Consider the following 288,358-nt stretch of genomic DNA (forward strand, 5'->3'; position numbering starts at 1 on the left):
TCTGCCATTTTGTCTTTCCAAATTTCCTTGGTTGGACATTCATCTTCTTTAGAAACCCAGGGAATTTTCATAATACTCTCCTATTCCAAAACTGACTCCCATGAGCAAGCATCCCAGCCCAGGTCTATGCTGCTATGAATAAATGTTCTGCATCTAGCAACTGGATTCTGAAAGGTTGCTCTGAACGCAAGTGTAAAAGGCAGTAGCTCACTGTGGGACCTGTACCCCAGGCAAGACGCCCGGCACCATAAAAAGGGGAGAAAGTTGGGCATGAAAATATGACACTGAAACTTTTCCCACATGGATTATTTGTCCTGGGTTCAATGCTGTTGAGTCAAACCATCGGTCTTCTCTGATAGCAGCTGCTCTTCGGGGTCTCAGGGGGGAAAGATGTTCCACAATATCTGATATCCTTTTTAACTGGAAGATTCTGGGAACAGTAGAGACTGAATCCGGACACTTCTGCATATGAAGCAAGTGTTCAAACACCAAACCATGACCTATTAATTCAAACATGCAACTGAAGAGTGCCCTGACCGCTCTGTCTTTCTAACTCTTTGGTTTGTCCCCCCCCCCTCTGAAACCTGAGGAGAGAGACAGCGCTGGATCCTCCTCTTCCGGCAACCATAAGTTGGGTGCGACTTGACGGCACATACACATGCGATGCTAATGAAGTCAATCACGTCGAGGGGTTTGGGACGTATACCTAAATACTGCTCGTGATCAGGAAGCAGCTGAGGTCATATGCCCTCACTCCATTTCTAAGTCTTCTTTCTTTTACCAGAACCTTTTGTCCTCTTGGATTTTGCTGGCATTCCCTAAGAGGCATGCCACATCTCTACCCAGAATCCTTTGCATCAACTTCCCAATTTCTAGAAGAGCGAGACTAAGTTCAGGGCGGGAGGGTGAAGGGGGAAAGGAGAAAGCCACAAACGGGCTGAGCTTAAAAGCTTTCTGTGCACCTTCAGATAAGCATCTGCCGCTTCCTCTTGGCCTGTGAACACCGCGGAAGTGCTGGCAATTATTCATTCGTGCCCGCTGAGTCAAGTGGCAGAGAACTCACCAGAGGGTCTCTCTGAGTGTACCCAGGAAAAACAAACAGGAGCCAGAGATAAGGAGAGATTTGCCGTCAGCATGATAAAGCTGAGTGAAAAACACCTGTTGGCAGGAGACCAAATCTAGTGAATTCAAAGGGGTTCCCACGTCAACCCATAATTTGGGAACCTGTGCGCTCTCTACAGTGTGTGAGTATGTGTGAATGCACACAAGAACAGAAGTGAGAAGGATTTAGCACCCAGAAAGTATATATTTTATAAGTCAATTTGGTTTGTAAAAAGGTGAACAGATTTTTTTTCATTTACACGCACCCCACAATAATGGTGGTGGAGAGGATAGGAAGAGCGAAAAATCCTGTGCCCGGCCTTCTAGAAGCAAGCATTCTTATGCATATATGGCAACTGCTCCAAGAGTTCATCCTCTTTTAATGTTTGAGATGAAAATTGTGTTTTCAAGAAGCTGAAATAGCCTCCCTCAAGTCTGTTAACTAATGAGAATGTTCAGCTTTTTTAATCCCGTTCACATTGCTATTTGTTCTCCTCGTCCCCCCCCTCCCTCCCTCGAGTGATTACAGCCAATTAGATCCAGAGGAGTTAGCCGTGTTAGTCTGTAGTACCAAAATAGTAATGAGTCCAGTAGCACTTTTAAGACTTACCAACTTTATGCTACAATAAAGTTGCATCTGACGAAGAGAGCTGTGGTTCTCAAAAGCTTATGCTACAATAAAGTTGGTTAGTCTTAAAGGTGCTACTGGACTCTTTACTATTTTACAGCCAATTAGGGAGGCACAGAATGAACATAATTATGCCACAATGATAACCAGATCCAACCGTATACTACTGGCCTCCAGTCTTGATGTAGTTTTTTCTTCATACATGCAATGAGTAATTCTCACGTTACCTTCAGTGCATATAGGCCGGGATGTTTGATTTAAACCTCTAGTTTGGCTCTAAGAGTGTATGCAAGTCATAGAGTTAACTAAAGGAGTCACCTAGGAGAAAATAAGATTGGGTCAAACCTACCCATGGGACCTAGTGGGTCTAGAAGAGGGTACGTCTTGCAAGAGCTAGAATCTAGATCTTGACATGGGGAAACTATCACACGTGGCTTCGAACATCACTGCAGCATTGTGACTTGGCAGTCCTAAAGAGACAACAGGCCAAAGCACAGTGGTCAGGGTCTGAATCCTGCATTTCTAATTGAATGAGTTCTCTGGCTGCAGGCTTCTAGGTGACTCCGACCGGCAATTGCTTTCTGAGGTTTCAGGCAGGACTGGATTCAGTCAGTGACGAAACCGCTTCGAGCAGAGAGCAACTTGCTTTCCAGCTCTGAGTTCTGCCCTCTTTTTGATAAGCAGCTTGTGCAATGAGTATTTCAAGGTGACTTATCCCCTTGAGATGTCACATAACTACTGAGAGAGGGGAAAAAAGTTTGCATAAACTGCTGAAACGTAGTTTGGCTCTGTACCCCCACGTGAGAGTGTGACCGGAGATCCTAGCACCCACAAGGAGGCCCCAGTACCCTTCCTTTGATCCCTTCATTATCATCCCAAGGAAGGAAGGAAGGGTCTGTGCTTCAGAGCACCCTTTACCCTCCGTATGTTCACGTGTGCAGTACTGCAGCCCAAGCTCTGCTCACGACCTGAGTTCGATCCTGGCGGGAGCCGGGTTCAGGTAGCCGGCTCAAGGTTGACTCAGCCTTTCATCCTTCCGAGGTCGGTAAAATGAGTACCCAGTTTCCTGGAGCTAAAGTGTAGGTGACTGGGGAAGGCAATGGCAAGCCACCCCGTAAAAAGTCTGCCAAGAAAACGTGATGCAACATCCCCCCATGGGTCAGCAATGACTCGGTGCTTGCACTACCTTGACCTTTTAAGTAAGTTACAGTGGGATATCTACTTGTTTAACTGTCTCCCAGATCTTAGCCTGACGCTCTTAACTGCTACACAACACTGGCTGTCATGCAATGTGGTTTTCTTGATACATATGCTTTTTAAAGAAGTAATCCCACTCCTCAATCTCTTGAAAACTGATCTGGTCAATTAATTTCTAAGAATCAGGATCCAGATTGAAAAGTGATGGATAGCCGTTGATGCTTCTGACCACCAAAGCTGTTGAAACAAAGCATCCCGTCTGGCCATTCCACTAATTGACAACCATGGCATTTGATTTTGGGGGTCTCGTCTGAATTCACAAAGGGCTTGGCAAAGATGACAGAAATCAATCTAGCTGAACAATATGCCCATAAACAGCCAAGGTAATGGATTGGATGCAATCCAGACAGTTGTACGAACCAGATTTGCATCCATGCCATGGAATTCCATCTGTTTCTCCCCGTAATTGCCCTATAAAGAACACAAAGCAAGTTCAGGAAAAGAAAACAATATGGGTGGTCAGGGGCCATACTTTAGTAAATACTCACATCATCTTATTTTTGAAAGACATTTCTCCACAGTTAATTTTTAATATCATTCTTTCTCCCTTGGAAAGGAAACAAAAAATAGAACACCCGTGCAGATTACTAAATTTGAGAGCTGCGCTGATACCAATGGATAAATACAGACATGAGCAGTACATCAGAATGCTTCCCTGTTCTGTTAACGTCGTATCAAAATGGAAGAATCCATGAAAGCAGGAGGCTTCTGAAATTTTCATCCGCATTCTACTTGGAGTGCGGAGATCTGAATTGCCTGATATAGTTTCCGAAGAGGAGTCAATGCACCGGGAATTTTGCATTGTTTAATTTTTTTTAAACACCGGGAATTTTTCAGTTTAATTTTTTAAAAAACAGTGTGAGTTTAATCTTTCCATTCTGCCTATTCATTCGTGCCACTTCCTCTCCTCTGCAAGAATGATATGCACATGCATTTGCTAAAATACCAGTAGAAGGAGAGAAAAAAAGTTGATAGAGGCATATATACAAAGATATCATGATTTTTCTTTGTTTTGTTTTTACAGAGTCTCCTCCAACGTTTTATGAAGATGTCCTTTCTGGTCTCTTCTTGGCCCATGTTCGTCCCCATCTTTGCATTCCACTTGTGTTCAGGGGTGGTGCTTCCTCTCCAATGATTTCTTGATGACATTTTAATCAAAGTGCTGCAGCTTCTTCCCTTCTTGCTCCCCCAGGCATCTTTATATGGCAAGGAGCAGAGGCCCAAAAACACATACTGCATTTGGTGAAAGTTTGGAAAGTTCAGTATGGCAAACTATGCGTGATACTCCTTGGTTTGAGATGCAAGGTGTCTGGTGCTGGGGCCGGAGTTAGGGAATGCCCCAGGGATACCCACCCCTGAAACTAGGCTTGCAGCGCCCCAGTCCAACCCTACCACCCATAACACTCACCCAGCCAGGAAAGGACAGACTTCAGAGATATCAACAAGGGCCAAGAATGCCAAAGAAGCCCCAGGAGCAGAAAGTTCAGGCAAAGCCTCAACAACAGGAGGCAGGCTAGGTGACACCCCCTGGGTCCTAATGACTGCCAGTTACCCAGTCAGGGCTCCAAGGCAGCCTCTTCCCTCAGCCCAGGGGAAGAGCAACATCCCAGCCAGGGGGAGAAGAGACAGAGGGCAGAGGCAGCCAGCCAGCACCAACTCAAGCAGCAGGCCAAAGGCAGTAAAGGAGGCACTAGGCCACACTACCACCCAGAGGCTGGCAGGAGAGGTGCAGCAGCACAGCAAACCAACAGGCAGGATAGAAGGGGCGGGGAGTAGCCTGGAAGAGCCAGCAGCAGAGCAGCCACAAGTGTGGCTGCCTAAGGCAGCCCAGGCAGCAGCTAGGTTGTTAGGGGCGGGGCTAGGAGGTAGAGGCTGGGATTGGTGAGGGGATAAAAGGGGACTCCCCCCCCCCACAAGCGGGAGTGGAGAGTAAGGAGTCAGATGAGAAGTGTGGAGAGACGAAGAAGAGCCAGGAGTACCTTGAGAAGGCAGGGACTGCAGTTAAAGGGGCAGTGGCTGACCCCAAACCCAGGGGTGCTGCCAACCCAGAGGGGAGAGCGTCACACCAGGGAAGGAGTGTGAGCTATTCCAAGTTATGAGGGTTAGGTAGGGGGAAGTACCATCAGCTGTCCGGGGGAGGAGGGCTCAGGGACCAGCGCCCATCAAACCACCAATGGGTGAACCGCATTCTGTGCTGGAGTCCAAATTTGCTGATTCATGGTGCCCAGCTACGACTTGATGGACTTTCCATCACCACCAGTGGGCACTAGGGATAAACAAATCTTCCTATGTTACTGGGTTTTCTAAAAACAATCATTCATAATTTTCCAAGTTTTGATTGTGTTTTTTGCTCTTAGCCCTCTAGATGAATAGAATAATGGAATCTTAGAGCTGGAAGGAACTACAAGGGTCATCTAGTCCAACCCGCTGCACAACGCAGGACATTCACAGCTATTCTCCCCACCCCCCGCTTCCTCCAGTAACCCCTGCTCTGTGCTCAGAGGAAGGCAAAAAACCTCCAGGATAGCAGGCCAATGTGGCCTGGAGGAAAATACCTTCCTGACCCCAAAGTAGTGATTGGCGTTACTGTGATACAAGAAAGGGAAGGGCCGCAAGAGCCGACCACTGGCTCATCCCTTCCTGCTCTGTCTCTCTCAATCTGCCCAAGTTTATATTGAGCCATAGAATCAGCATTGCTGACAGGTGACCCTCTAGCATCTATGTAAAACCTCCATAGCAGGAGAGCCCACCACCTCCCGAAGAAGCTTGTCCCACTGATAATCTAATAGTCAGGAAGTTCTTTCTACAGTTTAGCCGAAAACTTTTTGGGTTTCATTTTCACCTGTTGGTCCTAGTCTGGCCCTCTGGGGGCAACAGAAAACAACTCCGCTCCATTCTGTATGTGACAACCTTTCAAATACTTGAAGATGGCTGTCATATTGCCATCCTTTGTACTGCGCATGCATAGTATGTATATTGCGGGTTTACACACATATAATGTCGGAAAGCATACATGCTTCCTGCAAAATAATTTGGGCAAGGAAACAGACTGGTGCAAAAATGAAGAATGACAGCTTTGATCCACATGAAGGAGACGCTATATCCCAAATGCGGATTTCCAGACAGAAACCAAAGGGATAAGAATTTTGAAGTCGTCCTACTGGACACCGAAGTCCACATTCATGATTAGATTCTGTGTAAAACAGCAAGAACTGAATGAGCTCCACGTAGCCAGAGGCTTTCGGCTGCAACCCTGTGGAAGTTTTCAAGCAGCCTCCCCCCCACCCCACTCATCCACTCTATCCAAGCCACAATTTCAACAGTAGAAAACCCAAAGGGTGTGTGCTTTTCTCTTCTTTACTATTCCATTCATTGCATGCCAGTTGTCTGCTCTAGCAAAATTACTGAGTGAGAAAAAAAATGTGATTTTCAGCTGCTTTTGGATCCTCTAACTTGACTGCCTTTGCTTGGAAGGAGATTGTTGGGGTTTGCGTAGGGTCTGGTGCCCAGAAATCATCATTCCAAAAATACATTCATTGAAATGTGGTCGGAAAGTGGAGAGGTGGAATTGAGATGTCAAAGGAAAAAAAAATGCTGGTACATTGGTGGGGACTGGGGTAGAGCCAGGGGCAGAGTCCAGAATGGGTCTGGGGGCCTTAAGAAAGAGTCACTTCTTCAAATGGAGAAACAGTTCAAGGCTTACTCTACACCCATGCAGCAGAAAGGCCGGTTTTCTATTAGAGTAATTCAGATCGCCCTGCCTTTTATTTGTATCTTGGTATCATCATAACACCAATTTAGGAAAAGAAAAAAAATGGCTGTTACTTGTAAGAATATGCGATCATGTGTTACCAAAAGCAAAAGCTTATTGTTTCTCACCCTTCCTCCAATGAGCTGAGGACAGCATGCACAGTTCTTCCCTCTGCCACAGTATTCTCACAACAACCCTGAGAGGCAGATCAAGCTGAGAGTGTGTGAAGGGTGACCACATAGTTCAAGTTCAAGTTTCGTTTATTACGGTCCTAAGGCCAGCATACAAATTAATTAAGCAAGGATACAATTAAAGGAAAAAAGATCGGCTGGAAGAACTTTTAAAATACAACTCCCATAATTTAAAAATTGATGCATAAAATTTAGCGACTTGATGTGTAATCCTAAAAATTTTATCCGATAAAAACCAGTGGAGCCTTGCATGATTAGTGGTTATATGACTGGAGATCATGTCGAGTAATGGGGTAATGAATCTGAGATGAACCTCCCTATAAAATGGATAACTAAAAAACATGTGCTCAACAGACTTGACCTCACCTAAATTAATTTAATTTTTTAATTTAATAGAGGCATGGGCACCATCTTTCTAGGTAGGGGTTTTTGTTGTACCTGCCTTCAAGAACTGCAGATGATAGAGCGGAGCACCTAGCTAGAGTAAACGCCCTTCTAAAACTATATGCTTCCATGGAGGCCAAGTATGCTGCCAGCTCAAACGTATCTTTGACATTTAGCAGCACCCTAGGGAAACCAAGTAAATTTCATAGCAAGCAGGTGTGATAGAACATAGTATTAATCATAGTAAAGAGTCCAGTAGCACCTTTAAGACTAACCAACTTTATTGTAGCATAAGCTTTCAAGAGCCACTGCTCTCTTCGTCAGATGCATCGTCAGCTTTCACGAACCATGGCTCTCTTCATCAGATGCATCAGCTTTCGAGAACCACAGCTCTCTTTGTCTGATGCATCTGACGAAGAGAGCTGTGGTTTTCGAAAGCTTATGCTACAATAAAGTTGGTTAGTCTTAAAGGTGCTACTGGACTCTTTACTATTTTGCTACTACAGACTAACATGGCTAATTCCTCTGGATCTATGAGTATTAATCATGTATGCCATGTGATTCATATATGTAATCTATAGATAGGCTTAATGTGTGGCTTGACTGCATCTTTCTTGCAGAGTTTTTTAGGTTTCTGGTAAAAGTTACCCTTCCTTTCTTCATCTTTGAAAGAGCAGCTCAGGAAAACTGAAATGATCCATTGTTTATTGTTAGAATTAGTTCTGAAAGTTTGATCTTCTGCCAAACTAGCTCTCAAGCACCGAGAACAATGCCACACCATTAATTCGGTGCCCAGGAAAAATTCCAGAGCAGCATCAGACGATGCCATTCGAAAGCACAAATCAGGTTTAAGCATACAGACGTGTGGGCCTATGTAGCAGCATCTATATAAGCTGGCCACACCCTCTAACTTCTGAATCTCTCCGATTTGGAATTCAGTGAAATCTGCAGCCCCTCTGTTTGGGTCAAGCTCTGGGTTGAAAACTTGGAAATTTAACTTTTAAGAAGTGTGCCATCCTATCTGACAGAATTTTACTGCTCAGGTACCAAAAAAGTTCACAAAATGAAAAGACTTTACCTCCTTCCAAACCAGGAAACATACTCAGAACAGTGACTAATGGTTGGTCATGTGGGGTAGGGAGGGAATCTGCTGAACATGGGAAGTTCATGCGCTCCCAAAACTTTTTAGAATATGAAACATTCCTCCAATGCATTCTTAAAATCAGTGTTCCTCCACCTCGTAGATGTTTGGGGAACTCTGCAATATTTACTCTCTAAAATACGTTAAGAGTCAGATTTAAGCTAGTTAGAGCAGTACATCTTTAGGAGGTGGGGTGTGGAGAAATGCGTACTTTGAAAGTGAACTTCACTCTCCACTTCCCAGACTAACTAGCAGATGCTTAACCACAGGTTCTACTTGCTTCTTTAGTTCCAGTGGAGTTTTGTGGGAACGCGGGGGTATTTACTCACTTCTACTTAGGATTTGGGGGGGGGGGGAGAGTTAAAGGCCAGTTGATAATGCTGTGTTTTGTTCCATGTCTTGAATGTGTTTTTAATTTAGCCATTTATTTGGTGGTGAAGGTTGTTTACTGCCATGAAGTCACAGATAGAGACAGAGAAGGTAATTGCGGGCACAGCGTTTCCCGGCCTGCCAAGAGCTCCCCTTCCATTACAGCACAGTAACTTGGCACTGGTGCTGCCGCCAAGCTACCCGATGCCAGAGGCAGAAAAGGGAAGTGTGCTAAGCAAAATAATATTTCAGCTCCAAAGTTGCTCCAAAATTGAGTCTAATAAGGCAAGGACGTAAACGCCACCATTCACTTGAGGAGAGAACCGGTATGTTGAAACTGTAGAATCATATCCTCCTTGAGATGTGATGGTAGAATTGTGTTATAAGAGGGAAACTGAAGCAATGTGGTATAGTGGTTAGAAGCAAGTGATTACAAAGGAGTAGCCATGTTCGTCCGCTATAGCAAAATTAAACCAGTTTGGTGTAGTGGTTAAGAGCGGCAGGACTCTAATCGGGAGAGCCAGGTTTGATTCCCCACTCCTCTCCCCTTGAAGCCAGCTGGGCGACCTTGGTTCAGTCACAGCTCTCTCAGAGCTCTCTCAGCCCCCACCCACCTCACAGGGTGATCGTTGTGGGGATAACAATAACACACTTAGTAAACCGCTATGAGTGGCATTAAGTTGTCCTGAAGGACAGTATATAAATCTATTATTATTATAATTACTACTAATAATAATATCAAAAGGTCAGAGGCACTTTAAAGACTAACACCATTTATTTAAAGATGTGCTTTTGAGACTCATGAAAGCTCATATTGAAACAATTATTGTAATATGCACCTGGACTTTTGTTTTATTAAACCAAGAGGAGACCCATTTTCAAATTCCCACTCAGCTCAGCCTACTGCACGGGGTTGTTACAAAGAATACAATGAAGGGAAGAACCACGTATGCCTCACTGAGCATCTTGAAGCAAGAGCGTGGTAAAAATGTGGCAGAGAGATACCGCTCCCAGTCTTCTCTCTGTCATGTTTGTGTGTCTGGGTAACTGGAAGCAGATTGTCACCTACTCTCTGCCCCTTGCAAATGTGCCTCCCAATTTTTCTACAGGCAGGCTTCAAAATCAGTAGATGGAAGAATGGGGGAGCAGGGAGATACACAGAAATAGCAGGCATGGGAAGGGTTAAGCCCTGCCAGTCCTCCTCTTCATCGTTCCCCCTTTCCCAGCTTTATTGGTCGGTTTCAGGTGGGAAGCCATGTTGGTCTGTAGTAGAAGAGTAAGATTTGGGTCCAGTAGCACCTTGGAGACCAGGTAGATTTCAAGAGTCAAAGCTCTCTTTGTCAGACTAGTGACTCTCGCCAGATCATCCTTTTGCCCTCTAGAGCACATGGACACAACTCAGGGGTCTGTGCGAGCAATTCCCTAACTGGTTGTCAACTGTAGTGCCCCGCTATAGGAAACACAAGGAGAAAGGAAAACAACCCACCAGCAACAGAGGCTCAGCAGTCCAAGACTGGACCACCAAGAGATGTGCTTTCCTTTAGATGCCCTGTCGCTTTGCATCTGGCTTGCCTAAGCCCTATGAAGGCTTAAGACCCCAACCTATAAGCTCCCTGCATCCCACAAGCTCTGTTTTCCATCATTTAAAATGGTGGAAAATTTCGCCACTTCCTGTGAAATCTAGAACCTATGTAAAGAAAATACCCATTGGATCTCAGCTCTTGAGAAAACAGCCTCGGGAACAGAGGGGCAAAGACAGCTGGCGCATGAGACCAAAAGCAAAATCAGGAATGATCTAGCCAGCGTGCGTCACATAGCTACTGCTAGAATGCAGAGCTAGGCATGTTTAAACAAGATTCAAGGAAAATAAGTTTGTAGCGGTTTCCCAGAAGCCGATGGGAAAGAGAACAGGGGAGATAAAAATATTGGCTGCTTTGCTGACTGCGAAGAGAACTCGATGGGATTGAATGTGGTTAAGAAGCAATGCAGGGGACCAAAAAACCTGCCTCTGACTGTGAAGCACAGAGGGGAAGGGAAGATGTTCCGTAGACTCCAGAAGGCTGCATATTTGAGGTTCAAAGTACCACCAGGCGGTAGATCCTCCCTAACTCTAAACTCCTACTCATGTTCTTAAGTATCCCACATCTCAGTGTCTCCATACCTTGGCTTTACCCAAAATGACTGTGCCATTGCGGCCACATTGTCTGCAGCTGCAGCCAAAACCAACTCGAGGGAGGAAAGAGAAAACCTTACCAAATAAAGCCCGGGAATAATCTCCCATCTGCACAAGACAGGTGGGGAATGGCACGAATGAGAGGAAGATCCAAGCTCAAGCCTGTGTTTTCATCCGGCCGTATTTAAGAAGCCCTGTTGAGGAATCACAGAGAGTTAGTCTGCTATTAAAGACAGATTCCTGCCCTGCCAGATGCTGGCAGCTGCCTGAAACATCCCTTCCATGTTTTAATAGCCCACCCATCACCACGTTGCATGTGCGTTCTTGGGACATCTTGAAGCCAGAGACGCAGAGGATTCTTATTCAGACAGAAGCACGGCACGTTAATGAGAGCCAGCGTTAAGTCCTCAGCCGCACTGGACATTGTTTTCCACATATCTGAAACAAGCACCTCCGTGACTTCTCCAGCATCCATGGGAAACCTTTTCATAGAAAAGCCAGTATGTCTTCTTCACAGGTCCCACAACTCAAGATTGAAAAAAGCAAACCACGCAGCTGGAATTACGTGAACTGTGTTTAAACACCACCTAATCTAAAATCTGCACCCCAATTTCTGCAACACAAGAACTTGTGTTGTGATAATTGGCTCAACTGGTTTTATTTTTGCATAGTGTATTCTAATTTTGGTAGGGCTAGGGAGGCGTAACGCACTAATGCAGGGCACCGAAGCACTGCCCGCGCTCATCAGCCTTCCTCTCCAACTACTCCTTTAGTTTCCGAGATCTTGCCAGGTGTTGCTTATACTTACGTCTTTGCAGACGTGGGGATCAGAAACGTGTTTTACTACAACAGAATCGGATGTTTTAAAGGGAGATGGGCAAGTCCCCTAAAATAGCATTTGGACTAGTAATGACAAGCTTCCTCTGTGATTGGAAGAGAGGAAACAACTTGCTCCCATCCACCCAGATCTAAGTTGGCTCGTGATTTATAGCATCGGTGCTCTTGCGATACCAAAAATAGTGAAGAGTCCAGTAGCACCTTTAAGACTAACCAACTTTATTGTAGCATAAACTTTCGAGAACCACAGCTCTCGTCTGTATTTTGCAACTACAAACTAACATGGCTAACTCCTCTGGATCTTGCAATGCCAGTCAGTCTTTCCAGACCTGGGACCCAGGAAACTGCAAGCACACCACAGAAAGGCACTTGATAGTCATGAGCTAGGAACAGAGGAAGGCAGTTATGACCTTGCCAGTTATTCTGGCCAGCAGCCACAGAGAGCTCAGGACAGACAAAAGCCAAGCATCCAGCGGATGGACTGTCGTGACTTAACAGCCCAAACAATACACAGCCCAAACCCCACTTGCCGCTTATAGAAGGGCTTTCAGATCACTCCCCTACATGGCTTCATAAAGCTCGTGCTCGTGAGTGCAACCACCTATGCACAGTGTTCACACATTCATTCCTGCCCCACAATTGGCAACATTTGGAAAACAGGATCCCTGCTCACAAGAAGGGAGCATACGGGTGGATTACTGGCTCAGTGTATAGGCTCCATACTTACGAGGTGATCAGGTGAGTGGGATCAGTACACTCGTGCCACTATCCTGCGTGTTCAGTCAACGAATAGAGGGGTGGTGTGTAAAGGGCTATGATCTTTTTGCCTCGGCACATTGGAAACTGTCTGGCACAGAAATATTTTTAATAACAAAATCCAAGGCCGGGCTGAGCTCTTGGAGTAGGTATAGCCACTCTTAAAAAATCTAGAGGTTTTAAAACAATCTATTCTACTTGCTTCCAGAGATTTTTCAAGACAGTTTGGAGAATTCTCCACTTGGATAATCCACCTGTTTAAACGTGTGTTTCAACAAAACAAAAACTAAGCCTCTAGAAATAAGCAGTATATAAATAAATTGAACATATGTAGATGAAGATGGACTGCTAAAGTCCTGAGTCAAGTTCTACAGTATCAATAGGCAGATCAATGAGATGAAGTCCAATATTCAAATTTATTTCACCACTTTAACAACAGGAAAGAACATGATACAATGGGCCAAGAGAAATACGATGGGCCGAGTGAAATTCTAAATACAAACATGAAAAATAGCACGTTATTCTTTTGAACAGAATCTAGTAGGGTATGCTCGGCATAATCGAAATGATTCATCACAAACCAATTCATACACTTGTGCAAGAACAACACATTCTGAGAGGCTTAAGAAACGGAGAAAAAGGGAAACTGTTGAATGGAAGTTCAAAGGCTGTGTAAGGTCATGCTTCCTGCAGCACGCGAGGGGAGTCCGATTTCATGAAATCCAAGAGATGAGCAGGCCAATTCTTCCATGTGCAACTTCAAATCAATTCTCCAGAGCTTCATTACCAGGAAGTCAAGATTTCCTCAGTGGAAATGTTGGATCATGCCAGGTTCCTCCACAGGGGCAAGAGGGAGGAGCAACTGTGCCGGAATCCTCTTCCTTACTGCAGCCCCGTTTTTCTTCACGTGGGCTCCATAATCACCCAGCATAACCTTTCCAAAGGTTAAAAGGAACCCGTCTTCCTCTGGCGCTGTGAGGATCCAGCTCATTGGATTACTGGACAGCATATGCCAGTTAGGAAAACTGGCTTACATACAATTGCAAAGTGTGAACGTTGGATTTTCTAATATTCTACCCCTTATTTTCCTTTTAAGCCCTTCTCCACATCTTCAGAAAGACGCATTGTTTTCATAAAGTGGAAAGTATTTCCATCACATTTGTTGGTAATTTAAATTTTTAAAAGCCCTATTATCTTAAAAATTTGCAGCCGTGAGAGAGAAAAGTGCCATTTTAAATAGGAGTAGCACAGAAGCCAGCTGCCGTGCCCAGATCCTCTTGGGTCAGAAATGAAAGATCAGGAGAACAGTAGCACAAAAAGCGCCAAAGCTCAGTCAAAGCTAAAAAATTGCAAACCTGACCCTGTTTTCCTTAAGTCTTTGAGTGTAAGAAATACAGATGGATCAAAAATTCACAAGTCATTAAACTTAAAACTGGTAACAATGTTTCTAAAAACCTTAGACACTGTACGCCTGCTGCACCCCAGTTTCTACACTGCTATGCCATCTTCCAGTTAGTATCATTTAGCCATTTACCTCTTTTGACTTCTCCGTAAGCATGTCTGACATGAGCTGAGGGTTATCACCGTTTTGACTATCCCAACTCATCCCAATCAAAACATTTACACCAAGAGAGCATTTCCCCAGCATTCTGACATGCAATGTTAAAATTTGCCACTGATTTTGACACTCGCCCCTGCCCTGCCCCACCCCTCCGGCAGCCTATTCATTCGAATCTTGTTGCACACTCTGAGCAAGGCACTGGAAAAAACTGGGCAATGTTGCCATTATCTTGCCATTTATGGCTCATCCCCAGCTAAACGCAAGATGACACTAGTAACTCTGCGCCCACAATGTAACTGGTGGTGCCAAAGTGATATTGCCCTGTCTTGCTCGGGCCCTGTATTACCCAACTCCTATCAACAGCTCGGATGAACACTCTAGGGACCAATCAAGATAATTCGATGCTGTGGAGCTCTGGCTCATCCTTTACGCACAACTTCATTATGAACAGGATGCTAATAGCAAATACTTTTGCAAACCGATTTTTCCCTCATTAAGACAAGAAGTGTTGCTTGACTTACAAAGCACCATTTACTACACTGCGTATAAACTTACCTCTATATGTATAGAAGAGTGTCCAGGGATATGAGTACCTTTCAATGCTAACTCACATGTAGCTTATGAAGACTGGTAAAACCAACCAACAACCACAAGTTGGGGGAAAACACAGACAGACACTGCCCCAACTTAAGGACTTGCGAGTAAGTACTATAAACTGGGGTCATGAAGAAGTATAACATGCCCCTATGAGGTGGACACCTCCATGGTCATTCCAAGTAAGTGTAATGCTTCGCTCTGCAATTAGTGTAGCCCTTGGCTGTGTGGCACACTGAGTGTCCAGTCTGGCTCCAAGAGCTTAGGAAAGTCCCTCGATTGGCAACAGACTCCCAGAATGCAGCTTTATACATGTAGAAAAGAGATTCCATTTGTCCTGTTAACTTGGACTGCAAAAATGGTTTTATTTCCTTCATTTATACCCTGCCATTCTCTCTCCAAAGGCATCTCAAACATTTACAATGTTCTCCTGTCTTCCATCTTATCCGCACAAAACCCTGTGAGGTGGGCTTCACTGGCCCGGTGAGCTTCCTTTGAGCTTCCATGGCAGAGTGAGGATTTGAGACTAGCCCCGCACTCTAACCATTATGCCACAGAGCAAGCTTAACAAGTTGGGCTCTGGCCAACGAGAGCTTATGCCACAGTGAGCTAGTCTTTAATGCACCAAAGTACTTTTTGCTAGTACTGAATGGAACTGGGGTGGGCAGGAGGAAACAGAAGCAGGTTTCGGGGTTGTGTGTGCCAGGTGAAGGTGGAACTCATCGCATTCCAGTCACATGTCGCTAAATAGTTAGGGCTGAACGTGGATAAGCGACTAATGGTGCAATCCTAAGCAGAGCTGCTCCAGTCTAAGCTCACTGATTCCAACTCTTCTTAGGGTTGTACTGTAAATGTGTGTCACCATGAAAATAGCACAGTGCCAACTGATGACAGCTGCAAGGAGACATACATCTAAATGTACGCAGTCATTACTTTTAAAGGAAGGAACGTTCAGACGGACAATTCCCCATTTCGTTCAAAGCAGTGTCATGTAGCTAAGCGTCGCTAGAGCTAATTCAGTCAAAAGTGCTGGCAGTGAATTGTTGACATGACAGGACAGAGCACATCAGCGTGGCTTACTAGGTAACAGACGGGTTCTCTCCCCAGTTTCAATTCAGTGCAAGGGCAACGGATGGCTTCACTTGTTCCCAGTGATCTGCAGCATAGCCTAACCTGATTAACTATGTAGTATCGTGTAGCGTTAACAGGCTGCCATATGGTGAAGGAGCTGCCAATTTAAAACATCACTGAAGCAACAACAGCAGAGGCTTGGCAAAATAATGGACGCAAGCAAGGCATTAAAAATGCACAAAGGAGAAGGAAAAACAGAGTTGCACTTGGCTGCAGCTTGTGATCATTGAGGTCTTCGGTGCAGGCACACATGGGGACTGCGCATGCGCAGGCCTGATGAACGGTGAGGTCTGTTTAGCTTTAAAAAACCATGAAGGGGGGGCGTCCATTCTCCCAGGCGCATGCGCAAACATTTCCCACCCAAAACGCCTGCCTTCTGGGAGGACGATGCCCCTACGCTCTCAGTTCCTCCAGAGCCGCTGCCCCTCCAAGGTAAGGAGAGAACCTAGCGGAGTCAGAGGGAGGGCATGTGCGCCTGCACAGAAGACCTCAATGAAAAACAGGTTTTACTTACCTTAACTGTTGTTCATCTAGGTCTTCCGTGCAGGCACACATGGGACTGCGCACGCGCAGGCCTGCCGATACCGGAGATTTTTATAGCTCTAAACCACTAGGGGGCGCTCCAGCCTCCAATCGCGCATGCGCGGCCGCTTTCCCGCCGAAACGGCTCCTAGGAGGCGGAGCGCCCCTCACATACCCTCAGTTCCTCTTTCGCCGCCCCCTGCAAGGTAAGTACCAAGAGAGTTAGCGGGGAAGGAGGGAGGGCATGTGTGCCTGCACGGAAGACCTAGATGAACAACAGTTAAGGTAAGTAAAACCTGTTTTTCATCTACGGTCTTCCTGTGCAGTCCCACATGGGAAGATTACAAAGCTTAATACCTGGGTGGAGGTGACGCCAAAGCATCACACAAAGATGGAATGGAGAACCGCTGTGCCCACCGCTGTCTCCTTTCTATCCAGGATGTCCAGCGCATAATGTTTCACGAAGGTATCCGCCGAGGCCCACGTTGCCGCTCTACAGATGTCGTGAAGAGGAACACCTCTGAGAAGAGCCGCAGACGACGCCTGGGACCTGGTGGAATGGGCACGCACCTCCAAGGGGCAAGGTAAGTTAGCAGCAGAATAACAAGTCAAAATAGTCTGGACCACCCATCTCGAGATGGTCTGGGACGTAGCCCGTTTCCCCTTATTCTGCCCCGCAAAACAAACAAATAAGTTAGAATCAAGCCTAAAAGACTTAACCCTATCTAAATAAAACAGGATAGCTCTGCGGACGTCCAAAGAATGAAGAGCTTTCTCTGCCTCCGAGTTCTGAACTGGAAAGAAAACTGGCAGTATCAGCTCCTGGGACAGATGAAAACGAGACACCACCTTAGGTAAGAACTCTACTTTGGTACGAAGAACAACCTTCTCAGGGTGTAACTTTAGATAAGGCGGTTCGCAAGATAAAGCCGCCAACTCCCCCACTCTTCTGGCCGAGGTGGCCGCAACTAAAAAGGCTACTTTCATAGATAAAAAACGTAACGGGCACGAGGCCAAAGGCTCGAACGGTTTGGACATTAGGCGAGCCAAAACTAAAGGCAATGACCATTGTGGGATCAGAGCCCGAATGGGGGGAAACAAATTATTCAACCCTCGTAAAAACAAACGTGCAGAGTAGTGGGAGAACACAGATTTCTTATCAATAGGAGGATGGAAAGCCGAAATAGCTGCTAAATAAACCTTAACTGAACTATTAGACAGGCCTTTCTGTTTAACTTCCCACAAAAACTCCAATATGTCAGAGAGAGGAGCCAAAAAAGGGTCCAAGGCTCGCTGTCGACACCAGGCCGAAAATTTGTCCCACTTCAAGGCATAGGACTGTCTCGTAGACAGACGTCTAGCGTTAAGCAAGACATGCTTTACTGCTGAAGAAAAGGAACCCCCGGTCTGATCAGCCACGCTGTCAGTCTGAGTTTCCCGATGTTGTGGTGAAACACCCCCTCGCAGGACAGAAGGTCTGGAACTACTGGGAGACTGATGGACTGATTCTGCAAACCCAGGAGGGAGTGAAACCAGGGTTGCCTCGGCCAAAACGGGGCCACCAGGATGACTGTCGCCCCGTCCCTCTGGATCTTGCTGAGCACCCTGGCTAGCAGCGGGAATGGGGGAAAGGCATAACACAGGGGACCTGACCAACTTAGTTGAAATGCGTCCCCACGTGACCCTAGGCCTACGCCTCCCCTGGAGCAAAAACATGGGGCCTTGCGATTCTCCGCTGTCGCAAACAGGTCCAGCTCCGGATCCCCCCACCTGGAAAAAATCGGAGCAAGATACATGTCCTGAAGGGACCACTCGTGGTTGTCCCCTTTTATCCTGCTCAACTGATCCGCCATAGAGTTCTCTACTCCCGGGATGTGAACAGCATGCAACCACACAGCATGGTCTATAGCCCACTGCCAAAGCCTCATCGCTTCGGTGCATAGTGCCACAGACGCCGTGCCCCCTTGCTTGTTGACATAGAACATCGCCGTCGTGTTGTCTGTCAGGACTTGGACGGACTTGTTCTGGACCGCACCTGAAAAGGAGATCAGAGCATAAAAGATCGCCCTTAATTCAAGGACATTAATGTGCTCCATACGTTCTGACTCAGACCATAACCCATGAGCATAAGCTCCGTCACAGTGAGCCCCCCAACCAAATAAAGAAGCATCGGTCGTAACAGATAAATGGGTTTGGCGATGCCCAAATTTCACCCCTCCAAATAGGTTAGAGTCCTCTAACCACCAGTCCAAAGCAGATACCACCCGTCTAGGGACTGACAATCTCCTATTCTGGGAATCACTACTCGAGGAAAAAACTGAATTAAACCATAATTGGAGAGGTCGCATAAACAGCCTGGCCAAAGGGACCACTGCAGTCGTAGAAGCCATGCAACCCAACAAAGTTTGAACAAACTTAGCAGACTGAAAACGACACCTCTTAAGGGTGGAAATGAGCTTCTTAATCTTTGAGGCGCGCTCTTCAGGCAAGAAACCCGCATTACGCACGCCGTCCAAAATCACCCCTATGAACTGAATGGAGCGAACAGGAGTCAGCTTAGACTTTTTTTGATTAACAAAAAGACCCAAACGGAGACATAAGTCCAGGGTGAGAGCCACCTGATTGGACACATCCGCCTCAGACTGACCCACTAGAAGCCAGTCATCTAGGTACGGAAAAATGCAACAGCCCTGAAGACGCAGGTGGGCTACTACCACTGCCATACATTTAGTGAATACTCTGGGGGCAGTGGCTAAACCAAAGGGCAAGACCCTGTATTGGAAAACACGATGGTCATAGGTAAAGCGCAAAAATTTTCTATGGTCTGGGAAAATAGAAATATGAAAGTAAGCGTCCTTTAAATCCAGGACTGCAAACCAAGAGAAAGGGGGCAGCAAAGTCAAAACCATCTGCAATGTGACCATCTTAAATTTTCGGATCCGTACAAATTTGTTTAGGCCCCGGAGGTCCAGGATAGGCCTAAGCCCCCCATCTTTTTTCTCCACTAGGAACAGGTTGGAGTAGAAGCCCAACCCAGCTGACTCTGCAGGAATCTCCTCTATCGCTCCTTTTTGTAAAAGAGCTGAGAGTTCTCCCAAGATTTCTGACCGCGGAACATCCGAAGAAAAAACAGGGAGACACAGGTAGGGTAAACCAACAAATTCAACTTTATAACCAAACTGTATTATGGAAAGAACCCAAACATCAGAACAGATCAAATTCCAGGAACTCCAGAAAGCGCTAAGCCTGTCCCCAAAAAAGGGATCAGGTCCCTGTGATAGTCAGAACTGTTTTTGTGATTGGCTCTGATCTTTAGGTTGATGTTGCTGAGAGCCAGTCCTAGGACGCTGGCCCTGCCTCCGTCTAGGGAAGGAAGCCTGCGGGCTCTGGTAGGGTCGGTGTGGCTGGTACGCATACCCCTGGTAGGGCTGATAACGATGTTGTCTGCCACGCTGGAAGGAACGGTAATACGGACGAGAGGATTGCTGTGGGGCCTGATGCAGTACCCCATACGAACGAGCCGTCAGGCGGTCGGTTCTCTTCTTTGAAAGATATTCATCGGTCTTTTCCGAGAACAGCGTGGTGCCTTCGAACGGCAAATCCTCCACCTTATTTCTCGTCTCAGCAGGGAGGGCAGTTGTACGAAGCCATGCGTACCTGCGCAAGACCACAGAGGAGAGAAGAGATCTGGCAGCTGTGTCCGCCATACTCCTGCCAGCATTGATTTGATGCCTGGACAAACGGACAGCCTCTTCTTGTATGACCCTAAGGAGAGTACGCTGCTCCTCAGGAATCTTAGGAAGGAAGGAAGCCACCTTCTTCCACAAAAACAATTGGTATGCCGACATCATGGCTGCATAATTAGCCACCTTAATGCCAAACGTGGCAGAGGTATACAGCTTTCTACCCATGCTGTCAATCTTTCTGCTGTCCTTGTCAGCTGGAGCTGAAGAGGAACCCTGGCGAGAACGAGCCTGCATTTCCTCAGTCACAAGTGACGACGGAGGTGGATGCACTGCTAGAAAGGAATGCACATCGTCCTTGGTCTTGTAAAGGCTCTCCACCTTCCTGTTAGTAGCGGTAGCTGATGCCGGTCTCGACTGAAGTTTCTTCCACATATCAGCAAACCCTTCAATAAGGGGGAAAGCAATCGAGGGAGTAGACCCCGAATAGATATGCTGTAGAATCTTGTCAGTAAATTTGGATTCAGTCGACGTGACCTCCAAATCCAGAGCCTTGGCCATTCTCTGAAGAAGCTCATTATAGGCTCGGAAATCATCGGTTGGGGAAGCCTCCTCCGAGGGCCCAATTTCTCTCTCCGGAGAGTCCGACAACGGGGATTCACTGTACCGAGCTCGGCTCCGAGGAGACACCACCTCCGAGGGACGGGGTGTATAATCACGACCAGCATAGGAACCGGCTCTGGGTGACGGCGACAGAGAGACCCTCCGATAACGTTGGTCCGAGAAGTATGAGTCTTCTCTAGTATAAGAGCGGGTACCTGGATCGTCCCGGCCCCGACTACCTCTAGACCGGCTTCGATAAGAACAGCGGGAACTCCGGTCAAAGGAGCGGGCTTGTCGGCTCCCAGTGGAACGAATCGAGCCCGACTCATATGACGTCGATCGAGGCCGACCCGATGGTGTAGGGGGCTTGTCGATCGGAACCACATCCACCTCTTGGATCGCCCCCGGCGGAGGAGTCTTGGAAGGAGGACGATCAGCGGACTCATCGCGTCTCTCCGACGGAGCCGGGGTAGGACCGGTCGGAACCGAGGACGAAGAGGTAAGCAGGGTCTCTAACACTGCCCTATCATGTTTGCTGGAATGTTTACGCTTCTTCTTCTTCTTTTCAGGCTCGGTTCTGGTAGGTGACTTCGAAGTCGGATCCGAAGCCCTCGGATCCGATATCTCTCGGGGAGCCGGTGGGATCGTCTTCGGACCCGAGGTAGCCCTGTCACCGCTGACCTCACGGGTAGGTGGAGTACAGACCGCCGACGAAGTTGAAGGAGGTCGACTCCGAACGGTTCTCGGAGCCGAAGCTGTCGGTTCCGACGAACTCCGAGCCGGGGCCGAACGACTTGGGGACGGATTGGAACGCGGAGTTCTAGCAACCGACGTCTCCGAGAGAGGACGGGAAGGCGCAGCCGGTGCAGAAGAGGACTTCGGCGGAGGATCCTCTACCGACATTGCCCGCTGCCAGAGGGAGGCATGCAATCGATCCGCCCGCTCGGCCCGCGCCTTGGAGGTAAACGCACGGCAATGTTTACACGCCTGAACATTGTGCGTTTCTCCAAGACAGTAAAGACAAATAGAATGGCCATCCGACCTTGTCATTTTGCGGTTACAGGTCTCACAACGCTTGAACAAGGCCGTCTCAGCCATCGCGACGAAGGAAGAGCAAGAACCTCAACGATCGGCGGCGAAAGAGAAACTGAGGGTATGTGAGGGGCGCTCCGCCTCCTAGGAGCCGTTTCGGCGGGAAAGCGGCCGCGCATGCGCGATTGGAGGCTGGAGCGCCCCCTAGTGGTTTAGAGCTATAAAAATCTCCGGTATCGGCAGGCCTGCGCGTGCGCAGTCCCATGTGGGACTGCACAGGAAGACCGTAGATGAACAGAAGTTACAGCTAAGTGCCACTCTGTTTTCAGTCGGTCTTCTGGTGCAGTCCCACATGGGAGATTAACAAGCCACTCACCTAAAATGGTGGGTAGGTTCTCATCTGAAGAGACTGGAGTGCCGCTTGGCCCACTGCAGCCTCTTTTCTTGTTAGCGACATCCAGTGTGTAGTGCTTGACAAAGGTGTCTGGAGATGCCCACGTGGCTGCTCTGCAGATGTCGCGAAGAGCGACCCCTCCGAGGAGTGCTGCCGAGGCTGCAGGACAAGGTAAGTTTTTATAGCAGAGTTGTATGGCATGAATGGGCCATTTGGAAATAGTTTGAGATGTGGTTGCTTTCCCTTTTTTTAAGTCCAGCATAACATACAAACAGGTGTTTGTCCATCTGAAACAACGAGGTAGGGTGCAAGTAGAAGAGGAGCGCCCTGCGGACGTATAAGGTATGCAATCTTTTTTCAGGTTCCGAGTCAGGGGATGGGAAAAAACTGGCAAAACTATTGCCTGTGACAAATGAAAGCTAGTGACAACTTTGGGGAGAAATTCTAAGCTGGGTCTCAACCCAGCTGACCCTTCTAACAGAAGTGATGGCCACAAGAAAAGGCAGTTTCATCGTCAGGAACCATAGATGGCATGAAGCCAGTGGTTCGAAAGGTGGAAGCATTAATTTAGCCAATTCGAGATGAAGGGACCATTGGGGTACTACATGTGTCATTCTGGGAAACATGTTTTGCAGACCTTTGAGGAACAGTTTGGCTGCGTGATGAGAGAATATGGGTCTCCTGTCAATGGGGGCATGAAATGCTGATACTGCTGCAAAATAAACTTTGATGGAGGAGTTAGACAAAGCCTCGTGCTTTAAACTAGAGGAAAGAGTCTGAAAGTGTCCCTGGACAGATGAACCAGTCAGTGGAACCAAAGCTGGTGTGGCCAGAAGGGAGTGACTACTATGGCACTGGTTTTGTCTGCCTGAATTTTGCCTACAGTTCTCACGATAAGAGGGATAGAAGGGAAGGCATACAAATGCCTGTCCACATGAGCTCGGAAGCGTCTCCTACAGAGGTGGTGTCTAGGCCCTCTCTGGAGCAAAAGCAGGTGCCTTCCGATTTTCCTCCGTGGCAAACAGGTCCACATTGGGAAAACCCCATATCTGAAAAACCTCGTGTAGGTACTGGTCCTGCAGGGACCACTCGTGGTTGGGTGATGCCAGTCTGCTTAGCCTGACGACGATGACATTGTCTGTCCCTGGAATATGCACCACTGGCAGTGCAATATGCCTGTTGCTGGCCCATTCCCACAGGCGAATGGCCTCCTTGCAAAGCATCCTGCTGGTTCACATAGAACATTGCCATCGAGTTGTCAGTGAAGATGAGGATGTTCTTCCCTGTGATCATATCTAAGAACAAAGTAGGGGCATAGCTAACGGCTCTTAGTTCTAACACGTTAACATGCAATCTCTTGACATCTGACTGCTACAGCCCGTGCGTGAGGCTATCGCCACAGGATGCACCCCAACCTACCATGGAAGCATCTGTAGTGATGGTGACATCTATGCTTGGTGACCCAAAACTTTCCCCGGCAAAAAGGTGGTCATCCTGAAGCCACCATGTCAGGGCTCTAACCACTGACCTAGATAGGGTGAACATCTTACTATGGGGATGTAAGAGGCTTATAAATAGAAAGAAACCATAGCTGAAGGGTTCTCATGTGTAGTCTTGCTAATGGAACTATGGCCGTGGTAGCTGCCATGAGCCCCAGAAGGGTCAGAACAGTAATGACTGGCTGAAATCTATTTCTGCATATAACTCGAACCATATATTGTATCCTTTAAGCTCTATCTGAAGGTAGGAAGGCCCTATTGAGAGACCCATCGAAGATGGCACCTATGAATTGGACCCTTCTGCTTGGCTCAAGGTGAGACTTTTTTAGGTTTAGAACCAATCCAAGGTTCTGGCAATGCTGAATAGTGAGTTGTACATGGGATCGGAGCAGGGACTCAGAAGCTGCGGCTATGAGCCAGTCGTCTAAAATAAGGGTATATGGAACAACCCTGAGTCCTCAAGTAGGCAACAACAGGCGCCAAACGTTTAATGAACACTCTGGGTACCATAGCAAGCCCGAAGGGTAACACCTGGTACTGGTAAATATTTCCATGGAGGGTGAACCTCAGGAATTTTCTAAAAGAGGGGTGGATAGGAATATGAAAGTAAGCATCTTTTAGGTCAATCACTGAGAACCAGGAATCTGGTGGTAGTAATTGTATGACCGTGTGAAGGGTAACCATTTGAAATCTACCGACAGAGATGTAGGTGTTTAGATCCCTGAGGTCCAGAATAGGTCTGAGACCTCCATCCTTCTTTTGAACCAGGAAGAATCTGGAATAAAAGCCCCAAGGGCAGTCATCTAGGGAAACACGTTGGATTGCCCCTTTCTCCAATAGTGTTGTTAACTCCTGCATCAATTCTGGGGAGGACCCTTGGGTAGAGTGACGAGGGAGACTCAGAGGCAGGAAAGAGTTAAATTCAACTTTATAACCAGATGAAACTATATCCAAAACCCAAACATCAGAAGTAAATTTAAGCCATTCGGCAAAAAAGAACGATAGCCTGTCCCCAAATACAACTGAGCAACCCAATTCTAGTCAGAATAGTTTGCTATGTTGGTTGGATTCCTTGTTTGAGGAGGAGTTGTGGCCTTGTTTTTGGTTAGACCTCTGTCTTTGATGGGTGCCCTGTTGGGCAGGACTCTGTCAGTTCTGCGGATACTGGTAAGACTGGTATCTGCAGTAATGGTTCCGATAAGACTGCTGCTTATAATGCTGTCTGTACAGCTGGTACTGCGCTGGCTGCTGTCATGGCAGCAGAACTCCGTACGAATGAGCAGTCTGCCTAACCTTTTTTTTTTCTTGGAATAGGTCAACATCCGTTTATTGGGGGAAAAGGGTTTGCCCCTCAAAGGGGAGATCTTCAACTGGCTCTAGTTTCAAGTGGCAGAGCGGTGGACCTTAGCCACGTGTGTCACCTCAGGATGATAGCAGATGCTGAAGTTCTGGTGGAGGAGTCTGCAACACTCCGGCCAGTATTAATCTGTTGAATGGAAAGTTGTAATGCCTCCTCCTGCAGGACCCGAGCAAGTGACTGTTGGTCTTCATGTAGGCTATTAAGAAAGCTTATTATCTTGTTCCATAGAAAAATCTGATAGGCCCCCATAATGGCGATGTAATTGGCCATCTTTATGTTGAGGGCTGAAGAAGTATAAATCTTCCTGCCCAGACCATCTAACTTCTTGCCCTCCTAGTCAGTGGGGGTTAAATGGGAACCTTGGCGATGCTTTGACTGGAGTTCTTCCGTCACCAGGGGAAAGGGGTGGGTGGGTTTTATACCACCCTTCTATTTTCTTTGAGGTAGCAGGTAAGGAAGCTGGCTTCTCGCACAATGAGATCAGCTCAGTAAAGCCTTCAATAATAGGAAAGGCTATGGTGGACGGGGTAGATGAGTATAGGTATTGCAATATCTTGTCCTTAGGCTTCAGTTCCAAGGCCGAAATATCGAAGTCTAAGCCCTTAGTTATACGAACCAACTGCTCAGAATAAAGGCGAAAATCATCACTCGAAGAGAATCGTTGATATTAGATCAGATCAGATATTAGAGCTTCACCTGCAGCCCGTTCTATGGGTGTACTTGGGCTCTTATCCTGTTGTGAGTCGGGAGGAGGGTCTGGTAGTCGGAACGACATAGAAGACATAGGGAGGTAGTAAGGATTCCTGTGTCTCTTAGGTGGAGAGGGTTCCTCATAAGCAGAGGATGTTGAGTGAGCTCTATACGGCTCTCCCATGTCAATGCCATACACAGAAGTGGCATGCTGGTGAAACCAGGGGCTACTGGTATGTGAACAGGAAGATAGAGAAGACACCAGACCTTGGTCACAGCTCAGTCTGTCAGATGGCAGATTGGGTAATTCACCCTCCTCCGTGGAAGAGCAAAGGGAACGAGATGCCAAGTGTACACTTATTGGGTCCTTGGAGTTTGAGTGAGGAGTGGTTCCGGTGGAATAGCCTCAGTGGCTGTAGACTTAGTCACTTGCAAAGTCTTTTGGTTATGAGACTTGGATTTGGCCTTCTTCTTAGGTGGTTCACCGGCTTGAAGGTCTGGTTCTGATAATGGATTTGGGAGTGCCGCAGCTGGTGGTGTCGGTTCATACCAACGGGTTGAACCTGAGTGATGCTTGCTCTTTTTAGTCTTAATCGGATTTGAGGAGTCCCTTGAAGGCAAGGCCAACCGGGATTGCCAGCTCGCTGATCTGCCATGCGGGGTCTGAGTCCTAGAGGATGGGCGCTGGGGCGGAGTCAGATTTAATGGATCCGAGGGATGCTGTGTAGCAGGTGAAGTTGACGTGCTCAGAGTCAAATGTTTCTGACTCCTGTGCCCATTTGGATCCGAGATCGCATCTGCAGATGACTTTGATAGTTCCAATGGAATCAAATCCGAGCTTGCGGCCAGCTCTGACAAGGCAGAGGATTTTGCTGCTTCAGAGACAAAATCTGTTGGGATTGACAGCATCCACTTCCACAGCATTGCTTTAAGTCTCGCCTCCCTCTCCGTCCACGCCTTGGATGTAAATTTTTGATAATGCTTATATGCGGGCACATTATGGCCCTCTCCTAGGCAGAGGCATAAATCGTGACCATCTGTATGGGTCATCTTAGTAGAGCAGATTGTGAGTTTAAACAAAGCCTTTTCTGCCATTATTTTGCAGATGAAAGTTGTTCCCGCTCAAAAGAAGATGACGACAGGAACAAGCTGTTTAGAACCTCTTCAGTTAGTGGTGAAAGAGGAACTGAGGGCGTAGCGGCGGTGTCCTCCCAGAAGGCGAGGATTTTGGGCAGGAAATGTTTGTGCATGCGCCTGGGAGGACAGATGCCCCCTTCATGGTTTTTTAAAGCTATACAGACCTCACTGTTTGGGAGGCCTGCACATGCGCAGCCCCCATGTGGGACTGCACCAGAAGACCGACAATGAAGAGCTGCTTTTTTAAAATGCAAAAATTGCAGTTTCTGCACTGAAAAACAAAGCACTAAAAATTCAGTGCAGTATGTTTTTTTTCTACAATTTGCTCCTGTAAACAGGCACTGCGTACGAGGCTAACAATCTACAATCTGAGTTCTGCAAAGTCCTCAAAGCTTCCAATGGAAATACAAGACCTAAAATGTTCAAATCGGAGTGTTAAAAGTCACTTATTTGGGCAGCGTGACCCAAATGCTGCTGCTGAATCTCAAGTTTTTCACTGAAACTAGCATTTCTAAAGCTGATACCTAAACCTGAAAATACAGCTCAACTCAAAAAGAAAAAAGACACAGAACAAGTTGCACACCAAGAACAATGTAGCAGGACAGATAAAACCACCAACACCACAACTGGATTGTACAAATACACAATACTACAAGAAGTCTAAAACCTATTCTAAGTTCCCTAGGAAGACACTATTTAAAATCATAGCTAAACAGGTTTTATAGCCACATAAGATCAATGAAGTTTAATTTATAGCTATTCCTTTTAAATTACATAAAGTGCAAGCATAAAATTAGCTTCTGAGAAGGCAAGGGATCACTCCTTGCCTCGTAAAGATCTGTCCAAGTCATTGGGAGGAACTAACTGGCCAATCCAATTATGTCAATTACATCAGCATTAGCTTATATGGCTTTAAAATGGGATATAGGCAAATTTGTGGAGGACAGTCTCTCAGCCCTAATTGCTCATGGCGTCTCCGTGTTTCAGAGGGAGTGCAATTTCACACATTACTTATGGTTTCTTCCCAAGAAGCATCCAGCTGGAGACAAGATGAGAAAGGATCTTCTACCTGTCCAAACAATGCTCTTAAACTCTTGCAACCAAAGTGGGTTGTAGAGGCTTGAAGACCACTTATTATTTTAGCCGGAAGCATAGCAATTGCTCCCTTAGGGGAAGCAGAAAAACCCTGTGCGCAAGAAGTGCCACTGAAATTTGTAATGTGAGTCATACAGTAGGCAAATTAAGGGAGAACTTTGCTATCCTTTTCTATTAAGGGCACATCAGGCAGCTCTCAATGCATCATCGCATAACATAATCCAGCATTACTTCACTTCCCATATATCCTGGGACAAACTCCTTTTCAAAAACTACCCACAAACATACAGTGGGGCAGTCTCAAGTCTGCTGGAATTCACAGCACTCTCCAATTCAGCATGAGAGAATGCTAATTTTTGCCACAATTTTATGGAACATTCTCTTGTAGCAGGTAAGGCCTCACAGAACTACCATCGCTAGTAAATATGTTCTCTCTGCAATCCTAAGTCCCTTTCAAGAATTTTATGACAACACAAATTGGAGACTATATGGCTTGTGCGCCAAGGCGCAGTCGCTCCTGGTCACAAAGGGCTTCTTGGCCAGACTATGTGAGCTTCTTTATTCTACGATTCTGCTTATCAATGTTCATGGTGGCTCGATCAACGGAAGAGGTGATGACATCAAGGGCTTCATCCTGCCTTTCCAGCTCAGTCTCTGTTTCCAAGGCCAGACTCTTGAGTTTCCGCAGGATCTGTTAGAAGACATTCCAAGAGCAGCTTGTCAGAATCATCTGCTTAAATCCTTGGCAGCAATTTGGCATGAACTCCACCTTCTCCCCATGTACTGCCCCTGCAGCTTTTCCTTACTGTTTGCTGAGAATAAATATGAAGTCGGAGAACAGGAAAGAACATTAAATGTACCTGAAGGCCATTTAGCCCAATTCCAGCCTTACTTCAAGGTAAAACGCCCAGGAATAAGACATGGTCTACACTTTAGATTATTTTGTAGGGGTGGAGTGGGCAGGGCTAATGGAGGTCTCAGCTCTGATTCCTAGGAAGTCTGGCTGGCTTCCAATATTATTCTATCCTGGAGTGCGTACATACATACACATGGTTTGCCTTATTACTTCCTTTACTAAGATGCAACTAAAACTAAACCCTAAAACTAAACTAAAACTAAAATCTCGTCAGATCTCAGAAGCTAGGTAGTATCGGCCTTGGTTAGTAATTAGATGGGAGACCTCCAATGAAGACCAGGGTTGCAGAGTCAGGCAACGGCAAACCACCTCTGCTGGTCTCTTGCCATGAAAATCCCACCAGGCGTGGCCATAAGTTGGCTATGACTAGAGGACACTCTTCTCCACCAATGGAACATTCCGTCCTGACCTGGATAGCCCAGGTGAGCTCAATCTCGTCAGATCTCAGAAGCTAAGCAGGGTCGGCCTTGCTTAGTAATTGGATGGGAGGCCTCCAAGGAAGACCAGGGTTGCAGAGGCAGGCAATGGCAAACTACCTCTGTTAGTCTCTTACCATGAAAACCCCACCAGGGGTCGCCATAAGTCGGCTATGCCTTGAGGCCACTCTCTACCTCTAACTAAAACATATTTATTCCAAGTGAAATCTTTAAAAATCAGAGATGTTAACACACGCGTTCCAAATGCTCTGCTGTGCATCGTTTTCATCTGCAATTAGGTAAGGCAGCAGTAGAAAGGAAAGAAAAGAACACCCAAACCACAGCTTTATTTTCTCATAGAGTGTCTGACAGCAACAAGATTTACTCCTGCTCTTGGGGTTTGGAGGCAGTTGGAAACAAAATAGGGATGCTGCGACTGAGCCAAACATTAAAGGAGGGGGGAAGAGATGGAGAGGAGTTACTATTTTAGGGGAATAAAATGATGACAAGCTGTCTAGTCACTGATGCTTAGCCTCCGCCAGCTTGCTAAAAGACTCAGTGTCCCCTTTTGCCAACTCTTAACTTGGGTAGCACACTGATGGATTACAACTCAGAACAGAAGACCTAATTTTATTGAATGACATGATAGCAGGCTTAGGGCAGTCTGCACCTCAATATCTGATCATTTATCATGGGCAAAAGAAACCCTGTTTATCCAAACCAGTTAATTAAATAAATCCACCAAATTGTTCAACTCCATTCAGCTCCACAAAAAGTATAATTGGAAGAAAAACTCTCAATTATCCAAACATTTAACATCCCACCCTTAGCTAAATGTTTTGGGCTTCGCTCTACTACACAAATTCTATGCCAAGTCCAGAGTGTTTTGGAGTTTAACACACATCATATCAATGTATCTAATTCTCAATGTGGCCCCATCTGTGAATACTTAAAACCAAAAATCAGAGCCATAGACAGATAATTCTTTCAACAAACCAAATAAAAGCCCCAAGTTTGCAGGACAAAAAATCTAAAATCTTTAAAAAAACAAAGATAGCAGCAGCACCCGTGGCTTTAAAAAACTACTACCCTCTATGACTGTTGCTAGGCAACCACAACAGTATTGCCAGCCTTCAAGCCTGCCTGGGTTTCTTCTGTAAAAGGAAAAGGGAAGAGGGCATGGCGTTTTCCAGGGCTGTTTTGGCCTTTGAGGGAGGACCCAATGGCACCAGGTCTGACTTGCTACCACATGATTTGCATAGCTCAGCCAGAAGTGGCTGCTTGCTACTACCCAACAGCAGCCATTCTCAGCCTAACCTGCCATACAGGGTTGTTCTGAAGATAAAATAGAGGAGAATACTGTTAGCTGCTTTGTGTTAAGTGGTATGAATGAAGTAAATAAATAAATAATACAGTTGAAGATGGAATGGGTAGGAGGGAAGGAGAAAAGGAGGAAGAAAAAGTGAGAGGGCATGGGCTTTCAAGGAAGGGAAAAAGGAGATGTCCTCTAATAAGTCCTTGTGGTCCCCTGCCTGCATGTGATTTTCTAAAAAGCAATAATGGTTTAAACACTTCTGAAGACAAATATCCTGAAATACAGATGCCTTTTTGGCAAACAAAACTGAACAATGCAGCCCACTTTAACAGTTGAGCTGTCTAATCGAAAGGGCGTGGTCTAGATTCCCAAGGTACAACTGCTGCTTTACAACCCACCAAATCACTAGTTAAAATTACCTAGCACTGCTTACACCGACTGGGACCAATTATCAGAGGCGTTCTGTGCCCTTGCCACACCCAAGTTCCTTTCACTGGCACTGACCATGAATTGCAGACTGAAACATTTTTACATGCGGTCATTCCCATAGCTATAAACTGACAGATATGTTTCATCACCTTTTGTCTTCTGACTAGGAAACAGCGCATGCGCATGGAGGGATCCACCTCTAACAGGGCCGAGCCTGAGCCACAATGTTCTTCCAGAAACTACAGCAGACTACTGGATCCTGCGTCAGGATAATCCTGCTACTGCTTCGGACACCATCATCGCATTACTTACAAGTCATGCCCCAAGTGGCGAACATGGAGCAGGACAGATCTAAATTAACAGGCCCAGTGAGGGAAGAGGACAGAACTGGAATACAGTACTTGTGTGGATGTATTGGGCCAGTCTCTGCGTCCTCCAAATACTGGGACAGCAGCAGTGCGCTGGCAGAAAAGAAAAACAGAAGAGCACGCAAGATTTAGTCTGCCAAAATAAATGCAGCAAACAAGCTCTCTCCCCCTTCTCTTCAACCGCAGCCCGTGAGCTAATATTATCCCATTCCCTCCCACCTTCACTGACATTATGTCAGTCCTGGGTAGTTGCTAGACAGAAGCGCAACCACAGGAACTCAGCGGGGGCCCCTTCCCTCATCTATAGCTGAACTAAGAGGACTGCTATTGACACAATCACTAAAAAAGCCCCGGGGCTTTTAATCAGAACGTCAAGTCGACAGCAGTGCCTTGGCAACTGCCTTGCGTTCAAGCATCATATGAGTTCCCAGATAAAGGAGGAGGACTTGAACATCCACTTTCAAGCGGTGAGCCAGGATCTCCTTGAAGCCTAGCTGCAATTCCAGAACAAGGAGATCAGGAGTGGTGGAGCTTCCCTTAACGGCAGCTTATCTGTAAGTCTACTCCCACAGTGGGCAGCTGGAGGAGACTGGCGGCTGCGTTCTAGGCCAGCCTTAGTTCAAGCAGGACTCAGATTACGTCCTAAAGCAGAACATCTTCTGTAATAAGCCAGGGATTTTCCTCAGAAGACAAGCCCATTCCTCATTATAGATTGCCAAAATGGCTGCTGGCTACGGCTGCAAATGGCCTTCTGGGAAATTTATTTATTTACTTCATTTATACCCCTCATTTCTCCCCAATGGGGACCCAAAGCCGCTTACACCATTCTCCTCTCCTCCATTTTATCCTCACAACGACAACCGCGTGAGGTAGGTTAGGCTGAGTGTGCGTGACTGGCTCAAGATCACCCAGCAAGCTTCCATGGCAGACGGGAGATTCAGCCCTGCATCTCCCAGACCCTGGTCCAACAATCTAACCCCCACATCACACTGGTTCTCGTAAGTTCTTCTTCTGCTGTGTTGAAAAGTCTCAACCCAGTTCTCAGCACAGTTTCATGCATGCTTCCTCGAAGGCAATTCACTGCCACCTCGTGCTTTCTGTTTGCATGCTCCTGGGAGTCAAACCAAAGCCAGGTGAAGTCTGTGAACATGAAATGAGCTCTTGTGGACTGTACCATCGACAGCTCCCCACGTAGACACTATCACGTGGTGGTGCAGTGCTGTGACTACAGTGTTGGACTGGGACTGGTGTGGAAAAGTCCCTCCTGTCCTCCAGGGCTCTGAATCAATCTTTGCAATTTAAGCCTTATCCAAAACCAATGAGAGTCCCTGGGATTCCACTGTATGGCAGTGGGTGAGCCAGCCTCAGCCTAAGAAGGGAAAAGAGAGACTTTTTCCCTCGGAAGGAATTGCAGCTCAGGATAAGGGCATCAGTTTAGCCAGGACTTTTAGTTCGGCTTTTAGTTAAGATCTGGGGTCAGCTTAGAGAAGGAAACTTGTCTTTAGTGAAGTAAAAAACGCCCCCTTAAAGGCGTGTCAAATCTTACTTTCTGTGCAGAAGTCCTGCGACTAGGATCTCCGGGAGTTAAAGGAGTGACCTCGGCTGAGGTAAAAAGGTTACCAGCTGAAATCTCCCTTCAGTGTTTGTGTCTGGTTAACTAAGGACCAGTTCATAGTAACGTATGAAGAATAACTTCACGCCCGTGCTCTAAGTGGACATTAAGTTGTCCTGAAGGATGGTATAGAAATCAAATGTTATTCTTATGTTATTCAATGTGTTAACTCACAGAGGGAGGAAAGTATAACCTCTGGGGAGTGCTGTGGAGAGCCAGTTCTACATTCCATACCGATTATTCCACACAAAACCTTTACTGTGCTACACCTTAATTTCCGTCAATAAATGTTGATTGTTCGGTTCCGTCTGTGTCTTGTCTGTCAAGTCCAAATAGTGGTGTGAAAGAGGCTAGACTTACCTCACCGTTAAGTACCACATTATTCTTGCAGGGTCACAAATAAGAACCCTCTAGGGAACACAAATCTTACATGCTATACTTACGTGCTACGAACTAGTTAGATAAAGCTTGCAGCTCCCCTTTTAGGAACTGTGGGTGGCTGAGAGGGTTTCAACAAATAAAAGGAGAAGCCAGAGTGTGGGGTTTGGATAGCTACAAGCCCAGGGGGCAGTTACCACTCTCTTCTCCTCCCTGCATCCTATACACGCGGCACTGCAATATAAAAGTGGTGACAGCACAGTGGGAAGACCTGTGTTAAAATCTGTGCTCAACCATGAGGTTCACCAGGTAGCCCTGAGTTAGACTCTCTCTGCCTCTCCTGCTTCATGAGGCTGCTGTGAAGATAAAGGCAAGATATATATTGCATCAAGCTCTTTGGAGGAAGAGGCAATAACAAATACCAGTTATGTTCTAGTAAGAGGGGACACTGGCAATTTGTAAGTTAGGGTGAAATAAGGTTCTGAACACACGAATACTCTGCAGACTCCAGACTCCTTTTCAAGGCAATTAGTATTCGTTAGTGACTTAATTACATAAATGCAAAACTGAACTATTCAAGAGGACTTTTCTACACAGGTAATAGGGCTGTATTGTACAGAACGCTTTAGCAGCTAACTGGTTAAAGGTTTAGGGACTGTGGCCTATACTACTATGTATAGCTCGTGCTGTCTATTGCTGTAAGTAGGATCTTACTATGCAATTTCTGCATTATTTAATGCATCACGTTAACACTTTCCCCTTCAGTTCTATTTTCAGATTTCTGGTTGATTCCAGATTTCTACAATACCAATTCGACTGCACTGCTTATTGGATGTTCCATTCTGTTGACTGCATTGATCTACTCTGTGTAATCCACCTGGAGTCCCAATGAGAAATATAAATTGAGGTTATAAATAAGATAAAGAAAATAAATAATGGGAGTCTCTAATCCTAACTAGAGATGGGCACGAACAGAAAACAAACAAACAAACATGATGTCGGTTATCATCCACAAACAGGGACTCATGAACAACCACGAACATGGCCCTGTTCACGTGGTTGGCTGTTCGTAGGGGCCAGCAGGCTCTCCTCCAGCCATCATCCAAGTCAAGATCCCTACCGCACCACTCCCAGAAACCTTACCTGAGCAGGCACCAGGAAAGGTGTCAATAATAAATAATAGCTTGGCCCAGAGCCTGGCAGCAACCCTGGAACTTGAAGGGGTAGATCCCTATCCCACCACACACAAAGAAAATTCAAGCTCCAATGTACTCTATCAAAATGCCAACAGCAACTCTCTCCCTCTCCACTGTCTGCAAACTAAGCCAGAGCTGGGAGCCCCCCTCCCCCCTGCTCTTTGCTTCCTTGTAACAAATTTGGAGCGCCACACTTGAAAGGAAGACCTGCCTATCAAGCTAAATTGGGCTTAGATTGGGGCTTCCAGGGCAACAGCAGGAGTTCAAACAGAGTTCAGACAATCCCTGCCTAATTTGCCAAGGGAATTGATTGCAGGTGCCAGACTGTCTGGCTTGACGAACAGCAACGAAGGAGGCTTGCAACGACCACCTGTTCGTTTATAATGGAGCCTCATGAACAGCTTGCTCGCGAACCGCAGATTGGGCTGTTTGTGGCTTTTTTTTGTTCATATTGCTGTTTGTGCCCATCTCTAATCCTAACTCTAAAGTGTCGATGCCAGGTTCTTCAAAAATCTTCTTTTTTCCTTACGGAAAAAGAAACCAGGTACTTTATTATTTATTTAGAACATTTATATCCCACCTTTCTGCCCAATCAGGACCACCAAAGGTGGCTAAAAATTTAAACATAATAAAAACACAGCATAAAAACTAGTTAAAAACTAGATCTAAAAATACATTCATAAAACACAAGCCAGGAAATTATAATGTAAGACAGGAAGGAGGGATCACTGAGAGAATGCCAGACAAAACAAAGAAGTCTTCACCCACAGCAGAAGACAGCGAAAAAAGGGGACAGACTCTGTGCGGGAGTTCTATAATTTGGGCACCACGACCGAGAAGGCCTTCTCTTAAGGGGCCAGCTACCACCGATCAGCTGGCTGGTGTGCAGCTCTTTATACGGTGTCTCAGTCAACCCGCTCGGCATGACGGATGCTGGGCTTGAACCTAGGGGGTGCTGAGAAAGAGGGGGATATGGTGCTATCTCCATCACCCCCAGATGCACCAGAGTGGCATGATCTTTTCTGCCAAGGTCACAGCTGGTAAAAGGAATCCCTGGGCCCTTCTGCCACCTGCATATCCAGCAGTAGGCTCAGATCCAACAGCAGCTCCCCCCACCCCAAGCTACTGAATCGCAACCCCATTCATCCAACTCTGTATTTGCAAAGGCAAGCTGGAAAAGGGGTTGACAGTCTACTAAAAACTGGAAGCAATACTTCTAGCGATCTCTTCCAGAAGCCCCTTCCAGTATCTCATGAACCGCAGTTCCTACCACCCCTTCTGATCTTCTACCCGTGAAGGCACTGAGCCATTTTAAAATTAGAATGATTAACTAACTTGACAAGGGTGAGCCTTTTCTGCTGCAGCTGAACGCAGTCCATATCTACAATCTAATATGCTGGCTATGCTTTTACTCTAGTGAATGAATTTTGCATTCTGAAAGCATAGATCCAGGTTCCTGGCTGCCACTGGAAACATACACAAACACACAGCTGTTTCGAGCCTGTGAAAGACAACAGAACTCCGGCTGTGACATTTCACATAACGTGCCGTTTCACTTGGTCTGTGCTGCAGCACTTCATTGTTTTACAAAGTCAAACTTCAGGTCCTGAAGCTGAAGAAAAGGAGGCTGTGGGAAACATTCAGAAGTCTTAGGTACAGGAAAGGTTGCATAGCAAATACGTAAGAGATCTTGTTAGATATTGGAAGCTAAGCAGGGTTTGCCCTGGTTCGTACTTGGATAGGAGACAATCAAGCAAGTTCAGAGTTGCTACACAAGCAGGTAACAGCAAGCAACCTCTGTTCACCTCTTGCCTTGAAAACCCCACCGAGTTGCTATAAGTTAGTTGCAACTTGACAACACTTTACACATGCACTTGGGTCATTGAGCATCGGGAAAGGGATCAATTTCCTCTTCCCCTCTCTTCTATCAGCAGAGTCGTGCAAGAAAAGTATCAGTATTTCATGGTTACATCATATTTATTTATACAGCACAACACTTTTGTCATAGCGTTAATAAAATTATGAGAAACTAGCAACAATGCCCATTGTGTGAAAAAATACAAGGGGCTCTAGAAAACTGATTTGGCGGGCCCCTCCTGGCAGCAAGTGGGTGCTTTGCAGCAGCCTCGAGACCAGGGTCGTCGGCAATGTGTGCGTGCAATGTTAAAAAGTGTGTCATTACCAATACAGCTTGCCTTTTATATAGTAGGATTATGGAGAGTTGAAGACTAGGTTTTGTGCTAACAGTAACTAAGAAATATAGTCATTAAAATACAAAACCCTGAAGGCTGAAAAATGAAGGCTGGTTCCTAAATTTAGGGGCTGGCTCCTAGAGCCGAAGAATATTTATAGAGGCCTGTGTTACGCATGGCCAAACGGTTAGACGTCTGGGCAGTGCAGGTGGGAGAGAGTGCCATGCTACCCAGATGTGGCCAGTGTGTTCCAGAAAGCAAAAGAGGCCAAGTTGCTAGAAGGGAAACGGGCCCAGAAGAAGATTTCAGCAGCTTAGCGTTAGGAAACATGCCACCAACAGGACTACTGCTTCACTTGGCTTACCCGTTTCAGCTCTTGAGCCTCAGATTCAGAAACAACTTCTCTGTGCTTCTGCAGCTGAGCCTGCTGGCCCCCTCCGCCTGTGCCTTCAGAGGACGATGGTATCGATCCACCCTGCACCATGCTTCCTATTAGCCCCGATGCTGCAAGGAAGGCAAAATGAGGTTGAAATCCAAGTTCCTTGTCCTGCACTCCTTCACTACTGCACATTTCGAAGAAAATTAAGTTCTCTGGTGAACATTTCTCCATTCACTACAGCGGCAACTGCATGTTGTAAGAAAGAGGAGCTGCTGCCAAAAACGGCAGCCCTGTGTTGAGTTCCTCCTCCGTAATATGCAGGACAAGTTGCCTCACGTTCTGAAGCCATTACAAATTGTGCATCCCCACCATCAGCTTTGTAGCACTGGTTGTTATTACAGGGATCAGTGTAATGATGCTGGAACACAGGGAAAGTTGCACTACACCAGTTATGACCAGGAAGAGGGAATGTCAACATCGTCTTCCTTTGCTTGCCCACCACTGGGCTCAGGCAAGGCAAGATCCATGGGGAAGTCTTAGCTTGTTTGGACCCCTTCCATCCAAACCAGACTCAAAACCAGGGTAGCCTGCCACCATCAGAGAATCTCCAGTTAAGACTAACAACATTAATGACAGCTACTGGAGTTCTGGTTTATTTTGCTATAACAGACTAACTCCACTACCTCCTCTAGAATTGCTTTTTGAAACCCTAGTCCTATGACAGTGTTGTCAGTCTTCAACATGCCACTGGACTGGCTTTCTTTTTCCAAAGACCTACGGGATGGTACACTTTCCAACTGCTTCTTGCTCAAGAAAGGCAGCCACACAATCACACCTGTTGAAGGACAAACATAGAGGCATAACAAGCTCTTTCCTGCAGCATAATGTTCAGCTCATTAAAAAAAAATTCAGGGAAAGTACAGAAGTGCCTTCACTTACACAATATGTTTGTGCTATGCTCAGCTACCAAAATGGGACAAGGCCTGGCCACTACTGGAAACAGAATGGTGGATTCTGGGGGCTCTTGGTCTGAACCAGCAAGGTAGTTGTTAGCAGGGCTTTTTTTCTGGGAAAAGAGGTGGAGGAACTCAGTGGTGGAACTCAGGACCGCACAACGACGTCACTTTGGGTCAGCTGGAACAGGGGGGGTGGTTTAAAGTTTAAATTGCCCTCGGCGAAAATGGTCACATGGCTGGTGGCCCTGCCCCCTGATCTCCAGACAGAGTGGTGCGGAGGGCAATCTAAACTCCCCTCTGTCTGGAGATCAGGGGGCGGGGCCACCGGCCATGTGACCATTTTCAAGAGGTGCCGGAACTCCATTCCACTGCATTCCCGCTGAAAAAAAGCCCTGGTTGTTAGGTATCTAAGGACACTAAGAACATTATTTTGAGCCACCATCAATTTACTTAGGTAAAAACAAGCATTTTCTGGATGAACATTCTCCCCTAAAGCTCTATGAAGGCTTAACAGCAGTTAAAATGTTCAGGCCTGCCTTCAAAACAGGAAAGGCACCTTCTGCTTTAACATCTGTTTGGTAAGTTCTGCATGGAATACAAACATGATATATTTTTGAAGGAGAAGGCTAGGATGGGGCTGGTGGGAACTGAGAAGAGGAACAGGAATGGGAAAGTCATGTGTGGATCTGAACAATTCTGACTGGAGCACCAGAGCAAGGTTCAGTGGTGCCACAGATCACCAGCTGAAAGGCAACTGAGCCCTGTTATGGTTCTGATTTGGGATTTCCTAGCTCCAGGTCCATGGGTTTCAAGCCCTGCCACATACGGAAAGGGATCAGACCAACAAGATGAAAGATGATGGGGAGGTTGTAACAGACCTGTCTCATAGCAGGAAACCCAAGCTAGAAAGAGGACTATCAATCAGTCACAGGGAAAGCCACAGGGATGGCCTTTCCCCCCTTTCTGGCCTACCACCACCTCCTATTTGGGGCTGGCAAAAAACCAAAAAGGTTCTTGGTGGCTTCTTCCATCGCTGAACTTTCTGCACTTCTTTTCTCCGAGAGCTGATGCCCTTTTTCTTCTCTCAATGCCAATCAAACAAACAACAGACTGCAGATCTCTTGGCAACCACCTGCAAAGGCAGTCATCAGCCAGCCTCCCGACAAAAACACAAGCCGGATGATACCGGGGCACCCGGAGCGAGTCAACATGGTAGCAGGCGGGTGGTGACTCCTGAAGCAGCGAGCCACCTGTGGTTTATTTAAAGCGCTGGCTCCGATCATGGTATCCGATACCACCTAAGTGTGGCAATTAAAGGCCATTATTTGCAATGCGGATAGTTGTGGGTGCTTAGCACCAAGTGTCTCTCGTTGTTGAGATGATTAGAACACCCTCTCTCTTCGCCTCGGGGTAGTCCGACAGAAGGGGCAGCGAACTTTAGAGGAAGCTGCCACTGCCCAACTCCGCACATCGCAATGACAGCTGTGGGGCACCGGGCCAGAAAGTACGTCGGAAACTGAAGCTTGCTCAGGGTTTCGAAGAACCCATGCCAAAGCGTCTGGCCCTGTGACAGAACCTGCTCTGGATTGTGTTACTTAATGTAAAAGGCAGACACAAAGGCAGAGGCTAAAAATACAAGCCTCTAAATCCCCGCAGGAGTAATTACGGCAAACTCCTAATCCCCTGGAATTATTTGGTTATCACCGTGCTAGCTCCTAGCTGGGACACAGGCAGCTTTGCTACAAGAGAACCATTCAGGACGACATAAACTTAACTTTGTCTGAAATCATCAGCTTGTGCCCAGCAAATCAAATAAATGCTAAAAGTGTAACTCTGTACATTCTGACAGAAACACATTGGCTGCAGTTTATCTGTGCAGGTCCTGAGCTTCTCTTTCGGGCTCTTCTCCAACAGTTCCCTAATTGCTCTGTACACCATATGTTTAAACAGCTGTTTGTCATGAGCGCACAGGACTACCCATGAAGATGCCTTTTACAGAATCAAGAGCATCGGTACTTCAAGGCCAGTCTTATCTCCTCAGACTGGCATTAGCTCTCCAAGGTCTCCCACATCACCTACGGCTTGGTCCCTTTTTAACTGGAAATGCTGGACACTGAACTTGGGATAGGCTGCATGCAGAGGCTCTTCCACTGAGCCATGGCCCTTCCCCAACGGTGAGACGCAGGCATGGACACAAGGGGCGTGGAGGAAAATATGGAGGGCCCAGAACACATTGCACAGCACTCCCTTCGACCACTGCGAGGTTTCCCTGAAGAAATTCTTGAAGAATTTTAAAGTTCTGGCATGGGGGAGGTGGGGAAGACCAGGGAGTTTGCAAGTTCTTGGTTCTGAACTTTCTGATCCTACTGCACACAGAACAGGGAAGGCAACCCATGGCTCAGGGGATGTGCTTTACATCCAGCCCCCAGTATCTTTTGTTAAGAAGCAGAAACAATGAACAGGATTGCCTTGGATAGCCACGCTCAGCCAGAGTGCACAATACCAAGGTGTGCGAACCAGTTTTCTAACTTCATGTAAGGCAGAATCATCTGAAAGTTGTCCTTAAGCAAAGCCCTTGGCATAAGGCAACATGGTGACACCCTGCGTGCAAGGAAAGGGTTTCCTCACCATACAGAGAACTGGACAGCAAAGACCAATTGCTGGCAGTGACCACCTCTAGAGGAAAACTAGGTTAGCATTTCTCAGGAATGATTCTGTTCTAAGTAGCTCTTTCCCTGGACAGACTGAACTAGAAGGGACAGAATGCCTATGGCAAGTGGCACAAACCTTTGCTCAGTCACAAAATTCAGTGAGAGGTACTGGCCAAATGAACCCTTCTCCCTGCCTCTCTCTTCTTGTAAGCAACATTGTGCTATTTGTCTGCATGACAAGCAGAAAAGAGCAAGAGTCCGGTAGCATCTATAAGACTAACAAAATTTGTGGTGGGTATGAGCTTTCGTGAGCCACAGCTCACTTCTTCAGGTATCTCTCTTTTCTACTCTTGCTCTTTTCTACCGCTACAGACTGACACAGCTTCCCATCTCGATCGATCACCACGGCAAGCGGTATTGATTCATTTTGAAAAAATTAAAAATGAATTAAACCCAAGGAGCTTTTCAAAAATTAATACCAAGACACAGCAGCATTATATATTGTCAAGTCCGACCTTTATCAGCTTAAAAAAAAGTCGTAAATTAAAATTGTTATGAAGTCAGCTGACATTTAAGTTTATCAGAAGTCATGGCTTGGTAGAGGGGAATTGCCCACTCTTGTCATTACCTGGCGAGGTCTGATGAAGGAGACAAACTGCTTAGAAGTGTGCAGCTAGCAGTATCATGCCGGGTGGGGTTAGCTGAGTGAGTCCAGGAGATAAACTGCCTATCTGTCGGAAGGTGTAGCTCCAACCACTTTGCAAGAGGCAAAGGCAAGACCCTTCCCAAAGAAGGCAGGGTCCTATGTCACAGGGTGGAGCTGGAAGGCAGGCTTGTGCCTTAAAAGACTCTGGGAAAGCAGGAGTCTTTGGAAAGAGCATCAGCACTTGGCATCTAAAACTGTGACTCTCAGAATATGTCTTCTGAATGAATAATATGATCTAATCTTTCAAGAGTTGTTCTGCTCAGAAGCTGGCCCATCCAGCTCACACAGCTGCCCAGTCTCAACCAGCATTCCAGAAAGGCACAGCTGTCTACAGTGCCTGGCCAGTGGCTCTTCAGGGTCTCAGGCAGAGAAAGGCCTTTTCCAATAGTTACATTCCAAAAACCGTTTCACTGAAGAATCCAGGCACTAAAGCCGAGACATTCATTATGCAAAGAGGTAGTTCTAGCACTGGTACTCTTTTTTCACAGGGGGAAAAAATCTGCACCTTCTGTTCCCAGAAGTACCCAGTAGGGCCTGAACCTTGTTCAGAGACAGCCAAGTTTACAGTATGTCATGCCTTCTACCCTTTTCTGTATGCATCATTTTTAAATTTTGCAATCCTAGTCCTATGACACCCTGACCTAGCTAGCCCAGGTGAGCCTGCTCTCATGAGATCTCAGAAGCTATGCAGGGTTGACCTTGGTTAGCAATTGGGAGACCCCCATCGAAGACCAGGGTTGCAGAGGCAGGCAAGTGCAAACCACCTCTGTTAATCTCTTGCCATGAAAACCCCATCGGGGTCGCCATAGGTCAACTATGACTTGAGGGCACTCTCCACCAGTCCTATGACATTGTTTATTAGATCTTTTATACTGTCTGACTGCGTCATTTTAATATTTTGTAGTAAGCCTCAAGTCCCAGCCAGAAAGATGGGCTATAATGTAAACAAATATGTTATGTTCAAGCATGTATCCCCTCCCGAGTGACCTGCAGAAAGTACCTCAGTCAAGTTTGTCCATGAAAGTTAGGCAGATGTATAGGAAAAGCATGTCGTGTGTTCCTTACTTGCCCTAATGCTTTGGGGGAAATGCATGTTTGTCCAAGAAAGTCGGATGTGTATGAAATGCACTTAGTTTGCTTGTTATTCGTCCTAACGTTGTTGGGAAAATGCATGATTTTCATCACAAAGAAGAGGTTTCACAAAGAGATTTGGGAATGGAGGAGGAGGAGGAGGAAAAGGAACAGCGCATGGGAGTTGGCTGCCATCTAGTGGCCAAGGAAACCCAAACTGAGAGCCCCGGGAAGATGACCGCAGCAGCTTTTGAAGATGCTGCAAAAGTCAGAGTTTCCACTGCTTCTGACTTTCACTTGTTGATGTTTCCTACTGAAACAATAAACACTACGGGTGGGGGCAGGACATCGACTGTGTCAACTCATGGACTCAAAAGCAGAGCGCAGCAATGAGAAAGGCCTCCAAAAACAGGACCACAAAAGTAGTTTTATACAGGTAGTAGTACAGTCACATCAGGAACTGAACACCAATTTGCCTGGATGTAACTCAATGCCTAACAACCAGCAGGTTGTTTTTTCCTCTGAGCTGTTATGGTGACTTTTACTGCCAGGTGCTTGGGAGTTATTTCCTTCAAAATTAACAAGCTTTTCCAAGAGCTGGACCTCAGCAACCAGTCAACAAGAGATCATTTTAATCCCTGTTGAAATCTAATTTTAGCACAGGGCACAGCAGCACATTGCTCCTTAAAAAGTTGGCTTGCAAATGCATTATAGGTTTAAGAAAATTCTTAAAGAGACGCATGTTACCATGGATTCAGTATATCTGGATATCAGCAGGTCCATATTCTGCAGACACTAAACCCAAATGCCACGGAGAACTGCTGACAATTAGCAATTGAACTTCCATCACGCGTGACATTTTCATGAAAATTTTAGAAGGAAATTCTTTGATGAGCAGAGGTCAAGAATGCAGTGAGCACAGAAGTAGCACCAGGTGTAACGGGCAATAGGTTAAAGGCAAGGTAGAAGGAACATGAATGACCAGTGGAGAACCACCACCTTTCTTCCAACAAAAAAAGAAGAGAATAACAGGAAGAACATACAGGAAATTCTCAGACTTTGCAGAGAACAAACAAATGGCAACATAAAAAAAGGCTGGAGTCACAGACTCAGGCTTGATATGCAAAGTGGATACAACCACAAAGTGCGCCTAAACCTGCACAGAGGGACCTGGTAACAAAAAGCTTGGGGGTTCGCAAACCAGGCAGAACTCATTCAGGAAAACCTTCAAAAGAGAATTTATGTTTGATTTCCAGATATCTAGCTCTACCCTCATACCCCTCTCTTTAACCTGAGGATTTACCCATACCTTGCTCTCCAGCTGAAAAACTCCCCCAACCAAATTCATATGGGATAAAATGCTTCTGGGAGCCCGGTTCAAATCTCATCACAGCCAGATGAAGAGGCTGAGGTAAACCAGCTTCATCTCTCCCTCTGCAACGATGAAGTGATATAGATCTACCTTGCAGGTCTGTTGTAAGGTTTACTAACATAATTCCTTTGAAGCTCTGAACACTTAAAGCGCTCCATAAATGAAAAGTATCAAAACAGTCTTCCTAAATATAATCCATTTATTTAGGAGGAGGGGAGTTAGCTGTGCTGTTAAGTGCGCGATCCGCATCCTTCTGCCCTTTACCTGCTTGCCAAATGGAAGCACCAGCATCTTCCTGAGGCGTCTTCCGTGCTCCAACAAACCCCAGAGCATCCTCCATGAACTGTATCTTCTTGCTGAACTGCATCTCTAAGACAGGAATGGCTTCTGGCATCTTTGCCGACAGCAGCCGATAACTGATGTCTGGCTTCCCGATGAACCTTTGGCGGACGCTGATTTCATACGGCGTGTGAACTTTGACGTCGTCGACATCCTTCTTGTCAAACCGGTGAAGTATCTGAGAATTGGAGTCGCTGATCTCCAGGCCTGAAGCCAGGAGGGCGAGTTTGCCAGGTTTCACATTAGACTCGGTCCTTTCAGTGATAATAACTGGAATGTGCATTATTACGCCGTCCTTGTTTCTGGAATCTGAAACCAAGGATGCTTCCTTCGGTTTTGCATCCAATGGCCCCTTCAATACTTTGCCACCAAACGGCCACCAAGAAGGTGATTCAAGTTCCGATAATAACCTAGCAAAGGAAGACATGCAGAAAGTTTAGAAACGTATTTCTCATACAAGCTACCTTGCTTGATTTGCTCAAACTCCAGCTAGTTCTAGTTTCTTTCCAGAAGTAGCCAGCCAAATGCTTCTGTAAAGGCACAAAGAAAGCTGTTCGCTTCCAGATTCTGGTAACTGGAGATCGACTGCCTTTGATTATGAAGGTTCCATTCTGCTACCACAGCTAAAAGCTACTGATAGCCTCTCTCTCTCTCGGAATAAATCTAGTTCGATGGCCACTGCTACATCTTGTGACAGAACACCTCTGTGAAATGGGAAAGTTGCTCTCTCTCAGCCTCGTGAACTTCACTGCTGTGATTACTCAAGAGTTGGCGCTCTATCCTCCTTCACTGCACATCCCTCCTCCACAGAAAATAAGCAAAAGAGAAAAAACGCATGAACACATGCATCTAGCTGGTTGTGCATGACAGAAGCCTAGAGTATTTATTGATAAGTGACAGCACATTTGCTATGAACTGTCTGATATCGTGCTTTAATGTCAAAACAAGTGAGTACCATTGAGTTGCATCCTTAAAACAGCATGTTCCAAAGGAGCCCCACCAACATCTTTGCAAGAAGTGGTTTAGGGGACTGAACCCTCAGCCACTTGCCATAATAAAAGTGAGACAGAAGGTATACTTCTAGTTGCTCGGATTTATTCTGAAGGTGCCTCATCTCTATCAAGGTGCTGTGCTACATTTGCACTAGTTTGGAAAGACCTCTTTAAAGAAACTAGTCAAGTATTACAGCAGGATTCCATTTAATATAACAACAAGTGCACAATTAGCTTGCAGGAGGAAGCTATAAACAGCTATATGCAGGGGCTGAGCAAGGCATAATGAAAGGCTGTTCTTCTAAGTAATGAAGGAAGGAGGATGCCTTAAAATCAGGATGCTCATAGTTGTAAAAGAAAGGCAGAAGAATCATTTCAAAGCCAGTTCATAAACTCAGGGCTCATTTTGTAATGTGTATATTCACTAAGCTAAACCAGCAGGGCAGCAACCATCCTGCTTTCACTATACCCTGGACTCACAAATTTATGTTTCACCCAAGATACTCCATGTTAAGCTGATACGCTTAACTGTACTTGTGAAATCTGCAGTTCTTCTCAGAATCTCTTCCTAACTTCAAGTAGCTTCCTATATAACTTCATGAGCCTATCAATTGCTCAGTTTCAGAAACTGTCACAGTGTTTCCACAATAGGAGAAAACAGGAGTGCACCGACCTGTAACTGTTGTTCGTTGAGTGTTCTTCTGTGCAGACCCACATGGGAACTGCGCATGCGCAGGCTGTCCTGCGCATGCGCAGTTCCCATGTGGGGCCGCACTGAAGACATGACAATGAACAAATGATCGCCAGAATTAACAGGACCCCCCTCCCCGCCTTGTCTCCCAGCCAAAGTCAAAGTTCAGGCTGGTCAGATAGTCTCAGCGTGTGACTGCCTGTCTTCCACAATCCTATCCAAACTTTTAGCACAAGATCATTGAGGAGAATGTTCAAATTCCAAGCTTTTGGGGCATTCCTTTAACAGCACAGAACTTCTTGGTGAGGTTCTTTTCAGCCATTCTCACCACTGCATCTCTACTTTCATCACCTCCACTTTTCCCCCATACAAGCGTTTCGTAAGTATACTACTGACACCTTTACCCTGAGAAGTTAGAATGTTTGTGGATATTCTACAGATACTCAGTCCAGAGCTGGCAATAGTAGGGCACTTGCGAGAAGCAATAAGTTTCAGCCAGTTCTTAAGTTCCCATCTGAACAAGTTTCTACAGTCTTCAGAATGATTCAAAAGCACTCTTATTTTTTAAGTGAAGAATCAAGATGATGAATAATTCGTTGCCTCATGTTCTAAGCAAATATTGTTGTTAGGAAACTGGTGAGCCCAACAGCAGCTCTAAGGAAAGAAGTTTGCCAAAAATGAGCCAAGCATTTTGTTCATCTTAGAGAATCTAGCTTTATTGGCAACACGAAAGAAAGAAAGAAAGAAAGAAAGAAAGAAAGAAAGAAAGAAAGAAAGAAAGAAAGAAAGAAAGAAAGAAAGAAAGAAAGAAAGAAAGAAAGAAAGAAAGAAAGAAATCACCACAAACCATGTCCTGCGTCTGCTCAACAACAAGCACCAACTATTTCCTGTTCATAAGCTAAAACTTCACTACAGCAAGAGCTTAAAACCCCCCAGAAAGCTGGGAAATCAAGGCATTTTGAAGTTCCTTTCCAGGATTTCAGTATAAGTAATTAGGAACAGGGAGAGGAGCAGTACTATGAAATTTAGCTGTGTCGTTATATATCTTGCTTATGTTTTTGTTGTAGCTTAAATCGATTATTGTGTATTCTGGTCAAGATTCTTTATGCACTCTCAAATGACTTTTTTTCCGGATAAAGTTTATAAAATTAAAAAATAAAAATAAAAAAGAAGTTCCTTTCCAGGCTGTTCCATAATAAGAAGCCGTAATTTCTGCCAGCAACAATGGAACTTTACCTTTGTACCTACGTCTGCTAATGTCACCTTCCAGACCCAGAAACCACTTCTCCATACATACCCTAAACCTTAGCAACACACTCAAAGGCCACTATATAAACATCAAGCAGCAACCAGCTCAGTGAGCTGGCATGCAAACTATTCTGATACTGTCTCACCTGAATGACATCGCCTGCTTCATCCAGGTGAGTCCCTCTCTGCCATCAATGCCTACTTTCCTTGGGAAGCTGGAAAAATCTCATGGAAAATACTGGGGGTATGGATAGCCCTGGGTTCTACTCCTAGCTTAGACACAGACTCTGGAAAGCAATTCCCCTCACTCAGTGAAGGCCAGGAACCAAAGAAGTGGGCACTTAGCTATAAAGGGGCCTTGCTTTTCTCCAAGGTAGCCTCCTAGGATGCACGGCAAACTGCTTTTAAGTTTTGAAAACAGTCTGTGATGGGGCATGACTGTCAGCCCTTCAAAGGAAAAGGCAAAAAACATTCTAGTGGTCATTTACAAGTTCTCAAGACAAAGTGAACCGAAAAAAGCTCTTCTGACCCCAGACCAAGTCTCGCCAATGGTTCTGTGATGCTCTTCTTGTTCTCTTTAAGCTTTGCCAGCTCAACCATGCTGAAAATATTTCCAAAAACTTTTCTCTGCATTGAGGAGCCTGGAATTTATACAAGAGTCCTACTGAATCACACTACAGATCTCTCTAGCTCAGCATCCTGCTTTCAACAGTGGCCTACTAGGTGCCACTAGCAAGTTCACATGCAGCGCATGAACACAACGCGACTCACTCCATGTTCTGTTCCCCCCACCAAGAGGTATTCAGGGGCACACTGCCTCTAAACATAGAGATTCCATTTACCTATCCTGGTCAGTGTCTGCTGACAGACTTGCCTGCTGCTGTGAATTTGTCTAGCCCCTTTTTTCAAATACTGGTAAGAACTCAAAGACTTAATTTTGCAAATCTCGATGGGTTCGTTGCTGTTAATAGTTTCTGTAATGTCTTCCACAAACATCCCAGGTGATTAAAAAAGCCTTAACTAATTGATGACTGGTTTTCAAAAGTCTCAGATACCTTAGCACTACGCATTTCCCCTGTTTTCTCCCTCTCCTCACCCTAGATGCATTTTACAGCCTTTAAGCCCAAAGCGTGTACCAGTGCTTGGGGCAGCAACTTCCATAAATGAATGATGTACAGGGTAAAGCAGAAGACAACCAGACCCCACGTGCTATGTCAGCCATTGCCTCTTTGCAGGCTTCCACACCCCACTCCGTTTGCAATCAGCATGAGCAGCCAGTCCCTTGGGCCACCATACCTATCTGCTACATCCATCTCTGATTCAATCTTGTTTAGTCCCTTCATCATGTTATCAAACTGTTCGCCTTGGTGCTCAAGCACCTTTGCAGTGTCCTCCAGGCGCTTCTGAGAACTTGTCAGCAAGCCAGTTAGCTCCTTCCCTTTGGACGTCTGGGAAGAAAGGGCCTGAGCTCCAGCTCCCTCAGAGGACAGGAGCTGCTCCCTCCAAAAATGTTCGAGGATGTTGAAGACAACATTTCGGTTGGGCTGAAGGGAACTGAACCAATGCTTAGCATTCTTCTCCAAAATAGTGAGGGAACTGAAGATGAAGTTGGAAGACTCCTTCTTGATCTCACTGATGCTGGAAAGATGGAAGCTGACCAGAAGCTCTCCAGATTTGTCAGCTGTAAATCTGACTGAAATGGGTGTGAGGGAGAGTTTGCCAGAAATCCATCGTTTCTCAGAGCTGACATAATAAGAACAGGGCCATGTGTGGATACGAATGTCCTCATTCATCACCTTCTTTCTTTCTTCTTCTCTTTCAAGGCCACTGGAACAGCCACCTTCAAAACAAGAAGCAAACAATTAAATTACACAGTCAATAAAGAAGTCTTCAATAAGTTCACTGATCGTTTTGGACATCCAAAGCCTTGCTGTGAAATTGCTCTTTTCTCTATTTTGTGGAAGGGGTTACGAGACCAATCAATGGTACTTGGCTGGAATCTGAACCTTCTTCCCCAAGCCCAGATTTCCAACCACTAGAATGTACCACTTCTCAGGTGACACCAATAATAAGCCAATCATAGACTGGCTGTAGGAAGGATTTTTGCTAAGAAAGGTCTGTTAAACAAATTAAGTCGCCTTATCGGTGCATTTAGCTCAGTAACGAATACAGCAACTGGCATTGGCCCCAAGCAGGCATTCCTTCCCTCCTGACATGTTGATCAAGAGCCTTTAACTGGTCATATCTGGGACTGATCAAGAGACATCATGATCAGTCCCTTGGCCTTGGGCCAGTCATTCTGTCAGCACAGTCTACCTCATAGGGGTGTGGCAGTGAAAAAATGGAAAGAGAACCATACTGGCTTCCTTGAGCTCCTTGGAGGAGATAAAAACGTGCGACGTTATTCCCAAGCCATAGCACACAAATCAAAACACAAAAGACAAGAAGTGGGATATTTCAAGAGGCAGTAACGGTGGTAGAGATTTGGAAGCTACGGAAAACTGTATTTTTCCTCAGGAAAACCAGAAACATTGAAGAAAACTGATATATATGTAATATTTACCTTCCTATCAAACCTATACTTTTTCTGCTTTATATAAAATGTAGTGTTTATAACTTGGCCAGCATACAAAATTATACTATTTGCTATACCTAAAAAATTTAAAAGTATAAAGACAAATGTTGTACAAATGCCCTTTAACCCTTTCTTGGCTTTTAAAGCTAGGAGGGAGGAAGTGAATGAAGCAGTAACATTACGACTCTTTCCTGGTTTTAAAAAAAACTATAAAAGAGAGTGCATAGCCAGGAGGGAGGAAGTGAACAGAGAATCAGCCTTATGAATCTTCCCTCATTTTTAAAGCCGAGGGGGAGGAAGCATATGAAGCAGCAGTACTACCAATCTTACCTTGCTTTAATGATAAAAATGGTGGGAAAGGATGAATGCCTTTTTTACAAGCAAAATTGCAAATCTTCCTATTACTTGAGAGTTGCAAACTGTTGTACCCTGTGCTACCTTAGCACTTCTTAATTTTTGCCATTTTACTGCTTAATAGTACATATCACATAACTTACTCAGCATATACAGTTGTACTATTTGTCACATTTATGGAATTTAGATACATAGATATGCCTTAGCTTTCTACAAGTGAAATTTTGAACATACCCAATACTTGAATGAGTGAAAAAAGAGACAAAGCTGCAAGCATCTGCATTCTGTACTATCTTAAGCATATGCTTCTTAGCTACCGCTACCAGAACAGCAGGAATTAAATAGAAATTGAAAATACAGAACAACTTCTGTAGTAAGGAAAGTATGATTTTGACAGCAACGCTCTCCTATAGTTACCGTAAGATTAACTAACAGCATCTTTGGACAGCAAATTAAATGTTGTGACATTGAAAGCACTGGCCTCTTTCAATAATAAATTATCATACATATCACAGTATATTAATGTAATATCAATTAAATATTAATTTAAACAACATGCATATGAAAATACGTTGTGTATTTATTTTATTTAGAACACTTGTGGGCCACCTTTCTACCCAAATAGGGTTTCCAAGGTTGCAAACATTTAAAAAAATGTCAAACGTTTTAAACAGTTTAAATGCAAAACATTTAAAATAGTATAAAATAATTTTTTAAAACACATACAAACAGGGAGGAGGGCCAGGAAGTATGCCAAATGAAACAAAAGTTTTCACCCGCTGGCAGAAGATAGCAAGAGGGGGACAGATGAAATCTCCCTGGGGAGGGAGTTCCAAAGTTTTGGTGTCATGACTGAGAAGACCCATTCTCAGGTTGCCACCTGTCCCGGCTCACATGGCACCCAAAGCAGGGCCTCAGGTAGGTTCATATGGATAGGTAGGACAGGTAGGTTCTTATGGGAGAAGGTGGTCCTTAAGGTATGCTGGCCTCAAGCCGTATAGAGCTTTAAAGGCCAATACTAGCACCTTGGATGTGGCTGGAACAAGCTGGAATGATTATACTCCATTCTAGTCAGCATTCTGGTCACAGCATTCTGTACCAGCTTTCAATCAGGCTTCAAGGGCAGCTCCACAGGGACACGCTGCAGTGATCCAATCCAGATGTTACTGTAGTTACTATGTACTACAGAGGCAAGATCTTTCTTATCTAAACCATTCACAGGGGTTATCATTAATCTAAAGCTGAAGAGCGTCTTGCATAAAAAATAGAGGTAGGGACCATAGTCTTCACTGCTACGTTGCCTTACATAGGTCACATACTAACCTATAAAGCCCTAAACGAACTGGGACCAGCATACCTGAGGAACCACCTCTCCCTGTATATGCCCTGGAGGATGCTGAGATCAGCAGGCAAACACCTACTGGTGGTCCCTGGCCCCAGGGAGGCTCGACTGGCCTTGAGCAGGGCCAGGGCATTTTCGGTCCTGGCCCCAACCTGGTGGAACTCTCTGTCAGAAGACACTCAGGCCCACCAAGATCTTCCATCTTTTCGGCAGGCCTGCAAGACGGAGATGTTCCACCAGACATATGGTTGAGGCTAACATTAAATCTATCAAATGAGACTCCCTGCTGGTCTCCTACCTGGGGGGGGGGAAGCTATATGGCCACCTGCCCCCCCCCACATGCATGAGGAGCCACAAAATATTGATCCAGACCATTACGCTTTCTATATATAGTGAACAGGTGAATTTCTTAAATTATCGTGTTGTGTTGTTAATTTTGTGATTTTATTGTACTCCTGTATTTTATCTTTTTTATTGTAACCTGCCCTGAGCCCGCTCAAGGGGAGGGTGAGCTATAAATCAAATAAATAATAACAATAAGTAATAATAATTAAGTATGTGTTCCTATTTACTACCTGTTGCTTCAAGTGTGGTCCTACTGGGTAGTTTTATGTTGTCTAATGTCAGTCCTAGAATTGCTTATGCTCTGTTTCAGCATTTCTTCAACTCTGTATTGCATTTTTTGCTGTTATGTCTTTGTAACTTGCATTTATTTACCCTATGGCATTGTTTATTGAAAAGTCCTTGATACTGACTGTACTAATCTCTCATTATGTATTTTGCCTTGAATCTCAGTGAGAAAGGTGGACTATAAATGACATAAATAAACATTTTGAGCAAGCAAAACTGTCTTAAAAAGCATTACATTCAAGCCAAAAGCTAAAACATTTCATAGGTATTCTTTTCCCCAGAGGGTGCACAAAATTTCCATTTTTCCAACAGAAAAACTAAAAAAAAAATCCCTAGGAAAAAAATTTCTCCTAATTTCACCCCAAATTTTTCCAGATCTCAGGGGAGGGGAGGATTCACAACTCTAAATTGGCAACATTGTCCAGTACAACCACATGTGCACAAAGGCCCATCACTTAAACTATAAAAATGAAAAGTGGACTTGCACGCATGAATCTGCCATTATAGTTAAAATGTCCATATCATCACAATGCTTTTTAAGGGAATCAGCTCATGGATTCTGCTGCCTGTCCTCAGGCACACAGAAATCAAGGAATATACACACAATCAAGCCCACAGTTCCCATGAACATACAGAGCCGTTCTGCCCTCCATAAAAAATCAGGGTTGTATATTGTTACAATTTTTTACCTTCTCCAGCATTTACATTCTTAAAGAAACTACCCAGTTTACCTTCTCTGTTTGTGGATCCAAGATCTTCAGTCAACTTCCTTATAGCTGCCATTGCTGAAGTTTTATGAAGACACTGGTTGAGGTCCAATCTACCCCAAACAATGTCTGAAAGAGTTAATATACCAAGTACCCAGAAGGGGAGGGGTAATTCACAGTTTTAAAAAAAAATCTAAAAATAAAATTTTAAAAGGTTTTGCAAAGCGGATATTTGCCTGTCAGCCTATGATCCAAGTAAAGTAGCAGTCATGAGAAAATGCCAAATGTTACATACTTGCAGACTGCATGATTCACTTGTGAGCTATATATTTACCATCTGATTAGTCATTCTCATCACAGTCCCTAGTATACAAACAATGATCTGTTAATATCCTAGTGCTGCAAACACTTGCTTACTGCTATAGTATCTTGACTATATTAAGAAATCTGATCCTACGGATCTCTTCTGAGAAAAGAAGTTCCACAAACCTTCACTATGAATAACAAGAAGATGCAATGAAACCACACACAACAACAAGGTAACCAACATGATCACATTTCCATAGTTTGTCATTTTTCAAACTGCTTCCCAGAAATCCTTAAAACAGTCTGGCATTGAAGGGACTGAGATGGAGATACCAAATGAGTGGCTGACTTAGACTTGAACCAGCGACTTCAAGCATGCGCTTGAGCCACTGCACTTGTCAGCTCTATTACCTTCCAAGAAGAAGGAGCTGCAGCTTGGCCCTCCGCTCTGCCTGCATGAGTTGCAGGACTCATGAGGGGAAGGTTTGCTATCCGGCTTTCGATAAAAGACACTGTCTGCCAGAGAAGTTAGCCGTGTTAGTCTGTAGTAGCAAAATAGAAAAGAGTCCAGTAGCACCTTTAAGACTAACCAACTTTACTGTAGCATAAGCTTTCGAGAATCACAGTTCTCTTTGTCAGATGCATCTAACGAAGACAGCTGTGATTCTCGAAAGCTTATGCTACAGTAAAGTTGGTTAGTCTTAAAGGTGCTACTGGACTCTTTTGTCTGCCTAGAATCATTCATGTTTCCCTCACTGGACCCCAAGCTGTACCCAGGAAAGAGGCGGCCAGGCACTGTCAACAATATCTCAGTATTAGTACATTATCAAATGTCCTCCTTTTACACACAATCACATACAAAAGTAGCCCAATAACCTACCCAGATCAGGAAGAAAAAAAGCTGCTTATAGTGGGGACAACAGGGAGTACAGAAGCAGTTGGGATAGCTCACTGACAAGCTTCCTTCTTTTCCACTTTGTATTTAAAGGCAACAGCAAAAAACTATGTCTTGGTCAAACAAAAATGAGCCAGACTATTGATCTATCAGGGCCAGTACTGTCTATTCTAACTGCAATGGCTCTCCAATGTCTCAGGAAGAAATCTTTCATATCACCTACAACTGGTTCCTTTTAACTGGAGATGCCGGGGACTGAATGTGAGACCTTCTGCCTTGAGCCACAGACCTTCATCCCAATGTTCCCAGACAGACCCTCGCCTCAAAATCCACCAGGAAACTTCTGTAATAAACAGGCAAGTTGTCCACAACACTTCCTACACATTCTCTTCCTTTTCCCCTATGAACTGGCGTGTCTCTTTTTTGTTTTTGTATGACCTTTCATCAGCAAGACAATCAACAGATGCATCAACCCTACCTCATCAGACGCATCACAGTACTTGCTTAAGATCAGTACATGTGCCTACCTTTAAGATTTATTGTATCAACCTGTTCAGAACCATTTCATCTACTCCAGTTACAGGAAATCTTTTCCCCACTAGTTTAACCATTGCATAAAGGATCCATGACGGCTGGACAGTTTCAAAGCCAAAACTACAAGTTATACGGGAGTTTCATGACTGGAAATCCAGGTGTATAATTCAGCCCTAGAAAGCAGCTGCAAATACATACAGTGTACGACTGTATGCCAGTTTCATTCCTCAGATACTCTTCTCCTGGTGCTACCCTTGCCTAGAATGAATTAGGTCATGCACTTTCTCTGTGGTTGCTCTATCCTTCTGGAGCAGTCTCTAGAGCGGGTGTAGATAGCACCTTCTTTTGATGCATTCACAAGGTCAAGATTGTTTTATTCCAGTATGCCCTTATTTAACATATTTACATCCCACCATATCTCCACAGACTTAAGGTGGGTAACAATACAGCACCAAGATGCAAGGACACAAAAACATAGCAGTACTCTTTAATAAGATGTTTAAATGCACATAATTTAAAAGAATGCATCCAAATCTGCTGACCCACAGCAATCCTCTAACACAGGGGTCCCCAACCTGCGGCCCGCAGGCCACATGCGGCCCCCAAGCTCTTTCTGTGCAGCCCTCCAACCTGCTTATTTGCTGCTATCACCCTGCAATTTTGTTGCATTTTGACTTAAGCTGTGGCCCTCTTTAGGCACTGGGCACTCTAATGCGGCCCCCATGTGCCAAAAGGTTGGGGATCCCTGCAACAGATGCTCTCTGGAATAAAGCTGTCTTACCCACCTTACTGAACGCAACAAGTGAAGGTATCCTGCACACCCACTCTGGTAGACCACTCCAGCGAATCAGAACCACCACAAAAATATCTCATAAACCTAGCTGTTGCCATAACAAGAAATACAAGAGAGGGCACCATAAAGAGAAGAATGTCTGAAAAATGTAGCTGGTGTGTGGAAACATACCAGGAGATGGGAGCTCAAGAGCCACCTCCCAAGTCATTGCTATTTTATTTATACTCTCCTTTATTTATTTCTCAATGAGGCTCAAGGCATATTTCACAGCCTAAGTCAACCTAATCAATAGGATGAGATCTAATAAGCAACGTGACATGACTAGGACTACAGCAGTCTGAAACAAACGACAAGTATTAGACGTATTAAAAATGCAGAAATCAGTAATAGGTATAAAAACGAAGCAGCGAGAGCAGGATATTACATACAGCAATAAATAAAGAAATAAGTATAGTTCATGGTCCTCCTATTCATTTATAAACAGTCCTCCAGAGTAGCACCTTAAAGACCAACAAGATTTCCTGAGTATACTCTTTCAAAAGTTAAAGCTCCCTTTGTCAAATACCGTCAAAAACGTATACCCTAGAAATCTTGTTATTCTTTAAGGAGTGACTGAACTCCAGTCTTGTTCTTTTACTACAGACCAATACTACCTACCTGAAACTATCTTCCTGTACCATGTTTTAATATAGACCTATTCGCTTTAGAGAAATGCCCTCCAGGACAATTTTGTTTCACAGTTTACAGAATGCCAGAAGAGTGGGAGCATTTTTGACCTCCTCAAGCAGGCCATTCCACAAGGCAGAGGGAAACAGCCCACCAGAAAGCCCCAAGGCAATATCATTACCAAACAGCCCTATTTGAGAATTCTTTCTTACCGTAGGTTGGAAATCTGTAGGGGGAAGAGCAGCTGGCACTTCCTCAAGGGTCTAGATTTCACCCTGGAGCTTCCAAAAGATGACCCCTTAATTTACAGCTTAGAGGGGTGGGTAAAGCCACTGGCTTGGCCCAGCTAAGGTGGAACTGGTCCTGCAGTTTTCCTTATAGCAAAGAAAAGGAAAAGAAAAGCCTCAATGCTAGCATATCCACCAAAAGGGGGGGGGAGACATTCTGGGCCTCCCCCTTCAAAGACCACAAAGGACTAGCACCACTCAAGATTGCCAACTCCAGCCTAGGAAATTTCTGGAGATTTGAGTTCAGCGCCTGAGAAGGAAATTTAGGAAAGGGTTTCATCTAGTATCTGGGGTAGACCACAGAGTCCAACCTCTAAACGCGCCAGCAGTTGCCAACTTCAGATCGGGGGATTCCGGGAGATTCAGGGGCAGAGCCTGGGAAGGGCCAGAGCCTAGCAGTGATAGAATGTCACTGAGTCCACCCTCGGAAGCTGCCACCCTCCAGGGGTAAGTGATCCCTGTAGTGTGCGGGTCAGTTGTGATTCTGGGAGAACGCCAGGCCCCACCGGGAGGTTGGCAACGGACGCCCCCGCCTCGCCTCAAACAGAAGGAGGCAGAGGAGGACGAACGCCCCGCGAGGCGGGAGAGGGGCCGGCCTCCGCTCACCTGCCGCTCTGACTGGCGGGGAACAAGGAGGGGAAAGAGCTGAGGCGACAACCCCGAACGCTGCCGCGCAAACCGTCCCTCTCTTCCTCGCTCGCGCCAGCCCGGCCACTCACCGCGCGTGCGCCGAGCCGGCGCGCTCTCCCATTGGCTCTTTCTCACCTCACGCTCCGCCCACCGCCGCTCTCTCCTCCTCTCGCGCCAACCCGGCCACCCACTGCGCCTGCGCCGAGCCAGCGCGCTCTCCCCTTGGCTTTTGGCTCCTCAAGCTCCGCCCACTGCCGTCTCAACCGCCCAAACCGAGCATGCGCCGGCAATTGGGCGCGCCCTCTGAGGGATTAGCCGCTGCGGAAGCATTGAGCGGGTCGTGGATGGGGAGTCAGAGGTGAGTTTGCGCATGCGCGCTTGCCAGGGGGAGGACTGACAGGTGGGAGAGGAAAATGGGGGAGGGGAACAGGGACTCCCTGAGGGGATAATGGGCAAAAATGAGGAGGGGGTCGAAGGGAGGGGAGGCATTGGAGAAGGCATTGGGGGTGGGGGGAGAAAGGGGTCCAGTGAGAAATGGGGACCGAGGAAAGGATACATAGAGGAGTATTGAGGGGAGGGACAAACATTAAGGTGGGAGTGGGTTTGAGGGGGGTAATTCTAGTGGGTTATGGCAGTTAGGAATTGGGGGGAGGGTCATTATCTGAAATTCAGGGAAGGGCTTGACAGAAGTGTTAAAAGGCCCAGAAAAGGTGGGGGGTTGGGTTGCCAGCCTCCAGGTAGTGGCTGGAGATCTCCCGGAATTAAAACTGGTCTCCAGGCCACAGAGATCAGTTCACCTGGAGAAAATGGCGACTTTGGGGGGTGGACTTTATGGAATTATGCCATGCCAAGGTCTTTTCCCTCCCCAACCCCCACTTTCTCCAGGTTTCTCCCCCCAGATCTCCAGGAATTTCCCAACTTGGAACTGGCAACACCAGTGGGGCGTGGTGGTATGGAAAACAAAAAGGGGGAGGGGCAGAGTTTCCTCCTTACATGTTCTGAGGGGCCTACGAAATTACAGGGGAGCCGCAGTGTGTTGGGGGGAGGAGTTTGAAGGCAGGTATAAGACTCTTGGGTTTGTGTGTATAGTTTGGTTTTTAAAAAAGCAAAACGATGTATTTTTCTTATATATAACTGGTTATTGTGAAGTTTGCATTTGGGTAAAAACTGTGAAGAAGGGACACTTTAGGTTGGGGGGGTTGGATACATATAGTCTGAGCCTAAGTATAGGCTCTGCCAAACTTACAGTGCAATCCTAAGCAGTGTTACTTCAGTCTAAGCTCATTGAAATCAATGGGCGTAGACTGAAGTAACTCTGCTTAGGCTTGCATTGTTGTCATGCAGGGATGTTTATACAGTCCCACCTATTGCAAATGATAGGGACACGTAAGAGAACAGAGCTTGTCTAAGATCACCAAGTTATGCTCATGATTGGACCTCCTGATGTATTATTTAACCTTTTTAAAAAGCAGCCCTGAAAGAGCCCCCCTCCCCATTTGAATGGTGGGCTTGTCCCCGCACATGCTGGTTTAGTATTAGTGTGGCAGGGCAATAATGGGACGTCCAAACCAGTGAATAGTTTCTGGTGGGTAGCTATGTTGGTCTGTAGTAGAAGAGCAAGATCTGGGTCCAGTAGCACCTTAAAGACCAACTAGATTTCCAGAGTATGAGCTTTGAACTATCAAAAGCTCATACCCTGGTTTAGCATTAAAAACACCCTTCTCCAGCTGCTATTAGTATAGTTTTTAGACCTTGTATCAGTTTAGCTGTATTTTAAAATATTTTCATTATAAGTTGCCTTGAGAACTAAATATCAGCTGGGAGCGTGGGATGTAAGTAATAGTTCTACCTAAATATTAGGGCAATGTTTAATTTAAGTAAGAGGCTTTCAGCTAATCACGGGATTCCGGATGACAAAATTATCAGGGAAAGATTATGGAAAATCAAGATCTGGGTGAGGGTAGCTGTGTCTGTGTGCACTCTGGTGTTGTTCAGTTCTTTTTCACACAGCTACAACAACAACAATATTCTATTTATATACCACTCTTCAAGACAATTTGACACCCACTCAGAGCGGTTTGCAAAGTATGTTATTATTATCCCCACAACAATCACCCTGTGGGGTGGGTGGGGCTGAGAGAGCTCTAGGTTTCATAGCAAGTCTACTTTGCCTAATAGAGCATAAACTTTGCTCTCACATGATCGATAGTTTGAGATTGTAGGTTTTAAAATAGGTAGCACAGGCAGTTGCCATGAGTAGGGGTGATTTTCTGGGTTGATTACTGCATATTTCTCATAAAGGGAAGGGGGGAACCAATGCAACATGAGCCGCTTTGTGTCTATAGTGCATTAATTTTTCATACCTTTCCCCTTCAAAGAGCTACATCATGCACATTAACACAGCACATTAACTTGTGCTGTGTGGCCTCATATTGTGGACATTCATAGGAGTAAAAATCTCCTTTGTGGTGTGTTTTGTAAACCTAGGGGCTACAGAGTCAGAAATCATGAACAAATTTGAGGGGCAGTTTTTGAAATGAGTATATTGCTGTTTTGTTTCCAGAAATCAACGCAAGGCTGTACCCACCTGCTACTCCCCATGAAATGCCAAAGAGACGCATGGAAGCAAAATAGCACAGATGCTTTATTGACAGAAAGAAACAGTTCTCTGGGGGTAAATAGGCTTTAGTTACTGCAGCTTTGTATAGCCTTTCAAGCATTCTCAAAAACCAAAAGCAGCCAACAGCATAAGTAGCCATATACAGTACAAGCCAAATGGGAAGATTTTCCAGCAAAATTTGGAACTGGACTTTTTTATGTAATACACTCAGTCAACCCTGATTCCTCCTTCCTTTCACCAGCTTTTAAAAATCAACGGGCCTTATTGTCCAGCTTTCTTTTAACGTAGTGTAACCTTCTCTGCCTGTCACCTGTTAGGTTGGGTGGCAGACGCTTGCTGTCGCCTGAATGGACAGGGACACTTTTGCTAGTTCTACTAAGTTTTTTCGCGATTACGGTGGCCCATCTCGGGGTGCCAGCTGCCAACCCCACGACCATGTTGACTACATCGAAAAGCCAGAAATATTCACTTATGCAGACTTTTTCAAGGATTACTTGATTCCCAACGACCCCTGTGTTTTCTCAGCTAAATTCACCGAGGGCTGGGGCAGCAGGAGGAAGTGGGTGACTCCAGATGGGAAACCAAACTTTGACTACCTGGTGCGGACTTTCGGTAAGTTAGCTTTAAATGAACAGTTAGTGAATGTTGTTGGCCAGGATCTTGTTCCTGTTAAAGTGAAGACTTTTAGAGTAATTGTTGGCTTTTCTGCAAAATATCGTTTGTGGTTGCCCACTTCAATTAGCAATTAATTCCTTTATTTTAGTTCTGTCTGCAAGATAGCTGTAATATCCCAGCTAGCATTATTCCAAAACCAGTAAATGAAAAAATCGTGTAAAGTGCTGTCAAGATGCAGCCAACTTGTGGAGACCCCATAAGGTTTTCAAGGCAAGAGATGTCAGAGGTGGTTTGCCGTTGCCTGCCTCTGTGTAGCTACCCTGGAGTATGGTAGTCTTCCATCCAAGTACTAACCAGGGCTAACCCTGCTTAGCTTGGGAGATCTGATGAGATTTGGCTAGCCCGGACTGTCCAGGTCAGGGTAAAGGTTGTACTAGGCTCTTAATTGGTCTCTGACAGAGTTCAGTCTAGATGATCTGCAAGTTTTCCCTTGTGACTTAAGTGTTTTATGTAGACCCCTGTCTATAGAGGTTTTGAAGAAGAAGGTTAAGCAAGCATCTTTTGCCTGTGCTTTAATTATGGCAATGCCTGTGTCAGGGTGGGTGGTGTTCAGCACGAACCATAGATCATGCACATGCTCTCTTAACAATCTGCATATTATACCCGAGTATCAAGTACGAAGCCAGAAGCATTCTAAGAAGCTGCTTTGTTACCATCCATGTGATGCCCGTGGAGTCAGGGTTGTATCTCCTGTCGTAAGGTGTGTCTGTGTTGGGGGCAGGTGATTATAATGCTTAGCATTTATATAGCATTTTAGAATGCCCAAGACGCTTCACAAACTCCTTATCTTTACAAGAACCCTGCGAGAGAGGCCAGCAGATTGGGTAGCAGGGCTAAGGCTCACAGTTTAGAGCTTTTGACAAGGTGAGGCTCAAACCAGTGGCTTCCTCATTCCTACCTCAGGCTTCTACCCAATCACAGCACCAGTTCTGACATAAATGATCTTAGATATTGTTGGGAAACACACTTGTTTTGTTTTGTCGCATTTATACCCCGCCTTTCTCCCCAGTGGGGGCCCAAGGCAGCTTACATAGTTCTCCCTTCCTCCAATTTATTTTCACAACAACCCTGTGAGGTGAGTTAAGCTAAGAGTGTGTGACTGGCCCAAGATCCCCCAGTGAGCTTCCATGGCAGAGCAGGGATTTGAACCCAGGTCTCCCAGATCCTAGACCAGCAGTCGCTCGCTACTACACCACGCTGGCTCTTAGGATCCAAGGCTACAGATTAATTACATTTATCTGTATTTCATCTTTATTTTGATCATGAGCTGGTGTAAAATTAAGGAAAGCTCACGACAGCATTTTTTTTCTGTAGGCATGTGAGTGCCAGAAGAAAACATTAATACTAATTCATAATAATCAAGGTCTGACAGTTGCTTCAAAACACAAGTATTATTAAAAGAACTGTTCTGGTTTAGGGCGGCTCTGCTGGTTAATTCTTCTGCAAGTACGTGTCCTGGCATTCGGTGAATCAGGAAGCAGTTGAAGGAAGTTCCTTTCCTTTGTTGTGCTTTGGATCACTCAGCAGTGCCTCATAGGTGACTGGCACAGCTGACAGGCTGGAGGCCCTAATGCTCCTTTATCAGTAACCCCAATATGACTTCCAGTATTCTCCCCAAAGGGCTGAAAGAGTTTATCTTTCAGGGGAGGCTGTAGTACCTGTTGCCAACTGTGATGTCAAGGAGTACAATTCTAACCCAAAGGAACATCTCAAACTCAAGGAGTACATAAGTTATTGGAAAGACCACATTAAAAAAAATTACCGCTCACCCCGAGGGTGCCTTTACCTCAAGGACTGGCACCTGCACAGGTAAGCAAAGCCTTGGAACTCCTCAGCATGCTCTTACGAAGTCTTGGAATGCTGCTGGATTGCACCTCTGATGTTCCCTTACCAAAATTATACCGCTTTTGGACGCACCCTTTTTAGTAGCCATCTGTGTTGAAAATATAGCCGTGGCTGCAACCCAAGGCTAAACTCATGGTTGCAACTGCATGGTAGGAGATCACAAATACAAATAGATGCTGGTTCGGCTTGCCTGGTATTATCTGCTCCTTCCTATGCTGAATGCACTTTTTCTTTCTCCCATGTCTGCACGCATTTGAGTTATGCAAGTTACCTGCATGAGAAGACTTTTTTTCCTTCTCTGGCTCCTTTTTGTATTAGTCTTCTTTTTTATACGTTTGCATATTTGCACTATGGCTGATATCTGTGATTCTGGAACCGTTAAACAAAGGTAGAGAAGTCTGTTGAAGCCGGGTAACAGATGGCACAGGGACATTACTGGCTCCCCTGACACTTGATGCTTGCAATTCATATGCTGGATAGGATTTGTGCTTTCCTGTGTTTCTATTGCACTGCAAGTCGAAGTATGGATTTTTTTTTTGTCAATTGTAAACTTTGTTATCTGAATCCTAGTTCTAGAGTCAGAAAAGGTCTTAAAGGCCTTTGGGTTTAACTCCTTATTAAATGCAAAAATGCTGAAGCATCTCTGGAAGGCGATTTTCCTGCCTCTGCTTCCGGAGGGCCCCTCTCCCCAGTTAATTGCTTCCATTGTTGAACTTCCCCGATTGTCAGGATGTTTCTCCTAATACTCGACGGAAAACTGCCTTCTAACTGCACGAGTCTTTGTCCTCTTCCATGGGCTGGCTTTTTGCAGAGCTGGAGAACTCAGTGGTGCTAAAAATAGGTACTGAATGCCTAGCGCAAGCAAGGCCTGACTGTGCTGCAAAAAAGGAACACCTGAGCAGCATAAATGATTCTCTGCTCTCTGGCTGATAAATGTGCCATGTTCCAGCTTGACATTTATTGGCTACAGGCCACATGCAGAATGAACTGCAAGTTGGAAAATATACCTGTAGAAGACCTCTGCCCACGGCCATTAATTTCTTCTCAATGAAATGATTTGCATATTTTTTTGTTTCCCGATCACGATCAAGTTCTGTAATGCTGATTATCAGTGATGTGGGCATTCCAGAAAAATTTAAACCAGCAAAAACTTTCCAGAAAATTATTGATGTCCTGAATATAATGGCATCTGATTTACAGTGAAATCTTAAGCAGAGTTACTCCGTCTAAGCCCGTCGATTTCCATGCTTAGGATTTCATTGTTAGTGTATTCATTTTGACATATTTAGAAAATAAATTTTACAAACATCCTGTGTTAATTGTATGTCCCAATTACAAAAAATTGTTGAACTGAAATATTTGGGGCGGGGGGTGGGAATCAAGTGTGGTTTGAATGATATGTTCAAACCAATTCAAAACTTTTTTGGAAATTATTTTTACTAGACTAGTTCTTGTAAAAGATCTGCATGCACTTTACTTAACGCTGTTTAAATTTGGGACAAAGACAGTAAAAACTAATTTTAGCACACTCAAAGAGCTCTGCATGATTTGCCATGGGCGTGGGTGTCCACTCGTCCATTTCAGTGGAATTTAACTCTCATCCATACAGTTCAGTAGAGCACCTCATCAGTTGCAGTACGTGTTAATTCTGTATTATTACATTGATTATATCCCTTCCCCCATGTGAGCAGAGATGTAAGATCTGATTCAACCTACATAGCCGATCAGGTGAATCATAATTAAAAAAAATTGTATTATGTGTTTGTAACTTTATTCTTTTTCCCCACGTTCACAGAATTATAAAACATACACGTACACTCAATTCTTAGGGATAATTACTTGGAAAACATCAATTACAGCTTTGGAACAGCCAAGCTTTCTTAATATTATATTGGCTGCAGAGGCCATTCCTTAATTCAGTGAAACAGTGACTCTCAAGAAGCAGGAACATTTTCCTTGGAGAAATAAAGCAGTGGAAAGTTCTAGCTCCGTATCTCTGCTGATTATCCTTAAAGGTAGACGAGTAACTCTGCAGCTAGTTTATTCTCCTGACTCTTTGATCATCTTGTGACTGTAAAAGAGCTGTCTTCTAAAACCTTCAAACCACTGGAATTGGATCTGTGATCTGATGAAAAGTGAAGTATTTGGATCACTGTGGTGCCCCTCGTTTATCCAGTGTTTCAGCTGTAAAGGCTGGTTCAAACGTTACTGTGAGTAGCTGCTTTGCAACCCCTGCTACACACCTCCATTTGTGTGAGCTGTGTAAGGAGCAAACTGGAAGCTCATGAATCTCAACTGAGCGGTTTTCCATGATTTCTGAAATTTTATTGTAGAACATTTAGTTGAGATTCTTTAGTTCCTCAAGAACTGGGTGGACCCTTGAGAGTGGGCACATCAGTGCAAAGTAATAACTAAGACCTGGAATTAGGTAACTCATGACAGGCAGGTGATGTGGGAACTCAATAAATGGCATGTTTGGGACCAGTGTGCCAAGTGCAAAAGTTAGGCAGGTCTTGACTCATTTTTCTTTCTGCCTTTTCCAAAACTGTCTCTTTAAGGGATTTCCCAGAACAAGATGTTTACACCACACCAATCTACTTCTCTTCTGACTGGCTGAATGAATACTGGGATGCCATAAAAGTGGATGACTATCGCTTTGTCTATATGGGACCCAAGGGCTCATGGTAAAGCCAAGGGGATGCTTCCATGTGTTTTCTTTGGACTGATAGCTAGTGTTAAAGAGGCTAAGCATGGGATTTAATTCCAGATGAATGGGCATAGGGTGTAATTGAAACCATTGCTTAGGAGGAAGGCAAGGACCATGCACCTACTCAGAAAACTGTTTTACAGCCTTAAATGTTGTGTACCTTTTTCTACATTAGGGGAAAGTAATATCTCCCTCTCACAAGGGCAGATGAAGTTTAGTTCTCAATATTCTGTGTATTGTCTAATCTCTTCCATACCATAGCATGCTGTGTGGCTATATGAAGATGTTTTGAGTCCATCTCTTAAGAGAAGCTGTCTGGGAACTTCTGATTTCCCTTAAAGGAGATCTGTCCAAGCTTATTTGTAGAAAGATGCAGTGTGCACACTTGACGTCTTAAGACCATACTGTGCATGTACGTCTTTGCAGATACATCTGTAAAAGACTGTCTACCAGAGGTTGCAAAAGGAAGGCAAACTAGTTTTCATGGATGTCAGCCTGTGATTGCCTGATGGATCCCTGTACTTTAAAGCAGGGCCCCTGAATGGATTCCAGCTAGAGGGGAATGAATGCAAACGTATGATTATATGTATTTCTGTTTTAGAGTAAAATAGCAGTCCCTTGAGAGGCCATGATGCAGTTAGGGGTAGGCAGATCAAGATGGGTAGCTGTGTTAGTCTGTCCGTAGCACTAGAAAAGAGCAAGAGTCCAGTAGCACCTATAAGACCCAATAAAATTTGTGGTAGGATATGAGACTCAAAAGCTCATACCCTACAAGAAGTGTTGTTAGTCTTACAGGTGCTACTAGACTCTTGCTCTTTTCTACTGTTAGGGGGTAGGCAGTCTCTTTTAGTCCCAGTGCACAGAAACCTGTGTTATCCACCCATGAAGATACTGGTTTTCCACCAAATTAAAATGAGGTGAGAATTGTACTTAAGACACACCGAAAACAACTTGGTGTGCTGCCAGTGTCTCAGGGGCTTGTTTTGATCCCTTGCCCTGAATGCCAAGCAAAATGGTCTGGCACGCCACAATTAGCATGCATGCGCTAGGTTTGACTGCCCCTTCTTTAAATGTTAGGGAACCTGTGAGAACACGGACCCTTTTACAAACCTGCCTCTGCTATGCCAGAACCTATTTCTAATCTCCTGATTTGCCTCGCAGGACTCCCTTTCATGCAGATGTCTTCCGCTCCTACAGTTGGTCAGCCAATATCTGTGGGAAAAAGAAGTGGCTGATATTTCCCCCGGGGCAAGAGGAAAACCTTCGAGACCGCCACGGCCACTTGCCCTTTGACATCACTGCACCTGACCTGAAGAACAGCAATCTTTACCCTCGCTATGCCCAGAGCACTGCTCCTGTTGAAATCATACAGGAAGCCGGGGAAATAGTCTTCATTCCCAGTGGGTGGCACCATCAGGTTTATAATCTGGTAAGACATTTCAGAGTGCGAATGTCATCCTTTGGGTTCCATGGAATTTCACTGCCCCAGTACATGGATTTCTGGAGTATTTTTTGACTTAGGTACAAAACAGTGAATAGGGAAAGGATCATAACTCTCTGGCAGAACAGATGCTTTGCATGTAGAAGGTCCCAAGTTTAGCCACAGCATCTCCAGTTAAAAAGATGCATTCAGGCTTCTTCAGGATTCAGGATAATCATCTTGAGCAGGGCTAGGCAGGACTTCTTCCTGGAGAGTAACTGCTGCATGGACTGGTGGTCTAACTCTGTGTTAAGCACCAAGTCTTTCCAGTGCTGTCACATTCTGTGACATTACACCGGCTCACTCTTGGGAAGCGAACCATGTTTAGGATTTGAGCAATATTTTTTGTCCTTATGTATAATAGTTATTAAAAGTAATTATTAGGATCTGGAATAATTAGATGAGTAATTTTTAATCCTAAATATATAGCCACCTTGCCAAAGGAAAGTGCCTCTGCTAGTGGTACCTATCCATTGGATCCAACTCTGGAATTCCGCCGTATAGATCAGCAGGCAACAGTGTCTGCTCCTGCCCCTGGCTACGGTAAGAGGGATAAATATATGGGTCTGCCACTCCTTTCAGGAGGATACCATCTCAGTCAACCATAACTGGGTGAATGGGTGCAACGTGGCTATCATGTGGAGCTTCCTCCAAGATGAACTCGCCGCTGTCCAACGGGAGATCAGAGAATGGAGAGAGACGATGGAAGATTGGAACCTGCAGTGTCAGGTAGAGCCAGCCATCTGAGAATATGCAAGGGGGATTTATTCCAGAGGGGTAGCTGTGCTAGGCTTCTTCAGTCAAAATAACAGAGCTTTGTGGCATCGTAAGACTATCAGAAATATTATGGCAGAAGCTTTTGTGATCCAGAGCTCACTTGGTCAGTTACAGGAAACGTTAACATTCAGTCAGCAGCAAGATAACGCTTCCCGTATCTGACCAAGTGGGCTCAGTATAGTAAGTGTTGCTGCCAGAGTAGCTGTGAGAGTCTTCATGGTTCCACAAGACCTTTGGTTGAACTGAGCATAGAAACCCCTGCAAGGCAACAAAGGAGCATCACCAGCCGTGATACAGCAGGATTAGCAGCAAACGATTTGTACGGTTGCTGCACGCATTATATATAAAAAAAATACAGCAGCACATAATCTGGACGACCACCTTTTTCGCCATTTCCAGAGCATTGTAACAGGGAGATACGTGAGAGTTAGTTAAATATTCCCAGGTCTCCCAGGAGGCAGTGGACAGCCGGCGTAGTCTAGTGCTTAGAGAGCTGGGTTAAGGCATTGGCGCCCCGGTCTTCCCAGTCCATCAGTGCCCGTGGGGCCAGGCATTATTCTCTCGGCCATTTTCCTCACGGTGTGAGGATGCATATGAGAAGGGGAGACTTGCATAAGCGTCTCTGAGCACCTTAGAGGAAAGGTGAGAGAGAGAGAGATGTTTTTGAAAATAATCTTGGAATTGGATCATGCCCATTACATCCGACACGGAAATGGGTGCTCATGTCAGGAAGTGGAAGGTTGATGGCCTTTGACCTTTTCTTTCACCTCCACAGGTATTGATGAAGTCTTACACAGGCATAGACTACAAGGAGTTCTACAAGTTCCTAAAGATCATTGCCGAAAACCGGATTTTCGTCCTTGAGCACCACCATTCTGAGGAAGAGGCCTCCAAGCATTCCTACCGAGCTGCCATCTCCGGCTTGGGAATGCTGCATGCCGTCTTTGATTTAAAACGGACTGCAAAGGTGTTGACTTCTTTGAATGCCAACGAGGAATTCAAGAAACTGAGCCCCGAGAAACTCGCCCCGCCTCCTCAGGCACTCCTACACCGTCTGAAAGCAGCAATAGATACAGCCCTCCTCTAGTTCCCCCTCGCCCTTCATTTTAACCAGTTGCAAAAAATGCTGTGTTTTTGCAACCTGGGCGCATGCTGATTATGTCCATTTCCCCATTTAGAAGTTGTAAGCACAGTGAATGTCAGGGGCAAACTGGAAAATGACCTTCCTCCAAGTAAACATTGGGGGTTGGGGTCACGATCTGTTTGCTCATTGAAAATTAGCTAGATGTGGAATGGATGATTTTCATCAGTTCCTCCACCAAATTCTCAATTTTGGTCATGTGAAAGGAAGCTAGTGTCCTTGCTGACCTTTTTAGAGGGAGTAGATGATTTGTTTCGTGAGCGTCATAGACTGTTGTTCCTTCTTCATTCCAAATACTGACTAGAAGTTTGGGGTTTTTTTTGAGGAGTGAGTTGTGGGGCGAGGTTGTGCTGTGGAGTAGGAAGTCTCAGGCCATGTACAGGAAAGGCTGCTAGAGGCAAGAAAGGCTACCTTCTGTATTCCATTAGCTGGTGGGTAATAGTCAACAGTTCATAGTAGTTACCCATGCAGCGAGTGAGCGTTTGATGCCCCCATTCAGTCTTGACACCACATTTTCAGGACCTTGGGCCAAGGCAAGCCCACAGAGGACAGCTCAGATTTGAGTGTCCCGCCTCCAAGGGCAAGCTCTGCCTATTGTCACCTGCACGCATTACCCAGAACCCTTTCTTTAGCTGCTTTTGTATTTTCAGTTACTGCCTAAAAAGAGGGCTAGGAAGAGGACTTTATGTAAGACGAACAAACAGTAGCTTGTTTCAGTGCCTCATCTTGTAGTACAGTCATCTACAGGAAACAAAATAACCCCTTTCTAGACTTTTTGCATGGCGGTATAAACAATTCATGGCTGACTGCAGGAATATTTTACCTCTAGTTCTGCTTTCTGTCTTCTCTCCCACATTTTTCTGAATTGTTTCTGTGCCCATAACCAGTATTATAATGAAATAGGGTGGCCTAATAGCACTGGGAGCAAGTGGAAAAGACTGTGGTGTGTGTGTGTATGAGGGAGGGCGGTCTTAGTTCAGCAGACCCCAACTATGAGACAAACTCTTAAAAGAAGGGCCGGCACTGCAGCAGCCAATAATCCCTTGGAGGAGCATGATTGCATTATGGAAAATCTGTGTGTTTCTGAAAAAATACAGTGTGGGGTAAAATGGGGACTGGCTTGAGTTTAGTGCATGTGGACAGCATCTTTTTTGCAGCGGGCATACAGCCTTCGGGGGCTGCCCGAATATTCTTACTGAGCACAATTTCTCATGGTGTCGTACATGAGGAAGGGCTGGAACGGGGAGGGGGGCCACTGCCCTTGCAGCTGGCAGCAAAGAGCACTAAAATTCCAGAAGCTTCTAAATGGGGAGTGGCTGGATAGGTTTTGTCCTCCTTCACTGCAGCCTGTTAGACTTTCACTGAAACCCCTAGGGGCTGGGGGGAGGGTATTTAAGCACTGAGCTGAATTTTATTCAAGCCTCAACTATTCTGCCTAGTTACCCCAAGAACTTTCTGAAAGTACACATTAAAAAAAAACCTATTTAAGTGTCAATGACTTGATCTCATTATTTCAAAACGAGTAATTTAGAATTCATACTAAAGATGCTTCATGTGAACGTGTCGTGCTCTTCTTCCCTTCCCAACCGATAAGCACTTAGTCCGTGTTAAGGGTAAACCAGGGGGCTCTACCACCTCTTCCCAAAAACTGGGTTGTTGAAGTTGTGTAGTTTCTGCTTTCCAACAAATCTCTAAAGCTGAAATAGTGTTCAATACACACACAGCTTTGTTTTTTCTCAAGGGAACACAGTAAATTAAAAACGCATCTGGCCTGCCAATGACTATTTAGTAGGCCGAGAAGGCATTCTAACCCAGTCGTTTGTTTCTGCCAGAGGCAAAAAGCCACTCAGACTCAAATCTGATTTGGACGCCATGATGCCACAGTCGGCCACTTGTGATATTTGCTTGGTTTATTTGCTTTGTTTCCTGAGAAGGCGGCAGATTGAAGTGGTTTAGATTATTGTGTGCTCTTTGGATCCCCTTCCTTCCTTGCCTGTTAAGTGAAGTTGTCCCTACTGAGGCTGTCATTAATAGCATTTCTGTCCCAGCTGGTTTTTATATTCTTTACAAACCAAGGCTACTATAGCCCTTAAATAATAACTGCCTGGGAATGGATTTTTTTAAAGCCAAAATTAGAAGATAGGCCATAGCTTGTTGAGGAAGCACAGATTCTTGCTTTGGAAGTGGCAGCGGATGAAACCCATTATACTTTATTAATGAGCTCAGTAACCATCCTGGCCTCTAGCCTCCCCATTTCTGGGGCTGTTTGATTATGTAAAGTGCAGCTACTCCAGAAGTAGCTGGGCAACACAACCTAGCCCTGGCACTAAGAAGAGCTTCTTGCCCCAGCTTCATCCCGTTGCTGAACTTCCACAGTTGCGATGAAGTAAAATCAGTCCACACTTGTGTGTGCTCATCAGACCTCACCTGAAGAACTGTGCCCCGGTCTGGATGCCACCGTTTTAAGGAGGACGACCAAATGGGTACAGGTTGAGAGGAGAGCAATGAAGATAGTCAAAAGGTCTAGAACAAATCCAGAAACTTGGGTGTGTTCAGCGTGAAAGGGGAATGTGGCTATGCTTCTTCAAGTAAGTGGAGGGCTGTTACAAGGAAGAGGGTTGTTTCCAAGGGCAATGCTAGATCTCATGGGTTTGAAACAGGACTGTAGATCTTAGTCGACCATTTGGAGAAGCTTTGTAACAGCAAGAGAAGTTTAACAATGTCAACAGTTGTGTACTCTCTCCCTTGAGGTCTTCAAGCAAAAGGCCAGATGGCCATCTGCCAGGGGTGCACCAGCTTTTGGATTTCTTGGTCTAGACCTATATGTCCCCTTTCAACATTGACTCTAAAACAAAGCTATTGGCAGTTGTCATAAGATGAGAGGTGGAAATGAACCTCCTCTGGGGCCACCAAGAGCAAATACAAACCCGCCGCTTCTGAAAAACATTAAAGCTAGAGCTCTGGTCAGCCATCCTCCCGGGAAGAAGCTCCATAAAAGTGAAGCAGCTGTAGACAATATCTCCCTACTTGGCACCTAATCGAGTTCTGCCCAGAACTTCAGTGAAAAAGATCAATAACCAAGGTGGGGAGAGATTGCAGCTCAGGGTTAGACATCGGGCATATGCGCTTCCCATCCTGGAATCTTCAGTATCAGGGTTAGGAACAAAACTCTGCCTGCTGCTCTAGCAGGTTTCTTATGGATAGAGGAAGGCTGCTTGAACCAGACAAAAAGTGCCACCCTGGGCAGAAGATAACTGCAGGACGCAGATGGTGTAAATAAGCCAAATGTCTTCCTTAGCAAAACTCAGCTTCTCAAAAACAACAGATGGATCTCCAAGCAATCTCCAAAACAACATAGCAAGATTTATTTCAATAGAAAGTTAATTATAATAAATCTCAATATTAACGTATTAAATATTTTACCCAGTGCATTTATACCACAAATGAGGCAGCGATGTCGAATTTTACATGGTCTCCACGCTCATTAAAAAAAGAAACTAAAAATGACATAAGCGTACGCTTTTTTCCCATTTTGATAAAATTAGCATTTTCATACTTCCAATACTTTCATACTTTCGGAAATGGCAAGGCCAATGGATCAAACACTGACTGAGCTTAGACCCGGGCTGAGCACTAAGCCGAGCTTCTTGGCAATACTTTCAACATTCTTCAATAAAAACAAGACCAAGCGTTTGTTAATTTGTCAGTTCCCGTATAAAATTTTTCACACCACCGGATTCTGGGTCCGTTCATAAGTTAAAAAGCAGCTATGAAATTTAGTCAGTTCAGCAGAAATGGGCCAATTCAAAGAACCTGAGCCAGAATGGTCCAAAAAGCACTCCAAAATCTAGTTTTGCAAATCCATAATAAGACTGTGCCTAGAAGTGCCTCCATACAGCCCCTTAGACTGTGGTTCTGCTTGTAGTCTGTATTTCAGTAAGAACAGCAGGGGAGGGTGGTACGCAGTAAATGAGCAGAACAGAAAAACGTAATTCCCAACCCACCTGCCTGAAATACTGCCAGTGGGTGTGGTGTGTAACTGCACCTCACAGCTACAATAATGTTTTTCTCTTCTGCTGCACTTTGGAGTCACAAGATCACCACCTTCCAAAGGAGATCCATTCAAGAAACTGATCTTTAAAGTGGAGGGGGATGGAGATTAAAACTCTTTCGCAACTTTAAACATAAAGTAGAATGTGTTGGGGGGCTTGGCCCTTCAACTTCGAGGAATTTCCCAGTTGGGCTGTTGGCAGGAGTGAGTTGAGCCTAGTGACTGCCGGCCATACTGCAGGGACTGCTTGGCTCGAACGGCCTGCTTTTGTGCCACCCAGGCTTGAGCAAAGCGGTTCATGCCGTGCTACCAACTACTGCTGAGGCTCAGCTTACTCTTGACTTCCCAATCCACCCTGGGGTATGTAGTGGAAATAATGTTAAAATCAGCCACCATTAACAGCTGTCCTGCTGGTAGGCATATTTCTTCCTTACACAGGGGTAGTAGGTTCACCCGTTCGGTGCTAATGTCAACCAAAACAATGCAATAGAAGGTTAATTGAATTGAGATGGTATTCATGGTGGGAGAAGCTACTGACAGCATGCCAATAAATGAGATTACCAAGAAGTCCTTGACTTGCTTTCCAGAAAGGTACAGCATCAAGGCACAATATCCCAGGAACCAAGCAAGCACCAGTTCAAGTGGCTTCCAACGTACACTTGGCTGTGCATTTGGAAGTCAGAAGACGGTATTTCCCTTGCAAAACAGAAGAGAAATGGGAATTTCTAAGAGAGAAAGTGACTACTTACAGGGGCAATGCAAGAAATCGTGGTCAAGCTGACTTGAATTGGGCTTAAAATTCCATTGACCATAACAAAAGATTACAAACTACTGGTCGTGGCGGCATTCAAAGGAGATTTACTGTCGATTCCTACAAAACATAGGATTAACCCCTTTACCATAAAATAACGCCCTCTTTGCACATGTCGGAAGCTCAGAACTTGGAGTTAGTCACATGCAGAAACCAAGAACCCCCCCTCATACTTCCACTGACAATAAAAAAAATGGCCTAAAATTTTTTCTAAACACCCATTCCCATAGGAAACAAAAATGCAACATAGCAGCAACTGTTATGAGTTCCTTGTTCCATTCTCCTAATGGAAGCTGCAACACAGTGGCTGGTCCAAATGTGCGAAGACGACTCTGGTGTGCAATGTTCATGAATCCTGCGATGCATGCCAGCTCTGGTGGTACTGTATTTCTTTCTGGATGAGCGCATAGCAGGACTGGAGAGGGGGAAAGAAAGAGCAACAGTGAGAGAGACCCTAAGCCCTGTAGAAGCCAAACTTTCTTGCAAGAGTTGGTACAAACCATGTCCAAAAGTAGGAGAGTACATGTACTACTTGAGCATACAGACAAAACACTTTGTCATTTGCTTTTAGCGCATTAAAGTATGGAACAAGCAAGAATACAGGACTTGGTTCCAATATAGGCCAACCCCACTCCTGTCTGGCGCGGAGGGCAATCTCAACTCCCCTCTGTCTGGAGATCAGGGGGCGGGGCCACCAGCCATGTGACCATTTTCTCCGAGGGCAACCCACTGAGTTCCACCACCTCTTTCCCCAGAAAAAAAGCCCTGGGAACTACCAAGAAGCACTTGGCTGATCAGTGCTGAGTGCTGGACTTGGATGGTCCGATTCAGTAAGATTCTTTTAACCAGGGGTCATTTTGTAGAAAAAGAGCTGGAGGAACTCATTAGCATAACTCATTAGCATATGCCATGCCCCTTGACATCACCAGAAATGTGTCATTAGCATAACTGATTTGCATATGCCACACCCCCTGACATCACCTATCCTGGCTGTTTTGGACCCAATCCTGGCCATTCAGGACTGAAATTGGACCCAAAATGGCAAAAAGGGGCTGAAAATGGCCGAAAAGGGGCCCAAAATGGTCAGGATTGGGCCGCTGCTGAACAGGAGAGTGATCCAACACCCGTCAGAGGCTCGATCCGGGCCGTTTCGGCCCCAATCCAGGACGAAACGGGTCCAAAATGGCCAAGAGACAGGTGGGCGGGGCCACCTGACATGTGACCTCTTTGGGGAACTGCCGGAACTGTGTTCCTGCGCGTTCCCCCTCGAAATGAGCCCTGCTTTTAACAGCCTTAAAAGTTTCTCCCTCGCCCCCATTCCTCACCTCCAATGCTGTGAGCAGGAAGTCGTACATGCCTCCTGAGGTCGTTGGATCCATCAGATCTCTGATCAAATGTAGCTCTGCTCCTAAACGTTGTATCCTATAAAGATAGAAAGCACTCATCTGTTAGAAATATCTGTATTAAAAGGAGCTCCTGATGTAGTGATTCATTTTTTATTTTATTTGCTTCATTGATAGCCCACCTTTCTCACTGAAAGGTAAAAAGTCCAGTAGCACCTTTAAGACTAACCCACTTTATTGAGGCGTAAGCTTTCGAGAACCACAGCTTTCTTCATCAGACGCAGTCTGCTGTGGTTCTCCAAAACTTATGCCTCAAAGTTGGTTAGTCTTAAAGGTGCTACTGGACTTTTTACTATTCAGTGAAATCCTCTGGATCTTTCTCACTGGGATTCAAGGCAAATCACAAAATATTAAATTAGATAAAGACAACACCCTCAATAAGCAATGCAATAAGACTAGGATTACAGAAACTGGGAAACCACTCAAACAAACCAACGAAAAAGCATGACATACCATAATGCAGAAAGTTAAAGGTGGGAGCCACCACAGAGTATGCACATGAATCGGCAACTGTCAATCTTACCCATTTGCCGGGTGGCACCTTCCAAAGCTTTGCTCAGATGAGCAACTCTATCGCACCAGAGTATAGTCGGACAGGTGTCCCTGCAGGTTTGTGGGTCCAAGGCCATTAAGGGTTTTGTAGGTGATAATCAGAACCTTGAACTGACCCAGTAACTGAATGCAGCCAATGAAGTGCGCATACAATGGGTGTGACACGCATGTTCTGCAAAGCACTCAACAGTAACTGAGCTGCAGCATTCTGGACCAACTGGAGTTTGCGAGTTGGCTTCCAGGTCAGACCGGCAGAGAGTGCATGACAACAACCTAGCCTTGAGGTCAATGTGGCATGTGGCCAGATTGGCCAAGTCAAGGAAGGGAGGAAGCCATCTTCTGGACTAAATGGAAGCTGGAAGCATGCCCTTTTTTTTTTTGCAGGCTGCATCAACTTGCTTCTTCAGCAGTAATGCGGGATTCAGGTTTAACTCCTAGTCCGTTTACCAAGTCAGCAAAGGTTGGCTGGAACCCATCAAAAATAGGAAGCACAATTTTGCAGATAGCGTCTATAATACAAGTGGGAGACCCACAAGAACAAGGACTCACTGGGGGGGGGGGATCTCACTTCCCTCTTGCTTTTCTCCATCTCCCTCTGGCAGCGGCTGCAACCCTGCCCCCCCCACCTACCTATCTTTTACTCCCTCTTTCTCCTCAACTATCTCTCCCCCGGCACCCCTCTCCTTGCCTTCTCTCCCACCCACCCTTTTCTGGCACAATCAGTTTCTCTTCCCCCTCATCATTTTCTGTTCCCCTCCTATGCTCAGCGTTTCCTCCTCTTTTTTGCTCCTCTCCCCTCCCAATTGTACCTTTTTTGGTCTTTCTCCCTCCTCGCTTTCCCACGCTGAAATTGACCAGCAGTCTTGGCTGGGGTTGCCTAGCAACTCCCAAAATAGCCCACACAAACTCACAACACTCTCCTGAAATCTAGGTGGCAATCTATTGTGAAAGCAGCAGACACTGCTTCTAGGATTTGGGGGTTCCTTAATCTCCACTACATATATATTTTTTTTACATTTCATATTTTTCTGCAAGCCTGGGGTCACCCCAGGTTCGTACAAAAATCCCCTTTCTCTGTACATGGCACCATTGCAAAGATTTTTTGATCTGCATTCTGGAGGTCACGTTCACAATTAGGTATAGGTTCTGACCAAGGATTTCTGCCATGCAAAGGAAAGAATTCTTCCACAAACACTTTGCATAGACTTGCCCTCCACCACCCCACTGTTTTCCTATCTCAAAACATCTCTGACCTGAACCTCCATTCCGCAATCCTCAGGTGCCCCAAACCTCCATTCCGCAATCCTCAGGTGCCCCAAACCTCCATTCCGCAATCCTCAGGTGCCCCAAACCTCCATTCCGCAATCCTCAGGTGCCCCAAACCTCCATTCTGCAATCCTCAGGTGCTCAACCGTTTCCTGCTTCCTCCGGTGACCGTGCCCCTTCCCCACTTGCGTCTCTGTGTTAAAACCTCTTTCACTTCCTTCATATCCTTCCTTAAACCCACCTTTTCCCACAAAGCCTTTGTGACAACCCCTTAGCTCTCCTTCCCTATTAAGCCTGAACACCTACAACTGGAACAAACCCATTCATTTTCTGTTTATCCCTGCATCCACCTTTCTCTTCCTCATGTCCAGCTGTAAGCTCCTTGGAGCTGAATCCTATTTCTCTGAGAGCCAAGCTACAAGAGACGAATTGCACAAGGAGGAGCACGTGAAAGGAGTCGCAATGTTAGCGGGGAAGCTGAGTTTGCAAAGAGATCAAAAGGCTAGGTCAATTTCCCCTCTCTACAGAGCCAGGGAGATCAAGAAACGGAGCACAAATTGGGTTATTATAGTCTTTCCAAACAGTTTTTGATTAATATGGAACATGACTTGGTCAAACCCTTTGTGAAACAAAGAATCCTGGATATTGAAAGGCAGAACGACTTGAGTCAAGTCAAAGGTATTTCCCGGGAATAGATAGCCTAAACCAAGTGATAATGATGCCTTACTTACAAAACTTGGATAAAGCAGATTATAGAAGAGCAGTTACCCTCCTCAGAATGGACACATTACCATCAGCGGTCATGGAGGGCAGATATGCAAAACAACCACTGGAGAAAAGAGTATGTATATGTGGGGCAGGAAAGATAGAAACTAGGGGACACGTACTCTTCGAGTGTGAGCTTTATCAAAATATTAGGGCAATCTTCATAACGCCAATTTGTAATCAGTTCCCAGGTAGAAATGATAGATTCTATCTAGATAAGCTTTTAGCAGATAAGGACCATGAAATTACATTAAAGGTGGCAAATTTTGCTGTGCAAGCCATACGGATTAGGAAGTATTTTACAGGGGGAAATATTTAAATATTTTATAATGTTAAGGATTTAAATATTTAATAATTTGGTCTTAGGCACTCAGGTTTTAAGGTTTTAAATATTTAAGAATCTGTACCCTGAAATTTTAGTGAATAGATTTGCAAATAATATGACTTACCCTGACTGGGTTGTATGCTATTATTGTGTGGTCTATGACCGTAATAAAGATTGACAGTTTAGCCAGGGAGATCTCTGCTCAGAGGGTTTGTTAATTTCCTCTTTGCCTCCTGAAGGCTCTGTCAATTTCACCTCCCCTTCTAGGAGGCCAAGAGGAAATTAACAAATCCTCTGAGCAGGGATCTTCCTGGCTCTGCAGAGAGGAGAAATTGACAAAGCCTTCCAATCTCTTTTAAAACTCTTAACTATTATTAAGTTTGAATTATGGTTAAGTATAAGATATGAGAAGTATGCTGTTAATTATGGGAAGAAGTATTAGTAAAATTAATTTGATAAGTATGTTATTAATTTTGGGAAGAAATATCAGTAAAACTAATATAGTATGTATAGACTATAGAGTAATTAGGGCTTAGAGTACGGATTGCTATGTAGGGATGCTTGATTGTTCAATATAGGATATGTTAAGTAATAAAGGGGGTAGAGGGTTGGAAAGCTGTTGGAAGTCAAGAAGGAGGGGGGAAAGGGTGGGGATTAGGTTAGATTTAATCAGATAGGGTTTAATTGAAATATTGTTTGAAATTATGCTCACCAATAAATTTTTTTTTTAAAAAAAAAACAATCTCTTTTAAAACTCTGCTTCTCAGCTAACACTGCGACTCCCTTCACGCGCTCCTCCTCCTGTAATTTGTCTCTTGTAGGTTGGCTCTGAGATCCTATAGTCTTGTAGTCACTAAATCTCCATGTGTAGTCATAACTATCACTGGAGGGCACAGCTGTGGCTACCATTATCTTTCATCCCAACAATGCAGTTCCAACTCTTTTTCAATTTATGTGGGGGGAAACTTAGAGGAAATACTTATCCCTCTGGCATCATACAGCCCTGCTTCAAATACCTCCAAAAGTGAGGGAACAGGGTTTCTTACCTTGCTCGAGTCACAACATACATCAGGAGTGGCAACAGATCGTCCATCGATGGGTTAAATTCTTCCCCCAGCAGCCGAGAGATCGTTTTTGCAATCTCGTCATATGTCTTTTGGAGTATGTCTAGTTTTTCCTGGGGGTCAACCGTTGTGCTGCAAAAGAGAGGTCAGAAATGGAGCTATATGGCCTCGCTAGGAAGCAGTGCAAATTTTCAGGAAAATTGGATTATTATTATTTATACTCTCAACCAAAGGCACAGGTTTCCTTTTAAGGTTATATCTCGTTACAATTTCAGCTGATATGTGGAATGAGATAAGGTTATTCATAATCTCCGTTCTTTCTGATCAAGTGAAAAACTTGGAGACAATAAACCAGATTCACATAGACATTTCAAACCCACATTAACATCGTTTCAGGAGACTTAGCTGAGATTTGTGACCTAGAGAGAATCTGGCGGTTAAAACATCTTAGAGCCCACCACTACCCCATTTATTCTGTGGTTTCTTATTATCTATTTATTTGTCTCATTTGTTGATCTAACCCGAACTGTACTTTATTTGCAATGCTTGGATTCTATTTAGCATGAGAGCTGAACTTTCCAACTTCCCTCCCTCCGTTGCTGCCTGCTGTGCTACCCTGAGATCAAGTCTCTGGAGCTGATCATCAGCTCCAGGGGCGGAGGGATGAAATAAGAGGAAGAACTGACCCCTTTTTCTCCTTTAAACATAAATACGATCCAGGCTACACTGCCTTTATATCTACTTTAAATAATGTTTGTATCACTTCTTCCTTTTTCTCTTCCAGAAGCTATTTTAAGAAGATCTATTTATGACTGAGCATGTTCTTTCTGGAACTAACACTTTCCTTTTACCATTTTAATATCTTATGTACTTCAATCGCATTTTATTAACATTTTTTATCTCTTTGTACAGCCTATGCGAATGATGTGTATACAGGTTATTATTTATTTTTATTTATATCATTTATAGTGCACCTTTCCCACTGAGACTCAAGGCAGATTACACAGTGTGAGATTAGGACAATCAGTATCAAAGACATTACCATACATGTCAAGGACATTTCCCATAAACAATGGCACAGAGTAAATAAATTTACTTTTAATGTTATATGTTATTTTTGTTTTGCATTTAACAGTACTCAAGAGGCAGCAGGCAATAAAATGTGTGCATTCACAATTTGGGGTGCTGGCTGCAGATCTCCAACACCATGTATGGTTTGACCCTTGGTGGCCGTCTTATAGGAACAGCTTGGTCCTTTTGGAGTATGCACCACCAAAGATGATGGGTACCATTCTCTGTTCATGTGCTGCTACTTCGCAGCATCCTCTGGAGCAAAACCTAAACCTAGAGGATGCTTGGCTCAGAGATAAGCTGGGCACCTGACCCTACGGCTCAACTTTCACGGAGGATCAAGAAGTTAACTTCTGAAATGGCTCTCAATGGAAACTTACATTAGATTCCGCAGGCAGTCAGTAGCAGAAAGGAAGCACCGGTCCTTGACAAGAGAGCGTCTCTAAAAGCAGAAGAAACCAATGTTAATTTTCTTGCGGGGAGGTATGAAGGGTCCCACTGCATGCAACTCCCTGGAATTCTTGTTGGGCAACTCCAGATATACCCTGTGGCTCTAAAAGCAGCCACAGGAGAATGTCGGAACCTGAATCATAGAATCATAGGGTTGGAAGGGACCTCTGGGGTCATCTAGTATACCCCCCCTTGTACAATGCAGGAAATTCACAACCCCCCCCCCATACACACAGTGACCCTTACTCCATGCCCAGAAGATGGCAAAATCAGTGTTTATAACACTGGGGGAAGGCAAGGATTACTTCTCTCCACTGCCATTTTCTTGATGAAAAGGTTCTCTCTGAGCTCCTCTAAGCCACAGCATGGGGGGGCGGGGAGAATACTAGGATAAATATAGGCAGGGGAGGGGAGAGGCTTAACAAGGTCCATAAGGCTCATTTTTTTCCTAGGGTCAGATATTGTAGCCCCGCTTCTTGAAAAATTTTTTTAAAAAACAAGGGATTTTTACACATAAGGAAGCATTCAAAGAATGACACCCTCTGCCCGCAATCCAAAATGCTATGGGCCATTTTATCAGGACTCTTATTCTGTTAAATGCACAGATCGATCCTAAGTGGCCAAAGACTGAAGAACTTCTTACCTGATGTTTCGTTAGTGTAAGATCTTTGAGGGGCCAAAAATGTCTGAGGATAAGAGAGAAAAAATTCTTTTAAACAAAGCAACTATCTTCTTTTTAGTCTAGATTTCGATACATGCAGGGCTTTTTTTCTGGGAAAAGAGGTGGTGGAACTCAGTGGTGGAACTCAGGACCGCACAATGACGTCACTTTGGGTCAGCTGCAAAAAGGGGGGAGCGGCGCAGAGGGCAATCTAAACTCCCCTCTGTCTGGAGATCAGGGGGCGGGGCCACTGGCCATGGAACCATTTTTAAGAGGTGCCGGAACTCTGTTCCACCACGTTCCCACTGAAAAAAAGCCCTGGATACATGTACATTTCTTTTAACTGGCCTGATTGTGCCTTGTTTTCAAACCGTCGCAACTTGGCCCGAATTCCAGTTATGAGATAAGCAGAAATTCATGCAATGAAATCTCTCTGTTGTCAGGAACACTCACTTTCGGACATCCAGGAACTCCAAAAGCTTCACATCTGTTTCCTGGCTCAGATCTACAATCCCCTGGCAGTAGAGGTCGTCCTCCTTCTCATGATACAGCATGTACAACATAAAAAGATCCGGATAGAAGGAAGGCAGGATGAGGGGCAAGACGGCACTGGGTCCATTCAGGCCACTGAAGCAGAGAAACGACACCCGTTAACACAAAAAGGCGGTGCACCAATCACCACTGCCTTTGTTAGCCAACAGATGATGGGCTTGAGTCAGAGCAGTTTGAGAGGTGTATCCCACACATTTCTTTGCTCAAAAAACTTACTGGACGGTGTCATTTTCTAGAGACAGATGAGCGTACACGCCACAGGAAGAAATGCCCCTTCAAACCAGCCTCAGCTCCCTGAAACGCCCTGCTCTCCCCCGCCCCCCCATACTTCATCCAGCCTTCTGTTTTCTTGCTATTACAAAGACAGTTAAGCCAAAAAAAGACCAAAAGGCAATAAGTTCATTCAGGGGTCATTTCGTAGAAAAAGAGCTGGAGGAACTCATTAGCGTAACTCATTAGCATATGCCACGCCTCTTGCCATCACCAGAAGTGTGTCATTGGTATAACTGATTTGCATGTGCCACACCCCCTGACATCACCTATTCTGGTTGTTTTGGACCCAATCCTGGCCATTCAGGACCGAAATTGGGCCCAAAATGGCAAAAAGGGGCTGAAAATGGCCGAAAAGGGGCCCAAAATGGTCAGGATCGGGCCGCTGCTGAACAGGAGAGTGATCCACCACCCGTCAGAGGCCTGATCCGGGCCATTTCGGCCCCAGTCCAGGACAAAATGGGCCCAAAATGGCCGAGAGTCAGGTGGGCGGAGCCACCTGACATGTGACCTCTTTGGGGAGCTGCTGGAACTGTGTTCCGGCGTGTTCCCCCTCAAAATGAGCCCTGAGTTCATTTATTGCTGACTGGAAACCCCTTATAGATTTTTTTGCCTAAAACAGATAACAATGATATGATTTGTGAGTTTGCTGAATAAGGAATTTGGACAATAGAAAAAAAGAGAGCTTTTCTTTGTAAACACAGAGTAACAGTTTGCAATTATATTTATATTTGTCGCAGGGAAAATTGGAAGCCTCTTTTAGTTTATATAGTTTTTCTTTTTCCCCCTTAGTTATTTCTCTGTTAGTTGTTATTCTTTGTTCTGTTATCTGTTCATTGTCATTTTTTCTTTTAAAAAAATCTAATTTAAAAAGCCAAAAAACAAGCTCAAGCCCCTGGATTAATGTTTTGTTTTCTTTATTTTCCTTCATTTATACCCCAGTGTAGAGCCAAAGTAGCTTACTACTTTATCTCCCATTGTATCTTCACAGCAACCCTGTGAAGTAGGTTAGGCTGAGAGTGTGTGACTGGCCCAAGGTTACCCAGCAAGCTTTGATGGCAGAGCAAGGATTTAAATCAGGGTTTCCCAGATCTGGTCTGACACTCTAACCACTACACCACACATTAATATGATATTGTCATGTCTGAGCCCCATCCATGCCAATTTTGATTCTGTTCTGCTGAACACAGTGTATCTTGCCATAGCTCAAAATCACTTTGCTAGTGTCATAACTATTTCTTTCTCAGGCTTTCACAGGTGGGTATCTGCTGGACTGTAACAGCTTCCAGTGTTTATGACCTTGTGCTCATTCCCAGACAGTGCCGTGTCTTGCCTCCTAGTAACTCATCGTGATATCACAAATATGTGAAACGTTCTCACACCAAGAGAGCGCCAAAGTATTGTTTACAGTTGGGAGGGGGGAGAAAGGAGTAAACCAGAAGGGTAAAAGAGAAGTGTCTCTCCCATGATGACATTCCTGTCAACTTCTACTCATGCTGCTTAGACGCCTGCCTTGCTTCTAAGCAGTCCTATGGACCTGTATATGGAAATGGCCTGATTTCTGAATAAAGTGCATTTGACTAAGTACTTGTGTCTTACTGCTAATGGTCCAAAGATCTGTCTGCTGTATCCTGTCATCCACAGCCTGCCAGATATACACTTATGCATTGGGTAACACTCTTAGAAAGTCCAAAGAAACTTTATTTCTACAGAAGTCTGCATGTGCGGTGAGAAGCATCTTTCAATCACTCATTCTGCAGCTGAATGAGTGATTGAACAGTTTCCCACGAGCCCTGCCTGCACAACAGATGCAGCAATTTAGAAACACCGCTAACATCAGCTCTGGTGCCAGACCTCTAGCAGCGTAAATACCAGACACGACCTTGCAATTAAGTGATCTTTGTGTTAAAAAAGGATCCGCATTTGGGGGTGAGGACTGTCACTTAGGGGCACAGGACTTGCTTTGCACACAGGAAATCACAGCTTCCATCCCATAATTGGGACTTTACATGGCAGGTGTGAAGAAAGCCCTTTTTCACAGCATGAAATGGCAACAACGGAGGACTGGCATTTCTTCAAGCGGCAGGAAGACACTGGGGGGGGGGGAGCAGACAAAAGAACACAGAATCAAACTAGTAAAATAGTAAAGAGTCCAGCAGCACCTTTAAAACTAACCAACTTTATTGCAGCATACGCTTTCGAGAACCACAGCTCTCTTCGTCAGACGCATCTGACAAAGAGAGCTGTGGTTCTCGAAAGCTTTTGCTACAATAAAGTTGTTTAGTCTTACAGGTGCTACTGGACTCTTTACTATTTTGCAACTACAGACTAGCACAGCTAACTCCTCTGGATCTAGAATCAAACAAGAAGTCCAAAGCTCTCTACCTGTTCTCCAGGTCTTCAGCATACGCCTGACCTTTGCGCTCCGAGGCAAGATGAAGAAAACCCCTGAAGAGTAAAGAAGGAGAAGTTATCTCAGCAACACTGAAAATTCTCTGAGTATTCATCACTTTCCCCCCTTCCCTACAAAGGTATCTATAGTACAGACAGTAGAAAGTTTCTTAGTGCCTCCCACAGGAGGGAAAACCCACACATTTACTCCTATGTTGTTTTACTCTTATGTTGTTTTAAGCAAAGTTCTCTGTACAGATGTTCACAAAAAAGTGGCTTGAAGAATGACCTACTCTGAGCAGAATCCCTAAATTAGCTGTTCAAAAAGAACAGACAAGCTGCTTAATGTCAGACCTCGGGCCGCTGCAGGATTATTTTATTGTGGCTTCTGCTCTGAGAGTTCTCAGTGAGAGATCGCAAGGGTATCTCTTTCAAAAACTAAAGTTCCCAGGGTTTCCTGGGGAGAAGAAGCACTCTTCAACCAACTTAGCAGCAGGGGATATGCCTCGAGTCAAGCTGGCCAGATAGAAATTTGGAGCAGTGACAAGTTGGCCTGCCATGCCTTGGGCAGAAGCCGAGGGGAGATGAGGGCTATGTTTCCATCTCTGCCATTCCAAAAACGTTCCTGGCACCCCAAACTACACATTAACCTAAGGCTGGTATCATTATTAGTGTTGTTCCTTTGTACCACAATATAGCCAACCACCACTAACATACATCAGTATGAATATGTACATATGCCTGACCCTATAAATAGTAACAATATTCGATTTATATACCACCCTTCAGGACGACTTAACACCCACTCAGAGTGGTTTACAAAGTATGTCATTATTATCCCCACAACAAAACACCCTGTGAGGTGGGTGGGGCTGAGAGAGCTCCGAGGGAGCTGTGACTAGTCCGAGGTCACCCAGCTGGCTTCAAGTGGAGGAAAGGGGAATCAAACCCGGCTCTCCAGATTAGAGTCCCGCGCTCTTAACCACTACACCAAACTAGCTACCAAAATGCAACTGCACACACATATTTTATTCATTTACAGACACGGGATCATCCGTTTCCTTCAACGTAGGCTGAAAAGCGTTACCGGCAATTTGTCACAAAATAAGCCTTGCAAGAGGTCAGATGCCAGCCAACCCCGATCCTTTGCATCTAATGAAACAACCCCCCCAGGCAGCACAGTCACACACAATACTTACAGGTAGACTTCCCATATTTTCTGGGCGTAATGCTTGACCTCCTCTTGCGCCATGTTCAGAAGGTGCTTGTTGGCGCCAATCGTCGAGTAAGTGGCCTGGAACGCCAAAGTCAAAGCCTTCAGCAGCTTTCCTAAGGGGTGCAGAGAATTCTGGAAAGCCTGAGAGGTATGGGAGGAAAAAGCCCCATGAAAAGGCTGGCACCTTCTGGTTGCAAAATTAAATAAAAAGATAAATGAAAAAAAAAGAAAAGGCTGGCACCAAAGGCATTCAAGATACAGAAGTATTGCAGAAGGCACGTAGGCAAGGCCTGCTCCTTTATGACGGAGAGGCAGTCACACTGCAAACCCTAGAGTTTTTTAAGCATGTTAAAAGAAGGGAAGGATCTTGTTTTTCTTAGGGAAAGCCAATCTTTCAAGCAAGTTTCAGTTTCCTCCCTTCGAGTCAATCATATAGTAATAATAGCATTCGATTTATATACCACCCTTCAGGATGACTTAACACCCACTCAGAGTGGTTTACAAAGTATGTTACTATTATCCCCAAAACTATCATCCTGTGAGGCGGGTGGGGTTGAGAGAGCTCTGAGAGATCTGTGACTGACCCAAGGCCACCCAGCTGGCTTCAAGCAGAGCAGTGGGGAATCAAACCTGGTTCTCCAGATTAGAGTCCTGCCACTCTTAAGTGACTGACCCAAGGTCACCCAGCTGGCTTCAAAGGGAGGAGTGGGGAATCAAACCCAGCTCTCCAGATTACAGTCCTGCCGCTCATAAGTGACTGACCCAAGGTCACCCAGCTGGCTTCAAAGGGAGGAGTGGGGAATCAAACCCGGTTCTCCAGATTAGAGTCCTGCCGCTCTTAAGTGACTGACCCAAGGTCACCCAGCTGGCTTCAAGTGGAGGAGTGGGGAATCAAACCCAGCTCTCCAGATTAGAGTCCTGCCGCTCTTAAGTGACTCACCCAAGGTCACCCAACTGGCTTCAAGTGGAGGAGTAGGGAATCAAACCTGGCTCTCCAGATTAGAGTCCCGCGTTCTTAACCACTACACCAAACTGGCTCTCAATCAATCATAGGACAAGAATAACTTCATCCATGCAATGATCTGGTATACCAGATGTTAAGGATCAGTGCTGAACAGGTCATGTATTGATTTATTTATTTGCTCAGGGTCAAAAAGCACAAAATCCTTCGTTATCCTTTACTGAGGCCTTGATAACATTTTCAAATTCACTTAAGATAATTTCTACTTTTACAAGATCCAATGTCTACTTCACAATTATCTTCTTTTTACAAACATCCATACACATCTCGGCGTGTAGACGAGTCTTATGTGTTGGGAGAGGACATTAGGGTGAATTGGTAGAGAAGCTTGGAGCTTGCTGGAAATACGGCGTTCCCCCATGCAATGCATGCAGATGCCCAAATGCCACAGCTTTGCTTCCACTGAATTCTCCAGGGGATTCAGGACTCACAGGTGACTTACCCGTTCCAAGTAGGATTGCAAGGTTTCCTCCTCTTGATGGGCAATTATGTCTTCAAGGACATCCACCTTCCCTGGAACCTCTTCGTTCTCTCTAAGAGTCAGAGAGAGAAAGATGGCGAAAGGATCAGAATTCTGCATTTCATTTGTGAGATTAGGTAACTGTTTGGTTGCTCCTTCCCAGAAGATGGCAAGGAGGGCAGCCATTTCTGGCATCTCCCTATGTGACCCAGACCCCCTCTTAATCTGCTGATGGTGCTTGAGGTATTTATTATTTTGGACCTCTTCTCCAACTTCCCTGAGAAGCGGGAAGTCTGGAGCAGCCTTGACACTTCAACCCTATTAGGAAGCGCAGGAGAGACACCTGGAGTTTTTGTGTGTTTGATTTTGTAATAAGTTATGCTTTCTAATTTCCACCTTGAACAGGTATTAGAGGCACAGATGCAAGTATACAAGCAACATCAGATTCACACCTGCTTCGTTCCACGCCCGATAGCCAAGAGAGGCGCCTTCGATATCAATTCAAAAATAGCAGGGATGCATAACCACACACGAAGGAACTAGACTATATTGTCTGGTAAAAGTAAAATGCAGTAGGAGTATTGTAGTTTTTTTGTTTCAGAACAAAGAGGGGTACAAAAGAAGAAAAGGGAATAACAGGGTCAGGGGAACATTAAGATTTTGCACTACAAGAGTTGTTATAATAAAATATAGAATACACAGAACATACCTTAATCAGAGTTCATCAGTGTTATATCTCCTATTCCAACTGCTGTGTGTCTTCTCAAACTCAATACCATCAAAACAAGTGGTCTCCCTGTACATTCTAACTGCTATATCTTAGTATGGTCTACTGCTTCTATACAGATCGTTTCTGTCTAGCTTAACTATTTTGCCAAAGTTTCCATATCATGCATTCTACCTCCTCACTGATATTTAACCAATTTCATCTTATCAAAACCTATCCAATCTATAACAATATATCAGTATACCATCCTATTCTGGTTTCTAAAACAAAGACATTTTATGCATTTTATCCTTTGTAAGCAAAATAATTTCCCCATTTCTCTTCGAATTCTCTCATTGGTCTTCTGTTTAAATAGCTTGTTAATTTTGCCATCGCTGCGTATTCTGCCATCGTATCTCTCCAGATTTCCTTAGTTGGGCATTCATCTTCCTTCCATCTGGTTGCAAATATCACCCTTGCCGCCGTCAGTAAATATCTGAATAGTTCGTGTAATTTTCTGTCTATGTTTTCTGGTAGTATTCCCAACAGCATTGTTTGTGGATTCATGGCGAAATCAAATTTTAAAATATTATGCATCTCAGCGTGTATTTCTTTCCAAAAGCTTTTGCTTTTGTGGCAAGTCCACCACATGTAATAGAAGGAACCATCTGCTTCCTTACATTTCCAACATAACCCCACATATTTCTTGTCCATTTTCTCAATGTCTTTTGGTGTGATGTACCATCTAAAAAACATTTTGTACCAGTTCTCTCTTACTGTTTGACTAGCCATAAATTTTATGCCCTTTGTCCAGAGATTCACAGTAGGAGTATTGATTGCTTACTCGTTGTGATTCCTACTGTGTTTTACTTTTACCAGACAATATAATTGGTTGACTAACATCTAGTTCCTTCATGTGTGATTATCCACCCCTGATATTTTTCCATTCCATGCCCACACAACTCTCTCTCTCTCTCTCTCTCTCTCTCTCCAGAAACATCTCTTAACTGCTCTGCTGGCTCCCTCCAAACATGGCCCTGTCCCAGATGCACCGACCCACAGTGACATCAGGCCAAGTTTTCAGTCTCCTGCTTCATTAGGTTGAGATTACAGTCGGGTTCCACGGGTGATGCACATTTCTACAAGGGTGAGCTGGATACTAACAGACCCCACTCACTATCACGGGCCTCATCAGCCATTTGCCCATGAATCTACCAGACAAGTTGGCCAGCTCTCGCCATCTTCATGCTTTAGGCCACATTCCCCCCCCTTCACCTTTGGCAAAACAGGTACTCCTGAGACTTCCGCAGCTCTTTGCTTGTCTGCACATGGAACCCCGTGAAAGCTTCCTCCATGTCTCCTTGACATCCCAATCGGATGTACTCCAGGAACTGGTTGAGGAGTCCTTCCCACCTCATCTCCACGGGGAATTCCTTCTGACCCAGCTGGCTGCAGAAAGAAAGTCTCAAGTCAGGTGGGTCCTCTAGGATCACACAGGATCACTTGAGGACTGCAGAATCAAGGGGCAACTTGCACATGTGAACAAGCCATATGAATCCAGACAGACAACGCATGTAAGAACTTGACCTGCCCAAAGATCCCATTCATACATGCAGTTAGTCCTAGGGACAGATTGAAGGCTTACATTGATAGTGGCACCTGAAACCAAGCGAATGTGAGAAATTCCCATGTACCCTGATCCATCACCCCATCCACACCCACCTCCATTAGTCTCCAAGGTTAGCCAGGCAGCAATAAGCCAGCCAATGGAGATAAACTGTTAGAATACCTGTCCTACCTCCAGGAGGCCATTTCCAAGGTCAGTGCAGTACACAGGTAAAAGCGAGGGGCTTACAACCTTGCACTCGAGCAACCTGGCTTGTGTTAGCCCCCTCCTGAATCCCTTTTGGAGAGTGACCGCAGCAAAGCAAACCTGCAGCCGGGGATCGAGGCCCTCCCTTCCACTTACAGCTTGGCCATGTGCTCATCCTGTTGTTCTCCAGAGGTGTTCAGGATCCCTTGAGTGTGCAAGCCTTGGCTGGATCTGTTGCTGAAGGTTCCTTCCAGGGTGAAGCCATTGGGAAAGGTTAGTTTGCCCTAAAACAAGCGGCAGAGTCAGCGCTAAGATCAGAGAGGAGGTCTGCAGGCCTTAAATGGTGCCAAGGTAAATTTAATGGAGCATGTATAAAGTACGTGTGTTTGGAGCGGGACATGCGGGTGAGAGGGGCTCAACCCTCCCCTCCCCTCTTCCCCATCCACCATCTCCTGAACTCTCTTCTCCAAAGTCTCAGCTGAAGTGGCAGAAGGGCTGAGGAAAAACTACCTTCTCGGGCTGCTTTCACACACACAATGCCTTTTGCAACGCACTTCAGCAATCGTCTGCATCTGGATTTCCCGGTGCGAAACAGCAAAATCCACGTGCAAAGAATCAGCAAAGTGCACTGAAAGTGAATTATTCAATGTGTGTGAAAGCAGCTTCAGGCATGGCCTTCTTGGTCGTGGCACCACTAGTGCTCACCTATCAGTGCTTTGAGATTTAGGGGTCTTGTTTTCCCCCAGCTATTTCCCTTCTCCCCAGTCACCTTTTCCTTGCGTTAACCTTACTGCATCACTCATCTTTTTGAATTCTTGTTTTAACTTGGATTTAGTCAACAGTGATTTGCTTTGTGCGATGAAGGGAGAGACGAAAACAAACCTCGAAGAATCATTTCAGACCAAACTTACTCAATCCAATTAAAAATCTCAGTCTAAGCTACCACACACTCCCCATTCTCACCTTCCCGACAAAAGTTAAGTCTGCTGTGAAGTTCCCCTCGTAGACAGAATCGTCTTCCAAAAGAAGCGTCCCAGAGCCCTACAGATCAGAGAAAGAAAACAGCAAACGCTCAGAACTTTCCTGCTTAGAAACTTGGCTATCCTGGTTCACTGCACAGACAGGCAGTAGAGATGGGCACAGAACAAAAAAACTCCGAACCACGTGATTCGTGGTTCGTAGTATTCCACAGAACATCGAACCACAAACTTCCAACCTTTTCCCAGTTCGTGGTTTGTTGTTCCATGGCATTTCAGTCGCCCGGCTCTGGCTGCTGAAGCTGGTGCGGGGAATTTGAAACAGACAGCCCATTTCTCCTGCTGCCCGGGCTGTCCCTTTCACAGACCTTGTGCTGTGGGTCTGTAAAACGGACAGCCCGGGCAGCAGGAGAAATGGGCTGTCTGTTTCACAAACCCCGTGCCGGTTTCAGCCCATTGGCTGAATCCTGTGCAGGGTCTGCGAAAATCCAAACCCAGTCACGGAATGGCTGGAAAAATTTGTTTGTTCTGTAAACATGCGTTCCCATGGAACGCGTGTTTCGGTGCAAACGAACCTGCCATTCCGTATGGAATTTTATTCCGTGGTTCGTTTTGTGCCCATCTCTAACAGGCAATTATATTAAGGGCACTGTCTCACAGGGTGGGGGGAAAATAAATTGCACAAGGAGAAGGCCAAATTTAAGTGAACGAGAACGAGTAAAGTAACCCCATCAGTTCTGTGCATTTCATTCTGCACTTCGTCCGATTTTGCAAAGGCGGTGTAACCCCAGCCTCTGCTGCTGGGTATGCTAACACAGTCTTGTGTTGGGCTTTTGTCACTCAGCAAGCATTGCCCCACTCATAAGCATACCTTAGCAATCATAAGAACCAGAAACTTACTCTTTTTAAAAAGTAAAACAAACAAACAAGTGAACATGAGCAGCAGAGATTCTCAGAAAGACAAATTCTGTGACCACGGCCATAGTTGGCAGCCTTGTTTGGAGAGGAACTAGATGAGATATTGCAAGAACTATGATCAGGTACTCCTTATGTTCCTTAAAAGTAAACTGCAGCTATGCACGGCCCTGGTTCAAAAATCAGGCTGAGCAGGGAAGGGGATTTAATCTTTCCACTGGCACACTTATCATAAATACACACACACCCCGATGGAGAAAAGGGAGACAGACTGTTTTGAGGGGGATAAAGAAATGAAGCTCTCTTTCTCCTTCCTCTCTGACCCTAAAGCAAACCAGGGCAATGCAAGGCTGTTTCAAAAAATTTTGGAACGCTGAGATCTCCCAGTTTTTATTTAGTTTCACCCGGTGCTTTTGCTGAACCACAGCGTTCATCCCTCCCTCCTCCTCTTCCTCGCTGCCTAACTACAGAAGCACACAGACAATACCCCGGTGGTCTATCTGCCATATTTTATTTTAACATCCAAGAAACAGCCTGTAATCCGCATCATGTTCTGGCCATTATAATTAAAAACAGACAAAAACCAGGGATCTAACAAACAACAACAACAACATTCGACTTATAGACCGCCCTTCAGGACAACTTAATGCCCACTCAGTGGTTTACAAAGTATGTCATTATTATCCCCACAACAAAACACCCTGTGAGGTGGGTGGGGCTGAGAGAGCTCCAGGGAGCCGTGATAGGCCCAAGGTCACCCAGTTGGCTTCAAGCGGAGGAGTGGGGAATTGAACCTGGCTCTCCAGATTAGAGTCCCGCGCTCTTAACCACTACACCAACCTGGCTCTCAGTGTAGTGGCTTAACCACTACACCAAACTACCATGAGATCCCATCAAAGTTAAACACTCCCGAGGGATAACAGTGATTGTTTGCTGAAATAAATATAAGGAGTCCGTAGTACTTTAAAGACTAACGTGTTTTCATTCTAACAAACTTCTGCAGACTGGAGCGCACTTTGTCATGAAGTGAGCTCTAGTCCACAAATCCTGTACATTTTTATCGCTGACAATAATAAACACCCCCAAACTTGCATTCAAGAGTCCCCGCACAGTCCTGAACACAGACGGGTGACTTGTTCGAGCCCTTGGAAGTTCTCCTGCTTCTCTTCCGGTCACAACACTTACCACCATCGTATCCGAGTGGAACGTCCCTTGATAGCATGCACCGGACTGCGTGACCACAATTCCCGCTCCGTGTCTCTGGTCTTCATGCCACATCCCAATGTATCTCTCTGCCCTGAAGCACAAGAAAGAAAATAAGAGATTCCTCCACCTGCAGCGATAATCAGCTTTACAGAAAACCATGAGCAACCTCAGCAGAGCTGAAGATATTCATACTAGGGATCAAACACATGAAGCAACCGTCTAGCAAGTTGCTCTATCAAGGCCAGCCCCAGGGTCCCCAACCTTTTTGAGCATGTGGCACCTCTGGAATTCTGAGACAGGGTGGTGGGCACCACCACAAAATGGCTGCTGCAAGAGATGGAGTCATGTGCGTGTACACACACAAAGAGACACACAGGAAGCCTACATGCAGAGGAGAAGGGGGGGTGGAATTTTTAAACAACATACTGAGAAAGAGCAGGAGAATAAAACCAACATTGTGCGGCAGCTGCTGCCCAAACAGCACTGTTTAAATCTGCACAGCCTATCAAATCTCCACAGACCAATCAGAAGCCCTGCTGAGCAAGTGTCCTATCTGGCCCCACCCACTTTCTAAAAAACACTTGGCGAGCATCAGAAAAGGTGTCAACGGCTGCCATGGTGCCCCTGGGCACCATGTTGGGGAACTCTGGTCTACTCTGGCTGATAATGTTTATCCAGGGTCTCAGACAAACTAGACATGATACTGTCACCAGGAGGAAGCTACTGCCATGTTGAAGTCAATAAAAAAATGCCATGAGAGCCCAATCCTGATTAGGCCTACAGCACAGAGCTTGGTTCCCTCCTCTGCACTTTTTTAAGTACTGGTGTGTGAGAGTGTGACGTGGCAGTTGTGGCTCTCGATAGGGCACAGGTGGGGTGAGGGTGGGGGGAAAAGCGCCAATCAGGATCCCCCAGTGGAAAACAAACTCTGGATTCATCCTTTGGGAAAGCAGGGTGGTAGAAACGACCTCAGTAGGGCCAAGAGGGTCCAACACTTGTTGGTGCCCGTGGTGGCTCTGACAGGAGAGGAAAGGGGGGGGACTCTGGGACAACCGCAGGGATCCTTTTCTCAAAAGACACAATCCCACACTCTGGCCTCTGCTTATCTCTCTTTCTAAACCACCCACCCACAATCAGGAAAAAGGGAGGACACAAGCTTAGAATAAAGAATTGGTAACCTATAAAGTATGTGCTCCATAAAGGTCTCTTATTTGGTGCCTACTAGGATTGTTGTACTTATTGAAGTAAGTATAAATCTCCTCTTCATAGATATTTGACTGAACAGATAAGAAACAGATGGAGATAAACAATAGATTTTTATCTAACAGAAAATCAGGTGTTTAACATGGTATGGATTTTGTGTGGAATGCTTCAGTAAAGTAAAATAAAACTGGCTCTCAGCTTCACTACACATAAGATCGGTATATGCCAGGTCCTAAATGGGATGCTTATTTATCTCTCCAACACAAGTTCTCTTTCCTAAACCAACCCCAAATTCTGCCTAAAAAGAAGGAGAACAGTTTGTTTTATAGCCCGTCCTTCACTAACCAAAGAAGTCTCAGAGTAGCTTACAATCACCTTCTCTTTCTCTCCCCACAACAGATACCCTGTGAGGTGGGTGGAGCTGAGAGAGCTCTGAGAAAGCTGTGACTGACCCAAGGTCACCCAGCTGACTTCCAAGCTGAGGAGTGGGGAATCAAACCCGGCTGTCCAGATTACAGTCCTGCCGCACTTAACCACTACATCAAACTGGCTCTCAAAGCCCAATAAAAGCCTGCCTAAGCTGACACTCTTATCCAGAGCCACAAATTCCCCATCTGAAGCAAAAAAGTTTTCTCTCCCCACTTCTTAACCGAAACTAGCTCACCACCCTCCCATCCAGGGGAGCTCCGTGGGCCCCAACTGACTGATCATCAACGTCAGTCTAATATAAGCAGGACCCTCAGGATTTCTGCATCTATGCAACCTCTTGTCACCAGAGACAGGTCTGAGCAAAACACCACCAGATCTGCTGGACTTACCTCTCCTTATCATCCCAAATGCCGTAACCGCTTCGTTTGTCGTTTTCCCAGTGTCCTGTGTATTTAAACGAGTGCTTAGTGGAAGAAGCCTTCTCCAAGATGCCAAACCCTTGACGCATGTCGTCCTTAAAATACCCTTTGTAGACCGTCTCATTGCCGTACCTGGGAAAGACGCACACAACAGTGAATGGACTTGCTGCATCTCTGTTCCAAGTGGGATGTGTTTTGTTACCGTGGCCTGGTTCACCATTGCAATACGCTTGGTGAGAGGCTGAATGTGTGAATCAGCTCCGTTGAAGAAAACTACACTGAAGAATGAGACACTGAAGAATGAGACAGACCGCCATGGAGCAAGCGATCATATCTGCAATGGCCAGGACTGCCCATCTCAGTTCTTTTTCTGCCACCCTGCTTGGCCAAAACGCTTCATGGCACAGTCCACTGGTATCCAGGAACTACATTTCCCATGCTTCCTTGAACCAGATTTTACTGCATGTGGGTATGGCCGTATTCAGGCCTTTGGTTACCTTAGCATCCCCCTTTATCACTACAGCTCCCTTGGTTCAGTGCATTTGGGAGGGCTCAATGAAACCCACTGCATATCAGAAAGGGAGGGAGGCTATACTCCCCCAAAATAACTTTGTTGCTAATTTGAGCAAAAACACGAATGAGAATGCAACTGATGTTGCAATTTACTAAAAAGGCTTGTTCAGTGGAAGGGGATTTTTACACAGAGCACAGGGAGATTATCAGCCTTCCAGGGCAACCAGAGCTAGGCTAGCAAAAATTATTTATCCAGGGTGCACAATAACCATCCAATCTGAGGGCATGTTTAGAGGAAATTTATATTTTAAGCAGTAGAAAACGGCAAGAATCCAGTAGCACCTATAAGACTGACAAAAATTGCAGTAGGGTACGAGCTTTCGTGAGTCACAGCTCACTTCTTCAGATATACCTAAATGGGAGTCCATCTGTCCTTGTATCTTGAAGAGTGGAGTGATTTAAGAGCCTTATAAGGACAGATGGACTCACATTTAGGTATATTTATTTATGTATGTATGTCATTTATAGTCCGCCTTTCTCACTGAGACTCAAGGCGGATTACATAGCGTGAGATTAGTACAATCAGTACTAGAAACATTTCCATACAGTATCAAGGACATTTCCACAATGATGTCATAGGATTTTTTTAAAGACGTAGCATTAGCAAGGATCCAGTATAGGGTTGGGGAATTGCTCAAACAGAACATAATCAATTCTACGACTGACCTTAGATAAACATGAAGTACATAGGAGTACATATTCAAAGCAACATATAATATGCAAGGCAACATAGTGGTGAAGTCTGTGGTCCCTAATTCATTAGCGAAGCATTTGAGACCCCTCCCTATAATACTTCCCTCCGATCTAAGTAAAAAGTCTTTTTGAATAATTCCGTTTTGCATCATTTGCGGAAAGCCAGGAGGGTGGGGGCTCTCCTGACCTCCTCAGGCAGGCCGTTCCACAGGGTAGGGGCCACCACAGAGAAAGCCTGTGTGTGGGCTGCTGGTGATTTCACCCATGTGCAGCCTGGCACCTGCAAGAAACCCTGTTCAGATGAACGAAGCTGCCGTGGAGGGACATCAGGAGTGAGGTGATCTCGTAGGTATGCTGGGCCAAGGCCCTGAAGAACTTTGCATGTAATAACCAGTACCTTGAACTGAGCATGGTAACTGATAGGTAGCCAATGGGAGTGATGTTCATGCTCCTGCTCGCTCTTGATAATGGTTGAGCTGCAGCATTTTGCACCAACTGGAGCCTCCTAGTTAACTTACAGGGAGACTGATGTATAGAGCATTAAAATAGTCAAGTTCTGATGTTACCATAGCATGGATCCAGGTGGCCAGGTCGGCTGTGTCGAAGTAAGAAGCCATCCTCCAGGCTGGAGTGAGGTTGTAGTAAGCATTTTTTGCAGCTGCCTTAACCTGTTTTTCTAGTAGTAGCGCTGGATCCAGTGTAACCCCTACAGCCAAGCTACAAGTGACACCGACACAGGTTGGACACTTGTCAGCTTCCCTCAAGTTTTGATGGGAAATGTAGGCGTCCTGGTCTTGCAGCTTGGCTCTCCGACTGCTGTCCAATGGACTTTTCAGCTGTCACTTGCCCAAAATTCCGCCGTTGCCTACATTTCCCATCAAAACTTGAGGGAAGCTGACATGTGTCCAACCTGTGTCAGGCGTCACTTGTAGTTTGGCTCCTAGGCTCTTAACTGAGTCTGCAAAGGTCAGACGAACTCCATCGAAAGTGGGGAGTACAATGTCTTTCAAGATCTCTGACTTCCCAACAAGCATCACTTCAGTCTTGTCTGGGTTCAATTTCAATTTGTTATTTTTCAGCCATTTCACCACGGCTGTCAGGCAGCGATCTAAGATTTCTACTGCATCCTATGGGGACCTGGATAGCAAGACGTAGAGTTGGGTATCATCTGCATATTGGTGACATCCAACTTCATAGCTGCGAATGAGTTCTCCTAAAGGCTTTACGTAGAGGTTGAATAACATGGAAGATTGCACCCTGAAGAAGTGAGCCTTAACTCACGAAAGCTCATACCCTACCACAAATTTTGTTAGTCTAATAGATGCTACTGGGGTCTTATTATTTTCTACTGCTTAAAACATAAATTTCCTACAGAGAAACTAACACAGCTACCCATCTTGATCTATGTTTTAAGCAGTTCAGCAGAGAGTACATGGGGGGGGGGGCGTTCTTTGAGGCAACTGTGATTTTCTAATTCATCCATGAACCCGAGGAGGCAAAGAAGAGAGAGAGAGGCTTTGGAGGAAGAAGCTATTCTGTAGGGTTACTTACTCACAGATACCGTAACCACTCATTTTGCCTTCTTGCCAGTGGCATTTGTAACAGTCGTAGTGATCTTCAGACACACAGGGGACAAGGTAGATCCCAAACCTGTATCCAGGAAGCAGAGACATCAGCATAAGCTACGTGCAGAGAAATGAGAATGCCTGTCCATCAAACCGATCTTGGAGATTATCTGGGCCAAATTCATCCCCCCCGTCCAATGCACAAAATTCAAAGCTACATATCTGCATATCTGCCATGAATGTATTCTGAGTTACGTGCTGGTCCTCTGAGGGCATGAGAAGTCTCTTACTGATGTTAAGGCAGTAGGTTACCTCGCAAGTATTTACTTTCTCTTCCCCCGCTGCCTCCAGCAAGTGTCCTTGAAGGCTGGCTGCGGCCGGCTCGAAATGTATCTTTCTTGGGAACTGAGATGATTTCATTCTTTGTTCTGTCTAGTCTAAACCTCGCTTCTCCCCTCCACCCCTCCTGGGCTCCTCGCACCCAAACTTTAATGGTTCCTATCCTGATGGCGGGAACTTTCCCTATAACTAACACTACCGACCCCATCTACGTCACTTCTGCCAATTCAGCTGTCTGAGCGCCTTGAACTGGATGGATCTCTAATAAAGTTACTTCAACCAATACCCCTGCATGGTTGCTGTGGAGAACTGGGGGATTCTACCTGCCAAGGACTGACACTACAGCACCCACCCATCCCTGATGGCTGCCCAGGAAAGGAGAATTTGCTACGCTCAGGGAATTAGTCCTGTTGTCGCACTGCTTTCCCAATCTCCCCTCCTGTCACTTCAGCCCTTGAGATCGAATCTTGCCCTATGGCCCAGCAGAGAACAAGCCTGTACCCTCTTCCTAGTGACAGCCCTTCATGCAATTGACACCCGGTTCCGTCAACACCCAGTTCCGTCAACCTTTCTTTGTAGGACTGGTTTCCAAACCACTGACTGCCCTCACGGCCCTCTGCTCAACCCATTCCAATTTGCTTGTGTCTTTCTTAAAGTGGGCAATTTGCTCCAAATGAGGTCTGCAGACAGAGCAGAGGAGAACCACTGCTTCACAGGACTTGGGCACGACCTTTTTATTAATGCACCCTAACACTGCATTAGTGTTGTGTGCGTGTGTGTGTTTTGCAACCGCATCAACTGCCAACTCATGTTGATGTTGACTGCAGTCCTGAGAATCCTGTCCTACATATAGCTGCCAAGTCGGGAATTCCAACCCTCCGCCTGTGCATTGTGTTTTTTCTGCCTAAGATTTTGCACGTTCATCTGCAGAATTTCATTTTGTACATTTCAGATAATTCCACCCTGCTGTCTCCTCAGAAATCTCACTTCCACATCACAGAGCTGAGCCACCTAAGTTCCAGTCAGATCAGAGACCTGACCCTAGGATCAAGAATGTGCGGCTGCATTTCCTCAGGGCCTAACACATGCACAAAAGGGAAACATTGAAAGAAAGCCTCAGCTGCTTTCTTGAGTCCTATCTCTGCATCTTGTGGCGTGGCTCACTTGCTTGAGTCGCCTCCAACTGCCAGGACCTTTCTGCATTGCACCACCTCTGAAAGCAAGACCAGTGTGGCACTGAGTGGAATGTAGAGCCAAGAGAGCAAAAGTGACGGGGGTGGCATTTAGAAGCCTATATTGCACCCATCCCACACAAAAATCACTTAACATCCTTCCAGTTTATCAGTCCCAGGAAGAAAATTTGAACAGATCTAGTACAGATGAGACAGACTAGAAAATGAAAACAACCACAACCAACATGCTTTGAGATTTCTCTCTGTTGTACCTAGCCAGCAAACAAGCGTATCTTGACGGAAAAGAGCACAGCAAAGACCTGAGCTGTACATTTACCCGAGCTGGCCCATGTCATTTCTATGCAGTGACTTTCACAACATCTCAACTTTCCCAAGATCTCAACCAGGAGTTTGGTGCATCGTTTGCACTTCTAAGATTAACAGCACATTAACTTCAAGTCTAGTTGTGTGCTGTGAACATTGAATGTTCGGAAGAACATTTCTCATGGTTGAGAAGAGGCAGGAATGTCCTTCCAGAGCAAAGCTCCTCCTTACCCATGTGCCAAGCCTTCTTTGAAGTCTCCAACATAGTTCCGGCCATCTGGCCACGTCAGGGTCCCCCTGCAATTTAAAAAGCCCTGTTACAACACATGCAGCAATGTCAAGCAACAGCTAAATGAAAAATGGCAGAATTTTAAATGCAATGTTAACATCAGAAAGAGGGCAGTTGGGGGGTGGGATACACTGCAGAGCTGTGCTGCAGTTGCGTGAACTTTTGCCTTATCCCTGGGTAGAATTCAGCTGCTAACCACACCATGGGGCAGACAGCAAGGCCTCCGAGCTGAACCTAGAGTAGCCAAACTCCAGGTAGGGCTTGGAGTTCTCCCTAGCATTACTACAGAGATCAGTTCCCCAGAGAAAATGCCAACTTCGGAGGGTGGAATCTGTGGCATTATATAATTTCCACCTCTGTGGCAATATTCTCCACTGAGCTCCCTCCCTTCCCCAAACCCCACCCTGTCCAGCCTCCACCCTCCAATCTCCAGGTATTTCCCGAGCCAGCCACCTCAGCTTCAGTGCCTAGTCACAGCCACAGAATAAGCTGCCTGAAAATACTGCAGCACGCACTTCCCTTCTAAGTGCTACACCCTCAAACGGATCAAGGTTGCCACAAGATAAAGATATTCTAAGAATCGGTCCTACTTGACCGCAATTTTCAAGTCAGGAAGGAAAGGCAGGGCCAGGAAAGTGACAGACTCACTTGCCGTGCGGTCTACCCAAACACCATTCTCCATCATAAACCGCATTCTTCAGCCGCCCCTCCGCCCTGAAAGTGAAAGAGAAGTGGCGGCAGTGTGGAGGGTCGCTTCCGTCCCCATCTCTGCTCCACAACGGAAAGTCTCTCTTCCCATTCAAGGCTTGTCGCACTGCTTGATTCAACTTCCACTGCCAGACGGCCTGTAGGGGAGAGGAAATGCCATGAGAACAAAACAAACAGGAAGGTCAAACTGCCAAGTAGTTTGAGCCGCACGCCGCACCATGGAGAATCCCTTCAAATGAGTACCTTTTCCTCAAAAGACTGATCTTCCATAGTGTCACCAACCCAAAGGGGGAACCTGGAATTACAACTGGGCCCCAGACTGCCAAAATCAGTTCCCTTGGAAGAACTGGTATAATGGAGCCCCCTTCACTCCTCTACCATGAGGCAGGTTTTCCCGCCAAAATTAAGTTCCCCTGCATTGAATAAGCAGCCCCAAGTAGCATGTTGTTATTTGAGGTTTCAAAAGTCTGTTTGTCCCACCCTGACTGGCAGAAATAATTCTGGCTTTTTAGCCCAGTCCAAGAACTTGTTGGGGAGAAAGCAGGAGCCCTCCGCCTACTTGTTGGAAATGGCACTGGAGGCTGTATAATGTTCAAAAAGAAATAACTTCATTTAACAGGCAGGGATTGAATAAGTGTAGTCAGTGGATTGAAGTGCTGAGGTAAAACTGTGTTGGTATTACAGAATACACTTTGAGAAACAGGCAAAATGGTGTCCTTGAATCATAGAATTATAGAGCTGGAAGGGGCCATACAGACCATCTAGTCCAACCCCCTGCCCAGAATCTTAGTTTCTTATAATCTTAGTTCTTAACAGTGAGAGGTGTTTACTTAGAACTTTAGTTACAGCAACAATGCTTCTTCACAGAGTTTCCTATAACAAATTAGGTTTCCTGGAGTTAGTTTAAAACTGTTTCCCCCTCACAACAGACCCGGGGTCCTCATCAGAGCTAAACTCCCTTTAGACACTGGGCAGGTATTAATCTCCTCCTCCTCCTCAGAAGATATAACCCTTCTCCTTTTGGCTTGAAAGAGAGTCTCAACCCATTACCCAATCACTTTTGCCAAAACACACTCCCAGTTCTCTCATGTCTGTGTAAAATGGGTTTCAGCTTAGGCTAACCCTTATACTTTGAATTCCTAAACAGAATTCTTCCTCAGGACAGTAATGTTACTGTTAAGGCAAAAGATTTCTCTTCCCTCCCTCAAGAGGGGAATCTGTCTGACCTTCCCGGTCAAACTCTCACACACATTCTGAACAATCCTGTGATAAAACCAACTGACTACCTCCAGCCTGGTTCTAACAGACCAGTTAAAGAGGAGGGAGCAGCCTGCCACTCAAGCTTTACTTTCTAGGCAATAGTTAATCCTTTCCTCCCCATCCCTCTGATGGTGCACTTAGGAAACCTGTTTTTAAAGAGCATCCTGTCACAACTGGCCTCTTCTACAGTATCACATCTCCACTGGGTTCTCACCCCTCCTCAGGTACTGCCCCCCAACTCTGGATTTAGCAACTCTAGTCTTCAGATGAGGAGGGCTGCTTTTTAATTCATTCATCACATTAATGTATTTAACAGAGGATGGAGGAAGGACACAGGAGAGGAGAGATGCATCTACCCCCATGCTGCCACTACATCATTTAATGTACTTTTCTCCCGGCCCAAAATGGGATCCTTTTCTTGATCTCGGTAGCTGACAGCCACTTACCCGTGCTTTGAGGTCTTTGGCTAAAAGGAAAAACTCTTCCTCTGGTGCAGCAATGCGCAGAGCGTATCTGTGGGTAAAGCGACAAATGTATTTAGCAAAGGACAAACACTGGACTCGTCCACCACCAACATAGCAAAGTCTCACACCACTTCCAAGCAGAAAACAGAGAATTGCCATCACACAACACGATAGCTACACTGGAACTATGGAAGCTGAAACCTAGCACAAGCTATGCATGCCATTTCTACTGCAAACCATATTTGTGGGTTAAGTAACCATCTCTCCCATGTGGCAATACAACCACTGACCTGAGCTATTCGCTAGTTTATGAGCAAATGTGTCACCTTGCTTGAGCCAAACTGGGGACGGGGCACTCACCCATCTTTAGAAACTCTTGAAATACATTTAACTGCTATTCTTCCTGTATTATCCCTGCCATCATCACCCTCCTCAATCAAAATTTAAATTGTAAACTGTTTGGGGCAGGGACTTCTTTTTGCTCACATTACTCCACAAAATGTACATCGATGGATTTGCATTGCTTGCAAGGACATCTGATAGGCCTTTGAAGACGCCTAAGTTTGTCACGTTTCAGATTTTTCTAATTTTAAAGATCAACTTATGGCAGAGATTCTTCCTCACGTACATCTATTTGGAAAAGCAGAAAGGCAATTTCTAGCTCATAAAGAAGGCCTAAAAGAATCCATCTTCAGTTTGAAGATGCCAAGAAAGTCCTATAACACCACAGCCACTCCCTTGACAATGATGAAGGGCCCAGGGAAAATCTGAACTGTACGTGTGGAGAGAGGGGAGAGATGTCTGTGGCAGACTCTAAAATATTTGGAAGTAGGTCAGAAAAGAGAGAAGAGCCAATTTCTACACCAACACTTACAGTTGTATCCCACTTTTCAGCCAAAACTTGATTCCAAAGCGGCTCACAGGAATAGAAAACCAACACAAAAAAATTGAACGTTCAATGTAAATATTCTCTGGAGTGAAGATTCTCAGGTAGAACTGAATTTTGGCACAGTGGAAAGGGGGCCAGTTAGTATCCCCCCATGACTTCACTGACAGTGGCTGAAGGAAGTGGGGGCGGGGGGCGGTCTGTTAGCCAGAGCTGGATCCAGGCATAATGTAGACTTTCTGTCCTACCTCTAGCTAGGAACATACAGTTACCTAGGAACAAACACACAACACTAATGTGTTGCATGTGTGAATGAGCCATCAGAAATCTACATTTCTTATCACTTCAAGGACAAGTTAGCACAAAAGTGCCGCAATCAAGGCATTTTTTAAAAAAGCAACATGTTTCAAGCACCCACTGCACCTAGAATTACAAATGGGCTTATATGAAGCTCTAACTACACCACCCTTTAAAATCCATTTTGCCTGGGGCCATTTTTAAAAACAAGGCTATTTTCTTGAGGCAGGAGATCAGACAAGCTCATCTGCAGACACTATTTGCTGCTATGAAACAAGGACAGGTTTCATCGATATGATTTTCCCCTGGCCGAAAATATTATCCCCTCAAACAGTAGCTCCTTCCAGCTTGAATTGCCATAATGGTTTATGGAAAGATTCCATACACAGTCCTGTAATACCATTTTTATTAGGACCAACTAAAAATAAAACAAAACAAAAAAAAACCCAAATAGCAAGCTTTTGAGTTGTTGGAAAGGATGAAGGTGGAGAAGAAAAGAAGATGTTTCAGGGCAGGATAGAGAAGCCCGTGATTTACAACTCAAAGAGTCTTAAAAGGAAAATATTGGAGATTTAGTTGGACAAGGGGCTATTAGGTATAAAACAGATTTCAAGATATACTAAAGGCAGTTAGGGACAGGGGAACAAAAAAAAGTGACCTGCTGCCTTAGAGAATATAAAAGCCAATAGAAAAGAGTACAGAAGCACCTTTAAGACTAACCAACTTTACCGTAGCATAAGCTTTTGAGAACCACAGCTCTCTTTGTCAGATGCTCTCTTCGTCCAATGCATATGATGAAGAGAGCTGTGGTTCTCGACAGCTTATGCTACTATAAAGTTGGTTAGTCTTAAAGGTGCTCCTGGACTCTTTACTATGTTTAAAGAGGAATCTTAATCATCTGCCGTTAAAAAGGAACAAAAAAAGGCCATGATAATAACTGCCTGGAAGTATGGCAACAGAAAACTCTGCACAGACATAATAGTAAAGAGTCCAATAGCACCTTTTAAGACTAACCAACTTTATTGTAGCATAAGTTTTTGAGAATCACAGCTCTCTTTGTCAGATGCAACTTTATTGTAGCATAAGCTTTTGTTACCAGAACTGCTCTTTTATTATAATGGGGAATTAGCTATAGCAGTCTGTAACTTTAATATTAAGCGCGGATCATAACCTATGTTTACGGAGGTCCCGATCCCAGACACTCTAGTGACAAAGAGGCAAACTACAAATAGGTTCCAAACACGTGTATTTGGTGTGGCGTAAGCCTAACTTGCACAATCATACAAGGAACACACAAGATCTAGGAAATACAGCGTAGGAAATACAGAGACGTTCGCATTAGCGGGTTCCCAACGATGATAAGGGAAATACTCACAATCCTGGAGCGAAGCAGAGACGCAGCAGCGAGGGTGGCCCAATGCCAGCACTGGGACCACAGACGGACAGCAAGGAGGTCTGGATAGGGAATGGCCGAGGCACCGAGTGGTCTGGGAGACCAGCTTAAATACCCCAAAACGTACCCTGGGGCTGGTGCTGTACTTGGTGGTTCTCACAGTTTAAAACAAAGGGTCTAATGGGTCACTGAATGGCTAGGATGGGCCACTTTGGTAATCAGATTGTGATAAGTGACACCTCAGGAAGAGGGGACAAAAGAGGGAGGGGGAAATCCGAGTGGGCTGAAAGGATGTTCCAGCGGACAGGGCTTGTCCTGATGTCATCAGCTTCTGGAATGCGGAGGTTTCTTTGAGATGCATTCTCTAAGTGCTTGGGATGGTCAGCACTTAGTTCTTCTCCGGGGCGGCTCCTAAGATATGCAGAGCGGGGCGAGGGGCTCTCGCTGCGGACGTGGTGTGCCCGCTTCGCCGAAATGGCTTCTCAAAGCAATCTTCTTCCCAGGGTCTTCTGGCTGCCTAGGAACATGGATGCCGGCTGGGCATAGCAGGGGCTGGATAGCAGGCTGCCCGGTAGCGAGGGCAAGCTCGGCGACCGGCTCGCGGGAGGCTCCAGGCGGGAACTGACCAGGGAGCGCCTAGCCAGGCTCGCTGGAGGTTTCCCCGGCTGGCGCCCGGCTGCTAGCAGCGGCTTGGGCCCATATGAGGCAGGCTTTCATGGAGGCAGGGGAACAACACTTTAAAACACAGTCCAGAACAGGGAACAGGCACGGTCCGTGGCAGATGGCAATGCAGGCACGGGGCACACTTGTAACACAGTCCAAACGCACACTAGGAAGTCCAGATACAGGGCAGGGCAGGGCTGCCCAGAAAGAGAGTCCTTTGTGCAGTTAACCAAACATGGAGTCAGTAAACTACACAGTCTATAGCAGCAGCAAGGGTAATCGACACGCAGGCAGGAAACTGACACGTGTATCAGAACACACACGTGCAAAGCAGTCTTTGGTGCAGCAGTAAAACAGCAACGCAGGAAACTTTGACACAGTTCATAGCAGGCTTCGAAGCAGGGGAGGGGGCCTACTTGGCAACAATTCCCCCCCTCGGAGACCCCGTGACGTCAGGCGCGCGGGTCTCCGAACTTGACTTCAAAGGCGAGGTGGTCGGCAATGTCCGGTGGTCGAGCTTCGAGCGAAGAAGGAGTGGGAAGGGAAGGAGGGGGAGGCGTCACTCAAAAATTTAGTTTGGAGAACCACCTAACCAAATAAGTGCAATTTAGATCAACCAATGGGCTGCAGGTCTCTGGGTTCACACCAGGGGGTGTGCTAAGTGCTACAGTCAACATAGACAGCAATTCATAGGCAGCAATGAGCAATTCATGCATATAAATAGCAATAATTCATATTGGTGTACATTGATCAATTCATGGATGAAGGTAATTCATACGGAATTCATGATGGGTTAAAAGCATTAAAAACCAGGAGCAATTCATATACATGGATTAATTCATAAGCATAAGATTTAAAAGCAAAGACAATTCATGGTTACAATTCATGAATGTAGGATTAAAAGCAATTCATACAAGATAAAAGTGAAATGTGCAAGCAAGGCATAGACCAATTCATCGAGGGTGGAACAATTCATGGGTGATTAAAACCATAAATACATATATATAGGATTAAAACAATAATTCAGGAAGTTGAAACCAATTTCATAGATAAAAGCAGCAATGGTAAAAGCAAGTGCGGGGAAACAATTCATGAGGGGTAAGCAGCGGAAGGGCTCATAGGGGCAGAAAAATAAACTTCGCTATTAAAAGGCTAACTCATGCGGCCAGATTAAAACCAAATTCATAGAGTTTAAAATCAGTAATTAAATAACCTTTAAAAGAGACCATACCGGAGGGGTCTCAGTTAAAACCAAATTCATAAAATGATAGATAGACTAGAATTACCTCGGCGGAGGGAGTCAGGTTAAAAAGGCAATTCCTAAGGTTAAAATCAAATTCATAGGGATAAAGTTAATAGGGGGTGATAAAAGGGTCCCAGTTCATGGGAAGATCATGGGCGCACTTGCGGTAAATAGAGGGAGGGACTAGTTCGGGGCTAAATTCATGGGAGCACAATTCATGAAAGCAATGCAAAGGAATTCATAAAACAATAGAGTTACAAAGATCACAGACGGCTCAGTCCGCAGTACAGCTGCTGGACTGGGTTGCATATATACAGGAGCAAGCAAACTTAGTCCATGTGTTCCAAAACACACTTCCACCCCCCCTTGCTGTCTGCGTCAATCCGCAGGGCAGGGTCGGCAGGCGGCGAGAAGGGCTTCAGACACACAGTTCTAGTCCTCATGGAGGTGGCGCTGCTGGCGGTCGTTTGGAGACGGGCCGTGGGCCGGGAGGCAGAGTAATATGTCCCCCCCTAGTCCACAAGAGGGCCTCGGAGCGGTGTCCGGCAGCAAAGCGTCCATGGGGCTGGTTCAGGATCCATACACATAATAAACATAGTCATAGTTCATAACAACATAAGCAAATAAACAAGGGTTAAAAGAGGGCGCCAAGAACAACCATTAAGGCAAGAGGAGGTCGGGATTATAACGATCCATGCGGTAAGACAGCTGGAGTTGCTGGAGCTGTCGGCGGCTCCAACAGCCCAAATAAAGCAGCGAGGCACATAACAAAACTTGAAAGGCCAAAATAACGATGATCGGGTGCAGGGCCAAATTGTAAATTCCAGTGGCAGTGGGGCTCCAGCCAAAGAGGGTTTCCCACCACGAGTGCTCTCCGGTGGTCTTAATCCGCTGGGCAAGATCCAAAATCTCCTTGCCGTTGTGGGACACAATCAAAGCAGTAGTGTCCCCGTCCCTCTGGATGCTCTGGAGGGTGCGGCGGAGCTGGGGGTGGGTCAGGAGCTCGTGGATTAGCTCCAGACCGATGCCAAGGGAGACTGGCTTCACATGTCGATAGATGGAGGGTGCCACCAGGATCTCTTCTTGGGTCCAGACTGGTACCGTGTAGGTGAAGTCGCAGGCTGCCACTGAAGACAGGTTGCAAAAGCAGCGATTGACTCCCGGGATCACGGGCTTCAGCTGGAACGAGTTCAGGATCACAAAGTCGCAGGCCGTTCGCACGCAGGCACATCCTTTCCCAATATAGACCACAGCGGAGCTGTTCTCCCGGACGACCTCAAAAGGGCACTCGTTGAGGGCGTCGACTTGCGGGGCTACACAGGGGTGATGAGGTGCAAAGACTTGGTCCTGGCAAATGAAGCCGGTCTGGTCTCGATGCTGGCACCCTTGGAGGCTGACGAGCTGCCATCCGGTCGGGGTGAAGCGGGCCCAATGGTCGGGGTGGCGGGCGTAGAGGACTTCGGTGTCGCTGACTTGGAGTCCCAGAGGCACGACTGGATACACGTGGAATGACTCGTGCGCACTGGCCGTTAACAAAAATAATTTGAGCTCCTGGGTGGTCGGTGAGAATGAGGAATTTACGAGAGACCACCAGGATTCAAGCTCCAGTTCTATAGGTGACAATTTGGGCATAATCAATCTTTTAATTTCCAGGGGCAAGTGCCCATCCGTGGCTTGCCGAATTAGCCCCATGGCCACAGCCTGGTTTAATTGTTGGGCTTGCATACATGCCATGGCTATTGACACGTTGCGTTCCAAAGACTGTGTACCCTTGAGCAGCAGAGAAAAATCTCTTTCAATTTGACTCTCCCAGTTGACTAAAATGGAGCTGATCTCGTGTTGCCCATTTGAAATGGAATTTAGGGACTGCACCACCGGTTTACCTAAGTCGGAGATGCTAGTCATGACATGGGCAAACTTATTAGCGAGAGTCTCAATGTTGACCGAATCCATGATTGCTAAGCCTCCGGCTGCAGGAGCAGTCCAGTCGGCAATGCTTCGTCTGGCACGCGAGAGAGAGGGGGAGGGATCGATCCACAGTTGTAGCCATGCATTCCAACCCTTGCTACCGGCCTCCAGATAGGGAGCGCACTGCGGCAGCCTCTGGGTTACATTTAGCTCAGCTAAGTCTATGCGGATCTCTTTTAAAGACATTTGCGGGCGGACTAGAACTCTCTCTCGAATGTCAGTCTTCAAAACATGGGAGCCCACTATATGCGTGCCGCCTTGGCTCAATTGTTCACTGCTAGCAATCAAAGGGTCAATTTGGATGGTGTGGGTCTCCTGGGTCCGGATCAGCAGGGAATAATTGCCTGGTTCGTGAGTCAAATTTACAAAGAGCAGCCCAAGCCGGTGAAATTTCTCTACTAGGGGCTTGGTTTGGCATTCGGGCGTCTGTTGAACCAGTATCCAATCGGGTGGGCCGTGTTTGGCTAGGTCTTCCTCCTTTACAATCCAGGTCAGGTTCTCCCAGCGTTCTATAGCAAAGGAGAGAACTGCGCCTGAAGGGGGCGTGATAATGACTGATGCAGACTCAGTGGCAGTAGTGCCTAGTAGGATGGTCATTCTAAAGGGGTCTCCTGCCTTCCATACTGCGGCCGACACTAAAATAACTTCACAGTATGGTCCGAAAGCCTCAGTGACAAATGGCGAGGTTTCGAAGTTGGCAGGGGTGGTATATTTGTCTACCACCGGGACTGCGGTGGGGGCTGGCCTGATACGGGGAAGAAACATACAAGGAATCGGAGCAAGTGGTGAAACTGCATCGGTAGGCGAGTAACATACTAATTCTTGGGACATGGTTTTCACTCCTACACATAAAATAACAAGCTCTGGGGGTCGGATCCACTGCTCTTCGCAACTGCGGAAGTTAGTGCGACCCATGGGGGTGGTCATATTAATCTGCTGCACAACCTTGCAGACCATCATCTCATTCCCTGCTAGTGTATTGATACATCTCCAGTGGGGGTAGGGCATTAATTTGGACGGGCGTCCCTCTGTTAGGGTGCCTGCCAGCACGAGCAAACACAGAGTAGCCAGGTGCCTCATCTCCTGGCCTTCCTTTTTCCTTTTGTGGTGAAAATATCCTGGGGAGACCTGCGGATATAAGTACAGGCTCCCTGAGTTTATTGCAGCAAAACAAATGAAGTGAAGCAGGGAAAAAGGGAGGGTGTTTTTCTGCCAGCACTGTATGTTAAGCGGGGTTCGAACGAGAAGTCCCGGAGCACTAAGCGAGCCTTCCAGCTTGTTGCTCTGGGGAACTCCTGTGCGAAGGTTTCTTTCTAAAGCGTGTATATTTCAGGGGGGACGTCTTTGCGTCGGGCAAGGGTCGGCTGTACGTCAGGCGGGATTATGCAAACTCGCCCCAGGGGTCCCTGGGTGCCTGGACTATGTGGCCTTCAGGTGCCCCTTGCTCGGTGGCGGGCTGCTTTTATCTTACGGGCTGAGAGCTATCGGTCCGGCTCGGCCTGGCCTTGCCGTTTTGAAAAGAAAAAAAGTACAGAGCGGCTTCCATTAACTATAAGGGTTGCTGCTAAAGGAGACCTTCGTTCCATTTTTCTAAAATAATTTTTAAGTAGATGAGGTTAGGGTTGAAGGTATGTTTTATGATGGTTTGCTTTTGCTTTGCCTTTTTCCCTCTGCTTTTCTGCAGGACCTCTTGTATGTATTTCGGCGGACCATTTTTTCCTAGGATCAATTTTTGGAGGGACTCCCTCGGGAGGCCCCAATTTCATGTTAAAAGAAAGAAACACACAAAGCAAAAGCACACGGGCGTGGGTTACTTTCAGGTTGCCCTCACTTGGAAGGCCTGGCAGGGCTTCACTATAACTTCAATATGTCTCCCCCCCTTCTTTTCCCTTGTACGGTACGGGCAAGGGAAAAGATTACGTGGGGCGGGCGGCTGCTGGCGGAAAGGGCCGAAGTGGAGCCGAGGGTGCTCGGCAGCGTTTATCGAAAAGCGGCGGAGGCGGCCGAGATCTGCCGGCGCCACTGGGTCTGGGTTGTTCGGGGGTCATCTTGGCGCGGGGGATCCTGGCTATGTAAATGAGGCACGTTGCCCCTTGTGCGTGGCGAACGCACCCCAATAACATATTCCAGGGGTAACATATTTACAAAATACTGGCGGGTCTTTTACCTTTGCACTAAAGCGTACTAGATGGTGGCGCCGTATAGCAACTCACCATGACGAATATGAACATTAGTAAAAGAGGGATGTTGGGCTATCTGGGGGTCCTTTTCCAGGGGAGGCACGGCCCTCAAAGCCAAAGCCGACCATCATGCGAAAGCGTGGGTCTGGCAGGTGAGACCCCGAATCTACGTAGATGCGGGATCTTCACCAGCACGGCGGGTGAAATGTTTTCAAACAAAGAAATCACCTTTTTTGGTGGTTTCAACATTGTAAGACTGCATTCACTTTTGGGCTAAAGCCTCTCCAAACACTTTCACACACAGCAAATCTCTTTTGCCTGTGCAATTTTTTTCCGAACATGCGGCTTACAATCCAATTAAGAATCACTCTCGGTGGTGGTCCTATTTGGCTTTGGTTGCCGTGTCTTCCCCAAGGGTCCCAACTGTGGGGCCCGCCTAATGGAGTTAAAGAATAGAACTGACAAGAAATAACAAAAACACTAAATGCTTATATGAAGCCAAGTTGGCCTTTTACATGATTATAGGAAGCTACGTTGGCCTTTTACATCTAAATTCAAAAGGGAATTGGGCTTCAGGTTCACACACACACAAAGTTAAGACTGCACAACGAAAAGGGACGGGGGCTGCAGAGACTTGAACTCAAGTCTCCTTAAGGTGGCTTTTCCACTCCTGGTTCCAATCCCTTCCAAATTCTGACAGGGAACCAGTGATTACATTTATTTGGGCTTACTTCAGCCTGGGAGAGGACAAAAGGAAGAATTGGGAGGAGGTCAGAATCCTGGTCTGGCCAGTTTTTCCATTCCAATGAGGGGTGGGGGTGCAACGCTGAGTGGGAACAGTCTGTTTCAGACGCTGCTAGCAACTGGGATTCTTTCTGGAGTTTGCTCACTTGCATTATTACATTCCTGACTGCACTTGCTGCTGGAGGCTCTACCTTTTCACTAAGTTTTGGGCTTGAGCATTTTAAAATGAGGAAACAGCTGCACACATGTCTCTGAATTAGCTCGAGCACTACTAAACCACACAGGCATAACATAAGGTTTTCTTCAGGGGTGTTAGTCAGGGAAGGCTGAGAGAAAGCTATTTGGTGTGTAGTTGCAAGCACTGGATTCTCAAAGCAATTTAATTCTTTTAAAGGAACTGCATTTCTACTTTTGTTTACCTGTTCTTCAGGATCATTGCAAGAGGGCACAGTCACGGTGGGCTGTGTATAGCTTGGCTGGGGGTACTCTATGGGAGCCAAGACAATTTCTTGGGGAATTACTTTTAAACTCTGCACATGCTCAGAGGCTAGAGTGAATTCTGGCTTCTTGGGCATGGGGGCTGAGGCAGAAATTGGAGGCAAAGGTGACTGGCTACATGTTTCACTGCCTTTGGCGGGGCGGGGTGCTGATTCAATCACTGATTGTTCCTCTAAAGTCTTTAATCTGGCCTCAGTGAGTCTCTGGGATTCCAGGAGATTTTGCATCAGGGTTTTTAAAGTGGCAGTTTCATTATTCTGGTTCTCCAGCAAAGTCTGCATGCTAAGGAATTTATTGTGGAGCTGCTCTTTCTCTATTGTGCAAGCATTTAATTTTTCTTTTAATTCCTCATTCTCTTTATTAAGATCATTTATTTTTAAATTCTGTTCCCTATTTACACTTATGAGCTCCTGAATTTTATTTTGCAGCTCTGCCAGATTTCCTTTAGAGGTGTCTGGCAAAGTTGGTGCTGGGTTCTGGGTGCGAATCACCCTTTGGAATCTTTCCTTCTCTCTTTTAAGTTCCAAGCTATTTTTAGTTCCCGGAGGTCGAAGGCTAGCCTCAACCTTTGGTTTTCTCCCATGGACAGTTAAGTGGGGAGAATAATGTGTGACCCCCGGGCATCCCTATTGGAAAAAGGGGTTCCCAGCTGGTGGTGGCTCTCCTATTACTGTAGCCACTGGCTGTGCATGTTGGGGAGGGCCTTTCGCAAGGGTGTCTAGAAGGGCGGAGAGAAGAACTGAAGTGGGCTGCTGGTGGAAGAGCTCCATGTCTGCCCCATGATCCTTGAGTCGCTTCCAGAGTTCCCAGCGGAGTGAGTCCCTGGCTGGCGGAGGGCCGCCTAGGTCAGAGGGCTCCTCATGGTTCTTTGGCTGCGGTCTCCAGGAGTCAGCCTGACTTGGGGGAGGGTAGACCTGGTGATTGTAGGGGTGAGGTGCCCGAGGGGGTGGGGGTGCCGAGGGCAGCACAGGTCTCCAGGGCTCAGAGGGTCCCTGTGGGGAGGAAGGGTAGCGACTGGGGGTGGGCGCAAAGGTTACTCCTGGACGAGAGTCCCTTTGGCTGCAGCCCCAAGTGAAGCTACCGCTTCTCCCACGCAAGATTCCACCTCTAGGCTCCGAATACGAGCTATGCCCTTGGGGCCGATATTGGGAGTGGGGACCATGGTTGGCATACGTGACTGTGTTGATGGGCTCACTGTCATTCCTATGGGGGGCCGGGGACTTTACATGGCGGATCGCGCCGGTTTCCCGCAACAGGCCAGCAATGCTCCTGATGCGAGCTTCCAGGTCTCCCCATGAGATGCTCCCGGGTTCTACTCCTGCTAGGGCTAGGCGGGTAGTACTGTTGAGACCATCTATGACTGCCCTCCTAAATTCTAAGTCGTCGAAGTCCGGCATGTCGCTCAAGTCTAAATCTACCTCGTCTGCTAGTTCGGCTAGGAGCTGCTTTCTGGCTAAATATGCCTCTGGGTCCTCTCCGGGTTTTTGAGATTCTGCAATGTACAGGGCCTTTAAGCTTTTAGTGGGCCATAGAAATGCACACAGTTCTTTAATTGCTCCATACTGGCTGCGTGTGGCTAGCCTTCGGTTAGAAATATAGGCATTGAGGGCCGAGACTATTTCAGGGGCGGCGCATTGGCGGGCTAGTTGGGCCACATCGGAACCACTAGCGGAGGGCTGGGAGGTAGTTACGTGAGTGAACCATTGGATGGCCGTGTCTCGGTTTAGGGGCCCCATACGATCTGCTATGGCTTGGAGCTCATCGGGCCTCCAATTACGGGTTTCCTTAACGACCCGGTCTGTCTTCTTGCCGTCCTCGTCCATGGATACAATCTCTTTCGTAGCTATCGGATGGAGGGGCTGTGGGGCTTCCTCGGGCTGGGACGAAGGGGGTGACCAACTGTCGGTACTACCTTCGGGGAGGGCCAAGAGGGCTGAGGGGTGCACGGCGGAAATTACGGCCTGTTGCATCCCCAAGTGTCGCTTCAGGGCCTCTAGCTCCCTCTTACAAGCTGAATGGTCCGTGGCTGCGGTTTTAGACTGGTTGTGGTCCGCCATGAACCGGGCGGCATGGGTGAGCTTAGTAATCTCCTCTTGTCCCTCCGTTAATGCGTGCTCAGCCATATCGGCACGAGCGGTGGCCGCTTCAGCCTTGTGCTGAGCGTCCTGGAGGGCGGTAGTTAGTCCTTGCTTTTCTAGTATGAAATTGACGCGTTCGGCGCGCCACTCAACTGCTCTTCTCTCATACTCTTTTTCCTGTTCGTTTAGCTTAGTCCTGAGAGTCTGGATTTCTAGGCGCAAGGCGTCCTGCTCTCGCTCTGACCTCTCCTCTAGCTCCTCCTGCGTGGTTTGTAACTTACTAATTAGGGACACGCTGTCCTGCAGGGCAGTGAAAAGTGCCCAGGCTCCATATCTGTCCTTTTTGCTAGACCTAGGTTTCTCCTTGTCACAGAAGTCCTGGAAGGCGCTTCTAACTATCTGGAGTGGGTCGGGTCCCTTGAAGGAACCGGCTTCCCAAGGGCAATCTCCCTTCTTAACTAGCCACTTCTCCAGGCGGGGCACGGTGGGGTTTGCCCGGTACATTTTACTTTCGTTTAAGGCTGATCACGGGGGAGGTTAAAGAGTGGATCAGCGACACCAGGGGTGGGGAGATTAAAGCTGCTCAAGGGTTTTAACAACTTCTTCCTCTCTATGTCCCTTTTGGGAGGTTTATCCTTCCCTCAGGTCCTCAAGGGTTTTTACCAGGGGGTTTTAAGGTCCTACTTTTAGGTTCACAAGGGTATTTTTAAGGGTCCTACACTCTGTTCTTCTCCACCGGGGGAGAAGGAAAATTCCTATTCCCGTTTCAAGCTTGCTTACAAGCCACGGGACCAGGAAAAGTTTACTGGCTCAGAAGGTGCTCTCAAGCTCTCTAAGCCCAAGAACCAAAAACGCTCAGTGCTTCCAAGCCTCTGCTCAGAAGCTAAAGCTCAGGGGTCTCCCAAGCCTATACTCGGAAAACCAAAAAGTGTTCCCAAGCCTCTGCTCAGAAACTGCAACTAAGGGGTCTCCCAAGCCTCTGCTCAGGCAACCAGAAATGCTCCCAAGCCTCTGCTCAGGAACTGCAACTAAGGGGGTCTCCCAAGCCTATGCTTAGGCAACCAGAAATGCTCCCAAGCCTCTGCTCAGAAGCTACAATGCTCTCAAGCTCTCTAAGCCCAAGAACTGTACTCAAAAAGTCCCCAGGCCTCGTGCTCAGAGACAAACGGTTAAACTGTCTCCAAGCCAAGACCAAAAGACTAAAAGCGCTCAAGGACTGCCTCTGCAAGTCCCCAAGCAAAAGTGCCCAGGAGTAAAGCTTACTGTACTCCCAAGCGAGGTGCGCTCAAGAGTTCTAACAACTCCCAAGCAAAAGTGTGCCCAAGAGTCCCACTGACTCCCAAGCGAGGGGTGCCCACGAGTCTGACTTAGAACTCGCAAGCGGAAAGGCGCCCAAGAGTCTATCTTAAAACTCTTAATCACGGTGCGGCCGGCTGCCGCGGGGCTTCAGGAACCTGGCTTTAGATTCCCAAAGCTAAACTAAACGAACGGACTATCGATCCCTTCACGTTTCCTCCGGAGCGGGGATTGAAGCCTAAGTGCTGGCAGGAACGGGGGGTTTGGACGGACTTAGGAGAGACGGGGGAGGGCGGAAAAGAATTTTATATGTGCTGCTTCAGGATGTATATATGCGTATATATCTAGAGCCTACTTCTGGGATCCCACCCACATAGACGCGTTTAGGCGGCCCGGAAAGTGGCCAGGAACTTCACCAGTTCAGAGGTCCTCACCCACAGTACACCGGTTATAACGGCTGGAGGGCCTCGCGGTGCACCACAAAAGGCAAGTAGTCCAAAGCTGGCTGAAGGAGGAAATGGGGAAAAGCCAACCCACAAGATAGGAAATGCTCGCTAGAGCCACACACACTCACACTTTTAATTCCCTGAGCTAAATTGCGCTCTTTACACTGAGGTCTGGAAAATTTTCCTCTAAGTCAGTTCGCTGAAGACACGCGTGTCGACTCACGTGGATTCACACGAACTGGGTTATGCCCGCATATTCTCCACCAGTAAACTGTTACCAGAACTGCTCTTTTATTATAATGGGGAATTAGCTATAGCAGTCTGTAACTTTAATATTAAGCGCGGATCATAACCTATGTTTACGGAGGTCCCGATCCCAGACACTCTAGTGACAAAGAGGCAAACTACAAATAGGTTCCAAACACGTGTATTTGGTGTGGCGTAAGCCTAACTTGCACAATCATACAAGGAACACACAAGATCTAGGAAATACAGCGTAGGAAATACAGAGACGTTCGCATTAGCGGGTTCCCAACGATGATAAGGGAAATACTCACAATCCTGGAGCGAAGCAGAGACGCAGCAGCGAGGGTGGCCCAATGCCAGCACTGGGACCACAGACGGACAGCAAGGAGGTCTGGATAGGGAATGGCCGAGGCACCGAGTGGTCTGGGAGACCAGCTTAAATACCCCAAAACGTACCCTGGGGCTGGTGCTGTACTTGGTGGTTCTCACAGTTTAAAACAAAGGGTCTAATGGGTCACTGAATGGCTAGGATGGGCCACTTTGGTAATCAGATTGTGATAAGTGACACCTCAGGAAGAGGGGACAAAAGAGGGAGGGGGAAATCCGAGTGGGCTGAAAGGATGTTCCAGCGGACAGGGCTTGTCCTGATGTCATCAGCTTCTGGAATGCGGAGGTTTCTTTGAGATGCATTCTCTAAGTGCTTGGGATGGTCAGCACTTAGTTCTTCTCCGGGGCGGCTCCTAAGATATGCAGAGCGGGGCGAGGGGCTCTCGCTGCGGACGTGGTGTGCCCGCTTCGCCGAAATGGCTTCTCAAAGCAATCTTCTTCCCAGGGTCTTCTGGCTGCCTAGGAACATGGATGCCGGCTGGGCATAGCAGGGGCTGGATAGCAGGCTGCCCGGTAGCGAGGGCAAGCTCGGCGACCGGCTCGCGGGAGGCTCCAGGCGGGAACTGACCAGGGAGCGCCTAGCCAGGCTCGCTGGAGGTTTCCCCGGCTGGCGCCCGGCTGCTAGCAGCGGCTTGGGCCCATATGAGGCAGGCTTTCATGGAGGCAGGGGAACAACACTTTAAAACACAGTCCAGAACAGGGAACAGGCACGGTCCGTGGCAGATGGCAATGCAGGCACGGGGCACACTTGTAACACAGTCCAAACGCACACTAGGAAGTCCAGATACAGGTCAGGGCAGGGCTGCCCAGAAAGAGAGTCCTTTGTGCAGTTAACCAAACATGGAGTCAGTAAACTACACAGTCTATAGCAGCAGCAAGGGTAATCGACATGCAGGCAGGAAACTGACACGTGTATCAGAACACACACGTGCAAAGCAGTCTTTGGTGCAGCAGTAAAACAGCAACGCAGGAAACTTTGACACAGTTCATAGCAGGCTTCGAAGCAGGGGAGGGGGCCTACTTGGCAACACTTTCGAGAACCACAGTTCTCTTCGTCAGATGCAACTTTATTGTAGCATAAGCTTTTGAGAACCACAGCTCTCTTTGTCAGATGCAACTTTATTGTAGCATAAGCTTTCGAGAACCACAGCTCTATTTGTCAGATGCAACTTTACTGTAGCATAAGCTTTTGAGAATCACAGCTCTCTTCGTCAGATGCAACTTTATTGTAGCATAAGCTTTTGAGAACCACAGCTCTCTTCGTCAGATGCAACTTTACTGTAGCATAAGCTTTTGAGAACCACAGCTCTCTTTGTCAGAAGCAACTTTATTGTAGCATAAGTTTTTGAGAACCACAGCTCTCTTTGTCACATGCAACTTTATTGTAGCATAAGCTTTTGAGAACCACAGCTCTCTTCATCAGATGCAACTTTACTGTAGCATAAGCTTTTGAGAACCACGGCTCTCTTTGTCAGATGCAACTTTATTGTAGCATAAGCTTTTGAGAACCACAGCTCTCTTTGTCAGATGCAACTTTACCATAGCATAAGCTTTTGAGAACCACAGCTCTCTTCATCAGATGCAACTTTACTGTAGCATAAGCTTTCGACTCTTTTCTATTTTGCTACTACAGACTAACACGGCTAACTCCTCTGGATCTAAAAGCCAATAGTTACTTAGTTTCTTCCTTAGCACTTATAAGACATGCGAGTCCCATTGTAACAGGCAGTTAGCATGACTAAGGGCCAAGCTACAAGTGACGAATGACACTTGAACGGCAAGTGGATCGAGTGGAGAGCAAGTGAAGGGCAAGTGAACAGGGAGGAATACGCTTGCCGTTCAAGTGCCATTTGTCACTTGTAGTTTGGCCCTGAGATTGCAAACCAGGAAACTTTCCCAAAGCCACTCTGTTACCTAGATGAGCTTATGTAGGATGTTGCCTGAAGCTCGAAAGGATGACTGAAGCAGGCTTCAAACTCAGCAAAGCAGGAAGATACAAGACAAAGTAAATAAAGAAGTTTCACTTACTTCCCCACGTCTCTCTCAGCCACGTCGACCCACACGAGCTTCAGATCGAGACTTCGGAAATTGCTCCCCTGGAAAGGCACATTTTTAAAAAAATTAAAAGGTCACAAGAGAAATTTTGGCACCAGTGCACACTTTTGAGATCACTGCAGGCACGTTCAACACCGCACTCCGGCACTGGTTCTCTGCCCGTCTAAGACAGGCTGTGACGCAGGGCTACATGTGCAGAAATCCCTGGGTTTGAGCTGTGATATCTCCAGGTAAAGGAAATGGTGGAGTAGACACTGGGGAAGACGTCTCTCTGCTGAAGACCCCTAGGAGGTTGCTGTCAGTCAGAATAGGCAGAATGGAGCAAGAGAGACCAAGAGCCAAACTACAAGAGATGAATTACACTTGCCTGGCAAGTGAACAAACTCACGTGTATTCCTCCCTGTGCACTTGCCATTCACTTGCTCTCCACTTGATCACGTAGGTGGAGCGCAAGTGGAGGGCAAGTGAACAGGAAGGAATATACGTGAGTCTGTCCACTTGCCAGGCAAGTGTCATTCCTCACTGTAGCTTGGCTCCAAATGTCTCACTCAGGAGGAGGCAGCTACATATATATACTCCATTATACTACCAAGGTATGTTGATAAGTTACTAATGTTCCTCCGGACCCTTAAGACGGAGATGTTCCACCAGGCCCTTGGTGGTTGAGGCAACTGAGCTTCCAATTTGGCCTCCTACTGGGGGGGGGGGTCTTTGTTGTGTTATCCACTGCTTGTCAACGGCCCCCCGTGGGCCTGAAGGATCATATACAGAATTGTGCAATGAGCACTGCTGAAGGTGGTTTTCTATATCATATTCGCTTTTTTATGCTACCGGTTTTATCTGTTTTTTAACATCTTTTAAAATGATGTGATCCGCTCTGAGCCCGCTTGCAGGGACAGAGCGGACTGCAAATTCAATAAATAAATTAAATAAATAATATTGCTATCATGACTCTCCCCCACCTTCTCACCCAGAGGATGTTAGGATGTGGAGGAGGGCAACCCAAAGTGCCGTTAGAAAGATTTCTAACCACCGCACAGACCTTCTTCTCCAAGTGAATCAGAAAAGACCACCATTCTACTCATAGGCCAAACAATCAGGGTTTCTGCTTTCACACTTGCACCTGTCTTCTCACCTGGATCAGCACAAGGATATCATTGAAGAGCAGAACGCGGTCAGATCGGCCTGTGCTGGCATAGACTGTAAGATTTCGGCTATCTTCTAGCAGCCTGCGTTCAGCAATACAGAGAACATCCTGCAATATGAAGATAAAAGTTGTTTTCACCGCTTCGTGATACACTGTAAAATCTCAGCAATTTCATCTTTAAATCTTATACCAATGAAGTAAATCTAAGGCATGTTTCTAGACCTCAGGATTAAGCAACGGACAGCAACTACTAACTTTTTAAAAATTAGAGTCAATGAGCATTAGTTTTTTTTAAAGAAATAATGATTTCATTTCATCTAAACCTTTGATCTGATAATTTTAGACAAACAAGCCATCCATACTAATAAGCCAGGCAAAAATCGCTAGCTATCTGGAACAGCCCAGATTGTTGCCAATAAACCCAAACTGAAAACTGACATTAAAAGGTGGAAATTTTCCAGGGTTCTGCAGGATTTATGTCTACAGAATGGATATCATATAAAAGTAAATCAAAGTCCTGTTAGTTCAGGTCTAAGAAATAAATTCTGTTTTACTCAATGGGGCTTGCTCCTTGGAAAGTACTCTTAGGATCACAGTCTCAGCTCTTCAAATGTAAACTTTAAAAACGTAACTTGGCATCAATTTTAATGCCCATGTAAATCTTGGGCAGCTTTCTCTTATTCTTGCCTCGTATGTTGTTACGTAGATTGTATGGCATTGTTTTCTACTTCTATAATCCAGTTTTTGGTTCGCATTTTTGTAGTGTGCATGACACTGTTTTTACTGCAAAATATGTGGCATGTGTTACACGGCTTCTACTGCACTGTCTGCTATTCCATAATCTGCCTTGAGCCTCAAAGAGAATGAAGAAAATAAACAAAGCTACCTTAATTTTTCAAAAAGGCAATACCCCCACTATTAGATCATTTGCTATTATTCGCAAGCTTTATAGATGTTCAACAAAATGTAAGCCCTTTCTTCTGTGACTTCTCCCTCCATTAAGAGGGTCTACAGAACATTGAGGCAAACTTGTCCCGCACAGCAGATATTTAGAAGCCACCTCGCTGCACTCAAGGTCCCAAACTTATTCTTAGACATCCAGAACTGCTTAATTATCTCATGCATCCATGCCTCTTGCAGAGGTATTTTCCTGTAGCAGGAGAAGTCTTAAGGGGATGCTTTGAATGAATAACTCTCAAGACTCTAAGTATTCTTTCTCACGCACTGTGAATTTGTGCCCCAGCGATTTCCAGAGGCTTCTGGTAAGACAAGCTTCATCCAACACTTGGCTGACGAAAGACAGCAACTTAGCAAACTTTTGGGTCGCATCAGCGATTGCTTCACTCTCCGGACACTGTTAGAAGGGAAAATGGAATAACCCTTCAGTATTTGCTAGCCAGTCAAGGGCAGATCTATAACTCTTGGTTTCTCCTCTCCCAACACATTCTGGAGTTGTAGGTTAATGAGGGTACTTAGGATTTCCCATCAGAGATCTTTGAGAACAGAATCCAAACACACTCGGATTTTTGTTTTTTTAAATTGTCATAAAATAGTGAGCAAGCTTTTCACTTCCCCAGAAATCTTCATCAGGATGTGTTTAGTACCCCCCCCGCACCAATAAAAAAGGGGGAGGTGAAGAGTTCCACAGGGGCAAGGTGTTTAATTCTGCAAACCTCCTGCAAATCCCAAGTTTGCAGAAAAATAAATAACATAAAAGAGTTGGGGTGCGCGGTTTTTGCCCCTAAACAATACTACTGATGTGTGCAAATGTCATTGTGGGAGGAGAATCTTTCAGGTGGTATTTAGGGTTGCTAGAGAAAAACAGCACTGAGAAAAGAAGGTGGGTAAGGACAGGGATAAGCTGTCAGGAAGGAAGACGAGGTGGGCAGTTCGGTGAGACAAAAATAAATTAAGAGGGAGAACGGGATTTCCCCTCCCCTGTGAGTCCCACTTGTAAAATCATCATTAAGGCACAATGGCTCCCAATCTTGGAATATTTAGCCAAAGAAGAAAATAGGAATAACAACACGGTGAAACAAGACCTCTACTATTCTATGGCCTATCTTTGACCTTTGTAACCCTTTTATATTTATGGTTCATATTCTTACTTAATAGACTAAGTGAATATCAGCAATTAAGAATACGGGATGCGATGTTTGTAAGCTAAAAATTTCCTTCCTTCTATTATTTTCTAACTTGATGTTATTTGACATTTATGTTAGTTGAAGTTGAATGTTTTCTCTAACTATTGAACAAATGTTTTTAATATCTTGCATGTTTCTGTATTGTTGTTAATTGTAAAAAAATAAGAAAACCGAATAAAATATTATTAAAAAAAAAATTTAAGGAGCGCTTAGTCTGGGGCAAAGAAGACAGCCAAACGTGTTGGGTTGGGAGATCCAATACCTGGCCAGCAGCTCCCTCGAGCTTAGAGAAGATGAGACTGTATTGCTGGAGCTGATCCCGGAAGGGCTTGTGCAACACCGTATGGAGAGCCACCGCTATCGAGGCATCCAGGGAGAAGTCAGCGAGGAACTGCTGCAAGGCTGGCTTGTGCGACTTCCAGACCTCACTGCCAAGATTCAGAACACGTTATTGGAAGAGGGGAGGGAGGCAAGAGGATGCATGCGATCGCAAGTCTTGCACAAATGCGGCAACTCCTAAAGCACCCAAGTGAGATGTGGGCCATTAATGCATCACAGCAGGTTCCCAATCTCAAGGCTGCTTCACACCAAAGCTCTTCCACAGGGGAGGTAGACTGAAACCTGCAGAACTCACATGGGATAAGCACACCTGTGGATGCCCCACTGAGCCACAGATTCCTAGCACACAAACATATAATGCAATCTGCACACGCCTTAAGAAGAAATGAGATCTGCATAAGGTGCATAGCTCAGGGATAAAATGCATGCTTTACATGCAGAAGGCATCAAGCCAAGCCTGAAAATGCACAGGGGAACGCTTGCATCTCAGGGAGCCGTGAGTTCTTTGCACCATCAACAGCTTTACTCCAATCCCCATTTGCCTCTCAGACTTATTTGCATAGCTAAAAACCAATACACTTGTGTATGGGCCTCCTAGTCTGATTCTCTAACCACGAGCCAGTTCTCGTGGCCCCTTCTTACATGCCCAGGGTAATGCCAATCGCCATTTCCCCAGGCCAGTTTGGTTAGGGATCCTGATGGTGTTTTGCCATCTTCTGGGCATGGAGTAAGGGTCACTGGGTGTGTGTGGGGGGGAGGCAGTTGTGAATTTCCTGCATTGTACAGGAGGTTGAACTAGATGACCTTGGAGATCCCTCCCAACCCTATGATTCTATGATTCTACACCACACTGGCTCTCACTTTCAGCATAGTCACATTCTTGGGACCAGCGGAATCCTAGGCGGCTCTTTCAAAGCATACAGCCAAATACTCGTCTGAAACGTGTGCCTCCGACTCCCATTGCAACAAAAGATTTAGCTTTATCAGAAGCTTTCACGGGCCTGCTTCCAAGCTCCACACCTCATTACGCAACTCCTTTTGAAATATGTCAAAACATCAAGCAGAGACGTGTTTTCTATCCCGACACCCCATCCGCGTGCACCCGGCTCCCTTGCCAAAAAAGCCTCGTGGCCAAGATTCACGTGGCTGCTGGCCCCGAGAGCAGGTTTGACAGGTGCTCAGCCACCCCTGCATCCTTTCGCCAGGCAGGGCTCGCAGAGGCTAAAACGGCACACAGCCCAAAGTCCACTGGACTCGTCCACAAGACCAGCTCGTGAAGCTCTTCCTCCAACGCATCGCTTCTTTTCAGGAAGCCGTGGCAGAAGCCAAGATTCAAGACTCTCCCCACATTTACTCAACGGCCGCTGATGGCAAATCGGAAGCCAGAAGGCAGGTCACACCCAAAACGCCAAGGGAAGGGCTCACACAGTGGGGCAAGGAAGGGTTTGAGAAACAGAATTTGAGAATCAAGTTAGATGCAGCCGCCCAGATACGTGCCTAAGATCTTTTACTTAAAAAGAAAAAATCTGCAGCCCCAGGCAGCTGCTTCAGAGAGAGGCAGAAGAGGGTGTTAACTCTTTCTCTGCCTCCTCTCATTATCGTACTTCGCTCAGTGAATGTCCTCGCTGTCAATCATATTGCATTTTCACTCGCACTGTGTAATCCGCCTTGGATCTCAGTGAGAAAGGCAGACTATAAAGTTGTTATTGTTGTTGTTGTAGTAATATACAATTCACCCCCTGAAGTTTGTAGCTGTGTTAACCTGTGGCAGCAAACACATCTGTCTGCTAGATCCCATGATGGATTTCCATGGATTTTTTAAAAAAGTAATTTACATTATTTACAGTCCACCTTTCTCACTGGGACTCAAGAGGGGGAGCTTGATTTTTGCTGATTCCCCATCTGCAACAGCCTTTCTGCCCATGCTGTTCTTTGGGGTCTCTGCTCCCTCCACTTGTTGGGGGGGGTGTTATTTGGGGGTGCAGTCAGGGAGGTGATGGTGTGGGAGTCACCTGTGGAATTTATTGGTGGATCCAAGCCTGGTTTTTTTCCCCCCGCCTGCTGAAAATCTCCTGCAGGCATCTAATTCATAACAGCTTTTATTTTTCAAACTGTGTGTTCTGCTTTAAGGTGCTACAAAATACCATTTCATTCCCCCCCCCCCTCCAAAGCTGCAATTTAACACCACAGGAGGGGGAAGCTGGTACATGGCGGGTCTGTAACATCACAGCTGGCCAGTCCTTGCATTTCTAGAGCTAGATGGCAAAAGTCATAAGAACGTAAGAGAAGCCATGTTGGATCAGGCCAATGGCCCATCCAGTCCAACACTCTGTATCACACAGTGGCCAAAAAACTGGGTGTCCTCAGGAGGTCTGCCAGTGGGGAAGGGGCACGAGAAGCCCTCCCACTGATTGCCCCCCCCCCCAAACACCAAGAATACAGAGCATCACTGCCCTAGACAGAGAGTTCCAGCTATACCTTGTGGCTAACAGCCACTGATGGACCTCTGCTCCATATGTTTATCCAATCCCCTCTTGAAGCTGTCTATGCTTCAAGCTGCCACCACCTCCTGAGGCAGTGAATTCCACGCGTTAATCACTCTTTGGGTAAAGAAGTACACTCCCCAAAGTCCACTTCGGAGAGCGGTAACTGACTGCCATTGGCTAGAGCGGGGAGGAGAGAAGTTGACCACTGCAATATGTCTTGCTTGACTTGTAAAGACATTCGGATTCCCTTACTGGGAATTTTTCTTTTTCTTTTTCTTCCAGCCATGTCTTTTGAAGTTCACAAACAGGACATTATAGGGACGGCAGCCCTGGAATATATACAGAAATATACTGCCTCTGTGTAGAGAGATTCATCTACAGCTACTGCTGTATTCTTTCCTCACCTTGGGGAGACAGAGCAAAAGGAACTTGTTCTTCAACGGCTCAATGGCCCTTCTACCAGTTCCAAACAGAACATTTTCTTATAGAGAAGAAATAAGAGAGAAACGGCTGACCATCGAGAAATATCACCCACCTTTTATTCTTAGCAGCATGTTCAAACCCCTGGAGTACAGCGCAGGTGGCAAAAGTGGAGAAATACCTGTTTTAAAAGAAAAGTCCACACCAATATTAAGCCGTGTGTTCGAGCTGCACCAGACTTAAAAGCACTTGTGCGGCCCTTCGTAATGGCTGAGGCCAGGGGTCATTTTGTAGAAAAAGAGCTGGAGGAACTCATTAGCATAATTCATTAGCATATGCCACGCCCCTTGCAATAACCGGAAATGTGTCATCGGCATAACTGATTTGCATATGCCACACCCCTTGATATCATCTATCTGGGCTGTTTTGGACACAATCCTGGCCATTCAGGGCTGAAATTGGGTCCAAAATGGCAAAAAGGGGCTGAAAATGGCCCAAAAGGGCCCCAAAATGGTCAGGATTGGGCCGCTGCTGAGTGGGAGAGTGATCCACCACCCATCAGAGGCCTGATCCAGGCCGTTTCGGCCCCAATCCAGGCTGAAACGGGCCCAAAATGGCCGAGAGTCAGATGGGCGGGGCCACCTGACATGTGACCTCTTTGGGGAACTGCGTTCCTGCGCATTCCCCCTCGAAATGAGCCCTGGCTGTGGCACATCTTGAGTACACCAGTGTGGAAGGAAGGCGGGAAAGCAAAGCGTGGCCAGGAAGGCATGTGCTCTGGCAACCGTGCTGAAGCTAAGGGAGGTGGGTCAGGGCTTGGACTGGGCTTCTCTGGGGGTCTCTTCCTGTACACCACCTTGGGATTGAGACAGGGGGAAAGCGGGACAGAAAACATGATGTTCATGTACAATGAAAGCAGGACTTCGGCAAGCCACATTCTCTGCCCACAAAGTGTTCGCCAACGTCATGGGTTCAACTGCAGAAGACGTCCATCCTATGGTTCCGGAGATTTCAGCAAGGATGAACCGCAGCCGAGAACAGAGGGAGAAGCTCGGCTGGGAAATGGTATGCTCCCTCCCAACAAGAGGGAAAATTAAATTTTTTAAGGAGCGGTGGACACTTTTCTATGGGAAATCTAAAACATTTGCGTAAGCCATGCAGAGACTTTGGGACACAGAAGAGCTATTCTGCTCTCGTTTAAAGGCGAGGCTGGTTATTAATATCTCAATGATAGTAGTTTCACTCCCCACCCAAGCACCCACACATAAAATATGAGCGTGGCTCTTGTACTCACTGGATGTATCGATCAAGGAACAAGTCAGCTTTCCAGACTAGATAGACGTCTTGGACACTGACGGATTCTGAAGCACTGAAGGCTTCCTTGAGGGTTCTGCAGTTCTCTTCTGTCAAGCCCCAGAGAACTTGGAAATGGTTGTTCAATAGCAAGAAGAGATCCGAATTCTCAAAAGAGCCTTTGGGAAAGAAAGAGAACACGGTTATCAAGTTCCCTGTGGCTCCAGAGATTCAGCTACAGGAGGGTAGATTTCAGTAGAACATCAGGATAAACTTCCAAATGGTAGGAGCAGTTTGAGAGTGGAACCCATCGCCTGGGGGTGGGTCAGGCTTTCTGCTCACTGGAAGTATTGAAGCAGAGGCTGGAAAGCTATCTATCATGTGTCTGACGAAGGGAGCTTTGACTCTCGAAAGCTGAAAATCTAGTTGGTCTCTAAGGTATTGGAGCCAAATATTGCCCTTCGACCACAGACCAACACAGCTAGCCACCTGAAACTACCATCTATCTTTGGATAGCTGCACTGAGCAGTGGGTTGGATTAGATGGCCTCTGAGGTCCCTTCCAACACTAGATTTCTAAGTCAAGGCAAAGAAATGAAGTGCAATGTCCTAAATGTGTCTACTCAGGGCTTTCCTTCTGGGAAAAGAGGTGGTGGAACTCAGTGGGTTGCCTTCGGAGAAAATGGTCACATGGCCGGTGGCCCCGCCCCCTGATCTCCAGACAGAGGGGAGTTGAGATTGCCCTCTGAGCCGCTCAGCAGCATGGAGGGCAATCTCAACTCCCCTCTGTCTGGAGATCAGGGGGGGGGGGCCACCAGCCATGTGACCATTTTCAAGAGGTTCCGGAACTCCGTTCCACCACGTTCCTGCTGAAAAAAAGCCCTGTGTCTACTTCAATCATCTACAAGGGGAAGTTGTTTGATGTGGCCATTGATGTCTAGATTCTCCTACAGGGAAAGGGGCTCTCCAAGAGGTAGAGCAGACTGGAAATTCTTCACGCAGAAGACGTAGAGTAACTCCCGGTAAGAGTAACTCCCGTTTACCAAGCAGTTCTGACCAGATGAAACTGTGGCTGCCAGGCTGATGGAAGACCCGCCTGGGAAACGTCTGCTTTGTCCACTCGAACATCCAGGGCCGATTCAAAATGTAAGCATGAATTCATCTGACAAGGCAGAATCTCAAGGATTACCTCCTCCCATGCAAACCTGCTCAGCAGGCACAGAGGCCGCACAAGGCCATCTTCTGTGTGCCCCCAACTCTTGGAAATATGGTGGGTCACCACAAGAGAGGGAGGCCTTCAATGCAGCAACACTGGGGCTTTGGACCTCTCTCTTGTGTAAGCTTGACTCTGCCCACCCTTACTGGATTCCTGCTACATGCTCAAGATGTTTCTTGGAGGCTTTCTTATCCTCTAAATTAAAACCTAAGGGTTATTTATTGTTGTGACCCACCCTGAGCCCGCTTGCAGGGCGGGCGGGATATAAATATAATAAATAATAATAATAATTTTCTAGGGACTGGAGAACTGGGACAGTGGCCGTTTTCACACATACCTCTAACCATCTGGAAGATCACATGAAACTCACAGCACGCAGCGTCTTCCTAGCACGATTTCCCGGCACGATTCCCTTTAATGGCGCAATGATGTCAGAAATTGCGCCATTAAACGGGATCATGCTGGGAAATTGCGCTAGGAAGACACTTCGTGCCATGAGTTTCACGTGATCTTCCGGAGGCTTTGGGCGTGTGAAAACACCCAGTCTCTGCTAAACAGGGACGACTGAGTACAATCGATTCCATCTTAATGCCCACCTCCCCAATCTCACCTGATTGTAGCAGGGGCTGAAGGATGACGTTGTTGATCCGTGCCAGGTATGCAGAGAATGTTTCTTCCGTTCTTAGCAACGAGGTCGCCACTTCTGCGATGCTCATGTCCTATTACGGGCACAGGGAGAGTGCATGAAGACTCAGAATTAGACAAGAAGCAGTCACTCTGGCTCAAACTCCACGTCAACAGTTCCTTAGCCATAAGGTGGCCAACTCTGGACTGGGAAACTCCTGGAGATTTGGGGGCTGGAGCCTGGGCAGGGAGGGACCTCAGTAGGGCATAATGCCATAGATTCCACCCTCCAAAGAAGACATTTTCTCCAAGGGAACTGATCTCCGCGGTCTGGAGATTGGTTGTAATTCCCGGAGATCTTCAGGCCCCACTTGGAAGTTGTCAAGATTGCCCCTTGGAGGTTGCTCCCGTTGTGTTGAACAGCCATCTCAATTGAAACTCTTGCACTCCCCAATCCCCACTCCTGGACCATGTAATATTCCCGGAGTCCACAGATAAAGGCCACCAGGAGGAGGAATGGCTTGAAACAACTTTAGTACAAACAGCAGCGAAAAGTTCTCATGCAACTGTCAAGAAGTTTTGTTCTAAGAAAAAAGCTACATGTGATTTCATGCGATTTCAGGACAAGTTCCTTAAGAATATTACAAATAAGAAAATAGCACTGAATTGTAAATTCTTTCACTACACATGCTCAGGAAAAAGCACAGAATTCTGCATCTTTTAACAGTCGTTTAAGGTAGCCTTGCAAATAATAATAATAATAACATTCGATTTATATACCGCCCTTCAGGACAACTTAATGCCCACTCAGAGCGGTTTACAAAGTGTTATTATTACCCCACAACAATCACCCTGTGAGGTGGGTGGGGCTAAGAGAGCTCAAGAGAACTGTGACTGGCCCAAGGTCACCCAGCTGGCTTTGTGGAGGAGTGGGGAATCAAACCCGGCTCTCCAGATTAGAGTCCCGTGCTCTTAACCACTACACCAAACTGGCTCTAACTCTGTAACTCGATAGCTGTAACTCGATAGCAGAGCATATTTTTTGCATGCAGAATAGCTCATCTTCAGTCCTTGGTACCTCCAATAAAGAGGGGCAGGGAGAAGATGTTGGGAGCAGCAGGACTGGAGACCAGAGGCACCTTAGAGACCCACCAGATTTTCAGAGTGTAAGTTTTTGAGAGTCAGGGCTCTGTCTGAAGAAGGGAACTCTGACTCTCGGAAGCTTATACTCTGGAAATCTTTTGGGTCTCTTCTGCGTCCACCCAACTCTGTGCGCCACCAAACTCAAATCCTGCTATTCTACTGCAAACCAACACAGCTACCCATCTAAACTATCCAGATGAGGCAAGAAATCCTTCCTCCACCTGCAACCCTTAAGGACCACTAGCAGGCAATCGACAAGTCTAAGTTAAGAACACTAATAGTCTGAGGGCCAAGCTACAAGTGACGAATGACACTTGAACGGCAAGTGGACTGAGTGGAGGGCAAGTGAACAGGGAGAAATACACTTGCTGTTCAAGTGTCATTCGTCATGTGTAGCTTGGCCCTCACTCAGTAGCCCTACTCACAAGTTACAGCACATGCACAGATACTAGGTACATATGCGCAGACATCTGTTTTGTGAAGAAATAGCTAGCACGTGTAAGCTTCACAAATGAAACCAGGGACCAGTTCCTGAAGAAACGTGCCGTTTCAATCATACATGCAGCTGTATACGTGTTGACTGTAATGTCAGAATTACTCAATGTATGTATAAGAAAACACAAGTGAATGTTCTACACGGACTGTATGTGCATTCATCGAAACTTGTGAACAGGGCTAATATAAAGCAGCTTTCAAAGTCCGAAACCCTAAGAAAGCTGCTTGTAGTATAACGGCCTAAATCTGGGAGGCAGGTTAACGCACAACTTATCCAAATGAATCTTGGCTGGAACTCAGAGGGTCACACTGCAATGCCAACTGGGGTCCAGTATGGCTCACCTAACTGATCTGGGCAAGGGGCAAAACACAGACTCTTGGCTCTTCTCTGAGCTGAGTTCTGACTAGACATTGGCACGAACAGAAAAAAAACTCCGAACAAACTGTTCGTTGTTCGTTGCCATCCATGAACAATGAACAACGAACAGTAACGAACATGACCCTGTTCACAAACATGTTCATTGTTTGTGGCCCTTTAAAGATCCCTTTAAACTATCATCTGGCCGGCAGCATGGGGGATCCCTTTAAACTATCATCTGGCCGGCGGCAGGGGGAATTCCCCCCCTGCCACCGGCCTGCTGATAGTTTAAAGGGCCCTTTCCTGCCACGTGCAAGGGGCAGGGCCCTTTAAACACCCCACAAACTGACTTTCCCAATGTCCAATACCCACCAAATGTGCAGGGGACATAGTCCTCACTGTCCTCCGAAGACCCCCCAAGTTTCAGAGAGATTGCACCTCGGGAAAGGCATGATGCATGGGTCTCCCCCTTTGTTGTAATTTTCTCTTCACAGTGGCAAAAACGGGACTCTCTGCTGGAAGTACTTTGAAGGGTTAAAGCCAGAAGGAAAGCCAGAAGGAAAGCCAGAAGGAGTTCAGACAGAGTTCAGTCCCTGCCTCCGGTTGCCAAGAGGATTGATTACAGGTGCCACTTGCAAGGACCAATTGTTCGTTTAGAATGGGGCCTCACGAATGGCTTGTTCGAACAGACGAAAGGGCCGTTCGTGGTTTTTTTCAGTCCGTAATGCTGTTCGTGCCCATGTCTAGTTCTGACCCCCCCCCTCCCCTTGCTGGAGTGGGATAGCACGTTTGTTTTAAGAACTTTTGGATTATGGGGATCTTATCAAAATCAAACATAAAAATTCTGGATCCTGTACTGTTTGCAGGGTACAAGCACTGTAAATAACCACACGCCCCAGAAACAGGACAGGTTAAATACAGTTATTTTCCCCTCTTAAACGAGCATTCTTCCACTGGAAAGATGACTAACTGGAAAGTTGTGGCTTCCCACACGCTGCTGACGAATTAGCCCTGATTTCCCCATCACCTCTAACTCTGCCACCAACGAGCATTTTAGGAAGTCGAAGGGCCAAGCTACACATGACGAATGACACTTGAATGGCAAGTGGATTGAGTGGAGGGCAAGTGAACAGGGAGAAATACACTTGCTGTTCAAGTGTCATTCATCATGTGTAGCTTGGCCCGAAGTCTCTCTTAGCTAGGAACATCAAATCGAACTCAGGGCCAAGCTAGAAGTGACGAATTACACTTGAACGGCAAGTGAACAGACTCACGTGTATTCCTCCCTGTTCACTTGTGCTCCACTTGCGTACACTTGAACGGCAAGTGAACAGACTCACATGCAGGGCCGGTGTGCCCATTGAGGCCAGGTAGGCAGTGGCCTCAGGGCACAGGGTGCCAGAGGGAGCACCAGAGGAGGCGCAGGGGGCGGGAGTGCATGCCACAGAGCTGAAGCCACCTATCCCTCCCGCCCTGCGCCGCCGCTGCCGCCAGCACATGCCCCCAGCTGGGCGCAGCAGCCGCGGGCAGGCATCTGCGGCACCGCAGGCAACCAAGCAGGAGAGCTCGGAGGCCACCTGCGCACCGTCCAAGCTGCCCACTGCAGCAATCGGGCTGGCGGCATGCGCGCTCCCATGATGACGTCACATGACACGTCATCCCGGAGGCTGGCGTGTGTGTGTGCGCGCGTGTGCAGGGGTGCCCAGTCGGCCGGCTGGTTGCAAGCACCAAAAGCCCTAGCGCCGCCCCTGCTCACATGTATTCCTCCCTGTTCACTTGTGCTCCACTTGCGTGAGCGCAAGTGGAGCACAAGTGAACAGGGAGGAATACATGTGAGTCTGTTCACTTACCATTCAAGTGTCATTTGTCACTTCTAGCTTGGCCCTCAGGGCCAAGCTACACATGACGAATGACACTTGAATGGCAAGTGTATTTCTCCCTGTTCACTTGCCCTCCACTCAATCCACTTGCCGTTCAAATGTCATTCGTCATGTGTAGCTTGGCCCTCAGACTGCGCCAGTTTGCATAACTTCTGCATTAAGCGGAGGGGCACTAGACTGCCTGGAAAAGAGGAGCATGGCTCCGGTGCCTTTTCCATACATGCAAAACAAAAACCCCTCCCTACGCCTTTGTGCTGGAAACTGTTGCCCTTGCATTTTTTGCTATTGTGCAGTCGTTTTAGAAAAGGGCACGGGAGCCTCTTCCAGAAAAGAGAAAGCCCGGAGAGCGACAAATGCTATTAAACAATAGCGATGAGCTCAGCGGCAGGAAACTAAAATACAGCCAGGTGTGAGGCAACAGAAAAGGCACAAAATGTTGATTTCTACAAAGAGGTCACGTCCAGGCCTTTCACAAAATGGGGAAATGACACTGAATTCCTGTCACCAGAAGCACTGAACAGAATCCAATTTACCCCACCCGGCTTTGCCAGCCCCAAATGGTGGTATTTTGACAAAGCAGTGTCTGTCCCAGCTGCCTAGCTGACATCACAGACGCTTTCTCAATTGGGAATTTTTTAAAGAAACACCAAAGTGAGCCGTTTCAGTTTATTTAGCAACCTGCAGAGGATGGGAAGTCTAAAATTGTGCTGAGGTGTCTCATGTGGCACCAACCGGATGATCTCTGAGTTCCCACAACCCGACATATTGTCAAAGGCTTTCACGGCCGGAGAACGATGGTTGTTGTGGATTTTCCGGGCTGTATGGCTGTGGTCTTGGGATTGTAGTTCCTGACGTTTCGCCGGCAGCTGTGACTGGCATCTTCAGAGGTGTCGCACCGAAAGACAGAGATCTCTCAGTGTCATGTGAAAGATTCCCACAACCCAATTCAACGCCAGCCCAAATCCAAATGTGTCCTAACTCCTCTCTACCTCCCATTTCATTGGGAATGCGTTCCCATCAGTTCAGACAAACATCCCAAAACAAAGATCCAAGAGCAAGAAAGGCAAAGATCTGGTCAAAGATGGCAGCTATTTATGTGGTGAAAAGAGCCCTTTGCTATACCTCGGCTTGCCTGGGAGTAAATCCACTTGGCTATGTTCAATGTGCAGCCCATGTGAAAGATTCTTTACTTTTCTCCTCACAACAACCTAGGGTTGCCAGCTCCAAGTTGGGAAATTCCTGGAGATCTGAGGGGTGAAACCTGGAGAAACCTGGAGAAAGTGGGGTTTGGGGAGAGAAAGGACCTTGGCATGGCATAATTCCATAGAGTCCACCCCTCCAAAGTAGCCATTTTCTCCAGGGGAACTGACCTCTGTGGCCTGGAGACCAGTTGTAATTCCAGGAAACCTCCAGCCACTACCTGGAGGCTGGCAACCCTACAACAACCCCTCAGTGCAAGTTATCCAAAGTCAGACTGGCTGGCCCAAAGCCACCCAGTAATTTTCACAGCAAGCAAAGATCCAAACTTCCTCAGTCTTAGTTCCACACTTCAACTGCCGCACCCTATTTTACTTATTTACTACATTTACATCGCACTCTTCTGGCACAAAGCTTAAGCATCATACAACCATCTGCCTTCCTCCATTTTGCCTTCACAACAATCCTGTGAGGTGCCATTAATTTCTAAATGGCAATCACTCTCTCTTTTCTGCTCCTTTTAATTTTCTTCTCTGCACAGGTGTACACAGCACTGAAGTCAAAGTCTGCCAAGAAAACGTGGTGATGCAACGTCCCCCCATGAGTCAGTAAAGACTCGGTGCTTGCACAGGGGACTACCTTTGCCTTTACCTATAGGTAAGCATTAAACTTAACTACGAGGAGCTTCTCTAGGGGTTTTTACCCCTACCGTTGACTTTCTGGGGTGATTCCCACATGAGGCACTCCCGCACAAGTCAGGCAAAAATCAGGTATCAAATATCACCCGCAAGTCACTGGAACAGCATGCCACCTGTCACCATGCAGGTTCACATGCATTACCTGCTTGGGGGGGGCGGGAATCGGGGGCGGGGGGTGCTTTCTGATGCCTCCCACTTGTGACGTCTCAGACCACTGAAGCACGGGGAGAAAACTCAGAGGGGGCACATAACACAGTATCCCTCATAGGCTGTGCAGAAGAACCATCCCCAGAGCACAAACTGGGATTGCATGCTCAGAAGGCATTTTCCTTGCTGGAAGACATCTTGCCCCTTTAATGGCTGTATGACAGACCGCGGGCTGAGAGGGGCCGTGGCTCAGTGGAAGAACCTCCGCTAGGCATGCACAAGGTCGCCAGTTCAATCCATGGCCTCTCCAGTTAAAAGGACCAGGTGGCAGGAGATGGGAAAGGCCTCCACCTAAGACCCTGGAGTGCCCCTGCCAGGCTTAGACAATATTGACCTTGATGGACTGATGCTATGATTCGGTATAAGACAGCGTCATGAGTTCACGTGCAGCTGTCCCTAGCATGGAGATGTGTGTGTTATGTGCCGCCAAGTTGCTTCTGACTAATAGTAAAGAGTCCAGTAGCACGTTTAAGACTAACCAACTTTATTGTAGCATAAGCTTTCGAGAACCACAGCTCTCTTCATCAGATGCATCATCAGAATGTCATCAGATGCATCTGACAAAGAGAGCTGTGGTTCTCAAAAGCTTATGCTACAATAAAGTTGGTTAGCCTTAAAGGTGCTACTGGACTCTTTACTATTTAGCGACTACAGACTAACATGGCTAACTCCTCTGGATCTTCTGACTAACAGTGACCCTATGAATGAAAGATCTCCAAAACATCCTATCATTAACAGACTTGTTCAGATCCTGCAAACTGAAGGACGTGGCTTCCTTTATTGAGTCAAGCCATCTCATTTTAGTTCTTCCTCTGTTCCTACTGCCTTCCAATTTTCCCAGCACTATTTTCCAGAGACTCTTGTCTTCTCAAGATGTGACCAAAGTACGATAGCCTCAGTTTTGTCATTTTAGCTTCTAGGGAGAATTCCAGCTTGATTTGGTCTAGTACCCATTTACTTGACTTTTAGCACAGAGATATAGCAAACAATTAAGCTGTACTTGTTGGGTTTCTGCCCATTTTATAGCTGTTAAAGCCACAAGGGTCCTGTTACAGGAAAAAGGGAGATTAAAGCCAAAGTCAAGAGCCCGCGATTAACCTCTTTGTCCTGTAATGATGAAGAACCCTCGATTAACCTCTTCATCTGGGGGGCTGTAATTTCTAGTGGGTGGAAAATTAAGCTTGTTCAGTGACTGTGAAGGGAATGGGAGGGGAGAACAAACCCAGCCAGCTGGTACACCGTTTCTGTCAACTGAATCAAGGGTGTAAGTTAAAAAGGCATTTTTTTTGTTTTGTTTTAAGAATAAAGGTAGATTTTTTAAGCAAAAGATTCTGCAACATCTTTTACTTTGTGTGCATGCTTGAACAGTGTATCATACCAGGGCCAATTAAGTATCATTGTTCCAAGCATGGTACAGGTCTCTCCCTCCCTCTCTCTCTCTCTCACACACACACACAATTCCAGGGTGAAGGGCTTAAAGCCCAGAAGGGGCATTCCGTACCTCAGGCTTGAATGAAGTCTACTTATGTTCTCTCTCCTCCCACCCCAAGGACTGGGACCTGTGCATTAGAAACACATGCATACAGGTGTTGGTCTGGGATTGCATAACTGAACCCCTGCACATAGAAAATTTGTTGCACCCCATTCCCCCCCCCCACACACACACACATTCATTTTTCATGTGCAGAGGATTTTTCTGAAGCTGCCTGAAATCCCATGTCTCAAGCTGAGGGGCGAGGAATGTCCTGTCCATTTAATAAAGGTTTTGTCTGCAGAAATGGGCCATTCACTTTTTCGTGGCAAGACAATTGCTCCGCATCATTAAAGGGACTGCAGGAGGGACCAGGTTGCAAGTTGGCATGGCAACCCTAACCAGGGACCAGATTCCTCATCCAATCACGGACAAGGGAGGCCGAATGGACTTGACCATTTCAGGTGGAAGGGGGGGGGAGAAGGTAATAAGTGTTTTTCACAGGGGCTACATCTCATGCAATATAGAGCCCCCTGGTGCAGAGTGGTAAGCTGCAATACTGCAGCCCAAGCTCTGCTCACGACCCGAGTTCGATCCCGGTAGAAGCTGGGTTCAGGTAACCGGCTCCAGGTTGACTCAGCCTTCCATCCTTCTGAGGTCGGTAAAATGAGTTCCCAGTTTCCTGGGGGTAAAGTGTAGATGACTGCGGAAGACAATGGCAAGCCACCCCGTAAAAAGTCTGCCAAGAAAACGTCGTAATGCGACGTCCCCCCATGGGTCAGTAATGACTCGGTGCTTGCACAGGGGGCTACGTTTACCTTTTTTACATCCCATGTAAAGAGTCCCATCGTAAATTGACAGAATTAGTAGTAACACATATTGGATGGGGAGAAAGGTCCTTCTCCTCAATAAACAATTCCTTTTTGTTTGTTCTCAAACGGGTGATTCTTTTCATAAGCTGCCCACAGCTTGAGTGGTGAAATCCACCCAACCCTTTCGAGATCCTACCATCTTCCTAAATCCTACCATCTGCCATCCCGTGGAATGTCTTGGTTGGGGCTGGGTAATATGGGCCCTTATCTAGAGTGGTTTTCTTATGAATTGTATGTTATTTATGCAAAATAAAGAAGAGTCCAGTAGCACCTTTAAGACTAACCAATTTTATTGTATCATAAAATTGGTCAGTCTTAAAGGTGCTACTGGACTCTTTTTTATTTTGCTACTACAGACTAACACGGCTAACTCCTCTGGATCTATGTTATTTATGGTTTAAATGTGAATTTGAATGTAAATTTTAATACTGATGTTATCCGCTCTGAGCCGGTTCGCAGGGACAGCGGACTATAAAACGAATACATCTAATTTAATCTCATTCTACGCCCGGCCCCCTTTACACTGAAACTTTCTCTGCATCTCAATCAGTTCAGCAAACAGTCATCTGGCTTCCCAGCTTCAACCCTCCCAACCTCCCAACCTGCAGCAGGTCAAGGAACAACCAATCCTACTTTTCACCCGATGACTAACTCCCCTGGTATCTGTTTACACACCGCGAGGATCCGAGGCCTTGGCAGAAACCGGCTCTTACCTCTGCACGGCTGGAGTTTTTGTTCTCGCCCAAGAAAAAGCAGGTTTCCACATACACAAGAAAGGCAGTATCATTCTGCTGCCTAAAGGCTGAGACAAGGAACACCGTCTCAAGATCTGAGTGGTCCTCCAAGTCTGTATTTTATTTTGCAATAGCAGTATTAATAAATATATACTACCGAGTAACAAGCTGCCCTTCATAGCCAAACCGCACATCATGCACAAGCAAACTTGCTATCCAGGCTTCCTTCTCCAGTTCCACCTCCTCCTTTGTTGCCTTGCAGTTCTGACCCGGCTGAACCACAGGCACAGGTCAATTGTATACAGCAGTGCCCTTGCCCTACCAAATTTACAGTATGCACTGCCAATCCTGCATCATCACAGCAGATTTCAGATGTGGACAGCTCATCTTTGCATGTGTGTGCATTTTGCAGTAGAAAATTATCGGGTGCACTGGCTGTTTAAGCAGTCTCACACTATACCCAAGGGAACCGTTATATATAACCCACATTGGAAACGCAAAACCCAGAAGTCAATCCTTATGAGATCAGAGTGCAGCACAATGGCTAAATGAGTTGACAAGGGAAAGTCACAAAGATACAAACCGGGACACTCAATCACTCTTCAGTCCAACAAGCAAATTCCTTTTAACTCCCCAAATTACAGTAAAATCCATCCAGTGAGTCATCTTACAGGCTTTCCGGTACAATGCCATCGCACCACACAGTTTCCTGGACTTCACAACCCCTGCTACCCCAGAGGAAGAAGGAGCTCCTTTCCTGACCCCAGAGAACAACAAAAGAGCTATCACAATTGAAGAGCGGTGGAGAATCGGGGAAAGTATCAAAGCTACTCAAGTTCTTTGCTCAAGAACTTTCGAGAGAATGGTTCTCCCCTCAGGATTTATTTGAATGCACACCTAGAACAGACATATAGCAGAACATGCAACGCAAAGTGTTTTAACAGACTAGAGGCGGGCCAGAACCAGGAAAATGGCAGTTTGTTGTGGTTTGAGATTCGTTGCATGAACCACAAACCACGAACTGCCATGAACTTGCCCGGTTCGTGAACCGATTCGTTTGATTCATCACTTCCGGGGCTGCAGAAGGTCTGCAGAAATCCCATCTCCCCCATTGCCTAGGTAACATTGATCGGCACCAGGCTGTCGGCAGTGACAAATTGAAAAACGAGCTATACAAACCGCTCTAAAAATCATAACTGTTCATTGCGGTTCATCAGAAATGAGCTCCGACGAACCACCGGTTCATAAACCAAAAAACGGCCCAGTTCGTGATGAACTTTGGTTCGTATTTCAGTTCGTGCCCATCTCTAGTACAGACTCTTTATGCTTTCTCCCTTCCTGATTCCATTCTTCAGTAGAAAAGAGCAAGAGTCCAATAGCACCTATAAGACTAACAAAATTTGTGGTAGGGTATGAGCTTTCGTGAGTCACAGCTCACTTCTTCAGGTACCTTTGCTATGACTCACCAAAGCTCATACCCTACCACAAATTTTGTTAGTGTTACAGATGCTACTGGACTCTTGCTCTTTTCCACTGCTACAGACAGACTAACAGGGCTACCCACCTTAATCTCTCTCCATTTTGTGAAACAAAATAGTTTTTTAAAAAATTAATCTTCTCTCCCCACCAAAAGAATTAAAGCAGGTTACAGTGGTATGTAAAAGACCCACAGAATAATCAGAAACGGGGAAGGGGGGACAAAAGGACCATTATTAGCTCAGTTGTCCGCCTTCAAATGCTTTCTTGAACCATTTGGCCTCAGAGCTTTCTAAAAACCAGGACAAAAACAAAAACCAGGTTATTCCACAATGACAAAGCCACTACCTTAAAAGCCAGAGGCCAGCCAACGGCAGTTCTGACGTGAAAGAAGGAATTAGTAGAGAGGCTGTGTTACCCTAAATTTTTGGCTCAATAATCTAGTTTAATTTATCCTTTCCTCTAATCAGCACCTCTCCACGTAATATAAACATGGCCCTCTCACATCCCCCTCTAAGCCTCTCTCGAGCTCCTTACAAATTACATCCAAGGCAGAACAAGTTAAACCAGATAGTTTCAGGTGGGTAGCCATGCTGGTCTGCAGCGGAAAAGCAAGATACGAGGCCAGTCGCACTTTAGAGATCAACTAGATTTCCAGGGTGTGAGCTCTTGAGAGTCAAAGCTCCCTTCCTCAGAGACCAGTTTGCCCTTTAAGCCAACGCAGTCAGCCTGCGCCAGCATCCCTGTCTTTAAAATAAAAATCAGCATATTTGGCTTTCGATAGCGCCTTTTAAAAAAAATAACTAGAAAGTGGGATGCCCCATCTGACCCCCCATCCGATGTGCCCCCGTGTTTCCAAAGGTATGGGTGCTCTGCAGCTACTCAGTCCTGAACAAAACGCACTCTGCACGTGCCCCAAAACTCTCCAACTTCACAAGGTGTTCAGTTTTGCCTGCACTTTTAACCCACTTCAGGTTCACTGCCTTCAACAAGGTGAAAGTCAGACACTAGATGGTTCTATTTCCTTCTGCTGTCAGCAGATGGTAGTCCACTGCTCATACCAAAAACTCCGGCTGGTCAGACAACGTTAAAACGAGAGACGCACGAGACTTACCTTGCATAAAAAGCCAGCATTCTCCTTCTGCGTGTGGCTGTCAATGCCTCCAAGTAACTCTAAGCAGCAACTAGGCAAAGATCTGCCAAGGATACCGCTCCCTGCCACCCTCCCACAGCGAAGTTTCCTCTGCCGTTCAAGCACAGATCCAGACCTGCTTCCTGGATGACACACACACACCACTCACAAAGCCCAGAGGTCCTATTACGAAACCCGCCATAACACAAGACAGGCTGCTTGCTAGCTTGAGTCACTTTTAAGTCTCTGCTGGCAGCATGTGCCAATTGCCATGCACCCACGAGCCAAAGAGACAGAGACAATTTAAGGAGGAAGACACAATGCCAGGCTGCATGTTTGCAATGCCTCCAAAACATATTGAGATGCAAGATGGTGTAGTGGTTAGAGGGGGGAATTACAAGTTACATACTAAAATAAAAATATTCCAAATAAGTATTTATTATGAGTGCACACAAGGTTGTAGTTAAAAACATAGGGCCTAAATTACAGGCTACACACACACGTTAAAAGTAACTAAAACATTCTCCATGCACCGATGATGCTACAGTGCAATGACTGACACAAAGAGTGGCTAGAGTGCCAGATGACAACCTGGGAGACACGAGTTCCAATTCTGCTCAGTCTCTTGAAGCTCACTGGGTATCCTAGGCAATAATTTCAAGCAGGTAGCTGTGTTGGTCTGCAGTAGAACAGCAGGATTTGAATCCAGCGGCACCTGAGAGGCCAGCAAGATTTTCAAGGCATAAGCTTTCGAGAGGCAAAGCTCCCTTCTTCACATGCAGTTCTCAAGAAGTGAGGGTTGGCTCTTGAAAGCTTGTATCCTGGAAATCTTGTTGGTCTCTAAGATGCCATCGGATTGAGTCTTGGGTATGCTTGGGAGAGTCTCTTGTAGACTTGTTGTTGTGAAGATAGAATGGGAAACTGTGGATACCTCCCCCCCGCCCGCCCACCCCGCCCAAGCTCTCTGAAGGAAGGACAGGAGAAACAAGTGATACAGCGAGTTGTCAGATAAAATGGGGGATCTTTCTGAATGTTTTGACAACACCCTGACATGAAAACTTCCATTTCCAGCACGAATCCTTTCCACTCGGTGCAAAATGAAAGAGTTTTCACTCTCCCAGCCACCCAAATTAAATTACTGCTGTTATAACTGATATCAATTTGCGTCAACTGCAGACAGTGCAAAAAAAGGGGTTGTTTTTTTTTTAAAGCAATGGGACGGAGCAAAGAGATTCAATAACAAGATACAAAAACAAAAAAGGATGCAAAAGGGCAAATTTGGACATCCAAAGAGGAAGCTGGGTGGAAATTTTGGGTGCTGCTGCGGGCTAGTTCATACATCCACATACTGCTTTATAAACTAGTAACCATGACATCAAACCATTGTTAGATCTGTCACTATGGACACGGCTTCCTTCCCAGTGCAGATGAGATGGAGCTACTGTCGGCTGAAGATTAATAAATGCAAGTTTACAAAGTTAACCAACCAGAACCCTTCCTGAAAACACCAGGCCCAGAAAGACTCCCGTAACGTTCTTCAAATAAGTATCCCTTGAAAAGGTTCTCCAAGACTTCAGCAGAACCACAAGCGCTACCACCTTGGCGACAGCTTGAAGCAAATTACTTGAATTACACTACACACGCCTCGATGCAACTCCTGGCGCATTGCCAGGATTAAGTGGCAGAGGACAGACTTTGCTGCACGTCCCGGGTTCAGATTCTGCCATCTACGCACAACGCATCTCAGGAGAGCAGCTGCCGCCAGCACTGAGCGAGGGGGACGAACGGGCTGACTTGCTATAAGGCAGCTTTGTGTGATATTATTTACAGCTCTTCCCGTTCACTACCCCCTAAAATCCATTATTTGACAAGCAGAAAAGGCACTGAAATGAGGTGAACAGATGTAAATTTTAGCAAGGAGATTCAAATGAGAAGAGGCTCGGGAGTTATTTTCCCACTAAGTCCATTTCAGCTCTGACATCCCACTGGGTCAGAACCCTCCAAACAAAAGCTATATTGAAGTGTTAAGTCAAGCGCCATTTAGTCCAAGAATGTCACCTTCCTTTTTCCCCCAATCAGCCCCCGGACATTTGCTCCTGGGTCGAGAACGTGGCTCGGCAAAAATGTTCGCTGCCGCCTTCTGCTTCAGACGCCACAACAAAAGCCTCTTTTTGCTCCTCGGAGGGCTGCAATTCCAAACTCCGCCTCTCGCAAAACCTACCTACCACAAACAACTGTAAGACAGAACATTCCTGAATTTTCCAGCAAGAACAGTCCAAAGGTGGGGCCAAGTTAGCAGAAGACGGAGAGGAGGGGTAGGGCCAGTTCTAGGTAATTTCATCAACTCAGACAAAAGTACACCTCCCTGCACCTCATCCATGCCATTATTCTAAGCTGAGCTGTTACAATGAGTCACTGCTGTATCTTGATGTCATATTGCCAATGCCATAAATTGCCTTGCTTTCACAGGCCAACTGAAGCCAAAGGTGCCTTATCTAACTGCTTTGAAGCTCCCAGGGCTTCTGACCTCGTAAACTGTTCGTTCTCATGAATCACCGTGTTTCAACTTTAATCTTGTGCCTTTCTAGTGTCTAGACTAAACTACGCATGGAGTCCTCAAGACTGCTTCGCGCCAAAAGTTATGTTTTACTGTTGGGAGGGGGGATGAGTAATTGTGCTCTATAAGAAGAATGGTTTTCACACATTCAGGTATTCCTGTCAACTTGCTTGTTTGGTTCTGGGCAATCCTATGGACATATCTGTGGATCTGATGTGATTCCTGAATAAAGCCTTTTCAACCAAGACCGTGGATTTCTTGCTGTGAGGGTACAGGGGTCTATCTGCCATAGCCTGGCATCCACAGACTGACAAGAGATGTCGGATGCACGCAGGGATGTAATAGCATCCTTTCAGAAGCCAAAGTTCAAAGGCAGGTGCCTGTCTTGTGCCAAGAGATCAAGAATTCACCTCTGAAAATACTGCTGAATTTTTCCCTTTAATCTACTTTGATCCATTACCGTATTTACTCAAAAGGAATATTACCCTGAATGTAAGATGATCTTTTTAAAAAGCTGTTCATGGGCAAAATGCATATTATCAGACATAACTGTAACTGCAAATGTAAAAATGAACTTTTATTTTGACGGCGTATCTGTCTTGCATCTGAGTAAATACTGTAATTGCTCATCCGAATGTCTGGTTTGGGACCAGAGTCTGCAAGGTGGTGGACAAAAGCCATGAAATGCAATGGTTTCCAGTTTAAACAGAACACCTACACACCATTTTCAATGTAGAAATATAAGAATAATAAAGATAGTTTCAGGTTGATAGCTGTGTAGGTTTACTGTAGAAGAGCAAGATTCGAGTCCAGTAGCACCTTGAGACCAACTAGATTTCCAGGTATGAGCTTTTGAGAGTTAAAACTCCCTTCATCAGATACAAGGAGTGGAACAAGGTAGAAGTCTTTATAGTCCAGACAGAGGGTGTGAGGGGTATTGCATGTTGTAATTAGAAAATTACATTTCTCACTTTACATCCTCGTTCTATCAAACTAATTACAACATGCAACATCACTCACACCCTCTGTCTAGACTATAAAGACTTCTACCTTTTTCCACTCCTGATATCTGACGAAGAACAAAAAAGTAAATGTGGTTGATAGAGAAGAGAACACTCTTATAATTCTCTTTTTCAGCCTGAAGGAGAGCTTGTATATTACCGAGAGTTCCAATTTCATCTCAGCCCCCAATTCACAAGGTGGCCTTGGGCAAGCTACTGCCATCTTTGCTATTCCCTCCACAATACAGGTACTGGTCCGCCTTACACGGATGTTGTAAATATTACTCTGATTATCTTCATGACATACTTGGAACAGAGAAAGCAGTATATAAATGCTAAGTTATTATTATTGCACACCAAACAAAAAATCCAGAAATAAGATCTAAAGGGAAAAAGTCCCACAAACAGAGAACATTTTGTTTCTCAGAACTTGGGAGGAGTTTGAAGGGCTAATTCTGAGCTGCCCCAAAGCAGGCATGAGGCGGTTCCCGCATCTCCCATCACAGAATAGTTGGTCTTACACGGCTGCTGTGGTGGGGAGGAATCAGCCCAACTGAACTAGGAGAGGGTGCCTGATCCAAGACTATTTTTGCCACTGGTGCGCAGCCACGGCACCCTGAAGCTACACAAATGTTCATCATACCCCACATTAACACAGGAGGGAGGGAGCATCTGGGGTTTGAAAAGGGGAGCTGTGTCTCCATAGTAGAGCACCCCCACCTTGCATGTAAAATGCTTCAAAGTTCAATTCCTGGAATGTTTTGCAAAAAGAGATCTCGAGTAGTTGTTTTTGAACCCAGAACCTGTGGCTGAGCAAGGCTCTGAAACCGGGCTCTGCCAATCCGATTCAGTGCTGTGCCCCCCATAATTCTCACAAACTTCAGGGCACAGCACAAGTATGGGATGCACCCCAAACATTCAGCTTTGCAAACACACCCCAAATCTTCTTTCATAGAGGATGACGTGGAGTCGTTTTCTGTTGCCCTTGGTCAGACCAGAACCAACGGGTTAAAATTAAATCAAAAGATTTAATTAGGAAGAACTTCCTGACAGTTAGAGCAGTCCCTCAGTGGAACAGGCTTCCTCGGGAGGTGGTGGGCGCTCCTTATTTGGAGGCTTTTAAGCAGAGGCTAGTTGGCCACCTGACAGCAAGGCTGATTCTGCGAACTTGGGCAGATTATGAGAGGGAGGGCAGGAAGGGTTACATCAGTGCTTAGTTCTCGTGGCCCCTTCTTACATGCCCAGGGTAATGCCAAATGCCTCTTTGGGGTCAGGAAGCAATTTTCCCCAGGTCAGTTTGGCCAGGGATCCTGGAGGGTTTTTTGCCATCTTCTGGGCATGGAGCAGGGGTCACTGGGGGTGTGGAGAGGGGAAGTAGTTATGAATTTCCTGCATTATGCAAGGGGTTGGACTAGATGACCCTGGAGGTCCCTTCCAACCCTATGATTCTATGATCTTCTTATGGTACCCTGAAACAAACTTGCAGCTTGCATACTGGCTTCCTCTAGAAGCACAGAAATGAAGGCCTGCAGTTCGAAACTGCTGAGGCGGCACGGCCAGGGCAACGAACAGGAACAGCTACTAGAACTGATGACAGGCTATAACCTTGAGGAGTCCCCTGCGGTTGCTCCTTGTGGCTGGGAAGAAAGACAGAAAGCGGAAACCAAAGCCAGTGTGGTGCGGTGGTGAGAATATCAAACAGGGTTATAGAGACCTGGGTTCGAATCTCCACTCTGCCACGGAAGGTTGCTGGATGACTTTGGGTCATAGGGTGGTTGTGAGGATAAACAGCAAACTGAAGAACCACAAGAGCCAGTTAGAGTATTGCACTAGGAGCTGGGAGACCCGGGTTCAAATCTCCACTCTGCCATGAAAGGTTGCTGGGTAACTTTGGGTCACTCGCACACTCAGCCTAACCTACCTCACAGGGTTGTTGTGAGGATAAAATGAAGGCAAGGAGAACAATGTAAGCTTTTTAGGGTCTCTGCTGGGGAACAAGGCAAGGGTATAAATGAAGTAAATAAGTATGCCACTCTGAGCTCCGTGGAAGAAGGGCTAGGCTAAAAATATACGAGATGAACAGCATAATAACGCTCTCTCCTACCTCACCTTCTCATGATGGAGCCCCTGCCGTGTATGCAGCAATTCTAGTTACAATAATCTTAGGCAGCGAACGGCAGCAGTGACTTAGGAGTTAATATCCAGGCTGCTCTCCCACTCCACCCCGCCGAATTCCAGTGGAGTTTTCCAGGGAGTGTCTCCATAGAGAAAACAACATTCCCCAACCAGAAGCACCCAGAGCTCAGGCCCGTCACCCTCTCCCCTCCTCTCTCTCCCGAACCTACCTTCACCGGGGTGGGGGTAGGATAAATTGAGGGGGGGGGAGCACACATGGATTACATAAACTGTCCTAAAGGACACTGCACAAATGCAATCGACAGAAGGAAAATGGGTGTGTGGGGGGGGTGCTGTTGCAGGAAAGGAACTGGAGGCCGGAGTGACACCCTTTGACAAAGCAGCCGACAGAGTGGACCCAAAAGAGGTTCTGCAGCATTCTCTCTGGTCATCTTCGAGGTGCCACAAAACTCTTTTTTTGCTGTGTAGTAGTAAAAAGTCCAGTAGGACTTTTAAGACTAACCAACTTTACTGTGACATAAGTGTTCAAGAACCACAGCTCTCTTTTGTCAGATGCATCAGTAGCATAAGCTTTCGAGAACCACAGCTCTCTTCGTCAGATGCATCAGTAGCACAAGCTTTCGAGAACCACAGCTCTCTTTGTCAGATGCATCAGTAGCATAAGCTTTCAAGAACCACAGCTCTCTTCGTCAGATGCATCTGTAGCACAAGCTTTCGAGAACCACAGCTCTCTTCGTCAGATGCTTGAAGAGAGCTGTGGTTCTCGAAAGCTTATGCTACAATAAAGTTGGTTAGTCTTAGAGGTGCTATTGGACTCTTTACTATTTTGCAACTACAGACTAACACGGCTAACTCCTCTGGATCTTTTTTGCAGCGGACCCCCACCACACCTCCCTGAGCATATCGCTTTGTTTCTTGAAAAGGCAGATTCTGCCACTAGCAAGATGAACCCCCCACCCCCAGCAACCAGCAAGAGGGATTTCACGATCAAGAGGCCAAATCCCAGGCATTTCCTCCTGTCCACACCCCCAGGGAGCTTCAACTGCCACCCACTGTGGTCAAAGCACCCGTGAGTGATCACAGGGGCCAGAAAGATCTGTAGAGCACATGGCTTACCGGTTTGATGAAAAGATGTAGAGCAGGTAGATGTAGAGCTGCCATGCAAGCCAGACGGCCAGGGAATGAGGGAGGGGCCCTTAGACAGCATGCATGTGGATATGCAGTGGATATTATTACTAGTTCAGGGCAGTTAAACCTCCTCACTTTTCTTTGCTTGCTTTACAAGTCCTATCTACAAAATAGTAAAGAGTCCGGTAGCACCTTTAAGACTAACTAACTTTATTGTAGCATAAGCTTTCAAGAACCACAGCTCTCTTTGTCAGATGCATCTGATGAAGAGAGCTGTGGTTCTCGAAAGCTTATGCTACAATAAAGTTGGTTAGTCCTAAAGGTACTACTAAATCCTATCTGAACACCCAAAGTTACATGCCTGACGTTACAAACAAGATCTAAATAATAAAAAGGGATAAGCCAAGCAAAGTTTTAAGTTTCAGGTGGGTAGGCACGTTTGTCCGCAGTAAATGAGCAAGATTCGAGTCCAGGAGCACCTGAAAGGCCAACAAGATTTCCACGGTATGCGCTTTCGAGAGTCAGATACCATCGCTGCAATAATGTGCACGCACGGAAAGGTTTAAGGCTGCCAAAATTGTTAACATTCTTGCAACCCCTTATTATTCTAAAGCACTGACAGCCAGCTTTCAGAGTTCAAAGAGCTTCATGGGAATCCCAAGTATCCCTCCAATGGCCTTGTAAGATGGGGCATCCCTCTATTGTAGAACTTAAGGAAGAACTCCTAGGGAGTTTGTGGCAGAGGAGAGGTATGAATTATTGTCTTCCCGGGTCAGTTTGGGTCCACTAGCACCTTAAAGACCAACTAGATTCCCAGGCTATGAGCTTTGGGGAGTCAAAGCTCCCTTAATCAGATACCAGGTCACAGTTCAATCTTAGCTGCTGAGCTCCACACAGCGTTGCCAACTCCAGGTTGGAAAATTCCTGGAGGTTTGGGGGTGGCGCTCAACAGGGAAATGATGCTGCAGAGCCCACCCTCCATTTTTCCTTCAGGGGAGCTGATCTCCGTAGACCGGGAGATCGCCCTGTCTCGCCTGGAGGTTGGCAACGATCACTACACAGCCCTCCAAGTCTGCCGCGCTTCGTCCGCCGCGGCAAAGGAACACGCGGAGCATACCCGTGGCTTTCGCGAGAGAGCCGCTGCAAACGCGAAGCGCCCCACTTACGCCCCCGAGGCGAAGCCGACCATCCCGTCCAGGGACCCCGAAGCCGCCGGCCGCCCAGCCCCGTGCCAAGCGGAGCCTCTGCGCCGCTCGCACGCCCGGGCCGTTCACGTGTCCCGGCCCGAGCTGTTGACGGAAGCCTCTCGGGCCGGCCTCCTGCCGCTCCCCGCCGGAGAGCCTCGGGCGAGCCGCCGGCCCAGCCTGGCGCCGCTCCAAGCGCGTCCCGGGCGCCCCAGCAGAGGCTCGGCCGGCGCGGGAGCAGCCGGAGCGCGCCCGCGGGCGGTGCACACGGGGACGCGGCAGGCAGGCAGGCGGGCGGGCGAGGGGCTGGACACGAGTCGCGCCCGTGTTTAGCGTCTCGTGGAAACGGAGGCGCACGGGTTGGACAGGCGCGCACAGGGCGCATTGCAGGAGACGCAAATGCGGATTTTTTAAAAAAAAAATCGGTGTGTTCTCCCCAGCGATGCAAAAGGGGTGGCTGTAAGAGGCCAGCTTCGTTTTCAAAAAAATATAGTTTATGGCACCGGGTCAGCAGGCGCTAGGCTTGCCAACCTCCAGGTGGTTACATTATCAGTATGCAGAAATAGATATCATAAATAAACCACAGACAGTCAATTTACAAAAGTATAGTCGGTCCATATAAATAATTCATAGTAGACAATTCATTCACAAAAACACCAGTCTCACTGGTGAAAAGTTCTTGAGTTAATTTTTGTCTTCTTATTCACAGGTATTCATTCTCAGGTCGAGGAAGACAGATTAATTCAAGAAGTTTTCACCAGTGAGACTGGCGTTTTTGTGAATGAATTGTCTACTATGAATTATTTATATGGACCGACTATATTTTTGTAAATTGACTGCTCTGTGGCTTATTTATGATATATATTTCTGTATACTGATTATGTAACGGCTTATTTATGAATTTTTGAGTAGCCATTGTTGCATTTACTTGGGCACTGAGCACCTTTAAAAAAACAAGGAAAATAACAGTTAAAAGGATCAAAATTCATTTTACTAGACGTTCAACTTGATCTCCGGAGAGCCTTGTGGGTTTTTTGTTATGAGTCGGCTTTCCTGGTGGAGCTCTTTTGTGGTTAGAGCCTCCAAACAGTAGCTGGAGATCTCCCGGAACTGCAACTGATCTCGAGGCCAAAGAGGTCAGTTCCTCTGGAGAAAAGGGCTGATCTGGAGGCAGGACTCTACGGCATTATACCTCTCTGAGGTTCTTTCCCTCCACAAACCCCTCTGCGCTCCTGTCCTTCCTCCCACGCTCCACCTTCCAAATCTCCAGGAATTTCCCAATCCAGAGCTGGCAATTGTGGCTGGTTGAGCCAAATTTTTATTTTTGTTATTTATAGTCTGCCTGTCTCACTGAGACTCAAAGGTGACTACACAGTGTGGGTCAGTACAGCCTACTGCAAAAACTTTTCAATAATGTAATAAGGTACATAAATGCAAATTTGTAAAGGTTAAAAATCAGCATACCTACGGGACCGTCTCTCCCCCTATGCACTCCAGAGGGCATTAAGATCTGCAAATAAGAACTTACTGGTAGTCCCAGGCCCCAGGGAGTCCTGGCTGGCCTCGACCAGGGCCAGGGCTTTTTCAGTCCTGGCCCCAACCTGGAGGAACTCTGTGTCGGAGGACACCTGGCCCCGCCAAGACCTTATGTCCTTTCGGCACGCCTGTAAGTCGGAGTTGTTCCACCAGGCATATGGTTGAGGCCAGTCTTTTGACTTTCTGATTGCTTAGGTGCAGCCCTACCAGTCTCCTGCCAGGGGGGGGGGGGCGGCAACAAGTCATTGCCCCCTATAAGTGCTGTCACCAGAATATGACCAAACTATGCCCCCCACTCACTCCTCTTGGTTTGTTATGTTCAGATTGGGGAAATGGGAGGGGGCTGCCATCTGATATGCTGTTTTGGGTATTTATATATTTCTGTTTTTTGTATTTTAAAGCTTACTTATATATGCTTATATATTTTAAATGCTCATTGAGCATTTTATTGTCCCCTGCCCTGAGCCTGTTCGTGGGAGGGCAGGCCAAAAATTGAATGAATAAATAAATAAAATACAGAATTGAGAAAATGCTGAAACAGAGCATACGCAGTTCTAAGACCGGAGCTGGCAGCCTTGTCAAAGGGGAGGCAGAAATCCATTGCCCAGAATCCAGAGTCACCTGGCAGTGCTGCTGTCTGCTTCTCTCTTCCTGCCTTTCTTCCATTCATCCCAGCCCCCAGCAGTTCCCAAATCAAAGGCGCTTTTAAAAACTAAGCTATTTCTATAAATAGACCCAGCAGAAACTTTGCAGTGTGGGGCGCATCACCAAATGGAAAGGAGAGGTGTCTAGATGACCTTTGGATCCCCCTCAGCCTTAAAATGCTCCAAAGCCAGAGGGCATGCCAAGGACACAGAAGACAGCCACAGTGGCGCAGCACATTGATGCAGCCCTCACATGCCACTAGTTTGCGACTTTTGAAAAAATGCTCATCTTTCCACACTTAGCTACATTCATCAGACTGAAAGCATGTGAGGGGAGCGGGGAGGGGGGGGAACTAACCCTTTACAAAAAAGCTTCTTCCAGCCTGTTCATCTGGAGATAATTGCTGTTCGCCATAGGGGAGCCAAACATTGGCTCTTCACAAGGCCTGCATTCAGACCTTGGCACTGAGTCAGCCCAGACTACAATTGACATCTTATTTCCCCGTCCCTGCAGCCGGGAGGGAGACTAGGGCAAGAGATGCAGCCATCTGCTAGGAAGGAGACTGGGATGGAGTAAGTGAATAATTTGACTCTCCAGGGAGCTTGGGCTGGGTAGCTGGCAGAAGCAGCTAGAATCCCATCCTTCCACCCCGGCTGCTCCCCAGGCCAAACCTGCCTGTAAGCCAATCCGGCCTAATGAATTAATCAGTGGCTCCCCAGGGCTGGCAGGGAGGCGGCCGGGCTGAGCAGAAGGGCTCGGAGTCCCACGGAGTGGGTACAGCTACGGCTGGCAGATGTCGAGGGCGGTGAGAAGCCAGCCAGCGGGCCATCAATCAGCCAGCCTTCGCAGCCACCGGCGGGCTCGGAGACAGAGGCGAGAGAGACACGGAGGGGAAAGAAGATGGCGTGGGACCAGCCCTCGCGGCATCCCTTGGGTCCGTTGGGGGGCTCGCCTTCCCTGCTGCTGTGTTACTCCAGAACCGCCCTCAGCCAGCTGATCGAGGTAAGAAAAGGGGCTCTGGCGTGGAAACACCACCTTGCTTCTCTGTGCTAGGCGAAGGCAAGGCGTGGCAGGTCCAGAGTCATTTTGAACCTTTCGCGTTGGGCATTCAGGACACAAAGCAGTGGCTCGGTCAAACCGGCTCACCCTTCTGGGATGCCTGAAGTGGGATTTTTTTTTAAAAAAAATGGGGAGGCTACCATCTGTCTGGTTTTTGCAAATTAATCTTCTAGCCCTCATGGCTCAGCCATGCAAGAAAGCGTGCAGGATTGAACGAGGGAAAGCCATCCATTTTTGCAGATAGAAAGTAGCTGGCAAGTCTGAAAGGGATAACATGTTCTCTTACAGGTTTGGGGGTCATGTTTTTAAAGGTCCTCCTGCTCAGAGAGGCCAATGTCAATGGCAGAGGTGACATCAGTCATGGTAGGAGGCGGGCAGCTGAATGAGCCTTGGACCACCGATTCCCAGGAAAGTGTTAACGCAATAGCCAGAAATAAAACTGGAACAGTCTTGTGCAGTGGTTAGAGCACTAGCCTGGGATCTGGAACACCTGTCTTCCAATTTCCATCCTGCCATGATCCTCATTGGGTGACCTTGGGCCAGTCTCAGCCTAGCCTACCTTATAAGGTTGTTGTGAGGAAGGATAATTAGGGGGTGCAGTATCTGCTTGGTGTCCAGGAGGTCCCAAGTTCTATCCCCAGCATTTCCAGGTAAAAGAGTCAAGTGGGAGGTGGTATGAAAGACCCTCTGCCGGAGAGCAGCTGCCAATCAGAGCAGACAATACTGGTCTTGATAGACGGAGGGTCCGAAATGTAGCTTCACGTTGGACTGGCCCAGGGTAAAGTGTGGGCGGGGGCGTCTCACGTGCAAAACAAGATAAAAGTCAGTGAGAGCAATACGGGCTTAAGCGTGGCACATTTTAAAGTTCAGAATTTTTTAATGCCTTTATCCCAAACACTTTCCTTAAAAGCAAGAAACGCGTTCTGCAAATGGCCCCTTTGTCGTCCTGCGGTGCTCAGATATATCTACAGGAGGATCCCCCACCCCCCACCCCCGAATCTCTTAAGCATCATAAAGGTGATCAAGATTCTGAAAAATCCACCCTGAGCCAGGCAAAGTCAGAGGTGGAGAGATCAGGGCAGACCAAAGCCTCTCATTCCCCAAGCCCTACAATGGGAACGCTCCAGACACTACCAGTTTGTGGAGATTTATTGTTTGGGGGCATGCCTCTCCCCTTTGACATTTTTTTTCAAAACCAAGCAAATTGTATTCTGCAAACAAGATCTTGTTCTTCAAATGGAACCTGGCATATCACAGGTTAAAAAGCCTCAGGTGAGGCAGTACTAGGGTTACCAGCTCCAAGTTGGGAAATTTCTGGAGATTTGGGAGGTGAAAGCTGGAGAAACCTGGAGAAAGTGGGGTTTGGGGAGGGAAAGCACCTTGGCATGGCATAATTCCATAGAGTCCATCCTCCAAAAGTAGCCATTTTCTCCAGGGGAACCGATCCCTGTGGCCTGAAAACAAGTTGTAATTCCGGGAGATCTCCAGCCACTACCTGGAGGCTGGCAACCGTAGGCAGTACCTTCATTGGCCCCACCCTAGAAATAGCCTCAGTGCACACCAATGTTGGAGGGATAGCTGCAGGAACCCGCCCAAAAAGCCAGCAGCCTCAGTGCAGACTGTAAGACGGCTCCAAATTGTAGCAGAGGGGAGAAGAAACCATCTCACTCAGAGCACCTAAAAATCCAGCAGCCGTACCCGAAATTAAAACAGGCCCTACAGTACAGGTTTAACTATATTTGCCGGCTGAAAATTGTAAGCTTTCAAATTTTTCTCATCAAAAATAAGCTCAATAGATGGGTTTCGTTTTCTGCTCTGCTTTATCATAACTCCGCCCTCTGTGACTGGCAAAAAGGGCAGTCAATGAACTTCCTGCCAAAATGGGGATTGGAACCCAGAACCTAGTCCAACCACATTGAGGACTTTTTAACAAAGAAAGAGCAAGCAGAGATGCTACACCAACTCCTGCTTGCTACTCAGCTTGTAAATATACAAGAACCCCCACAGAAATAAAGACTAGAGTTACAGGACGGACAATACCCTATTCAAAGACACCCCTAAATCTGGTTGTCCCCAACAATACATGCTCCTGTGCCTTCTGAACCATTCCAGAATCAGCTAAACTGCCCTCATCCTCTTTAGGCTTCACACAATACATAATGAATTTGCAGAACTCCCTGCCACGAAATGCCACGATGTCCATGGGCTTAGATGACTTTTACATGGGATTAAACATATTCATGGAGGAGGAAAGATCTATCAACAGCCGTTGGCCAGGATGGGTCAATGGAACCTCCATGTGAAGAGACAGTATACCTCTGAATCGCAGAGCCAGGGAGGTGGTACAGAATGCTTCAGCCTTCCCCCCTTCTTGGGTGGGCTTCCTAAACAACACCGGGTTAGCCACTGTGGAATTGGAGGGCCCTTTGGTCTAATCTAGCAGGGTCTAATCAACCCTTGTACTGTTATCTCCCATGGGGATAACAGTACAAGGCTTGCTAGCCTAGTCCTCATCCCAAGACTCAAGAGTTGACCAACCTCCAGTTTCCCCCACTCAAACATGTCTACATGCAGAAGCTGAAGAAAATATTAACAACAACAATAATAGCAATACCGCTGTTCTAGACAGATTAGTGGGTTCTCATTTTGTTTATTAGATGCTCACTCACCCCAATACCAGAAATCTCGCTAAGAATAATTACCTCCTCCCTTTTATAGAAGGCATGAATTGCAGAGAGGAAGAGAGAGATTTGGGGCATTTTCAGACAGGTGGGTTTTTAAAAGGTTGCACAGTATTGCTGCAACAGACATAGGCGCTCCCCATGAAAGGCTAGCATTCCTCCAAAGGACAAGCAAGAGGGGAATGTGTTTCCCTTCATTCGCTGCTTATGGGCTTCCTCAGAGTATCTGAACCAGTAATTATTTGGAAACATTTATGGCTAAAAAAATCAGGACAGACACACAAAGCTTCCACATACAGGGAACATGAGAAAAGCTTGCTGGATCACACCATTAGCTCAGCATAGGTAAAAAGGTAACGGTACTCCCCTGTGCAAGCACCGAGTCATTACTGACCCATGGGGGATGTCGCATCACAACATTTTCTTGGCAGACTTTTTTACAGGGTGGTTTGTCATTGCCTTCCCCAAATTACCTTTAGCTCAGCATACTGATTCACAAATTAGGGTTGCCAATTTCCAGGTGGGGCCTAGAGATCTCTTGGCTCTACAACTGATCTCCAGACTGCAGAGATCAGCTCCTCTGGAGGAAGCATCAACACTGGAGGGTGGACTATATGGCATCACACCCCTGCTGACCCCTGCCCACCCCCGATCTCCACCCGTCCCAGACTCCACCCTCAAATTTCCAGGAACTGACTGTTCTCAGAGCAATCAACCTGTTGCCCTAAAAGGCCAAATGGTATAGAAGCAAAGATCTTCCCCCTGGCATTTGTATTCAGAGGTCTGCAGCCCCTGTATATGGAGAAGAAAAAGACATTGCATCCCAAATTTTGGGGAAACATAACAGCCGTCTACTACTCTACTCTTGAGCTTCTCTGAAAAGTGGCTATTATCTACTGCTGGAAACACATTTTGCTATGCCCATATACGAACTCCCAAATATTTATTTAAATAGCCTGCATCTGAACTATTTTAATGATTTTTAAAGATTATTATTGATTTTATGGTTTTGATTGATTCACTGTGTTTTATGAAGGTTGTTAGCCACCCTGAGCCCATTTGTGAATCAAAACAAATAAATAAATAATAAATAAATTTTTGGCCTAGATAATTTAATGCAGGATAGCAATTTGGGTATTCTTATGCCCAAAACCATTTCTTAAAAAACCACACATTTTGCTACACTCAGCATTCGTCTTCATATTACAGCCCAGACAACCCTCGTAGAGTTACCTGCAGTATTTCCTTGTTCTCCAGCAAAATCTTGATGTGTTGCTTCTCAAGGTCATACATTCATTCTGCCTAAGTCGGCAAAGCGGCTTTTTAAAAAATGTTTCGCATCAGCTTCGCATCAAGCGTTTATTGGTGCATCCCACCCCTTTTAAGGCATAGCCCCGAGGTCTCAAGTCATTGGCTGGCTCAAAGGGTTAGAATTTAGGAAAGCAGGTTCGGCCCATTGATGGGAAGATGTAGCTATGCAGAAGTCCAAGTTCTGAAAGGCATAGTTTGATGGGGGGAAATTGTCATCAGAAGGAGGAGGGGAGGGGGAGAATTCTTCGAAAAGTCTGCTTACGGGAGAGCTTTACTGGGGTACTAGAGAGTTGCCAACCGCTAGGTACTGGTGAGAGATCTCCCAGAATTACAATGGATTTCCATAGAGATCAGCTCCTCTGGAGAAAATGGCTATTTTATAAGGTAGACGATTGCATTATATTCTCCCCAAACCCCACCCTCTCTAGGCTCCACCCCCAAAATCTCCAGGAATTTCACAACCTGGAGCTGACAACCCTAGAACTGTAGGATCTGATCCCCTTGTCTCTTTCCAAAACTGTGGTTTCAGGGCTGGTGATAGATATGCCACTTTTTATTTACTGGGAGAGCTCCTATGCCTTTAATATGTAGATCTTTGGCAGAAACGTAAAAATACAGCTTTTCATCAGACTGAGAGGAGTTAGCCAAGTTAGTCTGTAGTTGCAAAATAATAGAGTCCAGTCGCACGTTTAAAACTAACCAACTTTATTGTAGCATAAGCTTTCGAGAACCACAGCTCTCTTTGTCAGATGCATCTCACAAAGACAGCTGAGCTTCTCAAAGGCTTATGCTACAATAAAGTTGCATCTGACAAAGAGAGCGGTGCTTTTCGAAAGCTTTTGCTACAATAAAGTTGGTTAGCCTTAAAGGTGCTACTGGACTCTTTACTGTTTTCTCCAGATTGGGGAGGCAGTGGTGGGGAAAGATTCACAGACTGGGTTCTGTTGGTCCCAAAGCTGCTAAAATGGGGTGGGCAAATGTTTCCACCTGTGGGCATCTTCTAGATCTCTGCAGGTTCTTCCTGTTCCCAGGGCCTGCCAGAGCAGCTACACTTTAGAAAGCAGGTTTGCTTATTTATTTATTTATTTATTTATTTATTTATTTATTTATTTATTTATTTATTTATTTATTTATTTATGTCATTTATGTTCCACCTTTCTCACTGAGACTCAAGGTATATTATACCATGTGACAGTAATACAGTCAGTATCAAGGATAACAATGCCATAGGGTAAATAAACATAAGTTTACAAAGACGTAGCATTAGCAAGAATCCAATACAGAGTTGAAGAAATGCTGAAACAGAACATAATTTTAGGGTTGACATAGGAGCACATATTTAAAGCAACAGGCAACATGGTGGTGAAGTCTATGGGTGAAGTCTGTGGTCCCTAACTCATTAGTGGAGCATCTGAGACCCCCTCCCTACAATACAAAAGCCTTTGTAATTCGGTTAATTCAGAATAATTCGGAATAATTCGGTTTTGCATCGTTTGCAGAAAGCTAGGCGAGCGGGAGCGAATCTTTTCCCATCATGTTACGGTATGGCAGGAGAAGCATGAACTTCTTCCTTTCAGGCCGTCGTTAAAGGCAAAGGAGTATAGACAAGGGGGGAGAGTTGGCAACTTGACTGGCTGCAATCCAACGGCAAAGCTCTTCTCTCACCGTGGTATCTTGCGGAATGTGTCAACAACTTGTCGTCTGCAGACACTTACTAAGGGTGCTGGAACCATCCTAAAACTCAAGGGCACAACCGCACTTATCAGCCAAAAAGTCATTTGTGCACACCTTAGCTTAGTCAGAAGCTTGAGAGGCATGCAATTATTTTCTCTCATTGCCTTCCACCTCCCCCATTTTGCAATGTTTTGTTAAGAACAGTGGCCTACCTTGCAGGGCTGTTGTAGTAAGGGTTCGTAAGATGAAATATCTAAACCTCTTTTAGCACTTGGGAAAAGTGCTATATGTTGAAGACGATATTGCTTATCTAACCAGGTCTCTCTTCAGGTGCCATCATACAAATGGCCAAAATCAACAACTGCTTCTATATGTACTTTCTCTGTTGTGGCCCCCTCCTTATTAGGTCAGGAAGGCTCCTACTGTCTTGGCTTTCTGGAAACTATGCAAAACTGAGTTATTCAAGATGCTTTTTTTACTTAGGTAATAGGGCTGTACTTTTAAGAAAGTTCAGAAAGATGCTTTGGTAAAGGAATAGGATCCACCCTGAGCCTGCTGGTGTGGGGAGGGTAGAATATAAATAAATAAATAATAAATAAATAGAGACTGTGGACTCTACTACTGTGTATTGTCTGTTGCTGTAAGTGTGCTCCTACTGGGTAGTTCCCACGTGATTTAATATGTCATGCTAAATTGCTTGTTTTGTTTCAGCTATGCTTCAGATTTCTGCAGTCCACTCCCTATTATGATGTTTGTTGGATACCCCGTCCTCTTGATCACACTTGACTTACACTATGTAAACTGCCTTGCGTCTCAGTGAGAAAAGCAGACTATAAATGTCAGAAATAAATAATGCTTGGGGAGTGGATTCAGGATAGACAAAAAGGGAGCCCTGCTTTGCACAGTGTATATTTAACATGTGGAACTCATTGCCACAGGATACGGTGCAGGCCAGTACAACAACAACAACAACAACAACATTCGATTTATATACCACCCTTCAGGACAACTTAACCCCCACTCAGAGTGGTTTACAAAGTATGCTATTATTATCCCCACAACAACAATCACCCTTTGAGGTGGGTGGAGTTGAGAGAGTTCTGGAGAGCTGAGACTGACTCAAGGTGACCCAGCTGGCTTCAAGCGGAGGAGTGGGGAATCAAACCGAGTTCTCCAGGTTAGAGTCCTGCTTAGGGTTGCCAGCTCCAAGTTGGGAAATTCCTGGAGATTTTGAGGGTGGAGCCTGGAGAAGGTGACATTCGAGGAGGGGAAGGACCACAACAGGGTATATAATGTCACAGAGTCCACCTTCCAAAGCAGTCATTTTCTCCAGGGGAACTGATCTCTATGGCGTGGAGATCAGTTGTAATCCCTGGAGATCTCCAGTCACCACCTGGATGCTGGCAACCCTACTCCTGCCACTTTTAACCACTACACCAAAATGACTTTCAGTAGCAAGCATGGGGGAAAGATCTATTATCAACATTACGTAAGGTTGCCTGCTGGCCGGAAAGAAAATGTCCTGCTCCTTTACTAGAGTTGTAATATGGAGAAATCTGCAGCTAAGCTTTGTCAAGGCAGGAAATAACATCCCCCGATTATTACAGCTGATCACACTGATATTCAAGGCTCAGCAAGGAGGCCCAGTTTAAAGGCTGGCACAGGGACAGAGGGGGGATACAGTCAAAGGTTGCCAGCTGAGCAGGAAACTAAATGTGCCTGCACTTGTCCCTTTTGTGGGTCCTGTTGCACTGACTGGCCTGCAGCTCGGTGTGGAGAGAAACTCGATCCCTGCTAATGGCCGGAGATGAAGGGCCAAGCTACACATGACGAATGACACTTGAAAGGCAAGTGTATTTCTCCCTGTTCACTTGCCCTCCACTCAATCCACTTGCCGTTCAAGTGTCATTCGTCATGTGTAGCTTGGCCCGAAGTCTGCTGTTGACACAGCCACAGGGGCTGGTTCTAAATTCAAGGTTCTGATATTGACCTATAAGGCCCTGTGCGGACTGGGACCAGTGTATCTACGGGACCGTCTCTCCCCATATATTCCCCGGAGGATACTCCAATCGGGACAAACAGCTGTTGGTGGTCCCTGGAGGCCCAAGGAGGCCTGCCTAGCCTCAACTAGAGCCAGGGCCTTTTCGGTCCTGGCTCCCACCTGGTGGAACGCTCTGTCTGCTGAAATCAGGGCCCGGCAGGACCTACTATCCTTCCGCCAGGCCTGCAAGACAGAGTTGTTCCGCCAGGCATATGGCTGAGGCTGGGCCTCCGCCGGCCTGGAAAAAAGGGGTGTATAAAATCTTAACCCTCCTTGTGAAGTCTGTCCACCATCCTGTTTTAAATGTGTATTAATACACTGTTAATGTAGATGAATTTTTTATTGTATTTTAATATGTTGTTATCCGCCCTGAGCCCGCTTGCGGGGAGGGCGGAATAGAAATTTGAAATAAATAAATAAATAAATAAATAAATAAATAAATAAATAAATAAATAAATAAATAAATAAAGTGGGCACCCCAATTTAGCTCACTCCGACAGAACGTGTTTCAGCCATTTGCAAGCAGCCCTGCTCTGTGACTTGAGCTTTTCCGCCCATCTATATTCCGAGGGGAGGGAGATGGCTTGAAACAGAATCCCCCGAAAATGGAACATAAATGGACAGCGGCAGCGGGAGGCAGCTCTGTGAATGCAAGAAGAGGAGCAGCGACTGGGAGAGACGGAAACGGGTGCCCAAAGATGCATTACCAGTTTGCACACAACTGCCTGCCTCCTTATTTTCTTACAGCAGGACAAGGGCTGAGCTGTCATGGACCAAGAAAAACAGGCGGTTCAAGAGTCCGAATAACAGATGTCTCAGAACTGCTTAGGAAAGAAGCTGCTTGCCTGTGCAGCGGCTGCTTGAGTTTTAAAAACAAACAAGTAGGATTCTAGTCCTTGAGTAATTCCGCACACGTTGGATAATGCACTTCCAATCCTCTTTATAGATCATTTGGAATGGATTTTTTCATGTGCGGAACAAAAAAATCCACCTCAAACGATTGATAAAGTGCATTGAAAGTGCATTATCCAAGGTGTGCGGAATCACTACCTATCTAGGATTATCAGTTTTTAAACTGGTCCCTCATTCTGCCCCTTTAAACATCTGTTTGAGCTGCAGCAGTTATCAGGTGATGTAGTGTAATTAAGCCCCATGGCACAAAAAGCTTCAACTGCCCATTTTTACCCGTCTGTTAAAAGGACATGGATATTTTTTCCCCTGAGCAACCTGATTCTCATTGGACATGGAGGGCTATGTGTGGAAAAGTGCTTTTATTCATTTAGTTACTTGCTTATTTCATTTACAGTTTGGCTGGCTCGCTGAGACGCAAGGCAGATAACAAACTGTAATGGGGTGGTAGCTGGAGATCTCTCAGAATGACAAGTGAGCTCCCAACTATAGAAATCATTTCCGCTGGAGAAAATGACAGCTGTGGAGGTTGGCATCACATCTGTGCTGAGCTCCCTGCCTTCCTTAACTCTGCCTTCCCCAGGCTTTGCCCCCAAATCTCCAGGAATGCCCCAAGCCAGAGTTGGCAACCTTATTTGCAAACCAAACGGGACCATAGATGAGCATTCTAAGCTCAGTTAGTTGATCTCGGGGTTTTCTCCAGGGCAACTGATCTCTGTAGCCTGGAGGAAATCAGATGTAATTCCAGGAGAACTCCAGGCTTCACCTGGAGATTGGTAACCCTGGCTATAGCACAGGGTAGGATGCTATGGGTTTACATTGTAGTTTATGGGATTGGGGGTGGGTGAGAGGAATGGAGCCTGAAGGGCTATAGCAAGAAAAGACAATGGGGGGCATGACAGGGATATGGTAGAAGTTTAGAAAATGATGCCTGGTTTGGGGGAAGGGGAGATAACTTTCTCTCCTTTTTTGCTAAAACTTGTGAGCTCCCGATGCAGTGAATGAGCAGTCGATTCAAGATGGTCAAAAAGGAAGTACTTCAGCCCACAACACATATTTAGCTAGTGGAACTCACTGCCACAGGATGTGACAATGGACACCGGCTTAGATGGCTGAAATGGAAGAGGAGAGATCTGTCATAGTTATTAGGCACGACGGCAGAATGGGGCCTCCGTGGCCGGGAGTGGTACACCTCTGGGAGGCAGCCACGGGGCAAAGCTTTGGCCTCTGTGCCCTGCTGGTAGGATGCTGGACTAGATGGATCTTTGATCGAATCCAGCTGGGGGGCGAGGTCCTTGCGTTCTCCTCCCAGCTGGCAGTGGCTCTTTAAGTTCTCTGCAGGGCCACAGGTTGTCTTCCTTACTAAAAGAGGCTGCCACGTAGCAATGCACAAGTTCAAAGCAGAGTTGCTTTTGAATTTCTCAATTGCCCCCCCTCCAAAAGCAAGGTTTTGCAGATTGTGCAACAAATGATTTTATGCACCATGCATCAAATTATGCAAATCAAACCTCCGTTCTGATTTTATTCGCCTTCTACCAAATATCTCCCATAAAAATATCCCACGTTTTGATAATCGCGTGCCTCCGTTGATCTGCATTATGCACTTGAGCGATTTTGCACATACATTGGATGTATCGATACGATATCAATTGTATTCAAAGACCCTAAATGTTGCATAAACAGTACTGATGAACTGGGAGAGAAAAGCAGAGAACTGAAATTGCTGACAAAAATATTAATGGTAGCAAGGAGAAATGAAAAAGGGGAACACTTCCATATCCTTTTTCCAAAGAAATGATTGCAAAGTCTTATGATTTCCTCTTGAACAACAATAACTAAAGGGAGGGAAATCTCCTATAACCCTGCTGCCCAGTCTGAATGTCTCTAGCTCCCCATATGACATATCTAGAGATAAGCAGAGAGGGGCAGTATAGGAAAAAGCTCACTGATGCCATTTCAATGTGAAGCACATCAGAGGGTCCCAACTGCCAGGAATAGACGCTGCACCAGTGACCATAAAGTTGTCCACGCATTGGCCCCCTCCCCCATTACTGTGTAAGCGCTATGCCCATGTTTGGACAAACGTGCAGGAGAGAACAATTATCTCGTTCATATGCACACCTTCGCCCTGTATATGCGCAAATGTTGAGGGCACTGAGCATTTTAATAGCTATGGTCTTTTAGCATCAGGAATGTGGGAAATAAAGGGTTTTTTTTAAAAACAGTGCTATCCTTAACAGGTCTACTCAGGTCAATTCAGTGCAGCTTACTCTCAAGAAAGTGTTCGATGGATTGCACTGTTCAAAGACCCTCCTGCCAGACTCCCAGCCGTAGCAGATATAGGGGAATTTTTTCAGCATCCCATAAAGAATAATCTCCTTGGAGCCCAGGGGGTATCTTGGGCAGCAGAGCAGAGCTGAGCTGCTCAACTGTGCCGGGTTTGGACTACTTTCAGCGTGTGTGGTGGGGACGCAAGCCACCCCAGATTTGCTTGTTTTTAAACTGAAAACATACTGTTCTAAAAATAAAAAAATAAAGCTGGTGCATCAGAAATGGACGGGATAGTTTCTCAGAACAATTCTTGGGTAAGGCAGCACACCCACTGGCTCAACCACTGGGTTTGGAGGAAAGGTATCTTTCTCTGACTGGCTGCTTAACGTCCTTTTGGGTTTGTGGCCATACAGGGCATGTGCTCTGCCACTGAGCTGTGAGCCTGCCCTTCTGCCCCCCCCCCCCCAGAGTTCAGTTCAACCCACCAGCCTCCGCATTCAGGTTCCCGAAGAAAGCACTTAAATGCCATTCCACTCCACTCCACCCCACTCCACCCATTCCTTTCCTTATTACAAAATTCTGAGCTTTTTTTTAATGAGAGGCATTTTTCCTCTTCCTCTTAAATGTCCAGTTTTATATTCAAATTTGAAAAGGGTAAACATTCTTGCCCACTGCCCAGAAGAAAAATGTCCTGTCCTTAATGGACAGCAGTTTACCAGGTGATGTTATTTACCTCCATGCCAGAAAAACTCTCAGCCACCCATTTGCACACAGTAAACCTCTATTAAAACGATAGGACCTTTTTCTCCAGGCCGGTTGGCAACCCTAATTATAATAGGTAAGTATGTATTTGATCCTCTGGCAAACTAAATCAATCTGTCCTGTTGCAAATGGGATATCAGCGGGGACTGAACAGGAATGCAAAACGTAGTAAGGGTTTGTTAAACTGAAATCCTGTTAACTGCCCCCCCTACTTTCCCAAGCAAGCAACTAGTTATAAAGTTGGTGTTTCTTTGCCTGCAATGCACCTTTCTGGACAGCAGGTGGGGCTGCGTCCCTGAACATAGGAAAACCCTGGGATGGAAGTTGGGTTTGTTCTCTGTGGGCTCAGTTCTGGTTTTCACCCCTCCTGCTGAGGAGAAGACCTGAGGGGGAGCCCCAGCTTTCTTCAAAGAGTTTACCGGCTTTGAAGTTTGCTTTTTCAAAATTTAAAATGGGTGTGTGTGATTTTGCCTTTGCTAAGAGTTCAGAAAAACAGGGAGATGCGTAAGGCTGCAACAGTGCTGTGCTTAGCAGAGTCCACACCCTTAGAAGCCCAGGGACTTCAGTAGCTGAGGATGCCACTGCAAGGCTCATTGAACAGGCCGCTGGTGACTGCAGAGATCCGTTTTCAGGAGGCTGCATTCATTCATGGCTTTGTGTTTCAGTTACTGAAATATTTATGGCCCACTTGTCTCCCTGAAGCGGACTTAGGACAACTTCTCTCTCAAATAAGCATTGGTGTGGGGCAGTGGTTAGATACCAGACTAGGGCCTAGGGTTGCCAACTCTAGGTTGGGAAATTCCTGGAGATTTGGGGGTGCAACCAGGGGAAAGACCTTGGTGTGGCATAACACCATAGAGTCCTCCCTCCGAAGCAGCCATTTCTCCAGGGGAACTGATCTCTTTAATCTGGAGATCAGTTGTAATTCCAGGCGCTATCCTGGCCCCAGCTGGAAGTAGGCAACCACGGGGAGGTCCAAGTTCAACTCTCCACTCAGCTATGAAGTTCAACTGGTGACTTTGGACCAGCCACTGTATCTGTCATAGACCCGTGCATGCATCAGGCAGGGTGAAATACCCGGCAGAAAGGGGAAAGAGGGCTGTTACAAAGACAGCCCGGGTGAGCCAGGAGGCATGTTGCAAGAGAGGTGTGTTTGGCAGAAAAAAAACTCTGGGAAGACAATTGTGGAATTGCAGCAGCAAAGGCGGAAGGAAGGGACAGAAGGTGGGATGGTACCAGCTGCCCCCAAATGTCCTGTCCCTTTAACAGAGGCTTAAGTGTGTAGAAAGGGGCAACTTAAGCTTTGCATGGTGTGAAGGTAAATAGCATCAATAACATCCCATCAAGCTTCTGTTAAAGGGACAGGCAAACCCAGACAGAAGAGGAATGCAAAGAGGGAGGCCATGGAAGGTTTTTGATATCAGAGGAAGGGTTTATTCATTTATTTAGTTGCCTTCATTTGTACCCAGCACGGATCCAAAAAGACTGACATCTTCCTCCTCTCCTCCGTTCTATCCTCACAACAACCCTGTGAGGTGGGCTACACTAAGAATGTGTGACTGGCCCAAAGTCACCTGGCACGCTTCCGTGGCAGAGTGGGATTCGAACCTGAGTCTCCCAGGTCCTTGTCCGACACGTTAACCCTCTACACCACACTGGCTGTCCAGCATTGTGGAGGCCCTTCGCCCTGAGTGCTGAGAAGTGACGAGAGAGGGGGGGAGTTGTTTGGGGTGGGTCAAGAGGGAGGGAGGGGCTGAGGTGTACCAGTGCAAGACCACCACCCAGTCCCCTCTCTCTTCTTCCTCCAGGCCACCACAGAACCGCCCAAAAAGAAGCCGGACCCTGTGACTTCGGAGACGGTCGTCATCTGGGGCTTGCGGCTGTGGCAAGTGGTGGGAATCTTCGCCATATTTGTCCTCTCCATTAGTAAGTCCTGCTTATTAGTAAGTCCCGCTTCTCTGCCCCAAGGGCCCGTCTCTCGCTGTCTACTCTGCTGGCACTGGTTAGTTTCCCCTCCTGCTAAAAGTCTCCCCCAACAGTTCCAACCCTTGTGGCTGCTTCAGAGTTTAAAGTCTCCTTAGGGGTAGACTTGGGGATATTTTTCTGAATCGCATGCAGATCCATAACCAGAATTGCTCACTAGGTGGCGCTGCTGCTTTTCCAAAGAAGTGAATGAGGAAAGCAATGTTGAGTAGTGGGTAGAGCGTTTAGAGATTCTGGGAGACCTGGGTTTGAATCCCCTCTCTACAATGAAGCTTGCTGGGTGGCCTTGGACAAATCACATACAATCAACTTAACCTACCTCAAAGGGTCACTGTGAGGATAAAACTGGGAAGTGGAACTCTTCTTGGAACTCCTTGGAAGATTTATTTATTTACTGACTTCATTTCTACCCCAGCTTTCTCTCTAGTGGGGCCACAAAGTGGCTTACAGTGTCCTTCCTCACTTCTCCATTTTATCCTTACAACAACCCTAAGAAGTAGGTTAGGCTGAGGGTGGCCCCGAGTCACCTGGCAAACGTCCCTGGCAGAAGGATAAAAATGCTCTAGATAGACAGAACCGATGCTGCTCAAAGCAAAGATTGCAAAATCCGTGATTTTCTCCTAACCAGCTCAATCTTCTTCAACTTTCTCGCCAGCCTCCAATTACGTATATTTCAGTGTCTTTGACTTCCTAGTGTCATGAATGTGTGCTTTATTTTCATCTCCCAAGGAGCTTAGGGCAATTGCCAACAGGCCTGGAGAAAATAATTTCCAGCCCTTTCAATAGATACTGAAGCTTTTCCCAGCAAAGGGATAAATAACATCCCCTAGACGATAACAGCCCATTAAGCTTCTGTTAAAGGGACAGGACCTTTTCTTCTCCTGACTGTTGGTAGCCTCTGGCAATGTACATAGCAAGTGTTCGACAATACATGGCAAGTGTTCCTCTCCCCATTTTATTCTCACAACAGTCCTGTGAAGTAGGCATGGCTGAGAAAGTTGGACACCCAATAAGAGTCCTATCCCAAGTCAGGATTTGAATCCAGGACTGTCTAGATTAGATAAATAGCAGGCTCCTTTAATCAACTTCCTTACAGTTGTAATAGCTCAAAGAGGATTTTTTCCCCAGGGAGATTCAAGCATGATAAAGGTGACTTTATTGACTCAAGCCAAATTAGTCTGGTGGGCAAAGTTTAGAGAATCTCCTTTGGGGAGGGGGCAACAGTTGCCAACCATTGGGGTTTTTTTTTAACCCCCCAACTGCCCACTTCTTATAATATTCTTTAAATAGAAGCAGCTATGCTATATATAAAAAACCTGAATAAATAAAGCAGTCTGGAGCCAACTTCATAGTCCGTGGAAGTTTCCTCTGGAATAAAATCACGTTGGACTTCGAAGTGAAACTAGACTCCTGCATACCATTTTTTAATGCAACAGCTGACCCTCTAGGGTTGCCGGGAGGGCTGGAGAAAGGGCCCTGTCTCTTTAAGAGAAGCTTAATGGGATGTTAGTTGTTAGGTGATGTTATTCACGGCCACCCCATGAAAAGCTTCAATTGCCCATTTCCTCCTATTAAGCCTCTACTAAAAGGTCAGGACATTTCACCCCAAGCTTGTTGGCAACTTTATATCCCCCTGGAAGAGAAAATAAAAGCCTGTTTTTTAAAAAAAAATCTTGCTTGAGAGACTATCTACAGGGAAGGGGATTTCGGAAAGGTCTTGGAACTATAGACCACTGTCCAACGCTATACCAACTGGCTTACTCTGGAATAAATAGGCCAACAAAGGCACTTTATGTAGCATTTGTTGACTTGGCTGCCGCATTCGATTCAATCAATAGGTCCCGCTTGTGGTCCAAGCTTGCCAAACTTAATATTGATAAGCGACTGCTGTTTACTTTTGCTCACATCAGGGCGGGAACCTCTGGATCATTAACCAACAGAATCCCTATTAGTAGAGGCGTGAAACAGGGTCATGTGCTGGCCCCTCTACTATTTAACTACCTGTCTACAGAGACTATCTACGGGGAAGGGGCGGATATACTCCCCCAGTTCCGCTAAGATGAAGGCCCTGGCCTTATCAATGCACCAGTTACATAATCAAGAGTTAAAAGTCGCCACTACGGCTGTTATCATTTTCATGATAAGGAAATGAGAAGCAGTGGAGTGGGATTTACAAGCTGGGCTCACTGGTTTTGTCACTCATAAAGCCACAGAGAATTGCTTGTACCGTGATGGGTTGGAAGAGGTTTTCTTGGAAGGAGGTTTTACTTGCCGCTCGCCACGGCAAATAGCAGGGGCTCCTTCCAACCACAGTCGTAAGGACAGTTCACAAATGTGTGTCTGGGGGTTGTGCGTAAAGGGAAGAGGGATTGCACCCACCAGGCCCCACTTCTCGGTGATGAACGAGAATCTTGATTGTGAACTTGGAAGAGCAGTGCTGCACATGCCGGGGGCCCCAGTCCTGCCAATGAAGGCTGGAGATGGAGTTGAATCCTCACCGCGTTTTAAAGGTTAATTATGCAGGGCCTTGATTCAGATCAAATTTAAAGGGCTTGGAGGGGTTAAACCTTCTCTCCTCCTCTCCCATGAACCTGATCAAAGACATCTGGACTGACCACAGGCTGTGCTCCTTGACTGCTCCCTTGGGTACCCTCACGACAAATGTCGCAAAACCGACTCTTTGTGGAAAATCAACCCTTTTAGTTGCAATTTGTAGCCTGCTTCCTTTTGATCTCCCTTCCCATTTCCTTATTGCATTTGATCAAACATGAGGTGATTATATTTTTTTAATTGAATTTTATTCCCCCCCCCCATTCTCCAAGGAATTCTGAGCAAAGATCCTGGTTCCCTATGCCCATTTTATTATCACAACAACCCTATGAGGTGGGTTAAGCTGAGAGAAAATTACTAGCTCAAGGACTCCCGGCAAGGACTGGTCTCTTCTCTCCACGGTCAGGGACAGAGGGTGGCGCTTAGGGAGAAATTGTCATCCCGCCCCCCTTTGGTGTGCGGTGTCCCGCAGGGGGCAATATTCTCCTCATTATTGTTTAATATCTATATGCACCCCCTTGCCCAGTTGGCGCGGAGCTTGTTGGTGGCAGTTTCTAAGTCTGAACAAATTCTGGGAAGAAATCACACAGCATAATGAACAAATAATTAAATATAAAATCCCAATACAGCCTCCATTTTTTAAAAAAAATTGTGGCAAGGCATGGAGATCCCATCAATAAGATGCGATCTGATTAATAGCCTACTTGTAGTAGCAAAGACACTCATTGCCTCACAACGGAAAAATCCAAAACCTCCTACAATAGAACAACGGCTGACAAAAGTATGGGACCAACTCATTATTGAAAAAATCACAGGCAGCCTACATAAAGACACTATAGCTTCAAGGCCAACCAGGTTTTATGAAAAATGGTGGCCCTTTCTTGAATATATCAGTAACGAAGAGCTGCAATATCCAAACCATATTTATCATTATATTATGGAACTGTAAATAATGTTATTACAATTACTGCAGATAACATAATGTTTCAAAACATACACAAGTTGTTAAAACTACTCTGTCATGACAATAATTGCAATGTGCACAATTAAGCGTTTTGTATTACAGTCACAATTTTTACTCTTAATAAAATTTATTTTTTTTAAAAAAAGGACTGTGTTGTCATCAATATGCAGATGACACCCAGTTATATCTGATGACGGATGGATGGCCCGCTCGGCCCCAGGTGTCCTGGAGCGTGCTCTTGAAGCCATGTGACTGGATGGTTGAAGCAGAATCGGCAGAAATTGAACCCGACAAAGACAGAGGTCCTGCATTTAAGCTGTGGGTGTTTAGGTTCGGGATTCCGGCTCCCGACTCTCGATGGGGCACCACTTCCGCTAGTTCTGAGGGTTAAGAGCTTGGAGGGTGATTCTGGGTGCCTCCCTGAAAATGGAGGTGCAGGTCGCAGTGGCTTCCCGGTCCTCTGTTTTCCATCTATGGCAGACCAGTCAACTTGTCCCTTACTTTTCGACCCGCAACTTAACTGCAGTGATCCAGACAATCATCATCTCTAGACTGGATTACTGTAGCTCACTCTACACGGGGCTGACCTTGAGCCTGACCCGGAGATTACAGCTGGTCCAAAATGCAGCTGCGCATGTTATTGCAAGAGTGCCAAGTGGGACTCATATAACACCTGTACTATGCCAGCTGCATTGGTTGCCAGTGGAGTACCAGATCAGATTCAAGGTTCTGGTGTTAACCTACAAAGCCTTCTCGGTCCTGGCTCTGACCTGGTGGAACTCTCTGTCTATGGAGACCAGGGCACGGCCCGATTTGTTATCCTTTCGACGGGCCTGTAAGACAGAGATGTTCCACCAGGTATATGGTTGAGGCTGGGCCAGGCCTCCGCTAGCCAGGTAGGGAAGGAAGAGAACGATCTGAACCCCTCAATTAGGTTGTCCATTTCCACATTGATTGAATTTAAATGTTTTAAATTGTTTTTATGGAAATGTGATATTTATTGTGGCTTTTAAATTATGTGATCTGCCCTGAGCCTGCTCGCAGGGAGGGCGGAATAAAAATAATAAACAAACAAATAAATAAATAAGTTCCGTGGCTGCAGTGATGAGAAGGAATTAGTGAGAAATGGCACGATCCAGTTTTCTATTGAATTTTTTGCAACATGTCTGTAATTTGCAAGATTTTAGGAGGCAGAACGGGTGATCTCGGAAAGAGCAGCTACAAAAATGGTTTCTTTTTAATAAAGCTGATGGGTTATTGAAAATTCAAGAAGGCAGATTGCCATGTGGCCTCCCAGGCTGACTGACGAGCTGTTTTCAGCATCTTCAGTCTGGATGTGGAATGATTCTATTTTCCACATATGTCAAGGCATCTGCTGTGTATATTTAAATCTTTTTGAATTTGCATATTGATAGAGAGATGCAATATTTTGTAAAAATCTGTCTAAAGGGTTTGCCTTTTCTAATGTTTGCAAGGGGTGGCTCTGTGGGATATGATGCTCCCCCCACCCCATGCATAATCACCCATATGGGCTGGAAATTGTTAATATGCCTATCTTACATCAATTAATAGGGGAGTATTTTCAGCTTCTCTGTAGGAGTGAAGCATCCAGCCGGAACTTTAATAGACACAACTTTGATTCCTATCTCTCTAGCTGTTGAAATCTGAGATATTTGGCGGTGGGGAGGGGGGGGGTTGCTGGGCTTTCTTGATAGGACTGTCAGCTTGCCCCCCCCCAAAGTCCTTCTGAGTCTGCTCCTGTCCCTTAAATAGAGGTCTGGGTAGCAAAAAACCAGCAGGTTTCTGGTCAAAGCAGGGAGCGAACTGCTTTTAAAGGCAAAACTGCAGGAGCTGGTTTAAAAATTGGCAACTCTAGTCTGTTCTCCAAGCCCAGTTTTCCTCTTCAGGTCTCAGATTTCAAGGGGAAAGCAGCAAGCTCATTGCTTTTCTTTTCCTTAAATGGTAGAGAGATCCATCAAAGGTTATTAGCCAGAATTGCTAGATGGAGCCTCCATGTTCAGAGGCAGTGTACCTCTGAATAACAACCCGAGGTAGGAAAGGCACTGTGGAGAGATTTCATAGAAATATTTGGCTAGATCAAATGGGCCTGATTCAGCAGAGTTTATGCTCTTCTGGAGGATCCTTGCACTGTTCTCCTACTCAGGCTTACTCAGAAGTTACATTGAGTTCATTGCAGCTTAGTCCCATGCAAACCTGCTTAGAAGTAAAACCTGCTGTGTTACATGGAACCCGCTCTATTGCAGCAATACGGACTTGCAACCTGAGCGAGTGCAGATTCACTCAGAAGTAAGCCCTGTGGTGCTTACTCCCGAGTAGGACATTAAGAGAAGGAGGCCATCATTTCCCTGTGATTGCAAAGGGGTGGCTCTGTTAGCCTGTGCTTGTAAAAATAAAACAAAAGTCCAGTGGCCCCTTCCAGACTGACCACACTTATTTCAATAGGAGCTTTCCTGAGCCACAGCCCAGTTCCTCGGTTATGAGGAAGCGATAGCTTTGAGGAATTGAGCTGTGACCCATGAAAGCTCCTACTGAAATAAGTGTTGTTAGTCTTGAAGGTGCCACTGGAGTTTTGCCTAATTTTGTGAATTCTTGCACATCTGCTCAGAGAGAAGTTCCCTTGAACTCTCAGGGTAGGTCCCATATTGCAATTTTAAGATGCGCACCTATTTTTGCTCCAGACGACATGCCTCAAAAATGCTAAGGAAATGTGTGTAAGGTTTTCAACTGGACGGAGGCGGAGGAATGTCCTGTCTCTTTAAAAAAGGAAGCAAACACGGGCAGTTGAAGCTTTTTGTCTTTGGGGATACAGCTGTATGTGAACAGGGCGCATTTAGACCATTTGAACTCTAGGGGGAGCTGTGGTGCATTCTGTCTACTGTTCAGGCAGCGCTTCTTTGGGAGAGCGGGTATGCACGCCCCCCCCCTTGTGCTGCTTTTCTGCCTGTAAATTAGCTATAGCTTGAAAGTACCTCTACTATGGGGAGGGTCTCCTGTTAGTTATTAAATAGCAAAGAGTGTAGTGGCATCTTTAAGACTCACCAACTTTATTGTAGCATGTCAGATGCATCTGACGAAGAGAGCTGTGCTTCTCGAAAGCCTATGCTACAACTTTATTGTAGCATGTCAGATGCATCTGACGAAGAGAGCTGTGCTTCTCGAAAGCCTATGCTACAATAAACTTGGTGAGTCTTAAAGGTGCTATTGGACTCTACTATTTTGCAACTACAGACTAACATGGCTAACTCCTCTGGATCTGTTGCGCTCCTGTTGTTGCAGTAAACCTTACAGAATGCAACTCTGCATGTGTGAGACTAGGGCTGCAGAAGGGTTGCCAACCTCCAGGTACGACCTGACAATCTCCTGGAATTGCAACTGACCTCCAGACTACAGAGATCAGATCTCTAAGAAAAAATAGCTTCTTTGCAGGGTGGGCTCTATGACTTTCTACCCAGCTGAGCTTCCTTCCCCAAACCCTGCCTTCCCCAGACTTCACCTCCTGCCAATATCCAGGAATTTCCCAACCAAAAGTTGGCAACCTTAGCAGTTAGCCTCTTGACCAGCAGCTGCATTGCTTTAAATGTCCTCCCTGTGGTTCAAATTGGCCTGTGCCAGTTAATCAACTAAAGCATTGATTGCACAATCGCTAGTTAAGTTGGTGGTGCAGCATGGTGCAGTAGTTATTGTTACTATTAACTTCATTTATAGCCCTCCTTTCTCACTGAGACTCAAGGCAGATTTCAAAAAATGAAACTGGATTCAGTCAGGCGGCTCACACCTCCAGTAAACCACGCAGTAGGGCTAGGATTTAAAAAACTGGAAAACCACATTCATAAACATTTCCTAGTTCTTGAGAGACCTAAATTCAAATCCTTGCTTGCTGTGAAAGTCACTGAGTGCCTGTTGGCCACTTTCTAAATCTGACCCACCTCATAGGGCTGTTATGACGGTAAAATGGAAGAGGGGAGAACTGCACAAGACATGCGGCCCTGAGCTCCTTGTTGATGGTGGGGAAAAAAGCTACTAAACAAGTGAAAGTTCACAGCCCGACTTACCTTCTCAGCCTGTGCATGTGCAGGAGTGTTTCCCATCTTCTTAGCGGGTTTGAGAGTTCACTGGAACAAGCTTTTGAGTGGCAGGTCTTTCTCCAGAGGTAATTGCCGGGTTCCAGTTTGCAAGAGTCCCTCTCTGCAGTCAGATCTTTGGAGGGTTCTCAGTTCTCTCTGGCCGAGTGAAGAAACAGCCGTTGGGTTTGCTGGCTTTGAAGCGACTCTCCAGTATTGCCGCCCTGGTCTGAGACCCCCCCCCTTAGGTCAGAAGCTAAAAGACTACAGAATTATCTGCTTATCTGGGCAAGTGAATAGACTTCCTTTGAAGTATTCCCACCCAAAGGTGAGATCACAGCTCGGGGGCTGCCCTCTGGGTAATGCTGGTGATTTCATTCTGGCAGAGAAGATTAAAGAATCCTGGTGAGGAGGAAAGCCGAGGGATTCTCTGTTCTGCCTTTTCACAGGTCAAAAATCAGGCAGGTTCCCTTGGCAAGGCGGCATTAAAATTTTACTAAATAAATAATAAAAATGGAGGAATGGTGGAATCTCCATTATAACCCTACATTTTACCTTTCTAGCTAGCAATATTTTTAAAAAATTGAGATCACACTTTTTCTCTGGCAGGATTCAAGAATATCAACAATCTAACAAAACTGGATAAATTGCACGCAATAAGATGATCAAAATTCAGAAATCTTATAAATTAATGTCGTATTTATTTGAAAAGAGCAAGAGTCCAGTAGCACCTATAAGACTAACAGAATTTGTGGTGGGGTAGGAGCTTTTGTGAGTCACAGCTCACTTTTGCAGAACTGTGCTGTGACTCAAAAAAACTCCTACCCTACCACTAATTTTCTTAGTCTTCTAGGTGCTACTGGACTCTTGCTCTTTTCTACTGCTACAGACTTAACACAGCTACCCTTCTTGTATTTATTGGAAACATTGTATACCACACTATTGATTAACAGCGATTTCTAATGCTGTGGTAGTGTTGTATAGTGGTTAGAGTCAGTCTATGATCTTGGAGATTTAGGATCGAATCTTCATTCAATCCTGAAAGCTTCCTGGACTACTGTGTTTTCTTTCAGCCTAGCCTACCTCACAAAGTTATTCTGAAGATAAAATGGCGATGAGGGATCCAAACAGGTTACTCTGAGCTACTTGGAGGGAGAACTGGATAAAATGTGCTAGATAGAGAGGGTGTAATGAAAGATTGTTCTGCTGCTCAGAATGTGGGGAGGCAGTTCCTGGCCCCTGCAGTGTACACGTTGAGATAAGGGAGGTAGAGGCAGAGATCGAGGATGGGGTCTGTATTCATAGAATCATAGGGTTGGAAAGGACCTCCAGGGTCATCTAGTCCACCCTCTGCACAATGCAGGAAAATCACAACTACCCCCCCCCCCTCACACCCCCACTGACCCCTGCTCCATGCCCAGAAGATGGCACGATCCCCAGCCAAACTGGCCTGGGGGAAATTACTACCTTGCCCGAAGTGGCAATCGGCATTACCCCGGGCGTGTAAGAAGGGGCCACGAGAACTAAGCCCTGATGCAACCCTTCCTGCCCTCCCTCTCATGATCTGCCCAGGTTCAGAGGATCAGCCTTGCTGTCAGATGGCCATCTAGCCTCTGCTTTAAAACATCCAAAGTATTGAGAATCCCAGATCCAGCAGCAGCCCCAACTACGAACCTGCTCCTTTAAAGGGGTACAACCCCATCCAGAACAGGAGACGACTCAATATTCAAAACAGTAAAGAGTCCAGTAGCACCTTTAAGTCTCACCAACTTTATTGTAGCATAAGCTTTCAAGAGCCACAGCTCTCTTCGCCAGATACATCAGAGAGCTGTGGTTCTCGAAAGCTTATGCTACAATAAAGTTGGTCAGACTTAAAGGTGCTACTGGACTCTTTACTATTTTGCAACTACAGACTCACATGGATGACTCAATGTTCAAGTCAGTCCTTCCACCCACCAGTAGCGCCTCAGTTTATTTGTCCTCCTTCCATCCCAAAAGTGCCTCCAGGCACCTCCATCTCCATTTGTTCATACAGATTGGTCTGTGCCATAGGAAAGTCACAGGAGGGGGCAATGGTGTCTCTTGTGGGCAAGGCAAGGCAAGGCAAACGGGAATCTAATTAAAGTAATTACCTCAGCTCCCTCCTTTGTTCTTAGAGTAACCTAATCACCAGGACTGACTAGGTTAAAACATAGATCTGTTAGCCTTGATTTTCCTGAGAAAGCCCTGTAAATGGCTTTTAAATATGAGAACTTCAGTAAGCTAGCTGCCAGAATACATGGGTTTCAGAACTGAATTACATATCCATCCATCCATCCATCCATCCATCTCTGTCTGTCTGTCTGTCTGTCTGTCTGTCTGTCTGTCTGTCTGTCTGTCTGTCTGTCTGTCTGTCTGTCTGTCTATAATCCACCTTTCTCATTGATATCCAAGGTGGATTACACAGTGCAAGTGAAATAGAATATAAACAGCACCTAGGACATTCACGGAGTAAAATGCAATAATAAACAACAGTTAGAACATTCAGCGAGCAGGTACCATTCAATGTTTATTTCATTGATAAATTTAAAATCTCATTAAAAAGAGGAAAGAAGAGAAGAGAAAAAGAAAGAAAAAAAACAGAAATAAAGAAAGAGAAAGAGGGAAAAAAGAAAAGAGAACGGAAAAGAGAAAAAAAATACTTAGATAAGAAATTGTTTTCAGTTTTCTCTACAGCACCCATAATATCCTTACAAACATTATACTTGTAGTCTTAATACCTCAAAAATTTACCTTTTCTCTATAACACCCCCTTTTATTTAATTTCCCCTAATTTTATCTTCTTAGAAATCAAATCTACAAGTCATCAGTTCATCTTTTCCCATTTCACGCAGAAAGTCAATAAGGGGTTTCAGCGAGCAGATGCAATAGGGTATGGTAGCAGAAAATCTGAAAACAAGCGTAAAGCCGAGCACAGAGATGAAATCTTTCTAAAACAAAGCATACGGATTAATATGGCATGTTTAGCAACATGGAGATTCCCTACTAGGAGCATATCTACACCAGCAGATAGTACTCAGTAGCATAGTCTAAACATCTCTCCGAACTGTATTGTCGAAGGCTTTCACGGCCGGAGAACGATGGTTGTTGTGGGTTTTCCGGGCTGTATTGCCGTGGTCTTGGCATTGTAGTTCCTGACGTTTTGCCAGCAGCTGCTGGCGAAACGTCAGGAACTACAATGCCAAGACCACGGCAGTACAGCCCGGAAAACCCACAACAACCATCTCTCCGAGCTGTTTGTTGTGACACAGTCCTATAATCTAGGTAGAAAGCCCTCCTGAACAGTTCACTCTTGCATAGTTTGTGGAATGCCTGGAAGGGGGGGGGCTTTCCTGACCTCCTCAGGCAGGCTATTCCATAAGGTGGGGGCCACCATCAAGAAAGCACATGTATTCAGATCTGATGAAGGGGTTTTTGGCTTATGGAATTTGTTAGTCTTGAGAAGAGATGGGCACGAACCAAAATACGAACCAAAATTCATGAGGAACCATATTTCAGAAGCTAAACTGGGTCAGCCTTGAGGAAGGCAATAACAAACCATTCATCTCTGGCCTCGAAAGCCCTATTAGGTCACCATAAGTCTAATGCAACTTGATGACATTTTATACCCACATGAGGTTTCATTTCTATACTTTAGAAAAACAGGATTTCCACAAACTGACAGCAGACGTTAATACAGAGGAGTTAGCCATGTTAGTCTTCAGTAGCAAAATAGCAAAGAATCCAGTAGCACCTTTAAGACTAACCGACTTTATTGTAGCATAAACTTTCGAGAGCCACAGCTCTCTTCGTCATGCATCTGATGAAGAGAGCTGTGGCTCTCGAAAGCTTATGTTGCAATAAAGTTGGTTAGTCTTAAAGGTGCTACTGGACTCTTTGCTATTTTGCAGACATTAATAGCCACTGGAAGTCCTATTGAAGTGAACAGTGAAAAAATGTTGTGCACTTGAGGTTTGGGGTAGTCTCATTTAACACAATTGTTATCTTATACTGATGCAGAAGCTAAGTGGCAGAGATGAGTCGCTTTTTAAAATGCATACATCTAGAGGTTTTGAGATGAAGGAGAAGAAGCGAGCGTTCAAAGCATGCATCAGCAGTGAGAACATGCAAATTGCAATAGCAGACATTACATGGAGTCTTAAGAACCTAACAGTGCAATACTTAATAGAGTTACTCCAGTCTAAGCCCATTGAAATAACTCTCCATTGAGTTGCACTGTAAGCACAGATAAATGGCCAAGAATCTGGTGTGATACTCAGCGACAGACGCCCCCGGAAGGCCTACAAACTGAGAGCCAGATTGGTGTAGTGGTTAAGAGTGGCAGGACTCTAATCTGGAGTGCCAGGTTTGATTCCCCATTCCTCTGTTTGAAGCCAGCTGGGTGACCTTGGCTCAGTCACAGCTTCTTTGAGCTCTCTCAGTCCCACCCACCTCACTGGGTGGTGGTTGTGGGGATAATAATAACACTTTGAGAGCCAGTTTGGTGTAGTGGTTAAGAGCGGCAGGACTCTCATCTGGAGCGCCAGGTTTAATTCCCCACTCCTCCACTTGAAGCCAGCTGGGTGACCTTGAGTCAGTCACAGTTCTCTCAGTGCTCTCTCAGTCCCACCCACCTCACAGGGTGATTGTTGTGGGGATAATAATAACGCACTTTGTAAACTGCATTGAGTGGATGTTAAGTGTCCTGAAGGGCAGTATATCAATTGAAGGTTATTATTATTATTATTATTATTACAATGAGCAGGCAGCTTCTTTCACCCACCCACCACTAACCCCATTTTGCTGTCAGGATTTTTTACTCCGCAAAGGCAGCCTGAAGCCATCAAGGCAGCGTGATTAAAACCTGTTTTAAAGTGACGTGAATGAGTTGCTCTCCTGGCTGAGTCATTCTTCAACAATGCAGCCGTGATTTATTACAGTCTGGAGACATTTCGGGGGGGGGGTGTCTCACAGGCCCCCTGATTGAGTTACTGAACATTCCGCACCACCCCAGAGAACGGTTCTGCAACCACATCAGCGCATAGCAGCACCACAGAGCATTGAGCCAAAGCTCCATGCTTGAGTGCAGAAGTACATCAGCGCCTGGAAGACAATTCTATGCTCACACTGCCCTGCTTTTCAATAAGAGGCTCCAAATTTTGGGACCGGAGCCTCATAAATCAATGCTTATTTATTTACTTGCCAGCTTCATTCATTGCTCACCTTTCCCATGAGTGAGCTACCAAATATAAAAAACAATTCAAACCGAGAACATAATAAGGCTTTCAATGCAGATTCCCCATTTTATTCTCTATTTTTGCCTTTTGGAATTTTTCTGTAACTTGCCAGAGGTGAAGTTCAGTTCCTTCTCTAGGATCTCAGAGAGGAGGGAGTTATGAGCTCTGAGTTGTCACAAGCGTCTGTGCATACCCCTTATGGCCTGAACTTGTTCCACAGACCGTTCTGACGGTGACTGAGAGTCTCTCTACACCAGACGCCTCAGCGCGTGTTCATCAAGTGTAGGGAGATGCCATGTTAGCCAGGAAATGTAGTTTAAAAAGACAGAGTTGGTGGAGATCACTCATCAGGAGGATTTGTTAATTTCATCTTTGCCTCCCCCAAAGGCTTTGTCAATTTCACCTCTCTAAAGGAGAGCTTCATTCATAGGGAGGGACGCCTCAGCGCATGTTCATCAAGTCTAGGGAGATGCCATGTTAGCCAGGAAATGTAGTTTAAAAAGACAGAGCTGGCAGAGATTGCTCCTCAGAAGGTTTGTTAATTTCATCTTTGCCTTGGAAGGCTCTGTCAATTTCACCTCTCCAGCCTAAAACTGGGTGGAATGGCAACCAGAGGGCAGCCAGGAATGGAAATGGACTGGAGCTGCCTTCCAGAGCTGGGCTTGGACCTGGAGAGGTAATAATGGGTGGAAGTTTCCCTTCTGGCATTTCACAGCACACAGCTCCAGTGTATAGCAAAGCCTTTGCCCTGCCGCTGGCTCTGTCTTTTTAAACTACCCTTCCCAGCTAACATTGCCTCTCCCGACATGTGCTCTTCATGTGTCAGATGTTTAGTGTAGAGAGATTCACAGTCATGCTTATTGACTGATTCCGTGGGCTTTAAAAGGGAATTAATTGGACAGATTTATAGAGGAGAGGCCCATCCATAGCTATTTACCAACTTGACTAAAATGGCTGCTTGACTTGTGGACTGTCTCAAGATGTGGTGATAGCTGCTAGCTTAGCTGGTTTTAAAAGGGGGTAAAAAGGTTTTTGAAAGAGAGGTTTCTCACTGGCTATTAGCCATGATAGTTGAACGGGACCTTCGGGTTCAGAGGCAGAACGACTCCGGTTCTCAGATGCTGTGGAGCAGGCAGCAGTGACGTGTGGTTGTCTGTAGGCCCTTCCTGTGGGCATTCTTGTGGGATCTGAGTAGCCCCTGATGGAAACCGGACTCTGGCTTTTGTTGGCCGGTCTGATCCGGCAGGGTTTTTCTTATGTTCTTACATGGGTTGCAACATTATTGTTGAGCAAGAAACCTTGCGGGAAATTAGATTCTCAGCCGGAGAAAATACACTTCCGAGAAACCAGCGGTTCTGTCACGGGCGCTTAAAATCTGCAAAACTGAAATGGCACGGGCGATTAATTCCACACGGGATGCGCCGTTCGCGGCATTCTGGCTTTTATTTCTCTGCCTCTGGCAATCTAGTGAGGGGACTGTTGGGGAGGGGGGGAATTTACACCATTAAATAAGCGTTACTGTTTTGGATGGTAAAGCTAGCCAGATGTTTTACGCTACTGTGGAAAACAGAGTTGTGGAAAAGAGAACAGCTTCAGGGTGGTCTTCTCAACCGTGCTGGCGAATGGAAGAGAGAAATAAAAGGTCTTGGGAAATCAGTACTGATGTTAATAGGGGATCTGAATGAAGAAATGCAAATTGGACAAGACAAGAGCTAATTGTCGACTTCTTCAGTTAGCCAGCGGCCTGGCCGTGTTCTGTCCCATCTTGAATTCAAAATCACGGATCCCTGGTATCGGGAGAAGCTTGAGCTCATGTTGCAAGTTCCTTGGGACAGGATTATGCCACAGGGCCTAAGCAAGGTGTCTTATTTGTTGCAGGCTACAGATGAAGTGAGTAAGGAAAGAGCATCCTTTATGTGCAATGTGGCACATTCCTGTGCCCCAAGGAGCTTACAATTTAAGATCCAAATTACTCTCAACGTTGGGAAACCCTGGCCGGTTCTCCTGATGTCCTAATTTAAGGTGAAAATAACACCTGAGGGGAGGGAATATTTAGATCAGGAGAAGGGAATTGGGGCAGTGGGAGATCAGTGCCTTCTCAGGCGGTATTCCTGGAGGAGCCGCCCCTCCTTCCCCACAGAGGGAGATGTTGCCAGCTGATCAATTGCTCAATGTGAGTAAGAGACCAAGCAGCAGCTGCCAAAAAGAGACAGCAGGGGCAAGAAGCTCCCAGGTTTGACGATGGGTTCCCTGCCAGGGTGTGAGTAGAGTTGCTAACTCCAGGTAGAGAATTTCCTGAAGATTTGGGAAAAGGGATGGAGAATGAGTACCCAGTTTCCTGGAAGTAGAGCGTAGATGACTGGGGAAGGCAATGGCAAACCACCCCGTAAAAAGTCTGCAAGGAAAACGTTGTGATGCGACGTCCCCCCATGGGTCAGTAATGACTCGGTGCTCGCACAGGGGACTACCTTGACCTTGATCTTTTGGGAAAGGGATGGAGTACAGCAGTGATATGGTTTTATTTGTTTATTTCATTACGTTTGTATTTCACTCTCCCTGAAAATCAGGCGCAGAGCAGATCGCATCAGAAATGTAAAACGGGCAGCATAAGGGTTAAAACTCATCGAGTAAGAACAGCGTGGCATTCTTATTGCAATATGCAAAAGCCCCGGTGGGTGGCAAGCTGCCTGATGTTCAGAAGACGAGAGGAGGATCATATTCCCATCTGGCAGGAGGCCGAAAGGGTGCTCACCTCAACCACTGTACGCCTGGCGGAGCACCTCTGTCTATGTGATGCAAAAGAGTTAGGCTTGCCAGCTCCAGGTTGGAAAATTCCTGGAGATTTGGGGGATGGGACCTGGAGAGGGTGGAGCTTGGGGAGGGAAGGGATCTCATTAGGCTATAATGCCATAAAGTTTGCCTTCCAGAGAACCAGTTTGGTGTAGTGGTTAAGAGCGCAGGACTCTAATCTGGAGAGCCAGGTTTGATTCCTCACTCCTCCGCTTGAAGCCAGCTGGGTGACCTTTGGCAAGTCACTTAAGAGCGGCAGGACTCTAATCTGGAGAGCCAGGTTTGATTCCCCACTCCTCTGCTTGAAGCCAGCTGGGAGACCTTGGGCTAGTCACGGCTCTCTGGAGCTCTCTCAGCCCCACCTGCCTCACAGGGAGTTTTGTTGTAGGGATAATAATGACATACTTTGTAAACTGCTCTGAGTGGGCATTAAGTTGTCCTGAAGGGCAGTATATAAATCGAATGTTATTATAATGTTATTATTCCAAAGCAGCCATCATCTCCTGGGGAACTAACCTCTATGGCCTGGAAATCAGTTGTAATTCTGGGAGATCTCCAGTCACCACCTGGAGGCTGGCAACTCTACACAGACACCATCCTCCAAAGCAACCAATTTCTCAAGAAGAACTCATCCCCATCATCTGGAGAGGTAATTCTGGGAGACCTCCAGTCACCACCTGGAGGGTGGCAAGCCTAAGTGTGGGCCCTGTGATGCCAACTCCTGATCGAGTAACTTACTGTAGTGTGCATGTAGCTCCAGGAGAATCGAAACACTTCGGAATTGTTTTTAGCCCAATCTGACCTTCTTAAGAAAAGGATGGAGTAATATTGCAAGGCGAGGACGGGGAATATGAATCCATTTGCAGCAGCAGGATTTGAATCCAGTGGCACCTGAGAGACCAACAAGTTTTTCAGAATGTAAGCTTTTGACACTCAGAGCTCCCTTCTTTGGACACTAAAGGAGAAAGGAGCTCTGACTCGCAAAGGCTTGTATTCTGAAAAACTGGTTGGTCTCTGAGAGTCTCTCTACACGAAACACCTTGGCCGGTGTTCGTCAAGTATAGGGTGATGCAATATTAGCTGGGAACTGTAGTTTAAAAAGACAGAGCCTGCCGAGTTCGCTCCTCAGGGGGCTTGTTAATTTCATCTTCCCCTCCCCAAAGGATTTGTCAATTTCACCTCTGCAGTCTGGGATGGCAACCAGAGGGCAGCGAGGAAAGGAGATGGGCTGGAGCTGCCTTCCAGAGCTGGGCTTGGATCTGGAGAGGTTCTAATGGGCTGAAGTTTCCCTTCTGGCATTTCACAACCCCTTCACACAGCTCCAGTGTATAGCAAAGCCTTTTCCCTGCTGCCAGCTCTGTCTTTTTAAACTACCCTTCCAGCTGCCATTGCATCTCCCAACACGTGTTCTTCACGTGTCAGATGTCTTGTGTAGAGAGATTTCTACGGTGCCACTGGACTCAAATCCTGCTGTTCTACTCCAGTCCAACATGGTTACTCACCTAAACCATTGCAGCAGGTTCCTTGGGGGGGGGAAAGAAGAAGTGCCAGTTTTTGATGAGTCAGGACAGTCCCAAGTCTTTAGCATAAGAGGCCCTTTTGTTTAGAGTTTTTATCTGCAGCTGTTCCGGGAATGACTTATAACTAATCCAGCTCAATTTTTAATAAACTCCCAGCTGTCTCTTAAGCTTTAATTGAGTTGTTTTATTTAAAGCTCAAGTTGATCATTTCAGCCGCTTCTTTTCGAAGTGGGGGGGACAAAAAACCTCAAGTGCCTTTCCCCACCATCAATGCACATGACATGCAGAGAAGTAAGCACCCCCTTATACCAAGCAGGCGGAGAAGGAAATGAGAAGTTAAGCTACGGTGGTGCTAAATCCTTGGTGACCGACGTTTGCGTTCTGCGTAGGGATGAGTGGATTTCTTCAATTCTGTGCTGCATTTTACACGAGTCCAACCTGACTAGGAGAATTCCTAATCCCAGAATCTGGAACATGGGCAGATTTCTTGCGTGCCTTAGAAGCTGTGCATAAGTCTATGGCCAATGACGTGCTCCCAAAGGTGAAGGAATCTGGTTACAGGAAACCTTTTCATTTCAGTGAGACAAGCAGAATAAAAATAAAGAACAGTTAACACATTATATTATAAATTCAAAAACGTTCAGTGAGATAAGCTGGCTTTACTAAGAGTCTCTCTACACGAGACGCCTCAGCATGTGTTCGTCAAGTGTAGGGAGATGCAATGTTAGCCGGGAAGCGTAGTTTGAAAAGACAGAGCCAGTAGAGATCACTCCTCAGGGGGTTTGTCAGTTTCACCTCTCCAGTCTAAAACTCTGCGAGATGGCAGCCAGGGGGCAGCAAGGAATGGAGATGGGCTGGAGTTGCCTTCCAGAGCCAGGTTTGGATCTGGAGAAGTTTCCCTTCTGGCATTTCACAGCCTTTTCAAACAGCTCCAGTGTATAGCAAAGCCTTTGCCCTGCTGTCGGCTCTGTCTTTTTAAACTACCCTTCCCAGCTAATATTGCCTCTCCTGACACGCATTCTTTACATGTCAGATGTCTCAGGTAGAGAGATTCAAATATACCATCTAATGATACAATATCGTCTTTGGAGGGTGGCATTATACGTGGCTGAGCTTCCTTCCCTCCCCAGGCTCCACACCCAAAATCTCTAGGAATTTCCCAGCTGAAAATTGGCAACTCTAGCATCCTAGCAACCCATCCCCAAACCCTGAAGTAAAACTTGCTGTGTGTGTGTGTGCTCACGTATGCGCGTTCAAGACAGAGCACACACAACAGCCATCCAGAACCCATAAAGCCTCCTCTGCACACGGGTCAAACATGCCATGCTCCAAAGAGCATCTAAGCAGTTAAACTAGAGTGTTCCCAACAGATTGCTTTGGAACAGATCTGCATAAATTGCCCGTGTTAGTAACAAGCAGCATTTTCAGAAGCCAGGCAGAAGACTTTGCTAAGCGTTGATTAAACTCTTCAGTGGCCCTGCTTCTGTGTTTACAGCGTGGAATGGGAAGGCGGCTGCTTTCCCTTAGAGCCAAGCTACAAGTGACGCCTTACACAGGTTGGACACTTGTCAGCTTCCCTCAAGTTCTGGTGGGAAATGTAGGCATCCTGGTTTTACCGCTTGGCTCTCCATTACAGCTGCAAGACCAGGACGCCTACATTTCCCATCAAAACTTGAGGGAAGCTGACAAGTGTCCGACCTGTGTCAGGCGTCCCTTGTAGCTTGGCTCTTAGTCTCATTTATGGCAAGGGTTAGGTTTCCTCCCAATCTTGGTTGCTGCATTTTTTTGCATTTGACAGAAGTGAGGTCTCCTGCATGTTGCCACAGGAAAGGTCAGTTTGGATGGACGGCGCCTGGCCAGACTGAAGAGAAACAAACATTGGCAGAATGTGGAAGGATCCCGGGGGCAAGCCCCGTCTGACGTCGAGAAGTTCAAAGCAGGCTGGACCAAGGGGATGCTGCCAGATGCGGGGGGGGGGGGGGGGGAGGTTGGGGCGGCACTGGGCGAGTGATGTGGTGGCGTGATGTTCATGTTGGAGGGATCTTCGTCCTCTGGAGATCAGCTGATCCGGAGGAGCTAGCCGTGTTAGTCTGTAGATGCAAAATAGTAAAGAGTCCAGTAGCACCTTTAAGACTAACCAACTTTATTGTGGCATAAATTTTCGAGAACCACAGCTCCCTTCGTCAGATGCAACTTTATTGTAGCATAAGCTTTCGAGAACCACAGCTCCCTTCGTCAGATGCAACTTTATTGTAGCATAAGCTTTCGAGAACCACAGCTCTCTTCGTCAGATGCAACTTTATTGTAGCATAAGCTTTCGAGAACCACAGCTCTCTTCGTCAGATGCAACCTCACGGTTGCATCTGACGAAGAGAGCTGTGGTTCTCGAAAGCTTATGCTACAATAAAGTTGGTTAGTCTTAAAGGTGCTACTGGACTCTACTATTTTGGAGATCAGTGGTAATTCTGGGAGATCTTAGACTCCACTGGAGGCTGGCAAGCCTGTGTGCACCACAGAGGCCTCTTGGCTTAGTTGGTTCCAAGGCTCTTTCCAATCCACCCCTGCCTGTGAGGTGGAGCTCCCAGAGAGTTTCTGTACACCTGAGTAGACAATACTGAGGCAATACTGGAGATCTTTACTGAAGATTGATGTAACACACCCTTATACGTTGGAAACCAAGCCTCAGAGTACAACAATAAATAAAGAGCATTGTGTGAATGCAGTCCTGGGTCTACTGCTATAATTGTATTTTATCACACAATAATAGAGCTCTAGATAAAACACCGGGAGCATTTCGTGATTGGTTTCTATATGTGTGGGTGTGTTTGATTATAAATTGTTTACAACTGACCACTGAGGAAGGCCTGAGGGCCAAAACGCGTCTGGTTTTTTTACTGTACCTTGGTCTATTTGTATTGGTCATTGCACTGTACCGTCATCTGTACCTTGAGATGTTTTAGCAAGTTTTAGCATATACATGTAGCCTGCCATTCAGGCCTTTTGTTTTAAACTTGTTTTTAATCTACATTTGTGCACATTTATAATAAATATTTTCTAATATATTTTTAGGTTGTTCCTTAACCCCTCTATTTTGTTCCCCTGCTTGTTTGGGTTGAGTTTGTGGGGATTTTCCTCCACACACCCCTTTTTCTTCCTTGTTGTTACAATCTTTAATATCTCCAGCCAAAGGGTTCTCATGTGATTGGAAAAATCCTCCCGAAAGCCCCGAGAGCTGCTGCCAGCCAGAGTAGGCAATGCTGTGTTGGACTCCCTTCTTGACTCTGGCTGGCAGCTTCCTTTCTTCCAAATTCCCAGTTTCCACGTGTGTTTCCTGAACGAGGCCCTCACAAATCTCTTTTCATTTTGCAGGAGGTGTGATTGAAGCCGTTCTCACTCTCTTTCTCCCCCTTCCTTTTCTCTTCTCCGTAGTTATAACCCTGTGCTGTATCTTCAAATGCCGGATCCCCAGGACCAAGAAGGAGATCGAGGCACGGTACGCCAAACGGCAAGCCGCCAAAACGTATGCCGACAAACTGGACACGGTGCCGCCACTCAACGAGCTCACAGACATCCCGGGAGGTATTTTTTCCTCATCTGTTTGAGCTGCCTTTGGAGCGTATGAAATATGGTCCCAGGTGCCCCATTCTGAAGGAGCCGCATACCAAAAGCCCATTTGCCTGTCTAGTTCTGTGTTGTCTACTCTGGAAGGTGGCAGCTGTCCAAGTCGGGGTGGGTTGGGGCTTTCCCAGTCCTGTTGTCCAAGATCTGTGTAGTTGGAGAAGCCAGGGACTGAATCTGGGAACCGCTACATGCAAAGCCAGAATCAGAATTTTATCGTATTTGGCTGTTGGCTGTTATAAGTTTGCAGAACCAAAGGTACAATTGCACTATAAGGTGCAATGCAGGCATTCTACCTAGGATTGCCAGTGGGAGGGAGGGACCCAAATCAGCCTGGCGCAAAGTGCGGGAGTGCTCCTGGGGCGGCATGAAGATGTCATGTTGTTGTGCCACTCCAGGAGGCCTGTTCTACCACCTTTCCCTCCCACCAGCCAGAGGGGATCCCCCACTGAGGGAATGGCAACCCAAATTTTATTCCTGAGCCATAGCCCTCTGCCCTTAAGCACTGATCCATTGGCTTAATACAATCTTTGCTGACATTGGATAGTCCTAAATGCAAAGCAGAACTGTTGAGCCATGAATTCTTCTGCAAGCAAATCTCTGCCATTGAGGGCACATACGGGATTTGCAAAGCTGCCATAGTGACTGAGAGCCAAGCTACAAGTGATGAATTACACTCGCCTGGCGAGTGGACAGACTCGCGTGTATTCCTCCCTGTTCACTTGCCATTCACTTGCGCTCGCCAGGCGAGTGTAATTCATCACTTGTAGCTTGGCTCTCAGGCTCTCTAGCTAGCCTTGGAACCACTGGGACAGACAGCTCTCCAGGGCCTCAAGAATAGAACGACCTTTTTCAGTGCCTTCTCCCCGAGACCCTTTACTGGGAGATGCCACCAGAGGTTGCATCTTGGCCATTCAGCATGCAAAGCAGATTCTCTGCCACTAAGCTCTCTTCACAAAATGAAAACACGCGTGCAAACCGTAAAGGTTTTTCCCCATCCCAAGGCAAGCTTTAAGTGACTGGCGGTTTCACCTGCCTTCATTTCCATAAGCCTTCTGGGGGATTCTGTCTCATCAACCAAACTGAATCCCTTGGATGTGAATTTTGCAAAAAGCATTTGAAGTTTGCAAACTATAATTTGTCAAGCAGGGGATCAATACTTTTCTAGGCCTTTGCACTTGTGTTTTCTTTTGCAGATCATGTTACTTAAAGTCACCTTTACTCAGTCTTTTATATGCACTCGAAAGGGGGCAAAGCACACAGTAACAAGGAGGGTAAATTTGACATCTGGTTACAAAACTGTAAGACAGTTAGTGGCTGCTAGGAGGGGGGTGGTTGATCACAGAGAACCGGGACAGGTCACATTTGATTTGATCCTGTATTGGCTCATATACTCTTTCCCTCTTTTGTAAGACAGAGGGAAAGAAAACAGAGCTTGAGTCGGAGAGATCACTCGTACCTCTTTCTCTCTTTCTTTCTCTGTTTCTCTTTCACATCAACTCCCATCACCACTGCCGCTGACTCACTATATGTCCCTGAGCAAAGTCATCAAGATGGAAAGAGTTTTGCACAGTTTCAAGAGTGCAGAAAGCGAAACAGGCTTTTTGAATGTCAAACCAATTTTTGACTTTGCTTTTGAAACTGGGTTTGGGGTGATTCTTTGAAAACGTTAAGCCTTAAATCTTGCTGGTGAATCTTAACACAATCCTAAATATCAGCTTGTCCAATGTTAATATTCAGGGTGTGTTTTCCTAAAACCAATCAACCCTATAACAGCCAATTTGGAGTATGCTGCAAACACATTCGGAGTTGAATTTTACCAGAAGAATAATAGATCTTCGAATCTCCTGTGAGGTGGGTGGGACTGAGAGTGCTCCGAAAGAGCTGTGACTGACCCAAGGTCACCCAGCAAGCTTCAAGTGGAGGAGTGGGGAATCAAACCTGGCACTCCAGATTAGAGTCCTGCCGCTCTTAACCACTACACCAAACTGGCTCCCAAAGTGTTATTATTATCCTCACGACAATCACCCTGTGAGGTGGGTGGGGCTGAGAGTGCTCTGAGAGAGCTGTGACTGACCCAAGGTCACCCAGCTGGCTTCAAGTGGAGGAGTGGGGAATCAAACTCGGTTCTCCAGATTAGAGTCCCGCCGCTCTTAACTCCTACACTCAAACAATAGCGGTCTACCTTGCAACGCCGTTGTGATGGTGAACTCAGTAAGGACTGCAAATCCCAGGTGTTGATTGCAATACTTCTGCTGACATTGCCAAGTGATGCTTCACATATATAAGCTTGGCGATTATTACAACACCCTTGCAATGTAGACTTTTATTGCAGGTTGGAGGAGAGGTTCCTTACTGGATACCGATTGAGTTCATGGGTGAGATTAGATTTGAACAGAACAGTTTCCAGCTCAGTCTCTCAACCTCTACTTGCCCAATGCAGAGCTCACATCTGCATTAGGTGTAAAAACACTGGCAAAAAAAAATGTTTATCTCCCATCAGTTGCACTCCCTACAAGGCCAGCCATGCTTCAGATCCTTAAAGGCTTTGCTTTATTTCCTTAGCCCTTGCTGTGGCTTTGTTTTGCTGTCTTTTCATTCGTTGCCTTTCCTGATTCTCTACATTCTCCAGGCTCCACTGAAAGCCTCCCGACTCTTTCAGGCCAAGTTGAATCGCGGACTCTCAATTCTCTGCCGGTGGTGAAAGAGGAAGATGAAGTTACCCCCCGCAGCCACTAGAAGGCGCTCTCTGTCTACTTTCTCTCTTTGGCTTTCCTTCTTCATCCCTTGGAGAGAAACCTTCACCTTGAAGATTCGTAATTCCACATCTGTCTTCCAGCATTTTCTGGTCTAATTCTAGCATTTCCTGCTTTTTGGAAACAGACACTGCTGTAGTCATGGGGGTGGGGGGTGGGAGGACCCATTCATAAGAACATAAGAACATAAGAACATAAGCAAAGCCATGTTGGATCAGGCCAGTGGCCCATCCAGTCCAACATTCTGTCACACACAGTGGCTAGAAATCCAGTGCCATCTAAAGGACTGTCAGTGAGGCCAGGACACCAGAAGCCCTCCCACTGCCTTCCTTCCAGCACCAAGACAACAGAGCACCACCTCCCCACAAAGAGAATACCATCTATCTCCTGTGGCTAATAGCCACTGATGGACCTCTGCTCCATATATTTGTCCAGTCCCCTCTTGAAGCTGGCAATGCTTGTAGCTGCCACCACCTCCTGTGGCAACGAATTCCACGTGTTTATCACCCTTTGTGTAAAGTAGTATTTTCTTCTATCTGTTCTAACCCGACTGCTCAATAATTTCATAGAGTGCCCACGAGTTCTTGTATTGTGAGAAAGGGAGAAAAACACATCTTTCTCTACCTTCTCTAACCCGTGCATTATCTTGTAAACCTCTATCATGTCTCCCCTCAGTCGTCTTTTCTCCAGGCTAAAGAGCCCCAAGCGCCTCAATCTTTCCTCATAGGGAAAGTGTTCCAACCCTTTAATCATTTTAGTTGCCCTTCTCTGTACTTTTTCCAGTGCTATGATATCTTTTTTAAGGTGTGGCGACCAGAACTGTACACAGTACTCCAAATGAGGCCTCACCATCGATTTATGCAGAGGCATTATGATACCGGCTGATTTGTTTTCAATCCCTTTCCTAATAACCCCTAGCATAGCATTAGCTTTTTTTATGGCAGTCACACACTGTGCTGACGTTTTTAGTGAGTTATCTATCATGACTCCAAGATCTCTCTCTTGGTCAGTCTCCGCCAGTTCAGACCCCATCAACTTGTATTTATATTTTGGATTTTTGGTTCCAATGTGCATTACTTTGCACTTGGCTACATTGAACCTCATTTGCCACATGGATGCCCACTCTTCTAGCCTCGACAGATCCCTTTGGAGTGCCTCACAATCCTCTCTGGCTTTCACCACCCTGAACAATTTCGTGTCATCTGCAAATTTAGCCACTTCACTGCTTAATCCCAATTCCAAATCATTAATAAACAAGTTAAAAAGCATTGGACCCAATACCGACCCCTGTGGCACCCCACTGCTCACCACCCTCCACTGTGAGAAGTGCCCGTTTATACTCACTCTCTGTTTCCTATTAATTAGCCAGTTTTCGATCCACAAGAGGACTTGGCCCTTTATCCCATAGCTACTGAGCTTACTTAGGAGCCTTTGATGAGGAACTTTGTCAAAAGCTTTCTGGAAGTCAAGATAAACAATATCTATCGGGTCTCCCTTGATGGGCAAGTTGATGGGCAGACAGAAGGAAAAACTTCTTCATTTTTTTCTCTTGTGAAACTCACTGCCACTGGATGTAGGGATGTTCGTTAGCTTAGCTGGCTTTAAGAGGAGATTAGATAAATGATTAAATGGAGGCTATTGTCCTTTGGTCATATCATGAGAAGACAAGACTCACTCAAAAAGACAATTATGCTAGGAAAGATTGAAGGCAGTAGGGAAAGAGGAAGACCCTACATGAGACAAATTGACTCAGTAAAGGAAATGGCTGCCTTCAGTTTGCAGGGCTGAACAATAGGACATTTTTGGAGGTCGTTTATTCATAAAGCCGTGGTAAATCAGAAGTGACTTGAGGGCACATAACACAAAGAGATAAATACGGTTGGGGTTGAGCTTCCTCCTCATGTGAGATGGTTAAGAATGTGACACATGCCCCCTTGATATGCATTTCATGCAATACATGATATCTTAATGTTTGCACATTTAGGCGCAAGACACATCTACCCTCTCTCAAGTTTAAGAATCCTAGACCTGCACTAAGGCCTGAAATCTGTGGAAGAAAATAGACTATCTAACTCCTGTTACCGAAAACAAAACAAAGAATCGCCAAAAGTGAAAATGGGTGATAATTTATCAGGAACAGGAACCAGAAAATCAGGCCAATTGGAGCATGTGTTTCTCTCCTTACATGCAGAAAGGAATTCCAGGGGCTGTACTACCAGGATTAGAGGGAAACTACACACAATACTGAAATTCTGCAATTGGAATTCTGGCACCCATTTATTTATTTATTTATAGTCCACTATTCTCACAGGGACTCAAGGTGGCTTACACAATATAAGTCAATACGATCAAGGGCTGGGACAGTCAGTAAACAATACGATGACGGTATGGGTTACAGAAATTTGAAAAGAAGCAGAAATCCAATGAGAGCTGAAACAGAAAATAAAATCAAAAGATAAATTGCTAGTTAATCTTGTACTTATTCCCTGACCTGGATAGCCCAGGTGAGCCTGATCTCATCAGATCTCAGAAGCTAAGCAGGGTCAGCCTTGGTTAGTAATTGGATGGGAAACCTCCAATGAAGATCAGGGTTGCAGAGGCAGGAGATGGCAAACCACCTCTGATAGTCTCTTGCTATGAAAACCCCAGCAGGGGTCGCCATAAGTCAGCTATGACTTGAGGGCATGACACATACACACTCCTGTACTTACAAATCAAAACGGGCAGCCGTGTTAGTCGATCTGTAGCAGTAAAAAAGAGCAAGAGTCCTGCAGCACCTATAAGACTAACAAAATTTGTGGTAGCTTTCATGAGTTGCAACTCATTCCTTCAGCTGCAACATTACCACAAATTTTGTTAGCCTTATAGGTGCTACTGGACTCTTGCTCTTTCTGACTTGTACTTAAAAGAACTTCTATTTTTTTGCATATTAGGAACTGGTCCAAGGTAGAGCATCTTGGCACAGCCTGATCTGTCCTTGATATCAAAGGCCTTGACACAGAATGCCAATCCAGGCGAACATGTTCATTGATTTCCATGTAGCCAGGGAGTTCCCATCTCAATCAGAATTTAGGAGTACAAGCTTGAAGTTGTCCACCAAGGTTGCTCTTGGCCAATCACCGCACAAGTCCAGATAAAAGGAAGTTAACATGCCAGAGGAAAATGCAGTAAGTAATCCATAAGGGCACTTTGACAGCTTGGCCAAATGTTGGGATTCAGTTTTCTTTTGCAGCTCAGTTGCTCTAATGTTAGGCTTTGAGTGCCCCATTGCACTGGATATGGCTGTCTTAGGATCACAGCACATGTATCCTTTCATAATACCAGGTGCTAAGAAAGACCTTTCTCTACCAGAGATCGTACAGAGGCTGTACCGCTTTGAGCCCAAGTGTACGAGTCTCATCCCACCCATAAAATGCAATTACAGGCCACGTGTCGCCTCAATTTGCCTCAAGGTCATGAAAGGGACAGGATTTTTAATCTTTCAACGTGCATACCATTTTGCTAATTGAAACCAAGCGCCCTGCTGTGTTGATAGCATTTCTAAAGGTGAGAAATTATATGTGTTATTCAAGGGCATGCCTTTTTTGCCTTCCTTCCCTGTATGTCTCCATGGCAAACTGAGGCGGCACCAACCTGCAAGTAGTATTTTATGGATACTGGAGAGCTGTGACCAGTCAGAGCACACAATTCCAAGGCACGTGGAGTGATGGTCCAATTTGGTAAATGGCAGCTTGAGATTTTTTAAAAAGAGGATAATTATGTGTCTCTACAAAAATCTGCTTCACAAGATATGAACTATTGGTCTTGCCCATATCTTGTAAAACCGAATCTTGCAGAGGCACGTAATTATTCTTGTTCAGGTTATCAACCCATGCTGTCAGACCGTTCTTCCATGCAGGCTGCTTTGGAGAGCTCTTGCAAAACTGGGAAATTAATTTTTTACTCTCTCTGTTGGTGCTGATGCCCTTTACATCTGCTTCTTTGTACTAACTTTGCTAGATATGAAGAATATAGCTGGATTAGTCACGGAAATCATAACAGCATCTACATAGAGGCTTATTTAAAAAGTATTACATAAACAGCAGTGACTGGATTATATTAACATGAATTAAGAAAGGTGGTTTGGCGCAGGGCTTTTTTTCTGGGAAAAGAGGTGGTGGAACTCAGTGGTGGAACTCAGGACCGCACAATGACGTTACTTTGGGTCAGCTGGAACAAGGAGGGAGTTTTTTAAAGTTTAAATCGCCCTCGGCGAAAATGGTCACATGGCCAGTGGCCCCGCCCCCTGATCTCCAGACAGAGGGGAGTTTAGATCGCCCTCCGCTGGAGTGGCACGGAGGGCGATCTCAACTCCCCTCTGTCTGGAGATCAGGGGGCGGGGCCACTGGCCATGTGACCAATTTCATGAGGTGCCGGAACTCCATTCCACCACGCTCCGGCTGAATAAAAGCCCTGCTTTGACTCATCTGAATATCAAAGGATATCATTACTCTCCTAGTCTAAGTCATGTGAAGTCTTGAAATAAACAAAATCCGTGATATATTGCTCAAACTTTTTTGTTAGGGTGTTGTCAAAAAAGGGATCTAGAAAGAACTGAGTTCTATCTGTTACTAAAAACTGATACAGAGCCAGTGTTAAATGTCAGTTAAATTCTGAATTCTCTCCATTAACAGCTCGGTACTATAGAAATTAATAATAATGGTATAGTAGAAGGCATTCAAGTATGGGAACAGTCGGCAATTTTATCTTTCATTCCGTAAATGTATTCTTCACTTTTCTGGTCAATTGGAACACCCAAGGCAGCTAAGAAAAGAATATCAAACATCTCAATAAAATAATTTTTTAAAAAGTGCATCAAATTATCAGTCAGAAATAATGACATCTATAAAGCTACTAATCTAACAGCATCAATAGCTCAGGATCACAATCATTTCTTTTGGGAGGTCCTCCGGAACAAATGTGTTTTCAGGCTTTGCCAGAAGGCTCACGGAGATGGTGCCAATCATAACTCCAGGGGGTAGCGGAGGTACATAACTTCGGGATAAGGAAAATTGGTTCATGACAATGTTAATAAAACATAAAAGGATACTGCGTGGGCATCGGATAACATAATCTTCTTACTTCTGAATCCATCACACCTTACAGGTTTTATTGAAACCTGCTCCATCACTGGATACAAGATCTTTTGAGAGTCTGATCTCTACTAATACTTGATAAGTCTTTATCAAATAATCAGAGAATAAGAAATTAGCCTCTGGCTATGTAAGTAAATGAGAACGGGACTTGGGTATTATAATTTAAAAACAGACTTGGGGCCGGTTATGATAGCATAGCAGCAAAATCTTCACGGATCTAAAGGAAAGCTCCTGTGAAATCCAGTTTTGATGGTAACTTACTTTAAGAAGTTTAAATAAACTTTACAGGTTAGGGTACAACCGTTGCGGAAGACTCGGGGCCAAGCTACAAGTGACGAATGATGCTTGAACAGTAAGTGGATTGAGTGGAGAGCAAATGAACAGGGAGAAATACACTTGCCGTTCAAGTGTCATTCGTCACTTGTAGCTTCTCCCACAGAGTGGGCCCAATTCCTCTATTTTAGAAGTGCTCTATAAATATCAAGTGCTGGAACGGAATTTTTAGACATGTTAGAGATTATTTATTTATTTATTTATTTTATTCGATTTATACCCCGCCCTCCCCATAGATGGGCTCAGGGCGGCTGACAACATTGAAAAAATACATTAAAAGTCACAAAAACATAAAATCAATAATAATTTTTTAAAAATCATTAAAATAGTCCAGGAGCAGGCTATTTGAACAAATATTGGGAGTCCGTATACGGGCATAGCAGATGGCCAAGGGCAGCCCCAGAAGAAGTGGTGGTCTTAGATGGAAGGAGGGGGACACCCGCTGGCACTCAGCTGAAGGCCTGGCGGAACATCTCCATTTTACAGGCCCTGCGGAACAGGTCCTGCAGGGCCCGGATCTCCAGCGGGAGAGCGTTCCACCAGGCCGGGGCCAGGGCAGAAAAAGCCCTGGCCCTGGCTGAGGCCAGATGTGAGCAGAGTCACCTGGGCTCAGACGGATGTCCTTCGGGCCGGGGACCACCAGGAGTTGCTTGTCTGCACAGCGCAACACCCTGCAGGGGACGTAATGGAAGAGGCGGTCCGTCAGGTATGCAGGTCCCAGTCCGTGAAGGGCTTGAAGTGATACAAATATCACTTATCAATCTCTCTGCTGCAAGATATACTTGACCTGGAAGATTTAGATATAATTGGAAGATATGGGCTAGTGGTGGTGGTGATAATGATTGGATTAGTACAAGTGCCATGCAAAAACACGTGGTCCAAGCTTATGGAGCTGATTTAATTAAACTAACTCTGGCTGGTCAGCTCCACTCCACTAACTGTGGTTAGTAGTCAGACTTTGTTCTGAAACAGATTTCCTGATCATGGTTATTATTTCATATGTTTCTATGAGTCTCTTTACATGACACGCCTCGGCTTGTGATCTTCAAGTGTAGGGAAATGCAATGTTAGCCGGGAGGCGTAATTTAAAAAGACAGAACCAGCGGAGATCACTCCTCAGAGGGTTTGTTAATTTCGTCTTTGCCTCCCTGAAGGCTCTGTTGATTTCACCTCTCCAGTATAGGATCACAACAACCAGAGGGCAGCAAGGAATGGAAATGGGCTGGAGCTGCCTTCCAGAGCGGGGCTTGGACCTGGAGGGGTATAATGGGCTGAAGTTTCCCTTCTGGCATTTCACAGCCCCTTCACACAGCTGAAGTGTGAAGGGGCCTTTGCCCTGTCGCCAGCTCTGTCTTTTTAAACTACCCTTCCCGGCTACCATTGCATCTCCCGACACATGTTCTTCATGTGTCACATGTCTCATGTAGAGAGACTCTATGTGACAGAGAGATGCAAGCATCCGGCCTCAATTCGAGCTGGTTCCATGGGATCACGATGGTTCCATGGGATCACGATTTCTCAATATAGGCAGGGATACCGGCCGGCATTCTGTAGGGGAAGTGGAAGAAAGAGTAAAGCCGACGGAACCGGCATTTGTTGAGGGATACAAGGATTTAAATGATCCTCTGCAAGCTGAATCCTGATTTCACAAACCAACCATGGTTAACAAACAAACAAATCAGCTTTAGGCTGATCCTGCACTGGGCAGGGGGTTGGACTAGATGGTCTGTATGGCCCCTTCCAACTCTATGATTCTATGAGTTTGTTTGAAACGAACCTCCAAGATGTACTTTTATGCTCTGCAGCCAGAATGGCAAATTTCTAAAAAAGAGAGAGGTTTTCATAACAGAACGGGTTTGGAAATTGCAACGTCGTTTCTATGATCAAATGAACAAATACGAGTCGGAGAGGGCAGACAAAGAGACAACTGGACTATTAAAAATGGAACAGATGCCTTCGAGCAGTGGCTGCCCGTTCCAGCTTCTCCGGGGCACAACTCTAAGGGCTTTTCCGCACTGGACTTTTGCTGCAGCTTGGCTTTATAACTGCCTCATTTCCCCCCTCCGTTACACAGTGTTGTTTGTCAGGCATTTCCCCCCTGATGCTGTGTAGGGTTACCCACTCAAAGTTATGAAATTCCTGGAGATTGGGGGTGCAGCCTGGGGGGGGGGGGGTTGGGGAGAGAAAGGACTTTAAAGGGCACAATGCCATAGAATACTCCCAGGGCTTCCAGGCCCTCCCTGGCAATCTTTGGGAGGGGGGGCAGTGGTTGGGTAGTAGGGTTGCCAACTCCAAGATTTGGGAGCTGGAGCCTTGGGAGGGTGGAGTTTAGGGAACATAAGGAGCACGGCAGGCTATAACGCCGTAGAGTCCTCTCCAAACAGCCATTTTCTCCAGCAGGACTGATCTCTGTGGCCTGGAGTTCAGTTGTAATCTGGGGAGATCTCCAGCCACCACCGGAGGTTGGCAACCCTAATTGGCAACTGGTTCTCACGTACTTTCTCTGTGGCACTGGCTGATAACCTCACGTCTGGTGCAACCTAGGAGTGAGGGTGTTGCACGAGAGTCGATTCTTTAGGAATCAGCTCTGGTGTGATGTCGCGGCTTCTGGGCTGTGCTGAAAGCAAAGTCATTGGCCAGGGACACGGGCCGTATCCACTCCCCCACCCCCTTTGCCAGGTTCCTGCCAATGGCAGGCAATCTTCAGGCGGCCTGCCTTCTCCTGCCAATCACCAACTATCGGTGGACAAAGATGTCAATCGATAGGAATTTTCCTGCCACTGGCAGGAAACTGGCAACCCTGGTCCCCCCTCCAAAGCAGCCTTTTCCCCAGGGGATCTTATCTCTGTAGTCTGGAGATTAATTGTAATTCTGGGAGATCTCCAGACCCCACCTGGATGTTGGCAACCCAAACACTGTGTGTAAGGTAGAAGGGGCAAATGATACAGATAAGAAGTTCTGTTGCAGAAAAAACCAGAAGAAAGCACTCATTTAAGCATCTGGGTGTACTCTTGGTTCCTCTTTCTCTGCTGTGATGGGTAAACCCTGGCACACATTTACACAGACTGTTCTTCCATCCTTTGCCTGCATGATTGCTGTATTTAAATGGTAAAGAGTCCCGTGCACCTTTAAGACTAACCAAGTTTATTGTAGCATAAGCTTTCAAGACTCACAGCTCTCTTCGTCAGATGCAACTTCATTGTAGCATAAGCTTTCGAGAACCACAGCTCTCTTCGTCAGATGCAATTTTATTGTAGCATAAGCTTTCGAGACTCACAGCTCTCTTCGTCAGATGCAACTTTATTGTAGCATAAGCTTTCGAGACTCACAGCTCTCTTCGTCAGATGCAATTTTATTGTACCATAGGCTTTTGAGAACCACAGCTCTCTTCGTCAGATGCAACCTTATTGTAGCATAAGCTTTCAGGAGCCACAGCTCTCTTTGTCAGATGCAGTAGAGCTGTGGTTCTCGAAAGCTTATGCTACTATAAAGTTGGTTAGTCTTAAAGTTACTACTATTGGACTCTTTACTATTTTGCGACTACAGACTAACCTGGCTAACTCCTCTGTGTCTGTGTATTTAAATAGGTCCTCCTAGTCCACAGAGACTCTGATTCATGCAAGGCCTCTTTGCAGAACTCTGATCCTGCCTGTCCATAGCAATCTCCAAACCCCCTGCCCTTAGACCTCTGGTTCCCCTGTGTCCTTCTAGCTGGTGGAACTCTTGCGGTAACTCCTGTAAAAGAGTGCAGGGGTACCATAGAGCGGACAAAGGCTGGAAGGAGAACCTTCCTCTTTTGTCAGGGTTGACACACTTGCACCTGACAATGTAGGGAGTTTTGGGAGGGCATGGGGAGGGGGAGCATTGTGCAATGCAATGGCGTCACTTTCAAGTGAAGACCGAAATGTGGCATCATTGCATTGTGCAGTACTGGGATGCCAGCCCCCAGGTGTGATCTGGATATCTCCTGGAATTATATCTGACCTCCAGACTATAGAGAGCAGTCCCTCTGAAAAATATGGCTGCTTTGTAGGGTGGACTCTATGGCATCAAACACCAGTGAGGGCGCCCCCCCCCCGCCATCCCCAAACCGTGCCTTCACTAGGATTCACTTTCAAATCTCCAGGAATTTCCCAACTTGGAGTGGGCAACCCTGTGTGTCACTCTAGGAATTCACCCAATCTTTATAGTAAAGACCATAGAGCAGGGCTCATTTTGAGGGGAAATGCACAGGAATGCATTTCCGGCAGTTCCCCAAAGAGGTCACATCAGGTGGCTCCACCCACCTGACTCTCGGCCATTTGGGGCCTGTTTCAGCCTGGATTGGGGCCAAAATGGCCCGGATTGGGCCTCTGACGGGTGGAGGATTACTCTCTCACTCAACAGTGGCCTGATCCTGACCATTGTGGACCTATTTTTGGCCATTTTCAGCCTCCTTTTGCCATTTTGGGTCCAATTTCGGCCCTGAATGGCCAGGATTGGGTCCAAAATAGCCAGGATAGGTGATGTCAGAGGGCGTGGCATATGCAAATCAGCTATGCTAATGACACACTTCCAGTGATGTCAAGGGACATAGCATATGCTAATGAGTTATACTAATGAGTTATGCAAATGAGTTCCTCCAGCTCTCTTTCTACGAAACGACCCCTGCCATAGAGATTTGGGAAATTCCTAGAGCATTGCAGAAGTGATGTTGCTGCATCTGCAAAATCATTTCCCATCTCATTTTCTCCTTCTGTGAGAACAGAAGAGAGCCAGCTGGGGCATGAGGCTGCCTGACACAGGGCAACCTGGCAAGCCTACGGAAGCTGCTCAGAGCTCTTTAGGGGGGAATAAAATCACAGAATGACGGGCAATACGCGCATTTTGCAGCATCCTTCCATGCTGTGCCCCAAAGAGATGCATTCTGCCCCCAACCTTTCCTTCGTTCTTTCTCACACTCCTCCCTCTTGATTTTCTCCCTCCTCAGCTGCCCCAACTCCAGTAGAAGAGAAGAAAGAGGAGGAGGAAGAGGAGGTGCCCACCGTGTCGGGCAAGGTCGACGGGAAGAAGGACGGATCCAAAGGCTCCAAGAAGAAGAAGGATGGCGAGAAGGGGGCCAAAGACGGCTCTCAGAAAGAGGGCAAAGAAGGGTCCAAAAAGAAGCCGGGAGACAAACAGGCAGAGGGGAAGAAGCAGCCCGAGGAGGAGAGCAGCAAGGAGAAGCCCAAAGGCAGTGCAGCAGCGGGTGGGAAAGGTGGGAATCCTGGAAACCCCAAGGCCTCTGCCAAGAAACCTCCGCCCAAGAAGTGAGCCGAGTTGGGCCAGATGCTTCCCCACCCAAAGACAAGAAGGAATGCAGAATGTGGCCGGCCAGAGGATCAGGTCCCCCCCACCCTTGGGCTTTCGGGACACGCTTATTCTGCCAAAGGGTCCAAAAACAACAGGTGTGCAATTAGGACCAACCAAAACATCACAAAACAGGATGTTTTGTGAGTTTCCCTGAACTCTTCATCTGGCCGGATGCTCATTTACGAACTGGGGAGGAGGGAGGTAGAGGGGGTTTGATTTGAACGTCCAGCCAGACGAAGTGTTCTGGGGACTCGAAAAGCTTCCTATTTTGCCATATTTTGGTAGGTCCTAATACAAAAACACATGGCACAGCTGTAGTTTTTGGATATTCTTTCCTGTGGACCAACATAGCCAGATGCTAACATTGTCTTCAGAAAAGCGTAACTGCTTGAAAAATAAAGCAGAAGTGAACTTTAGATCAAAAATAAGGCAGATAATATACTCCCTCTGGGTTCAAAGAGCAGTTGGTTTGTCAACAGAGAATGACTTCCAGCTGGTGACCCCTCCTCAAACCACAGGGGTCACTGAACATAGAAACATAGAGCTAGAGGTACCGCAAAGGTCATCTAGTCCAACCCCCCACAATGCAGGAAATTCACAGCTACCACTGCTCTGTGCCCAGAGGAAGGCAAAAAACCTCCAGGATCCCTGGCCACTGTAGTCATCATAAACACTCTCTAAGAGCCAAGCTACAAGTGACGCCTTACACAGGTTGGACACTTGTCAGCTTACCTCAAGTTTTGATGGGAAATGTAGGCATCCTGGTCTTGCAGCTTGGCTCTCCATTACAGCTGCAAGACCAGGACGCCTACATTTCCCATCAAAACTTGAGGGAAGCTGACAAGTGTACAACCTGTGTCAGGCGTCACTTGCAGCTTGGCTCTAAGTGGTGTGCCGTTGTTTCCAGTGAGCCTCCCCTGTGCTCTCTGCCTCTTCGAATCCTGTCCTAGAATCTACTTTCTCAACCAAACAGAAATGAGAAACCAAAAGTGAAGGCTTTGTATCTCTCCTGAGACTCCCGGATAAGAGATTATCTTTGTACATCAAAGTGACCAAGCTGTGCCTCAGATTCTCCATCTCTGAAAAACGCTTCTTTAATATTACAATGAGCCTTGGGACGCCTTTAATTAACTTATTCCAGCACAAGCGTTTGTGAGTCAGAGCCCACTTTGTTGGATGCGTGAAGTATTACGGTTGGCAGATAAATGGATCTCCAGAGCTACGAGCAGCTAACAGCAGGATGCTTCCCCAGGAGAGAAGCCAGAAGGCCCCATTTTCCAGGACGAGGTGTATCGCAGAATTGTAGAACTCAAGTGAAAACACAATGCAGTCAGTATAATAGATGATCCAATCAGAATGGGTGCAAATCATTTGGAACTGTTGATTAAATAGAAAAACAGGATAAATCCATATCTGTCTGGTGCATTATTATCCAACCTTTCCTCCAAGTAACTCCCTTTCCTCCAAGGAAGGTGAGGCTGAGAGAAGGACCGACTCAAAGTCTTCCAGAAATGCTCCATGGCGGAGTGAGGATTCGAACCTGGGTCTCCCACAGTGTAGTCCAGCCCTCTGACCACTACACAGCTTTGACGATCTATAATTTCAAAGGAATTCTGTGCATTATAGTAAACCTTCCCCCACTCCCGCCTCTGAAATATTCTTTGGTACCACATTTACGGCTTTATTTTGATGGCTGTTATATTGTGGTTTCCCTCCTGTGAGGTAAGTTTTAAGTGTTTTTTAAGGCCACTGTGACTCTTGAGGCAGGAGTATAAACGAACAGCCATTGGGATTTATTTTTTCTTTTCAGAATGGGTTAAATGCTTAAATAGTCAAGGAACAGGGAAGAGGCTACAGAACACTGTAACTATCAAGTCTTGGCTGAGGTAAATATTTTCTTTTTCAACCAGTTACAGTGTCAGAAAGCTTTATATACAATTTAATTCCATTGCTCAATTAATTACTGGCAAAAATACGTCTCATTACTAAAAGGTATTTTTCCAGTCAGAAGTCATTCATTCACCTTGGGAAAATTTGTTTCTGTCAGATTCACCCTCTCTTGACAAACCAAACCAATCTCTTTCTTTCTGAAGAACGGTCGTATACCAGATTAGACCAATTTATACTCAGGGCTTCTATTTTTCATTTTTTAAAAATTTAATTCATTTATACCCTGTCTTTCTCCTCAGTGAGGACCCAAAATGGCTTTCATCATTCTCATCCTCCACTTTGTCCTCACAACAGCCCTTTGTAGGGTTGCCGGTTCCCCCGGTGGGGGCGGGGTATCCCTACTCTCAGCCTCCTCCCCCTGCCACCACACATGTGGCTGGTGGGGGGAAATGGCACAGGAATGCTCCTGGCACAGTGAGCTCCCGGCGCAGGGTGGTGAGGTCACTTCCAGGAGTGACATCATTACGCAGAACACAGGAGTGCTCCTGTGCATCACACCGGACCAATTTGGGCCCCAAACACAGGAGTGCTCCCAGGGCTTGTACAATGAGGTCACTCCTGGAAATGACATCATCACACTCCTGACACCAGTGCAATGATGTCACTTCCTCATTGCACGCAGCAGGCAGGGCCCAATTATTGCCCCTAATGGGCTGAACTGGCCCCATATGGAATTGATGTCATCATGTCAGCGCCTGGGTCGTGTGTGCATTACCTCCAAGTAAGTGCCAGGATCCCCCCTCCTGCCAGGAGGGTACACGTACCTGGAAACCCTGACACTGTAACCAGTACATTACCCTGGCTCTCATCTCTCCAGTCTGATCCACCCTTCAGACACACTCTTTTTATAGTAAGTCCACTCTCTCTGAGAAGCCCTATTAACATGTTACAGGGAATGTGCGTACATCTGTTTGAAACAAAGAGCCAATGAATGTTCATTTTATGAATGAAACCAGGGAATGGTACCTGGATAAATGTGGTGTTTATATTACCGTTCTCCCTGACCTGGATAGCCCAGGTGAGCCTGATCTTGTCAGATTTCAGAAGCTAAGCAGAGTCGGCCTTGGTTAGTAATTGGATGAGAGACCTCCAACGAAGACCAGGGTTGCAGAGGCAGGTGATGGCAAACCACCTCTGTTAATCGCTTGCCATGAAAACTCCACCAGGGGTCACCATAAGTCAACTCTGACTTGAGGGCACCACACACGCACGCATTCCCGTTCACTTGCACATGGATTGAATGTAACGTGAAAATTAGAGCGGAACTACAAGTGACAAAAGGCACAGATTGGACACTTGTCAGCTTCCCTCAAGTTTTGACGGGGAATGTAGGCATCCTGTTCTTGCAGCTTGGCTCTCCGACTGCTGTCCAATGGACTTTTCAACTGTCACTTGTCCTACATTCCGCCAAGCTGCCTACATTTCCCATCAAAACTTGAGGGAAGCTGGCAAGTGTCCAACCTGTGCCTTTTGTCACTTGTAGTTCTGCTCTTACTCAATGTACTTCAAATAAAAGCCCTTAAGTGTACACTGTCCCTAGACTGTACATATGCTCATTGCTTTTTTTTAATTTCTAAGGCCAAATTTGACAAGATGCTGGAAGATCCATGATTTCCAACATTGGGAGGTTGGGGGGAGTTTCAGTTCAGAAAAGTTTGAGGGGAATGCTGTTTTCCTGATTTAAATGTCTCCCCCACCTGAATCTGCTATTTAGAGTGCAGGTGCAAACATATTGGCAGTGGGGGCTGGAGTGATTTAGATCAGGAAATTGATATTGCGGAAAAGACTCTAACACACCATGCCGGCATTGCCTCCCTGATCCAATTTCCCCCTCCCCTTGCTTTTTTTCAACTCCTAAAAAAGTTATGAACCTGGCAGAATCTTTCCTAGTTAGCCTGTTCTCCGAGTTCCTATGAAGCAACAGCCGGGAAATCTGAAAGTGGGATGGAGAGGGAGGCTTTGGCATTGTCTTAAAACGGAGCGTCTTAACGAAACATTGTTGGCGCTGAGTCCATAAATAGCCACGCACAACTAGCAATGTAAGCCCTAGCTATTTATTATCCCATGAGATCCTTAGCAATAAATTTATTGTTCTCGTCAGCGTAATCGTGTAGCCTGATCTCTTTTCAGGAAGACCTTGAGAGCTGTCAGAGAGAGAGATGAGAAGGATAGAGGGATGCTTCGGGAAGGTGTTGGGTCGAATCTGTCTTCCCCCACAACCCCTTTCCCTTGCTAGGAAGCCCCCCTCTTTCTGTCTCCCCACATCTGCATTGCAGAGTTACAAAGAAAGATGAAATACAGAAGGTACTTGGAACATCAGGCATCTGACGAAGAGAACTTGATTCTCGAAAGCTTATGCTACAATAAAATTGGTTAGTCTTAAAGGTGCTATTGGACTCTTTTTGATTTTGGAACATTGTCTTGAATCTTGTATAGGGAAGATTTGTTGGTACACAAGCATTTGTCAAGAAAACCAAGATCTTGCTTGACTGTGTTGTTCTCTGAATCAGGTCGAGTCTTGCTACTCACATGGTACATTTTTGTCAGATTTGAAGAGTTCTGAATTTGGCCATTTTATATCTGGGGTTGTTTTTGTCACACACACACATGCAAGCACACAGACACATTTATGACGCATTTTCTTTCTAAACTGGGGGTGGGAATTGGAGCAATGCTGGAAGCCCAGCCAAGTTTGCATAAGGCAACACAACAGAATTGTAAAAGAAAGAGAGAACCTTGTTTAGAAACACCTGGCCATGGGAAAACAAAATTTCTTTTCTCTGTGTGTAGCACAAAAAGGCAGAACTACAGTTTATCATATAAACAGCAGTTTATCATTTACCATTTACACACACACAGAGATTGATTGTTCAGGCAGTCAGATGCCCTGAAAGCCCTTCTCTCAGAGATTTTGTGTAATATTTACACTGTTATCCCATCTTCCTGCAAAGAGCTCAGAGCCAAGTGTATTGATGGTTCCCTCTTCTCTGTTTCCTCTGCACAACAACCCTGTAAGGTAGAATAGGCTAAGTGGCTAGACCAAGGTTATCCTGTGAATTTTGGTGTATGGTGATTTGCACCTGGATTTCACCAGTCCTCATCTAACCAGGTCACTTAACTGGCTCAAACCCCACATGCGCAGCAGCAGGTCACGTTTACTCATTGGTGAGTGGTGTCAGGGCTTGCCGCGGCTGCCGCTGGGCATGGCACTGGGCAGTCTGCTCCTGACATCACAGGGGGGCCAGGGACTCTGCAGGACCCTGCTCTGTGGAAGGAGGGGCGGTATACCTCACCCAGACTCCCTCTCAGTCCACTCGCTGGCCTGCTCAACCTGGCCTGCTTACCCTCTGCGTCCTCCTTCATCTCCTCCTTCCAGAACTCTCCTCCAAGCCTCCACCCTTGCATTCTACTGCTCTCACTCCACATCATCACTCCTCACTCACACCCACCACCCCAGAGCTCTTCCCAGCCACCCTTTATAGGGTTTCCTCTCTCTGCCCCGCCCTCCTTCTAGGCTTGTTCCTTCTCCTGACCGGGCCCAGCTGTGCGTCCCTCCAGGTGTTTCCCTCCAACCACTAATCCCTCCTGGGCTCCTTTGCTTTGCTGGTAGGATGGGGTTGAGTGCAAGCCATCCCCAGCTGAGGGCTCCTTGGCCTTGCTCACGAGGAGCTGCCCCAGCCAGCCTCTGTGCTATTGAGCTTGCCTGGCCTTGCTCACGAGGAGCTGCCCCAGCCAGCCTCTGTGCTATTGGGCTTGCCTGGCCCTGCTCACGAGGAGCTGCCTTAGCCAGCTTCTGCGCTGCCTGCTCAGCAATGCTGGGCGGGGCTACCCATCTCCTCCCCCAGAATGCCTGTGGCAGCCCCCCCTGGAGAGGCTTGGCTTCTAGAAACTCCTGAGCCAGGTTGCTGTCTTCTAGCCATGGTGTGGCTCTGGGCTGCAGAGGCTGCTTCCTCTCCCTGCCAGGTAAGGGCTCTGCTTGGGCTGCTGCTGCTGCTGGTCCCACATTCCCCCTGCTGTGGCCCTTTCCCTCTGGCCTGCTTAGCCCCCTTTCTTCCCCCTGGAAGGTGGGACTGGCTGGTCTCTCCTTGTCCCCTCCACCCCTCTGAGGTTCTGGCCTTTTACCCCTTCCCCCTGGAGTAGGTAGGTTCTGGCCCTGGTTGCCGGCTTGGGGGGTGGGGTTGCTGCCACCCTTTTGTCCCCTGCTGTTCCCTCTTGTCAAGTCTGGGGGCTGGGGCTCAGACCCCGGACAAGTGGAAAGGCATTCTGTGTATGTTCAGAGGCAAGCCTGCTCACCTTTATGCTCTGCCTGAGCCCTGCCTCAAATTAATAAAATTTATAACATTTCATAACATTAATAAAAAATATGAATACTAATAAATGGTATCACATCATCAATACAGCTGGCATTTTTTTCAGAATAACATACCAAAAGCCAGGTCCCTGCCCCGAGGAGCTTACAGTCTAAAATCAGAATGAGGGAGAAAGGGAAGAAGATGAAGCTAGTGTGAACAAGAAGAGAATTTAAATTCAGTTCAATGTACTTCTCCTTAGCTTCAGGAGGAGAGGAAGAGTTGTTTACATCATTTTTATCCCACTCTTCCTCCAAAATCAAAAAGAGTCCAGTAGCACCTTTAAGACTAACCAATTTTATTGTAGCATAAGCTTTCGAGAATCACGTTCTCTTCTTCAGATGCATGATCCGAACTGGATCCTCCAAAATCTCATTGCATAGTTCTCCCCTCCTCCGGTTTATCCTCCCAACAATGCTGTAGGCAAATTGGCCTAAGAGAAAGCAAGTGGATTGGACTGCAAATCAGCACTCTGTTGGTTTTAACCCCACTCCTGCCATGAGCTCAGCAGGTGGCCTTGGGCGAGCTGCTCCTCTCAGAGCTAAACTACATGAGATGCCCGACACACGTCGGGTTCCCACAAGTTTACCTGGGAAGTGTAGTCAGATTTTAAAGAGACATTTCAAAGAAATGGGAGGAAAAAAGGCATCATGTTGGGCAGTCTGGGAGGGGGTTCCACGGGCCTAGGGTTGCCAGGTCCAGGTTGGAAATTCCTGGAGATTTGGGGCAAGGTTTGGGGAGGGGAGGGGCCGCAGCAGAGTATAATGCCACAGAGCCTACCCCCCCCCCGAAGCAGCTATTTTCTCCAGAGGACCTGATCTCTCCAGTCTAGAGACCAGTTGTGATTCTGGGAGATCTCCAGCCACCACCTTGAGGCTGGCAACCCTAGTTCCAGCCCTAAAAATATTGATTTGAACTTCAGGTGGACTGCGGTGAGCCATCTACATTCCCAGGGTGTCGCACCACAATGCATTTTGATCGTTTTGCAGACCCTATAGGAGACAGCCCTGCGCCCAAAGCAGCAGACTCATCCGCAAGCTGTGGTTTCCGCACAATTCAGTCTGACCATGAACAGTAAGAGATGCCTCCAGGGACAGCCTGTAGCCTTCCCACCCCTGAGGTGCCGTCCTGTTCCCAGCCTGCCTTGACATTCATCGATATTGCTCGTAAAATGTCAGGCCAAGTCGATTTCGTTACAAGCTCTGGCCCACCGCCGTGGCCTTTTAGCACAGGGCCGCTCAATATCATGGGGGCTGAGCGCTGACAATACCTCATCTCCCACCTTCGAGTCCTCCGAGTGACAGTTGCTGGAGGCCTTGGAGCAGATGCTAAAGACTCCTGTCTGAATTGCATTGCAAATCTGAAGTCTGCACTCCACTTGGTAGTTCAGGTGCGACCAAAGGCATCCAATCCTCGCTGTGCGAGAGTCTGTGCAGCAGGGCCAGGCACAGCGAATCCGATGAACCCCAGCTGTCATATATTTTCTTCATGCAATCAAATTCTCTCGGTGCGTGTTCCTGAGATTCGCAAATCTTTTTTTTTTAACATTCATTTGTTTAAAAACATCATGTTGGCAATAACACAATGCTGATTTCAAAGCCGGGCTTGTTAGCGATCTCTTCACGTTCTTCCCCTCCAAAAAAAAGCACAAAGTGGTTGTTTCAAAGCCCTCCTTCTCTTTTGTGGGAGCTTTGGAGAAGGGAGATCTGTCAGTGTTTCATCCTAGGGTTAGTCCATCAGCCTGTCTCTGATGAGCGCTGAGAGCATGCAGACGCATCTCTGGTTAGATTTTATTTATGTAAAAAGCCATATCCCAATTGCTGTTAAAACACCTATCATTATTATTATTATTATCATCTGTCTATATAAAAGGCAAGCCGCATTGGCGATGACTCACTTTTTATCCGGGTGCACCACGATAAAAACTGAGTCATTGCCAATGTGGCCTCCAGGGGGCGCCACCGCTGCAGAACACCCAGATGAGCTAGTCTGTCCCTCCAGAGGGCGCCGCCATAGCGGGATGGCCAGGTGAGGCGGCCCAGGACTTCGGAAGCCCAGCGTTCCTGTGTTTTCTAGGGCCCTTTTTATTATATTTAGTTTATTATATTTCTAATAGAGTTTATTATATTTCTAGTTTATTGTATTTCTAGGTTATTATATTTCTAATCTGGTGTATTTCTAGGTTATTATATTTCTAATCTAGTTTATTGTATTTCTAACCCACTCTCCCTGCAAAGGGGCTCAGAGCAGAATGCAACATATATAAAATACATAACTATTTTAATTTAAAACCAGATTACAATGTCAATAAATATATAATACAATTTCTAAAAGACAGCAGCGCACATATTGCACAACCCAAACAGCAATCCGTGAGGCCGGATGGCCAACTACCAGATGTTGCTTGCCCACCTACCCAAACAGCCACTTTTCAATGATCAAATGAAAAGGAATGAAAAAGTGTTACCCCAAACCTAAGGCTGGCTTATGCAGGCATCTTAATAAGGCAGTGCTCACAAGGGTTGCCATCCTCCAGGTGGCAGCTGGAGATCTCCCGGAATTGCAACTGATCTCCATCCAACAAACGTCAATTCCTCTGGGGGAAAAATGGCACATTTGAAGGGCAGACTCTATGGGATTATACCCTTCGGAGGCCCCTCCCTTCCCCAAAACCCATCCTCTCCAATTTCTACTCCCCAAATCTCCAGGAAATTCTCAACCCAGAGCTGGCAACCCTTGAACAGTCTAGGAAGCAGTTGGGCCTGTATATACACTGGTTTGCCTTGGCCCGCTCCTTCCCCAAAGGAGATGGACAGAAACACACCTCAAATTGACAGCAGTAAAATTAATTGACTAAAAAGCAGATAGATCAAAGTAAGCAAGTCAGGGCCAATTATTTGATGGCAGTTCATCCCTGCAATGACAATCTCAACTAGAAGAGCAAGGTTCAGGCTGGGCTGAGAAATTCCTGAAGATTTGGGGGCAAAGACTGGGGAGGATAGAGTTTGGGGAGGGAAGGGAGCTCAAGAGAGATACGATCCCATGGAATCCCCCCTCCAAAAGCAGTGATTTTCTCCATGGGAACTGATCTCTGTCATCTGGAGATCAGTGTAATTCCAGGAGCTCTTCAGGTTCCACCTGGAAGTGAGCAAACTTAATTTCTCAATCCTAGTGTAATTTCCCCTTTATTTTACCATAGTGTTCCACCCTCTTCTTATTCCTTTTTTCAGAGCACCCAGCCAAATGGTGTCATGGGGTGAACTTGTGTGTGTGTGTGTGTGTGCACACGTATGCATACAGCGTCCTGGCAGGGACCAAGAGAAAGGAGTTGCCAAGATAAGTGTGTGTGGGTGTGAGAGAGTCTCTCTACATAAGACACCTTGGTGCATGTTCATCAAGTGTCGGGAGACACAATGTTAGCCGGGAAGAGTAGTTTTAAAACATAGAGCCGGCGGAGTTCGCTCCTCAGAGAGTTTGTTCATTTCATCTTTGCCTCCCCAAAGGCTCTTTCAATTTCACCACTCCAGTCTAAAACTGTGTAGGATGCCAACCAGAGGGCAGGAGGAATGGAGCCGGGCTTGGACCTGGAGAGGTTCTAATGGGCTGAAGTTTCCCTTCTGGCATTTCCCAGCCCCTTCTCACAGCTCCAGTGTACAGCAAAGCCTTTTCTCTGCTGCCAGCTCTGTCTTTTTAAACTACCCTTCCAGCTACCATTGCATCTCCCGACATGTGTTCTTTACGTGACAGATGTCTCGTGTAGAGACGCTCAGAAAGAGAAAAAGAGAAACAGATGGGTAGGCAGCAGGTGAGGGGGTAGAAAATGCCAGCGACTGAATCCCAGGGGCTATGCTTAAGGAAGTTGCAGAGGATGGGAGTGAAGGGAAGCTGTTGGGTTGCAAAGGGCTCTGGTGATGAACTAGAAGGAGACACAAGGGGAGCTGGGGCTAGATAGTGCAGCGGGATGGTATTAGCAAAAGGGCTGGTAGAAATCTTGTAGGCTGGATGCAGTGGCAGAGCAGAGAGAAAGAGAGACTTCACCAGGAAAGAGAGAAGGGGAGAACTATTACATCGTACTCTACCTGATTCTGTCGTCCGCACACTGGTGTGTTGGTGGAAGTCAATCTAGAAGACAAACTGAACTGATTTTGTGGCTAAACTCCCAGTCCTTACTATACCTAAAATTCCCTTTGTTTTCAGGGAGAACTGTAATAAACCCAAATTAAATTAATGTTATTTGCTAGTTTGGTGCTTTGAAGGAAATTATTTCCTTGCTTGGTGTTTGTTAGTGGCGAAAGCTGACTGTGACATGGTTAATCCCAACACAATGGATAAATATTTGCTTATATATCTCAGGAGATGAGCTCCTGCCCTTATCATTAACTGAGGAAGAGGACTACATTGCTGTCTTGGATGTGTTCGACGTTTGGCTTAAGGAAATCTCTCCATGTCTTATGTAATGTTTGTCCTTCATTGTCATTCCTTGCGGCTGGAATCGGGAATTATCTCAGCTAATCAAGGTGTTTGCTTTTAAGATGAACTTTCTTCCAAAAGGATGGCGCACCAACGGCATCTGAAAAAGTGAGATTTGCCTCTCGAAAGCTCATACCCTGAAAAATCCAGACTCCAGTCCTGTTCTTCCGCAGACCCACATGGCTACAGAGCAACTCCTGAAACTTTGTTAGCTAATTTTAACTGACCGTGGATTTCTTTGTGATGCTTAGAGTCTGGTCCATACTGCTGCTTCTCCTGGGCTGTTGGCATCTGTTTATTGGATCTTTAGGGTTAGTTGGGCTTTTAGTAGCTCCTTTTAACTATAGGGGTGCCACGGCAACAAGGGGCATCTTCCTATTTATTTATTTTCTTTATTTATTCAGAATATTTATACGCCACCTTTCCACGCGTCCCAAAGGCAGCCAACAACAGATAATTAAAACATAAAAAACCGTTAAAATGTGTGTGTGTATAGTTAATGTTATTATTATTATTATTAATTTGTAGTCTGCCTTTCTCATTGAGTTCCGAGGCGGATGACACAGGGTAAGTGAAATTCAATATAATCAACAGCTAGGACCTTCACGGAGGAAAGTACGGTGATGAATAACTGTTAGAACATTCTATGAACGAGATACAAATAGACCATGGTAGCAGAAAATTTGAAAAACAAGCAAATCTTTCTGAAACGAAGCATAACTAATTTACACGGCATGTTTAGCAACGTGGAAACTCCTTAGTGATTTTTTAAAAACCCTAGAGACGTATAAACAAATACACGTACACAAACCAAGGTGGAGGTCAATAAGAGTTTGCTGGGGGAAGGCCGAATGAAACAAAACAAGTCTTGCAGAAGACAATGACGGAAGATGACAGGCGAATCTCCAAAATTTTGGCCTCACAACTGAGAAGGCCTCATACACTTCCAAGCAACAGCAGTTCTAGGGAAACAACCATTACTCACGACTTCCTTCTGTGTTAGGGATCCCATTGCTCCAGTGGGGGTGGGGGATCCTCCTCTTCCAGCTTCTACCCCTCTACCCCTCTCACCTGGCTGGAGGGGAGGGAAGGTGTGGGAATGGGCCAAGAACCCCTCTGTGTCGTGCCAGGAATGATTTCATTCCCATTGCGACGTGGAAGTGCTCTGATATGTAGAGATCGGCACGAACAGCAATACGAACCAAAAAAAGCCACGAACAGCCCAATCTGCTGTTCGCAAACAAGCTGTTCATGAGGCCCCATTCTGAACGAACAGGTGGTCGTTGCAAGCCTCGTTTGTTGCTGTTTGTCAAGCCAGACAGTCTGGCACCTGCAATCAATTCTGTTGGCAATTTATGCAGGGATTGTCTGAACTCCTGCTGTTGCCCTGGAAACCCCAATCTAAGCCCAATTTAGCTTGACAGGCAGGTCTTCCTTTCAAGTGTGGAGCTCCAAATTTGTTACAAGGGAGCAAAGAGCAGGGGGGAGGGGGGCTCCTAGCTCTGGCTTTGCAGACAGTGGAGAGGGAGAGAGTTGCTGCTGGCATTTTGAGAGAGAGAGTGCATTGGAGCTTGAATGTTCTTTGTGTGTGGTGGGATAGGGATCTACCTCTTCAAGTTCAGGGCTGCTGCCAGGCTCTGGGCCAAGCTATTATTTATTACTGGTACCTTTCCTGCTGCCTGCTCAGGTCAGGTTTCTGGGAGTGGTGCAATAGGGATCTTGACTTGGATGATGGCTGGAGGAGAGCCTGCTGGCCCCCACGAACAGCCAACCACAAACATGTTTGTGAACAGGGCCATGTTCGTGGTTGTTCGTGAGTCCCTGTTTGTGGATGGCAATGAACAACGAACATCATGCTCATTTTTTTTCCTGATGGTGCCCATCTCTACTTGTATGCACATGCGAGGTAAGTCCTCCCGGCATGCCCCTCCACAAACTCTCTGTCCCCCATTTTCAAGCCCAGGGGATGGAAACAGCTGTTCCGTGCAGCCTTCACCACTCAGGCAAACAGATGGTTTGCATGGACACTGGCCGATAGAAAGCTGAAGCTCCTCCTAGTTACTCTGTTTTATATCTGGGGGAGAAGGGAAGGGAAGCCTTTGATGGAGGTGGTGGCAGCTCCATGACCCAGTACCAAAAAAGGAAGGGGCCCAGTCCTCCCAGGAGAACCTGATTTATTTAGCCATTTAATTTGGGTATTTATATCCTACTTTTTGTCACCATTGGGGACTCAAAGTGGCTTACAAAAAAAGCCCAGAAAAATATAATTTAGACAAAAGTCCCTTCTGTCCCGGGGACATAACTCTTCACTTTCCCTGAAGTCAAGCTGAAAGGCATGGAATTGGCTTGTACGTGGCTGTTCGCACCTGTACACTCTGTGTACAGAGTATGTACAGGGAAACATTCTACCACAAAGCAGAGTTTTGAAAAATGTCAGGGTATAAGTGCTCCCAAGAAAGGTGGGGGAAAGCTGCATAGTGGCTGGAGGGATTACTCATGGTGGCAAATCTGGTGTAGACGGTCACGAAAAAAACACTGCAGTATGGGCATTGAACCGGCAAAATATACCTGTGTAGTCCGGAGATCAGTTGTAATCCAGACCCACTTGGAGTTTGACAAACTAGCCAAAGCTTGCACTGCTGGCTCCATACCCAAGCTAACTATCTACCACAGGGCCTCAGCCCAGATCTCATACTGAGATCTGAGAGCCAGTTTGGTGTAGTGGTTAAGAGCGCGGGACTCTAATCTGGAGAACCAGGTTTGATTCCCCACTGCTCTGGAAGCCAGCTGGGTGACCTTGGGTCAGTCACTTAAGAGCGGCAGGACTCTAATCTGGAGAACCAGGTGTGATTCCCCACTGCTCTGCTTGAAGCCAGCTGGGTGACCTTGGGTCAGTCACTTAAGAGCAGCAGGACTCTAATCTGGAGAACCAGGTGTGATTCCCCACTCCTCCACTTGAAGCCAGCTGGGTGACCTTGGGTCAGCCACACCTCTCTCAGAGCTCTCTCAGCTCTGTTCAGATGGTCCCAAAACTCCCTCAACCTTCCTCCCGTCAGCCAAAGTGATAAGTCCCAACAAGGCCCCAGCAGCTCTGATCTGTGACACATTCACAGATGCAGCTTCCTGTGGAGTTCCGGATCAGGTTCAAGGTTTTGGTATTAACCTATAAAACCCTAAACGGACTGGGACCAGTATACCTGAGGGACTGTTTCTTCCCATATACTCCCCGGAGGGTGCTGCGATCCGCTGGTAAGCACCTACTCTGGTCCCTGGCCCCAGGGAGGCTCGATTGGCCTTGACCAGGCCCTTTTTGGTCCTGGCCCCGATCTGGTGGAACTCTCTGTCTGAGGACACCCAGGCCCGCCAAGATCTTGTCTCCTTCAGGCAGGCCTGTAAGGCGGAGATGTTCCGTCAGGCGTATGGTTGAGGCCATCAGGGTTTCCACCAAATGAGCCTCTCTCCCAGTCTCCTCTATGTCTGTAGGGGGTATTGACCATCTACCCCTCATATATGAGTGACCACGCATGTTTACGCCGCACCTCCACCTCCGTCAGATGTTATATGGTTTGTATACGGTGAGCAGGTGCTTTATTAGAAAGCTGTGGTAATTGATTGTGATTCTATCTTGTATATTTTATCTTCTGTTGTGATCCATCCTGAGCCCGCCTGTGGGAAGGGCAGAATATAATAATAATAATAATAATAATAATAATAATAATAATAATAATAATAATAATTAGATAATGATAATGATAATGATAATGATAATGATAATGATAATAATTCACAACACTCTCCTCACACTTCTAGTTCATGTCCTCGGTTTCCAGCAGTAGGTAACATCAGGTCTGCTATCATCCAACACAAGAGCTTTTTCCTCCCACCGAACATTGTCTCCATTTGTCATTTTACGGGGCTCTGCAAGGCAGTAATGAGTTGCCTGTCGTTAAGAATTATAGACTGATTGGGCTCTCACAGCTGGAAAAAAATCCATCTGGGTGTACTGGAAGGTGAATTGAAAAACTCTCCAAACAAGTGGCCGTTTACAAGCCTCATTAGGACATGAGCCATTGGCAAGAGAGCACATCTGTGAAGGTCATCTGTTTGGTTGGAGGCTTCTCAAGGCAGTCCGTCTGTCTATCTAGTCCATTTTTATCTCTGCCAAGGTGGGGTTAGGGTTGCCAAATCTGGGTTCAGAAATTCCTGGAGATTTGGGGGAAGGGGAGATTGGGGAGAGTGGAATTGGGGGAAGAGAGGGAGCTCCGCAGGGAATTTATTCCACAGATTCCACCCTCCAAAGCTGCCATAGTTAGCAGCTCTCAGGTAGAGAAACTTCCAAGGAAAATTACAACACCAGATTGCTGAAACGTTTATTTGCAAATTTGGAACAATGGATCCCCCGGGGTTGAATCAGGATACAGGCTTTTTCTCACATTATAAATGCTAATTTTCTGCACTTCACATCCCTGCTCTATCAAGCTAACCGCAACATGTATTATAGCTAGCTTCTTGAAACTCTAATTAATAATACACCCATCCCTGCTTGGATTATAAGGCTCCCTTCCTTTTCCCACTCCAAAGCTCATACCTTGGAAATCTAGCTGGTCTTTAAGGTGCTACTGGACCCGAATCTTGTTCTTCTACTACAGACCAACACGGCTACCCATCTTAAACGGTTTCCAGGGGAACTGACTTCTGTAGTCTGGAGACAGACGGTAATTCTGGGTCAACTCCAGGCCCCACTGGAGGTTGTCATCCCTATTTCCCTTGCCCCAGTGTGTGCTCGCAACAATTCTTGCAAGGTTGTTAGCCTGGCAGTGATCCAGGTGGACCTCTTTGGAAAGGAACAAGTTATTGCCTGGCCCAGCCTGGCCGTCTTCTCCTGAACCATTCAGTTTTACACATTTTGGGGATGAAAGAAGCACCAGTGCCTTCCAGACATCATCAGGCCATTTCACCAACTGGACACCACAGCATACAATTACTGGTCATGGGCAGCTGCCAATCTTACCCGTTCGTGGGGTGCCAAGTGGGCAAAGCTGTCCCATAGGAGAAGATAGGTGGGCCCTAGGTTGCAAAGGTCTTTATAGGTTAGTAGTACTTTAAAGATCCAGAACAGTGTTTTCTAACATATGCCAAATCTCTCTCCAAATGTGACTGTGCCTTTTAAAATTGGGAGCAGCGGCATATGAGTGGCAGGTGGTGAAATGGAGAAATTCCTGGAGATTTTGGGGGTGGAGCCTGGAGAGGGTGGGGCTTGGGGAGTGGCAGGGCTCTTTTAGCTCTTGAGGGGCCTCCGTGGGGTGTAATTCGATAGCGTTCACCCTTCAGTGCAGCCATTTTCTTTAGGGGAACTAGCCTCTGTTGCCTGGAGATCAGTTGTAATTTTGGGAGATTTAGAATTTGAGGAGGGTGGGGTTTGGGGAAGGGAGGAACCTCAGCACAGTATAATGCCAGTTTGCTGTACTGGTTAAGAGCGGCAAGACTCTAATCTGGAGAGTCAAGTTTGATTCCCCACTCCTCCGCTTGAAGCCAGCTGGGTGGCCTTGGATCAGTCACAGCTCTCTCAGAGCTCTCTCAGCCCCACCCACCTCACAGGGTGATTGTGATAATAATAACACACTTTGTAAACTGCTCTGAGTGTGGGATTAAGTTGTCCTGAAGGGCGGTATATAAATCAAATGTTATCATTATTATACAGTCCATCCTCCAAAGCAGCCTTTGGGAGCAAATTTCCATAGCCTGAAGATCAGTTGTAACTCTAAGCTTGGCAACCCGTGTTGCAGGGGAGAAGAATGCTGCTAAAAATTGCTGCAATTGTCTGAAAAAGCAGCACAATCGAAACACATCCGGAAGAGTTAGCTGTGTTCGTCTGTAGATGCAAAACAGTAAAGAGTCCAGTAGCACCTTTAAGACTAAACAACTTAATTGTAGCATAAGCTTTCGAGAACCACAGCTCTCTTCATCAGATGCATCAATGCATCTGACGAAGAGAGCTGTGGTTCTTGAAAGCTTATGCTACAATAAAGTTGGTTAGTCTTAAAGGTGCTACTGGACTCTTTACTATTGTAAATAGAGATGGGCACGAACAGCAATACGAACTAAAAAAAGCCATGAACAGCCCAATCAGCTGTTTGCGAACAAGCTGTTCGTGAGGCCCCATTCTAAATGAACTCTAAATGAACAGGTGGTCGTTGCAAGCCTCGGTTCGTTGCCGTTCATCAAACCAGACAGTCAGGCACCTGCAATCAATTCCCTTGGCAACCAGAGGCAGGGACTGCCTGAACTCCGTCTGAACTCCTGCTGTTTCCCTGGAAACCCCAATCTAAGCCCTTATCTTGATAGGCAGGTCTTCCTTTCAAGTCTGGAGCTCCAAATTTGTTCCAACAAAGCAAAGAGCAGGGGGGAGGGGGGCTCCCAGCTCTGGTTTTGCAGACAGTGGAGATGGAAAGACATTTGTTGTTGGCATTTTGAGAGGGAGACAGGGAGAGTGCATTGGAGCTTGAATTTTCTTTGTGTGTGGTGGGATAGGAATCTACCTCTTCAAGTTCAGGGCTGCTGCCAGGCTCTGGGCCAAGCTATTATTTATTACTGGTACCTTTCCTGCTGCCTGCTCAGGTACAGTTTCTAGGAGTGGTGCAGTAGGGATTTACCCCTTCAGGTTCCAGGGCTGCTGCCAAGCTCTGGGCCAAGCTATTATTTATTATTGGTACATTTCCTGCTGCCTGCTCAGGTAGGGTTTCTGGGAGTGGTGTGGTAGGGATCTTGATGGCTGGAGGAGAGCCTGCTGGCCCCCACGAACAACGATCAACGGACATGTTCATGAATAGGGCATGTTCGTCAATGTTCATTGTTCATTGTTCGTGGATGGCAACGAACAACGAACACCATGTTCGTGTTTTTTTCCCTGTTTGTGCCCATGTCTAATTGTGAAACAGACACATCCGAATTTGTTTCAGACACAGCCAAACAGCCTGATGAGAGATAGGCTGCCTGCTTGCAACCTACAAGGAGGCCATGAGACCGACGGGCATGTGCTGGAGCTTACCTAGTCTCTGACCAATTTGTGCGGTGCAATCACAAGGGCTCCTCAGTATCCCTGCTTCCCTCACCCCAAACCTAAGGAAGCTTACACCTTACACTAAGCTTTTGTGCATTCCAGCTCCTAAGACAGAAAACTGTAGAAATGAAATTATTAGCCACTCTTTGCAAACACATACTATATTCAGCTGGAGCTCTGCTTTATAGGACGGGGTTTATATACATCTACATGAGTGTGTGTGTGTGTGTCTCATTTATAAACTCAGCCTGTGTATGCATTTGAAAATGCTGGTCTTATTCATTCTTCCTGGTCCGTTCATTCATTCCCTGCTGTATTAGACTCCCTGTCTCCAGGGATATTTAAAAAGAGGGCTGGTGTGTATTTGTGTGTGCATGTGTGTACGGAAGTGGGGAGGGCAGTGCGAGATACTGTGCACTGTTTGATAACATCAAATGAAGGGCTATTTGGGACTGAAAAATGCACTTGTTAAATTCATATTCTGGACATGCAGTCTATGATGCAAAGCCCGTCTGTGTTTTTTTGGTGCCTTCTGCTTTGCAGGAAATCCAATTGGCTGCCGCAGTGCAGGAGCTGAGTAACTAAAAGGCCATAGACTGCAAAGCACTAGAGGTTATAAACATTTATAAAGCAACGATAAATTGCTACACATATGTAAGAAGGCATAGCGCAGTACAGAAACAATAATTGTAATGCACAAGAAAACAGTAAACAATGTAGAAGGACACTAACAGCAATTCATGCACCAAAACTCAGCAATAACATTAACAATGATGCACAAAAACGCAGCAGTTAATGTACAAAAACTCAACCATGACAGAATGCCAGCTGATACCCCTTTCAAAATCTTCTTCAAACTGTGACCTTGAGCTTTGTAGCTTCCAGCCAAATTGAGCAAAAATGTCCTATACACAATGCAAGCGTAAGTTGCGTTAACAGCCAAGTTGAAGAAATTATACCACGTGCAATACAAGTCTGCGATAAAATACACATAACAAATAATGGGCTCACAAAACTACAAATAGTAAACATCTCACACGCATAATTAATTTACAGTGAAGCCGGAAATTCAAGAAGGTGCAGTATGGGAGATTGACCAATATTCTAGGAGCAGACAGTACGATACTATGAAATGCAGAATATTCTTTCCCACTGTGGTGGTATGAGAATGTCAGACCGGGATCTGGGAAACCCAGTTCAAACCCTCCACTCTGCCATGGAAGCTTGTTGGGGGACCCTGGGTCAGTAACCCTAGCCAGTGACCCTATTTCACAGGGTCGTTGTGAGGATAAAATGGAGGAGGGGGAATGTGATGAGCCACTTTAGGTCTCCACTGGGGAGAGCGGTGGATTGCATATGAAGTATGAAGCTCCCGCCAGTTGCCAGGCATGGTCTGGCAATCCTAGTTGAAGAAAAAATATTTTAAGTTACAAGAACTGCTCGACTTGGATGATTGGAAAGCTCCAATATCAGTTTTGTATAGCCTGATTTTTCCTGACACTCTGTAAACCAGATTGCTAGAAATCACTGAAACTAATAGCAAATTTAATGATTTGATCTGCTTTTGATTCTTTTTTTAAAATACAGCAGTGTGCAAATACACATTCCTGTTGCCGACTGACCCTCGATCACTGGCCTTCTAGAGCAGAAGAAGCCAAACCACATGTGGCAGCCAAAAAACTGGAAACTGGATTAGCAGTACATACAGTCAAACAGAAGGAGCAGAAAGTGTCCCTTTGCACACTTGAACAATCCACAATTGGGAGAAGAGGGTTTTCCATTGACAGCCAGCCATATGTCTAAATATAGACAAAAGCCATGCCTCCTTATTGCTCCTCTTGGATCTGTCCACAGCTTTTGAGACAGTAGACATGCCATCCTGTTGAGGCGTTTAGAAACAAAAGTGGGCATCAAAGGACGTGCTTTGGACTGGTTTAAATCATTTCTCTTGGAACGGATTAGCAGATTAGCTATCTCCAGAATGGGAGCTATCTTGCAGGGTTCCTCAGGGTGCAATCTTATCTCCCATGTTATTCAACCTCTACGTAAAGCCTTTAGGAGAACTCATTTGCAGCTACGGAGTGGGATGTCATCAATATGCAGATGACACCCAGCTCTATTATCTCGCTATCCCAGTCCCCTCAAGATGCAGTAGAAATCTTGGATTGCTGCTTGACAGCTGTAGTCAAATCACTAAAAATGAACAAATTGAAATGGAACCCAGACAAGATGGAAGTGATGCTTGTTGGGAAGGCAGAGATCTTGAAGGACATTGTACTCCCCACTTTCGATGGAGTTCGTCTGATCCTTGCAGAGGTGGTTAAGAGCCTAGGGGTTATACCGGATCCAGTGCTACTACTAGAAAAACAAGTTAAGGCAGTTGCAAAAAATGCATTCTACAGCCTCACTCCAGCCTAGAATACGGCTTCTTACCTCGACATGGCCGACCTGGCCACCTGGACCCATGCTATGGTAACATCAAGACTTGACTATTGTAATGCACTATACATTGATCTTCCATCCAAATTAACTAGGAGACTCCAATTGGTGCAAAACGTTGTGATGCGACTGTTATAAGGAGCGAGCAGGAGCATGAACATCACCCCAATTCTGCAGTCACTCCACTGGCTACCTATCAGCTACTGTGCTCAATTCAAGGTATTGGTTATCACATACAAAGCTCTTCAAAGGGAGCCCTGCGCCGCAGAGTGGTAAGCTGCAGTACTGCAGCCCAAGCACTGCTCACGCCCTGAGTTCGATCCTGGTGGAAGCCAGGTTCAGGTAGCCGACTCAAGGTTGACTCAGCCTTCCATCCTTCCGAGGTAGGTAAAATGAGTAGGCAGGTTCCCGGGGGTAAAGTGTAGATGACTGGGGAAGGCAATGGCAAACCATCCCATAAAGAAGTCTGCCAAGAAAATGTTGTGATGCAACGTCCGCCCCCATGGGTCAGTAATGACTTGGTGCTTGCACACCTTTACCTTTACCTACAAAGCTCTTCACAGCCTTGGTCCAGCATACCTACGGGACCGCCTCCCTCCCTATGTTCCTCTACGGCAGCTTTGCCCATCTGAACAGGGTCTCCTGCAGGTGCCACCCTCCACATGGGTAAAATCAATAGCAGCCTGTACATGGGCTTTCTCTGTGGTGGCCCCTACCCTGTGGAACAGCCTGCCTGAGGAGGTCAGGAGAGCCCCCACTCTCCTGGCTTTCCACAAATGATGCAAAACTGAATTATTCAAAAAAGCTTTTGTATTGTAGGGAGGGCCTCTCAGACGCTTGGCTAATGAGGCTAATGATAATGAGTTAAGGACCGTAGACTTCACCACTATGTTGCCGTATGTACTTTCTGTTGTCTTAAATTTGTGCTTCATGTGGTCAAATGTCAGCCCTAGAATTGCTTATGTTCTGTTTCAGCATTTCTTCAACTCTGTATTGGATTCTAACTAATGCTATATCTTTTTAAAATTGTGTTTATTTACCCTATGGCATTGTTTATGGCAATGACTGTACTAATCTCACACTGTGTAATCCGCCTTGATTCTCAGTGAGAAAGGCAGGCTATAAATGACATAAATAAAATATGAATGAATGAATGAATGTAAAGTAGGTTTACTAGTAGAGTGGTATAATTCTGAGTGAGGTCACATATTTTTGCATGTATGAATGTATTCACCCCCTCCCTCTGAATTACACAAAGGTGTAAGAGATGCACTCAAAGGGCTTTTGTTGGAAGAGCTGAGTTGCAGGGCCAGCCTGCCAAAAGTAGAGTTTCCATTTAATTCTAATTATGGTCTACCCATCTTCTAATTCCATTCTGCCCAGAATTTCACAAGCCATCCCTCTCTAGTGACCCAGCCCTTCTTAACCGTTTAACTGCAGGAAATTCCTCCAAAGTCTGAGACCAATAAAATCTTTTTTTATTGGGAAAGCAGCAAATCCAAATCCAGCTATCCATTATGCAAACATTTCACGAGGTCTGCAGTTCAAACTGGGCTCCTGCTGGAATGGGTTTGCATTCCCTCTCTAGGACAAAGGACACGGCAGCCTGTCATTCAAAACTCTTATTTCTAATACCCGAGAGTGGTCTCCATGTGGATCAAGGACTTTGCCAAAACCCTGAGGAAATTCCAGGTTTGCGGGAAAATATATATTTTTTCAAATGATGAGTAAATGCCTCCCCAAAGTAGAGCGATGCCTGCATATGCACAGACATTGAATCTGGGCGGGATTTTTATGGCACCAGACCGTGTTGCTGCCCATCAGCGCCATGAATAGAAAGAAGAGGTATTAAGGGATGAACATGGGGGTAAAAGGGGAGGGGGGAGGATGGAGGGAATGGAAGCAGAGACCGTGGGTGGGGTGCAGGAAACAAACGGAAAGAATGAGGGCAGCACAGGAAGTGGGATTTCCTCCCCTGAAAATCCTCGTGCGACTTCACTTGAATATCTGATTTTCCAAATGCAGCAAGATTCAGGAGGAATATTAGTGGGTGAACTTAAGATCACAGTAGCTGCAAACAAACTTCCACTTGACACTGGACCAGTGATTTGCAGAAGTCACCATCATCTAATCAGGGACTATGAAAAATAATAATAACATTTGATTTATTACCATGCTTAAGGGCAACTTAATGCCCACCCAGAACGGTTTACAAAGTGTGTTGTTATTATCGTCACAACAATCACCCTGTGAGGTGGGTGGGGCTGAGAGAGCTCCGAGAGAGCTGTGACTGGCCCAACTGGCTTCTAGCGGAGGAGTGGGGAATCAAACCTGGCTTTCCAGATTAGAGTCCTGCCGCTCTTACTACACGAAACTGGCTCGGTGACTCAGGTGAGGTAATAAATCAGGCTGGATGAGTTGACGTGGCTGTTCCTCTTTCGATTTTGCATCTTCCCAGTCGTCTTTACCAGTTTTGGTCTGCCTGGTTGTCAAAGATTCTTATGCTTCTTTGCCATCATTTCTGCACCATTTATATGCAATTAAAAACAATAGCATATTGGGGAAAAATCGACATTTTTACATGGAAAAAGCATATCCTAATGAAACAGAAAATGGCATGAAAACAAAAGTCTTGTTCATTTCTCACAAGGGGGAATAGAATGGGGATCTTCACAGCAAACATTTGAAATCTGACATCATCTCCATAAATCAACAAACATTCCTCAGGAAGAAATTGCTGGCAACATGTTTGGGAAATCAACAGACATGGTGATCTCCAATATTCATCGGACTTGCCACATCAGGAGATGCCTCCATTCTGTTTTGCTTCTGTTTTATCTCTTCCTCCTACAGAGAGCTGGCATTAAAGAATATCCACAAAAAGGGGAACTATAGGTGGGCACGAATCGAATTACGACCCAAAAAAACGCACGAACCAGGCCGGTTCGTGGTTCACAAACCAGCGGTTTGTGGAAGCTCGTTTCCACGAACTTCCACAAACTGGTCTACTGGTTCGTTTGGGTCGTATTAAAGGGGTAGTTTAAAAGTATAAACTTTTCCTGCTGCTTGCAGGTCCCTTTAAACTATCGGCTGGAAGGCGGTGGGCGGGATCCCTAGGGAAATGGCCATCGTGAAAACCCACGAACCACGAACCTCATGGTTCAGTTTTTTGTGGTTCATGCCCATCTCTAAGGGGGACATTGGATGTGGGGGTCAGCATAGCCACATATTCGCAGAACCTGAAAGGCAGGGGGGAAATAGTGTGTGAATCTGGCCTTAAAAATAGTCTCTTTTCCTGAATAAAAAGCATCCGTGGCTCAATTGGAATTCAGAAAAGCAGATATGGTTTGAAACCAATATGAATATTTGTCACCGAGGAGCGCGTGATGGTTTGAAAGAAATGTAGAGGACAGAATCAGATCCATCACCGGGGTTGTGCCTTTGAAGGAACCAGAAAGGAGGGGCAGGTGTCACTTGTCATTGGAACACCCGGCAGCCCCTGTGACTTTAAATCCCTAGCAATATTCCTCTTAGTGGTAGGTGACAATTCTCTGCTCAGCTTGTAACCTGAACACCACACAAAGAATCTGGATACGAATGCTTCCCCCTCCCCTCCCTTTCTGGCCGTTTCCACACGACTTGCCAGCTGATGAAATGTTCCGCAAAACACCCGGAAGATAGCACCTTCTTGCGCGAAATCGTGCCAGGAAGACGCTACTTCGCACAAAACTCCTGGATGAAAGCATCTTCCTGGCATGATTTCGCTCGAGAAGGCGCTATCTTCCGAGTGTTTTTTGGAACATTTCGTCGGCTGGTAAGTCGTGTGGAAACGGCCTCTGTGTGTGAGGTTTTTCTCCGTGCACATGTATGCAAAGGAAGCCACAGCAGACTGCACATGTGCAGAACTTTGTAGAAAATCATGCATTTAAAACAAAACGGAACCATGGAAAATTCTGTTGTTCCACTTTGTAAATTAGACCAGGTAACTACCTCTAACTCCATTAAAAGCACACGAGTTTCCTAATTAAATCTTAGACTAGGGATAATTGTAATGACTTGTAACAGAGGGTGGCTTCGCCTCGGGTTTAAGCAGGGAATCGTTAAAAAGCTTTCTCAGCTCTTGCTGAACGACGTATGAGACAACTAATTGGGCAGCTGATAGATCTGAAATTGAAACTGGCTCCTGAATGTTACGCCACTATCGTATACTTCTGTCTTCCATTCCAGAAGGAAAACTTTCAATGCCACTTCCTTTTTTCACAGATGTTATGGTTTACAAGGTTGCTTCCTGAACTACTGGAATTCTTCAGGAAGAGGAAAACTGTAAGTACTACGGTTGCCAGCTTCCAGTTGGGAAATTCCTGGAGATTTAGGGGGAGGATCCTGGAGAGGGCAGGGTTTTGGAGAGGCTGGAGCTTAGCAGGTTATAATGCCATAGAGTTTGGGTTGCCAACCTCCAGGTGGTTTATCCACTCACTAGGGTTGTCAATTTCCAGGTGGAGCCTGGAAATCTCCCGGAATTACAACTAGAGATGGGCATGAACGGCAATACGAACAAAAAAAGCCACGAACAGCCCAATCTGCTGTTCGCAAAAAAGCTGTTCTTGAGGCCCCATTCTAAACAAACAGGTGGTCATTGCAAGCCTCGTTCCTTGCTGTTCGTCAAGCCAGACAGTCTGGCACCTGCAATCAATTCCCTTGGCAACTCAGGCAGGGATTGTCTGAACTCTGTCTGAACTCCTGCTGTTGCCCTGGAAACCCCAATCTAAGCCCAATTTAGCTCGATAGGCAGGTCTTCCTTTGAATTGTGGAGCTCCAAATTTGTTACAAGGGAGCAAAGAGCAGGAGGGAGGGGGGCTCCCAGCTCTGGGTTTGCAGGCAGTGGAGAGGGAGAGAGAGAGTTGCTGTTGGCATTTTGATAGAGAGAGTGCATTGGAGCTTGAATGTTCTTTGTGTGTGGTGGGATAGGGATCTACCCCTTCAAGTTCCAGGGCTGCTGCCAGGCTCTGGGGCCAAGCTGTTATTTATTATCGGTACCTTTCCTGGTGCCTGCTCAGGTCAGGTTTCTGGGAGTGGTGCGGTAGGGATCTTGACTTGGATGATGGCTGGAGGAGAGCCTGCTGGCCCCCACGAACAGCCAACCACGGATATGGTTGTTCGTGAGTCCCTGTTCGTGGATGGCAATGAACAATGAACATCATGTTCATTTTTTTTCTGTTTGTGCCCCTCTCTAATTACAACTGATCTCCAGGCCATAGAGATCAGTTCCTCTGGAGAAAATGGCTGCTTTTCGATGCTGGACTCTATGACATACTGTACAGATGTCTGTCCCTTCCCCACATTCCAGCCCCCCCCCCCCAATCTCCAGGTTCCACCAGGTGCCACCCTCCCAAATCTCCAGGGATTTTCAAACTGTAGCTGGCAACCCTACCTAGAGTCCGCCCTCCAAAGCAGCAATTTTCTCTAGGGGGACGGATCTCTGTCAGCTGGAGATCAGTTGTAATTCCAGAAGATCTCCCGGCTCCACCTGGAAGTTGACAACTGTAGTAAGTACCCATTCTAGTAAGTACCCAGGGTAATGCCGATCGCCACTTTGGGGTCCAGAAGTAATCTTCCTCAGGCCAGTTTGGCTAGGGGTCCTGGAGGTGTTTCACCATCTTCTGGGCATGCAGTAAGGGTCACTGGGTATGTATGGGGGGGGGAGGTAATTGTGAATTTCCTGTATTGTGCAGGGGGTTGGACAAGGAAAGCAGCCGGAGTGCACTCAAAGACAGCAGGCACTCTTATCATTCTTTCGAAGCTGATAAATAAAGTATAAGATAGCCAGGGAAACCCAGAGATTACAGCCTTATTTAAAACCCACATTCATTTTCTGAAATTCTTTAAAAAAATACTTGAATTCAGATCTTACTTGGTTTTGGTCTGAAAAAGTATCACCTGATCTTAGCAGTTCTCAACAAACCAATAGACCTGGGAAAGCCAAAAGGTAGAAAAAATCCCTTCTCCAGTTCCAGAAACATGTTTGGTGTTCTCATGCACCAGCCATTCCTATCAGGAGCAGGACTGCTTCCTGGCGTCAGGCCTTGAGACTTGTGGTCTTGTCCTGATGCCCTGAGGATGTTATTCCATTGCTCCGGCCTTAGCCTGCATATACCGGACCTCGTTTCCTTATGGAGAGAGATAGAACACAGTTTCTGCAGCTGGTGAGATATTTCTACTGCTCCAAGTTTCCATGATATGGAGAAAATAGCTGGAATAAAAAAAAGAATTAAATTGTGTGGAATTTTGGCCACTACGTCCCATAAGATCCTCAAGTGAATCTACCCAAATGAGATTATTAGCTTTCCTTTCCATCTTGATTGTTCAGTTGCTATCACTGGAGAAAGTCTGGGAGGCGGGTGGCCTTCCTTGTCCATCGTTCTGCTTTTCAGTGCAATCCTAAGAAGATCCAGAGGAGTTAGCCGTATTTAGTTGCAAAATAGTAAAGAGTCCAGTAGCACCTTTAAGACTAACCAACTTTATTGTAGCATAAGCTTTCAAGAACCACAGCTCTCTTTGTCAGATGCATGGAGGCTATGAAGAAACTGGCCAGAGATATATAGTGTGGAGGGGGGAGTAGATGCAAATCAGTTGCAAAAGTCATGAAAGAGGTGGAGTACACAGTACAGGCTGGGTGTAACTTGGATTGAGTAGAGACTCTGGATGATTATCTCATTATCAGAAGTAACTGCCTTTCAGGCATTCCATTCAGCTATGGAGGCAAGGGGTCACACCCTGCCTGTTTCTAATAGCCACTGATAGAGCTATCTCCTTAGTTCTATTAGGGCCAAGCTACACATGACGAATGACACTTGAACGGCAAGTGGATTGAGTGGAGCGCAAGTGAACAGGGAGAAATACACTTGCCATTCAAGTGTCATTCGTCATGTGTAGCTTGGCCCTCAGTTCTATTACAAAATGACTTACACAGGTGCTGGCGGCCATTTGAGGGACGGGAAGGCCATTTTCAGCCTTCTCCGCCACCCTGTGGGCCCACGCAGTGGCGGAAGAGGCCAAAAATGGCCTTCCCTCCCCTCACGGGAGGAGGGGAAGGACGCCACGGGCCTACAGGGCAAGATATGTGTAGGGCTGGGGGTGGGGATGGGGGTAGGGTTTGGGCAGTTTAAAGGGCCCTGCCACTTGCAAGGCAGGAGAGGGCCCTTTGAACTGTCAAATGCCTCTTTCCCTGCCGCTGCTAAGTGACCGGAAAGGGGCATTTAAACACCACGAACCACAAACCATGAACTGGTTCGTAAACTTGCCCCAGTTTGTGGTTCCTAGTTTGTGAAAACCCACGAACCATGAACCTCATGGTTTGGGTTTTTTTGTGGTTCGTGCCCATCTCTAATCATCACACCTTACTCAATACACCCTTTGTGGTTTAGTTTTGTCATTCTTTATATCTGTTTTCTGTTTCCATTGACCCTAACTTTTGTTTTCTATGCTCCCTTGAATCTTGAGTATAGTCATTCCATCCCCCATTTCTTCTAAATGAAAGGAAAGAAAAATATTAAAAGTCAATTCAGATGAAACAGAGCTGATTGAATATGAACACACAAGGAGGGTTCCAAACAGATTTTCTGGTTTTATCCAACAGAGATGTCATCACCCTTGAAAAGCAAAATATTTCAGACAAGGTGGAACAAGGAAATGAATTCTGGACGACCGTCTGCATTGGAAATGACTCCAGCAGCGATGTCAGTAAATGAATGTGTCTTGAAGAATTGTAAAAGAATCGATGGGCAAACTGGAATTCAATTTGTAGCAGCAAAACTTGTTTTCAGAAAGGATGGGCAGGAAGCGTTCGAGTTCCCCTCACTCTTTGGCAGTAGGGAATAGCATTGCTTTAAATGTTTAATCAGGAACCAATACAAAATAATCATCAGTTTCCAGTAGGATTAATGAGTTTGCAAAATACTGCTCTGAGCACTTGCAAATATATACACATGGAAATGCTTCAGAATTGAGCAAATCCTGGAGGTTCAGATATCTCCTCCAGGGGCTACATCTAGCCAAAGCATGTTAACACCACTTATAATGCAACAGGGTTTCATAGGAAAGGAAATAATTGTCTGCAGACACAATGGACACCACAAAGGAAAAGACCAATTAGTATATTTGCATGTCATTAGCATAATGTAGCCATAAGAATAAGGTCGGAGAAGATAAGGCATGGCAGAAAGTAACGGAAGAATTCAATTGGGCCTAGAGAACAATGGCCGAGTGGGTGAGGGAACGGGCTGTCAGAGTGGAGGAACAAAGAAGTGATTCAAACAATGGCGGAGGATATTCAAGACTTACATTTGTCCAAGTTGAATCTCAAAACAGGAACATCAAAAAGAGTCCAGTAGCACCTTTAAGACTAACCAATTTTATTTTATTGTAGCATAAGCTTTTGAGAATCAAGTTCTCTTCATCAGATGCCTGATCCGAACTCTACATAATAGTGTGAGTGAAATTGATACTTTCACCCCATCTAGGATCAGGCATCTGATGAAGAGAACTTGATTCTCGAAAGCTTATGCTACAATAAAATAAAATTGGTTAGTCTTAAAGGTGCTACTGGACTCTTTTTGATTTTGCTACTACAGACTAACACGGCTAACTCCTCTGGATCAAAACAGGAAGACGCTATAGTTGTTGAACTGGAACTGAAATACTCTGAACGAACGAAAGAATGAAGCAGGGAGTTTGTATGGAGCCGTTCATACTCCTGAAATGAGAGCCAGTTTGGTGTAGCGGTTAAGAGAGTGGGACTCTAATCTGGAGAGCCAGGTTTGATTCCCCACTCCTCCACTTGAAGCCAGCTGGGTGACCTTGGGTCAGTCACAGCTCTCTCAGAGCTCTCTCAGCCCCACCCACCTCACAGGGTGTTTTGTTGTGGGGATAATAATGGCATACTTTGTAAACTGCTCTGAATGGGCGTTAAGTTGTCCTGAAGGGCGGTATATAAATTGAATCTTGTTGTTGTTATTATGAAAGTAAAATTTTGTGGGTTTTTGGAGGTCAGCCTAGATGGGGTGAAAGTATCAATTTCACTCACACTATTATGTAGAGTCCCCCTCTTGGATACACACCTTAACTCGGTGAGGGGGCTTGAGTGTGTCAGTGAAGCTCAGAGAGAGCAACACCGTCAGGCGCACAGGCTTGGTCAAGACTCTAAACTCCTGGAAGAGCCACTCAAAGCGGAATGGTCAAAGGTGAGACACCAGACTAAGATGTATCCACCCCCTTCAGGAATCAACGGTCACATCAGCAGAAGAGAACGGAGGGGGAAGCTACAAGTGACGAATGACACTTGAACGGAAAGTGTATTTCTCCCTGTTCACTTGCACTCCACTCAATCCACTTGCTGTTCAAGTGTCATTCGTCACTTGTAGCTTGGCCCTTAATGTTCCAGTGGTGATGGGAGCAGAGGAATTCTTGAAGGCTAGCTACTGGGCAGCAGCAGTAGTGGAAGGTGACACTGGCGGAGGATCTTTCACAGACAACGGCTGTGTCACTTCAACTAACCCTGGTTAGTACTGCGATGAAAAAGCTGGAGGACAGGACGCCCCCTCCCCCAGGTCGGACACAATAAAAGAAGCCACGTCCTCCAGTTTGCAGGATCTGAGCAAGTCTGTTCATGATAGGACGTTTCGGAGGTCTTTCCTTCATAGGGTCGCCATAAGTCGGAGGCGACTTGACAGCACATAACACATACACATTATGTAGGGTGGGACTGAGTCTCACATCTGGCACTGGAGCATGGGCACCTTAAAGTAGCCATTGCAGCCAGCTAAGGAGGTGGAATGAATCACAGCACAGTCCTTTGTCTCCCTTCTTGCAAAGAGCAGAGCAGGATCCTGCAATGCAGAACACTGGCCTCACACAAGGATCTACAACAAGGATCCCATTTTTACCCCGCAGGGAGAGGTGATCTTTTGCAGAGCAGGAAGTGGCTCCTTTTGTTATGCAATCTGAAAATCCTAATAGGAAAATAGGAACTGACTTCCTGCTAGAAACACAGGTTTGTGTGGTCCAGCATTTCGTTGTCGACGCTCATTAGCAGACGCTCTTCGGAAGGTTTCTCAAAAAGGGTACAGACATTATACCCACTCTCTGCCACATGATATCCCGATGGTTGATAGCTTAAATGGACATAAAAGGGGATGAGTCAAATTCATGAAGAATGGGTCTCTCGTGGGCTATTCACCATGATGGCTAAATGGAACCTCCACAGTCAGGTGCAGTCTAACTTGAATGCCAGTTACTTGGGGACAAAACAGGGGAAGGCTTGGGTCTCCCCAGTAGGACTGCCAACTCCCCTTCCTTTTTTTAAATTGCCACGCCAAATACTTCCCGGGCTTGTTGGCACCCTCAAACGACCTCTGGTTCATCCTCTTAAGGTTCCACTCTAATTCTTTATTATCCATTGCCGTCAATTGCTCCTGTAGCATTTTAATGTCCTGATATATTTTCTTTTCCCCCGGTCTCTTCTTAAGCTGTATCTCTTTGGCTTTTATTTTATCCAAAATTTCAGATCTCTTTTCTTCCTTTTTCCTCCTGTTCCTTGCATTCAAATCCATTAGTACGCCTCTTATCACTGCTTTATAAGTGTCCCATACCTTATTAGTCGGCACTTCTTTGTTCAAATTGTATTGTATAAAAAATTTGGTCTCCCTTCGCAGCAACGCAATATTTTCTTCTGTTTGTAACAGGTCTTCATTTATTCTCCAGGATTGCCAACTCCCAATGGAGCCTGGACATCTCCTGGAATTACAACCAATCTCCAGACTATAGAGATTTGTTCTCCTGAAGAAAATGGCAGGTTTGGTGGGTGAACTCCTTATACCCTGCTGAAGTCCATCCCCTCCCCAAATGCTGCCCTCTCTGGCTCCATCACCAATTTTTGACCCTTTGGACCAACCAGAGAAGATGGACAAGATGGACCTTGTAAGAATCCATTGGGTTTTTCTTATATCCTCACTTTGTCTGTTGGTTCTCCCCAGCATCAAGTATTTGGAGATATAGTGCTTCTCTACGTGGAGGTTCTGTTTTGCTACCATGGCAGACATCTTTTAAAAGATAAACGAGGCCAATATCGTTTGTCCAGATTGCCCAAGATTGGCCTTTTAAAAAAATCTTTTAAAATGCAAAGCTGGATCCTTCACCCTTGAAAAGAGATTTCATCTTAGTCTTCAGTTTCTGCAAAAGCTGCGGCAGGGTTTGAAACATGAGTGTCAAATTTTAAAAATTACAGACATCACAGAATCATAGAGCAGAACCACAAGTGACAAAAGGCACAGATTGGACACTTGTCAGCTTCCCTCAAGTTTTGATGGGAAATGTAGGCAGCTTGGCGGAATGTTGGACAAGTGACAGTTGAAAAGTCCGTTGGACAGCAGTCAGAGAGCGAAGCTGCGAGACCAGGATGCCTACATTTCCCATCAGAACTTGAGGGAAGCTGACAAGTGGCCAACCTGTGCCTTTTGTCACTTGTGGTTCTGCTCATAGAATCATAGAATTATGATCCTGTGATGTCTGTTATTTTTAAAATTACAGGTTTTGCAGAAACTAAAGACTAAGAGGAAATCTCCTTTCACAGTTACGATTTGAAAGATGATCCAGAAAATTTGTGACACCGAGACAAAACATCCTTTCAGTTCTGCTAATCACTCCAGAAACTGCATTTTTCTTAGGTGCAGGCAAATTTGCGACTGGATCGTGCCTTATTAACTAAATATGTGCTGAGAACTTTGAGACCACCAGTTTTTAAAATACAGCAAAATTTTATGGCTGAAATCCAAACCAAGGTTCCCGTTTTACAGTTACAATCAACAGAATATCACAACCATTTGATCTTCCCCTTTTAAAAATAAATACATCATTAAATTATTGATTTACAGCTAGCGTATAGCCTGGCAGCCTTAACCATTAACCTTACTTCAAGATTTTCCTCTTTGCAGGTTCATTAGGACCGTTTTCACATCTTTACCGTTGCGCAAAATCATGCAAAACTCACAGAACGACGGTGTCTTCATGGTGTGATTTACCATCATTGTTCTGTTTTGTGGCTGTCAGTCCCTGGCAGTTGGGTCCCTCAAGCCCTCCACAGTTAACACGCAGGTGTTCCAGTTGAAGTAGCTTTATTGAGATCCATACAGTACAGGTGTTCGCCCAAAGGTGTCAAATTGGCAGAAGTGACAATTCAAACAAAGGCATTGCTAATTATAGGGAAACTTCCCGCCCTCTGGGGTCCGTTGACATTCTGGCGCAAAACCCCAAAGAGGTTGCATGGGAACAGATTCGTTTAGATTGCATGAAGTACAAAGGAAAATAGCCCAGTCTCTGGGAAAGTTACAATGTTCACTGCTAGCAGCTCTCCTCAAGGACACTCGCTGGAAGAAGAGAAAGTACATATTTTCAACAGATAACGGAGAGGCCCACAATGATGCCAGAAATCGTGCCATGAAGTCACCATCGTTACATGAGTTTTGCACAATTTTGCACAATGGTAAAGACGTGTGAAAACAGCTTATTCCAATAGCCAATAAAAGTCTGCAAGTTTTCAATCAACTTCTCCTGCAAAAAACTTTCCCGTTCACAACCATTTCAAATTAGAGAATGTACAAGCACTCCTCAAACCTTATGTTTATGGGCACAATTTCCCTGATCTAAACCGTTCCTGCTGCTGCTAAAAAAAAATGATCTTCAAGTGTTTGTAACTCGGCCTCTTAAAAGTATAATATAGGAATATTTCAAAGTTTCACAAGGAACAATTCTTTGCATTCATCTCTTGCAAACTGTCAACAGAAAATTAGATCCCTTTTTTTCATCCTGGTTGGAGTGAGAAATATTTCCCCCTTGGTATAATGTTAAATTGCTTTAAGTGAAAGATGAGCTTTATCTCACTGTAAAGATATCTGTCTAGAACCAAATAGTGGAAGCAATGATTAAAGACCTGAGATATGGGACAGGGTGGGGTAGTGTTGCCAATCTCCAGCTGGAGGCTGGAGTTCTTCTAGAATTATAACTGGTCTCCAGAATACATCGATCAGTTCTCTTGGATAATGTGGCAGCTTTGGAGGGTGGACTGTTTGGCATTATACCCAAATGAGGCCCTTTCTCTATGTAACCTCCACCATCTCCAAGCACCACTCCCAAATCTCCAGAATTTTCCCAATCCAGAGATGGCAGCTCTAGGGTAGCGGGAGCAGGCTGTTCAGCCCAAAATTAGTAGTCATCTCACTCCCCTACCCTTTAGCCTGTTTGGCTGCATTCAGATGTTGTTAGACAGTGCCTGGCGACTGGAAGGAGAGCTATGGGCAAGGATATGGGAGGTGCACGCTGGCAGCTTCAGCATTATGTCATCTCTGGTTTAAAAAAAAAGTGGAAGTGACATAGGTAGTTCTAGCAATCACCAGAAACTCTATAATTTTACAACAAAGTTTCCAGCAATTCCTAGAGCTACCCTACATCATATCTGTTTTTTTTTAATTAGAAGTGACGTGACATTGCACTTGACTCTGCAAGTTTTTAAAAACTTTCTCTTGCCACCACTTTGAGCGGAAGTGGGCAACAAGAGGAAGAGACAGGGAATCTCCTGCTCCGCCGTGAGACCGAGACCTCTAGAGGTCCTCAACATGTGGATATTTGTTTGTGATGAAAAGGACTCCACAGCTGATGAGTCTTCGGCTTGCACACTTCCCCTTCCCCCGTCCCCATGACGTAGCAATTGAAACATTCCTGGCTCATCTACATCAACTTTTGGCATTGTCCAAATGTGAGTCCTTTCACAAACTGCAGTTTTTCTAAAATGAAACTGAAGTTGGTTCCCAGAAAGGGGGCGGGGAGCTACCCCTGAAAAAAAAAAATTTGGATTACCCCAACTCACACAGCTTGGCAGTCCAGAGACTGTCCCCTACAAGATGACATGTGCTGGTGCTGATCCAAACACTGGTTCTGGAGCTATGACCTCCTCTTTGGGCTGCCTCCCAGAAGCTTGTATTGGGAACAGCTGTGAATAAGGAACAGGGGAAAATTTAAGCCCTCTGCACCCCCAAAACTATCTTTGGATCACCCCAAATCACACAGGTCCGATCTCCAGAGACTCCCCTTTTTGCTCTGAGGGCACCCTCTGTTGAAGCTGTTAACGCAAGAACTGGGTTTTGTAGGAGGATACGGTATAGGTCCACTTAGAGGTTGGAGTCTGCTGAATATGGAGGTGTATGATATGTGCTCCGACAAACTTTATTTTGGGGTGCAGCGTTTTTCAATTTCCCCTATTATCTGTGTTTGGCTTTGCAAATAAGGAACTAGGAACTGCGAATAAGGAACTGGGAACTGGGAACCAACTTCAGCTTCGTAATTTTTCTCCAGCCACTGGGATCCTGAAACACAGTTTTATCCTTGTTTATAAAGCAGGTTTGGGGATGAGTTAAAAAACAAACATTTTGTTGTTACCCAAATTTGGACGCCACAGAAAAGTTGTATTAGATCAAAGACTTTCCTAAACCAGGAAGTCTTCAGTCATAGTTGTTTTCAAGGGGAGGAGGGAGCAGACCCAAGAATAAACTAGGGTCAATGTCCTTATGAACAAACTTTAGTTTATTTGCAATGTCTGGGAAAAATTACCTAATTTTCCTGCAATTGACTCTGTATCTCTTGCAACACGTTAGATTCATCTCCCGGGTTAATACAATGACTCCCAAGTAATTTCTGTCCTCGCTAGTTTTCTTGAATAGCTCTCCTGCTGTCTTGAAGCAGGACAGCAACCTATTTCACTGCCTGCTAATAGAAACCAAGGAATGTATCCCACTGAGCTCATTGGAATGTAAATAGACTCACTAGGACATCACAACAAACAAACACCTAGAACATGCGTCTTGGAACTTCCAGGAACAGAAAATGGCAAGATTACCCAGAGAATGGGATTTCTGTAACAGTGTAATTAGAATATATGCAAAAGCAGACAACATGTAAGCCTTGAAAGCAAACGGATACTCAATTTATGATATGAATACTTTGTCACGTCCTAAATATCTGAGAATGTTATGCCCATCTCAGCAGGGTTCGGATTGACTGGGGTAACCTGTGGTGATTAAACGGTCATTTTTGTCAGCATGAAAATCTTTTGACAGATGCTAGGCAGCCCACCAGGTGCTGCATAAAATACCGCCAGACGTCCCCCCCCCCATGGGTCAGTAATGACTATGTGCTTGCATAGGGGACTACCTTTACCTTTACCTTTAATCAGCCTTGATTTTAAAGGAACTGTTTTATCTTCTCATAATCAGAATTTCCTAAGATCTTTTTTGTAATTTGATGAAGGCAACGAGACAACACAAGGCAGAGATCTTGACGGGGTTTTATTCTTCCTACAGATCCCAGAGCATTTTCTTCGCCGTCTTTCTCCCCCCCCCCTTTTCTCTGCTCTTCCCTTTTACTATAGAGAGGGTCTACCGTGCTCAGTAACAATGGTCTCTCTAATAAGACAAACATAAGAACATCCAAAGAGCCCTGCCGGATCAGACCAGCGGTCTGTCTAGTCTAGCATCTTTTTGCACACATTGGCCAACCGTTTGCCCTGGACCAAACAGACCAAACAAACAGACAAAAACCATCTATGCTCACGACCGTCATTATGCCCACTGGCAGTGAAATAAGCAATTTAACTACCCACTGAGTAAAGAATTATTACCATTTGTCTGTCCGGAATCTATTTCCCAACAGAGTGACCCCTGAGTTCTAGTATAAAGGGTGAGGGAGAAAATGTTCCCTCTCTTCGCTCCGTCCCACGCATGATTTTATAAATTCTCATGTCCAAGTATCTGACTGGTTAAAGTAGGTGACCATTTAGCTTCTCTTCCTGTATCAAAGGCTCACTCTCTTCTGCAGCAATTTGCCATGAAGAAAGGTTGAAGAGTCTGACACTTTTTAGTTTAGAAGAAAGACTTTTGCCGTCGTTTTTCTAAACTAAAGCTCCCAGACTCTTCAGTATTTCCTTATGGCTAAAGGCTGCCTAAACATCAACAATGGAAAAATCTACAGCTATTAAAATGCAACAATCCTCTTCTCAAGCCCTCTTCTCTCACTTGCAGAGGTGAGGCAGGTAGCAACTAAGGACTAGAGATGGCCACGAACAGGAAAAAGAGGACATGATGTTTGTTGTTCATTGCCATCCACGAACAGGGACTCATGAACAACCACAAACATGGCCCTGTTCCCAGACATGTTCGTGGTTGGCTGTTCGTGGAGGCCAGCAGGCTCTCCTCCAGCTGTCAACCAAGTCAAGATCCCTACCGCACCACTTCCAGGAGCCTGACTTGAGCAGGCATCAGGAAAGGTACCAGTAATAAATAACAGCTTGGCCCCAGAGCCTGGCAGCAGCCCTGGAACTTGAAGGGGCAGATCCCTATCCCACCACACACAAAGAACATTCAAGCTCCAATGCACTCTTTCTATCAAAATGCCAACAGCAGCTGTCTCTCTCCCTCTCCACTGTTTGCAAAGTCAGAGCTGGGAGCCCCCCTTCCCCCTGCTGGGAGCCCCCTCCCCCCTGGTCTTTGCTCCCCTGTAACAAATTTGGAGCTCCACACTTGAAAGGAAGACCTGGCTATCAAGCTAAATTGGGCTTAGATTGGGGTTTCCAGGGCAACAGCAGGAGTTCAGGCAGAGTTCAGATAATCCCTGCCTAAGTTGCCAAGGGATTGCAGGTGCCAGACTGTCTGGCTTGACGAACAGCAACGAATGAGGCTTGCAACACCCACCTGTTCGTTTAGAATGGGGCCTCACGAACAGCTTGTTCGCGAACAGCAGATTGGGCTGTTCGTGGCTCTTTTTTGTTCGTATTGCTGTTCATGCCCATCTCTACTAAGGACAGACCCTTTTCCGTGGGGGCACCATGCTTTTGGAATTCTCTCCTCCTTGAGGCTTACCCGACACATACTTCACCATCCTTTAAGCACCAAGTCAAATCATTTCTTTTTACCCAGGCTTTTACCTGAAGGCTTCCATCTTTTGTAGTTGTTTTCTAGACTGAGGACTGTTTTAATGAACCTCATTTTAGGGCTGACTGTTGTTTTATAATGTCTTTATATCCTTGGCTTGTTTTATCATTAATAATTGGTATGCTATTATTTTGGCAGGTTTATTGCACTTTTTTTACTTTGTGAGCCATTTTGAGAAGGTCTCTTGAGAAGTGGCATGTGAACACACACACACATACCACTATAGACAATCCAGATGGGTAGCCCTGTTAGTCTGTCTGTAGCAGTAGAAAAGAGCAAGAGTCCAGTAGCACCTGCAAGACTTACAACATTTGTGGTAGGGTATGAGCTTTCGTGAGCCTGCAGCTCACTTCTTCAGATACCAGAGGTGTGACTCAGAAAGTTCATACCCTATTACAAATTTATTTAGCCTTTAGGTGCTACTGGACTCTTGTTGTTTTTTACCACTATAGACAATGGGAGGGATATGGCTGACATGATGTGAAATAAGGGAAACTATGGGAAATACTAGAGAAAAGTAGTTTCATTAAATCTGAGAAGCTAAGCTGGGTTGAGGCTTGTCTGGGGGACAATCAAGAAAGACAACGGCAAACCACACCTGCTTCACATCTCTTGAAAGCCCCTCGCTTGGGTCACCATAAGTCAGTTGTGACTGACAGCACATTCGTATATAAATATGGAAGGCAATCTTTGCAGAACTGGGTCTAAGGGATGGCCGTGCCCAAATAAGTTATGGGATCCAATAAGCAATATAATGTCACAAAGAATGTGGAAGTAAGCCATCAAGATATTGGTACAAATACCACTTCATCCATGACCTCACTAGAACTGGTTTCACACAACTATTTAATCCACAGATTGGCTGAGATGAACTAAAGAAGTCTTCTGTTGGAAAAGCCCCCCCCCCCCACTAGCCCTTTCTCTTCTCCCAGGAATACATGAAGCTGACTTATACACAGTGGAGGGCAATCTCAACTCCCCTCTGTCTGGAGATCTGGGGGCGGGGCCACCGGCCATGTGACCATTTTCAAGAGGTGCCGGAACTCCGTTCCACCGAGTTCCCGCTGAAAAAAAGCCCTGCTTATACAGATTCAGGCCATGGAGGTCAGTATAGTCTAGTGGCTCTCCAGGGTGTCAGGCAGAGGTCTTTCACAATTATGGAGAGCTTAAATGGAAACATGAGTCGACAACCAGGCAAAGTGACCTAGATCAAACTCCTTCGCCTGGTAGGTACATTGCTGATTAGTTTTCCTTGACATTTTCGCTCTTAATTTGCCTCCAACTTTGCCAGGCATCTTTGTACCTCTGCACTTGAGATAGAAGGCCAGGCCTGGTCCTGGTAAAAAGGGAGAAGGAACACAGCTTGTGGCCAGTTTCGCTGGAGAAAAAGCAGGTATCCTGGAAAGTGATGGTTGGCTAACTGAAGGGATCCACTGGTTAGGCAGGGAATCGTGCCCGCTTCATTCCCTTTTTGGTCTGCACAGCTAGATGTATCCGATAATAACTGCGCAGGGTACACTGCCTGATTTTTGCACGTGCACAATCAGTCTTGGCTTATTTATGTTATTTCACACGTCCAAATTTTCATACAGCCTAATGACCCATGCATCTTGACCTGGGTAGCCCAGATGAGCCTCATCTCGTCAGATCTCAGAAGCTAAGCAGGGTCAGCCTTGGTTAGTAATTGGATGGGAGACCTCCAACGAAGACCAGGGCTGCAGAGGCAGGCAATGGCAAACCACCTCCATTAGTCTTTTGCCATGAAAACCCAGCCAGGGGTCATCGTAAGTCAGCTATGACTTGACAGCACCCTCCACCACCAATGACTTGTGTAGTTCTCCCCTCGTGATATTTAAGTACACGATCTGACCTTCCATCACTCTGGGTAGACTCATTTGCCTACTGCACAGGTGCAAAAATCCTTGCAAGGCAAGGAAATTAAATTCTACACTCCAAGGGAAAAAAAAAACTCCATCACAACAGCTACTGTGCAGCTGTGCAGATGGATGTCAAGGCAGATGGCAGGCAGGTGAACAAACAGCTCACAGATTATTGTGGCTGTCAAACATAGTATGTTTGCCTATCAAACAAGTTTACTGTGAAGTTTACCGCATCCCTAATTTTTCCCTTGTGGCCATGAAGAAGAGGCAGGCAGGCATGCAAGAGATTTCTGTGTCATGCAGTTAAGTAGGTACATCTCCATTCTCCCTAGAGGTGTTTTTCTGATACTACCAGAAACAAAGATCCAGAGGAGTTAACCGTGTTAGTCTGTAGTAGCAAAATAGTAAAGAGTCCAATAGCACCTTTAAGACTAACCAACTTAAGAACATAAGAACATAAGAACATAAGCAAAGCCATGTTGGATCAGGCCAGTGGCCCATCCAGTCCAACATTCTGTCACACACAGTGGCTAGAAATCCAGTGCCATCTAAAGGACTGTCAGTGAGGCCAGGACACCAGAAGCCCTCCCACTGCCTTCCTTCCAGCACCAAGACAACAGAGCACCACCTCCCCACAAAGAGAATACCATCTATCTCCTGTGGCTAATAGCCACTGATGGACCTCTGCTCCATATATTTGTCCAGTCCCCTCTTGAAGCTGGCAATGCTTGTAGCTGCCACCACCTCCTGTGGCAACGAATTCCATGTGTTTATCACCCTTTGTGTAAAGTAGTATTTTCTTCTATCTGTTCTAACCCGACTGCTCAATAATTTCATAGAGTGCCCACGAGTTCTTGTATTGTGAGAAAGGGAGAAAAACACATCTTTCTCTACCTTCTCTAACCCGTGCATTATCTTGTAAACCTCTATCATGTCTCCCCTCAGTCGTCTTTTCTCCAGGCTAAAGAGCCCCAAGCGCCTCAATCTTTCCTCATAGGGAAAGTGTTCCAACCCTTTAATCATTTTAGTTGCCCTTCTCTGTACTTTTTCCAGTGCTATGATATCTTTTTTAAGGTGTGGCGACCAGAACTGTACACAGTACTCCAAATGAGGCCTCACCATCGATTTATACAGAGGCATTATGATACCGGCTGATTTGTTTTCAATCCCTTTCCTAATAACCCCTAGCATAGCATTAGCTTTTTTTATGGCAGTCGCACACTGTGCTGACGTTTTTAGTGAGTTATCTATCATGACTCCAAGATCTCTCTCTTGGTCAGTCTCCGCCAGTTCAGACCCCATCAACTTGTATTTATATTTTGGATTTTTGGTTCCAATGTGCATTACTTTGCACTTGGCTACATTGAACCTCATTTGCCACATGGATGCCCACTCTTCTAGCCTCGACAGATCCCTTTGGAGTGCCTCACAATCCTCTCTGGCTTTCACCACCCTGAACAATTTCGTGTCATCTGCAAATTTAGCCACTTCACTGCTTAATCCCAATTCCAAATCATTAATAAACAAGTTAAAAAGCATTGGACCCAATACCGACCCCTGTGGCACCCCACTGCTCACCACCCTCCACTGTGAGAAGTGCCCGTTTATACTCACGCTCTGTTTCCTACTAATTAGCCAGTTTTCGATCCACAAGAGGACTTGGCCCTTTATCCCATAGCTACTGAGCTTACTTAGGAGCCTTTGATGAGGAACTTTGTCAAGCATAAGCATAGCATAGCATTGTCAAGCATAGCATAAGCTTTCGAGAACCACAGCTCTCTTCGTCAGATGCATTGAAGCATCTGACAAAGAGAGCTGTGGTTCTCGAAAGCTTATGCTACAAAAAAGTTGCATCTGACAAAGAGAGCTGTGGTTCTCGAAAGCTTATGCTACAATAAAGTTGCATCTGATGAAGAGAGCTGTGGTTCCCGAAAGCCTATGCTACAATAAAGTTGCATCTGATGAAGAGAGCTGTGGTTCTCGAAAGCTTATGCTACAATAAAGTTGGTTAGTCTTAAAGGTGCTACTGAACTCTTTACTATTTTACCAAAAACAAAGATTGTAAGATTTCAGTTGCTGCTACTTGTGTAGTGGATGAAAAACAGTGAAACTTTTTGGCATTTTCGAAAGCCTTATCATAGTTTTGCACTCCACTCTCTTCCTTACCACTAGAGACAGATCCCTTGTAACGTTCGGCTTCTGATAAAGGCGTTTTACCCATTGGGGTTTGTTTTCTGTTTACTTTGCTTTTCTTTCTCTCTGTTGAGACTAGCCGTTCTTCTTGCTCATCTACAGACCACTGCACCGGCCAAGGCGAGCACAGTCATTTATTTAAGTAGCTGATTGCTTGCACACATTTACTTGAGAGTAACTACCTACCTAGTATAGTTTCTTCTGTGTCTATTTTTTAAAGTTTTCTTTAGCCTTGTAACCTGCAGAACCGTTTTGCCAAGGAGGAAAACCGTGTTTGAAGAGAGGGAAGCATCAATCCCTTCTTCCTCTGAAATTTTTACACTTGCAAAAGCCACCCTACAACTGCTTTTATTTGGCTGTAGAATACCTCTGTGTGTTGCCCTCAAGTCATAGCCGACTTATAGATACCCCTGGTGGGGTTTCCATGGCAAGAGACAAAGAGCAGTGGTTTGCTGTTGCCTGCCTCCACAATCCTGGTCTTCGTTGGAGGTCTCCCATCCAATTACTAACCAAGGCCGACCCTGCTTAGCTTCTAAGATTTGATGAGATCCAGCTCACCTGGGCTATCCGGGTCACAGGTGCCTGTATTTTTTCTCCTGCAGGCTTAAAAGTAGCTCAGGGGTGACTTTTGCCAGCAAGGAAATGGAAGGTGTAGAATGGGTTGAAATTTCCTCCGCTGGCTATGCGGTTTTCCTCCTTGTTAAAGCAACTCTGGCAGCTAAATTTGCAACCTTTAAAAAAATATATTTAAAATAAATTTGGCGGAATTTGTAACGTGTCGTTGATCCCAAAGCCAAGAGAAATGGCTGGGCCAGCCTGCAGTTCACATTATTGGACCAAGGGGGCAGACACGAGTGTTAATGGAGCAGGGATGACAGCTCAGGTTTTGTCACATGACCTGCTGCGTCCTATTATGTGTTTGTGTGATTCTCGTACCCTGGCAGGTCTCCCTGCAGCCCCTGATGGTGCATCAGCTGTGTCTTAGCCAGAGAGAGTTCAGGAACACAAAACGGCTTGTGTAGCAAGAGGCTACATGAATGCTTCATTTTGCGCAGCCAAACAGGCAGGATTTTTCCTAGCACTGGCAAATCCCAATAAAATTTCCAATAAATTCTGCACCCAATGCAAGTATGGGTTTCAAACTGGAAATTCAGTCTCACTTGTGGAACCCAAGGCCAATTTCTGAGTGCAGACTCCAAGTCTCCGACTGGTTAAAATAAAGAGCCAACTGGCTTCTCGGCTTGAAACACTGATTCAATAGCAATTAGCCAGTGATGGGACTTTTTGCTGGCTCCGTCTTGCATCCTGTTAAAAGCAAAACAGTAGAAGGCTGTCATAAAGACCACCCCTTTATCACTGGGGGATGCTGGGAATTGTAGTTTTCTTAGAGGGGAGCGGGAATGGGCAGCTTCATCAAATGACAATTTCTGGGATAGCCAGGATAATTATACCAGTTTAAAACAGTGATAGGTCTGTAAAATGGAGTTACTTCAAGAATTTTATTTTATTTTATTTACATATTTATACCCCACCTTTGCCCTGACCTGGGTAGCCCAGGTGCGCCTGATCTCAGAAGCTGAGCTGGGTTGGCCTTGGTTAGTAATCAGATGGGAGACCTCCAAGAAAGACCAGAGTTGCAGAGGCAGGAAACGGGAAGCCACCTCTGATAGTCTCTTGCCTTGAAAACCCCAGCAGGGGTCACCATAAGTCAGCTATGACTTGAGGGCACTCTACACATACGCCACCGTTATTGTTGAGACTCAAGGAGGATTACAGAATATAAAACAATTTTTCATATAAAATCTTTGCCTGGTAAAAATGCAGTGGTCAGGAAACCTGGCAACCCTACTTTACTGCCCAGCTTGTCAAATTAGATCCTTTTCCCACAAGCCCTGCTTTCTGTGCCCTTATCTGCTGAGGTGAAGCTGGAGGAGATCAGAGGTGGGACATTTTTCAGTGGTGGCACCTGACTTGGAGAGCCCAGGTGAGCCTGATCTCGTTAGATCTCAGAAGCTAAGCAGGGTCGGCCTTGGTTAGTAATTGGATGGGAGACCTCCATCGAAGACAAGGGTTGCAAAGGCAGGCAATGGCAAACTACCTCTGTTTGTCTCTTGCCATGAAAATCCCACCAGGGGTTGCCATAAGTCAGCTCTGACTTGAGGGCACTCTCCATCACCACACCTTGCCTGGGGAATGCACTTTCCCTTGAAGTTTACCTGGTGCCAATCTGAAATGGCCAGGCCAAGTAGGTGGGCAACTGATGGGGGAGCTCTGGGGCTGGCAACCTACTTGCCCAGCCCAGCATCTCCCAGAGTCACAAGATAACTTCTAGTGTTTGCATTGATTGATTGATTGATTTATAGTCCACCTTTCTCACTGAGACTCAAGGCGGATTACATAGTGTGAGATTAGTACAATTAGTGGCAAGGACAAGGGCAAGCATTTCCACACAGTGTCAAGAACATTTCCATAAACAATGTCATGGGGTAAAAGAATATAAGTTTACAAAGACATAGTATTAGCAAGGATCCAGTATGGGTTGAGGAATTGCTGAAACAGAACATAATCAATTCTAGGACTTACATTGAACAACATAAAGCACAGGTAGGATATAGGAGTACATATTTAAAGCAACAGATAATATATTAAGCAACATAATGATGAAGTCTATGGTTTCTCATTAGTGAAACATTTGGGATCCCTTTCCTACAATACCACCCTCTTAGCTTTACTTCATTTATTTCTTGCCTTTGGGGACCCATTGTTTGCCTCCCTAATGAGATAGAGAATTTTGGCCTGATTTAAGCTGCCAGTTTCTAGCTAACAATTGTTAAGTCTGTAACCATCTTTTCAGACCAAAATCCTGGAACATGTAAAAGGAGAAGCCGGGAATGTATTTTTTCCCCCAAAATGCAACAGATAGTATAGTCTGAGCTTCTGCTTCAGCTTCCTATTGAAGGAACCGCACAGAAAATTTCACAACTGATGAAGTGTGGCCACAAGCTTAAGAAATCAATCTATATTACCTGTAACTTATAAGTAACTGAACCTGTCAAGGTTTGAACAAGAGCTGGGAAAGAAAGCATGAAGACCCAGGTTAGAAGAAGACCTAGAGCCAGTTTGGTGTGGTGGTTATGAGCAGTAGGACTCTAATCTGGAGAGCCGGGTTTGAGTCCCCACTCCTCCACTAGAAGCCAGCTGGGTGACCTTGGGTCAGTCACAGCTCTCTCGGAGCTCTCTCAGCCCCACCCACCTCACAGGGTGTTTGTTGTGGGGATAATAATTACTGAGGAAATTAAAGAGTTCCTTTGGGACTGAACCACGTGAGAAAGAGGGCAAAAGCCCCCTGAAGGGAAAAAACAAACTATCCTATTAAATATATTTTGTTTATTTTTATAGCTTCTTTTTTTACTTTAAAGTGTACAGTGCCCAAAGTGCTTAATAAGTGTAATAAATATACTCAATACAAATCCTAAATAAATAGTACCTAAGACTCCCAATTTAAAATCCCAGGAAAGGGTAAGTATGCATATACATCATTGATAGTCTTATATACACCACTGGATGCAAAAAATGCTGCAGAGAAATATAATACTGCAATAAATGTCCAAATCACAAGGTGGAAATAGTTCCAAAGTAGGCTTATCTTCAATGTAAATAAAAAGGGCGGTTTCTTGATTTCTTGATTTCAAAAGGTTTATTGATATTGAAAGACTAGGCTCTGATACAAGTGTCCATATTTCAAGGCCTAAAGAAGACTGAACCAAGGCATTGTTGAGAATGAGGTACAAAACGAAACCGGCAATACATCAAACCCTTCGTTCCCAGCCTCCCCCCCATAGTTTTGTATGATGAGAACGTGGACGTGGGAAGGCCCGGGCTGCCCAGGTCTTTGGCTGACGAGACAGATAAGAAGTATTCTCTCCCATGGAAAATGCGGTCCAAACAACATCTGGGCCTGGAGGGAGAAAAAGCTTAAGAACTACATTTTAAACATGGCGTAACTCTGGTTAGGAACATGAGCCTTAAAAGAGATCCCGACATAAATATCTTCTTTATAATTTTTTATTTTCAATATCTAACATACAACTACTACATACATACATACCCTACAAAACAATAACTACAAAAGACTACAATAACACAAGGGATAGGAAAGAGGAAAGAAAAAAGAGAGAGGGAGGGAGGGGTGGAAAAAAGGGGAAGGTACCCTACAAACACTAAACACTAAACACTACATTTCTGTTTTCCCTTCATACTGCCATTATTCAAAAGTTAAAGCTTTATATTATATTGATGGAGTGGTTGACCTTACTAAATGCAAATTACAATTTAATTTCAAGTTAAATTTTTCTTCCCCTCCTGGGTCCCGGACGGAGTTCTCTCTGCGCAACTGCAGCCGCATTGCTCGTTTCCTCCCCCTCCCCCTCAGACTTCTCCTTTTCGTCTTGCTTGGTGCACTGGAATTCTGGGTTCCTGTCCTCAAAATCCCTTAGTTGATCTTCTGATAATATCTTAAAGGCTTGATCTTTATGGGTGAACCAGATTCCTTCCGGAAATAACCATTTGTACTTTATTCCACGTTCTCTCAGAAGAGCTGCGAACTTTTTATACTTAAAACGTCTTTTCCGGACTAGAAATGGGACGTCTTTCAATATCTTAATTTTGTTGCCCAAGAAGTCCAAATCCGCATTGTATGAATTGTATAGGATAGTGTCCCGGATCCTCTTAGATGAAAAATCGATGATGATCTCGCGCGGCAACTGACGCTTCATTGCATACTTTGAAGTAGCCCGACGGGCTTCCAAAATGGCGCTTTTAACTTCTTCTTTAGTTGCCCTCGCGGGTGTCGCCAATAGTTCCGAGACAAGACCCCGTAAGTCCTCGTTTTCCTCCTCTTTCACATTCTGGAGGCGCAAAATTGTCTGTGTTCGTTCCACTTGTAGCCCGATCAACTGATTCTCCACCAGTTTAAGCTCTTTATTCGTAGCCTTCACGAGTGACGCACTTTCCCGAGCAGACTTCTCTGCCCCCCCCGCTGCTTCCTTGATGGTTTTCACTTCGCTCTCAATTAAGCCGACCCTTTGATCTGTTTCATTCAGCTTGTCAACAAAGGGTTTTATAGCTTCACCAACCGCCCTCCGTACAATTTCCTCCAACGATTCTCCCTTTAAGGCAGCCGAAACTGACTTGCCAAGGGCAGGACTTTGTTTCTTTGTTGCCATTTTGGGGGGGGGCGCCAACCAAATTTTGAGACTCAGCAAAGGGGAAGAGTGAGCCCTCTTGGCTTCAGATCTCACCTCTCCTTCACGTACGCTTGTAATAACAGAAGGAATTCGCTTACTTGTAGGCTCTCGCCTAATTCTGCTCTTTGCCGTTTCTCATGGCCCGGCAGCACTCGAGGCGCCGCGCACGTCCGCCGGCCTCCATAGGGACAAACGGGCAATTAACCCCCCGCATTGATTCCAGGGGGCTCTTCCCGCAGCGTCCCGGACCCAGCCTCCCTCACTGGGAGTTTTGGGGGCTAATCTTCGCAGATCAGCCGCCCGGACAGGGTGCTCGGCCGCTTCCTCTCGAGCCAGCGAAGAGGAGCGTCCGACATGGCGGAGAAAACGAAACCGAATCCCGACATAAATATCTTCTTAAAGTAATTGTTAATTTCCCTTCTTTTTCTTTTAATTTTTAGTTTTCTTTTCCTTCTGAAACATTACATTTTTCTTTATGAAATACCATTTTTCTTAGTAATTTTTTATTATATTGTGTGCAAAATTGTCATCAATTGCCTCACATATAATAACTAAAATGGTATTAAAATAGCAACTTATGATATTAAAGCTTTCTAGAACGAGCAAATACTGGAATTAAATATGGAGAATCTTCCCTTTAGGTAAAGCTAAAATTTAAAAGAATATATTTTTTTTCTCTTCTCCCTGTTGGAATATCATTTCTCTTTTTGTGGAATACCACGTTTCTTAGTAGTTTATTATTACTTTCTGTGCTAATGGATTAACATATTAAATAAATAACAGCTAATTCTTTTACTGAAGATCAAATTAGTGTGCTAACGGTAGATAAATAACAAAATAAAATGAATTAACTCATTGTTGACAGAGGGAAAATATTTTTTTAATTTTTTTTTAGTAGTCTATATATTTGATTACTTATATATTTGCCTAGAGTAAGTGTTAAGGTGTTTATAGTTTCATTATGCAGGATCCTCAACAATAAGTGGAAGTATAATTTGAATTGCTGTGGTCTTTCTGTTTGGAATTGAGGAAGGCGTGTGAAAGAAAAATAGTTCATATACTTTACTTTATTTTGTAGGTACTGCAATGTATTGTTATTTTTATTCAATGTATTTCACAGCATATATAATTTGTTAGATTTATATAATAGCTTTCTGTATAAGGTTCTATGCACTATTGATTGTTCTTTTCTATTTCTTAAATATTTTTTTAAAAAAAGAAGTGACATCAATGCATTGGAGCAATCTATAGCATGTGCCCTGTCACGGGCTGGGCCAGCCCAAGCAGGGTGGTGCAGGTCCAAACCTTGATACCAAGTCCAGAGGGAGTTTCAGGAGCCAAAAGCCAAGTCAAAGCAGTGGTCAGAGCACAAGCTAATGCCAGAGTTGAGTCCAGAGTCCAAGAGCAAGGTCAGGCACAGTCCAAGGTCAGTTACCAGTAGTGTCAGGTCCAACAGTAGGCACGGGCAAGGTTCACGGAGCACGGAGTGGTTGCAGACAGTAGAGACGTTGCTTCCACGCCTGGCTGTTGCTCCTGACTGGCTTTTATAGCCAGGCATGGTTTTCAGCCAGCTGCTGGGGCTCCATCCTGAAGCTACTCATCATCACCCTCCAGCAGCTGGCGTTGGCTCAGGAGACGAGCACTGCGCCGTCTCTCCTGCAGCTCCAGTCTCTGGCGCTGTCTGCGGCGTTCTCTGGGTGTGGGTGAACCTGGGGGGGTGGAAGCCTCTGGCTGGGCTTCCCCTGTGGTGCTGGCAGTCCCTGACTGAGCTTCCCCTGTGGAAGTCCCTGGCTGCACTTCCCCTGTGGTGCTGGGGCTGGAGAGTACTGATGGCTCTGCTTCAGCTGCTGGCTGTAGGCTCTGATTAGCCAACAGCTGTGGCTCCTGATTACCAGCCTCTGCTGAGTCAGGGCTGGCTGCATGGAGCTCCTCTTCTCCTGAGGAGTCCTGGCTGGCTACACGAAGCCCCTCTCCTCCTGAGGAGGAGTCCTCACTCTCACTGAGCCCAGGCTGGACCATGACACCATCCCCTCCCTCAGGCCCCCCTCCATTCTGCGGACCGGGTTTCCAGGGGTAGGCCCTGTGGAACTGGCAGATGATGTCCGGAGCATGGAGATTACTGGCAGGCTCCCAGGATCGGTCTTCCGGGCCATAACCCTTCCAGTCGACTAGATATTGCAGCTGTCCCCGGCGGCGGCGGGAGTCCAGGATCTGGGCAACTTCATATTCTTCTTGCCCATCAATAAGCACTGGTGGGGGAGGAAGTGGCTTGGGCCTCTGTGGGTCCAGGGGCAAGGCAGGAATGAGGAGAGATCGATGGAAGACCGGGTGGATCGGGAGCGTAGGAGGCAAGTGCAGTCGAAAAGCCACAGAGTTGACCTGGTCCGTGATGGTGAATGGGCCGATAAATCGGGCATCCAGTTTTCGGGATGGTCTCTGGGTCCGTATGTGGCGGGTTGAGAGCCAGACCTGATCTCCCACCTTCAAAGGTTCACCGGGTTGGCGCTTCCGGTCTGCAGCCTTTTTGTATGCCTCCTTGGCCTGTTGCAACTGCTCGTTCAAGAGTTGGTGTAGAGACTGGAGTTCTTGGAGGTAGTCATTGGCAGCAGGAACACCAGTGGAGGGGGTAGTGCTGGGGAAGAACCGAGGGTGATATCCATAGTTTGCCATGAAGGGTGTTTGTTGGGTGGACGTGTGCACCGCATTGTTGTAGGCGAATTCGGCCAGGGGGAGTAGGGCCACCCAGTTATCTTGCTGGTAGTTCGTATAGCACCTCAGGTACTGTTCCAGGGTTGCATTAGTGCGTTCAGTTTGCCCATCGGATTGGGGGTGGTGCGCAGAGGACAAGTGGACCTGGGTGCCGAGGAGGGTATGCAGGGCACGCCAGAACCGGGAGGTGAATTGGGCTCCCCGGTCTGTGATCAGATGGTCTGGTATACCATGGAACCTGAAGACGTGTTGTAAGTAGAGCTGTGCAGTAGCCGGGGCTGTAGGAAGTCCGGGACAGGGAACAAAATGAGCCATCTTAGTGAACAGGTCCACCACCACCAGGATACAGGTGTGACCTTTGGAGCAGGGCAGGTCAGTGATAAAGTCCATGGAGATAAATTTCCAGGGCCCTGGAGGTGTAGACAGGGGCAATAAGAGTCCAGATGGTTTCTCAGGGTGGTCCTTGGCCCGTCTGCAGGTATCACAGGTGCTCACATACCGGGCCACGTCAGATTGAATCCGGGGCCACCAAAACTCCCGGGTCAGTAGGTGGGTGGTTTTGTGACGGCCGAAATGTCCAGCAGGCTTGGCATCATGTGCCAGTTGTAGTACTTCGGTGCGCAATGGGCCTGGGGGAATATAAACCCGACCCCGCTGGGTGAGCAGGCCATGTTCTTCCCCAAATCCGGATGCATTTGGGTGTGAGGACATGTGGAGGTCCTGGAGCTGCTTCTGGGCGAATGAGTCCTGAAATTGTTGCATGCGAATTCTGGCAGAGAGTCCCGGGGTGGTTTGGGCGGCTGCAAGAGCTTCGGGAGGTAATATGGTGGTCAGGGGATGTTCCTCTCCAGCCGGTGAAGCGTACTCCGGCTTTCTCGAGAGGGCATCAGCTCGTTTATTCTGGGAGCTGGGCACATAGGTGATTTTAAAGTTGAACCGGGAAAAGAATAAGGACCACCGGATCTGTCTCTGGTTCAGGCGACGAGCTGTCTGGAGGTGTTCCAGATTTCGGTGGTCTGTGAGTACCTGGACCGGGTGTCGTGCCCCCTCAAGGTGGTGCCGCCAGACCTCAAAGGCTGCCTTGATGGCGAGCAATTCCCTCTCCCAGATGGTATAGTTTTTCTCTGCTGGGGTGAGCTGGCGGGAGTAATAGGCGCAGGGTCGCAGAGGGCTTGAAGATGTCTCTCGCTGGGACAGTACAGCCCCAATCGCAGTGCTAGAAGCATCCGCTTCCACAGTGAATGGCAGCTGGGGGTCTGGGTATCGCAAGACCGGTCCAGCAGTGAAGCAGCCCTTCAGGGCTTGGAAAGCTTGGTCTGCTTCAGGAGTCCATTGGAATGGCACCCGGGGCCGCAGTAGCTGCGTCAGTGGTACAGTGGTCTTGGCAAAGCCGGGGATAAACTGGCGATAATAATTGGCGAAGCCCAGAAAACGCTGCACATCCTTTCGGGAACGGGGGGCTTGCCAAGTCTGTACGGCCTCAACCTTCCTGAGGTCCATCTGAATCCCCTGGGGTGAAATTACATGGCCAAGGAATTCCACCGTCCGGAGGTGGAAGGCACACTTTTCCAACTTGGCAAACAGACCATGTTGCCGTAGTTGCTGAAGCACGGTTCGTACATGCTGTGGGTGGTCTGCAGGATCCCGGGAATAAATCAAGATGTCATCCAAATAAATTATGACAAACTGATCCAGGAGGTTGCGAAAGATGTCGTTCATGAACCTCTGGAACACAGCTGGTGCATTGGTCAGTCCGAACGGCATTACAAGGTACTCATACTGTCCATATCGAGTACTGAAAGCTGTCTTCCACTCATCGCCTTTCCGGATACGCACTAGGTTATATGCCCCCCGAAGATCAAGTTTGGTATAGATCTGGGCTCCCTTCAATTGCTCTAGCAGGTCGGCGATCAGGGGCAGTGGGTACCTGTCTCGGACAGTGATTTTATTCAGGGCCCGGTAATCGTTGCATAACCGGAGTTCCCCGCTTTTCTTTTTGACGAATAATACAGGAGCGGAGGTGGGCGAGGTGGACGGGCGGATGAACCCCCGCTGCAGGTTTTTGGCAAGAAAATCCCTGAGTGCAGCCAGCTCAGGCTCTGTCAGTGAATACAGGCGTCCCACCGGCAGGGGTGAGCCTGGAAGCAGGTCAATGGCGCAGTCATATGGCCGGTGGGGGGGAAGTTGGTCCGCTCCCTTCTCCTCAAACACATCCTGGAAGTCCATATACAGTTTGGGCAGGGTGGACGAGGTTGGTGCAGCTGTGACCGTGGCCAGGACCGTAGGCTGGGTCAGGTGCGGACATGGGTCCCGAAATTGGAGGTCCAGTTGGCCCCACCTGATGATGGGGTCGTGGAGGCTGAGCCAGGAAAGTCCCAAGATGAGGGGGAACCGAGGTGTATTCGCAACGTTGAAGCAGAGCTTCTCCTGATGCTGCTGGATTCGTAGCGTGAGTGGCTGGGTCTCTTTGACCACTGGGCCAGAGCATAGCGGGCGCCCGTCAATGGCTTCAACTATGGTGGGTGCCTCCTTGGACTGAAGAGGAATTTTGTGCTGGGCTGCGAAGTGAGCATCTATGAAACAGTGGGAGGCTCCCGAATCTATCATGGCATACACAAACAGGACCCGGCTGTCGGGTAAGCAAAGCTTCACTGGCACCAAGAAAGGTTCAGGATGGTCGTCGGAGGCATTGGCCACCCCAACCAGTTGCTTTACAAGAGGCTGCTCTCGCCCTGTAGTGGAGATTTTCTTCTTTGCAGGGCAGCTGTTGGCATAGTGGCCTGTCCCACCACAGTACCAACAGAGGTGGTGGGCCTGGCGTCGCTCCTTTTCCTCTGGGGGCAAGGGGGGGCGAGGCCCCCCTACCTGCACAGGCTTACCCCTGTCTTCAGGTGAGGCTCTGGACGGAGGCCGATGGCGCAATGCATGGGCTGTTTTCCTGCTCTCCAGTCTCCCCTCGATTCGTAGGCATAGGAGAATAAGAGCCTGCAGATCCACCGGCCGTTCCGATCGAGCCACTTCATCAAGAACTTCGTCGGACAGCCCTTCCAGGTACTGATCCACTAGGGCGGCCTCGTTCCAGTTCAGGTCCTGAGCCAGTAGCTGGAATTCTGTGGTATACTGAGCCACAGTCCCATTTCCCTGGGTGAGGGCACGGATTTTCTGGTTTGCTTTGATGGCTTTCAGAGGGTTGGCAAAGACGGCGGTAATGTGAGCCACGAAGCTTGGAAAGTCCCCCAGCAGAGGGGATTTAGCCAGTAGCAAGGGTGTGGCCCATCTTGCTGCCTGCCCCTTTAACAGGCTGAGGATGAAGCCAACTTTGACTTTATCCGTGGGAAAGTCTCTGGCCCGGAGTTCAATGTACAACTGGCACTGGGCAAGAAACGCTGGGAATTCTTCCACATTGCCCTCAAAACTGTCAGGAGGCCTCACTGGGCATTTTGCAGGCAGAGGTGCAGCAGGGGCAACAAGAAGAGTAGCAATCTGTTGCTGCAAAGTCACCAGTGCTTGGGTTAATTGCAGCACCTGGTCCTGCAGCATTGCCAGGCTTCCCGGGGTGGGCATCACTGCGTCCATGCCGGGAAGTGTGGTGGAAGCAATCTGTCACGGGCTGGGCCAGCCCAAGCAGGGTGGTGCAGGTCCAAACCTTGATACCAAGTCCAGAGGGAGTTTCAGGAGCCAAAAGCCAAGTCAAAGCAGTGGTCAGAGCACAAGCTAATGCCAGAGTTGAGTCCAGAGTCCAAGAGCAAGGTCAGGCACAGTCCAAGGTCAGTTACCAGTAGTGTCAGGTCCAACAGTAGGCACGGGCAAGGTTCACGGAGCACGGAGTGGTTGCAGACAGTAGAGACGTTGCTTCCACGCCTGGCTGTTGCTCCTGACTGGCTTTTATAGCCAGGCATGGTTTTCAGCCAGCTGCTGGGGCTCCATCCTGAAGCTACTCATCATCACCCTCCAGCAGCTGGCGTTGGCTCAGGAGACGAGCACTGCGCCGTCTCTCCTGCAGCTCCAGTCTCTGGCGCTGTCTGCGGCGTTCTCTGGGTGTGGGTGAACCTGGGGGGGTGGAAGCCTCTGGCTGGGCTTCCCCTGTGGTGCTGGCAGTCCCTGACTGAGCTTCCCCTGTGGAAGTCCCTGGCTGCACTTCCCCTGTGGTGCTGGGGCTGGAGAGTACTGATGGCTCTGCTTCAGCTGCTGGCTGTAGGCTCTGATTAGCCAACAGCTGTGGCTCCTGATTACCAGCCTCTGCTGAGTCAGGGCTGGCTGCATGGAGCTCCTCTTCTCCTGAGGAGTCCTGGCTGGCTACACGAAGCCCCTCTCCTCCTGAGGAGGAGTCCTCACTCTCACTGAGCCCAGGCTGGACCATGACATGCCCAAAGGTCTAGAGTTTTAGGCAAATGCAAGAGAGTCACCATGAAGCATTTATGTCACTTCTGGTTTAGACCAGAAGTAGGGAGGGATCCCATTCTCCCAGTGGGGGTTCCTCCACTCCCAGCCTCTCCTCCCCAAGTTCCCCCACTGCCATAGCAAATGGTGATGGGGACATGAGGTAGTCAATAAGGCATTTCCTACCAAGCAGAAGCTACCACGGGAACAAACCAAATGAAAAGAGGGGTATCCCCCCATGGTATTCAATAAATCTCAGTCTCAAATAGGAATATAAATTGTTTCAATCTATGCAAGTAGAAAGTGCAAATGTGTTAAAGTGCTACTAATACAATCAGTCTGCTTCATAAATATATAATACTGCATACAATCAATATATAATAAATTACATGAGTTATGATGGCCATGATACAGAAAGTCAACACATTTGGTAACACTCCAGCCACAATCACAGTTGCTTAAAGAAACGTAAAGTGTATATAACAATTGTTGTTTTTTCTCTCCTACTGTAGGAATATTCTCTGATCTACTGTGTCTTCCAGGACCTGAAGTAAGTCACAAGTCTTTTATAGTTTTGACATTAACAATGGTTATTTAGTGTATTTTTCGGCTTGTTCAAGGTCCTGGAGAAGTTATGGTATGTTGCTGTGCCCTCAACAGGTTGCTAGCAGAAAGCCCGTTTCACTGAGCTTCCTCAGGGATTCCTCAAACAGCAATCTATCTGATAAGAAGACACATTATGTCCAAACTACCACAGAGCAAAAATATAACAGCAAAATCACTCATAGGAGAGCTAGCACACACAATCACAGTATATTATCATGGTCATTACTCCTCAATAAGCCGGACAAACTGGAGCTTTCATTTGGTTTAATGAGGCATTTCCTGCCAAAATGGGAGACCTCTCCAGCTTATGCTTACCCTACTGTCCTTTTTGGGCTGGCTGGGCCAAAACATTTCTTTCACTCCAGGATTTTAACTAAGGAGGTGATCTTCTAAAACGGTTTTTGTGGTCTGCTCTAGCTTGCCTTTTATGTTTAAAGGCTTGTTTTTAATGGCGGTGTGATTTTCTTGTACTCTTTTATTTGGCTAGTATGTCTCTGTGTTGGAAACGAGGCAGATGTCACCGATTGGATCAATGTAAATACTGTTACTGATATGGGCATGTTTGGTCCATTTGCACTCTAGGGGGAGCTATAATGTACGCTTTCTACTGGACAGAGCCTATTTGTTATGCTTCTCTGCCTTTAAATTAGATACATCCTGAAAGTCTCTCTGCTCTTGGAAGTTCTACAGTTAGTGACTGCTTCTTGCAATCCTGTTGTTGCAGTAAACTACACAATGCAGCGCTGCATGTATGCAATTGGTTCATTTTCCCATAGGGTTGTCAAGTCCGTGTCGGGAAATTCCTGGAGATTTGGGGGATGGAGCGTAGGAAGGATGGGATTTGCAGAGGGGAGGGACCCCAACAGAGTATATTGCCACTGAGTCCACCCTATAAAGCAGCCATCTTCTCCAGTAGTTCTCTGTAGTCTAAAGATCAGTTGTAACTCAGGGATATCTCCAGATCCCAACCTGATGATTGTAACTCTATTTCTCCAACTCTGCTACGGCTCTGGAAAGTGGCATATCAGTTTTCTGCTATCCCTCATAACATCTGACAGTCTGTTCTTTTTGATGCTGCTTTTGGTTAGCTTATGCTGTGGTTTAATTCTTTTGCTATTTCTTTGGTGTGTTTCATTGTATGGTTGTGGAAAAAAACTTGTGAATCTCTTGCAGATTTCATGAATAAATGTATGAATTGCTCTTGACCTGGTTTCCACTTTACCTACCGCATGAAGAGATCCTTCAACAGTCCTCTGGTGCTGATTAGAGGCAGAGGATGAAACAGGCAGCTCATTTTGGCTACAAGCTTGTTTTCAGTGCGTCCCAAGTGGTGCGTGAGTGCACACGCACATGTGCGTGTGTGTGTGTGCATAAATCCCACCCTAAAAACCATTCTAGTCCTGTTGTGAAAGTCTGTTGCTTTCCTTGGAATTCATTGCAGTATTTATAGAGCGGTTTTACTGTCCAAAGCATTTCATGTACACTCTCTTGTTACAACAGCCTTGTAAAAAAGGCCACTAATATTAGTCCCATATTGCAGATGGGCTATTGAAGGACAGTACTATTCCACATTTAAAAAAAAAAAACTCTTGCGTTTCCTCCAAACAGCTTTGGGGTGGGTACACTGATCTCCCCTTGCATATAGCAATCTAGCAAATATAGCAATCTAGCGAAAAAGGTTAGGCTAAGAGACCTGGGCCATTTCCACATGCCCTTAAAGGGACGGCACACAAACAAAACCCTGGTGATGTCTCTGTTTGCAAAACAGATGTGGGGCATTTGGCTTCTGTTTTTTTGGCACCTTTTCTAGTTCCCCAAAAAAGTTCCAAAAAAACCCTGAAAGTCAAATGGCCCACGACTGTTTTGTAGATGGAGACATCTGGACTCATGAGGAAAAGACACCAGCGTTCGGTAAATGGGCCGTCCCTTTAAGGACGTGTGGAAACGGCCCTGCTCAAGGTCACTTGGTGAGCTTTGTGATAGTGTGGGGATCTGAACCTAGGTCATCCCAGTTTTAGAGCAAAATCAGAGGTGAAGAAGCACTCATCTCTCTGCATCTGTAATGTGCAAATTGCAGCCTCAGTTTGCCTTGGGGCTATGCGAGCTTTAACCCTTCACCCCTACTCAGTCCTGCTAAATGAAACTGCAATCTCTGCTTTGTTGTCAATATTTTCAAGGGGGAAAGGCATGTTTCAAAATGTGCTAATAGCTGAGCAGGGAAGCTGGTTTCAGTTATCAGTTAAAACCTCCTCCTCCTTCTCCACACAGCCTGAGACAAATTGAAGGGGCATGAGTCTGCAATTTGCATTTTATCAATTGTCAGAGATGAGTAATATGAGGTATGAGCTAAACGGCTATAGGGCGCTGTGTGAGCTATGCTGGAACTAACACCAGCCTGTGATGTTCTTGTGATGCACGTTATTTCATGCAGTAACTGTGCGCTCCAGAACGCTCCTGCATCACGCTAGGAATGACTTCGTTCCTGGTATGGCACATAAGTTTGGCAGTTTAACTGCCGGCCAGCTGATAGAAGTTGAGGATTGTTGGGTTTGGGTGGGGGAAGGGTTAGGAGGTCTGCTGGTTAGGCAGGGAATCCATTAGGGACTTGAGATATTTTGGACGTCAGCAGGGTTTGGGTGCCATTCCTGTCAGAAACAATTGGAAATGGGGAAGGCCATCTTCGGTGATGAAAAAGGTTCATGTCAGGAACAGTAAAAAGTCAAAAGCCTTTCTGCTCCATTTTATAAGTCTGAATTAGCCAAAGAAGAAACCTGGACCATTTCCACACGGCTTACCTTTTGCCGGAACACAGCACCTTCGTGTGCGAAATTGCGCCAGGAAGACGCTGTTATCGCGCGATTTCGTGTGAGAACACGTTATTATCGCGCGATTTCACGCGTGAACACACTGTGTTCCGGCAAAAGGTAAGCTGTGTGGAAACGGCCCTGCTTTTTCATTTAGGTAAGTATCTGCGTTGGTCTGACGTAGAACAGCCGGATTTGAATCCAGTAGCATCTTAGAGACCAACCAGATTTTCAGAGTGTAAGCTTTCGAGAGTTAGAGCGCCGTTCTTTAGACACCCTTCTTTACAACTGAAGAAAGCAACTCTGACTTTCAAAAGCTTACACTTTGAAAATCTGGTTGGTCTCTAAGGTGCTGATTTTTAACTGTTACACTTTTTCATGCCCCTGCTCTCCGGTAACTTTGCTGGTGTCTCAGTACTTTGCTGGTACTGAGTGTCTCTCTATACCAGACATCTGACACATAAAGAACATGTGTCAGGAGATGCAATGTTAGCTGGGAAGGGTAGTTTAAAAAGACAGAGCTGGTGGCAGGGCAAAGACTTTGATATACACTGGAGCTGTGTGAAGGGGCTGTGAAATGCCAGAAGGGAGACTTCAGCCCATTAGAACCTCTCCAGGTCCAAGCCTGGCTCTGGAAGGCAGCTCCAGCCCATTTCCATTCCTCGCTGCCCTCTGGTTGCCATCCCACACAGTTTTAGACTGGAGAGGTGAAATTGACAAATCCTTTGGGGAGGAGAAGCTGAAATTAACAAACCCTCTAAGGAGCAATCTCTGCTGGCTCTGTCTTTCTAAACTACGCTTCCCGGCTAACGTTGCATCTCCCTACACTTGATGTATATTCGCTGAGGCATCTTGTGTGGAGAGACTCTGAAAGGGCTGGAGAAAAGGAAAGCAAAGAAACTACCAAGCCAAGCATATCACTGAAATAAATCTCTCTCTTAGTTGTTTTCATCAAGCCTACTCCGTGTTTCATTCCCACCAATAATTCCCTTGTAATAAGCCAAGTGAATCCCAGTTAGCATTGCCCTCCCTGAGCACAAAAAGACTACGCAGCCTCAATTATAAAAATAAAAGTATATTTAAAAAGAAATTTGTAGAGTATACATTTGAAGTCCCTATTTTCTAGATTTGGAGATGCGGTGTTGTCACAGTTCCCCAAGTTCGTCGCCTGCTTTAAACTTTGATAGGGCTGTTGTTCTTTAAATTTTTATTATTGATGAGTATTTTACTTTGCATGTCTCTTTGAGACCCTGGTATGGGAGAAAAGAGGAATGAAAATAATACTTAAATAAAGACGTTTAGGCCCACAGTCCCTCATAGGGCCAAACTACAAGTGACGAATGACACAGGTTGGACACTTGTCAGCTTCCCTCGAGTTTTGATGGGAAATGTAGCCATCCTAGTCTTGCAGCTTGGCTCTCTGACTGCTGTCCAATGGACTTTTCAATGGTCACTTGTCCAACATTCTGCCAAGCTGCCTACATTTCCCATCAACACTTGAGGGAAGCTGACAAGTGTCCAACCCGTGTCAGCTGAATGCTGACTCTGGGTTCAGAAATTCCTGGGGATTTGAGATGCAGCCTGGGGAAAAAGAGGTTTGGGGAAGGGAAAAACCTCAGCAAGCTATAATGCTATATAGTCCATCCTCCAAAACAGCCATTTTCTCCAGGGGAACTGATCCCTGCAGCCTGGACATCAGTTGTAATTCCAGGAGATCTCCAGGTGCCACCTGGAGGCTGGCAACCTGAACCAGTAAACTATATTGCCTTAGCCCTACCTGACCAGCCCAGGAGAGCCTGATCTTGTCAGATCTCAGAAGCTAAGCAGGGTTGGCCTTGGTTAATAATTGGATGGGAGACCTCCAGCAAAGATCAGAATTGCAGAGGCGGGAAGGAAACGGCAAACCACCTCTGTTAGGCTCTTGCCTTGAAAATTCCACCAGGGGTCGCCATAAGTCAACTCTGACTTGAGGACAGGATTTCATTTTTTTTTCAAATTCATCTAGTGAGTTTGCAACAAAGGCAAGATTTGAACCCAAGACGTCTTGGATTACAACTGATTCTCTTAGTCACTATGCTACCCCAGTCTTTTGAAGGTTTTCCCTAAGTAGCAACCTCCAAGTTACCACCAAAATGTTCCTTTGAGCAGAAATTGAATATCATAGCAGCTCTAATGTTATCAAATGTATTTTGTCCTTCAGTAGGAAATGAAGCCATGGCTTCCCCCTCCCGACTAGTCCAGGTAGCTTGCTTTTTGTACCTTAGCCAAACCTTTTAACTCACCCTTGTGCAAGCAAATACCCAGTAAAGAGCTATGCTATTCCTGATTTAGTTAAGAAAAACGAATTAAGCAGGCCTCTTGGGAGGGTGTTAAAACTTATTAAAAGCAACAACCTCATCACCCGCCTACATGGCTGTCTTTCCGCAATTTGGATCAAACTCCTTGCGGGGGCCAAGGGGAGGGAGGGGTACAACCAAATTACTCCTTCCAAAAAAGAGATTCCCAAATTGGCCTTTGATTCTCCTGATGGGGAGAGGTGAAAGGATTCATCTATGAAAGCAAATCTTTTTGGGTGGCCGTAGATAGCCCCACCTGGACGGGGAGGGAGCTTGTTATTTTTGGCTTTCCTCGTTCCATAATCGTTGCAATCGCTTTGCTAAGAGCTCTTCTGCCTGCTGTGCTGGTGAATCTACGGCCTGTCTGGAATTTAATTGTGGGGTTAACTTGGAACATTTTTTTCCAAGAAAAGAGAGGAGAACCAAACCCAAGACCCAGAAAAGGCTAACCAGAAAAAGCAAACAAAATATGCCACTGGCATTTATTAACATTGAAAATAGCAGCATTTGGAGGGCAACGAGGCAGTGTGGGAGCTAGAAGAGCATTTTGTAACTGAACAGGGATGTTTCAAACAAACAAGCTTAAGATACGCTTCTTAGAGAGGGGGGGGGGAACCAAGAGAAATTATAAGAAAGAGTTCAGAATTTCAGAGAAATTAGAAGAAAGAGTAATTAGAAGAAAGTGTTCAGAATTTCAGAAAGCGGCTGTGTTAGCCTAAATGGGAGGATGTCTCCTTGTGAGTTGTGGGAATGAGCATTCAAGGAGACACAGCAAGAGGGGGTAACTGCAGGATCTCCATCAATGTATACCAGGATCGTTCCCTTAGAGAAACTCTGAAAGAACCAGGAGGTTGTATTGTCGAAGGCTTTCACGGCCGGAGAACGATGGTTGTTGTGGGTTTTCCGGGCTGTATCGCCGTGGTCTTGGCATTGTAGTTCCGGACGTTTCGCCAGCAGCTGTGGCTGGCATCTTCAGAGGTGTAGCACCAAAAGACAGAGATCTCTCAGTGTCACAGTGTGGAAAAGATGTTGGAACAGTGACACTGCGATGGCTGGGTAGGAGAGGCTGTCAAGTCCCTGAATGGCCAGATTAGGAAGGAGGGGTGAGGGAGGTACGGAAGTGCATTGACAAGATAAACAGGAACTCCTTGAAGACCTGTTTTGTTTTGCTTAAGTGCTTCTCTGGGGCATGGAGGGGCAGTTCTGAAAAACACCAGGCTAACAAAACATTCTATCCCAGACAATAGCCCTGCAGAGAAGATTAGCACATCAAGCACCAATCCATATGCAAAAGAACCTCCTCAGGATACAGTGAAGCCTCCCGCCATTAGCATTCCACACCCTGGGAAACTCTTACAGGATGACTCAGCTCAGTCCCACCCCTCCTGAGTAGATACAAATGACCTACATCTTTTCCACACTGTGACACTGAGAGATCTCTGTCTTTTGGTGCTACACCTCTGAAGATGCCAGCCACAGCTGCTGGCGAAACGTCAGGAACTACAGTGCCAAGACCACGGCAATACAGCCCGGAAAACCCACAACAACCATCTTTGTCATCTCCGTTTGAGCTTCCACCTTGTTGAAAGAAGAAAATTTACTACAGTTGGCTGGATATTGTGTAACATTGTATATGAGAATTGGATAGCCTGGAAGTGTTTAGAATTAGGTAAGTCATGCACAGTGCCACTTTATATTACCAATAATCACCTCATATACTTTTGCAATTTTTCATTGGCTATACGTCTTGTCCCTTAGTTGTGGTTCTCCACTTTGGTTGTTGCAAATGTTTTCAACCAGCAGATTATCTTAGATCCCCTGAGATCTCCAAATATGAAAGAATCTTTACCCTTGCATGCTTCAACGTTCTACCTTCAGCCCTCTGTGTCCCACTCCCCCAATGGCTCTGTCTATGGCCGTTTCCCAATGTCTTAAAAATAGCACCCCACTTACGGAACAGCTAGAGATCCTTTAGTGTGATTTCTGTCATTACCGTTTCCAAAACAGAGGCAGGCAGTTACAATTCCATTTTCATGGTGCCGCCCAAATGACCACATTTGGGCGGCACCTATAGCTGTGTGCTCTACATTGCAGTTGCGAAGGTCTAGGTGCAAGGCAGGAGTGCCTAAGGGGTAGTGCAGGATCCTGCACCATTTCTGTCATTACTGTTTCCAATACAGAAGCAGGTGCGAAAGGAGCCGCCAGCGTTCCTTGAGTGGGGCGATATTTTTAAGACACGGGGAAACGGCTCATGCCATAAAGGGAAAGTAGAGTCTATTGAACATTTTCTGCTGCACTGACCATTCTGTAATGACATTCAATCTTGATATAGAGCTCCAGTCTTGTAAATTTACCAGGAAGAACAACTTTATGCCTCCCTCCTTTTTGCAGACTCTTCCCAGGAGAGAACTAATAAAGTTGCTAAATTTTGCCTTTGTGTGTGTGGGATACGCAAGTGGCTGACTGAGCCTCATTAATTTTATTCCTCTGTTGGAGAAAGGCAGGGCTCATTTTGAGGGGGAACGTGCAGGAACGCAGTTCTGGTAGTTCTCAAAAGAGGTCACATGTCAGGTGGCCCCTCCCACCTGATTTTTGGCCATTTTGGGCCCATTTTGGCCTGGATTTGGCCCCAAATGTCCAGGGTTGGGCCTAAAACAGCCAGGATTGATCCCCAAATGGCCAGGATCGGACCTCAGACGGGGGGTGGACCACTCTCTCGCTCAGCAGTGGCCCAGTTCTGACCATTTTGGGCCCCTTTTCAGCCATTTTCAGCCCCTTTTGCCATTTTGGGCCCAATTTCGGCCCTGAATGGCCAGGATTGGGTCCGAAACAGCCCGGATAGGTGATGTCAGGGAGTGTGGCATATGCAAATCAGTTATGCCAATGACACACTTCCCGTGATGGCAAGGAGTGTGTGGCATATGCTAATGAGTTGTGCTAATGAGTTTTGCTAATGAGTTCCTCCAGCTCTTTTTCTATGAAATGACCCCTGGAGAAAGGTATCACCTTTCCATCCCCTCTGCGACCTGTGCTTATTGTTTCATCATGCTTCTTGCACTGTATGTGTTCTCCCTACCTTTATTTTTGCTTTGCTTTCCTTTATTTATTATTCTTATTATTACTGCTCCGGAGCTGATCTTGTATCGAAAGAAGCTTGATTGATATAGCAAGTACATTAACAGTCAGAGAATTAGTGGGGATCGGTGGTCCTATGAGGAAAGGGTGAAGGAGCTTGGTGTGTTTAGCCTGGAGAGGAGACAACTGAGGGGTGATATGATAACCATCTCCAAGTACTTACTTGAAGGGCTGTCATATAGAGGATGGCGTGGAGTTGTTTTCTGTTGCCCTAGAAGGTCGGACCAGAACCAACAGGTTGAAATTAAATCAAGAGTTTTCGGCTGAACATTAAGAAGAACTTCCTGACAGTTAGAGCAGTCCCTCAGTGGAAGAGGCTTCCTCGGGAGGTGGTTGGCTCTTCTTCTTTGGAGAGTTTTAAGCAGAGGCTAGATGGCCATCTGACAGCAATGCTGATTCTGTGAACCTGGGCAGATCAAGGGGGGGGGCAGGAAGGGTTACATCAGGGCTTAGTTCTCATGGCCCCTTCTTACATGCCCAGGGTAATGCCGATCACCACTTTGGGGTCAGGAATTTTCCCCAGGCCTATTTAGCGAGAGATCCTGATGGTGTTTTGCTATCTCCTGGGCATGGAGCAGGGGTCACTGGGTGTGTGTGTGGGGGGGTAGTTGTAAATTTCCTGCATTGTGCAGGGGGCTGGATTAGATTATCCTGGAGATCCATATGGTCTTCTGATTTTATGATAGAGCAGATTATCTTTTCTTCTCATGCAAGGCACGTTTGTCAGAGGAACAGAACATTTCTGACCTCACCTCTCCACCAGCACTGCCGCCCACTGATCCCCCCAAAATGCTGATCCCGATGTTAGAGTTGTGGGCTGGAAAAGCCTGTGGTTGTTATAGCACCTTATGGCAATGAATCCATCCGTTCCTTTTCCACTGCATGAATAAGTCCTTCCTATCTTTTGTTTGGAATGTACCCCAAGTCCGTCTGGGTCAATTTGATGCACCTGCAGATCTATAGCTACGTATAAGAGAAAATGACTTTTGAGTTCATCGCACTCTTACAGTGCAATCCTATGGAGAGTTACTCCAGTCTAAGGCCATTGACTTCAATGGGCTTAGACTAGACTAACTCTCCATAGGATTGCACTCTTAATGAAACTTTATTTCTGCCAGAAACATCTGCAAAATTTCTCTAGGAAGCAGAGCCAAGAAAGATCCACGGCAATCATCTTCAAGCATTCATTATGAATGTACTTTTCTGCTCGTCTGTTTTCTCGGAGCAGCGGAAGCAGAGTGTGAAATATGAAGCTCTGCGACCCATTTCTGCTGGGTAAATATATCTTCCTGCTATCCCACAGTATCGCAGGCATGTCAATGTTGACAATTATCCTCTAAGGTGAGACCACTCAACCAGGAGGATTCTTAATGAAAATATGGCCCTGGGAGTTTGAGCCCGAAAATCCGTCTCTTGTCTCTCAGGCAGCAAATCCTCAAGGGAAGGATATTAAATTATGGATCTGGAAGCTGCATTAAAGCATGTAATGAAAGAAAAAAGTACAGAGGATCCACGCCAGGAATAGACATGCCAGAAAAAGAATCCACCTTTTAGCAGGTTCATTCTTTTACAATCACAACAACAACAACAAAATTTGATTTATATCCTGTCCTTCAGGGCAACTTAACACCCACTCAGAGCAGTTTACAAAGTATGTTGTTGTTATCCTGACAACAATCACCTTGAGAGGTGGGTGGGGCTGAGAGCTCTGAGAGAGCTGTGACTGACCCAAGGTCAGCCAGCTGGCTTCAAGCAGAGAGGTGGGGAATTAAACCTGGCTCTCCAAATTAGAGTCCTGCCACTCTTAACTGCTACACCAAATTGGCTCTCTATAGATGGAAAGACAGGAAGCACAGATGGTAGATGGAAATTGTTATCTTACGTAGATAGGTACATTCAGGGCTTTTTTTCTAGGAAAAGAGGTGGTGGAACTCAGTGGGTTGCCAGCACAGGGGGCAACTCTTGGTGGGAGGTGGTGCCCCTGGTACCACATGCGCACGCGCAAAGTGCGTGCACGCTCCCAGGACCAATGATGTCACTTTGGGTCAGCTGGAACAAGGGGGGAGTTTTTAGAAGTTTAAATCACCATCGATGAAAATGGTCACGTGGCTGGTGGCCCCGCCCCCTGATCTCCAGACAGAGGGGAGCTTAGATCTGTCAGAACTGTGGCTAGATAAAATCCTTACTCCAGGCTGCCTTCTGCAATTAGACAAAAGTCCATTGTTTCCAAAAAGCATTTAATGAAGAAAAAGATTATTATAGTCCACTGGCCTGAATGCAATATCCAGGTTGGTACATATGCATTGTTACCAATGCCAGGCAAAGTAAGAGATACATATTAAATATCATAGCTGACCCATCCTCCCCCCACAGTTCTCAAAATATTCCCTTTGAAGCTGCAAAAGCGAAAGCTTCCCCAAGGCCGGTTCTTGGTGGAACGTCGGTAGCCAAAACAATGCTGGTCTGTGAGATAGCTGCCTGGGAACCTCTGCACCTGGGGAAGAAAGCACTGAACACTGAATATGGAGTCGGTTAAGCATAGGTATACAAAAGAGCGTTCTGATCCTGACATTCTGCCCCCCCTAAGAACCCCCCCCGGCTTATGTGGGTAGCGAGAGTGGAATGCTTTCACCAGTCTAGGGGCATGGACATGTACAGCACTGACCCACTCATCAAACCCAGAATCAAAGTCCTTCCACCTAATTAGGTAAAACAGCTGGTTTCGTTTAATTTTTGAGTCCAGTATTTGTTGTACTTCGTAGTGGGTCTGGTCATCGATTAACGTTGGAATGGGGGGGCCTTTGATGTGCCACTGGTTATCTGTTGGAGCTTTTTTCAGGAGGCTGACATGGAAAGTATCAAGCACGTAGCTTAGGTTCTTCGGCAAATTTAAAGCAACAGTCACTTTGTTGATTACTTTACGCACTGGGAAAGGTCCTAAAAACTTCAAAGCTAGTTTCCTGCTGGTTTGAGATAATTTTAGTTTTTTTGTAGACAGATAGACAAGATCGCCAGGTTGTAAATCCCAGTCCGCCGCATGGTGGCGGTCTGCGTATTTCTTGTAGTCTTGCTTGGCTTTGTCAAGGTGTTTTTTGATTAGAGTCCATTGTTGAGCTGCTTCCCCCCCCCCCACTCGGTGACGTCCTGAGAAGCTGTAGTTGGAGGGGGGAGCGCTTCGAACGGGAACGGCTTGAAGTGGAAGCCATAAACTACTTTGAAGGGAGTTTCTCCTGTAGACGTGTGTACACTGTTATTATAAGAGAACTCTGCTAAAGGGAGCAAATCAACCCAATTGTCTTGTTGGAAGTTGATGTAGCATCTTAAAAATTGTTCTAATATCTGGTTAGTTTTTTCGGATTGCCCGTCTGTTTCTGGGTGATGGCTTGAACTGAGCCCTTGTTCAATTCCCAGTAGTTGCAAAAGCTCCCGCCAGAAGTTGGCAACGAATTGCCCGCCGCGATCCGAAATCACCTTGGATGGAAAAGAATGTATTTTCACAATGTTTTTCATAAAAATATCAGACAGTTTTCTAGCGGAGGGAATGGTGGTGCACGGTATAAAGTGTGCTTGCTTGGAAAATAAATCGACCACTACTAAAATACAATTATGTCCCTTAGAGGGAGGGAGGTCAGTAATAAAGTCCATAGAAATAATTTCCCATGGTCGACTTGGCGTTTCTAAAGGTTGTAAAAGCCCCGGAGGTTTCCCCTTTCGGGATTTGGCGCTGAGACAGATGGGGCAAGAGGCTACATATTGGGAGATGTCCTTGCGCATGCACGGCCACCAAAACTGGCGTTGCACCAAGTGGAGCGTTTTTAAGTAACCGTAGTGTCCCGCTGTGGGGGCATCGTGACATGGGTACCCATGGGTAAATCTTGTCTGGGGGTTTGGTCTGGCATGGGATAAACATCCATTGGCCTCGGTTGCAGCGGAGGCTGGCGAGGGTGTGGATGCGGTTGAGGTTGGGGGACCGGTTGCCTTGGCGTCGGCTGCGGGTGCAGAGGTTGTAGGGGCGGAGGGGCCACCGGCCCCGTTAGCGGTATTGACCCCGGAGACGGCAGGGGTCCCCTCGGCGTCGGCTGGCGCGGCGTCGGTCGGGTTGGTGCTGGTCGAGTGGGGGGAGGTCCCCTCGGCGAGGTCTGCGTTCCTTGAACCACCCGCAGCATAATTGGTTGACTTGCTTGAGTTGTCGGTGGGTAATAGGGATGTGCATTTCGGCATTCAGAATGCCGAAAGAATGCCGAAACAAAAGTGTTTCGGCTTCTTTCGGGGAATGCCGAAACGTTTTGGGGAATGCCGAAACGTTTCGGGTAGCCGAAAGAAAAAAGCCGAAACGTTTTGGGATTCTTTCGGCTTTCTTTCGGCTTTTCAATGGGAAAATGCCTCCGTCTTCCCGGACGTCTTGGGGAGGCATTTTCCCACCGAATAAGCCCAAAATTGGTGGGGACCTTCCTCTAACCCTTCTCTAACAACCACCCAAGTTTCAGACAGATTGGACTTTGGGGGGCCATGTTATGGCCCCCCAAAGCAGGTCCCCCCATCCTCCCATAAGAAAGCGAAGGAGCAGCATATTGTTAGCATGCTGCTGCTAATCTTTCTTCATTATTTCCTATGGGGAAAAAATGAAGAGGCAGGCTTCCTTTGCCAGGGGTGGCATTTTGCATGCAAAATGCCCCCTTACCCTCAGGAGCCCTTCTCCCACCCCTCCTCCCACCCCCCACCAAGGCTCAGCCTGCTCCCACTTGGGGGGGCCATTTCATGGCCTCCCCAAGTAGGTGCTCTTTTCTCTACCACTGACAGCTGGAGAAGGCTTGTCTTGCCAGGGGTGGCATTTTGCATGCAAAATGCCCCCCAGCCCTCTGGGGCCCTTCTCCCACCCTTCCTCCCACCCCCCACCAAGGCTCAGCCTGCTCCCACTTGGGGGGGGGGCATTTCATGGCCTCCCCAAGTAGGTCCACTCAGCCCCTAAAGTCCACCCCTTACAGCCCCACACAAACCCAATTCCCCCCCAGCTGCCACACACAGACCCAAATCCCCACATTAGCCCCTCACAGACCCAAATCCACCCCCACCTGCCCCACACCCATAACCCCAGGAACAGGCTGGCAAAGGCCAGCCCTCTCCCTTTGTTCCCTATGCTGGGAACTTCTAAACTCTCTTTCCCTGGGCAATTCTGCACAGCCCAGGGGTGCCACAATGGTGGGCACACTTCTGAGTGCCAGCTGGTCCCTGTGAAAGAGCACCTGAACCACAGACACCCTCCCTCAAATTCCCCCACCACCTACAGAGATGGCTGGCCAGCCAGCCCCATTGTTCCCTATGATGGGAACCAACTGCACAACAAAGAATAAAACAAGAACAACACAAAATAAAGTTTTAATTTTTTTTCTCCCTTCCAAAGTACAAGTAGGCAAAGCATTATGACACATTACACCAGCAGTCCCCCACACAGAAAAATAACACAACTCACTTAACATCAGAGAATCACAAAACACGATTCCTGTCAAAAACACTTTATTTCTTGAACAGCTTTAGGTTACACAGCAGGGGGGAACACCAAAGGGCATGGCAGCACTATCTTACACAAAAATAACACAACTCACTTAACATCAGAGAATCACAAAGCACAATTCCTGTCAAAAACACTTTATTTCTTGAACAGCTTTAGGTTACACAGCAGGGGGGAACACCAAAGGGCATGGCAGCACTATCTTACACAAAAATAACACAACTCACTTAACATCAGAGAATCACAAAACCACAATTCCTGGCAAAAACACTTTATTTCTTGAACAGCTTTAGGTTACACAGTAGGAGGGCACAACAGGGCATGATAGCAATGTACTACAAAAAATAATACAACCCACTTCACCGTTTTTGACAGCAATTGTGTTTGTGTGATTCTCTGATGTGAAGTGAGTTGTGTTATTTTTGTGTAGTACACTGCTTTCCTGCTCTGTGGTGCCTTCCTACTGTGTAACCTAAAGCAGTTACAGAAATAAAGTGCTTTTGACAGCAATTTTTTGGGGTGATTCTTTAATGTGAAGTGAGTTGTGTTATTTTTGTGTAAGATACTGCTTCCATGCCCTTTGGTGTTCCCCCCCTGCTGTGTAGCCTAAAGCTGTTCAAGAAATAAAGTGTTTTTGACAGGAATTGTGCTTTTGTGATTCTCTGATGTTAAGTGAGTTGTGTTATTTTTTGTGTAAGATAGTGCTGCCATGCCCTTTGGTGTTCCCCCCTGCTGTGTAACCTAAAGCTGTTCAAGAAATAAAGTGTTTTTGACAGGAATCGTGTTTTGTGATTCTCTGATGTTAAGTGAGTTTTGTTTTAATTTTTCTGTGTGGGGGACTGCTGGTGTAATGTGTCATAATGCTTTGCCTACTTGTACTTTGGAAGGGAGAAAATAATTTTTTTAAAACTTTATTTTGTGTTGTTCTTGTTTTATTCTTTGTTGTGCAGTTGGTTCCCATCATAGGGAACAATGGGGCTGGCTGGCCAGCCATCTCTGTAGGTGGTGGGGGAATTTGAGGGAGGGTGTCTGTGGTTCAGGTGCTCTTTCACAGGGACCAGCTGGCACTCAGAAGTGTGCCCACCATTGTGGCACCCCTGGGCTGTGCAGAATTGCCCAGGGAAAGAGAGTTTAGAAGTTCCCAGCATAGGGAACAAAGGGAGAGGGCTGGCCTTTGCCAGCCTGTTCCTGGGGTTATGGGTGTGGGGCAGGTGGGGGTGGATTTGGGTCTGTGAGGGGCTAATGTGGGGATTTGGGTCTGTGTGTGGCAGCTGGGGGGGAATTGGGTTTGTGTGGGGCTGTAAGGGGTGGACTTTAGGGGCTGAGAGGACCTATTTGGGGAGGCCATGAAATGGCCCCCCCAAGTGGGAGCAGGCTGAGCCTTGGTGGGGGGTGGGAGGAGGGGTGGGAGAAGGGCCCCAGAGGGTTGGGGGGCATTTTGCATGCATGCCTCCTCCAGGCGCCCCTTTCATGCAAAATGCCACCCCTGGCATCACAAGCCTCCTCCAGCTGTCAGTGGTAGAGATTAGAGTACCTACTTGGGGAGGCCATGAAATGCCCCCCCCCCAAGTGGGAGCAGGCTGAGCCTTGGTGGGGGGTGGGAGGAGGGGTGGGAGAAGGGCCCCTGAGGGTAAGGGGGCATTTTGCATGCAAAATGCCACCCCTGGCAAAGGAAGCCTGCCTCTTCATTTTTTCCCCATAGGAAATAATGAAGAAAGATGAGCAGCAGCATGCTAACAATATGCTGCTCCTTCGCTTTCTTATGGGAGGATGGGGGGACCTGCTTTGGGGGGCCATAACATGGCCCCCCAAAGTTCAATCTGTCTGAAACTTGGGTGGTTGTTAGAGAAGGGTTAGAGGAAGGTCCCCACCAATTTCGGGCTTATTCGGTGGGAAAATGCCTCCTCCAGGCGTCCTGGAAGACGGAGGCATTTTCCCATAGAAAAAAGCCGAAATAATGCCGAAATAATGCCGAAAGAATCCCGAAAGCCAAAGCCGAAAGAGATTCTTGTTTCGGCTTTCGGCTTTAACGATAGAGAATCTTCTTTCGGCTTTCTACTTTCGGCTATAGCCGAAAATTTTTGGCTTGCACACCCCTAGATTCTTGTTTCGGCTTTCGGCTTTAACGATAGAGAATCTTCTTTCGGCTTTCTACTTTCGGCTATAGCCGAAAATTTTTGGCTTGCACACCCCTAGTGGGTAAACTATAGGGGAAGTTGGCCCGCGTGGTTGTGCCGGCAAAGTTCCTGGAATCACCGTCGGTGTGGTGGGCTGACTCGCTTGGATGATTGGGGGAGGAATTATAGGGGAAGCCGGTCTGCGTGGCGGTTCTTCCTCCTCCTCCGTCTCCTCGCTGCTACTGGTATCGGTGGTTGTAGGCTGGTCTGGGTACCGGTCCCCCGGACGCGGTTCACCACCTTCTCCCGTCAAGAGGGATCCCCCTCCAGTGGCCCCAATCTCCTCACCCGTTTCCGACGGTTGCTGCGGCCATATCTGGTCTTGCAAGTTAGCCAGACTCTGGCTAATGCCAGACAGGCCCGTTGGCGGGGCCCTGTCTCTGTCTCCCGCCACTAAAACTGAAAGCAGATGTACAGCGTTGGCTAGACTCTCCTCCATATTCTGTAGTCTGTTCTCCAACCTCTGTACTCTGTCTGTAGACTGCTGCGGATCCCCCGTATCCCCAGTAGCTGGAGGGGTTGTCGGGTGGTCCGTGCTCAGCGTCTGTTGCCACGGTAGGGGTGCTTCTACCCCTTGTTCCTCCTGCGACCACGCAGCAAGTACACCTTTGGTTAATCCAGTGATTGCTGAAATCCCCGAATCGATGGCAATAGTTCTACTCTGGAGCTGTGCCCATTGATGCTCTCCGACATCTGGTTCACCCTGCTCTCGGGGTGACTTCAGTATAGTCCCAGCTCAGAGCACTCTGTCGGGAAGTATCCCCTTCCATTCGCTCGGCCGTCCGGTTCCAGAACAGCCATGGACGGCCCTCAGCTTGCTCCGGTATAGATCCCAGGCTACGCCGGCTATCCAACTGTATTTGGGTGAACATTGCGCTAATCCTCCGCTCCCTCGTTTCACGGGCCGGGCACCCCACTGCGTCGGGGTCAGCACGCTGAACAATGGGACGGCTGATGCGCTGGGCCTCGTTCCCTCCGTACTGGGAGTGAGGGTAAAAATGGTTGTAACCGTGGACCCTTGTCTCCTTGGCACAACTTGAGAAGATTCCGAGCCTCGAGGACCGGGAGAGACATACGGATCGAACAAAGGATCCCAGGGCGGGACAGCTTTGGAGTCCGTTTGATCCGGTTGAGGCATTGGAAAGAGGATTGGTAACAAAATGTCAGAACTGTGGCTAGATAAAATCCTTACTCCAGGCTGCCTTCTGCAATTAGACAAAAGTCCATTGTTTCCAAAAAGCATTTAATGAAGAAAAAGATTATTATAGTCCACTGGCCTGAATGCAATATCCAGGTTGGTACATATGCATTGTTACCAATGCCAGGCAAAGCAAGAGATACATATTAAATATCATAGCTGACCCATCCACCCCCCACAGTTCTCAAAATATTCCCTTTGAAGCTGCAAAAGCGAAAGCTTCCCCAAGGCCGGTTCTTGGTGGAACGTCGGTAGCCAAAACAATGCGGGTCTGTGAGATAGCTGCCTGGGAACCTCTGCACCTGGGGAAGAAAGCACTGAACACTGAAAGGATTAAATATGGAGTCGGTTAAGCATAGTTATACAAAAGAGCATTCTGATCCTGACAAGATCGCCCTCTGCATGATCCCTCTGTCTGGAAATCAGGGGGCAGGGTCACCAGCCACGTCACCATTTTCAAGAGGTTCCAGAACTCTGTTCCACCACGTTCCAGCTGAAAAAAAGCCCTGGGTACATTCACAGATACCCCCCTTTTTTGACAAAGTGCTTTAAATTCATCCCCAATTAAATATCTTTTTTTCCCATTTTGCGTTATGAATAGAGGTGGGCATGATCCACAAAAAATTACCGATCAAGCTGATCATAGATCTGCGCCGGTGACGACCCCAAATCACCGATCCACACCGATCATCTCCTGTTTCCGATCTGTGGATTGGATTGGGGAGTGGGAAGGTGGGTGGTGGTGGTGACCGCCGGGCCCAGCGGGCATGGGGAGGCGGCAACGAGCCACCTCCCCTCAGGGATGTTCTCACACACACACACACACACACACACACACACACACTTAGAACAGAGTGGGGGGGGAGTTTTTAACCCATCCCTGCCTCTCCAAATAGAGAGAGAGAGACACCCCGTCAACATGTTTCAGCCAGCTTTTTAAAAAAAGCAGGGACAGAATCCTCCATTCCCCCCCACCCGATTTTAAAAGCAAGCAGCCAGTCTTCCGAAAGCATATTTTAAACACACACACAGAGCCGTGAATGAGGTTTTCCCGCAAAATACAGTGTTTTAAAAGCAGGTTAAAAACAGAGAGTGACAGACAGAAAAACAGCCATTCCTCCTACAAAGCCCCGTTTTTTTAAAAAGCAAAAAACATTTGGAGTTCCCATGGCTACAGAACACCCCCTTCCTCCTCCCTCCCCTGGGTCTCTTCTCCCAACTGGTGGTGAGTGTGTTGCTGCTCCGTGGTTGGAAGGAAGCCCTGCTGATCAAGGAAAGCTGGGCTTCCATTCGGGTTTCCAGGGCGACAGAAGGAGGGAAAACACAGCTCAGGCATTCCCCTGGCTCCGTTGCCCCGGGAATAGATTACTGGCGCCTGATTGTCTGCATCAGATCCCGATGGCCCAAATCAAGCCCCAATGAATCCCCCCGCCGACCGCTGGATCGGTCGCCATGGACGGTACCGATCCGCTGGGTCCCAATTGCACGAACGCCATTATCGTGGGTATTTTTCTATCGTAATGCTGATCATGCCCATCTCCAGTTATGAAGCTGAAAGATGATTTTTCTCAAGGCTGCTGGAGTCCATGACTGAGCATGGATCAAAGTCCCATATTTAAACAAGAAGAATCATGGGGTGGTGTCAACTGTGCATTCAGAAGCAACATTGTTGTTGTTGTTGTTGTTGTTGTTGTTGTTATTGACAGTATTTTTTTGCAAAAGGACTTCCTTCAGAACTATTCTCTGAAAAGTACTATTGAGTGTGCAACAGCAGTTTCAAATGGGACCTTACTGAATGCGTGCTTGGGAGGCGGGCCAGCCTCATGCTCTGCCTTGGGGCAAAGTCTGGAACTGCACATCTGACCACAAACCTGGATCCAACGTTGCTGGCTGGATGCAGTTTCTCTGATAAAAGCGTGGAAGGAAAAGGAGGGGGCAGATGGATGTCAGAGACAAACTGGCAGGCGGACCAGAAATATATGTGAAGCTTTTGTTTCTATTTTTGATTTTTTTAAAAAAATCACGTTCATTATATTTGTCATGACAACTCATCTCCGCCTTTTCTCCAAGGAGCATTTCCTGCCCTTTCTCCAAGGATAGTATTAGGTGGATAGCTGTGTTGGTCTGCAGTAGAACAGTAGGCTTTGAGTCCTGTAGTGTTCCCCTTTTGCCGTGAGTTCACAGGTACTCACTCAGGCACCCATTCTCAGGTCCATTCAGTAGAGACAAAGTGGCTCAAAACACCAGCCGTTTATTTGCAAGGACTCCAACAACCAACAACTTCAACGAACATGCAACAACTTCGGCTGACATACAAGAACTCCAGCCAACAGGACCAAACTAAATCATGCAGATATTAGGGGAGGAGGAGACTGTTCCATTACCCTGACCTGAATAGCCCAGGTGAGCCTGATCTCACCAGATCTCAGAAGCTAAGCAGGGTCAGCCTTGGTTAGTAATCGGACGGGAGACCTCCAACAAAGACCAGGGTTGCAGAGGCAGGCAACAGCAAACCACCTCTGTTAGTCTCTTGCCATGCAAACCCCAACTGGGGGTCACCGTAAGTCCTCTATGACTTGAGGGCACTCTCCACCACCAGACTGTCCCATTACATACCGCCATGTATACAATAAATATTCCGCAAGTCCAGCGGCAGCTGAGAAACCAGGGCAGAAGTTTTTGAAAGTCTGAAGAAGAGAGCTCTGACACTTGAAAACTTACACCCTGGAAATCTTGTTGGTCTCTAAGGTGGACTCAAAGCCGGCTTTTCTCCAAGGCATTCAAGCCTATATACATGGTTATCCCTGCCTTCATGTTTGTGGCATATTTATTGTTTGGGATGTCAGGCCACGGCCTGGCACCTCCAGGAGGATGTGAGGGTGGAGGTAGGCATGCTGGTGTCACCCTCGTATGTGAGGTCACTTCCAGTAAGTTTTGGGTAAATGCTAGAGCAACCCCCTCGATGTCACGATGTCACTTCCAGTTTGCACCGGAAGTGACATTGAGCACTCCTGCAGTGCCGGCATGCCCATCATATTCCTGCCCTACTTTCTCCTGCTGACATTTGAGGTGCCCGCAGGCAACAGAAAGGATTGCTAGGTGGCCTGGCAGCCCTATTTATATTATACATTGCAGTGGAATGTTGTGCCCCCCCCTCCAGTATTTGTGTGGATTGAGATGGGTAGCTGTGTTAGTGAAGAGCAAGAGTCCAGTAGCACATGCAAGACTAACAAAATTTGTGGTAGGGTAGGAGCTTTCGTGAGTCACACACCTCACTTCTTCAGATACTAACATAGCTACTCATCTTGATTTATCTTCATTGAAGGCACCACATTTAGCAGAATGGAAATCCATCAACCTTGTGTGTATTGGTTTAGTCTCATGAGTGGAGTCCCTGCTTAGTTAGTTCTATTTGTTAGTTGGAAATGTACAGTGCAAGATCTCCCTTGACCTAGAATCACAGGGTTGGAAGGGACCTCCAGGGTCATCTAGTCCACCCCCCTGCACAATGCAGGAAATTCACAACTACCCCCCCCAAAACCCCGTGACCCCTCCTCCATGCCCAGAAGATGGCAAAACACCGTCAGGATCCCTAGCTAAACTGGCCTGGGGAAAATTGCTTCCTGACCCAAAGTGGCAATTGGCATTCTTGATGCTAGATGCCTGAGAGCCAAACTACATGACACGTTTCTTAACAGAGTGTGCTTGAGTTGCCCTGACCCAATTAGCTTTCACCTCATTGACACAGCAGCTGCTGGGAACAGCACTTTTAAAGCCTGCAGGAGCTGATCGGGCTCCGGAGGTGGTGAGGGGGAGGAGGGGGTTCCTGCCTCCCCCCCCCCCCCACAATTTTCTTGAGCCTAAACAGCCTCAGAGGTAAGGTTGCCAGGTCTTCCCAGCAACCAGTGGGATACTTAGCATCATAGTATCATAGGGTTAGAAGGGATCTATAGGGTCATCTAGTCTAACCCCCTGCACAATGCAGGGAATTCACAACTCCCTCTCCCCAAACCCCGTGACCCCTCCTCCATGCCCAGAAGATGGCAAAACACCATCAGGATCTCTAGCCAAACTGGCCTGGGGAAAAATGCTTCCTGGCCCCAAAGTGGTTGTTGGCATTACCCTGGGCATGTAAGAAGGGGCCATGAGAACTAAGCATTGATGCAACCCTTCCTGCCCTCCCTTTCATGATCTGCCCAGGTTCACTGAATCAGCATTGCTAAAAGCAGGTGCTCCTATCCCTGTATCTCCTTGTCAAAAAATCAATTTTATATTGAGCGAGCGTACCCATCTCTGCTCTGTGGAACTGAGAGCAGGAACCTGAGTGAGTGCCTTAATCCTGATTTACAGGCGAAAACGAAAACTACAATATTATCCTTACAATAACCTTGTGAGGTTGGCTAGGATGAGAACGAGCATCTGGCCCATGGTCACCTGGAGAGCTTCATGAAAGAGTGGAAATTAGAATCCAGACACTAACCACTGTGCTACGCAAATTTTCTAGCAACAAAAGTGGTGCATGGTAAACAAAAGCCCTTTTGAAAACAACTGCAAAAATCAAATTAAAAGTCATTTTTAGAAACCTTCAAGAACCCTTTACTAAGTGAATTTAACACAACATTGAGCACAAGAGGGGTCTCTGCCCCTGCAGGATTTGCAATTATCGACAGTAAATACAACATTAAAATCCAGTTTACTTCATGCTTTAGCCTCTGGCACGAACTCTCCCCCTCTTTTAAAACCTGCTACAAACCTGGAAAAACACAGCATCGCCAGGTTTTGGGGGCTGAAAACAGTTACCGCTAACCTGCCTCTGCCTGAATCCAGCAGGGCTCTTTCTTGCAGGTAAAGCAGCTATTCAGAACACACAATAAATGGTTGTGTGACTTGAGTTTTGCAAGACATTCCAAAATCAAACATGTCTTGTTTGAGACGCACATCTTTTCATGGGTCAAATGCCCCATACTCCTTATAAGATCATTCTCTGCATTTTATTGCTGTCGTTGTTGTTTATGGAGACATAGAGACACATGTATGAGAGTCTCCTCTTTGCTGAATTTCAAAAGCTTTAGCACCTGCTGGTTCAACTCTCAACCTACTTGCTTGGTTCATGGAGGGTGCCAGTTGAGTTGCTCACAAGCCACTCTACTGCAGCTCTCACCCAGACGTTTCTTTATGAACATTACAAAAACATGGACAAACAACTGTTACCTTGTATAATTGTTACCTTGTATTTATTATAGATTGTATTTATTATAGATTGTATTTATTGTTGACACTTTGCACTTTTGCACATTTTGCACCAATATATTGTTATAAAAATCCAAAAATTTTGACTGTATATTCCCGGTATTGTTTCTTGTAGCTTTTGACTATCCGGGGTTTCCCTGCTTTGTTTCTTTCTCCCTCCCCCACAAGCCACTTGAGCCTATTCATTGGGCTATTTTCCACACATACAGACACTCATATACAGTGTACACTGTCTCTCTACACAATACTTTTAACACACGTTCTTCACACATCGGGAGACACAATGTTCGCTGGGAAGTGTAGTTTCAAATGACAGAGCTGGCAGAGATTGCTCCAGAGGGGGCAGATTCTCTCACAGCCCTCCGCCACCTCTGGCATCTCCTCTTTAAGAGGTTTCGCCGTGCTGAGGCTTGGTTAATTCAAAGTTTTAAGCAGTGAGGGCAGCAGGGTAAAGGCTCCGGAAGGGGGGACAGTCTGGCATGCTAAGGTGGTGGAGGGCTGTGAAAGAATCTGTCTCCTCCGGAGCAATCTCTGCCAACTCTGTCTTTCAAGACTACGCTTCCCGGATAACATTGCGTCTCCCAACACTTGACAGACACGCACTCTAGCATCTTGTGTAGAGAGACTCACACATGCACACACACCTGTTGTTCATGCTTTGCTAGTCCACAACCAATTGCTTAAATGAGGAAAAACATTCATATAAAAATGTGATTTTTTAAAAAACTCCATTTAGTATCTTTCTGAGTCTTTTTGACACACACTAAAGTTAATGGTTGCCAGTGTCTCTGGATCTGCAATAGTTTAAGCAGGCAAATTGTCATACAGCCTCATGACAGTCATAGTTTTACACTATTTCAGGTGGGAAGCCATGTTGGTCTACAGTAGAACAGTGAGATTTGAGTCCAATAGCACTGCAGAAACTAACAAGATTTCTAGAGTAGAAGCTTTCAAGAGTCAAAGCTCACTTCATCAGATACAAGCTTGACTCCGACAGCTTATACCCTGGAAAACTTGTTGGCCTTTAAGGAGCTACAGCACTTGAATCTTGTCGTTTTACACATACACACATATACGCAAACACCTGCATGGTTGGATTACCAGACCCAGCCATGTCACTGGAAATTGATTTGGAAAAGCAGCACAATCAGAAGGAAACGAACACCGGAACAGCTACCGCACAGCTCCACACACCTGCTCAGTCTGGTGCTCTGGTGCTATAGTTGAGTTGTGAGCAGCAAAAGTGAAATGAATTGATCTGAGACTTGACTCATGAGTAGAGATAGGCATGAACAGCAATACGAACTAAAAAAAGCCACAAACAGCCCAATCTGCTGTTCACGAACAAGCTGTTCATGAGGCTCCATTCTAAACGAACAGGTGGTCGTTGCAAGCCTCGTTCGTTGCTGTTCATCAAGCCAGACAGTTTGGCACCTTCAATCAATTCCCTTGGCAACCGGAGGCAGGGACTGCCTGAACTCCATCTGAACTCCTGCTGTTTCCCTGGAAACCCCAACCTAAGCCCAATTTAGCTTGATAGGCAGGTCTTCCGTTCAAGTGTGGAGCTCCAAATTTGTTACAAGGAAATAAAGAGCAGTGGGGAGGGTGCTCTCAGCTCTGGGCCATTTCCAGATGGCTTACCTGCACCCGCAACGTCGCGCCACGATGCGGGGAAAACGCGAAATATCGCGTTTTCCCTGCAACGTGGCGCAACGTTGCGGGTGCAGGTAAGCCATCTGGAAACGGCCCTGGTTTTGCAGACAGTGAGGGAGAGACAGTTGCTGTTGGCATTTTGAGAGAGAGACAGGGAGAGTGCATTGGAGCTTGAATTTTCTTTGTGTGTGGTAGGATAGGGATCTACCTCTTCAAGTTCCAGGGCTGCTGCCAGGCTCTGGGCCAAGCTATTATTTATTACTGGTACCTTTCCTGCTGCCTGCTTGGGTAAGGTTTCTGGGAGAGGCGCGGTAGGGATCTACCCCTTCAGGTTCAAGGGCTGCTGCCAGGCTCTGGGACCAAGCTATTACTTATTATTGGTACATTTCCTGCTGCCTGCTCAGGTAGGGTTTCTGGGAGTGGCATGATAAGGATCTTGGTGGCTGGAGGAGAGCCTGTTGGCCTCCACGAATAACGAACAACGAATATGTTCATGAACAGTTCATGTTCGTCAATGTTTGTTGTTCGTTGTTCATGGATGGCAACAAACAACGAACACCATGTTTGTTTTTTTCTGTTCATACCCATGTCTACTCATGAGTTTCCATGCTTGTAAGTGGACATATCTGCTGAAAATGGAATGTTTGCTGTAAAGCATGCACAGCCTGCAGCATTGCCTACACAGAATGTGAGGTTTCTATATGAGAAGATTTGGAGCATTCAGAAATGGCCCCAGGGAATGTAGTGCAGAGAGACAGTCTGTGCTAGCTGATCAGCTGTCTCAGAGGTCTTCACCCTCTCTGCTGTCAAGATATGATTCCCATGTGGCCTTGACTGCTGAGAAGTCCCAGGGCATCAGCAACAGAATCTCAGCATGCTGTAGAAGATAGGGGAGAATATTCTAGGGTGCTTCCAGTTCCTGACTAGGTCTGTTGCCTCCTGTGAACGAAGAGGCTGCCTGAGCGAGAGCACAATCAATCCCCTTGAGAGCTGCAGTAAAATAGCGGTTAAGTGGTTGGGTTGTAAATCAGCACTCTGCTGGTTCGACTCCCACTCCTGCCATGAGCTCAGCAGGTAGCTTTGGGGAAGACACTCCTCCCAGCCCCAGTTCCCCAGCTATACTGTGGGGATAATAATGTCACTGACCTTGTTTGCCACTCTGAATGGGCACTAATCTGTCCAGAAAACGAAATGAAATCCTGCTCTCAAGTCATAGTTGACTTACGGCAACCCCTGGTGGGGTTTTCACGGCAAGAGGCTAACATTGGTAGTTTGCCATTATCTGCCTCCCCAACCTTGGTCTTCATTGGAGGTCTCCCATCCAAGAAGGCAGTATATAAGCACAGCATATTGTTATTCTGCACAGCATATCGTAAGGGAAGAGAAGCAGTACTGGGTACGCCAGCTTCCAGGGAAGCATCTCGGCTGCTGCAGCAGCCCAGGAAGGCTCCGTAAGTGTCTTGGTTTTGCTTCGTGTGTGGGACTGGGGTCAAGTGACTGACAGGCACTAATAGAGGGGTAGCAGTCTGTGTTCACTTAGTAAGGCATACGTTGTGCAAACCTACTGCAACGTCTCCCACTGGAAAAGATCCAGATCACATATTGGCCTAGCTGCACAACACAAGGAGTGTGGGTAACGTGCCATCAAGTCCCCTCCAACCTATGGCGACCCTATGAATGAAAGACCTCTAAAACGTCCTATCATGAACAGACTAGCTCAGATCTTGCAAACTGGAGGACGTGGCTTCTTTGATTGAGTCCAGCCATCTCGTTTTAGGTCTTCCTCTTTTTCTGCTGCCTTCCATTTTTCCTAGCATTATTGACCTTTTCCAAGAATCTTGTCTTCTCATGACGTGACCAAAGTACAATAGCCTTAGCTTTGTCATTTTAGCTTCTAGGGAGAATTCAGGCTTGATTTGATCTATCTCCCCGTTTTTACTCTTCCATTCAGACACCTTTGGATTTGATTCCCCAGGATGCAGGAAGGCATTCAGTATCACAGCATCGATCACCACGGCACCCCCGTGGGATCTCTACTCTAAAGACCTCCTCCATTGGTTTATCATCTGTTAGAATGTCTTCTGCATAATGACAAGGTTGATGTTTCCCGAATTTTTTTCATGTAAATCTCCAAGAAGCTGCTTGCACACGAGTTCCCCTCAGACCCAATCTTTTCCCACTTGCTTAGCGGGAAGCTATACATTTAAGTGTCATTAGCAAACCCACAGTTGGCAATGAGTCTCTTTAATAACCATTTTGCCTTGAGAAGTATTATCGTAGTGCGGAGAAAAAAAGTCATGGAAATGGACCACTAAAGATGCAGATGGAAAACACTTTTCATTTTGCTCACTGATTCCCAGCTGTAAAAATCCCACAAACGCATCAAGGTATAACCTCTAATTTGCTCAGACCGTAATTTTCTGTAGCTTTAGACTCTAGCATGCAATCAAACATCGACTACGGTGCCGCCGTTCCCAAAGAATGTCAAAGTATAGAATTAGAAAGAATGTGGGTTGGTCATCTAACTCTCGTCTCTCTCTTTCGCTAATTGAGCTTATCTTTTACAACTGCTTTTCAAACAATGGGCCCAAGGACTCTGAGATGCCTCAGAACTTCTCATGAGTTCCTCAATGCTGCTTACCCTCACTCACCTGCAAGAAGAGGTGTGCACAACAGTTCCTAGAAGTCCAGTTTTGTTACAGCATCATATCACTTTGTGCGGTGTAACTGATGCCTAAGGTATAGTAGGCTTGGTTAGGTGGCCCTGCAACATATAGAAGATCAGCAGTTGTTAGGGACTGGGGCTACCATGGAATGTGTGTGCACAGGATTCAACTTCAGCATCTGAGGGCAGATTGTGCTTAGACCAGGATCTGGGAGACCTGGGTTGAAAGTCCTTACAACAAGCCTACCTCACAGGCTTGTTGTAAGGACAAAATGAGGGGCAACTATGTATGCCACCCTGAGCTACTTGAAGTTCCTTGGAGCTCAGAGAGCCAGTTTAGTGTAGTGGTTAAGAGTGATGGGACTCTAATCTGGAGAACTGGGTTTAATTCCCCACTCCTCTGCTTGAAGCCAGCTGGGAGACCTTGGGTCAGTCACAGCTCTCTCTCAGCTCTCTTAGCCCCACCCACCTCACAGGGTGATTGTTGTTGTGCAGATAATAATAACATACTTTGTAAACTGCTCTGAGTGGGTGTTAAGTTATCCTTAAGGGCGGTATATAAATATATTATTATTATTATTATTATTATTATTATTATTATTATTATTGGAGGGAGGGTAGGATAAAAATGAATAGATTGTGTTGGCTTCAGTCCTTTAAATCACTGCAAATCACTGTAAAATTATTGGCCATCAGATACTGATACTGGCTGTGGAGGAATGCCCCCTACACTAGAATTCACTCCAATAATTCAAACATCGGGACTGCACCCTGTCTGTGAGACGGAACCCAACTGCAAGATCATAGTTGGCATAATAAAACCACAGGGGATGAGTCACCTCTCTCCCAAGTACAGTGCTCTCCAGCTCTCAGTCATGCAAATAGCTCTGGCCAAAGTAAGAACAAAGGGTTTACCATCTCACACCTTGTTAGAATGTCATATTATAGGGGATAGAGACTGGGACAGCCAAAAGGCTAGATAGTAATTTCTTCCTCTTGGGGCAGGAAGTTCAAGACTGACCCCAGAGGGGGTGGACTCTCAAAAAGGGGAGATTATAAATTCTCTGAACATAAAGAAGCAGCTTTCTGTTACCTTTCAACTTTTATACAAGGGGGACTGAGCTTGACAAAGGGACTCCACCTTGACCAGGTATCGAAGGACCATGGGGAGAAGTCCCAACTTTGAGAACTAAGGTAATGAGGGACTTTTAATGCTGCCACTTCAAGAATTACTAGTCTATCACAGCAACAAGTTCATTTAGGACAAGTATAAAGTTTAAGAATAAGAGAAGTTTTTGCTTTCACCTTTTCTTTACGTTTTTGCTTAGCCTGATGCTTGAACAGACCGTGTGTAGTCTCTTTATTTTTGTTTCTTAAACTTCCTTGTATTTTGAATACTGGATGCTTGAGCTCTGTAAAAATACACCACACCTATTTCGTCCTGCTTTCCAAAGGGCAGTAAAGGGGAGGGGCAGTGGTTGAGTTTGCCATCCCTTGAGTGCAATAGCTTGAAAGTGCAACAGTACAATAAACTGTAATAGTACAAGCAAAACTGAAGACGCAGCAACTAGGCAGAATCTCTAATGGCAATGCAAATAGAATGCTAAATGTCCAAACCCATTTAGCAGGAGGTGCTCTTCCAGATTTGTTGGTGGCAAAGAGAAGTTGATACCCTTTGGGAGCAAGGGGGAAAGATGGCATTGTTGAATGGGGACTTGGGACAGCCAGAGGAGTTTTCCGACCTCTCAAATCGGACAGGGCTTTTGAGTCTGTTTATTCACATTAACTATAAAAACTTAGCATAGTCCAGGGATAATATTGAAAGCACAAGGGAGAAGGCCTGGATTAAATGTTTAATTGTTTACAGTGGCTATAGAAGGATTGTTGGACCATCCAATTCAGAGTTAAAAGCTTTACAGATTAACAGTGAAATTCTAAAAGGAGTTACTCCAGTCTAAGCCCGTTGAAATCAATGGGTTTAGACAGGAGTTACTCTGCTTAGGATTTCACTGTAAATGTTTATTTTTGAGGTTTGTTTTTTCTGGACTATGCTATTGCTATTGTTTCTGTAATGTATGATTTTAGAGATTATTTTATTTATTTGTAAGATTGCTACATTGCCTGGTTGGCTGGGTTTCACTCAGGATTTGGGCCATGCCAAGTTGGCTGATTATCTGCCCCAAATTCCCAACAATTCATTTTATTAAAAGCCACTCTCTTCTAGATCTGGAGATAGGAGGCAAAACATGCAGTAAGATTGGATCACAAAATTAGAAAACAACGTAGTAAACAGTGTAAGACATGGCAATAATGCAATAAAAACGAGACAACGCACATAAGAATGAGTACTGTAAATTAAGGCCCTATTCTCATTATAAAATACAAAAATACTGGTTTTTGTATAATTTAGATTGTTTCTGCTGCATTTTTAAATTTTGTAAACTGCCCTGAGAAAGGAAGATGATAAAGAAAGTGAATTAACAAATAATAAATAAAATGTGCAGACAGTCGATAGGGCTGCTTCACCCTCTCCTTGTTCTAGCCTGGGGAGAAATGCCTTTTATTTCGAGGTGTGAGCTTTGCAAAAACCCCATATTTGGTTTTAAACAGTTTTTCTCTGTTAGCAGAAAACAGGTGTGTGTGTGGGAGTGTGTGTGTAGTTAATAGCTCCCAAGTATCACCCATCCTGTCAGTGGCTCTGACAAGTACCCAACCATCAAAGCAAATGGATTTCCTAGCTGAAGACAATGAAACAAGCAAGCTCACAGCTTGGCTGGAATCTGGCAGTTAAAAAACAACAGAGATTGAGAGTGCTAGATAGTATCTAGGAAGGAGAGAAGGGTTGTGCAGACAGGGGAGAGGGAAAAAGGGGTCCAGTTTGGCTGATTTCATCTGGGTACAGCCTGCAGGAAGGAGCTCTCGAGCTACATCTTGGATGGTGGCCGTTGCCACATGGAGCAGATGAAGGACTGGGTGCTCGGAGAAAGACTCGAAGGTACTGGGAAGCAATTAGATCACTGTAACTTCTAAGTTTAAAGAGTCTACTTTAGAATAAGACCAGCAAGTGCATGCATTAAGCTGAGGGACAGAGTTGCATGTTTGCACCTTTTCTTTGTTTTCCTTGCTCGATCCATTGCTGTGTAGAGTTTGTGTGTGGAGTTTTCTTTTTCAATAAATCCCGTTCTGCTGGTAGTTGCTCTCCTCTCTCCACTACATAGACCTCTACCATTTAAATGCTCTATCAAATTAGGTACCGGGAAAAGGAGATAGTTGGTTGCTAGATTACTGTTTCCTTGGGAATGTGCAAGTTCAGTAAACCCTTACCATGGTGACCAGTTGCTGAGTAGCAGGAAACACGAGCACTAGATGGAGCCTTTAAATGGCAATGTGGAAGCTGGGAGTACCGGCCCTTTTGGTAGGAATTTCCGAACAGAACCAACTGGTTGCAGCATACTGAAGCAGAAGTGCTAGAGAAACCCTCTGAGTTGCCAGGTGGAGACTACTTGGGCAGCTGCAGGTTGCCTTCATGCCTTGCAGGGCCAAAATGGAGCAGCATGTCTGTGGGGCAGTTCTACCTTTTAGCCAGTAAGGGAAGTTCAGGCTATGCTTCCTTATTGCCCAAGCTGCTGCTTCTGTGGAGCTTTCCTTTGGAAGCTTGCAGCAGCAACTAATAACTCTGTCTGTGTCTTCTGCCCCATAGGGTCTGTTTTTGAGGAAAAGCATCTCCTTCCTTCTTATGGATGTCCTAATTATTCCAAAATGCAACAGTAACTTAATAAAAATGGAATCTTTTACTTAACAAATACCAACGGGCAGTGTTTATCGAACCCTTCCACCAGCTTGTTCAATGAAGATGAAAATAACAAAAAAAACCAAAGCGATCTTAGTATTTCCAGTACTGGAAAATAATTTTAGATGGTGCACAGGTCAAAAGAAGCCAAACTCGGTGGCAATATCTACTGGTTAGAGGGCATATTCGGGGTCTGCAAAGCAGGGAGGAGGGTGGAAGAGCAGTATAGCCTGTGGCTGGAAATGAGTCTGTGACAGCTCTTCTTTCGGATCCAATGAAGCGGCTGAGGTTCTGCTGTGGTCAATTTCTTAATTGTTTGAATAGAGAAACTCTTAATATTGCAGCATGGTGCTGAGATAAAATGAAGGTTTAAGGCTGCCAAACAGTGCACTTTTGTTTGCAATGGTGCCATTTAAATGGATTGGATTTACTCTCCATTTCTACTAAGGGGTAAATGCTACATGCTAAGGTACGTACAGCAGTTTAGTATTATATCGTTCCAGGTTCAAGACTTGGGAGAGCAGATGCACTCCTGTAAAAAGAATGTCCTAGACCATGGCCCATATTTCTCCCTCCCAGAAAGCTGAAGAATTTAAAAAATGAGTCAAACAGAAGAATCCGATGAAGATATAGTAAAAGAGTCCAGTAGTACCTTTAAGACTAACCAACTTTATTGTAGCATAAGCTTTCGAGAACCACAGCTCTCTTCGTCAGATGCATCATCAGCATCTGACGAAGAGAGCTGTGGTTCTTGAAAGCTGATGATGCATCTGACGAAGAGAGCTGTGGTTCTCAAAAGCTTATGCTACAATAAAGTTGGTTAGTTTTAAAGGTGCTGTTGGACTCTTTAATATTTTGCGACTACAGACTAACACGGCTAACTCTTCTGGATATATCACCAGGTGACGGAGAGATGCAAAGTAACTGGTCAATTTCATCATAATTAACAGGATAGATTTGCATAATTAGCTGTTTGTCTGCTATGCAGATTAAATTACCTTATCTGAGGAACACAAACACGGACAGCCCATTTATGTATAAATCCATTCATTTACATAGAAAAATACATATTAAAACATTTCTACCCCTCCTACTAATTGAAGATCTCCAGGTGGTTTGCAATGACTTAAAAACAAATGCGCAAATAGAACCGATAAGAATATTCTACTGAAAAACAGAACACACCCAACAAGAAGCAAAATCCGCACAGGTCCATGAAGGTGAGGCTTGAGGGGTACTAAACAGAAGAGCAAATAGGATCCATCCAACTGACTTGAAATGAACTGTGGATTTCTATTTCTGCTTCTTTGCTTAATACCCTTCACGGCACTGTGTGTTTCTCTTAGCAACCAAGATTTGTTTCTCTGCAACATTTTACACACACACCCTAATTTTGTACAGTGATGTTCTCACTGACAAGTCTACGGCACTGTGAATGTGTCTTTCTCCCTTTGTTTTCTGTTCATCTACGAACAGATGAACAGAAAGCAAAGGGAGTGAGAGCCAAGCTACAAGTGACGCCTTACACAGGTTGGACGCTTGTCATCTTACCTCAAGTTTTGATGGGAAATGTAGGCATCCTGGTCTTACAGCTTGGCTCTCCATTACAGCTGCAAGACCAGGATGCCTACATTGCCCATCAAAACTTGAGGGAAGCTGACAAGTGTCCAACCTGTGTCAGGCGTCACTTGTAGCTTGGCTCTAAGACACATTCAGGTTTCTTTTGCAGAGGCTGCTTGATCCCAGCAGTGAGTGATTTCCCCCCATCAAGCCGATCTTCTTTTGGCCATTCACCACCTGAATGGCTCCTCTCAACCTTCTAAGTGAGGTTCCTCCAACATTGAAAACCGTCTTAAAGCTTGCAAGCTAAATAAGGACATTCTTTTCTCTTCAAGGCACACACAGAAGAATCATTTAAAATATGATTTTGTGATTTATTTCTAAAAGAGAAGTCCACATGCCAATACTGGTAGTCATTCTGTCGTGTTTACGAAACCAATTTCCAATTCTTTTCAATGCTTTTGTCTCAACAAATGGAAATCTTACATCATGGAAATGGGTTTGCAGCCAGGACTGGGCCCTCCAAAGCCTCCTGGTTCATAATTAAGTGAACCCACCCCACCCCAGCTGGTGGGTTCCAAACTGACTCAAAAAATAGAGAAAAACCAGCCCAGGAGAACTTGCCTGTCAGCAAGTTGGGTATTTTTATTACCTTCACTGTGCTGGAAAGAGATGACTCCTCCTGGCTTCTCTTATCCGGCCTAGCATTTGGCAGGACAGAACGCTATCGGACAGCAGAGGAGAGGCCAGTCGTTCAACCTATCCTAGTATGTTTGGGGCTTGGACTGTGTGAATGAGATCCCGCATGCAGGATCCTGGCCTCATGCTCTGACATTATCCAGCTTCTCTTCCATTTTTCTTGAGGGGGAACATAAAGAACAGCAGGAGGTTTGAGATGGGATCTCAAAAGGAGAGACTTGCCTTCACTCTGATTAGAAATTGTTGCTCTCCCTGTCCTGTTTTATTTTTAACGGCATCCTTTTCTTTTGCAGGTGGAGCAACACCCTTACCAAAGCTTAGGTGAGTATCCATGTTGGTCTGCAGTAGAACAGCAGGACACGAGTCAAGTGGCACATAGAGACCAGCAAGATTTTCAGAGAGTCAGAGCTCCCTTCTTCAGACGCCATATCCTTCAGACTCATATCCTTAGCAAAGCTGTTTTCTTTTCCTATTAGACTGATTTGTGCTGGCAATTCATGATGGATGAGTGGTGTCAGAAGTGGCTGCTTTGCTAAGAAAGCAGGCAGTGGAGTGTGTAATTAGCTGTGGACTTCTTTCCTTCTGTGTATGCCAGAAAGGTTTTTGCTAGAGGGCAAAGATCTCTAGCAAAGAGGGTAATTACAGTCAGGGCACAGTCAAGGTAGGTAGTTATGGTAAAGCGAGAAACTGAGAGAGCTCTCTACACCCTTTGACCATTGATCAATACTATCAAGAATCTTCTGCTCCAGCTCTCGAGCCTTTCCAAATGAATCACAGTCTCAGCACTGTAGCATAAGCTTTTGAGAATCACAGTTCTCTTCATCAGATGCATCTGACGAAGAGAACTGTGATTCTCAAAAGCTTATGCTACAGTAAAGTTGGTTAGTCTTAAAGGTGCTACTGGACTCTTCTATTTTGCTACAACAGACTAACACGGCTAACTCCTCTGGATCTAAGTCTCAGCACTGACAATCCTAGAGAGCCCTGCTTTCTGTCTCACGAAAGCATGAAGCTTTCTTATACGGAGTCAGACCCCTGGTCCATCAAGGTCAATATTGTCTACTCTGACTGACAGTGGCTCTCCACAATCTCAGGCAGAGGTCTTTCACATCACCTACTATCTGCTCATCTCTGGAGATGCTGCCAGGGATTGAACCTGGGACCTTCTGCATGCCAAACAGATGCTCTTCCACTGAGCCACAGCCCTTCCCCCACCAGTTGCAAGGTACGTCTCTTATTCTCCTCTGTTTCTGTGAGGGCTCTGAGTGCTTAAATCTTCTTACAGTTGTGGATCTTGACGTTCCTGCTTCAAACCTGAGAAATCTCTGGCACATCTGGCATGGCACCACTGAGTGATAAACATGTTCGTGTAAATTTGACATGTGGGTCCAGCAGCAAAGATGGACAAGGTTTATGATCTGGATGAGTATTTAGCAAGATCCACTATGCTCTCAGGTAGTAGCTAGTGGTGCTGCAATCACTTCAAAGGATGCAGAAGCAGCTAGGCTTCAAAGATGCTAGATTTGAGTCCAGAGGAGCCTTAAAGACCAACGTGATTGGTCTTGCAAGCTTTCAAGAGTCCAAGCTCCCTCTGACTCTCAAAAGCTTTTACCTTGGAAATTCGATTGGTCTTTAAGGTGCTACTGGACTCGGATATTGCTCTTCAATTGCAGACCAACACAGCTGATGAAAGATAATTTAGAATAAGAGATGTTGTATATTGTTTGACTTAAAGCTGTCCTTTTCCTGAGGTTTCAGAGGAAGACAAAGCAGAAAATGAGAAAGATAAAGAGGTTAGGGCGTCTGTTTATTCTTGCCTTGACCTATACTTTGATGTGTAGATTGCTAATCTCAGGACTTCCTCCTTGTTACATCCTTCTCTTCCTCCCTTTATCACACAATTACCTCTTCTCTCCATCTTGCATCATGGATGCAGAACTTGTCCTGAAATCCATGCCCATCCTTAGACTAGATAGGTAGATTGGAATCTATAGGAATCTCTTTCTCCTCTTTCCTATCACAGTATGGAGTTCCTAGAATAAAGAACTCTTATTTCTTTTCTAAACCTAAGCTAAGTGTAAGTTTGTTGTTTTCTCTCACACACTCACACTGGCCAGCAAGCTCCAAACTCCCATCATGTTTTCTCTGCAATTAATGCTACTCTGGCTGTTGTGGGTTTTCCGGGCTGTATTGCCGTGGTCTTGGCATTGTAGTTCCTGACGTTTCGCCAGCAGCTGTGGCTGGCATCTTCAGAGGTGTAGCACCAAAAGACAGAGAGAGATCTCTGTCTTTTGGTGCTACACCTCTGAAGATGCCAGCCACAGCTGCTGGCGAAACGTCAGGAACTACAATGCCAAGACCACGGCAATACAGCCCGGAAAACCCACAACAGCCATCGTTCTCCGGCCGTGAAAGCCTTCGACAATACATAATGCTACTCTGTTACCCTCATATTAGTTTATGGAGGATCAGCTATATATTTTTGATAGATTGAACCAGCCCATATTTTGCCCTGGATCTTCTAAATATTTTTGGTTTTGTTGAAGAACAGAAGGTCTCAAGTTGCAAGTTGTCAGTCCCTGGCAGTTGGGTCCCTCAAGCCCTCCACGGTTAACACACAGGTGTTCCAGTTGAAGTAGCTTTATTGAGATCCATACAGTACAGGTGTTCACCCCAAAGTGGCAATTGGCAGAAGTGACAATTCAGACTAAGGCATTGCTAATTATAGGGAAACTTCCCTCCCTCTGAGGTCCGTTGACATTCTGGTGTGAAACCCTGCATGGGAACAGATTAGTTTAGACCGCATGAAGTACAAAGCAAAAAATCCCAGTCTCTGGGAAAAGATACTCTGTGCGCTGATGGCAGCTCTCTTCTAAGGACGCT

At 46.1% G+C, this 288,358-nt stretch overlaps 4 protein-coding genes and 1 non-coding gene across 8 annotated transcripts; 2 read left to right on the forward strand and 3 right to left on the reverse strand.

Moving 5' to 3' along the window:
• Window positions 1-27,013: 27,013 nt before the first annotated feature.
• Window positions 27,014-56,204, reverse strand: SNAP47 (synaptosome associated protein 47). 2 transcript variants are annotated; one of them, XM_054991527.1, is made up of 5 exons: window positions 56,131-56,204; window positions 48,413-48,956; window positions 44,111-44,595; window positions 37,076-37,215; window positions 27,014-28,580 (listed from the first exon to the last, which is right to left on the reverse strand). In XM_054991527.1, the coding sequence occupies exons 2-5, from the start codon at window positions 48,907-48,909 to the stop codon at window positions 28,434-28,436; spliced, it is 1,269 nt and encodes a 422-aa protein (XP_054847502.1). In that variant the 5' UTR covers window positions 48,910-48,956; window positions 56,131-56,204; the 3' UTR covers window positions 27,014-28,433. The 2 variants fall into 2 exon arrangements, with proteins under 2 accessions (XP_054847502.1, XP_054847500.1); XM_054991525.1 differs by lacking the exon at window positions 56,131-56,204 and adding an exon at window positions 52,749-52,825.
• A 914-nt stretch (window positions 56,205-57,118) lies between these two features.
• JMJD4 (jumonji domain containing 4) lies at window positions 57,119-69,575 on the forward strand. 2 transcript variants are annotated; one of them, XM_054992176.1, is made up of 7 exons: window positions 57,119-57,193; window positions 59,399-60,067; window positions 61,774-61,939; window positions 64,534-64,659; window positions 65,844-66,111; window positions 66,745-66,891; window positions 67,715-69,575. In XM_054992176.1, exons 2-7 carry the CDS (start codon window positions 59,803-59,805, stop codon window positions 68,024-68,026), a joined length of 1,284 nt encoding a protein of 427 aa, XP_054848151.1. In that variant the 5' UTR covers window positions 57,119-57,193; window positions 59,399-59,802; the 3' UTR covers window positions 68,027-69,575. The 2 variants fall into 2 exon arrangements, with proteins under 2 accessions (XP_054848151.1, XP_054848152.1); XM_054992177.1 differs by lacking the exon at window positions 57,119-57,193 and adding an exon at window positions 57,198-57,235.
• A 1,843-nt stretch (window positions 69,576-71,418) lies between these two features.
• On the reverse strand, window positions 71,419-147,246 carry ALS2CL (ALS2 C-terminal like). 2 transcript variants are annotated; one of them, XM_054991989.1, is made up of 26 exons: window positions 147,164-147,246; window positions 127,499-127,607; window positions 125,675-125,852; window positions 124,496-124,561; window positions 121,398-121,563; window positions 120,217-120,345; window positions 118,980-119,099; window positions 117,818-117,885; window positions 101,447-101,513; window positions 99,681-99,877; window positions 98,975-99,040; window positions 96,895-96,993; window positions 94,048-94,209; window positions 92,006-92,117; window positions 89,892-89,969; window positions 89,085-89,212; window positions 88,391-88,564; window positions 86,392-86,482; window positions 84,912-85,069; window positions 83,707-83,769; window positions 80,953-81,126; window positions 80,482-80,524; window positions 79,769-79,830; window positions 78,300-78,449; window positions 74,268-74,364; window positions 71,419-73,357 (listed from the first exon to the last, which is right to left on the reverse strand). In XM_054991989.1, the coding sequence occupies exons 2-26, from the start codon at window positions 127,602-127,604 to the stop codon at window positions 73,289-73,291; spliced, it is 2,823 nt and encodes a 940-aa protein (XP_054847964.1). In that variant the 5' UTR covers window positions 127,605-127,607; window positions 147,164-147,246; the 3' UTR covers window positions 71,419-73,288. The 2 variants fall into 2 exon arrangements, with proteins under 2 accessions (XP_054847964.1, XP_054847963.1); XM_054991988.1 differs by lacking the exon at window positions 147,164-147,246 and adding an exon at window positions 139,158-139,221.
• A 3,016-nt stretch (window positions 147,247-150,262) lies between these two features.
• On the forward strand, window positions 150,263-198,348 carry TMIE (transmembrane inner ear). Its single transcript, XM_054990971.1, has 4 exons — window positions 150,263-150,364; window positions 163,879-163,996; window positions 184,644-184,793; window positions 198,047-198,348. Exons 1-4 carry the CDS (start codon window positions 150,263-150,265, stop codon window positions 198,346-198,348), a joined length of 672 nt encoding a protein of 223 aa, XP_054846946.1.
• An 88,262-nt stretch (window positions 198,349-286,610) lies between these two features.
• Window positions 286,611-286,681, reverse strand: TRNAA-GGC (transfer RNA alanine (anticodon GGC)). Its single transcript has one exon. It is a non-coding gene; the product is annotated as a tRNA-Ala (tRNA).
• Between the last annotated feature and the right edge of the window lie 1,677 nt (window positions 286,682-288,358).

This window comes from Eublepharis macularius, chromosome 11 (assembly GCF_028583425.1).
Source record: "Eublepharis macularius isolate TG4126 chromosome 11, MPM_Emac_v1.0, whole genome shotgun sequence".
NCBI classification, from domain to species: domain Eukaryota; kingdom Metazoa; phylum Chordata; class Lepidosauria; order Squamata; family Eublepharidae; genus Eublepharis; species Eublepharis macularius.

Coding starts and splice junctions, on each gene's coding strand:
- SNAP47 (XM_054991525.1), bottom strand. CDS start 52,800: ATGGCAGCTATAAGGAAGTTGACTGAAGATCTTGGATCCACAAACAGA. Junction 44,596..48,412: donor GAGATGGATGTAGCAGATAG/GTATGGTGGCCC, acceptor TTCCTTTGCTAG/GTTATTATCGGAACTTGAAT. Junction 37,216..44,110: donor TGCTTCCATTTGGCAAGCAG/GTAAAGGGCAGA, acceptor CCTTCCTTGCAG/CATCGGGGCTAATAGGAAGC.
- JMJD4 (XM_054992176.1), top strand. CDS start 59,803: ATGGACAGGGACACTTTTGCTAGTTCTACTAAGTTTTTTCGCGATTAC. Junction 64,660..65,843: donor ATGGGACCCAAGGGCTCATG/GTAAAGCCAAGG, acceptor TTTGCCTCGCAG/GACTCCCTTTCATGCAGATG. Junction 66,112..66,744: donor ACCATCAGGTTTATAATCTG/GTAAGACATTTC, acceptor CACTCCTTTCAG/GAGGATACCATCTCAGTCAA.
- ALS2CL (XM_054991989.1), bottom strand. CDS start 127,604: ATGAGCATCGCAGAAGTGGCGACCTCGTTGCTAAGAACGGAAGAAACA. Junction 99,878..101,446: donor CCAAAGACCTCAAAGCACGG/GTAAGTGGCTGT, acceptor TCTCCCCTACAG/GCCGTCTGGCAGTGGAAGTT. Junction 81,127..83,706: donor GCTGAAGACCTGGAGAACAG/GTAGAGAGCTTT, acceptor TCTCTGCTTCAG/TGGCCTGAATGGACCCAGTG.
- TMIE (XM_054990971.1), top strand. CDS start 150,263: ATGGCGTGGGACCAGCCCTCGCGGCATCCCTTGGGTCCGTTGGGGGGC. Junction 150,365..163,878: donor CCCTCAGCCAGCTGATCGAG/GTAAGAAAAGGG, acceptor TTCTTCCTCCAG/GCCACCACAGAACCGCCCAA. Junction 184,794..198,046: donor GCTCACAGACATCCCGGGAG/GTATTTTTTCCT, acceptor CTCCAGTAGAAG/AGAAGAAAGAGGAGGAGGAA.